At 40.7% G+C, this 288,358-nt stretch overlaps 10 protein-coding genes, 1 long non-coding RNA gene and 1 other non-coding gene across 27 annotated transcripts; 5 read left to right on the top strand and 7 right to left on the bottom strand.

Moving 5' to 3' along the window:
• The first annotated feature begins 24,013 nt into the window (after positions 1–24,013).
• Positions 24,014–65,173, top strand: LOC111841581 (uncharacterized). Of its 2 annotated transcripts, none has more exons than XR_011990509.1 (4): positions 24,014–24,150; positions 25,673–26,043; positions 64,687–64,797; positions 64,988–65,173. It is a non-coding gene; the product is annotated as an uncharacterized lncRNA (long non-coding RNA). The 2 variants fall into 2 exon arrangements; XR_011990515.1 differs by having other exon boundaries at positions 25,673–25,753.
• Positions 65,174–68,686: 3,513 nt separating this feature from the next.
• Positions 68,687–84,192, top strand: LOC111841554 (phospholipase ABHD3-like). Its single transcript, XM_023807382.2, has 9 exons — positions 68,687–68,834; positions 69,458–69,621; positions 70,094–70,276; positions 71,248–71,293; positions 74,650–74,762; positions 76,689–76,862; positions 81,383–81,431; positions 82,012–82,177; positions 83,763–84,192. Exons 1-9 carry the CDS (start codon positions 68,706–68,708, stop codon positions 83,939–83,941), a joined length of 1,203 nt encoding a protein of 400 aa, XP_023663150.2. The 5' UTR covers positions 68,687–68,705; the 3' UTR covers positions 83,942–84,192.
• trnar-ccg (transfer RNA arginine (anticodon CCG)) lies at positions 80,320–80,392 on the bottom strand. Its single transcript has one exon. It is a non-coding gene; the product is annotated as a tRNA-Arg (tRNA).
• Positions 83,676–89,896, bottom strand: LOC111841592 (jerky protein homolog). The gene is made up of 3 exons (XM_023807451.2): positions 89,780–89,896; positions 84,302–89,570; positions 83,676–83,968 (listed from the first exon to the last, which is right to left on the bottom strand). The coding sequence occupies exons 1-2, from the start codon at positions 89,834–89,836 to the stop codon at positions 87,951–87,953; spliced, it is 1,677 nt and encodes a 558-aa protein (XP_023663219.1). The 5' UTR covers positions 89,837–89,896; the 3' UTR covers positions 83,676–83,968; positions 84,302–87,950.
• Positions 89,897–89,943: 47 nt separating this feature from the next.
• esco1 (establishment of sister chromatid cohesion N-acetyltransferase 1) lies at positions 89,944–102,577 on the top strand. Of its 3 annotated transcripts, none has more exons than XM_023807450.2 (10): positions 89,944–90,036; positions 93,363–95,688; positions 95,806–95,893; positions 96,035–96,080; positions 96,184–96,301; positions 96,455–96,586; positions 97,258–97,347; positions 97,619–97,762; positions 99,856–100,040; positions 100,532–102,577. In XM_023807450.2, exons 2-10 carry the CDS (start codon positions 93,364–93,366, stop codon positions 100,698–100,700), a joined length of 3,297 nt encoding a protein of 1,098 aa, XP_023663218.2. In that variant the 5' UTR covers positions 89,944–90,036; position 93,363; the 3' UTR covers positions 100,701–102,577. The 3 variants fall into 3 exon arrangements, with proteins under 3 accessions (XP_023663218.2, XP_023663217.2, XP_072567830.1); XM_023807449.2 differs by having other exon boundaries at positions 89,945–90,036; positions 96,181–96,301; XM_072711729.1 differs by lacking the exon at positions 89,944–90,036 and adding an exon at positions 90,221–90,957 and having other exon boundaries at positions 96,181–96,301.
• A 3,261-nt stretch (positions 102,578–105,838) lies between these two features.
• LOC111841564 (GREB1-like protein) lies at positions 105,839–146,878 on the bottom strand. The gene is made up of 32 exons (XM_072711731.1): positions 146,866–146,878; positions 146,575–146,603; positions 131,969–132,128; positions 131,478–131,663; positions 130,367–130,543; positions 129,888–130,064; positions 128,793–128,903; positions 128,422–128,559; positions 126,448–126,570; positions 125,659–125,796; positions 123,492–123,668; positions 122,797–123,105; positions 122,405–122,533; positions 121,936–122,070; positions 121,120–121,317; positions 120,365–120,545; positions 119,322–119,499; positions 118,640–118,770; positions 117,779–118,118; positions 117,245–117,360; positions 116,500–116,702; positions 115,363–115,808; positions 114,301–114,403; positions 113,984–114,160; positions 113,732–113,871; positions 113,320–113,481; positions 111,642–111,846; positions 111,225–111,390; positions 109,866–110,229; positions 108,724–108,924; positions 108,174–108,312; positions 105,839–107,686 (listed from the first exon to the last, which is right to left on the bottom strand). The coding sequence occupies exons 3-32, from the start codon at positions 132,123–132,125 to the stop codon at positions 107,523–107,525; spliced, it is 5,571 nt and encodes a 1,856-aa protein (XP_072567832.1). The 5' UTR covers positions 132,126–132,128; positions 146,575–146,603; positions 146,866–146,878; the 3' UTR covers positions 105,839–107,522.
• Positions 146,879–152,141: 5,263 nt separating this feature from the next.
• Positions 152,142–155,757, bottom strand: LOC111841608 (aquaporin-1-like). The gene is made up of 4 exons (XM_023807477.2): positions 155,233–155,757; positions 154,506–154,667; positions 154,207–154,287; positions 152,142–153,634 (listed from the first exon to the last, which is right to left on the bottom strand). The coding sequence occupies exons 1-4, from the start codon at positions 155,596–155,598 to the stop codon at positions 153,455–153,457; spliced, it is 789 nt and encodes a 262-aa protein (XP_023663245.1). The 5' UTR covers positions 155,599–155,757; the 3' UTR covers positions 152,142–153,454.
• Positions 155,758–155,903: 146 nt separating this feature from the next.
• Positions 155,904–168,366, bottom strand: mindy4 (MINDY lysine 48 deubiquitinase 4). The gene is made up of 18 exons (XM_023807465.2): positions 168,135–168,366; positions 167,482–167,601; positions 167,165–167,355; positions 166,473–166,737; positions 166,055–166,383; positions 165,624–165,685; positions 165,208–165,317; positions 164,981–165,097; positions 163,197–163,285; positions 162,839–162,940; positions 162,392–162,455; positions 161,615–161,680; positions 160,344–160,411; positions 159,857–159,920; positions 158,543–158,704; positions 157,796–157,976; positions 157,090–157,168; positions 155,904–156,706 (listed from the first exon to the last, which is right to left on the bottom strand). Exons 1-18 carry the CDS (start codon positions 168,192–168,194, stop codon positions 156,658–156,660), a joined length of 2,178 nt encoding a protein of 725 aa, XP_023663233.2. The 5' UTR covers positions 168,195–168,366; the 3' UTR covers positions 155,904–156,657.
• A 116-nt stretch (positions 168,367–168,482) lies between these two features.
• Positions 168,483–209,818, top strand: LOC111841603 (ALS2 C-terminal-like protein). 3 transcript variants are annotated; one of them, XM_072711732.1, is made up of 28 exons: positions 168,483–168,695; positions 169,380–169,473; positions 188,447–188,602; positions 189,256–189,361; positions 189,529–189,721; positions 191,449–191,514; positions 191,813–191,978; positions 192,718–192,846; positions 193,034–193,159; positions 193,824–193,894; positions 194,182–194,248; positions 195,216–195,421; positions 195,917–195,982; positions 197,056–197,148; positions 197,357–197,518; positions 197,993–198,104; positions 198,375–198,452; positions 199,668–199,798; positions 200,371–200,574; positions 202,439–202,523; positions 202,715–202,872; positions 203,063–203,113; positions 203,787–203,966; positions 205,818–205,860; positions 207,052–207,113; positions 207,450–207,599; positions 207,767–207,863; positions 208,621–209,818. In XM_072711732.1, exons 3-28 carry the CDS (start codon positions 188,582–188,584, stop codon positions 208,681–208,683), a joined length of 2,886 nt encoding a protein of 961 aa, XP_072567833.1. In that variant the 5' UTR covers positions 168,483–168,695; positions 169,380–169,473; positions 188,447–188,581; the 3' UTR covers positions 208,684–209,818. The 3 variants fall into 3 exon arrangements, with proteins under 3 accessions (XP_072567833.1, XP_023663230.2, XP_023663232.2); XM_023807462.2 differs by lacking the exons at positions 168,483–168,695; positions 169,380–169,473 and adding an exon at positions 182,300–182,446; XM_023807464.2 differs by lacking the exons at positions 168,483–168,695; positions 169,380–169,473 and adding an exon at positions 182,300–182,446 and having other exon boundaries at positions 202,442–202,523.
• LOC111841609 (transmembrane inner ear expressed protein-like) lies at positions 169,022–177,903 on the bottom strand. 2 transcript variants are annotated; one of them, XM_023807478.2, is made up of 5 exons: positions 177,770–177,903; positions 173,417–173,568; positions 171,077–171,197; positions 169,794–169,943; positions 169,022–169,448 (listed from the first exon to the last, which is right to left on the bottom strand). In XM_023807478.2, the coding sequence occupies exons 2-5, from the start codon at positions 173,522–173,524 to the stop codon at positions 169,339–169,341; spliced, it is 489 nt and encodes a 162-aa protein (XP_023663246.1). In that variant the 5' UTR covers positions 173,525–173,568; positions 177,770–177,903; the 3' UTR covers positions 169,022–169,338. The 2 variants fall into 2 exon arrangements, with proteins under 2 accessions (XP_023663246.1, XP_072567835.1); XM_072711734.1 differs by lacking the exon at positions 177,770–177,903 and adding an exon at positions 176,863–176,923.
• Positions 209,819–209,886: 68 nt separating the features above from the next.
• On the bottom strand, positions 209,887–220,350 carry mutyh (mutY DNA glycosylase). Of its 7 annotated transcripts, XM_023807472.2 has the most exons (13): positions 217,238–217,345; positions 216,654–216,874; positions 216,115–216,183; positions 215,853–216,019; positions 215,345–215,541; positions 215,162–215,246; positions 214,556–214,675; positions 213,586–213,658; positions 212,929–213,058; positions 212,709–212,786; positions 211,857–211,938; positions 211,542–211,586; positions 209,887–210,590 (listed from the first exon to the last, which is right to left on the bottom strand). In XM_023807472.2, the coding sequence occupies exons 2-13, from the start codon at positions 216,839–216,841 to the stop codon at positions 210,568–210,570; spliced, it is 1,257 nt and encodes a 418-aa protein (XP_023663240.2). In that variant the 5' UTR covers positions 216,842–216,874; positions 217,238–217,345; the 3' UTR covers positions 209,887–210,567. The 7 variants fall into 7 exon arrangements, 6 of the variants coding, with proteins under 6 accessions (XP_023663240.2, XP_023663241.2, XP_023663239.2 ...); XR_002837715.2 differs by having other exon boundaries at positions 211,542–211,938; XM_023807473.2 differs by lacking the exon at positions 211,542–211,586.
• A 2,089-nt stretch (positions 220,351–222,439) lies between these two features.
• dmap1 (DNA methyltransferase 1 associated protein 1) lies at positions 222,440–237,739 on the top strand. 4 transcript variants are annotated; one of them, XM_023807467.2, is made up of 11 exons: positions 222,440–222,794; positions 223,371–223,475; positions 224,279–224,370; positions 224,491–224,686; positions 226,046–226,204; positions 228,313–228,480; positions 230,703–230,888; positions 233,119–233,190; positions 234,511–234,583; positions 235,403–235,686; positions 236,878–237,739. In XM_023807467.2, the coding sequence occupies exons 2-11, from the start codon at positions 223,377–223,379 to the stop codon at positions 236,935–236,937; spliced, it is 1,389 nt and encodes a 462-aa protein (XP_023663235.1). In that variant the 5' UTR covers positions 222,440–222,794; positions 223,371–223,376; the 3' UTR covers positions 236,938–237,739. The 4 variants fall into 4 exon arrangements, with proteins under 4 accessions (XP_023663235.1, XP_023663234.1, XP_023663237.1 ...); XM_023807466.2 differs by having other exon boundaries at positions 222,440–222,733; XM_023807469.2 differs by having other exon boundaries at positions 222,440–222,733; positions 235,403–235,659.
• Positions 237,740–288,358: the final 50,619 nt, after the last annotated feature.

Genomic DNA, 288,358 nt, shown 5'->3' on the forward strand with positions numbered 1-288,358 from the left:
GCAAATATTCTTTAAAAAAAAATATATATTTATGCAACTACTGTTTGATTAAATCCAACTGTAATTCAGAATTCATGTGAAATCCTGTAAATTGTGTGAAAGAGTGCTGCTTATCTAGTTTTCTGCATTTTTGTCCTACTAAAATAAGCAAGATCAAGACCACAGAACCTCATAGATTTCATCAATTCCTGCCCCCTTAGTAGATAGCATGACTCAGCATTACTCAGTGATTCATATCTTTTGGGGTTACTCTTTCAATTTTGGTTCTAATGAACTCTAGTCCTCAAAAGGGGAACCAAAAACTAGATCCCATAAGTCTGGATAGCCAAATGTATAAAAGTTTTACATTATTTTTCAACTAACACTACTACAAAGGGATGTGTGCAGACACACACGCACACACACACATACGCACACACACACCCTTTGTGATATTCACATCTTTAAAAAAGTCCCACTACTTCTTAAGGATTTGACATTATTCTAATCAATTTTGTATGCAGGGTAATTTTTTATTTAAAATCAGAGATTTAGAAGATATGCCTGCCAAGTTCTTCCTGAAAATGAAATATTTTTCTGTTTATTAAAAGGAAAACCTGATCAAATATTATAGTATGGAGGTGCTCTCATATTGTGATTGTTTTGCTGTCATGATTCTTATTTTCTGCGCTTAGCACTCACATCATTGTCTTAAATTGTTTTGTCAATATTGATATCAGCACTACCAATGAGGAAACAGTAACTTTCTATTTCACTATTTTTACAGTTTTTTCCAATCATTTTCACACTTGTCTCAATACCATGTCTATTTTTTCACAACACTTCATACAGTGGGCTGTACCAATACACACCTGAGCACATCACTTAACCTTTGGTGCAAAATGCACTACAACCACCAAAATGTTTCACAATTCACCCAAAAGTGACTCATGCTGCCATAACAATGACAAATGCTGTCACCCAACAACACTACTGGGGCACTCAATGTTCAATGAGCTAAAAAACACTAACAACTTTCAGCATTGCAAATTACATATACTGTATAAAGTGTGGCTGTATCCTCCAGTTTGGCACGAATTACTGTCATGTTGCATTGTAAAAATAAAATAAACAAGAACTACTTCTGCGTGTAAAAATTGTAATACCAACCAGTTCTGAAATGCTACAATATATTTCATTAGAAATCATGTAGGTGTTGCTGTTTCTTTTTTGCAGTATGTAAATATTTACAGTTTTTCTCGATTGCTTAAACACATTTCTTGAAACTATGCCTCGTATTCTCAAAACAGTAAACACAAATCCATAACGTCTCACCCAATTTCCCAAACATCGTACTGTATTTTCAGGTCAAAATGACGCTCTACACTCAAAACCATTCACTGTTGCTGAAAAACCAAACTTTGCCCACAGACATCACACACAAGGCCTCAAAAACACACACACTACAACATAGTCTTACACATTGGTGCAATCAGTGCTTGAAGTGGGCCGGAACGCAGCGGAACGCAGTTCCGGAACTTCTGTATTTTCGTCTTTTGGGTTCCGCCACTTTTTTCTGCGTTCCGGTACTTACTGAAACTGATCCGACGCAGCGACAGTGGCCCGAGAATAGACAATATCACAAGACCGATAAAAGACTACATGTTGTTTTAATGGTTTTTCAGTATTCCATTTGTGAATTAGAAAAAAGTAGCCTATGTCTATAGGTTATTGCTTGGAAGAATGATTAAATTACAGTTTTTGCCCGTTGCTTGAACACGTTTTGCAAAACTTGGCTCGTCGTGTCAAAACTCTACACACAAGCAAATAAGACACAACACTAGGAAATAAACCATTCAAATCTATGTCAAATTGAAACTCCGCCATCAAAACCTAACAATCTTTTGTCAAAATGTCACTCTAAGGACAAAATGATACCCACTTGCATCATAAGAATACACTGTCAGATCAGCAACAACACGCTAGTCTACTTTACATAAAACACTACAGGTTTTTGTTTGCACGGTTTTTATTCAGTTCTGCAGTAGGCACATTTTCACAACAACCAAAAAATGACACTCAACACCCTACATTACAGTAGTGTACTTTACTGTACAGTTAATTTAGTTAAAGCAAAAAAAAAAAAAACACTACTGGAAACAGAAAAACACAATTGTGCGTAAAGTGGGCTTTATGGATCCTGCCGTCTGTTGGGGTCTGGCCACAGGATCTCATCAACATCGCAAGCAATGTCTTCTCTCGCTAAGCATTGGGGAAAATATCCCCTTGTGTGCCGAATCCATCCATGGATTGACCTTACACCTCAATGTCTCCGCAGGCCTGTTCCATTGCCTGCAGAAGAGGCATGTGGGCATGTGGTTGGCGGTCATATACACGGCATCTCCAAGCGGAAAAACACTCTACAATAGCGTTGAGAAATGGCGAGTAAGGGGGCAAATACACAACCTCAAATTGGTCATGGTTGGTGAACCAGTTCCGGACGACAGCAGCCCGATGGAAACTAACATTGTCCCAGACAACAACAAACCTGGGCTGCTCTGGTCTGTCCTGTACAACTGCATCATGAAGTGCGTCTAGAAATGCGAGTATGTCTTGCGCATTATAGGGACCCAGTTTGGAATGATGATGCAGTAGCCCTCGAAGGCTTATGGCGGCACACAAGGTGATATTTCCCCCGCGTTGCCCCGGGACATGCACAATCGCCCTGTGGCCAATTATATTACGTCCCCGTCGTCTATTTCTGCTAAGGTTGAATCCAGCCTCGTCAATGTAAATATATTCATGAGGCTGAGCAGCTCCATCCATGTCCAAGATTCTCTGCAACAAAAAGTACATATTGTGGATGGCAGTACTCAAAACACAACTACACTACTACACATACAGAACCACTCCACCACAAAGGTACCTGTGTAGCTTTCTGAACATATCTATGTGGTACTGATCCAATGGTACATATTCAGCTGTTACTGGATTGCACCCATTCTGTATTGTACAGTAAATGTAAAGGACTGTAACTGTAGCTGGCTGATTGGTGTTCAGTTTTGTAAGTAAGTGTTGTCAGGTGTGTGCCTAAGTGTTTTCAATTACCCAATATGTTTTGTATTTTGAATAGATGTGTTTTCCCAATGGTACACTGAGATGTCAATTTTGACCGAAGTGTCTTATGTATGAAATAGTGTGTAGTGTGCAGGAGCAAGTGTGTTGCAGAAAGGAGCAAGTGTTTTGCAGAATTGCAACTAGAGTGCAAAGCAGCGCTTTTGTTTAAGGTATGGTTAGACTTTGTTTAAGGTATAGTAACAACAACTTCAAGTTATGTTACTTTGGTTTATGCATGTGTCTATAGTGTTCAAGCAATGGGTAAGAACTGTAAAATAGTTTTTGAACCAACACATCCTAAAGACTTGATTTTTTTCCCACTGCACAAATGTCAAATGTCGGAAAATTAGAGTTTCTGCACTTATTATTCCCCACTTCAAGCACTGGGTGCAATAAATTACAGTTTTTCTCGATTGCTTAAACACACTTCTTGAAACTATGCCTCGTATTCTCAAAACAGTAAACACAAATCCATAACGTCTCACCCAATTTCCCAAACATCGTATTTTCAGGTCAAAATGAAGCTCTACACTCAAAACCATTCACTGTTGCTGAAAAACCAAACTTTGCCCACAGACATCACACACAAGGCCTCAAAAACACACACACTACAACATAGTCTTACACATTGGTGCAATAAATTAAAAATAATATTGCCAAAACTGGCAAGTTATGTTGCTTGTGGTTCTTCCCCTCAAAAACCTTTTCACATGATGAACACAAAAGACGCAACCAATGTACATACAGTGGCACATTTTTATTTATGTACTATACAGTACAACACACACCAAAAACATTATTCCACCTCAGCATCCTGTCTTTGGTCTGGGTCATGCCATAAAGTCTCATCAACATCACAGGCTATATCAGCCCTAGTCAGGCAGCGGGGGAAGAAACCCCTTGCATGCCTGATCCACCCCTGGCAAGCCTCAACTGTAATGTCAGAACAGGCCTCCTCCATAGCCTGGAGGAGGTGAATACGGATGTAGGGTCTCGGTCATAGACCTTCCACCGCCATGCCGAGAAAAAGTCTTCTATGGGGTTTAGGAAGGGAGAATATGCTGGCAGAAAGATATTTCTGAATCTTGGGTTGTTCGTGAACCAGTCACGAACTACAGCAGGCCTGTGGAAACTGACATTGTCCCAAATGACACCGTAGCATGCTGTGGAAACCACTTGTCTCCCTTGCCCTTCCTCATCCTCTTCCATCTCCTCTTCTGTGTCCCCTTCCTCTACCTTCAGGTCTTTGTAGATCCATTTTTCCAATACAAGTGAACTGACACATGGCCCTTTTATCTAACAAGTGAAGGTTCTGATTGGTGTGTGAACAATTCTGATTGGCTGTGTTTCCCTCTGGATTATTGTGTGCTAACTGGGTTCAAGCTGTGCTGACTTGAGTGAACAATATTGACTGAAGTGCTTTGAAAATGAGCACATGGTTTAGGCAGTGAGAATTGAAGGGATTTGTGTGTAGAGTTTTGCTCTAACAGTTCAACGAATCGGAATCATGTGTCAAAACAGGGGAATAGTGTCAACAGTTTAGGGAAATGGGTGTGTATTTTGGTAGGTGGCATAATGGTTTTGGAAATTTAGCTCATAATCCTGGTAATAGTGTGTAAGCAATTGAGAAAAACTGTAATTCCTAGCAGAAAATGCCAATCCAAAGATGGCCCCTTTTGTACATATGGCAAATTGGCACTAACCAAACAAATTCCTAGATAGGTTCTTAGCTGAAATTTCAGACTTTCAGCTTTCCAGCTTCAACCATTGTAAAATGCTTGGGGTGATCTAGGGCAGGGGTCTCCAACTCCAGTCCTAGAGAGATGCTGTCCAATAGGTTTTCTATCCTACCTGGCTTCTGATGAGTCACACCTATACTCAAGTAAATACCAGGAGCAGGTGTGGCTCATCAGAAGCCAGGTAGGATAGAAAACCTACTGGACAGTAGCTCTCCAGGACTGGACTTGGAGATCCCTGATCTAGGGGGATGGTGGTGGTCTAGTGGTTAGGGATCTGGACTCCTATTACTGTAAGAACACCAGAAGATCCACCATTGTGCACCTGAGCAAGGCACTTGACCCCAACTTGCTCTAGGGGGACTGTCCCTGTAGTTACACTACTTCACTGTGAGTAGCTTTGGATAAAAGTGTCTGCTAAATGAATAAATGCAAATGCTTTACTGTAATATATGTGTTGCCATACCCACTGTTTTTGCACAGATTACGTTGTGTTGCCTTGCAAAAAGGAAACAGACACTCCATGCCCTCATTTGTATAACTGGTAACAAAGCAGGAAACAAAAACAAAATTACGAAATTTCTGCTAAAAGCATAATTATTTGTCTTAGTGCAAGTGCATATAGTGTCCTGTGTCTGTCAAAATGCAGCATATTTCAATTTACTATTTTCATCTGTTTAATGCTACATTTATATAAATCACTAGAACATTTATATAATTTCTAATTGGCTGTAAAAAACACAATCAAAATACCACACAAATACAGCAACTGCACCTATTTTTAAAATTGTATTCTATATATTCCCTTTCCGTACAGTTTTCCCTGCAGCATCCAGTAAGTCAGAAAGACACATATAAACAAAATTACTGGGATTAACGACAAGAAAGAGTTTTCTAAGTGTTACTGTTGAAATCATTTTATTTAGATCACAGCCCTGTCCGTATACATTAGAATATCTCCATTGTAGAAATTGTTCAGTGGGACCCTCCTATTCAGACAGCAAAAGGTGCAGGCCTTGACGGGACTGTTCAGATTATAAACCACTGGCTTTGCTTTACATTTATTTTTATTCAATAATTTAAAAGTATTTACCCATCCAGTTAACCTGACCAGCATGTGTTTTTTTTTAAAAAGAATAAACAGAAAATGTAAAATGTTAACTTGTGAAGGTGAAACTTCCCTGCCCTGGTCGCTGCTTCTGGATGCTCACACTTTAACCCCTATAAATCTTTAAACTGTGCTCGATCATCCGCCTCCAGCAAGAACATAACTGCAGAGCCCGGCGATATCTGGATGAATAAATACTAGGCGACCAGGGGGTAAGGAAAACCCATCTCGCCACGCTGGTAATGTTTTCGTCCTAATGCACAATTCCCTGTGCAAACCACTATGATCTATTACACTGTTAATACGTTTATTCAAGAAGTTGTTTCAAAAGGAAATCTGTTAATAATAACCCCAAAAAAGATCAGAGCCCACTTAAATTAGGGTTAGACTTCATTTAAAGGCTCCGTTTCCAAATAATGAAGACAAATAAAGCATACAATGGTTTCCACATTTTTAGGTCTCATTGTTTACAGATGATCCAGTTTCCCTCCTTCTTCTCCATTTGTTTCTAAGCAAAAAAAAGGCTGTATTACAGCGTAACCCACAAATGAAGCTGCAAAAGCTCACATGCATATGGCATTTCAACCCCACCACATTTCTTTCTTGTTTTCTCACTATTGAAATAGGTTTTACTGTATATCACTCTCAACAAAGACATTGCACATTGGCCATCCATCTGCCATAGCCTCCAGCAGAGGACCCTATCCCCGGAAGCGCAGGGTACAAGCTAGTCCATGATAAGGTACACATGCACACCCTCTAGCTATGGGATTTCTAAGTACATCAAACTGCATTGGACTCCAGGAGGAAACTAGAATATCCAGGGAAAATCCAAGCAAAACAGCTAGATATAGGGATGGGAGCCCAGCTGACAGCTGACCAGCCCCTTCCCCTGTCACTCAATGATTCAAAATGTTACGTTTGGCCGGATACGAGCCGGCAAACAAGGGAGCGGAGTCGTCGATGAGGACAACACGGGGTTTATTTCAGGAACAGGCAGGACAGGAGGGGAAGCACGACAACGAACAACACAACGTCAATGACCGATCTGGGCATACTGACTTAGACGCGGACTAAATACGCAAGACAGGCTGAACTGAACAAGCAACAGGTGATCACAATCAGGAATTAACACGAGGCAATGAGGGGGCGTGGCACACAGGAGGATCGTACGAGCCGGACGTGACAGAAAACATATCATTAACTAATAATAACATTGGCCTCTTTGTATGAATCATGCCCCCTCTTATGGGCCCCACCTTAAAAAGCCCTAGAATCGCCCCTAACAGGCAACATGGGGAGAACATGCACACTGCACACATAGAGAGTAGGGGTGAGAGTCAAACTGCAGTATTGAGGTGGCAGTATTTCCCATTTAGCCACCATGCCACCTTTCACAATGCAGAGTGCAGAAATAAAATGCCAAAAGAAAGAACAAATTGTATATCTATATATAAAAATAAATCCCAGTTCACCTATGCTTTAATTTATTATATATAAATTATAATACATTTATGTAATGTATTATTTGCCTCACTCGTACATTACTTTGGACAAAAGCATCGACTAAACAAATAAGTATTCAAAGTAATGTAAATGCAATTTATTTACCTTACCATAATAATATGGCTTAATAATGCACTCATTTACTACATCTCAAACAGGAAATTAAAAGGTTTCACAATTTAGCTTCATTCCCAAGGCATGACTGGAAATACCTTTTACGGTTGGAACTATGAATATGTTTTACATTTTCACAATGATCGATAATTTAGGCTTGAGAAGAATGCAAAGAAAATTAATTTAATGCGTATGCCACGCGACGGTAAGCAGTTACGGGGAAATGAATGGATGCACTCGTGCATCCTTCAAGATTTTCTGGACTGGTTGCGGACAGTAAATCGTGCTTATTTCAAGCATTTACTGCTATTGTCACACTAAAGAAAGTGCTGAACGGTAAGATTTTGATGGTAGAGGAGGGTGCAAATAAATGTGGGACTTTGGAGGTCTGGCGTGCATCCACAATCCGTCACCCCAAGGCAGACAAATTACACTTGCAGCTCTCCTGGCAAGCTGCTCTATGTCTATTAAGCAGTGAATACCTCCAATAGTCATGTTCACAAAGCAGTGAAGCACATGCCAGCTCGTGCCCTGGCAGAAGGCTGGGTGACTAGGTGCTTGCAGAGATCAGAATCATATGAACAACTTATTAGATTCAGTGCATTTCAGTGTTGATGAAATTGAGTTATTCTATCATGGGACAACTGTACCGGCCCCAATGCAGATGGTAGATGTACAGAAATGCACACTATAATTCATGCTCAAGGGCAGCCAGAAAATTAATCTCAGTCAAAAAAAATAAGTATTATTATGAGATCTCAAAGTAATGTGATTATTTAGATGTTGTGGTGAATCAACATTCAGGGCTTTATGGAGCTAACATACATTCAGCAGTCGATGTAAACTTTATTTCAGTTTTGATATTGCAGATTAGATAGATCAGTCAGACTACATCAGAGAAACAGGTAAGAACAAAATCGTTCAGATAATCTCGTAAAGTGAGGATCAGCACGAAACCCCTTGAGTATTTGTTAAAAAAAATAACAAGCACGATTTTAGCTTACGCAATTGACCCACAGTATTTAAGGCTGATTATCGTACTGACACTGAAAAAGACCATTACCGACTTTCTGAATGTGGACACATGGGCCATATTTAATATAAAGACTTGCAGTGGTTCTGAATAGATGTTAAAATGTAGCTACTAATAATTGATTGAATGGTTGTCCTTGCTTTAAAATATTGTATGCCGTTCCACATTACTACCATTATCAAGAGGAATCAACAGCACTTGGAGAAAATGCCTGTCTTTTGCAGTACACAATTGGTGTCACGCCCCGCTCCGTCCGCTCCCGATGTGTGCCACGCCCACCTCGTTACCTCGTGTGATTCCCTGATTGTTCTTACCTGTGATTCATTACCCTTAGCCTGTTTCTTGTATTTAGTCCGTGTCTAAGTCAGTGTACCCCAGATCTGTCATTGTATTGTCGTGTATTGTCCGTTTTTGGTTAATTAAACCCAGTTTACCTGAAGTCCTGGCTTGCTCTCCTGCTTCCCTGCTCGCCTCCTTCGCCAAATGTGACAATTGGCACAACATTGGCTTATGTTCAGTTAGCTTACTCTATGAATTCTATGCTGTGTGTTATAAGGTCTCCAGTCAGAATTTCTGTGACACCGTTTTGCTTTGGGATGGGCGGGAGGTGATCCTTGTGGCCTTACTCTGCACAAAAAAAATGCCAATTCTATATATACTGAGTACCAGCTCAGTCATGTTGTTGTATAAGGCATAGTCTTGCATTCCTACATCCTTGAGACAGGACTGCATTTCCTGTATGTCTGGATTTTCCAGATTTGTTAATTATTTCCCGTGTCCTGGTTCCTGTGACCTGGCTCCTCCGATTCTCCAAACCGAGTCCCCCTGCAGGTCATGTTCTGATCTGCCTGTCCCCTTGTCCTGTTGTCAGTTACCTTTTTCCTGTGGTTTCTTGTCTGTTGGACTCAGAGCAGTGAGCGACCTGGAGGTGTGGGCGTGACAGCATGTTTTGTTAGCCAGTAAAATATATATAAACAAAAAAATCAGCAGTTTTTTTCTCGTGCTCACCCATATATGCATCTCCATTGTATTGTTTATTTATATTGTCAGCGACTAAGTAGATGAGCAGCATCAAATATTTTTTACTAAATATCATTTTGACTTGTCGGAGACCACAGTTATATACATTAAATGCAGATGTAGATATATCAAGGAGTGCATTTACATGTAATATTTTGGTTGGTTCCATCTCTGATGAAAATAATGTCCCAAGGAAGGAAGTAGTTTCACATTTAAATGGAAAAAAACAGCACGACAGTTTTTTTTCCTAACTATCCATCATTGTATTATGCTTGTGGGACCATTTAACTCATTTCTCTGAGGCTTTCATCTGAAGGGTTACAATTTATACATACCCCCTAGAATTCAAAAACATGATTTTTGCATTGCTAGCATAGTACTGCACTTTTTGGGCCACACAGTTGGTTAGCCTGGACCTTTTTTTTTGGGGGGGGGGGGGGGGGGGTTCACCAATGGTGAACTCAAATGTAGGATTGGAAGAGGCAACCTTTTGCTCATATACACAACATCATAACTGAGCCACACGCAGCCATCTTAAAATGTCAAATTAAGAGGGGTTTTTTTCAAGAGTACAAATCTTACTCCACTTATGACAAGCAGTAATGTTTAACACCAGGCATTAAACTGCAGGCGGAGAATTACATTGTCTAAATAGCAGGGCATTGAGGATTTAATATGAGAACACCAGAAGTTGAAGGTGTCAAGTATGTGACAAAGCTGTATTTAAATATTTGAACATTATTGAGAAGGAATTGGCTGGTACTGACTGAATCTAACCATAAAGAATTTCAAAGACTTTATTGTTGAAATAGTGGGATTTACAGAGGTGCTCTTTCTCAAGTCTTGGGGAAATTCAGCTCTGTCTCCAGGAGTGGATCATCCTGGAATATGTCGAACTGTTTATTATTCAAAAGCCATTAATTACTTTATGTTTAAAGGCTCATGTTTATCACTGGTAACCCCAAGTTAATCACTTCCGTATCCACTGCCCATCCACTGTTTATAGCCACACGTTACATACACAATACTTTTTGCCATTGCCTAGTTCCCTTGAATACCATGGTAAATGAGGTAGTAAAGTATGTTACATCTGAGCTAATACCTTTCCATAGCTAGCTACTGGTTTGCTTTTCCTATTTGTAGGTGCAACATTGGCTATACAAAATCATGCTTGTAATCTGAGATGTATATATGGTTCCTGTCATAAATGATCTAAAACTACAGGTTATGTTAGTTCTCAAAACTTTACATAGTTGTCCGCGTAAGAAAAATGAATTTCCTGTAAAACCACAAAATTCCAGAAATCTCATTTAAATAATTCAGGAGTCTGCGTTAATGACTGAGTGTGGTCATTATACTAGAGGTTATTATACTATTAATTGGGTCCCTATACTCATTGAATGATTTGTTTTGAATGCACAATTGAAAAAACATTAGCATTTCACTAACCTATACACTCAGTGGACAGTGGAATAGTCACACCAACTTAATAATGCAAACAACCTGCTCCTGCAAACTGCACTTCATGTGACTGCATACAGCACACAGAGAGGTTCAGGAAAGGGTTACTGTTCGACTCAGCATGGCAACTTGAAAGGTGTGTGGTGACCACAAACACTGAAGCTGGTAATTAGTAAAGACTGACATTTTTGAGCAGGAAAATTCTGTGGACTCACTGGCTAGAAAAAACTCGCTGTTGTTGTTCAACAATCTATGGCTTCCAACATCATTACACCATGGAGAATCTAACTCCTCAGTATCCTGCTATCTGACAAAATCAGCTGATAAATCAGCATGTTCCTTTTTTCTACAGTATAATTTTCCACAAAATTAGTTTGACTTATTATCTTATGGATCCTATTTAAGAACAGGATATCGTCCTTTATTTAATGCACGCTCAACTGCTGAGAGATTGCCTGGAGAGAGCAGAAGCATTCAAGAATAATAAAAAAAAACTAGCTTGTCCAGTTGGGTAAGACATGTCCTATTTATTAAGATGCCTGATGTACAATGGCTGGAGTTTGTTTATGACTAGACACACTGGGCGGCTTCCTGACTGCTCTATACAGTTGCAAACCCAACCGTTTTATTGGCTACAGAAGATGCAAGGTCATCTTTTAAGCCACCACATTAGTCTAGAATCCATTAGACACCTGGCAAATAGTCAATTCTTGTAAGAGCCGAGCAGATAATGTAATTGAATCTCTATAAATTCCAGTGACACAGCCACTACACATTAATTGAATTGCGTTTTTAAATCCATTCAGAATTTTCTCATGGGCACAAGAAGAAGCATATGGCTCTTTTTTCCATTAGGACTCAATTACACAGGTTGTTTCTGCTAATGCGTGAAGATTATTTTCCCCAATTACTTCTTATATGCTACACGTGGCTCTCCGCTCTTTGGAAGCTGTGGCAGAACCAAGCCTATGAAGCATTCGTTAAACGTTTTGTCAATGAAATTTGTGCTACTGAGAATGAATGCTGCATCTGTTTCGTAAGGAAGTGCAAACTTGCTGGAACAGCGTATGGTGTAAACCACAGAAGCACAGAAATTAAAAATGCATACAGTTAATATATAATGTCCTTTTTAGGGCGTAAGAGTCATTTACAAGAGCTTATGATTTAGACATAGAATAATATGTCTGTCATTTATAAACAGAACAGTTTTAAACAAATGACACCCTCTGCACCTTGGATCTTTCTTTCCATATCACCCAAAATAAACTGCCCTCAAAACTCAGTTCACTTCTCTCTTATTGGTGAATGTAGAAAACCTCCAAGAAGGAACCAATGGTTTCATGCTTTGAAAATCACCAGAGACAGCGGGCAGAAGATGCACTGGGAGGCGAGACAAATGTTAACAGGAACAACTTGTACTATTTTGGTTTTTATAAATACACCAAGTTAACTTGGATATCATTGGACTTTTTGTAGGTAAGTAGGTAGATATATTTTATTGGTCCCCAGGGTGGAAATTGCTTTTCTGCAGCAAGTCTGAGCAAATGTATGCAGTTTAACAATGATGCAACATTCCCAAAAAAAGAACAATTTTAACTACAGTGTGATACAAATGCAATATAATATAAATACAATACAAAAGACACGCGTAGCTGAACAAATTTACTACAATAAGTAGGATCAAACAGAGACTTAGACCAGGTTGATTCGGGGTCAGTTCACCAGTGCTAGGTGTTATGGAGGTAGGTGGTTCTTGGCAGGAAGGTGCTCCTGATGCTGACTAATGGTGCCCCATGAAAATGCACGGTCAAGAGCATGAACATGGATATTTATAACAAGTTTCACCCTGATCCTTTCTTCTTCCACCACCAACACTGTGTCAACACTGTCACTGATTCAGCCATTTTGCTGAGCTTATTAAGATGAACATCACCTGAGCCCATGTCACCACAGCAAGAAAGGTGACATTAGATAGCACCGAATGATAAAACATGACTAAAGGTCTGTTCTAGACAGCACAGGACCAGAACCTCATCAGGAAATAAGGTCTGCTCTGTCCTTTATTGTTAGAGGGCGTCTGTCTTATTTGTCCAGTCCAGCTTATTGTCAAGAGACACATAGAGCCTGGCCAGCCTCAGTCTTCCTGATGTTTAGTCGCAGCTGGTTGTGACCACCCAGCGCAGCGAAGACCCTCATTAAGTTCTCAAAACCTCTTTCAGCGGCCTGTCAATGCAGCCCACGGTGGAGGAGTCAGCCAAAAACTTCTACAGATGAGAGACCTCAGATGTGGATTTGAAATCTGATGTGTTTGAGGGTGAATGGGACAGAGGAAAAGACACTTCCTTGTGGGACCCTTTTCTGTTGACAATCATCTCTGACCCACAGTTTTGTAGAAAATAGTCCAAGCTCTCATATTCATTCTCACGCTGTATGGTAAAGCAGGTTCATCAAGCAATGATATCATTTTCATGGGACTTCCATCTGACTAGCTAACGAGAAAGAGGTCCCACTGCAGAATGACAATCTATTTTTTAATATTTAATCTTTTGTAAAACCATTCTGGAAGGAGGCATAAAACAACAAGACAACCAGTCATATTAAAACACTTGAAGCCATAATAAAATCCAGTCAACTAGAAATTTGTGCTAGTAAGACTTATTTAAGCAGGTATGCATAGCTTACTAAATACAGGTATGCGTGTAATAAAATTTATTTAAGAGCTGGACCTTTGGACAATTCATCAGGCAACAGGTAAGTATATAATGATTGCCTGGAAGAAAACATAGTAATTTGAATCAACAATTAATAAGGATTTATGGCCATGAAATTTAACATAGAGCGTATAATGACAGGGGACAAGTATAAAATTCGGGGTGCAAGTGTATGGCTGTGTTTTTTGGAGAAATTCTCAATGCAGTCAGCTGAAAATGTAGAGAATCTTGGAAGGAAATTTCAATCCATTCATCCAGCATAGATATATAAATGAGACAAAGATGAAAGCTTCTTGTATCATAATCATTTATGATCATGCTCTCTGTGGAATGGATGGTGTAGTGGCTTTGAGGCTAGCAATCTTTAGCAGCCCTCAGAAAGTTGCTGGTTCAAATCCGAAGAATACCAGGAGTGATTCTATTCCATTGGGCCCTTGAGCAAGGCCCTTAACCTGCAATTGCTTTGTCCTGTGTGTGACATTAGTCTACATCCAGCCCTGCAAACAGGCCCTTGAACTTCCAGGGAAAACATGGGGGTTCATGGCCGGATTGGCGCTCCAGCTGCTAGAAAAACTTCACACCGTTCCATTCAAACTAGTGTGGTGCTGATGGGTCACCTGCTGCATGGCTGCACTCAGGTTCTCATCTCTGAGGTGGGTCATGGTGGGTGCAGCAATGCCCTACGTCAGTGTGTGCTCCTTACCCCACTCTCTGGCTTTGATAAACCTTTGGGGATTTTTGCACAGGGGTGACATGGTGGTGCAGTGGTTAGCACTGTTGCCTCACCCTTCTGGGACCTGGGTTCAAGTCTCTGCCTGGGTTACATGTGTGTGGAGTTTGCATGTTCTCCCTGTGTCGTTGTGGGGTTTCCTCTGGGTGCTCCAGTTTCCCCCCACAGTCCAAAAACATGGTGAGGCTAATTGCCCATTGGTGTGCATGTGTGATTAAACCCCATGTTCCCTGATACCCTGACATCTGCACCTTTGTCTCCATTCCATCCCTGCTCAGCACAACAATATTATTATAATTAAACATATTAATGGTTTATTATTAATATTAAAACAATGAATAAGAAATCTTTATTTTTAAATGTATTTTATTATATAATTACTGTTACTGTCTATCATTGTCTAAATGTATTTTTACTGTCTAAATATATGCATTCAGTTAGTGTAAACATGCATGGTGCTATCACAGCTAATGCGAGGCTGAGACTGAAGCGTTACCCTTTGTTTCCGCTGAGAGACGTGTGGCGTGACTCATTTACCCGCGCGTACAAATTACCTTAGGTCGGCGTTCATGGTTTGACTTCTGAGATTCAGATCGAGCTCTAGGTAATTTTTTTTCGAACTGGTTGGTTCGACTTTTTAGAAATTCAAGTTCTAATGAGTTCGAGAACTGAGGTACCACTGTATCATGAATTTTGCACCATTGTAAAGACTATGTTTTTGATTACTGAGAGCTTGTTTATGATTAGTTTTTAAATATGTCAACTACACATGTAGCTTTTAGGTTACTGATCGTGAGCAAAAATCATTCACTTTACTTGTTTACTACTTTCACAAATATGACAAATGACGAAATACAAACCAATGAATGGAATATCAAATGTTTATCAGTACTGCTTAGCAAATGTGAAAAATTGGCACTGACAATTGATATGGCTTCTGTTTAGTCTTCATAAAGAAAGGAACTTCAGTCATTAAAAAGTACTATAATCCATGAGTAGCCAATTTGCCATTTATCTTTGTCTGCATTTGATAATGACGAAACAGCTGCCCAGGTGATCAGAAATCAAGGATGGGCGGTACAAGATGCCTCAATGATAAAGCTAGATAACTTACAAACTTTAACTAGATCTGGCTAATGATACTCACTGCTTTTCCAGCTCAGAAGCACTGAAAAAATATTTGAAGACATGACATTTTATCATGCAGCAGATAGCTAGCTAGCTGTCTGTGAATGTACCAGAAATCCTATTTGCTGTTTTTTAGATGGAGCTGGTGGTGAGAAAATGACAGCACTCTGATTCTTGCTCCAGTGGTAGATGTAAAGCTGCAGGGCTATTGAGGTAAAAAAAAAAAAAAAAAACAGCGGTTCACTTAAAGGAGATGAAACTTTGCATGATATCCTGCGTTTGGTCAGGCTGGCTGTGTCGCCTGATCAGTTTAAGTTATTTATTTATTACTCTATAGTCTAACACACACAGCTACACGAATGTTAAACATAATAATATTATCATGTTATCAAACACTGGCACTGCAAATCCTGACAAATTTTGGGCATGGTAAGAATCAGAGATTTGGCTAATCCTTAGTCACTGTAACTTCAGCAACTGGTGTTTGAATTATCTGGTTAATTCATCAAATTTTTCTAGATACAAAAATGCTAATATTTATTTGGTGTGCTGATTTCTCCACTCCCAGAACTCTTTTCACACCAACAGCGCAGACATATCACAGTTCAAATTTATCCACCCACTCAGGGTCAGTGGTAACTGGTACAGCTGCTGTTTGACCTGGGTTGATTCTGTTGTGGTTCTCAAAATTTGTCTAGTGAACTTTCTTATAGCCATTCTTAAGGAACCGAAGTGGAGATGGGACAAAGATCACCTTGAGTTTGAGCTCTAACTTTGATACCCCTCTGTGTGCATGTATCCGTAATACACAGTAGCTAAATTCACGATCCTTATTGGCCCTGAGCAACAGGAGCATTGAAATGCTTAGTCACATTCTGCTTAGTCACACTCCGCCTGATAAAAGTCTCCATCCTGCGTGTCTTCACTTGCCTGCTTATCTAACTAAGTCTGTCAATTAGATGGTGAGCAGATCAAATGGAAGATGAAAGTGAACTTTCTGTGAACTTTTCTTCACCTCCATGCATGTTTATTTGCATTCTGGTCTCTCCCCATTTTCTTCTAATCTGGAACAACTAACTTACCCCACACACAGTCATATTTGGAGTAGGGGGTAATGTCTGGCCCGTATCTCCTCCAGTGTTCACTGCAGGGATACGCCATACATTATGTCTCCTGCCAGTGAAAATGACTAGGATTGGTAAATTGTCAGGCAAATGCTTGGGCATTAAAAATCTGTATTAAAAACTACTGAGCAAAATTCACAAAATCTAAACATCTTAGTAATAATCATATACAGTCCCTTAGCTTAAGCCTAAAAATGTTTGACAAGGTGACATACAGTGGTTTAAATCAGACCAACACGCCGCCAATGATTAATTACACTCTGTGCAACATTATGACATTCTGGGACACAAATGGAGCTTCAGATAATGTAGATGTGATGAGAGCCCCATGGATATTAACTGAGAAAGGTCCACTTTGAAAGGGTTCGCATACATGTGAGAGGAAGGACTTTGCGTGACCACAGCGAGGACGACAGCAAACAGCCACGTCCGTAAGTTAGGGAGCCTTCACTCCGGAACCTTCTGTAATGTGTCTCTGTGATGGAAAGTCATTAAGGTAAGACTATGAGATCAATGTTACCAGCAGTGCAGAATACGTACAAGGCCACGCGCCGGCAAAAGGGGGGCTTGCAAAAACAGCACAGCTGATACATCACAGGTCCCTCATGAATAACAACTGGGACAATTTCCAAGCGACAGCAGTTCAGTCACTGCCCAGATCAATGTTGATATTTCACTCTAGGCCTCTACGTAATTGTTTTACTATTTTCATTACCCTAACTTTTATATTACATAGGTGATATATAAGCAAAAGACAGTTGCCCCCCCCCCCCAAAAAAAAATATACCAATATTACAAAGTGTGTATATATGAGGATCGCAGTGACAGGACGCCATGCAGGTGAGACCAGACCTCTTTTTCTACATACTCTGGCTCATTCCAAAGGTTCCCTAGTTATTCCCAAGTCAGCCAGGAGACACGAGCAATATAATTCCTTCAGCAGCGTCCTGGACCTGCCTCCGCCCTGCGGGATGTGCTCAGAATAGTATCCTCGCGAGTCGAGCAGGTGGATCCTTATAAGATGCCCGAACCACCTCACCTGCCTCCTCTTGATCTGAAGGAGCAGGCTTTATTTTGAGGTCCTTCTGGATCCCCTAACTTCACACCCTGTCATGGAGAGTCAGTCGGGCAATCCTGCGGAGAAACCTCACGTTGGCCTTTTGTTCTGTTGAGCTGTCATTGCCAGCAGCTCATGGTAATAGGTGAGGGTAGGTATGTAGACTGATCGATAATGGGGTGTATACCAGGGGCGGGGCCACGGGGGCACTGACCTCAGCTGAAAGCTGATTGGTCCCTGGAGTGTCCCTTCCCCTGTTGCTCATTGATTCAAAAGACATCACTGGCTAATGATAAGGTTGGCCCCTCCCTATGAATTACTGCAAACCCTGAGCCATGTCTGATGACTTTCCTCCCACTTCACTACCACAGACCTGCTCACTGCCCACAAAACTGCAGCAGCTAAACCAATCCAGCTGTTGATCTGGATTAACTCTCACTAGGAAGGAAAGGAGCGAGTCACTCTGCTGGGGGAGGATGCCCAGGCTGCAGCTGTTTGAGGCGCCGATTCCCATCTCTGCTGCTCCACACTGGAACCGCTCACGTTCCGGCACCGGAAGTGGGGATGGCGTTTGCCAGGGATGGCCAGGTAGTCACACCACCCATGTGGCCCGGCCATTTTCAGCCTGAAATAGCTACGCGGGAGCATCTTGTGGGACCCCCACCCGCAAGGGCAGAGGTGGGGCTCAGGTGCACTGCCATTTAAGTGGGACGGACCCGCGCGGATCAGCCATATTTATAGTCTCAGATTCATGGCAAGACTCTAATCCCAGTCTCCTAACAAACCACATGCCCTCTAGGACATGTTCTAAAATTGTAATAATATGTGCAAATATTATATTATTCGCTTGCCATACAGGGGCGTATACAGGGGCAGGGTCACAGGGGCACTGGCCCCAGCTGAAAGGATTGGCCCCCTCCCCTGTCAGTCAGCAATTTGAAACATACGATTGGCTAACGATAAGGCTGGCACCGGAGTATGAATTATGGCCCCTCTTATGCCACACATTTTAAAAAAAACCTGGAATCACCATATCACAATACCCTATAAACAACCAATACAGTTTTAAAAATTAGTGCTTCAATTCACTTCTATTTTCATGTGACTGTAGGAATGATTGTAGTGGAGCTTGACTTGAAATGAAGATGCATTGAAGAACTCTGGGAAAAAGTGATAAAATGCATTATTACCAACAAACTTATAACCTCATTAGAGTGCCAATTTAAAGTAGTCTCATGGATAAATGAATGAAAAATACTAACATCAGCCATGGGTGGAGTGTCGAAATTGAAGATGTCATGAATAGAGTATAACTGTAGAGAGGAGGTAAGTTCACTCACATTCTCTGCCAGACACATTCGTCATTCCTCAGCAAAGGAGCCTTCACCTCTTCTCCTTCTTTACCTGCGTTCAGTCTTCCTGCTAAAACAGGCCGTAAATCCATGTTTATCCTCCTCTGGGATGCCAGCGATGCTCTCACACAGAACTCAGTCGTTCCAGGCTAAGCAGTGCGCAAAGAACATGACTAGTGGTAATCCACGCTAGGGCACAGAACCTCCAAGTCGGATACGTCCTTCACCACTGCCCTCGGGGTGATGCTTCATCTCCCTTTATGAATACGCTGCCCCCTCTTGCCAGAATATACATGTTACAGGCTACAAGTCAGGTTAACTCCAAATGTAAGACTTTTCACATTGTGAATGGGTAACGGATGCTACCTAAGAAAAAGGGGAGAGAGAGAAGGTATAATCCATCCATCTGAGACTCTGTCATGGATTGCAGGACACATCTGAATGGGAGGGGCAAAGGGGGGGGGGGTACAAAGTCATCTCCCTGTGTCTGAAAAGCTCAAATATAACCCTCTGCCTCTTCATTTTCTTTTCTAAATTGTTGAAGCCTGCTCACCTTACGATACACATTTTCACCTCGAGGTGCATGTTGAGATTCAGCCGATGCTGCCATTGGCCGTCTAAAAACACAGCTGATTGGTAGATTTCAAACCGCCACACGCAGTGAGTGACCAATATTGTTGGCCTCGCCTAAAAATCACAACAGTTTTTTTTTCTTTTTTTAAAAAAAAAAACACCAATATAATATGATAGTTCATTACTGCATTCTTAATGAAGTCCCCACCCCCCGCTGCCATCGTGATTCCACAGTCCATGGATTCTGTCTTATAAGAGGCGAGCAATTTTTAAAGTGGTTACATCATGTTGCTTTCAGTTATACATTCTTCAACATTTCCTAGCTGTTACCAAAAACCTACCCCTGTTCCTCCGAAGGTCATCAAAAGAAAAGAAAAAAACTCAACCCTCCTATCACACTACAATTCCCCGTCGCTAGTATCTCCACTCACAATAAACAATAAACTGAAGTTCTCAAATAAAACAAAAAATATATATGTTGTTTCTTGTTAATAGTTAATGGTACCTCTGGAAAAAAAAAAAAAATGAACAGCTGATTTCCTGCAATACAGAATTTCTGCACCATTTATACAGTTATGATCTATATGATGCATTAAGGAAAAAACTGTACTTTCTATGAAATGCAGCATTTTACAGGTTCCAACTGAAACAATAATGAAAAAATATGAGCATACTAGATCATTTAAAATTGCTATAGGTTGTGCTAAGAGAAAGCCAAGAGAATAAAGGACAGCACAAGGTATCGAATGACTCCCAGTAAAGTTTTACTCAGTAATCTTCCACATTTGGTATTTACCTTATTTACTTGCTATCTGTCATCACTTCCTTCTCCTGGGGCTGTTTCCGTAGCTGTACAAATTGGATAAGCACATCCCTTTGGGAAGATTTTCATGCTCCTAAGGCATAAAACTGCCGTTAAAGTTCGTCCAACAAACACCACCTTCCATTACTGGGATCAAAAGGCCCTCCAGCAGTCGTTCTTACCACAAATTACGTAGAAATCGATAAACTCTGCTTCCCCTCTTCAAAAACTTAAGCTAATCAATGAAAACTTTTCTGTTTATTTAACGGACATACATTTTTGAGAAGGCTGGGTCAGGCGGTCCCTGGACCAGTTGGGGGTTAAGGGTCTAGCTCAGGAGGCCAAACCTGGGGTCCAAACAGGCAACCTTCTGATCACAGGCAAAGCATCCTAATCTGCTGAGCCAATCATAATACTGTCCAATGAATTTACATGCAACACAATCATGGTACCTTAATTTGATACCTACATTTTATTAATGTCATGCGTTAAGGTTCCTCGCTGGGTACCGGTGTGGCCTCGTATCTGCAGGGCTGAGGGTTTGAATTTCCCTCTGAGCTGCATGTTTGTGTTTGTGGAGTTTGCATATTTTCCCTGTGTTCTGTGAGTTTGGTTCAGTTTGATGGACCGGCATCCCATCCAGGGTATCCCCTCGCCTTGAGGTCTATGCTGTCTGGGATAGGCTCTAGGCCCCCCATGACAGATTTCCTGGATAACTGGTTAGATGATGGATGGATGTTATGCATTTACAATGTCTGCTTTGTTCTAAATAGTTTTGGTCACTTCAGTAATATTTCATGCCTGATGTTATAGTGAAAACTAATGTGAGGCAGGCATTTCACACAGCCCATACATCAAAAAGTGGATTTTTGAAATATAATTGAATGAAATACCCTAATATGTATGGTGGCAGGGGGGGGGGGGGGAATACAACAGTTTTTCTTGGTTATATCTTAATACAAGGCATTGGTTGTCGAAGACAATGATTTACAATGCCAATCATCGCGTTATCCATAAATTTACCTATATTATTATATATTTTCAAAATATTATTAGCCTAATGAATGATTTTTGAAAAGCATTTGCATTTCCTTTGTGAGACTAAAACCTAAAAAGTTTCCACTGTGACAGTAACAATGACTGGGCGTGTTTATGACTTATCATAAACCTTGACTGCTAGCATCATTTGGCAGGACTACAGAGACACAAAGTCAGACAATAAGCCTCTTTTCTTTTGAATGAGATTTTTTACACATTTTTGCTCATTCTATTTTTACACACTTCATCTCTAACTGAACCAGACCAAGAAAAAGCAGGACATTTTGGTGGGCTTTACTCTTTACTGCGGAAATTTTAAGAGTCCATTTTGAATCCATTGGTTCCCAGGTCTCCACAGCATAAAACTCCAAAAGCCGTGAGAATAAAACACACCCCAGTGTGTATTTGAAACCAGTGAATCTCCTCCAGAAACACCGCTACACCAGGGAACACATGTTCTCACTGGAAGGAGCAAAGCTTCAATGAAACCACAGCTGGGACTATTGATTCAGAGAAAGGGAGACTAAGAGAAAAGATAGCGGGAGAGGTTCTGAGGGACAGTTCCTGGTGAGGAAAACAGCAACTTCTCCACAAATTTGACTTTGTAATCAAAAAAAAAAAAAAAAAAGATACTGCTTCACATGAACATCAATGATACCAGAAAAGAGAAGGAGAGACACCAGGATGCAAGACAAAATAGGCAAAACCCCCTGGGAAGCTCTTCTACGCTCTTAGGCCATGAATCCTGGGTCACGAAAACCTATTTGGAATATTTAAAAAATAGCTGAAGGATTGGTCGGTCTTACAAGACGGTGAATATACTTCTAAGAGGACAACAGTGGTCTTTAGAATGGAATATAAATTTCTGAAGTGGCTTATGTCAGGATGAGCTAGAAACTTGATATATTATTATTCATGGGCCGTTTCACATTTCACCAGTCAAGAAATCAGGTTACACGGTGTTCTATTGTGGTACAGGGATATTTATTGCTCAGATCCCCTACAGGTTTATGCCGGCGCTACAAGATTCTCTATTCCTTTCTCTTTTTAGTACGCAGCCTTTCTAAGTATAGTGTTAAGTGGCCATGGGATCTTCCCCGTGCACGTACAGCGTAGTCGCGCAAAAGAAGGCAAAAAGGGACAAAGAGAACGAGGAAGGGGGAGGAAAAGGAAAAAGAAATAAGTGAAAACATGAGACCACTTTATTTGGTTGGCCTATAAATAGCCTGCTGAATGGCAGCGAGGCAACCCGGGTGCATTGCAGGATGAGCAATCAATAAGCAGAAAGATGGATGGAGGCTCTCTTAACACTCTCCGAGCCCACAGACGACAGCTGAGGGGACTATTTTTTCCTATGGCTTACCGAATATGGAAAGGGAGGAGAGAGACTCTGCGAGCGACTAACGCGTGTTTCAGATGCTTAGCTGGCTATAAAGCTGGAGGGGTCTCTCTTCCCGTGCCGGGATTGCAGGTCATGTCAGCTCAGGCTCGCCGGGTCGTCCGCTCTCTCGCTCGCCGGGGCCCCGTGCGGGGAGCCCCCCCCTCCTCCGGCGGTGACCTCCCCAAACACACGAGACCCTCGTAGAGCGAAGGAGCCGCCAGAGGTATCCGTCTCCATCACGGGAATCCCACGCTGCCTCCTCCATTGCTGGCAAAGCTGCTCTCCCCGGCCGGAATGCACATCTTCCCTAAACAGAGCTTTCGCGCAAAAGCAGGTAACAGGGAGAAGAGGATGAGGTGCAACATGGATTGGGAGGAAAATCAGAAAGAATCAAATTTGATTTTGACATTTTTTTTTTTTTTTTTTTTACCTAATTGAGTAGATTTGAAACTCAGCTTTCTACACCCCACTATTCAACTGAAAATAAAACAAAAAGAAATTAAATGGGAAAAAAAATAATAAAAAAATGAAGAGAAGAAAACAAACAAACTTCTTTTTCCGTCTCTGGCTCCCCCAGCCTGCAAAAGGGTTTTGAATTAGCTGTGTGTCAGTGATCACGCAGGTCAGGGTCGTTCGTCTCCTTTAACAGGTCATCGGGTCATTTTGCTCGCAAAGTGAAAAATGCACTGCACATTTTTTTTCTTTATTATTTTTTACTGCTCGACCCTTTGCCTCTCCGTCAGTTCCAGCAGTTTGTGCGACTTTCCGTGCAGCTTCACCGACGCAGGCCGGCTGCCGGCTGCTGCATTGCCTGCATTTTTATTTTTTATTTTTTTTTCTTCCTGGAGTGCACCATTTCCCATCTCCTTTATTTCCTCTGGAACTTCCCTCCCTAAAGGTGAAGAAGCTGCAAGTCTGCATCTCCCCAGCACCTACCCCCCCCCCCACCACCCCGCACCCCCTCACTCACACACACACGCAGGCACACACACACACGCTCGCGCGAGCGGCTCCTCGCTCACCCCCGCCGTCATCTGGAGGAGAGCTGATTCAGCGAATCGAACATGCAGCACGGGCACGATGGCTGCTGCAGCTGGAACACGCTGTAGGTCACCGCTACTCCCTCTGAAGCGGCAAGGAGGAGACGAGGGGAGCCGCGCGTGGATGGTAGCGGGAACAGGTAATGCACGCTCCCCCTCAGTACGAAGGACGGGCGGCATGATCGGGTCGGTAACTGCATGCCTCGCTTGTGTGATGTAGAGTGAAACTCTCACTCCTTGCACTGCAGCATCCAATGCAAACTTAAACAGCGGAATCTTTCCGTTTTTTTTTTTTTTTTTTTTGAGTGTGTGGCGCTTCCCCCCGCGAGGACGGAAGGGGAATGGGAGCAGGTGGAAACAGGACGGGAAAGTTCCGGCGGTCCGCCGGGGATTCGCTGTGCCTCTCTCTCTCTCGCTCTCTGTCTCGCTCTCTCGTTGTCTTTCTGCTGCATAACCCTGGCTGACTGAGCATGTTGTTGCTGCAGCACTGCACGCCACACCACACTGCCTCCCCCCAGCCCCCTCCGCTACCCCCTGCCGGCACCACGGTGACGGGCCGGTTAACTTCCACACGCAGCGTGGCCAGGCTTGGACCCATTCCACGTCCTGCTGTGGTGCGATACCCAGTTTTCCGATGTGGACGCTCGCCTCGTCGTGCCTGATCTTCCTCATACCTCACGTGCGTTCAGAATGTTTGCCTGCCTGCGCCCCCCCCCCTGCCTCCCCTCCCCTCCCCTCCCCGTTGGCCGGAAGTTTCGGGGATCGACCGGACGCAGCTTCTTGAGACAGAATTTCAGTCCGGAGGTGGGTGGTGATGATGGTGATGCTTGAGATGCCAGAGATTACCAAAAAATGGAAACCGCTTTAGAAAAAAAGGGAGGGAAAACAAGAGGCAAGCTACTGACCATAGAGATCGCAAGAAGCACGATTGCAGATTGCTGGAAGCACGGGTGCTGCAATGCCGTCTCAGCGCGCTGCCGCTCCAGGTTACCGCTGTAGAGATCAGCTGCACCGTGGCTTTTTCAGTAGGAACTGCAGGAATTCTCCCCCTCACTGCTCCTTCCCCCCCCCCCCCCCACCTCCCTGCTCCCAGCGACCTATTGTATAATTCCCTCAACAGGATATCGTACTCCCAACTAAACCAAGACAGGTCCCTGTGTTTTTTCCATTTTGAAACCCTTCGTCACCATGGGCACCTCTGTAATCTCACTCTCTCACCTTTAGTGCTCATATAGTATGAGCAGATTTTATCTTATCGCTGATTTTCTGATGTTGAGTATCATGCCCACCGTTATCTTCCCACCCGGGCTGATCCAGGGCCTCTCTGGGCATCGTACTACACTAGGGTCCCAGAGTTGACTTGTTGAATGTGATGAGTGGAGCTAAATACTCATTAGACTTGTCAAATGGGCACTGATCGACCGCACCCGAAAGATGCCCGTTGGATAAGGCACGCTGCGGAGGGAAAAGGTGTAAAAAGGCTAAAAAAGCAGGAAACAATTCGGAGCTAAATTCCAGAAGTGCTGAACAAAACATTAGCCGGCGCATGTGACCCTCTGGCCTGCATGTTAGCCTAAAGCCTAAATCAGCTCACAATGGCTTCCTGTTCCACTTGGATCGCTCGCTTTTTCAAACATCAGCACCCACTGTGACACGCTGCAGGGAGGAGGCTGCAAAACCCTTGAACGGTGTGCCGAGAGACAGGCGCAGAGAGGAGGAGGAGAGAGACCGAGGAGGAAGGAGGTGAGCGCGTCCCGAGAGCGGCATACGGCCGTCTGTGTGGCACAGGCGACAGAATCAAGTTTGGAGGCAAGGGGGAACCCTAAAGTGAGAGCGAGGTCAAGGAGACAATGGCGGAAAGGGAAGAGATTTTGCCCTATTTTTACTAGCCAGTAACCTTTACTGAAGAGTACAAGGACAAGCGAATCATCCTGCTTTATATCCCAGCTTGTTCTCCTGCCCCGCACCCATTCAGTTCTCTGCTCCTTGAAGTCCGGGCCGGGATCTCCGGCAGCATCAGCGGCGGCAGCATGGTATGGACTGTGTCACGTTTAAAATATTCTAGCCGGGCTAGTTGCTTTGGTCAGGAGAGTGGCTTGGGAGCTAAAAGGCGCTGCTTTTATCGTTCGACTCGCAAAGGTGCTGTAGTATGCATCGAGCCACCTGCTTCGCTTTTAATAGTGAGAGAGAAAAGGCAGCAATGCTGGCCTTGCAGCTAACTCTGCAGCAAAGCTCCTCATTCATTTTTATCGCTCTCCTAATGCCGCTCACCGGACCACAGCAACGTGTGCGTGAGCTGTACACCTTGTCTTCCTGGAGCACATACTTCTTTATGTACCCATATGGACATATGATAGCTATGGAATGTAAAGAAGTATGTATTTCTGGTCAGGCATCAAGCATCACGAAGTAGAGGTCAGGATACCGTTGACTGATTAACACGTCGTTGTCGCTGTCATTCTGTTGACTTTCCAGTTCTGTGTGGATTGTGTGTTTTAAGAGGCCGTTTGCTCGTGGACCGGAGACGGTGTTTGAAACGGCTCGGAGTTTCTTGCGACTAATTTAACTGCGTGGTCGGTGTAGCTTAGGGCTGGATGGCATGGGGTCCCTCCGGGAGCCGTTTGGGACGGCTCAGGCTGACTGTGAAGTGTTATGGGACATGCGACAGTAAATGGGCCCACTCATATCTGGGGTGTGGAAAAAGTTTGCGAGGCCCCCAAATCCCAGCAACAACCCAGACCGTTACCGATAAGACCATGACGACACTGACAACAGTGGTGCAGTTGCAGTACTACTTTGTCAAGGCATGACTTTATCAATTACACTGGAGTACAGCTCTGGACAGGCACCATTCACCATTGATGGATTCTGCTGCATTACCGTCTACACCTGAATCCGAGCCAGCTGCAAATTAGCGGTTAATTTTGCAGAAATATAATCATGCCAAAGGTGTTTTTTGCCGATTAATGCTATAATCCTTTTCAAGGGATCAACCACTTTGAGTAAAAAACAAAGAGCCGACCCAGGAAGCCTGGGGGAGGTCTTGAGAATAGACCCAGAGGGGTGTCATTTTGACACGTAGGGCTGGATTGAATTTCTGCTTGTTGCTGAGACACGGGTTTGAGGGTGGGCATTTGCTGCTGCTATTTAAAGATCTGGCATCTCCACCGGTCTAGATCATATGGCTTGTCAGTTAAAATCCACTTCCCCTCACCCTCCCTCTCTCCCGTCCTCTGTTTCTTTCTCTCAAACCCCCCTTCCACCCCCACTCCTCCCCCGAATCCCCCCCCCCATTGTTCATATTTGCTATGCTTGCCAAATGCTTTTCTGGACTGGAAGGCGGTCAGATTAGGGCATGGAAACCTGACAATGCGGAGCTTTCTGGATGCGGCCTAGTCGTCAGCTGGCGACTTCAAAACATAAAAGACAGGCCGGTGATGAATGGACATCAGTCCCGCTCTCCTTCACCTCTCCTTTATGTCCTGCTTTCGTTCTCTCTCTTTTTCCTCCCCCGCCCTTGTTCTCAATTCCAGTCGCTTGTCTCTTCATTTTCCACCATCAGTTTACATTTTGCACAGAATGCAGCAATTAGCTTAGCGAGAACGTAAAGGCAAAATACCCCCAAAACGGACGTGGTGTGACCTTGCGGGAGGCGCCCTGCGTCCGTGTGTCACAGCCAGGGTGACGCCATGGTTTCCCAGCTCGTTATCTGATCCACTCCCACGACGGGCCCCTGGCTTTGATGATGCCGAGTGTCGTGTTGGCCTTGCTGCATTTCGCCGTCGAGCTGTGGTGTCGTCTGCCTGATATACACCAGCATATGCCGCGTTAAAAGTATTGGAAGTAAAACCTGATGAGGCTATACTCCACCCAGTCCTATGCGAGTCAAAACGTGAATGAAGCCAAAATGACCTAATAAATCAAATTCGCACATAAAATAATGATGAAAATTACAATAATTATTATTATTACTATTGATAGCACTCGTTTTTGTTGTTGTTCTTTAATTGAACTTCCACCTTGGACTATGCAAGTCAAAATGTTCTTAATATGCGAAATCAGCCCATAAAACAGTTAATAATAATAATAATAATAATAATATTGCTCATTATTCTTGCTGTTAATGAGCTTCTGTAATCATACCAATTTTACACCTATCGGTACAGCATTCTGCACCGTATTGCATTAATTGTAACACCGTAGCTCGAGTCAGCAGCATTGCAGCAACGCATGCGCTCACACCCTGCGTACAGCAGGCAATGCGCAGAAACGCTGAGACTGCTGACCGGAACGTATGAGCTGGCCGCCTCTTTGCCCACGTATCGTTTACCTCTCCGCCATACGTGCTAGCATTTCACTCCCAGGAATGCACGTCACGTTATTGCCCTGTTTACCCTGTCATTCATTTTACATGCTTTACAGAAAATGCAGTTTACGTTAAACTTACGGAAAACAAATCAGGGACTTTGTATAAAGAAAAAAAAAAACATCCAAATATCCAAATGTCATATTTTTATTTTACTTTCGTAAACGTCATTTTAGTTTTTTGGTGCTAATTAACGCCATCATGATGTGTCTTTGAATGCTGCTCACATGAATGTTCTTCCTATTTTGATCTTAGTGCCACAGCACATTTATAGAAAAGTGTTTGGGTGAATGGTAGGATGGTAATTTTATTGGGGGGGGGGGGGCACTCAGGTCTGACAGCTTTGATTCTGCTTGTCTCAGGTCGCAGGGATCCCCCGAACAAACACACGCAGGTTTCTGCCGATACAGCAGAACGGCACGGTGGCGCCGTGGCTTTTAATATGACACAGCTTTTATTAAGGGGAACCGCGAGACTATTAAGCGAAGGCTAATGGTGTGGACAGGCTGGCCGTGTAGCATAGCAGCAGCGAGACTGATGGGATAAACACCTTGGCCAGGTCACAGAGGTCACCCGCTAGCCATGGGGGGGGGGGGCGGGGGGGGGGGGTCCACACCGCTCCAAAATGTCAGCAGCCTCAGCTGTCCTGTGCAGGGTCCACTTTCTGCCGTCTCAAAACAAGATCCTGATGTGATCACATGATGCCCCCCCCCTTCCCAACGCTCATATCTTGCCCTGATATAGCCACTGCACCAAAGATGAGGACCGTCCAATCATGGGGCAGCTGTAGGTTTAGAAGTGGACCGAGTACAGATGGAGGGTAAAAATAGCTCTGGGGCTGGCGGGGGCAAGCGAGTAGGGGGGTCCGATTCTCTACTCTCATATCCCCCTTTTCGTCAGTTTGCTCCAAAAGGAATGCACCTGCTGTGCGCCCCCTCCCACGCCCCCCTAAATCCTGCCCTTCTCCATGCAGGGCGTAATACCAGCACATAATCAGAGCGCTATTAGCCGGTCACCTGTTCGGCTGCGCCTCCCAAAGTAACCAAGCTCGCACTCGTACCTAACTTAGAGCTGCTAGGGGATCTTTATTGCTTAACAGTGACACTCATACAGCAAATGTGGAGTATTTATAAAGCAGATCAGGCTCTGCAAGGCAGCCCCCACTTGAACATAGCTGTATTATTGCCGCACGTTGTCCGCTGCAGATCGCTACAGAGGGCCCCGTGATGCTGTGTTTCGTCACATTAGAATCGCAAATAAGTGGCAGGCAAGCCCTCCTCGGCCACCCTGCGTCCCGGCGACCCAGCGGAAGCAGAACCCCTATCAGACTCCATACATCACCTACTGGTAATTGCTACACGACTCCCAGACATTTGACTCCAGTGTGCACGGATGATTATTGTTATCCATTTCTACTGGAACATTTTATGTATTCTTGTGAGGGTGCTGACAAAGGAAGTGTAGAAAAAAATTGATAATGCTATGGCTACCCTTCTCACCAGGCCAGGGAGACAATGAGGGAGAGGAGACAGGTTCAGCGGGAGGCAGTCAATTGTTATTTTGCCCTTTACAGTGTGTATTATGCACGGCACATCACGTTAGAACACGCTTTTTTTGTTACGTGGAGATGAAACAACAGTCATTGCTGTCTGGGCTTCCGTCGGGTGAATATCAATGTGAGCCTTCCGAAGGCTGTCGTGTGCTCTGTGACTGACGTGATTTTTTGTCCTCACGGCACCGAGGGTGCGATTCCGATGCCGCCCAATGTTTTGCTAAAGCTGGTAAAATGGAACCAAATCACCTCTTCAATGGATTTGGTCCCCTTCAACCAGCTGTAGCTATGCATTGATGACTACAGGACCGATGGGATCAAGAACGGCAGAGCAATCGGTTTTCCCACGATGCATTGGGTGACTTGTAAATAAAATGTTGTTTTTTTTCCACTGTATCATCAGCCCAGTTGAGCTCTACCATTCTTATGTCAGTTTCTTACAGGTGACTTAAACACTGATTTGGTTATCAGGGTGGAAACCTATATATTTTGCTAAAGAGATAAGGTGTAAGCAAGAGTTTTTTTCTGATAAATAAAGAAGTAAAATTGGAACGCTTCTTGTATGTATTGCCTATATGCTGAATATCTGACATTAATAATAATAATAATAATAATAATAAAAACACAATAATAATAATAATAATACAGTAATGATTGTTTATACAGTGCTTTTCAAAACTGAAACAGGTTAACAATACTTTCGATATACATATATTATAATATTTATGTATATATATATATATATATATATATAAATATATTATATGCGGTTTTTCGTTTTGACTATTGATAAATGAAAGGCCGAATGAAAAGGCAGAATCGAAGGGCACGTATGCCCCCGCAGTCATGTGATCATGAGATGAAACCATCCATGTTAATATAAACAGGCCTGGGGCTCTTCGGCAGGGTAAACAAATGGGGGGATCTTTGAGGAAGCGCAGAGATTCACCCCCTGGGAGCTGAGCTGCTTGTCCTGACACGAGCCGCTTCTCCCGTAACCCCCCCCCCCCCCCCCCACACACACACACACACACACACACACACCCCCCACCCTTTTCAAACAATGCGAAGGGGGAGCAGATGGAAGCCAGATGTGCAAGAGTCACCCACCCCATAACTGCTGCCACCCGACAACATCCTCACGCTCGAACCAGGCTCCGAACGCCGACCTGCTGCGTACCCAAGAAAGGCTCAGTCATCCTTCTATGCGCACACGTGGGACGGCGGCATCTCCACTCAAACATTTTATTTTTACAGCAGTTGCTTTTACCTAAAAAAAAGCAGGGCGGGGGCAGTTCCTGGAACAATAAGGGTCTTGCTCACGGGGCCCAATGGTGGCAACCTTCTGATGATAGGCACCGGGTCCTAAGCCACTGAATCATGTGCTGATCCGTCGATCAGTAGCAGACAAGAACAGGCACCAGCATATATAAAAACATAAACATGCACAGGGAGGTCCTTCCAGGCACAGCAGTGAGAACATAATTGAGTGTGACTGATAGACCCTGTACCAGCTTTGGTTAGTCTTTAGAAAAATTTATTTGATTTGTCTCTCCGGTTAGTTACATGTGTTTTCCTGTCTGTGCAGTATGTTCACATAGGGCTTTAAGGAGAGGACCCGTTGATGCAGTGGCGTGTCGATATGTGTGCACGGCTACAGTTATAGTGGCCCCTCATTGGCTGGCTAGCTCTCGCAAAGGGCTCCTTGATTGGTGTTCACAACCAGAGGAACAGGAAGTGTCCTGCGGGGAGAAGTGGCTCTGTGATGTACAGACGGGAGAATTAAAAAACAAAGGGAGAGATAAGGGCTGCGTCTGCTGACAGCCAAAGCAGGGCCTACTTAAAACGCCTTTTTGGGTGACAGATGTTTAAGTGCACAGTCTATAAGGCTGTATATGGTCAAATGGAGATCCCCTGGCCTCTGGAAGGAGAGCTTGATTGCAAACACACCCCACAAGCCAAGTACATTACTTTATGAGGGGAAGTATTCTTCTCAATGGCGTATTCAGGGGTGGGGCCACAGGGGCACTGGGTCAAGCTGAAAGCTGATTGGCTCTCGAAGTGTCCCCTATCAAGTCTCTCACTGATTCAAAACACAGCTAATGACTGGCCCATTGGTATGAATCACAGCCCCTCTTATGCCCCCGACCTTAAAGAATCCTAGAATTATGCCTGGTTCCTCCCATTGCATGAGTGCTTTGCATGCCACAGTCTCATAGACTCTAGCAGCTGACCCCCGCCAACACCCCCCTCCTTAGCCAGAGCGAGAAATGTAAGTAAACAAAACTGCCCAAAATTATGACAAAAAAAGAACAGCTCAGTAAAACGCGAAAGTGACTGCTGACTTACTGCTTAAACGGACCTCCAGGCACAATCCATCTGTCCTCAACTGTCACATGCGTGCAAGTGCCCCTCTCCTGCCACACACATTCACACTGTCTACCTTTACCTAAAAAGATTCTGTCCATTTTTAAGATTGGGGGGGGGGAGGGGATGACTAATTGCCCCATGTAATTTATAGCGCACCAAAGAATTTAATCTGTTACATAAATTACAGGTAATAAATTAAAGTTTCCTCTGATCCTTGTATATGCTGAAAAGCTCACATACGCCCATCCATCTTCCAGGCGTCTATTCTGCTCCGGGTCGGGGAGTGGGATGGAGGTAGCCTGTCCCAGCTATCACAGTGGTGGAGGACGTCCCAGACAGGATGCCAGTCCATGTCAGTGCACAAGCACACAATCAAATCATATGGGTAATTTAGCGATGCAAATTAGCCTAAATATGTGTCCTTTAACAGCAGGAGATAACAATGACACTAACGTCACACTCCCAGAGCAGGAGCAATCTAGCCTTGGAGGTATAAGGCAAAGGTGCTACCCTTGGAGATACCACAACCACTGCTATATCATAAGTGTAATTTTAGGCTCATTCTACCGATGTTGCTATGCTGACGTTAACAGCCATCTTAAATAGATGCTCCCCAGGTTACGATGATACGCGTTACGATATTTCGGCTTTACGGCAGGCAAATGTTTTTCACTTTCAATATATTACACAATAAATTACATGAGATATTCAAAACTTTATTATAAAGTAGGTTTTGTGTTAATGATTTTGCCTAACTGTAGGTTAATGTATGTGTTCCAAGCATGATTAGGGTAGGCTAGGCCAGGCTGTGATGTTGGTTAGGTTAGCTGTACTACCATAAAATGCATTTTTGTCTTCTGATATTTTCGCCTTTCGATAGGTTTATCAGGACGTAACCCCATCGTAACCTGGGGAGAGGCTCTAGTTATGATCCAATTAATGGTAGCATGTTACAGGAACAGTTCTGAAATAAGCCTGGAACGTTTATGCATACATACTGTACTGTGCAAAAGTCATAGCCACCCAAAGAAAATTTTAAAGCTATTTATCCGGGTACTAAGTGTAATTTTACCAGGAAAGGGCATAACTTAAAATTTTAATATATGCTAATGGACAAGAACACAATGAAAAATAACCACGATTTCTTCTGTTCTCCAGAAAGTTACTGATATCTTGCTGGATAATTTGATGAACACCGCTTCAGTTCCCAAACTTCTCCTCAGGGGCAACCCAGCCATTTCATGCATTTGTTAAATTTCACTACCAGCTCACATAATTAATTAACCTAATTAGTTAAATAACTTGCAATATCGATTAGCCAAAAATGGTGCAGTAGTGCTCGACTTATCAAATACATGGACGTTGCAGCAAATACTGGGGTGACTTACACATAATTTTCTTTGGCAGCCTAAGACTTTTGTACAAAACTCTACATTCTTTCACACAGGATTTCTAGATAGAAGCCAGTTAAGATAAATAACACAAACAGAAAGGGAAAAATTATGTGCAACTGGACACTGTACTCCCCCCCCCCCCCCCCCCCCCGCAAAACAAAAAAAAAACTATGATGCTGTGTAAGGGTGGAACAGTTCTTAATATAAAAATTAGAACCAGGGCTGATGCTCACTCAAGGTCATAAAGTCAATTTCAGTTGGATTAAAGGCATAAAACACAGCAGACATATCACTGAGATCAGCTTCCTCGAGGGATGGATTGATGAAGGAATGCGGGGGACCTGGGCTAAACCTGTATGAACGCTGAGCACACACACAGCTGGAGACTCAAACAAACAACCATCAGCAAACATATCACTGAGATCAGCTTCCTCGGGGGATGGATTGATGAAGGAGCCCAGAGGAACGGTGCGAAACCTGTATGAGTGCTGAGCGCACACACAGCTGGGGACTCGAACAAACAACCATCAGCAGACATATCACTGAGACCAGCTTCCTCAGGGGATGGATTGATGAAGGAGCCCAGAGGAACGGTGCGAAACCTGTATGAGTGCTGAGCGCACACACAGCTGGGAACTCAAACAAACAACCATCAGCAGACATATCACTGAAATCAGCTTTCTCAGGGAATGGATTGATGAAGGAGCCCAGAGGAACTGTGTGAAAACTGCATGAGTGCTGAACACACCCACAACTTGGGACTCGAACACTCAATCATTGAGGCAAAGGGCGAAGACACCAGAGTGTCATCATGTCAGAGTCAGAAATAAGCTTCTTCTTCAGATGTGCTGTAATTTTGGTTATTTTCTGTGGTTTGTGCAGTCTTCAATTAGTCTTACATTTAAATATATCAGGAAATTTAATAAAATATAGAAAACAGGCACAAAATGTTCTGAGGATGGCAAAGCAATTCTGTGCAGTGCAGAAAATATCATTAAGACAGGAAGAACGTACAACAAGAAATATTTCGGCTGAAAGGATAGTCTGACACAGCTTTGAATCCTCTTATTCATCATAATTTTATGCCTCGTGAAATAAAAATCAAACGTTAAAAATATAATAAAATATTTTATTGCACTTCATTCAATTTTACTTATTAAATATTAATCCATTAGTATTAAAATTATAGCTTAAAAGACCTATCTAGGATTCTCATTACTGTAAATGACATATACAAGATTAAAAAACCACAAGAAAGACTGTTGAACGAAACGGCAATGAAAAGTTTATTTTGTCATAATTATGTGTTTCTATTAAATCCACTTCAATTCCATTTATTTCATATAGCTTTTCTCTCCACTGCAGCTTCGACTAATCTCAACAAATCAAAATTAAATCAAATACTGATGTATAATATTTAATATGATATATTTAATACAGCACATTCCTACAAGCAAGTACTTTTCAGTACTTTGTTTTTTTAAAGAGTACAATACTGAACAGGAAAAATACACTTAAAAATATTTTCACGAAAGGCGTTTCTACAGGGCTTGATGCAGTGGAAGATACTGGAAAATTAGGAACTGCCAGCATGAAATGTAACAGTGCACTTTAATCTGCAGGAAACAATCCATGATGAGCAACACATTTTCCATCAGGCTAAGCAGGCTCAGTGAGAAGCAGCAGTTTAGCTTGTAAACCAGGGTTGTGTTCAGGGGCGGGGCCACAGGATCATTGGCACCAGCTGAAGGCCGATTGGCTACTAAAGTGCCACCTCCCCTGTCACTCACTGAATCAAAACATATAATTGGCTAATGACACGGTTGTCCTCCCTTAAAAATGTAAATTACGACCTATCTTATGCCCCACACATTAAAAATCCTAGAGTCACCCCTGTGGCAAACCCATTTAAGAAGTATAATAGGCCGAGGATGCCCCAAGACAGGGCAAGGGCGGGTGATGAACTTATCCATTCACTCCTGCACCTTATTACAGCAACTATAAAACTGACTTCCATTTTTCCCTTCGTCCCAGAACACATACTAAACCTTGATGCCCTTTCAGATATTGCCCTTTCACCCATTTTATTTTCCTCTGTGTTTCTGCCAAGTATTTTGCTGTCATTCTTCGCCATTTTGTTAAAGTCTACTCCCCTCCTGGAGCAAAACAAATCCTCCAGGTTCAGTATCACGTGATTTTGTTCAGCACCCGACTCAGTGTGTATCAGGACACAATTTAATTTCTGAACGAATAACATCACAACTGAGGGCAGTCCTGCTGTACTAATGTCTGAAACGGTGCTTCCCTGTTGACCATTACGTTATGGTGAAATGCCCAATTTAGCCAGCGTGGAACAGATAAAGGTGCGTCTAGATGCTGGTGTGAGATATAATACCATAAACACAGATGTTTCTCAAATGGATTTCAGTAGATTCAAGATTTGCATGAATATTTGCAGTGAGCGTTTTTATTTTGTGTGCTTAAGTGGCAAGAAATATATGACAGCACCCCCCCCCCCCCAATACTGCCCTTGAAAATAATATGCAGTCGCCGCTGGTGAAAGTACGAGGAAGAGTAACAATAACCAAGAAAAACTGAAATAGAGCAATTAAGCAATAAGCCATAATGTGTTTCTACCTCAAAGCACCCTCGATGGCCTGGTGATGACCTAACCCTCAGTACATGCATGTTCCCTTATGCTCTGTGTGTTCAGAGATGTACAGTGGGTAAGCCCAATGGCAATTCCATTTTCACTTATGTGGATCAGCAGGTTAGGACACTTCTCAGGTCAGCAAATCTAGGGGTCAGCAGAAGGATTACACCATCCGGCCTCTGAGCAAGGTCTTTAACCCCCAATTGCTCCAATTCTAACCTCCCTTTGGATAAAAATGTTTGCTAAATAAATTGTTTAAAAATAAACACAAAGATCCAGGGTACACAAAGTTTGCTTAAGGAACACGATTATCCGCCTAGCTGCTGCTGACTTTTCCACATCCTTACCAGCTGTATCTGCTGTCAAGTCAGGCCCGTAATCCTGCTCCCACAGTTCTTGTTGGGACTAAGTGTTCTAACATTGAACGAGATGGGCAACAACTAACAAGCTCCCCTTCTGTGATATATGACTCTAACAAGTCATCGTATACCAAAAGCTCAAGTACACCCAAACACACACACACACACACACACAGAACCTGCCATTGCATGCTTCTGCCTTCTAAGTTCAAGTCAATATCACACAAGTTAAACACCAAGAAGTCTGTACATAGCCCTCAGGATAAGAATACTCTCTTCCTAAAAGTAGTAACAATACAGAACAGACAGGGAACATTAGCAACATACATTACCCTGAGTACCTTGTAACTTGGTTCTACATGACAGCGCCATCCTCTGGTCCCCTGAGCGATTGTTCATGTTCTCTTGAGTTACGTCTGAGCTGTTAGGACAGGGGTGGGCAATCTTATCCGCAAAGGGCCAGTGTGTATACAGGTTTTAGGGATAACCTTTAGGTCAGCTGTTAAAATCCAGAAGTAAGAACTCTTCATCCAATCAGTCTTCAAATTAGTAATCTAATTAGGGAATTGCAGTGAAGACCTGCATACACACCGGCCCTTTACGGATAAGATTGCCCACCCCTGTCTTAGGAGGTTAGGAAGCCCCTGCGTTTGTTGCCCGTGCATGAAAAAGCCTCCATTTGCTGATGTGATGTGTCCCCAGGGGTTAGGGCTTAGGTGAGCCAGTAAACCGGTGAATGCGAGCAGTTTTACGGGAGCCGCTAATGAACACTCACAGTTACATGCCAGTTACGTGGCCAAGAAGTGCCCGACTTTGGAGGATGGGGAGTATAAACTTAACACGCTGTGCTCAGTATCTGCAGTGACGGCATTACTTAAGCCTAAGCCTGAACGACACTCTGCTGCCTGAGGCTCTGCTCACTGCCGGACTCCTGCCCACCAATTTCCACACACTCCTCCTCTCTACACTGCTGTGAAGGTGTGTGTACAACCAGCACAAGGTTTTTCCATGCCCTTAATGGCCTGCGATGGCGCTGTTGTTCCTATGTCACCTTTTCCTACATTGTGTGCGGCTCTGCAGGTTGGGACTCCGTGCCCGTGATCAGAAGGTGACAATCCTATGGCCAGCAGAGTGAATTGAGTCCAGACCCTGTTGACCAATGTGGTACCCTACACAAACACCACCATCAGTGCCCTCCATGCACCCATGCCCCTCATAGGGGTGGGGACTGGCAGTGATTCTGCCCCAGAGGGGCATGGCTTTTCTAAGTTGGCACCTCCTCAGAAGTGCCAACTTTCTAAGTTGGCACCCTTGGTTGACCCTTGACCCCAACTACTGTAAGGGTGCTGGATGCTGGCTGACCCAAATTTTGCACTCTCCTGTACATATGCATGCGTGTGCCTCATGGAGAGCAAGACATGCGAAAGCTGCCCCAATTCCCACCGGGAATGAATAAAGTATCTCTCTTCTTTATTCCCTCAAAGATGAGCTTGTCTACATCGTAAAGGATCCTTTCATCCACCTCAGCTCTTTCTGACTCCTCTTTGTTGGTGTAATAAATGACAGGCCCCAGTTGTCAGTCGCTCTTCATTGTGACCCAAAACTCTGATCTCTGGAAAAGGAGGAAATCGTCTTCTGTGCCTGGCACATTAACCTGAACAATTATGAGCGCTGCTGGGGTCACTGGAACCACACAGTTAAAAAACTCATCGGGCACCATGGCTTCTGATTTAAATGATGGCTTCACAGTTTAAGAGAACGTATCTGCTGTTTCGTTATCAGCCCCAGGGACGCATTCTACAATGAAATGAAATTCACATAACAGGACAGCACACTGTGGCAGCTTCTACTTGCTATCTTTGAGGTTATGTTCAGTGGTCAGCCTGAGAGTCTTACATCTTCACTGCCCATAACCCTGTCAAATGCTCCCTCCATGTCTTGTGTTATTTTCACGCTGTCTTGCTACAAGAAGAAGAATGCGAGAAGCTTTTTCCTCCCTCAGGGCATCCATCCCCTCATCATCAAGCATCTATCTGGAGAACATATGTGTCCTTGAAGTGTAGGTAATGGAGTGTCTGCTCTGGTGAGGGCCTTCTTCACTACGCAGAAACCTCCCTCTACTTCTTCTGTCCACTTCTAACATGCCTCTTTCCAAAAACAGTCGACTCGGGGATTCTCTGCGAAGGTGTACATTTGTTATGAATGGGCCGTGCCAGTTTCTAGACCCAGAAACGACCGTATTTCATATTCTTTGGTGCTGGATCGGTTTTAATCGCTTTTCTGGGCCTCATTCAGTCCATAAAATTTAATCTCTCCTTGGGAAAACAAATATTTGTCAACTCGACTAGTGAGACTGCCTTGCTTTACCCTTCAGGACTAGGCATTGATGGAACAGGAGTTCTATGAAGAAGTCAATGATGTTGGAGCATATCAGTCATAAAACGATGAATGGATGAAGTACCCTTGAAGCTAATTATTACCACGATAAAACTATTTGGTTCCTTCAGTGTCACAAATGATGTATTCTTGTCCCTGACTTGCTGCACCACTGTGAAGGGTTAATAGGAACTGCATCCTGCCAGAGCAGGTCTAAGGTTTTTCTGGAAATTCAGGGGATCCGTAACAAGATGCGTGTGCTTGTATTGTAAAAATGCTGGTAAAAGCTGTCAATATTAAATCAAGTTGACTTATTTTCAGTGTAAAAAAAAATCTGCCTGGGGGAAAAATGCCAGGGATCTTGTGCTGGGGGCCGATGTTGTGATATGGGTGCTGTTAGCAGCACTAGCAAACTAGTGGAAATTGTGTAACAGGAAGAGTGGGAGCAGAGTCAGAGAGCAGGGGGAGGACAGTTCACTGACAATGGGAGAGGAGGGTGTCTGTAAGCAGAGCTAACGAGGCTTTGAGTGACTCAGGTTATAGGCGTTTGGCTAAACAAGCAGCGTCATTTTGGAAGATTCAACGCAGCATGGAATCTCTGGGTCCCAGGCAGGCAGGGGCTGAAGGGCCAGAATTGTGTTCGTTAGGCTAAAATCTTTTGATCATGTGGAATCTGGTGGTTAGTGGATGTCACATTTGAAAATAATAATTAGAACACTGTTGAAGTGTCTACTGTTTTGTATGTTGGGTGGTAACACTCTGAAAGTCCTTTTCCTTAATGTCACAACTTAGCAGTACTCGCTCAGTAGCCTCAAGATTGAAGAATAGCTCGGAAATACTAATGAGCCCACTTTAAATTCTGTATAGCGCAGCCAACGAAATCACAATGAATCCAAATGTATGTTCGGACAAAACGATACAAGTAGGTCAAGCTTTGTTTCAGCAACATGTGAGATAAAGCATTATTATGGTCAGGGTCATATTGCACAATGACCATACTCTTCATGAACATTTTGTGCAGAAAGAGTTGAAGCATAATGACAGTTTGACAGTTAGGGTGACCTGGCCTCACTGACATATATTGTCATGCAGGTTGACGTTCTTCAAGAACATCTTTCAACATTTTTCAATCTAAAATACAGTTAAAGTTTGCAGTTGGGTTTTGCAGTTGTTCCCTTGAACTTTTCACCTGTAATGTCATAAAATAAAATAAAAATATTGGATCTGGTACAGCTATTACTTGGTTTCACTGAAGTATCTGAGTACCACTTTGAATACTGCACACTCAGAGCTCACAACAGATGCCTGGGGCGTCGCGGGCTGAAGCCCCGAATGAATCCAGACGAGTCCTGAATGATTTCTTTAGCTCAGATCTTTTAACAGCCATGCTCTGAGTCTCAGAATGCCCTGCATCACAGCATTGCTAGTCCAGGGCCACGTTTCCCAAAACCGTAGTGGTGCCATCATCATAATGTCAGAGAGAGAGAATTTAATATGACGGTCCTTGGACAGATCAGCTAAGCTTCAGTTGGCTTATGATCCTAGTGGCGTGCTTGGTTCACACTATAGCAAATAATAAGAAATGACAAGTCGACTGCTTAGCATATGGGTATCTAGATAACAGGAAATTATAGAAAAACACTAAAACACTTTTTATTGTTAAAAATAAAAATTATCTGTTTTTATTGGCCATGAAGTCAATAGGACTTCCTTTCTCACTTTCTCTGGTGGTCTAGTGATGCATTCTATGTTTACTGTGACATGCAAATTAAAATAATATAGGTGTTCTTCAAAGTGAAAGAAATCTTCCAAGAAGCTATTTGCTTTTCCAAATAGCAGCATTAATCTCTATTGTGAATGGAGGACTGTGGTAATACACAAACTTCAATGCCAGCGTATTAACGATAACAGAAGATCATAATGGTAATTCAGCTAATTCCTTTGAGAAGGGTCATACATAAAATAACTAAGCTCATGTTCAAGCACCTTTTTAAGACATGAATCACTCATTTACCGGGCTAACAGGTTTACTGGTGTGTGATTGATTTGCCTGGCGGGCAATCATATTTATATCCAATCCATAAAGTTATGCTTCCAAACTGATTAGCAGGGAAGCTTATAGAGTTTTATATCCAAATTTTACTCTGGCACTTTTCATAGTCTAAGCAAGATTTCAGCTTAATTTGGCTGGTTAATAGACACCATATTGTACATTTTTATTGAAATCCATGGGTCTGGACATATATGGACTTGTTAGTCAGGATCCAGCAAAATGTCTGGATAAGAGCGACGTACTATGCCAGAAAAATAAGCAACCTTTCTCTTTAAAAGATCTGCCTTCCTGTAAAGCTGATTTTCTAATTTAGCATAAAGCCATGTTGAAGCACAGCAATCAGACAGTCAGTGACATAATGACATTAATCTTATCTGAACTGGGCTTGGAAGAGGCCACAGTGATAACCAATAAATCTCAGTTTTATTTTAGCTATATGTGTTCATTACTAAACTTTGTGCAATATATGTAACTATAAATCAGCAGTTACTGATTTATGTGGGTGCAACAGGTAGAGCATTAGGCCCCAGAATGCATTTGTTGGTATATAAATGACACAGAGATGCAGCAGAGCAGATTCCAGTTGTTGATGCAGGGTGTAAACTAATTTTTGCACTCCCATAGTTCTAGTTTCACTGCTTATGAGATCTATATATATATATATATATATATATAATATATATGAATATTATATATATATAATATTCATATATATATTATTATAATATTCATATATACATATTGCGCTGATTGTAAGTGGCATTATATTGTGGAAATTTAAATACTGATGCATCTTTCACTGTAATTTGTTAAATTTGCAACAAACAAGCTATGATGCTGAAGATGTTGATGATATTTTCCTATCAATTATGTGATAATCCTCCAATCCATGAGATTTTTGCACAGCACCATTAAGAACTTAGGAACTCCTGGCTCAGCTGTAAGAATGACCTGATGTGGTGACAGATGAACACAGGAGGAAATGGTGGAAGGGGCCACCCACAATGCACTGCAGGTCCGTGATGGTGTAGCATGACCTGGCAGCTGGGGGCAGAGCCCGCCACACTGCAAAAATGTGAGATGCCCCACTGTCTCTCGCACAGCCTGGCTGAATTCTCAGCTTCAGCAGGTGGTGTGTCAGAAGGGTGCAGCACCTCCAGAGGTTAATATAGCTCACCATTAAGGCACTGGAGGGCTGGAAAGCAGCCAGGTGTTCTTTCTGGTACCAAGCAAATGGCAGATAATGCTAGAGGGAGGTGATGTTCCTGTACAACCATGGAGAGCGGATAAAAGAGTGTGCCAAGTCATTCCTTTAGGGCAGGGATAGGCAACCTTATCCTCAGAAGGCCAGCACGTATGGAAGTTTTTGGGATAACCTATAAGTCAGCTGTTCAAATCCAGAAGTGAGAACTCTTCAGCCAATCAGTCCTCGAATTATTTATTTATTAGGGAGTTGCAGCAAAAACTCACACACACACAATGACCCTTTCGGGATAGGACTGCTTACCCCTGCTCTAGGCGTATACCAATCGCACAGGCACCAGAAGACTTTGGTCCTTCAGAACAGCAGACAGTATACCGAGGGCATAGGTTTGGTTTTAACACTGATAAGGGTCAAATCAGCCCTGACCCTCCCGACCCCCTAAACACACTTGGTACTTCCACAATGTTGGTAGAGACATGTCCCTACCATCCATACCCAAATCTACACCTTAGCAGTATACCACATGAAACAGGTAACCAATAGGACTGGATGGGCAGCTCTACAACAAGGTTCATGGAAAGCAGACTCAGGTGATGCACCCTGGGGAAAACCAGGAACAGGAACCAGGGCACAGGAACCAGGGCACAGGATGCAGGACACGGCAATCAGGAAATGAGGCTGTAACACAAAAAAAAAAACAAGAAAATCACAACAAACACAACACAAGATGCCAGTTGCGTGGCACACCAGTTACAGAAATCCAGCCAATCAAGACCATGAACAGAGAGACAAGACACCAGCTAAACCATGACAACTGAGGCAAGATGCAGCGGACTAGAACCACAAACTCAGAAGCATCACATCAGCACACAGAACCACAAATCTCGTGACACTGGCACCCCACTCAAAAACTGATAAATACTAGAATGGCAACATATTAAGACCAACCACAAAAAGCCAGAAACTATACTCCAAGCCGATCATTTAGCCTTATACTCGAAGAAGATGATGAGATTGATCTTCCAAGCAAGGCATACTGCCCAGTCAAAAGATTCAGAATCAACTACTTCCTGTTCAGAGGTCAAGGTCACATGGGCCTTCCTGAATCCCATGACTGAACACAGCACTGCTGTAACATCTAGGATGGACGCTGGATCTGCCTACTGTTTGACCCCCCCCCCCCCCCCCCCCCCAGTCCCACAAAGTTGAACTAATGTGTAATAGTAAGCTTACAGTTTCCTTATGCACTGGGCGACATGTCTATGGCTAATTTACCCACCCAGTGATCAAAGTGAGATATAATTAGTAAGGATGGTATAATGTGAGTAACAGGGATGATATATAAAATGTTCAACAGTGTTGTCAACATTCAGAAGTGCTCGCCTTGCAATAGTTATGCTCAACCTTGCTTGAAGTTTGACTGTAATATGCAATTACCTCTTTTTCACACCATTTGCACCCTACATAATAGCACAACCCTTAAGCCCTTGTTAATGGTAACTGAGGCATCTGAGAATACAGGGAGGGAGGCAGTGTGCTCACATGTGCTTAACCCACCACAAGGGCTGATCCTTACAAGTGTCTTGCAAAGTAGTGGCATTAGTGGCAAACCCCATAGTTATATGGTGAAGTAGTCAAGCTTGCCAAGAAAGAGTAAAGATTGGTTCGATTCAAAGGAGTGGCTCTATATTATGCATCCCCTAATATTGTGTTTGTAATGCTTTAGTCTTTGTTTCCCTTGTCCTACTGTATGTGAATGCTACCACTGTTATTCGTCGAATTGCTTAATAAACTGTGCTTCTAAAAAAGATAGGCTTCCTGATTGGCTACATGGAAAGCATGAAGGTTTAAACAGCCAATCCAGATGTAAAGAAAAGTGGGATAATGGGGAGCAAGAGAGGAGAGCAATGAAGGAAGGAGGAATAGAAGACAAAGCAATAAGCATTTGTGGAGGAATTACGTGGTAAGGTGATTGAATATAATTATTTAGATTGATTGTGTGGATTTTGGTTTTTGCACCTGGTATGTTTCCTCTGTTGTTTTGTTTCACGCTGCATCATATTTCCATTTGTGCATTTTTCCAAAGATTTGGAATGTGCTGAAATGATGTGCTGGCAGTCTTCCACATTCTGCTCCAAAATGTCTGATGCAGTTCGAGATGCATGAGATAAAATAGCAGAACTGGCAAACAAGCATATATTGTCAGTAGGCACTTGGACGACTTCCTTTCCCAGGCAAGGTGGTCAGTAGTAGTCATCTTTCTGGGAGGGAACCAAACTAGTGTCTTTCTGCTCCATTACTCCTTCAACCTGAAGCCTTGCCAAGTCATGGAACAGCCTTCCCTCAGACAGAAATAGCAACATCTTCATGAACGCCAGGAGTTCAGGCATGCATGGGCATCTCGGCAACTTCTACATATATATGCACGTTTTGAAATGAATGGCTTGAATCAGGGTTATGCAGATAAAACCATCCTTTTTCTTACAATTTCTCACAGTGCATGGGTGTTTGTCTACAGATCTTCTGTTAATGTACTACTTCCGAATTACGATGCCTACTGCATTTCACTGGTCTCCATGCCCCGACCCGCTACCATGTTTCTAAGGTTAGGATGATTCCAAGGGTCCCTGAGTGAGGGGCCCGAAGAAATTTGGACCATAATTGGATTGGTCTGGGCCCAATATGATTTGCTTCCATGCTTTCCAAAATCTCTAGCGGAGCCACCGCCTGCACTGTACTTAAACAGCTTTTTGTTGCTTTTTATATTATTTTATTCAATATTATTACATTTGTGTTGGGAGTTAATTACTTTTTTATGGACAGCAGATATTCACTTGGGGGGTCAGCAGAGTTATATCTTTTCATGTGTTGCTTGGTTTCTCTGTTGGCACAGTGTCACGGTACCAATTATAACACCGTAGTTTCACAAACCCTCTTAAAAAGATCGGCCCTCAATCATATTTTGAGATTTTTCGGCAGCAATGAAGTAGCTACTGATTTTTTTTCATGCTGTAGCTCGAATATAAATCTAATGAGACAATTTGGGCATTTTTTCTGTTATAGTCTTCACTGTTATTCACAGCATTGGGGAATATTAGATGGAACTGAATTTTCTTCTGGAATATTTTGTTATATGTCTTATCTAGCTTGGTAACAGAAATGCTTTCCCATTAGGATAATGGGCTAGTAAAAATCTAATCACACACACACACCTCACACGAGTTTGCATATATGGTACCAGACAGGAAATGCTTTTTAACTATATGCTGTATTTTCCAGCTTTTACAGAATCAGCAGCTTACTGCATCCCATTCGTATTCATGGAGATTTACGGGGTTTGCAGTCCTTGGCATTTTGCGGATTGTGAAGTCCTGGGTTTCTGCTGTTTTATGTGGTTGTTTAAATGCAGATGTCTCACTAGTCTCAGTTAGTATCTCTTCTGAGCATTGTGTTCTTTGCTTAAGAAGATTCACTTCCATTGTGCGTTTTTTTAATCAGGGAAAATTGTTTGTTCAACCAACCGTCATGGACTGCAGAACACATCTGAAGGGGGGGGGGGACGGGGGGGGGCAAAAGGCCATGAAGTCCATTTGTCTGTTTGTGTTCGAAAAACCCCAAAGAAAACACCATTCTTTCTAAATTGTGGAAGCCTGCTCATCTAACAATGCACCTTTGTCCTGGTAAAGCATGAGATTTGGCTCATACTGCTGATGATGTAACACAAAAAATAGCCTAAAAATACCACTGATTGGTAGATAACAATTCACAACACACAGTGAGTAGCCAATATTTCCATTGCCTAAAAAAATCAAAGCGTTGTTGTAAAAAAAAAAAAACCAGGGCATAATTCCGGCTTTTATCAATAAAGTTTTATGGGTTTGCATGAAATGCTCCAGGCACCCCCTCCCCCAGTTCTGCAGCAGCTCTCCATGTTGAAAATGACCTGAATGTACATCTCTGAACATTAGATGGGGATCTGACACATGGATTCACAGACATCAAGCTGGAAACACATCCATAGATACAACCTCTACAGTGAGATGTTGTATTTTGACTAGAGGATGTATATTCCGTCTCTGTAAATGGTAACAGGTAAGCACAGAGCTGGAGAATTGCTTATCTTTAAAAATTATGAGATATTCCAATCCTATGTTGCTTTTATATCATTTGTTAAAACTATTAAACGAAATAATAATTATATATAATGATATATATATAATGATATATTTTATATAATAAAATAATGTGCATTTCAAATTGTACCTTGTGCATCTGTGAAGTATCTTTCTGCATACCGGCATGCAGTCCAGTACACTTCATACTTGGTGAGGCCTTTCAATTCCACACAGTGCACTCTTCAATGTTGGGAGATATGAAACTACTGCCATAAATGAGATTATTTCCAACACATTTACCTTGTTTCTCTATAGTCTTCAGCTCCATAATTATAGATTATTTCTTCCTCAGCACAATACATCAGAAAAGCATGACTGCAGGCTCCCCTGAAGATAATTTGCTGATGACATTCATATCCCAGTCTGCACTCTAGTCTTTGATCATCATTTGCCAGTCGTCTTAATGAGTCATCCTTTGTATACCGCAATTATACATCCCTGAAGCTCACCTTGTGCATATTATCTAGTGCCCTTTTAGATCATCAGCAATATGAAAACCTAAATATCCCTGATATCAAGCTACAAAAGAGTTAATGTTATATATTGGTAAATGAACCTTGGCAAAAAAATAAAGTTCAGGCTGAAATACAATCAAAAATTTATCGGGAGAACGCCCATAAGTGGGTTAATTTTAACAGCTTGCTTGAGCCAGATTTTACTACCCCGCCGTGACGGTAATAGATGAAATGCCTCGTAGCAATAACTGATGCAGAAGGTGTATTTCCACAGAAGAAGTGACATTGGCGTAGGGTGTATGATGCTGCATTTATTACAGTGAAGGCTTTATAGCATAATGAAGCTGTATCTGTATTTCAGCATTCTGTCTGAAGTGCATTGAATGAATAAGTCATTAAAACTGCTGATCTTCATACATTAGGCTAATTACATATAGAAACAGATACAGTAAGCATGGCAAATTTCACGATTTTCTTAACAAAAACCTATCCCCGAAGGGAATGGTGTATTTAGTTCCACAATAAAAATGCATGAAAACAATTTAGCATCCTCTTTTAACATACAACACTAAGAAAAGGTTTTTGCTAATATTTGTAAAATTCTGTAGAAAACTGCAATGAAGAGTATGCAGGCTGGTTACTCTATATGTTGTGATTTATTAAATGTGTTTCATTATTATGCTGTTTGATATTTTATCCCTGCTTGTTTTGTACTAATATTTTTTATTCAAAGTACATTTAAGTTCCATCTTACTTGCCCAGGAGGACCCAAGTGACACACATATGCACTTCAAACAAATGTCTTGTTTGACTGAACAAATTTGACAATATAATAGATTTTGGTGCTAGATGCATAATTCAGTTGTTTTATAATTATTGCCACACATGAAAGATAGGATATTCATTTCTGTTGCAACCTTGCAAGCAGTCTGCAGGACATTTGTAGGTGTCAAACTTTGACAATTTAACAAAAACATGAGTCACCATGGCACCCTGACAGTCATTGTATGCTCTCCTCGTTAGTGTGTATACTGGGTTAACTGGATAGAGAGCGAAGAGAGGGAGCCTTAGACCTAGTGCTTGTGAGCGATGAGTGTGTGTATGTGCATGCATTTCAAGATACTAATTGTGTTTTTATTTATTGTTTTTCTTCTAGCTGGGTTCCTTCTCCTGTTAGTTAGTTTCATGCTTGCTCAGAGGCTTGCCTTAGTATTTAAAGAGGCATTATCCCCGTTCTAGGTTCTTGTTAACAATAAAGTCTTTTGTTTGCTAAAACCTTGCTGTCATGTTCTCCTGTTTTACCCCCAGAGGAAAACTCACACGTAACTTGTTACCAGAACCTACAGTACCAGTTCAAGATATACACAGCCATATGAAGCAGCCCAGGAAGGGGGGATGGTGTGCAGCTCTGCAGGCTAAGCCATCATGCCTATGATCAGAATGTCATTGGTTTGAGTCCCCAGTTTGGCTAAGCAATTTCACTATAGGGCTCCAGAGCAAGGGTCTTAACCCTCAGCTGCTACAGGAACTGCCTGATCCTGCTTTCTGGGAAAAAAAATGTATTACATTTTGTATAAATGCATCTGATAAATAAATATAATGAAGTGCAGCGGAATTTTCATAAACACAGTGCCCCATAGAATTAGGTTCTCATGCACCTTACTGAAAGTATACAGGGAAACTGTATATATGTACTGCAGCAGCAGATGAGCTTGAGATTGATGGACGCTCACCTTTTAATTTATTCTCGAGCTGCTCCAGTGTTGCTTTGGCTCTGTCACTGGGATTAATGTATTGTTGAAAAGTAAATTTTCTTCCACGCATCAGTTTTTTAGCAGAACTAAACATCCATCAATCTTCCATCCACTTATGCAGTACAGGACCACAGAGTGTCTGGTGTCTATCCCAGCATGCACTGGGCATGGGAACACCCTGGATGGGATGCCAGTCCATTAGCAGGCTTACCCCCTAAACACATACATGTCTAAGCGCATACTTTGGACTGCAGGTGGAAACAAGTGAACTCAGAATAAAAAAGAAGAAACACAAGAAGAACACACAGACTCCACACAGAATTTGAACCTCTAATCCAGGAGTTGTGTGGTTACAATGCTACCCACCATGCCACTGACCTAAACATGCTCTCCTAATGTATTTCTTTCTGTTGTCCTCAGTCCATGTTTCTTTATTTTCTAACAAGCTGCCTAGTCCCTGCTAATAAAAATCATCCACACAACATGACACCACTGGCAACATACTTCGGGGATGGTGTCTCAGAGATTAGCCACTTTTAATATAGGCTAGAACTGTATTTTGTCAAAAGTCTCTGTTACCTCATCTAACTACAAGTCCTGTTCCCACATGTCAACTGTGTAACTGTCAGACATGGCTCATTTTGAGTAATGACTTTTTTCTTGCCATATTTTTATACAGGCGAGTCTTACGTTGGGCAGTCGATATTATTGGCTGATGTTTGTGCCACAGTTAGCCAATGAACTCAATAGTTGTCTCAGCTACAACCAATTATCCTTCTTGCTCAGACGATGAGTTTTACATGGTGGCTCTCTGTAAGCACTCTGGATATAGTGCAGCAGTTGCCATTTCCTGATTAATGATCATAAATGCTGCTTACTGGTGTGTCCAAAGTTATTGAAACGGTTTTTGTGCCCTTTTCCTGATCTATTTCTCTCACGTTGTTCCTGTGAAGCGTCCTTTCATTGTAATTTTAACACCTTTTCTTTACAATTCAGTGCCTAATTTGTCCCTAAACAAAGCTGACTGTTTATTTAGAAAATGTCACTTCAATGTTGCACAGGTAGAGGTCAATAATAAGGCAGATTTGCAGGTAAGATATTCCCAACTGTGTAAATCTTAGAGCACAGGGGAGAAAAGTTTATTCAATTGAAATGAGACCACAATTTAATAACCCATTCAGTTTTTTACGTCTTTTGCTTTGACATTCATGGAGCATGATTTTTATATTTATGAATGCAATATGTCTACAAGAAAGTGCAATAAAATAAAACTTTAAACCAACAAAACATTAAGATCCTACTTGCTACAGTCTAAATGCTTTTGCATGACATAAGAGGTGTATACAGAGGCAGGCCACAGGGGGACCTGCCCCACCTGAAAGCTGATTGGCCCAAGCAGCGCCCCCTCTGCTGTCACTCACCTATTCAAACATATCATTGGATACTCAAAAGCTCGGCTGCTCTGTATGAATTATGGCCCTTCTTATGCCCCCTACCCCTATTCTAAAAATCTCAGAATCGCCTCTGCATGACACTGCTTAGGAAACATTACTACAAAGAGAAGAAAACCTAAGAATTACAGCATATGAGTATGGCCTTTATGGCCAGTTCTGAATGAGCAACACAGTGATTCCTCTGCCTGCTTTTTAAACAATCGCGACTACACATCTTGTGAAACATTCTCAGATGTCCTTTTCGATTTCAGCCGTGCTGCTCAGTTGGTGTGAATTTTATTTCCTTAACGTCATCAAATGCTATTTCTGTGAACCACTGAATCGTTTCCCCTACAGGAAAAAAAATACAAATATGCAAATGTAAAATACAACCATACAGACCAAGTGTCCAGAATGATGAAGTGCCTGAGCGATACCACAGAAGCTCTTAGCTGTTTTAATGTCAATCGTATACTCTTGAGCTTGGAAAATTACTATGCAAGCTAAAACTGGCAAGGGACACTGCATTTCACGTCTTCTGCTGTTTGCAAATAGCATTCAGCTCTGGGTTGTTACCACATGTGCATGTGCATGTAATCAAAAACATAGCAAAAAACTAAATTCTCCTCACACTCACAGCCATATTCAGCATTATCAGATGTTACAGTCTTACACAACCTTTTCAATGATCATACTCCAAAAGTTAATTTTTTTTTTCATGACAAATTAAGAATTGTTATACTACAGCCTACTCAACATATACATGTACAGCTTACATATATATAAATGTTAATTAATTTATTCTTTAGAGTCTTTTCACTACTGCTTGTCACTTCACTGCAAATCACACGCTACAGGTTTAATGTTTTCTCTCTGTACGTCCCTTGTTTCCCAGTCTGGAGCTAAGCAACCAGGCATTTCAATGCACATCGTATAGTATATGTGACAAAAAAGACTTTGATTGTTTGATTGAATTTTTGCCACAACCGTAATTAAAGTTCCTCACAACTGGTCACGAGAAGTTGCATAAACTCATTTGCGACTCTTTGATAGATGAATAGCTTCGCCACTTTCAAAGTGGCCTGAAATTGCTGCTAGCGAGTTTCAGAGTTGGCATTTTACTGAACCGTGCTGACAGAAAAATGGCAACGTGATGGCAAATAGCAATCAGGACAAAGTACTTATCAGGTCCACTCAATAAATGCAGGTGCAACCAACACCAATAACATTCTGACATTTCCTGCCAATAAGCTCAGCCATATATTTGTGTTATATTTTATCTCTGTTTCTTAAGGCTTTTCAGGCCCTTGAGCAGCAGAATGGGCAGTGGGCCCATTGTTAATTATATTAACATGCTGCATGCATTATCCATGGGGGACAATTTAAAATAATCTACATTTATTATTCAAAGTAATTAGCATGGTTTTTGTCCTTTGATCTTCTACAGTTGATATTTAAAGCAGAAACAGAATTTTAACAGCGACAGAATGCTCCATATCATCATAATTAATGCCAGGAAAATGATTTTTTTTTCTTTTTCTTCAACTTCAGCAATTGGAATAAAATGAATAATGAATGGTAATTTCCACTTTGTATAGAAAATACATTTTCACTGGGATTTACTCATATACATATCCTTCCAAATATAGCACAGAATTTTCCAGATAAAAGCATGCCGGAACATTTTTCTTGAATGGATTCTTGTATTCTGTCCTGTGGTATTACATATATACAATGGAACAATAGTAAAATTCATGTATTTAGATGTATTTTTCTGATGACCAGAGTTATACACTAGCAGATATTGCTGAACCATGTGTGTGTGTTTGTGTGTGTGTGCATTATGATTATGACATTGTTTTGACATTATGGGGACCATTTGTCAGGTCCCCACAAAGATCTGTGAATGCAATCAAAAAACTAAAAATTCCAATAGACTTGTATTTTGTTTAGTTACTTATGGTTAAGGTTATGGCTGGGTAGGGGTTAAGGTTGTCATGTTGTGATTAGAGTTTTCCCAATAGAAACAAATGGAGAGTCCCCACAAAGACATAATTACAAACTTGTGTGTGTGCGTGTGTGTTAGGGCGTGGGGGGGCAGACTATCTATTCTATGACATCATTTCTCCTTTAACCATTCCTGAAGCTCTGCTCCCATCAGACACTGCACCCTTGAACTGCCTCTAACATGATATGCAAGCTCCATTATTGCTTTTCTCCCCAAAGAACACACCCCCTTTTATGCATCCGAGATACAAGATAGTTATATAACAGATTTGACTGGAATTAAGCCAGTTTTGCCCATTAGCTGCCTGTACAATTTATTGTATGCCTTCCACTGCTGGAGATCAAATACCTAAAGCAATTATTTTTAAAGGACATTTATTAAAAGAAATATTTAAACTGTAAAATCTTAAATCAGCAAACAAAAAACACAAAATCACTTTTTCACTCTTATTATGATCATTAGTTGTCATAGTTGCATACTTCCAATTCATAAAAAAAGAGCTTCTTTAGCATAATTTTTGTAGACTTCCAGAACGGGATGTACTTTGAGTAATTTAAGGTCCTTTTAATTGGGTTCGTCAGAGTGCGGCATTGTACTGCCCCAGGAAATGGCTGTGTCACCTTCCACCAAACACAAAATATTGCTAAAGTATCTCATTAGAAGTGTTACTCCATGGAAACTTCAAGAAAATACTAAGCGAAGACTCAATCATTACTAATACAAGTTTAATCACAAAATGATATTGTCTTAAGAAGAAGTGGCTGAACAGACACCTGCAGACAGAAGAAATTTACTCATTATTAAGACAATGAAAGGCAAGTGAACTATAGTCATGTATTGCTATGCGTTCTTTTTGGCACAATGAAGTAGCAGTCTTAGACACTGCAGAACAGTGATATAGAAACAGAAGCAAATCCTTTGTGAAAGTTACAGTCCAATTTTAATGCAGGTAATCATTTTCCTAAAAGCGATTTACATCCTGTTTCTATAGCTCTGAAGACTACTGGAATAATTCAGAATAAGTACTTTGCTCAGGGTACTATAGCAGGTTCCTTGTAGTTAAACTGGCAACCTTCAGTAGTCCTTGAATCCAGCTTCTACGGATCCTTCGTATCCTTGATATTGAGAGAATGTGGAATTTTCCTCTGCAGTGAGTGATTTAAAACACTGGACAAATCATGCATTTTCTTTGCTAAAAGGGTTCACAAGAATGAATCTGTACTAGGTCATACAATTTCCGAGATATCATGATCATGGCGTTACAAATATGAGTGAAAAGAGGATGGTGAATAGGAAAAAGGTTCCGTTTCTGGCGTGTATTTCATTACGCTTTGTGTAGGCTGCACCGATAGACCCGGTAATTGCATCTTGTGCAATTAATGTGAGACTGTTATGATGCTTAACTGAGAACACAAATTTGCTGTGTAACAGCTATATAAATTAAGCGCGTGGAGTTACTGGCCAACTGGAGGGCAATTTCGTTGATGATGAGTCTGAATTGTAATGTAAAATCACAAAGCGGCAGCGCACTGCGAAATCAGCAGGATGCAGCGCGATGTCAGGGCGCTGAGAGCCGGGTTAAACTGGCCTGGCGCCTCTCCAAACCGATTAATAATCAGCCCCTGGCCAACAAATAGCTCAGGTAATGAATCCCAACTCACACTGCCAGCCTTGTTGGGGTTTAAATAAGGTCAAGTGTAGCGCAGCGACCCAGCCCGCACCTTACAAATAATAAAAGAGAATTTTTTTAAAGGATCGTGAATCCTTTAGCAAATGTAAATAATTCCTACGTGCTACTAAAACACAATCAATGAAAATGTAAAATGATTGTTATAAGTACGTCCGTGCCTGTCATACAAGACTAATTTTATCTCACAAAAAAATAGTTTGTGTGAAACGGACAAGCAGGAATCTTATTCTGCAGTTCGGAGAATAAAGGGTTAACGGTGCAGCGGCGTTTTATCTATTGCCTACGACAGAGAAGTAAACTATAAAAAGCACCGGCTAGGTCAACATACATCTCCAGTTTAATTAGTGGGGATAAGAATAGATTTCTCTAAATAAAGTTGCTGAACTAATGGGAAATCCCACCAAAAATAAGAAACAAACCAAAATATTATGGATTAATGATTCATTTATTTAATGGAGCATCAGAGACGCGGTTGTAGGTTCGTTGTGTTTTATTTAATTATTATTATTATTATTATTGCGGCAGCCGCAACACTGTCTGAATTATCCATAATGCCTTATGATATGCTTCAGACTGTGTTCAGGCAGCACCGGAGCACTGGCTTGTCAGGGTAATAAATGAACCGCTTCTCTCCTCAGACTGCCGTGAGTTTCTTAAGTACCACATTTGACACTACATTACAATATTCTCTTGGACAGAGCAGAAACTGTTTCTGGTCTCAGTAGACAGGTGCTTTCCTGTTTTAGACATTACCTGTCACCAGCGTGCTCGATATACTACGGCAAGAGCTACAATAAAGCAGAGGTGATGTTACCGGCCCTAACTTGCTCAGACAAACATTCACAGATGTGACGCTAATTTCTTATGGCTTCTAAGTAAATGTGAAGCATCTAAAATGACACAATATGTAAACAACAATTTCAGCATAATAACCAAAATAAGTTTAATAATAAGGAACTTAAAGCAAGCCTTTCCATGCTAATTCAGGTCAGCTGGATCTTCCTTTTCTATTCTTGATGCAACCTTAACTGGTGTGCATTACATGTATAGTTCACGTACAGTTACCAGACTTTTGTTAGTATATTAACCTGCTTTTAGATATAACAACTAGTCGGAGTAACTGCTATATATAGCAATCAACATGATAACCATTCAACCGTGTCAGATTCCCTGGATGTGCAGATCTGCTTGGACAGTAAGGGGCTGTCTGTGGTCTTAAGTCGAAAGTTAGTTGCCCGTGTCATGATTGTGAGCAAGTGTCTTAAGCTAGTTAGTTATGCATTAATGCCCAAGTTTATTTACAAATATTTCTTTCAATACTATTCAGCTACATAGATGTATTTTTCTTTCTGGCTTGTGGCCCCAAAAAATGAATATATTGCCAAAGATGACCATAATAATTATTTACATTTGCTAAAAGAACAAGGCTAAGAGTATCAACCATTGAGTGCTTCTGTCCATGCTTATATACATCGGTTATAAGATTTTGCATTATTGACTTGATCTACTGCACTACATATCATACCGTAGGGGCTTATACCCGTCATTACTCAAACATGGAGTGAGGCACATGACGTTCAGCATCAGTCAAAGAGACAACTAAAGCCTCGTCGAGTAATCCAGGTAATGGGCTTAGTTATGAGTTTGCTCAAAGTGCCCGTCTCCTCCCTGTCATGGGCCTAACAAGCCATGCCTATCACTCTCATCCTGCCTCTCATTTCTAACCCTCATGTCGAAATCACTCCCAGCTGCCTCTCGTTAGTTCCCTCATTAGACCCATATATACGTCCTTCCCTGTCCCGTTCCCCAGTCTGGTCATTGATGTCATTCCTCTTTTCAGCCCGTGTCCTTCCCCGCACTAGCCCTCCGATTTTGATCTCTCGTGATCTTCTTTATTTCCAGTCTCTGTTCTTTGAGTTCAATAAACCCCCTTTTTGTTTTGCCACAACGTCTGCCCTCGAGTCATTCGTTCCTCAAGATGTGATACAAAGAACATTTACTAAGAGCAAGCAGAGAACCTTAGTATGCAGGAAATGGCATGGAGAGCCCCAGCACAACTGCTTTCACTGAATTTGCTGAATTGTATTCACTGTGTGTGTAATTTGGACTGACAAGAGTGTAAGGTACAGGTAATTACTGATTATGAATGATGACTCACACTGCAGACTGCCAGATACTTAATTGCTGTTCTTAAATAAAATAAAAATGCTAATAGCAAGTCTTAGAGATTAACCAGGAGACTATTTAATTTCTTTCCATTTTTAGTTAAACACACAGACAGACACAATCGATCACTAACTGGGAAACTGCGAAATGATCCTGCAAATAGGTCTTTCAACATGCAAGAGAATATGACCTGTTCACCGTAGACAAAAAAATCATTTAATGACTTTGTAAACTGATATATTATCGTGTAGTTCATTGCTTCATTAAACAAGGGTGTGGCCACTTCACATATCATCAAGTGGTATACATTCCTTGAGTTTGTTTGTACAGTGGGTCCCAGGGTTGTAGTACTGTCCCTGGTTCTGTGGGTGTGTGGAGTTTGCATGCTCTCTCCTTGCTTGTGAGAGTTTTCCCAATGGGTGTCCATAGGTGAAAATCCTGGGTAGTCATTTCCAGGGATTCTTCAAGTTGCAGAAGTTCACACTGAAGGATCTATGAGAAAAGAATGGAGGAATTATATATTGGAACAAAATCCTAAGACTTAACTGTCACCTCACTGCCTGGTGACACATGTGACTTCACCCCTAACCCTCCAGGCAAAGTGCCAAAACAGTTATGAGCTGATGCTCCTGCAGATCTTCGCTCTCTGTTTGAAGGCTTCAGATTAGCAATGCAGTCAAACCTTAGCAGAGTACACTGGGCTTCATGACACGTCAGTCTGTTCAATCAGTGTTCAAAGTCTGGATTTTTCAGGAAGGTTCACAATATCAATGTACTGAAATGCAAGCTGGCTGCTACAGGCCCACCTGATTTCTTCTGGTCAGGTCAGTCAGTGGTGCCACATGATCCGTGATACCAAGCGTGAGCATGCAAAACCTGTTAAGCTCAGTACTCACCTAGCATTTTCATTGTTGAACACTTTCTGCATCCCCTAGATGGTAACTGAGATGCCAGATTTTCTATTATGCTCAGTGGCTCAATGGGGATTTACTGTTAACCCAACTATAATGGATTAATAATAACCCAACACTCTATTGGAGGACAAAGGAACCGAGGAGGACACCAGTAGGTATGTTAGAATTATCTAATTAGATTTAATGAACATAAAGTTTCATATCCTGCATCCTGTTTATCCTTCATTGGATAAGACTAAATGCTGTGTATGTCAGTTAATTGATGGTTAATGTTATTTAATGGAAGGCAAATTATTTTTCTTTGAAAAATTCTCAGTGAGTGCTGATTATGTCTATGTATGTGAAGACAGCGTGTCTATGAAGTTCCCAGTGCTACCATTCAGTAGGAGTTCAGAATCACATTCAGATAATTTAGCATTGATGCAGCAGGTAATCTCCCTCCCTCTTGGTACAATCTGCCTACGAGCCTCTGAAAGGCTGAATGCTGCCGCATGACATTGGGGAGTCACAGATAGATCTGTTGAATGAGATATAAGAGGAGAGAGCTAGTTCTTTTTACTCAGGGTATTAGGCAAGGGCCAAACCTTAACATATTGATCAGTCATGTTGAGTCTCTGCACCAGAGCCTCTGGATTATACCAGCAGCTCCCAGATGGCTCAATTCTTCCTAATACCATAATCAAATGGGGCATGGTGTGAGTCTCAGTGGGTTAGGAGACTGTGTCTGTTACTGGAAGGTCACTGGCTCAAATCCCAGGGTCAACAGAACAATATCTACACTGGGCTTTAACCTTTAACTCCTAGTTGCTCTGTCCTTCCACTCCTGCTTATGTTAAGGCTCCTCTTCAGGGCAAATTCTAGGATTTAGTTTTTTTTTAATGTGGGGCATAAAAGGGACCATGATTCATGGAGAATGGTCAACCTTATCATTAGCCAATGAAATGTTTCGATTTCGTGAGTGACAGCAGAGGGGGCACAGCCCCTGTATGTGCCCCTGCTCACGCTCATTTGGTAAGTTCCCATATATCATCTTCCTCTGTGAATATAGTGGAATCGTAACACTCATACGCTGGTCTCCCCTCAGCTCCACAGAGAGATAGGGTTTATGCACCAGGCTCTGCCCCCACTGATTCCATAGCACAAAGTGAGTTCACATTCCCTCCGAAGATATCAGATGATAGCAAACTGACAGCTCGACACAATCACATTGTACCCAAACTGTCACGGAAACTATTTCTCTGAGGAATATTATACACATAATGCTGGTCATAAATAATAACTAAATGTCAAGCCAACGTTTACATTGCATTATGTGCCACGTGGAATTATGAAGAACGTTTTGTAAGTTGGGTCTTTAGTGCTGGTGTGGGAATGAAATTGGCAACCTGTTGCCTGAATCGCAGATTCTGCTTCCCTGCTCATTTTTGGCTACGTTCTTGGCTACTTTCATTGCTACTTTAGATGCAGGAAAATCAATGATGCAGTATAATCATTAAACCACTTAGAAGCATTTGGGACTGAGGACAGCATACCTTGTCTGTACTGTCTCAATTCTTGACAAGCTGAATGTCTCATATTTTCAGTACTGCATACTTCCATACTAGTGTATTTCATCTAAGTAATCCAGCCAGATATACTACTTTACAAAGGCAAAACTCCATATGCATGTTTTATCAAAATTGAGTTATGACATTTAGGCTCTGTCTGATCTCGTGACAAAATATCTTAGTTCATAGCTATTTACAGACCTACTACACATATGGGTGGAAAGCCAAAAAACTGTGAAGCCCCGTTTCTCAGTTTCTGTGTCAGCACAGTTTTGCATTTTAGGGCATTATAGTCTTAATTCTAATATCTAAAAATAAAGATAGGTAAGAAGAAAAAAAAACTTGCTGGTCACCTCCGAGCACTTTGATGCAGCGGAAAAATACCAGAAAAAAATGAGTGTAATTATTGATTTAGGGACATGCAATTAAATTTTATTTTGATTTGCAAAATGTTTGAAAATACAGAACCAGAACCTCGCTTTCTGCTGTATGTAACATATATGCCGTTTGCTGAATCTCAATTAGCAAGCAGGTGGGCTGGGCCAGCTGTGTGGTGCTGACATCTAGTGGTTATTTACAACCAGGAATGTTCCTGAGAAGAATTGTTCCGCTATAAATATGTTAGAGACCTTCACTAATATAGAGCTGCTTTCAAATTTAAAGCTAGTGCTTACCTGTTTCTAATGTACAATATTTAAATCATTTAAGATTCAGGTTTCTAGGAGGTAAACCACACGTAGCATTCCAGCTTTACACAGAAATTTTATGATTCAAGATGATTTACTGACCATATACTGTAGTACAAGCACATCAGGATGTTCATTCAGCTCCTGCCCGTACTGACAACAACTATCAGTATAAAAAGGTTTTGGTTAGGTTCTTGCTTGCTGGAAGAAGAGATTTAGCTCTTGGTCCAATACTGCTTACACTTGAACCTACTTGACCAAGCTACATATATGCCTAATTGACTCCTTGGCAGTACCTATGTTTGTAATGTGCTATTTACCTAATTTGTACGTCGCTTTGTATAAAAACACCTGCTAAATAAAGTAAATGGAAAAATAAATAATAAATGATGTGCAACGGCGCCTTGACGACAAGTGACATTTACACATTACAGTGTTCGCATAAAAAGCAGCTATAAATAATATTGTAGTAGTTTAGCATCAGCTGCTGATGATACCAATGGCTATTTGGTACAAACTGTTCTGGGATCAGATTCAGTGAGCATTCTGATTCTCTGAAGCCTCCCACTGGGCTTCAGGGGTCGGAGCAGTTCATGGCCACGCTGTTTTGGGTCCTGTAATATACCCGAGTATTAAACTCCTCCAGTTTGGGACGTGAGTGTGGCGGCTGTGTGTTCTCTCTGGGAACTCCCCCAGGCGAGTGTCATTCAGGGGAAGTGGTTCCCCTAAATTGCTGTGTGTGAATGTTCTTTGTGAGCCCGCTGTCAGCTCCACAAAGCACTTTGCTTTACACTTGCAGTGCAGGTACTGGATCAATGTGATGTATATCGGATAAGCAGACTATGCTACTCTGTCACTCTGAACAATAAGGCCTATCCAGCTATGATTTATGTAGCTCAAAGGCCAGCCTCTCAATCGGAAGTCCAAGCATTTCTGGAAATGCTGATCAAGGCTGACTAGTTAAACTGTGTATATATATATAGCTTTTCTTAGGGAATTATCCTTGAATAAGCAAAACCGTCAGTTTTTTAGCAGTAAATTTAATTTCTACAGATTGCTTAATTTAAATCTATCCTTATTTATCCCATTTTTGTCAATGGATTATAGTTTTGGGTTTATGTTTATGTTAATCTAAGATAAGTAGTTAGAAGATGGATAGATGGATGGATGGATGGATGGATGGATGGATGGATGGATAAATAATACATAGTACTGGTAAAACTAAATTTGTAATATATAAGAAAAGAAAAAGTAACATCTTTCTGATAGTGTTTTGCATCCTGTTTCTACAGCTCCAAAGGCTACTGGAATAATTCAGAATAATTCAAGAAGGTCCCACAAACCTGCATGTTGTAATAAGATATTCTCTTCTCTGTATACCTTTAAACCTCATTCATGAAAGCTCCACAACATATTCAAAATACTTTATAAATGCACCCATCTTGTTTTCCATGTGATGAGGAAGGTAAGATTTGGGTTTGTCATCAAGTTTAATCTTTTGATAAGTCTGCGTTAAGTCTAATCTGCTACAGTGTTAGACACTGAACAGGTCTTGAATTTTTGGAACTGGACACTAATCTACCTCCAGTGACCTTCCATCCCCATAAATCCTTATGCCCCCATTTGCTTCTGCGGTGACGAGTCCCTGACTTTCACTTTCAGCTAATTGCCTCCCCTCCGCATGTAAAAACTCCGTCTCCTGAGGCATAACCCATCGCTTCCCGTCGGATGAGTCGTTGTATTTTTCCCTCAGCGGCTGTTCGGCTTTGGGAAAGCAGGTTAAATTTTGACCGGTCTCATTTTAAAAGCTGGATCCAGTTCAAACACAGGGTGCAGCAGCGTTCTCCTCTGACACTGATAAAGCGGAGCGTCCTGCTTGGTCACCTCTCCCTGGCTGGCTGCATGCCCAGCCGATGGACAGCTGCTGTGAGTAAGTTTTCAGTATCATGTTGCAGAGCTGCAGCTAGTCCGCCTGAGCATACATACAATGATTCCTCAACTGTGATTAACATGGCAGCGTGAGAGTTTATTTACATTTACCTTTAACACTGCATCATACCTCAGCACAATATAGCTTTATAATCATGCTTACACTTTTGATATAATAGTCTTTACCTACTGCTCTCTCCATTCCCTTGCAAGATACTTGTCATTGTTGTCCTGTTTCATTAATAAATAACTAGCCTCTAACTCTTAGATTGTGTACAGGCTGAAATCAGGCAATAGTGGCTGTTCCAAGGCAACCAAAAATGCAAAATATGTCTTTTTTCTGTTTGGTGCTCAGCGTTCTCCATGTCCCTGCTTTGGCTTCAATAAGAGCACAGCTTGGCACAGTTATTTGGCCGGTTGAGGCTGAGGTTACAAATAAACAACATTTATAGTTGGATTAAAATAGCAATAGGAGTGGATAAAGTAGAGTGTTGGGCAAGTGAACTGACCACTATTAACTGTGGAAGATTGATTATTCTAGAAGTACTGACTCACTAAACCACAAAAATGGCATAAAAATCAGAGAAGATAAATGGCAAAGGTGGATAGTTCAGGTCCAGAAATAATAATCCAGACCAAGACTTTCTTTCAACCAATCAGTCGAGTATTAAGAGTCACAGATACAGGGTACTCAACTGGTTTGTTGAAACAAAATCTTGGCCTGGATTTTTACTTTCTGGACCGGGACTTTCCACCTGTGATGAAAAAAATATAAAAACAAATATATGAGCAATTGCAGACAGACGGGTGTCTCAGCCAAGGTCTGCTCCTACACTGGGTCCTGTACTGCACTGGATAAGTGACTGGAAGGTGGATGGATCATCTTCCTCAGTCCCAGTACTGCCGCTCTTTAGTTGCTGCTGACCAGTTAGTTGCTGATTGAATTTGATTTCTAAATGAAGAGAATTTAACCGTAAAACCTTTCACAGTGCAAAAACAACAGATTACTTGTCATTCCAAAACACAATTCTTTTATCTCTTATACAATATAATCACCAACATTTTCTTCATCCGTCCATCCAACTTCCATGTTTGGCATTAGAGTGAATATTCTCTGGAAGGTGACAACTATCACCGCTTATTAATGAAATCAATAAAACAGCCAATTCAAGGAAAACTCTTAAAATTATATAACCTTTTATCTGTCAGAACCTACGCTGTCTTCACCTTATATTTTATCGTTCTTTGTTAAACTTCAAGCAGTGTGCCCATTGTAAATACCCTGTCTGAAGTTTCTGAGGCGTGAGGGAGATGAAGGGAAGGTGAAGGCGGCTCTACAGTCACCTGACCTTAAGCACACTGAGTTGATCTCTGATGAAATGGGTATAAAGGTAAAGGCTACACAGTGCAGATGACTTGTGGGTCTTTCTCCAGCAGTGCTGGAGTGAACAGAAAAGAAGAAAGAAAAAAAAACTTCCATTTTTAACTAATAGAACGACCAGATTTTGTTCTGCGGTAATCTCTTTAATAGGTATTTGTTTCGATGCATCTAACATTTAGTTTTTACTGCATAGCTGGTGTTAGTTATTTTAACACTAGAAAGACTGACTGGGTCAATTGACCCAAATCAAACAAAATCACTGCTATTTCTCATTGAAGTTCTTGCTACAAAAATCTGAAAAAAGTTAGCTTCAGTTAGCTTTCGTTTGACAGCTCATGCATATTTTGGCCAAGCATTTGCCGCAAACAGGATGCTTGCACGTGTCACAGGTAGTGACAGTTTTGTTGCGTTTACAAGCGACCGTGACTTGACAGCTGACTCTTCTCTCAAGTTGCCCTGTCGGTGATGGTGTTATGACTATTATGTTATTGTTATTATGACTTGGTTATCTAATTCATTTGCATGACATTACGTCAATTGACCCAGTCAGTCTTTCTAGGTATATACTGCTGTAAAATACTAATTTCACCAGCAACTTCATTTGTGTTATCATGTTCTGTTCAAGAGTGATAAAAAAATAAAAGTCAGATTTTTTCAGATTTTTGTAGCAAGAACTTCAATGAGAAATAGCAGTGATTTTGTTTGATTTGGGTCAATTGACCCAGTCAGTCTTTCTAGTGTTAAGAATATTTTTCCTCAATAAATTGCCATTCTGAGTATGGTACTGATGGTGCTTAAACTGCATCAAGAAACGTAAGAAACTTATGACTGGCTGTGTTTGACGCTAGACAAATGGGAAGGAGACTTCAATTATTTATGGTGTTCAAATAAAAAAATTCCAGTCTACAATCTATTCAATAAAAAGCCACCCATAGACCATACTTTACTTGGACAAAGCCATGCAGTGCATGTCAAGCACCATGAAGAGCTACACTCCCGCTTTCTGGGAATGTCCTGTGATGCCCCAGCTCAGGCAGGGGTTCCCGCTGCACCTCCCCCATATACAGGTGCAGTATCACATCCATCCCCCTGCCACTCTACTAGGGGCAGATCTGAAATAGCTCAGTACTCACTTGAAAATCCACCCACATTACTTTTTGCGAGAAACTCTCCTTGGAAGAAGTTGGAAAAATGAAACACAATGGTACAATTTACTAGCAGAACATATCTCACATTAAAAATTATTAGCCTGATGCCACAAGTAACTACAAAATGTAAAGATTTTTTTTTATCATAAAGAAATTCACTAAACCTCCAAATAAACTAGTTCAATACATAAAAGTACAATGGTATGCAATTTGATTTACTGAGCGTTCTCCTGGGGAGTAACATATTAAAAAGGAGCATTCTTTCCTGTCCCCTGAGTACTAGTGCCAAGTTCCCCCACCTCCCCATCCCTTCATTTTGTTGCATCTCCGCATTTGTCTCTGATACGTTTTTGTACTTTTTAATTTGGGCAAAGTAAAAAGAAAAGAAAAAAAGCAAGATCTCCCTTTTCTACCACTACCAACATTCTAGAAGATTTATTCATCTTTGCTGTAATTAACATTGGCCTGCTTTTGCCAGGGGATTGCATCAAGTACTTCGGCGGGGGGACTTAGGACGATTCCAAGGGCCCCTGAGTGACGGGGGCCCTAAAAAAATAGAAAAATAACTGGATTGGTCTGGACTGGGGGGCCCAATATGATATGCTTACATGGGGCCCAAAATCTTTAGCAACGCACAAATCTAAAATGTAAATAAAAAATATATACATATTTTTATAGTAGTATATATTATATGCCATCTAAAGTAAAGTCATTTGACTGTTTGACTTCTTTAAAAATAGTATATGCAATCATATAATTCATTTTCAATTACATAATTTAATACGATTGTCAAAAGCCGTAAGCATAATGAATACTGAGAGCTTCCTTCCATGAAAAAAATGAAATATCATAACACAATGAATGTGGTAATTTGTTACAGTATTCGTACAGGTACCTGAAATATACCTGAGGATTAGAGCAGCAGGAGCATCCATCTTGCACCGTTTATGCAGTGCGGGATCACAGTGTGCCTGGAACCAGGCCCAGGAGCTCGGGGCACACTTGGACACACTGCAGTAAACGGAAGGTACCGTTTGACCAAACGGCATGTTTCTGACTGCAGGAGGAATCCTGTGTGATGAAGGGAAAGCATGCTGTTACGGAGCACCCCAGATGTTCCCTGCCTTTGTCGCTCCCCTCGAGAAGGTTCCATTGGCAGGACATGCCTGACCGGGTAAGATCTCCATGATCTTCTGGGAGCCACGCCTCTCCCAGGTGTTCCCTATCTTCTGTGAGTTAGCTCTCGTTATCTGGATGTCTGGCTCACCAGCTTGTCGCGAGATCTTCGCGAGCGGTCTACCTGAGTTTCAGCATTCATTCCTGTGCCTGTTTCCCCGCGTGTCGACCGCTGCTCCGTTCCATAGACCCAACTGACGCCGATCGCCCGACCTGTGCCTGGATCACGGATTCCGATCGCCGCCTCTGGCCATTGCCGACCGACCCCGATCGCCAAGTATCACCTTCATCCTCATTCGAAAGCTTCGTCAACTGTCATGCCGGTTGTGGGAAGCATTTAGAAATAAAGATCACGCTTACATTACTGATCTGCACCAGCGTCTATCTTTCGTGTTTCCTCACACACACACAGTCAACACACAGAGAGCAGGAGTTAAGCCACGTCACCCAAGGCATGAGAACCACACATGCCAGGGATGTGAAGCAGCAGTGCTGCCCCCTGATGCATCCTGCCAGCCACCCCAAGGAAATGAAAACTTTAATTGTAGCTGTACAGTTCTTTGGTGGCACATTAACTGACAAGCAAGGGCTGTCCTTTCACACACACACACACACACACACACATATGTGCAGCTGAGAGCAAAGCTTGGGTTCTGAGCACAGGGTCAGCCATTTCTCCAACACTCCCCAACCATTTCGGGGGTTGAGGGTTTTGCTCAGGGGCCCAATAGACACATGTTTTGGGGGCTAAGGGTACCTCCTTCCTTTCTAATGTTGTGCACCACAATAGTACAACTAGAACTTTTTTGCTTCAGTTAAGTCCCAGTTACGGCTATTTCGGCATCTGTAGTCAAGGCACTTTTCATAACACTTCTAAATGTAGCGTGCGTGTGCATTCTGTTATATTAAGGTTGAATATTGATGCTATAAGCTTGAAGGATTGAGATGTTATGCTTTAAAATGAGTATCTGCAGCAGCTAGTCCGCTTCAGAGCGAACGGCCTTCCTGACTCTGCACTGGAGACACAAGCCAAATCCTGGATGCTTTGTCCTTCTTCGGCCACATTCTTACTTGGCAGGACAGGGCTATACCTCCAAACTATTTAAAAAATATCATTACAGCTTTGATCTGAAAGTATATCTAGTTAAGCTGGATACCAGAAAAGCCAGACTACAGCATTATGTAACTACAAACACATAATATTCACCTTAGTGTAACGTCTATAGCATCCTCCACTATTTTTGGCACCCCTCGTAAAAAATTAATAGGAAGGGTTAGAAAAAAAATCACAGCTTGCTGAAATACCTTCATCTTGAACAAAAAAAATTTGAAGCAACTTTATTCAAAGAAAAAGAAATTCCTCATCAAGAAATAAATGTTCTTAACAAAAACACATGTGCCACTTTAATTGGCACCCTTGGAAATTAATGTGAAACAATGTAACTGAAGCATGTTTCCCATTTAAATTGGACATTTTTAAGTTGATTAGAGTGTATAGGAACTTACCAGCTGAAATCAATGACTTTCTGATTAACTGGGATACAAATGTGAGGAGACACAAAACCAAATTCCCTTAGCCAACCATCCGCATGATAAAGAGAAGAGAACATTCAATCCAAATGAGGGAGAAGTGTGTTGCCCTTCATAACTCAGGGAATGCTTATAAAGAATAGCTACTCGCCTGAAAATGCCCATTTCTACAGTTAGGGCAATAATAAAAAAATGGTCATCAACTGGAACTGTGATAAACTTGCCTGGAAGAGGACTTGAATTTATTTTACCCCCACATACAGTGAGAAGAGAGGAACAAATATCTCCAAGGATCACTGCTGGGGAATTGCAAGAAAAAGTAAAATCCTGGGGTTTTCAAGTATCCAGAAGCACCATCAAACAGCATCTCCGTGCCAACAGATTATTTGGAAAATAATAAAGCCTTTTCTGTGTTAACCACAAATGTAAGCACCTGGAATTTGTTGAATGTTACTACAACTTTGACTAGAACTGTGTTCTATGGTTTGGTGAAACAAAAATTGCATTTTTTGGCAGTAAACACTCAGAGTGGGTTTGGTGTAGGATGAAGGATTACTACAATGAAAAGAACCTTATCCCAAATGTAAAATATGGTGGAGGTTCTGTGATGTTGTGGGGCTGTTCTTCCTCCAAAGGCCCTGGAAACATTGCTAGGGTACATGGCATTAAGGACTCCATGAAATACCAGGACATTTTAAATCAAAATTTGGCTGCCTCTGTCAAGAAACTCAAACTGGGTCATCATTGGATCTTCCAGCAGGACAATGATCTAAGCACATGTCCAAATCTGAATAAAAAGCTGACCACAGAATCAAGCTTCTGCCATGGCCATCTCAGTCCTCTGACCTGAACCCCACTGAAAACCTGCAGACTGAGCTGATGAGGAGAGCACACAAGAGAGGGCCTAGGACCCTGGGTGATCTGGAGAGATTCTTTACAGAGGAATGGACTCAGATGCCCTGCTCTGTATTTTCCAACCTTATAAAATGTTATAGGAGAAGATTCAATGCTGTCAACAATTATGGCATGTGTTTTCGTTAAGAATACGTATTTCTCGAGGGATTTGTTTTTCTTTGAATAAACTTGTTTCAATTTTTTTTCATTCACCTTCAGTGCAAGATGAACGTACTTCAGTAAACAGTGATTTTTTTTTCTAACCCTTCTTAGAACTTTTTACAACGGGTGCCAATAATAGTGGAGGGCACTATATGTGTGTGCATATATATATATATATATATATATATATATACACACACACAGTGGTACCTCAGTTCTCGAACTCATTAGAACTCGAATTTCTTAAAAGTCGAACCAACCAGTTCGAAAAAAAATTACCTAGAGCTCGATCTGAATCTCAGAATTCAAACTGTGAACTTGTACGCGCGGGGAAATGAGTCACGGGGCACGTCTCTCAGCGGAAACAAAGGGTAAGGCTTCAGTCTCAGCCTCGCATTAGCTGTGACAGCACCGTGCATTTTTACACTAGCTGAATACATATAATTAAACAGTAAAAATACATTTAGACAATGATAGACAGTAACAGTAATTATTATTATATAATAGAATGCATTAAAAAAATAAAGATTTCTTATTAATTATTTTAATATTAATAATAAACCATTAATACGTTTAATTATAATAATATTGTGCCAAGCAGGGCGGAATGGAGACAAAGGCGCAGAAGTCAAGGTATTGGGGAACACTGAATTTAATTACAGGTAAGGCAAGCAAAATGCAGAAGGACAATACAATGCCCGGACTGGGGAAACAAACTGAAACGCGGACGAAATACAGATGGCTAATAGCACACGGAAGGAGTGGACGATCGGGGCAGGACACATTGTTTGGATACATTTATTTTCTTACTTCATAAATTTCTCTTTTGATAAATGTGCTTAGATGTGTTTAGTACAGTATATGCTCTTGTTTTATCAGTTCATTTTGTGTTTAAATGCTAAAAAACATATTTAGGTGTATTTTTTGGGGGCCGGGAACCAATTAATTGGTTTTCCATTATTTCTTATGGGGAAAATTCGATCACAACTCGAACTTTTTAGGGTTCGATCCGGAGTTCTGAATGGATTAAATTCGAGTTCTGAGGTACCACTGTGTGTCTGTGTGTGATATATAGGCTATACACACACACACACACATATATGAGTCACCGTAAGAGAACGTGCAGCGCCTTGGGGCGCCACCAGCAGGCAGTTCCGCCTTTAATCAGGGACGATCTGAACCCTGGACACGCACATGGCCAACGTCCATTCATCACTTTGCCATTCATCTTCCCCCAGCAACGCCACTTGTGTAACACGCCACTTTTGGCTCTGTCTTCATTGGCATTTACTTATGGGTAGTTCAGGGCCAGATCTGGAAATGACATTTGTGCCCAGAGATGCACCTTCTAATGCGGGGGACGCCTTCTGGAGCTCCGGAGTTGAGCTCTCTCTTATCTTCGGCTTCGGTGCTGCCTACGCCTGTTACTACTTGGGCTTCATAGCGAAGGTATGAGACACCTGATTCCGTCTTATGATTCGTGTATAACGATTTAACTCTGAATACGTCTATAAATAAAAACTTTTAAAAAAGTTATTTTTAGACTTGCTGGCATTTTTACTACGGAAGATGACGGTGTCACTAGTGAAGTTATCGCAATAATCGGTCAAACACAACTGCTTGCTAAGTGCTTACTAGTTTGTTTACAGATAAATGAATGAAAAAAATCATGCGTTTTAAAAGTAGATCCCGTTTCATGTTTCAAAACCAGTATAGCGGTAAATATGGAGCTAAAGAAAGTGCAATAACATGGAAGGAAAACTCAAAATATACATTAAATCGTATATAATCTGTTGAAAGTTAATTCATTTTCTCACCGTTGTAATGAATGATGTCATTGCGGTTATTATTACAATCTATTATGCTTATCTTTTGTTACCTCTGCCCTGTGCACCGTGCTTCCTGTGGCGTTTACGACCAAAAATGATCTAGCAAAATGCCGCTATAATTTTCTTGATGAATCAGATGATATGTTGGCGATGATGGATTTTAAAAACTTCATTTACCATCAAGTCGGGGCACCTACAAAATTGTCACCTTTTACCTAGTGTGGTCTCCTGTCTTTCTTGCAGAAACCTCAACTGATTACTGGAGGAAGTAAGTTCTGTCAGTTCTTGAGAGAGCGATGTCCTGTGGTGTCAGAAACCTACTTCCCCACATTCTGGTGCTGGGAGAGCCGAATGCAGACGCTCATCAGACCTTTAATTGCAGCCATACCAAAGATCCACTATAGAAAGTATGAATTATCTGCTGTGCAAATTAAGCCACCGAATCTTTATCATCATAGACTTCTCTTATAATCTCTCTGGTTTGTAATTCCAAATCGAAAACCCCACTCTGGACGCCCCCACTGCTCTTTCACGGTTTTGTTTTGTTTTTTGCAAGCGCAGTTTAAATTTTGACTGGCAAGAATTTCACTGCACATTGAACTGAGTATGTGACACATAACACTTCCATTTGATGTTTACTAAGTTTTAGTTTCACTTTTCCCTCTGTGCTGTGCAGATTTACCCAGTTCAAAGACATGCAGTTGTGTTTGCATGTGCCCTGCTACAGACTGGCATCCCGGGTGTAGTCCTGCTTTGTGCCAGGTGCTGCCTGGGATATCCTACACAGCCCTGACTTGCATAAGCACTGGTTTAATGGATGGTTGGGCTTATTTATAATTCACAGCATTAACATATACATGGAACTCTGTGTACTTGCAGTGAACTCATTAAGGCCGCCGATGGAGGCCAGATTTCCTTGGACTGGTGTGACAGTGAAGGGAGCCCCAGTTATGCAGATGCTTCCAGAAGGCCAACTGTCCTACTGCTGCCCGGCTTAACAGGATCAAGCCAAGAATCCTACGTCCTGCGAATGGTTTACATTTGCCGAGAACTGGGTTACAGGTTGGCATTGCTATCACTCATGGAAAATGTGCTAATACTCTACCGTCCTTCAGTGTCCCTTTTCATCGAAAGGTTTACTATATATGGAACGATATCCATCCATTTGCACATATGCTTACCTTTAACTGGAGGCCCGTTAATCTGAAATCATTTTGGATGGGAAATTTAAAACCTTAAAGTAGCTGAATGTATCTCTCTGTGCTGCTGATGAGACAAATCAACTATTTAATTCTCATGAAGGGTTAAGTTCTAGTTTGAGCCAGTTGTGGGTAGGTGCACTTTGTTTGGACCCAATGACCCGATGATTACGTAGCCGGAACAAACAAGGCAGCTCCAAAGGATAAGCCTTTATTGCTTGTTTTTGTTGGCCACACTCTGTCCCCTGCCTCTCATACACGTGTGTGAAGGAACGGAGAGTAGACATTGTGGTGTCCTGGTCAGTACACAGAGGCTGCCCTCTGCCTGTGTACCTCATTTGGCCGAGTTTTATGTCAGGCACTTCCAAACTGAAAACGTATACTAAATTCTAGCCAAAGAAACGTAAAGAAAAATGTACAAAAACAAGTAAATTGAAGTAAAACTTATTAACTCCTACACACTACAAACAGCTCATCGCTCATATTTTCTTGTGTGCTACTTAAGTTACAAATTAATTTGTATATACATATACAAATTTAATTCCTCTAATAAACAAACACAAGTATATATATCACCAAACCATATATTCATAGACACCTTTGTTTTAATATATACATTTCAACATATACCAATATAAATACTTCAGAAAGGCAGGAGAACCAAGCCTTCTTTTGCGTTTCAATGTCCAGACTGCAAAAGCACCGATTCCCCCGCCCCATATTCCCGTGTTTCATAAGAACAAAGCAGTTAGCTGGCAAGAGGAACCGAGAGACATTTTTGTGGTACCTGTTTGAGTGTGGGAATACTCTTTGAAAGGAGCCTATTTTTTTTAGGTCTGTAGTCTTCAACAACCGGGGGGTTTCTGGCGAAAAGCTTTTGGTAAGGATTTTAAAACATTCATCTGAATCAGTCAAGATATCTAACATATACGGTAATGGAAGTTTCAATATCAGTCCTGAAGTGTCACAAAATTTTCTGGTTTCGAAATACCTCGTAATTACTGATTTCTGACATAATTCCTTTAGTTACTAACGACTGACAGCTAATGGTTGCTGCCTTATGATCCACGTAGTCGTGGCTTTCCTGTGGGAAAAATGCCTTTTGAAGTTAAAAAAGTAATTATTACTAAAGAATCCAATATGATGATTACTATGTGCTTTAATGATTTTTAAATGTTTTTAATGTAATACTAAGACAGTAACATAATTCCTAAATGGGATCAGTTCTTTTACAATTAAAATGATTTTTTTTTTTTTTACATACTGATTAATATAATGTTAAATTAATCAAAGTGAATGAACGGAATTAAGGTTAGTTGTGGTCTCTGGGGTCTGTTTTACTAATCAGAAATGCACTGTAAGTAATATTTAATTCAATCAATTTATTTTTATGTAGCACCCATTAATCCCATTCCTCCAGGGGTGTTATCCAATGCCATTCTCTGATCGACACATTGTGCGTCACTTTGGACAAAAGTATCTGCTAAATTAATGTAATGTAATGGAAGAAGACACGCCTACAACATAGATCAGACAGCCATAAGTCAGACGTCTCTGAGCTACAAGAAAATCAAGCATTTCATACCTCTGTATCTCCAAGTAAGATGTTTCACAATTCATTCCAAAACATGGATGAGTTTTGAAAATGTAGAAATACTTTTCTCCGAAGTATACAGACTTACTGCAGTCATCCTGGAAAGAATAGAAAATGCTGGTACTATAGAAGTGGCTATTGTAAATAGTTAGATAGATGAAAGTTTTAGAATTGAAATATGTATTTTGAATAGATGTGACAGTGTTAACACAGTAAATCAGCTTTTTTCTTTGATGACTGCTATGTTCTACCTGCTTAAATATAATTACCATATACTGTATATAATATGGGACTCAGTGGGTCACAGTGTTGCCTCACATCATCATGCTTGGGGGGCTTCAATCACACCCCTGCTCTGTAAGCATAGAGTTTGCATGTGTTCTCCATGTCACGTGGGCTTCCTTTGGGAATTCCCGTTTCCTCCTGCAGTTTGAAAGCTGGTGTGTTAACCCAGAGATGGACCAGCATCTGGTTCCCCTGCCTTTTGTTCAGTCCTCAGTGCTTATTGGATAGCCTGCTGGATAGCATGACCATGGCCGTCACCTCTTAAAATCACGCGATAAGGGATGGGTGTGTAAGTGTGTGTATATACACCTGTTTAATAGTGTTTATTAATGCAAACAAGCCTGCACCTACAAACAGCAAATCATGTGGCTGAATCCACATGGCACACAAACAGGGTCCAGAGGCTTAGTTACTGTTTGGATAAGCATCAGAACAGATAAGACGCCTCATCTAAGTGATTTTGAATGCGATGTGATTGTTGGTGCCAGGTGTGGTGGTTTCAGCATCTGAGAAAGAGTCTTCTTTATGGGATTTTCATACACTACAGTGTCTAGAGGTTACAGAGAATGGTGTAATGAAAAAAAAACCAGTCAGGGGCATTTTTGTGGCTGAAACACCTTTTAATGAAAGTGGCCAGATTCATTTAAGCTAACAGGATGCCCACACATGCAAGAATAACAGCTCAGTGCAACAGTGGTGTACAGAAAGGCTTCTCTGAATTCACAACTCGTCAACCCTTGAAGAGGTTCGGAAGGCAAAAGAGGGACTGACCCGGTACTTATAAGGTGTACATAATAAAGCGTACTGAGCTAAGAAGTAACTCAATACAATTACAATACAGAAGTAGAAAGTACACAAGAATTGTAAATGAAAATAGAGTGGTGAAGGAGGAAAGTAACAGTAAGTTATCAAAGGAAAATAGCTATCGTTTGTATCGTTTAGTAAAATACAGTCTAGGTCCATTGAAACAGCCATTTATGAAAGGAATGTTGTCTACTGAAAGGGGTGACATGGTGGTGCAGTGGTTAGCACTATTGCCTCACACCACTGGGACCTGGGTTTAAGTCTCCACCTGGGTTACATGTGTGTGGAGTTTGCATGTTCTCCCCATGTCTTCGTGGGGTTTCCTCCAGGTACTCCAGTTTCCCCCTACAGTCCAAAGACATGCTGAGGCTAATTGGAATTACTCAATTGCCCATAGGTGTGCTTGTGTGAGTGGATGGTGTGTGAGTGTGCCCTGCGATGGGCTGGCCCCCTGTCCAGGGTTGTTCCCTGACTCATGCCCATTGCTTCCAGGATAGGCTCCAGACCCCCCGCGACCCAGTAGGATAAGCGGGTTGGATAATGGATGGATGTTGTTTACTGTTTTTGTATTTTTGTTTCATTTTATAAAATGTGGTACAAGCAAGAAGAGTAATAGGAGAAAAAAACCTAGGAGGTCCAAGGTTAGCTGGTTGTCCACCTCCGCTGGGCATGCTAACATTTTACAGGTTAGAACACAGGCTGTACGTGTTTGTTTTCAGTACTGGCTTTTGTCACTTTGAGTCGGCTCACTGCTCAGCCCTCTGTTGACCAGCAGCCCTGTCATGGTAAGAAGTTCACGTCTGCTCCAAATACAGGACATTCAGTTGTGTGCTAGAAGAAGATTGACAAAGTGAGTCAAAACAGGTGCTGATATGTGGTTGGCCAAAGCAAAGAGAAAAACAAGATGCCAGCCATTCACTATGTTTACATGCACAGCTAAGTCAAGCTATGGTTATAGCTTGACTACGCCATTTAATTTGACTAGTTTTTATGGCACTGGAATACCAACGCCTTGAAGTGCCGTACTTTTGGTCCCTTGGAAAAGCACCCTTTAGTTGAGCGGTGAATTGGACAGCTTTACAGCGCTGTACATTTCGTGTGTGCTGTACATTCTCTAGTATGCTGCACACTTGAAGTACTGGCTTCGTCTGTTACCTCTGGGTCAAAGCCCAAGGGGCAACCATGGAGCATGTGCAAGTGCGCCTGGGCCAGTTTGAGTCTGATTGAACGTATACACGCAGGAAATCGACTCCCAATCACATTACTGTATGTGCGTGTCTTAGTCCGACTTTGAGAAATTTGATTTAGTGCCACTTCAGTCAAACATACATGTTTACATGTAATTGAAAGTCCGGATTTAGTCGGACTAACAAACTAACTTGAATTTTCTTAGTGTGCATGTAAACGTACCGAGTGACTCGACACCCTGGAAACACCTTTACTGTGTCATGTACAAACAATGACCCTGCAACACAGAATATAATCTGCTAATCTGCTAACTAATGCTCTGTGCTGTTTCAGAGCTCATCACGAGATCCCACTGTCTTTTCCAGACCCCAAGAACATACTGTGCTGCTAACACTGAAGACCTTCAGGATGCGATTGCACACATCAAGAGCATCTACCCGTCTGCCCCTCTGATTGCAGCTGGAGTTTCAATGGGAGGGTGAGAATCCAATGGTCTCCTAGATTTTATCAGTTCTCATTCATAATAAGACTATAGTTTTATAGTGATTAAGCCACAATTAAGGAGAATGACAAGGAATCTGAGAGTGGCATACAACATTAATATTATTACACATTATTAGGGTAAGACTCAGTAAGTAAGACTGTGTGGCTCAGCAGGTTAGGATGCTGTGCCTGTGATCAGATGGCTGTCGGTTTAAATCCCAGGGTCAGCAGAGTGATGTCACCATTGGGCCCGTGGGCAGGACCCTTATCCCTCAGTTAATCCATGGACTCTTACTATGCTTTCACTTATATGTCACTTTGGATGAAGGCATGTGCTAAACAGATGAATTATAATTTATCTGTACTGATTCGGTCCACACTGTAGTAGCCTGGTATAGACTAATATTGTCTTAATTTAGCTTAAAATATCAAGAAGATCCTACTATTTTTATTGGATATAAAAGAACAATGCTTGAGTGCTTTATATTTTCATTAAAATACCACATAGGATTATAGATGGTAAAGGGAATCTAACGATGACCGTTGACAAACACCAGTCCTGCTTATGTTGTCAACCTTTAAAAATATGTGTGCATAGCTTCCATGATAATGAAGGACTTCGACATCTTCTTTATCCATACCAAAGTCACACGAGTAATAGTAATAGAAAACACAACAGCCCATGTGAGTGAAAAACAAGGTCAAGTGTTTCTCTCTTGGGTTACTTCACTTATATATCCAGATAGGTGACTGTAACGTCTAGGAATTTATGATGTATTTTATTACTGTATGATAGGCAAACATTGTGATCATATCAACTTATCACAGAAACAGGGCGTTGTCAAGTGGCCTGTATCCAGCAGCATTCAAAGTACTTCCAGAAGGATCTAATCATATCAGTAGATGTGTTGGTTTCTATTGTAAAAAACACCGACTTAAGTGTTAAATGTAATTGGTCATAAAGTATATATGCAGCTTTAAATTAAAGTGGTCCCCAAGTGTTTATAGAACGGGGAAGTTGTAGTAAAAAGAAGATCAACTATTTGTAATAATGAGTAGAGTTTCCAGGCATGAGTTTGCAACTCAGGGCTTTAGAACGCTGTTACCGGGAGGTCAATGGTTCAAATCCTATATCAGCATAGTGATTTCACCATTAGGCTGTTGAACAAGGCCCTTAACCTCTAATGCTCTGTTTCTGCTTGCTATGGACTCTCTCAGGCCCAATTCTGCTTTTGACAGATTTGTACATCTGGTCAGGATACATTTTATATCCATGGTCTGTTGGTTTTATTTTGTAATTACTAAGTGCCTCCTTTGTGTATCACCTAATACTTCCTCTGAAAAATATCGTATACAGTGCTCCCTTTATCACTGCATATTTGACACTGAATGTGGTATTCATACAACATTCATTTTGGTATTCATACAAATATATCATTAGATAAAAGGAACCTGAGCTAACGAATGACACATTTATTACTTATTTCATTTAATGACAAACACAGCTGACCAACACAAATTTCAGATTGTGTGGAAAAGTAATTGCCTCCTAGTTTAACCAAACCAATTAAATGGATAATTAGAGTCAGATAACTGGTGATCCCCAACGTGTTAAATATTGTGTTTTTATGGAAGTGATGTAAAATTGAGAGAGCAGGTTCAGCCAGTTCCTGGAGCAATAAGCATTAAAAGCCTTGCTCAAGGACCCAATGGTGACATCACTCTACTTACAAAAAGATCTGAACAAATGACCTTACAATTATGGGCACAGAGGTCTAACCCACTGAGCCGCACACTGCCCCCTATCAGTGCTGGGAATCTTCATTACCTTATATATGGGATAGTAATAGCCTTCACTGAGCAGTACCCAGAGGCTCAGTGTAATGACTTTTAAGGACGAGCAGAGTCATTTCTTTCTTAGGATGCTCCTGGCAACCTACCTGGGACGTGTGGGGAAGGACACCTGCCTGCAGGGGGCAGCAGTCTTCTCGGCTGGCTGGGACGTATTCGAAAGCACTGCCTCGCTGGAGAGACCTCTCAACCACCTGCTCTTCAACTGGTACCTGGTCAGCTGCCTGAAGGCTTCTCTTTATAGGTCAGTGAGGGAGGGACCTTAAGGGTCGTGCTGAGTGATGAGTGAAACTCTGCCGCTGATTGCTCTAAAGTGAATCGTGATGTCTCCTGTCCCAGAATTTGTCAAAAGGCAACACAAATTCACAAACAAACAAATACCACCCCTCTAAGCTAAAAAAAATGTGCATGCGTAAAATGTGTGTTCTATCAAGAACTAATTACAAAACAAGAGCATGTAGGAAAAAAAAATTAAATTGGCTTCCCTTATACGACCTCATCTATACATCATCTATCCACACAACCTGTCAGGGGTGTATACAGGGGCAGAACCACAGGAACACTGGCCCCAGCTGAAAGCTGATTGGCCCCCAGTGTGCCCCTCCCTGATTCCAAACATATCATTGGCTAATGAAAAGGTTTGTCCCTCTCTATGAGTTATGCTCCCTTCCATGCCCCCACCCATAAAAAAAATCTTAGAATTGCCATTGTAACATGTTATCTAGTACAGCATTATGATGAACTTTTAGCCTATCCCAGGAAGTCCATTGTCTGAGGTGGAACAAGCCTTAGGTGACTCACCAGTGTCTGAGGTGGAGCACACCATAGGCGTCTCACCGGTGTCTGAGGAGGGACACACCATAGGCGTCTCACCGGTGTATGAGGAGGGACACACCATAGGCGTCTCACCGGTGTCTGAGGAGGGACACACCATAGCCGTCTCACCGGTGTCTGAGGAGGGACACACCATAGGCGTCTCACCAATGTCTGAAGCAGGGCATGCCCTATGCGGCTCACCAGTGTCTGAGGAGGGACACACCATAGGCGTCTCACCAATGTCTGAAGCAGGGCATGCCCTATGCGTCTCACCAGTGTCTGAGGAGGGACACACCATAGGCAGCTCACCAGTGTCTGAGGAGGGACACACCATAGGCGTCTCACCAGTGTATGAGGAGGGACACACCATAGACAGCTCACCAGTGTCTGAGGAGGGACACACCATAGGCGTCTCACCAATGTATGAGGAGGGACACACCATAGGCGTCTCACCGGTGTCTGAGGAGGGACACACCATAGCCGTCTCACCGGTGTCTGAGGAGGGACACACCATAGGCGTCTCACCAATGTCTGAAGCAGGGCATGCCCTATGCGGCTCACCAGTGTTTGAGGAGGGACACACCATAGGCAGCTCACCAGTGTCTGAGGAGGGACACACCATAGGCGTCTCACCAGTGTTTGAGGAGGGACACACCATAGGCGTCTCACCGGTGTCCGAGGAGGGACACACCATAGCCGTCTCACCGGTGTCCGAGGAGGGACACACCATAGCCGTCTCACCGGTGTCCGAGGAGGGACACACCATAGGCGTCTCACCGGTGTCTGAGGAGGGACACACCATAGGCAGCTCACTGGTGTCAGAGGCAGGGCATGCAATAGGGCAGTGTTTTTCAACCTTGGGGTCGCGACCCCATGCGTGGTCGCCTGGAATTCAAATGCAAAAAGTATTTTTTCAACTAATTATTATTCTTTTAAAAATGATGATTAAAACACCACATACAATTAGAGGTGGGCGAAACATCGATTTTATCAATTAGTTCGAATTTACAGTTCAGGACGATGTGTTTTTATGAAAATCGATTTTATTACTTATTTTACACGTGAGCGCCAAAAGCGGAACTAATGCGACGCACCGTTCTTCACGGGTAAATTAGCGCATCGCACCCAAACACTGTAGTAGATTCACAAACAATATGGCAACGACAGAGGGAAAGCTGGAGCTTGTGCCCAAGAAAGGTGTTGCTACATCTGTAATATGGAATTGGTTCGGTTTTGCGCCGTCGGACACAGACCAAACAAGTCCTCGTTGCAAAGTCTGTTTAAAAACTGTTGCAACCAAAAGAAGCTGCAAGACAAATTTATTCCAGCATCTAAACCAGAGGCACGCAGCGGAGTGGGAGAAGTGCAGCTCCCAGCGAAATGAAAATACCCGCAGCACCAGCACAACATCCCAAGTTAAGCAAGCAACCGTCCCTGACACGTTTTCGAGCTGTGTGCCATATGATAAGAATGGGGCACGGTGGAAGGCGATAACAAACGCTGTCGTGATGTATATTGCAAAAGACATGGTGCCCATACATACTCATGATACTGTGGAAAAGCCGGGATTCATTAACATGCTAAAAGTTTTTACAAGTTTCTAAAAGTGTTTACAATGGCGTGGTCTGCCATCTCACTTACAAGCATCTTTTTTGGCTTATCAGATGCACTTTAACCCTAAAGTAAAAAAAAAAACAAAATAAAGTTAAAACTTGTTTTGAACCATTTGTCATCTGTAGTTTGATTTTGAGTAGGGGAGGGGAAAATCGATTAAAATCTAAAATCGGATTCATTTTGAAAAAATCTGAGATTTTATTTTTTGGCCATTTCGCCCAGCTCTACATACAATCTTAAACAACTGTATTCTTTCACGCTCATAAATATTAATAAACATAAATGAGTTAAAATAAAATGATCACGATCACCTTCAGCCTTGTAAAGACATGCTCACCCATACTGTAAATGTGATCAGGGAAAATAAAATGTGACTTTGTGCACTAATCTAGCTACTCTGTACTTGCAACAAGGCCTAACAAACATGATCAAAAACTAATTCTAGAAATCTGTGATGTCAAAATGGGGTCACAGGCCAAAAAAGGTTGGGAACCACTGTGCTAAACTAACATATGTATCTGCAATATGTCTAATACATTAGCAGTATTTTGTTAATCTGTGTGAGGAAATTCGGTAGCTTTCACATATACTGTATAAGTAGTTTTATTTTTACCACTTCTTCCCGCTACTCTATTTGTTTCACTTGCTTACCTTCTGAGTATATATAAAAAAGAAACGGAAAATAAACAAATATGTTTCGATTTATTTGAGTTTAATTAAATGGAATGATGAACATGGACACGAACGTGGAGCTTTTCAGAACATGCCATCCCGTCCAAGCACCCGGCTGATTCCTTCTTGGGGTGTCCGGTTACGTCCCCCGGCACTCAGAGCGCGGCAATTGTAGTTTCTGTAGACGATTCGCCTGTATATTATTATTATAATTATTATTTTAATTTAGTCGTTCTTGTTGATTTTGTGCAGTAGATAAATAATAGAGTATTTGTTTTGATTAAATTAATTTTAAGATAATTCCATTTTGCGGGAGTCCCGCGATTAATTCTTTTCTCCCACAACCCGCACATACATGAGGACCTTACCGCCCGCACCCGCATTCACCCATCAAATCTTGTCCCGCGGGAATGCAGGTCTCTAGTGTGTGGTTATGGCAGGTGCACGAGGTTGGATTAGGGGCCCAATATTAGAGAGACACACAAATGGAAATGAGTTTTGAGGCCAGGGCATATGATTAGCTAGTGTCCAGTACTCCTGGGGTTAAGTGCTCAATGGAACTATATAAATATACAGCACATCCACCCTCAATCCCCAGTCAACCCAGATGGGACTCGAACCCACAATCTCCAGCTCCGGAGGCTGGTGCCTTATCCATTAGGCCACTGGGTCACATTGAAGGTTTTAATTTAAGCAATATTTGTCAGTGTTTTACTGTAGTGCAGCGATTCAGCACTTTAAAGGTCTTATTCTACGCCTTTATTTTGATTTTCACGAATCTTTGAGCAAAATGTAATTCCACTGATATCAGAAAAAGAAGTCAGCAAGAAAATAAGAAGCAGCTTTTCAGTACAGATGAAGAATGTTTGTGTCAGAGTTCTGTATTATCAACCAGAAACGGATGATTTTTGCACTCTGTTTAAGGAGAGAACCATGTACACTTACACAGAAGAGTTTGGGCCAACACTGTTGTAACATCCTATAATCCTTTCAATGGATTAGTAATAAAATGAATAGTCGACACTGAGTGGTGCTGAAGGAGTGATAATATGGCTGAATGGGCAGCCTCACGCTAGCAGGGCTGGGGACTCTAGTTCTTCCTCTGTGCATGTGTACAATTTGCATTCTCTACCTGTATCATGTGGGTTACCTTCAGTTCAAAGCAATGTAGTTAGGCTGTCTAGCATTTCCATATTACTGTGTGTGTGTGCTCTGTGATAGACTGGCATCCTCTCAAGGCTGAAACCCAGCCTTATTGAAATTGGACTACAACCACACAGGGAAAATATGCAAACTCTACACACAGGGAGCCATGGCTGAGCCCTTATCACAGAAGTGTGAGGAAACCACTGCGCCACTATACCACTCCTGCCCAACACTATAATGTGACAATGAATTAGCATCCTTTCCAGAATTTCCCTTGTGCTTCCCAGGATAGGTTCCAGTTTCATTGTGATTCTGGAAAAGCAGATATGGAGGATGATCTGGAAGCTTAATGGCTTTAACTTTCATTTATTTTTAGTCTCCATTCAATTGTATATTTTATCTTGAAAATGGAATTTCTTATTCAAAATAAATATGTATGTATTATTGTACATGTATCATCCATTTTGGAGTTTTATAATTGTGGCAGGTCGTATTCTCTTTTGCTGTTTCTTACAGACAGAAGAGTGTTTTTGAGAATGTTATTGACATCAACCATGTAATGAAGGTGAGTGTTTGTCTGCTTTGTCCTTCAGTGTCTGCCTGTAGAATAACTATAATTTTATTTGGTATTGCATAACCTAAGACAGGCATGGAGATTACTGCTCCACCAAGTGTTCAAATCCAGCATCGGAAATCATCTTATAGAAATTGCTGAGCATAAAAGTGATTAATGCAAAAACATCCTTCTTAAACTTGGTTTTGAGACCGAAGCATATGCTAAACAGTTTAAATTCCCTCTGGTGTTAACTATTCTGTTGAAAAAAAAAATCCCTTCCTCATATATATATATATATATATATGTTAACGATACGATGTTGGGGAAGTGATTTATCCACCAATAAAAAATAATATTGCTGTTTGTTTCTTCTTGGTTTGTTCCTTAATCTAAAAAAAAAGAAAATTATTTACATTGATTGAAGGTGAAAAGGAATTAAAAAAAAGTTGATCTCTTTTTAGAATTCCCTACAGACAAAGAGTTATTGGGTATTGAAAAATGCTACGTTAAAATGGTAATGACACACTCCAAATAAAGAGTATAATCATTCTGCAGTGTCAGGGTGCTTAATGTTTATGCATATTTGTAGGCAAGAACCATCCGAGAGTTTGACGAGAGGTTCACGTCCGTCATCTTCGACTATGCGACCAATAATGACTATTACCGAGAGGCCAGCCCTGTTCATCGCCTAAAATCAGTACAGATCCCCATGCTATGCTTGAATGCAGCTGACGACATTTTCTCCCCTGGTTACGGTAAGCTCACGACGGGTGAAACTCCTCAGCTAAATTCAGAGACCTCCATGTGGCCTGTGGATGAGAACCATGACACTGATGCAGCCAGCTGGGGGAGGTCATTCAGGGAGGTGTAGGAGATGATGACCGATGAATTACAAACCTCAGTATCCCAATTATTTATGGCCAGTGATACGGGGACTTAAAAAAGATCAAAACAATTACATCTGAAATTATAACATCTATTACACCGATGTATCTACTTAGTAAGTAAAGTGTAATGCAAGCTAATAGTTGCTAAATCAAATTTAGCTTTAATGTAATTCCCTGGTCCAGGTTTAATTATATGGTATAAAGCAAAATTGAAACACAGGCATGAAATACCTGTAAGCATCTAGCTGTAATGTTGGAGGATTCATGTAGGCGGTATAAGTTTTCTTTTTTATTCAGAGAGTAAATACAAAATTTCCTGTCATTCATTACAATAAAAGCAATGTTGAATTCTCCCCAAACGAGCTCGATGTGCTGAATGGCCTCCTCTTGTTCATAAATTTCTTATGTTTTTATGTAATATTAGTGATTGGCCTTAGTTTAACATGATTTGTTGCCCAAATCCTGACTAATTATCCACAAGTTAGACTCCTCAAAGTGCCTAGAAAATCACATCCCACACATGGTAAGAGTTTTCTGAGCCTTTAAAATCACACAGCTGAATACAAATGTGTCAGGGGCAGCATGGTGGCTCGCTGGGGGGTGCTGCTGCCTTAAACCTCCGGCACTGGAGCTTTGAATATCGCCTCTGCTGGGGGGGTGTGTGGTCTCCTAGTGTTATGTGGGTTTCCTGCTGCATTTGGGCTAATTGGTGTCTCTAAATTGCCCGCAGTGTATGAATGTGTATGTGCCCTGTAATGAATTAACATCCCATCCAGGATGTAGCCCATGTGCCCTGTGCTGCCTGGAATAGGCACCAGGACTCTCGGGAAATCTGTCCAGGATTAGCGGTGATAAGACAGGTGGATAAATGTTCAAAGAATTATACTATAGACTGTCATATATATTCGAGCTGGATACCACTGTACTCACTGCCTGCAGAGAAACAGTTCATCTTCTGAAAAGGTATAAATCCTAGAAATTATCATCCTTTTCTGAGTGCCCTTATTTCATATGAAGGATGTGGTTTTAGTAAATCGCCTTCAAGCAAACTGATACATTACAAATGCTCTCAGTAATACACATTTGATTGAAGGCCAAATCAAGAAACATAATAATAAACATCCTAAAAGCATACAGGAAATTGCTTAGTAAAGTTTTTTAGGTGAATAAATTATATAAGCTGAAATATTAATTACCCAAAACATAGATATGCAAAATATCAATGAATCAGCAGACAATTAAAGTGGTATTTTATAAATGTGAAGTACAATTGTCCGATGCCCATTTTTAGAGTACCATTCCCTGTTTAACATTGGGTAAAATTTGTAACTGGATTCTGAAACATCTTGTAAAAAAGAATATTGGCTCACTAATAAATCCTTTTATTGATGCTGTACAGTTACATGTCATGTTCCTGCCCCCACGTGACCATTCATTTCCTTCTCGTCCTCAGCCATTCCTGTGGAGAGAGTGAAGCAAAACCCAAATCTAGCCCTCCTGGTCACCTCTCACGGGGGCCACATCGGCTTCCTTGAAGGACTGTGGCCCCGTCATAGCACCTACATGGACCGTGTGTTCAGGCAGTTTACAAAGGCCCTTATTGAGCAAGGGAGCGGCCTCCAAGACCTCTGAAGCAAGCTTCCCCGTGGCTGTCATCCTCTGTAATAGCGGCACAATGTCCAGGGTAAACGTGACTATGTACAATCAAAGTTTACCCACACAGCATTTATAACAATGCTTTACAAAACATACAGTTTCCTGAAGCCAATTCCAGCTGGTACACAAATTACAGTGAGAGCAGAGGGAGTAGGTCCTATTTGCATTCATTATAATAAGTTTCTGTGCTATTTATTCTATTATTAAACCTTCTTGTGAAACAGTAATGCCTGGTTTATGTATGTCTTATGTTAAATGCTGTTTAAGTGACTGCTGTATATATACACATACACACATATTAGCACAAAAAGTAAGGAAATTTGTGTTTGGTCTTACCGTTGTAAATCCTGTTTATTTCCTTTTTTAAATTATGCCACATTTGTAAAGAAAATGCATTTGTGGGCTAAGCAGCATAGTTGAGTATGTGGGTTGCGCCCATGAAAAACTTTCCATCTATGCCAATGCCAAACAGCTGATTCTGTGACTCTTGTTTTGAGCTTCTGGTAGTCCAGGTGCTGACAGTCAGCTGCCTGATTGGTGCCTGATTAGCAGCACCTGTGACCATGGACCCTGCTACAGTGGTCAGTTGGAGTCTGCTCCCAGCATGCCATGTTTGACTGCTCTGGATGGGGCCAGTGTCATAGGGCAACTTCAAGCTGGTGTTCCACAAAACCAGGTTGCTGCATTATTTGGAGTGAACCCTAGTACCATCTCCAAATTGAAGGCCAAGTTCCATATAATGGGGATGTCAGAGACAGAAAGCGAAGTGGGCGTCCCAAGAAGACACCACCACAAGAAGACTCACCCTGTCAGCCCACAAATGCATTTTCCTTACAAATGCGGCACCAGTTTAAAGGGAAAAGAACAGGCTTTCCAATGGTATAAGATTTATTGCCAAGCACACAGCAAAGAAATAATCAACCAAACACAAATATCCTTACTTTTTGCGCTAAGTTTATATGTGTTTGTGTTCATATTATTAAGTTATATGTATCGATTTTCTTTAGATGCAGCTTGATGTTGGATCAGTTTCAGCAGCCATTTAATTTCTTCCCTAAACACTTTTAAACACTCTTTAAAATAAAGTGTTTCCCCTACCATTATATTATGGGGGCGGCGCCCCCCCTTGAAGGTCAAGTTAATTTTATTTAATTTTATTTTCTATATAGCGCCAGAACACAACAGAAGTCATTTAAGGTTATCTTTCCTATAGAATAAGTCTATACATTGTCCTTTTATTAAACAAACTAAATAGCCTTATGTTATTTATCTTATTTACACAACAGCCTGTCATTTTTGTCTCTACACAGTCGCGCGTTTACAATTCTCCTCTGCTCTCTGTATCGCCCCGATGTGCGTGCACAGACACGTGCGCGCACACACAGGTGAGCACACTCCCACCAGCGGACAGAGAGCGCGTCGGAAAATATGTCGCGTCAAGCACCTGAAAAGCAGGCAAAAATATCTGTGTTTTTTGACAAGTGTCATTAAAAGGAACACCATGAATCCTGTCGGTGTCCGTCTGCCCCCCCCCCAAAAAAAGCTGTAAAACTAGGGCTGAACGATTTATCGATTTCAAATCGAAATCGCGATTTGAAACAACGCCATTAGCAAATCGCAAAGGCTGCGATTTAGGACATTATACAGCACATCGGACCCAGGGTTTAAAACTGTTGTAAGAATAGTTTTCCAATCTCATACCGTGCTCCCTATGTGACAGTCATTCTTACCAATCACAAGCGCCGTGCTCCTTATGTGACAGTCATGCTCACCAATCAGAAGTGGCCCGAGGCGACTGAATACACGACCACAAACAACAAACACGTGAAACCCGAAGAAAATGTTGCATTCGCGTTGTGGAAAAAATACTGATTCCGCTACTGAGCTGTAAGTGAATTGCCTTCCTATTTCATGGTCCGAGATTGTTTCAGAAAGGTCAATAGAACCGGCGACCTCCTTTTAAACACCAGCTACGATATACTTCAGCGTATCACACCTTTTGTTTTTGTTAATGGGAAATCACATTAGCATATAACCCATCAAAACAACAATGAGACGGTCGGTAATCCTCACAGCAGCAGAGTCTGTGACCCCTAGAAATGCCGTAAAATCCATAATACAGTCGTGTTTATGTCATATGTTTTTGTGCTCATTGATTTAAGTATTGATTTCCATAGATTAATCTTGTGAAATTAATCTTAATACCACAACAGTAATAAAATTAAAGCCTCTCTAACACAAATACTAAAAGAACAGATCTCTTTAATCGTTATTACAGTTGGGTATGGGCATGGTCTTATTATTTTAAAAAGATATAAAAAAGTGACGCATATAATGTTTTCTCCTTCGTTTTATATTTGTCAGAACAACAGGACTATGGAGTTAATTTTGTGCCAAAAGTATTAATCAAAATTTTGAAAACCGCAAGCAAATCATTAAGTATCAGAATGAAAATATGTTTTCCAAATATCAAAAATAAATATTTTTCCCTTCTTCTCTAATTTGTTTTGCTTCTGGAATGTTTTTCTTTGCTTTTGGATTTTTTTTTTTGCTCTTGGAATGCTTTTTTGCTTCTGACTTTTGGCAAACAAAAATATTCCCTCATTTAAAATGCATACAAAAATGCATTTATTGTATAAAATTTGCCAAACTTTAAATTTATACATAGTTATAAAATCAAATTACAAATATAGCAGCATCAATTTCATCCAAAAATATCATACAAAATACAGTGGTCCTACCTCAGAACTCAAATTTAATCTGTTCAGAATTCTGGATCGAATCCTAAAAAGTTCGAGTTTTAATTTTCCCCATAAGAAATAATGAAAAACCAATTAATTGGGTCCCGGCAGCAAAAAATTACACCTATATGTTTTTTTTTTTTTTTGCATTTAAACACAAAATGAACCGAATAAAACAAGAAGAGCATATACTGTACTAAACACATCTAAGCACATTTATCAAAACAGTAAAGCAAGAAAATAAATTTATCCAAACAATGTGTAAAGTTAAAAAAATGTGTCCTGCCCCGATCGTCCACTGCTTCCGTGTGCCACGCCCCCTCGTTAACCCCATGTGATCAGCTGTTTCTGGTTGTTGTCTTTAGTCCTCTGTATTTAGTCCGTGTTTCAGTTTGTTTTCCCAGTCCGGTAATTGTATTGTCCGTCTGCATTTTGCCCGCCTTACCTGTAATTAAACCCCGTATTCCCCGATACCCTGACGTCTGTGCCTTTGTCTCCGTTCCATCCCCACTGGGCAGGACAATATGATAATTAAATGTATTAATGGTTTATTATTAATATTAAAATAAGAAATCTTTATTTTTAAATGTATTTTATTATGTAATAATAATTACTGTTACTGTCTATCATTGTCTAAATGTATTTTTACTGTCAAATATATGTATTCAGCTAGTGTAAATGTGCACGATGCTATCACAGCAAATGCGAGGCTGAGACTGAAGCTGAGAGACATGCCGCGTGACTCATTTCCCCGCGCGTACAAGTTATCTTAGGTCAGTGTTCACGGTTTGACTTCTGAGGTTCAGATCGAGTTCTAGGTAATTTTTTTTTCCCCCTGGTTGGTTCGTCTATTAAGAAATTTGAGTTCTAATGAGTTCGAGAACTGAGGTACCACTGTACTGATGTCCCACTGAGCTAAGAATTTTAGTACAGCATTGTCCTTTTCAGAACTTGGTAAAGTACTATTCAATGTCTCAATCTGTAAAGGCATTGAAAGACCAAACGGTGTAGGAGATGATGACCAATGAATTACAAATTAACCAAAACAAACTTGGTCAAAAGCACATTTGGTCACATCTCTGGGGTTTCAAGTATATTATTACAGCTAATTTATGAACATAGTCCACCATTTTAAAAACAAGACAAGCAATGTTTCTCTGCAGGATAACCAGCTTGAAAACAAATACATAATGCCTGGCCCAAACCCCTTTCAGGATTGGCATCTCATATATAACTCACCTAATTTAGAATAAGTGAGATTTTGAATGATCAGGAGGCGAACTGGCCGTCACACATTTCCGTGCTTTGCATCTTTGATTCAGGAACTCATTTGCGATTATGTGAAGGCTCATAACTTGATCAGCAGTCATACAGGTTGACTGCTCTGCAAAGGAAATGAATGTGCTCAAGCCTTTAGCTGCTTCTGACCAGGAAATCTTACGTTTTGGTTCTTCCTCCCCATCACTCTCCAAATCCTCCTTGACGTCTTGATTTTGTAACACAAATTCAATAATATCTTCATCATTAATTGTCAGTGTAACAGGAACATCTTTGTCGACTTGTAGCCATTCATCAATTACTTTCTTCCTCACTTTAATTTCTTTCCCTGATCCAACAACCAGGTCAATTATTTCTTTGGAGAGTGAGCATCCATTAAGTGTCTCAATGCCATCAAACTTATTCTCTTCCATTTTAGGGAGAAACACAGCTACACGATATAGGTTATGCCAACATCGCTGTAGTGTCTCTTGCTGAACATCATCCCATGCCAGAGATGCCATGAATGCTGCATCCTTCACATTAAAGTTCTCCTGAAAGTCTGCAATTGAGCCCTCATACACCAAGAGTTTGCGCATTAAGTTACGACGATAATGCATTTTGAAATTCTGAATAAAACCTTCACCCATTGGTTGGATAAGACCCGTCACATTACGGGGTACAAACAGCACATATACATTATCCACAACAAGTTCTTGTGCGGGAGGGTTAGATTTGTAATTATCCAACAGAAGGACAACTTTACTATGTTCAGGCAGGCCCTTAATGAGTAAATTTTCTTTAACAGCAGGCACAAATGCATGCCGGAACCAATCCAAAAAGATTTCACTGCTCAGCAAGGCATTTGACTGTGCACGATAGTCAACAGGTATAAATGAAAGGTTCTTGAAACAAGGTGGAGTCTGATTTTTTCCTATAACACATAACTTAAGCTTATGCGTACCAGCCATATTTGCACACATTAAAACAGTAAGGCGATCCTTATTCAGCTTTGCCACTTTGCCTTTACATGCTAAGGTACTTGCAGGTAAACATCGATACAGCAGCCCAGTTTCACTGGCATTGTAAATCTGCTCTGGGGTTAACACCAGTTCATCAACAAGCTCAGCGAATTTCTCTTTAAACTCTTCAGCTGACGGTCGATTGGCAGATTTTTGATGATCTGACAAATCGAACCGTCGTATGCCGTGACGAATTTTGAATCGCGCCAGCCAGCCATCAGAAAACTTGCAGTCGCTTTTTAAATTCATCTTCTCAGTGAACTCTTTGGCTTTCTCCTGCAGCAGAGGCCCAGTGATGCGGGCGCCCTCCAAACGCTGTTTGCAAAACCACTCATACAGGACTTTATCTAAATGTTTTAGGCGAGCCTGTTGAAGTGTATGTCGTGACTCTATAGCAAGAGTACTTTCAGACTTTTTCATAAAATCTCTCAGCTTCTGGGCCTTACTCTTGATATCATAGATAGTAGAAGATCCAATATTATATTCCTTCATAATAGTGGTGCGGCTGTCCCCCTTCTCCAGACGATCACATATTTCTATCTTCTCCTTGATACTCAGTACTACCCTCTTTCTTTTGTTTGACGTCTCCATGTTGAGAGAACAATGAAGTTATGTCAGATAAAGACGGATATTCGATGCAACAGAAGAGATCGCGACGTAAACAATAGCGGGACAAGCGGGAGGCACGCGCAGGAACCGATATATGTATTGCGGAATTCTTCGTTGTTTCTTATTAATTAGCTAGTTTGCTGTGAATTTCAGAATTGTGCTAGTTACTTGAGTGTGCCGGTTACCTGAACACCGGATAGGAGAGCTTTTTCTATAATTCGCCCTGTCACTTTCGTGTGCATTTCAAGCAGCAGAACTATCTGCTGAGTCCAAACGGAAGGGTAGCTGTTAATCAAAATGGTCGCCCAATAGGAGTTGTGTCGTACCGGATGTCCCTCCCACAGACATCCGCTCGCTGGCACCGGAAGTAATGCCGAACTTTGAGTTCGCTGGGAAAAAAGAAACAGCTGTTATTTAGGATTGCACTCTGTAGGCCGACCAGGTAAGTTACTGCCATTTCTTCGCCCTATATGAGTTTCTCACTAACCATAATTCGCAGTGCCCCCTATTATTTCTGATCCGAACCGGTTAATCTTGCGTTTTAGACGGGTTTTCACTTATCTCTGGATTAAATCCTGCGTTCATCTCTCGTGCTGCCCGATCTCCGGGATAACTAGTTTAACTCCACCGCTGTTTATTTTTCCTAAATAACGTTTATTTCAGTTTGACGCGGATTTAATTTTTATTTATTCTGTTTTATTCCCCCCCCCCCAAAAACCAAGTTCAGTCCAGGTTTATGTGGTTTAAGGGTTGGCTTAGTATTAGCTAGTGTACCAGGTGCGGGAATGTGAGCGCTTTGGCAGGAAAATCACTTTACGTACGGTCTTTCTGGACGATGAGGCCGGTGAACGATGTCTCCACACACGGGACATTTAAACTTTATATTACACTGAAGCCGCTTGACGGTCCCGGGGTCAGCTGTGGATAACAGTGACCAGGGCAGCCCTCCTCCCGCTGGTGTTTAATATTTCGGTACATTTTGTACTTAATGTGTATCCCAGTGCCGGCCGGCTGGCCGGAGGGGAGTGGGCGCCGTCGGGGCTGGCACCGGGGGCAGGGCGTCCTTTTCTAGCAGCAGCACCCGGGCCTAGCTGTGGTGGCTCAGCACTCGCCGCCGGGATCGGAGGAAGGAAATAGGGTACCGACCTGAAGAAAAGATCCGATCGCGACTGAAGAGATTTTAGGGCGACGTGGTTAAAATAGATCGGGGTTGTCAGTCGGGCAGAGCACCTGCCTGATGCTGCGAGGTGGAGACCAAAGCCGCCGAGAGCCGGAGATACGGTTAGATTTAGATCATCCGCCGGGTGTACGCTGGTCTCCGAAGGCTGAAATTAACGGTCCTGCCTGTTTAGCTTTTCAAAAGGTTCGTTTTACTCACTTTTGCTATTCCGTTATGTTGGATAAGACGTGGGGTGTACTATTTTTTATATTTTGTGTTGCCTTTGTCTCCGCCGTTGTTTAATTTATTAATTAAATATGTATATATGCGTTTTATTTATTCGAGTTGCTTTATCCAGAGCAGCGTATATATAGCATATCTCTGAGCCTAGACGGGTACGCATTTTCCGTTCAGGTTAAATATATAGCTGCAACAGCACAGTCGATATTCTCACTTGCATGACAGTTTATTTACGTTGCTCGCTGTCTGTCAGACCATATGTTACGTGTTTTATTACCCGATTTTTCTCTAGTTTAACGGTGTAGTGGGTACAATTTGTTCCCGCATGTAATCTAGGCTTTAAAAGGCTTCACCCTCTATACTTTACCACCCAAAGTGTATTAAGTGTTACCGTACTAGGTTTTTGCCTGTAATGTGAATATTAAACTGAATATACAGTCTTATGTAAAAGTTTGGGCACCCCTCGATTAATAACATATTTTGGTCATTTTTTAATGGAAAAGATGTAAACACAGTCTCTGTAGGAAATGGAAAATATGCACAATATTTTCACCAAACATTGATGCATAGTTACTTTTTATGTCATAAATTGAACAAAGATCAAAGATAAAAACATTATTGTGGCATTCTGCAAAAGTTTGGGCACCCTACATAATCAGTACTTAGTAACACCTCTTCTGGCAGATATCACAGCTTGCAAATGCTTTTTATAGCCAGCTAAAAGTCTTTCAATTCTTGTACTTGGGTTTTTCTCCCATTCTTCCTTGCAAAAGGTTTCTAGTTCCGTAATATTCTTTGGTCGTCTTGCATGCACAGCTCTTTAAAGATCTACCCACAAATTTTCAATGATGTTTAAATCAGCTCGCATCTCTTGAGGTAATCCATGGTGGATATCGAGGTATGTTTAGGGTCATTGCCCTGTTGTTTCATTTTCAGAATCTTACACAGCTACTTGGAAGAACCCATGGTTGTTGAGTGTCCACAAGTGTGTGCACAAGGTTTGAAGAGTCAGAGTATTTGTAAAGCTTTGAAATTGGCACCAGCTGATATTTACTAATGACAGCTGTCACCATGCATCAGATCTAACGAGCTGATTAAGGTCTGAAACCTTGTAAAAAGAATCTCAGACTTTGGAACTCTTAGGGTGCCCAGACTTTTGCAGAGTGCCACAATAATGTTTTTATTTTTTATCTTTGTTCAATTTATGACATAAAAAGTAACTATGCATCAATATTTGGTGAAAATATTGTGCATTTTTTTCCATTTCCTACAGAGACTGTGTTTACATCTTTTCAATTAAAAAATGACCAAAATATGTTATTTATTGAGGGGTGCCAAAACTTTTGCATAAGACTGTATAATGTTAATATGGAACGGAATGTGTTATATGTTCTGTATTGAGAGACGTGCATGTTAATAAATTAAAGACAATGGAACGAAGTTAAAGTGCATTCTGAACAACAGCAAGTCATGCATCTGTTACATAAAGAGCAGTTTTCCTGCAGTACAACACTTTTAACGACATGTTGGTGAGGTTTGACCCCACAGTAATTTTATGTGGGCGTAGCAAACCCATTAAGCACTACTGGTAACATTCTCACTTGATTTGTTACCTAGCTGTGGAGAGTTGGAACCCAGTTCTCATTTATTGGATGTTATGCAGATGGAATTGAATGTTCCGGCACATCTTTGGACCGTGTAGAGACCCCACTGTACAGTCAGCTAATAAATCATAGATGCAAGGATGGTATTTCAGCTCCGATACATTTTAAATTTTGATTTTGTGTACTACAGTCTCATAAAAATGGGCAAAAGAATCATTTTCTTAAACATAATGGCTAAACTTCAAGCGATATAATTTATTCGTTCCTGTATAAGGCTTCTTGTCGAATACTGCTGGTGATATTCTGATTTAATATGGTAAAAATGCTTTCAGATTATCTTCTGGGGCATATTAGCCACTGTCAGAATTGAAATCAGATAGTGTGACTATACAGCACAGACATGTAGCCTGGAGTATGGATCATAATCATGAAGAGGTGCTCTTTTGTTAAGCAAACCACCTAACCTGAATTTTACCAGTAAAAATGCTCTATGAATGGCTAACACAAAATATTCCTTCACTTATGCTACTGCAGAATGTCAGTTGATCTACATAGTAAAGTTAGATATTTTAAAGAGATCATAATGCATTTGAGGTACCACTGTTGAATTGGAACAAGCAAAAAAACATGAGTGAAACAGAGGCTTCTGAAGTCTGTTTTTCAAGTAATTTTAAATATTTTAAATGTTTTATTTTTATATGTTTGGTATAAAAACTTTGTTCTTCTGAATTAAGTTAATGTTTAATGTGATCTACCGTTTGATAGGATGCCAGCTAAAAGAAGATCCGTGTCACTTGAATCTCAAAGTAGAAGGAGAATGGTGGAACCGAGGGCTGCGTCGTTACCGCTGAAGAAGAACCCTTTAGCTGCTGTGAAATCAGACAAGCTTCAGAAAGGGGCTGCTGCTCAAAAAAGAGTCCTGGTTGCTCCTAGAGTGAAAAAAAAGCCTCCAGTGCCGCAGAGAGACACAAAGAAGCCTTCAAAAGCTGTCCGTCACTCAGCTAGAGTGAAAATGGTCCAGAAGGAGACGTCCCAGAAGAAGTCGAATACCGGAGTCCAAAAAGCAAAGAGGCAGAAGGCTGCTAATTCTACCAAGGCCCGTCAGAGCAATGTGCAGAAACAAAAACAGACTGGGCAATCAAAGTCAACTCAACAGGTGACTGCCTTGGGTCGGCTGGCACAGAATTCAAACACCAAGTTAAGGAGGGCACGAGGTACTTTGCTGAAGAAGTCCAATATCAAGAACCCTCCTTCAACGAAGAACTCAAGAGTAAGAACCTCCACGATGGAGCAAAGCAGCAGAAGAATATCCCCCAAATCTGACAACACTTCTGTAAATCTCCGGAAAAGAGAACTTTCTTCCAGCAGGGCCAAAGGTCCGAAAAGAGCTAGGTTAGACCCTGACAGTTCATTTGATTCACTGAATGCCCAGGACAGCCTCACAAATTCTGAAAAGCCCTTAAGTTTTGATTCAATTCAAACAGAGCACAATTACGGTAGGTCAAGGACTGAAAGCCCAAGTGCGGAAATTAAGAATATTGCACTCTTAAAGAGTCATTGTGCTGTGAAGATGAAAACCCAAAATGCCTTGAAAAAAACATGCATTTCCCCTGTGGACCACCAAGAAACTCCTGTGATTGCTCCTGGGAAAAATGTCCTAGTTGCCTCGGAAGGAGAAGAATTTTTTTCTGATTCCAATGATGAATTAAATGTGAGCCATGAAGCTAGACATTGTGTGAAATCAAACTCACCCCCGCCCCCAACATTTGAAGCACTTTTCAAAGTTATCAAGGAGTCTAATCTTTGCAAAACTCCTTTTCCTGAAAAAGTGAGTTCTTGTGTAGCGGAATTAGAGGAAGTTAATATGCGTTGCTCTACTGCCATTTTGGAGGACTTAAAAAAGAGTAACTGTGATGTGGTTGTCAGTTGTCAGAGTGCAATAGGCTCAAAGACCAATCAGATGGAAGAAGAAGAATGCAATCCTGCAGATGTAGGAAATGGAAAAGGTGATGTTGCCGATCCAATGGCTCAGGATTTTTGCCCTCAGTATTCAGATATCATTGGCCTTAAAACTGAAGTTTTGCTGGAGGATTTCATAGCTGATGATTCCATTGAACTGGGCATGGTGGAGAATGTGGTGGAAATTTCCTCAATGCCTCAGGAAGTAACAGATGTCTTTATTAAGCCTGACATATGTAATGCTGTTAAGATGGACACCAAGAAGAAAGCTGAGACAAGCAAAATTCCTGCCAAGAAGCAGGAGATGAACCCCCAAGCCAGGACAAAAGCTCGTCTTGCTGCACTAGCTGAGCAGAAAGCAGCTGCTGCCAGGAAGGCAGCTGCGAAACAGCTGAATCTTCTAGCCCTCTGTGAAGAAATTGCAGATGATATCGCTTCAGACACAACAGAGGTGAAAAGAGAGGAAGAACAAAGCGGTCCAACCTTGGAAGAGATAGACGGACATGAAAAACCACCCAGTCCTGTGAAGGAGCTTAGCGGCATCCTGACTTCCGTTGTTTCTGAGGAGACGGGTTCTCCGGTCGCTGTTGCCGATACTCCAGGGGAGTCCACACATTCTGAGAAGCCAAAGAGACGCTTCTTCCTCAGCCAAATTACCGTGCCTTTAAAAGTAAATGAAAAGAAGAAACTGTCTCGCTTCCAGAAGCTACGGCAGACAGAGCTGCAGCGAGAGAAGTTGTCGTGGACCAGAATGAAACAGCTTAAAACAGAAGAGGCCATTAAAAAGCTCTCGTCGGACACACGGGAGGTAGATAAAGTTTGCCCTGCACTTAACAGCGTGTGTCCAGCTTCTCCATCAACAACCGCCACCGTTAAGGAAGCTACTCCCAAGCTCTCAGGAATTGAGAACAAGAGTCTGCTGCCTGCTGTAGCACCCCCCATGCCTAATGGTGTTAGTGTTCAAAAATCCAAACCCACGGCAGAATATAAACCCTACACACCACGGCCCAAGTACTCACCCGATGACTTTGAACTGGATGGCATGGATGATGAACCAGAACAACTTCCTGGGAAAGTCTGTACTCACAAGACAGTTCCAGAGCCTGCCCCCAAAAGCGACTCGAGAAATGTGGTAAGAGCTGACCAGCAGCCTGCGAATTCTCCCAGATAGCAGGAATAACTTGTCTGTGCTATGTTCTGGCTCGACGATAACACATCATGTTTTTTTATTTATTTATTTACTTTATAGGCAAGCAAAGGAGTCGTTTCTGCACTACCAGCCAGAGGGCCGCCGTTAACTGCACCGGATAAGCAAAACTATAACCAGATGACTGTCGGTATGTTTGGCTTTTAATTTTCCATTTCAATGTGTAACCTTAACCTTACTGAATTTCTTCTCCAAGATAGAGCAGATTTGTGTGCTCTCTCATCATGGTGTACACATGATGTCTACATGGTTTTTTCCTCCTCCTTTTTAGTCTCAGCTACAGGAGACCCCGGTATCAAGGCACTGCAAAGGAATGAGTAAGTATTAATGCAGCTTCGTGTTTAAACCTAAAAATGTGCAAAGTGATGTTCATATCATTGAGGGCCACTTTAACAGGGTGCGTGTGTCACATTGCAGCAGTGCATCATCTCCAGGTTCACCACTGTCTAGTGTCAGTACCCGTGCGGCAGAATCCCTTCTGCACAAAGACATCAAACGTCTGAAGGAGGCAGATAAAAGTGGAAAGCAGGCTATCATAGTGAGTTCACCGTTTGGTTGCGCTTTATAATGTTCCTGGGGGGAAAAAATTGGAAGGCAATGGAGCTGTTATCAGTCCTGTTTTTCTGTCTGATTAGTGGTCATGTCATGTGACGTGTCCAATGGTTTGAGTTCAATCTTTGTTTTCCACCAGGATGCGGGACAGAAGCACTTTGGCGCAGTGACATGCAGTGTGTGCGGCATGCTGTACTCTGCGTCCAACCCTGAAGACGAGTCCCAGCACCTTCTCTTCCACAACCAGTTCATCAGCGCTGTCCGATACGTGGTGAGCATCACGAGGGCTCGTGTCTGGCACGTGCATCATACTCTGCCGTCCGGTCCACAGATCAGCCTGCGATAGCTTGCGCTCAAAGATCTTTCTCTCACCCTAGTTTCCTGCGTGGTTTAGGGTATAACATTTGTTAGCTTACAGATTAATCCTGCAGCCTTCCAGTCTCACTTGTACCTAAATAAAACTGACTATTCTAAAGTAGGCCTCTATGTACATTATTTTTTATTTAGCTGGTGCTTTTTCCAAAGCAACATATTTCTTTTTTAAGGAAGCTGGCGCAGACAGTCCCTGGAGATATTGGGGGTTAAGAGCCTTGCTAAAGGGCCCAATGGTGAAATCTCTCAGGCAGGATTTGAACCAGCAACCATTCAGTTGCAGGCATAGCATTCGAACCAATTAGACCCATGTTTTTAAGGTCTACATAATATCTATGTAACTATATGCATAAGTGGTATATGTTCTATTTCAAATGACAGTTTTCTATTTTGTGAAATTGTGCAGTAATTGAAGCGGTTGACCCAGTTTTTATTTTTGGCCAAATATGGAAAGCCTGTGAGTTATGTGGTGTAATGGTCTTATGTGGTCTTGGATTCCTAGAGGTTCCCCTAGATACAGAATTTTATATTCTAAAATTAATTTTTAACCCCCTTTCATGTTTCATCTAGGGATGGAAGAAAGAGAGGATTCTGGGAGAATATCCAGATGGCAAGATCATCCTGGTTCTTCCGGATGATCCTAAATATGCCTTGAGAAAGGTATATTCAGTGCACGCAAACACACAGTCTTCTCTTTTAGTCTTCTATTGAACTTTCTACTGAATTAACTTAGCCTACATTGATGGAGATGCACCTCCATCTATCCATCCATTTTCCATACCCATTTGTCTAATGCAGGGTCAGGGGGTTCTGGGCATGTCCTGGGGTCTGTGGCCGTAAGGCAGGGAATATCCCAGGAGTGGGCAGCAACCATCGCTGGGAGATGTAGCTTTGTTATTGAAAGATTTTTCTCCCTCTTGCTTTCCCTCAGGTGGAGGAGATTCGTGAGATGGTGGACAATGACTTGGGCTTCCAACAGGTGGAAACCAAGAGTCCATCTCAAACCAAGACCTTCCTTTTTATTTCCAATGACAAGAAGGTGGTTGGGTGCCTCATTGCGGAACACATCCAGGAGGTAATGGCCATGCTGAAACCTGGGGCCTTATGGGTAATCGTGCATAATCAGCAGTAAATGTACTGTATTACCATGCAGTTCCTGGTTGTAGCCTGAAAGCTTCGAATGATTGTGATGCTTGGCATCATGTATAAGAAATTGTTTTCTAGATGAATTATGAGTCACACTTGTGTTTATACTTCTTACCAACAGAATCATCTTCGCTGATAAATGTGTTGATTAGTACTACACAACATTTTGAACACCAGTGGCCTGTACTACGAAGCGTGGTTACTGGCTTTTCGGGGTAACTTGTCGAATTTAAGGTAGTCTGGACAAAATGTAAGTGAACGAATATGAAGTCCATTTAAATTGTGGTACCTTAAATCCGACAAGTTACCCCGATAAGCCAGTTAGCCCGCATCGCAGTACAGGCCTTCTTAACATACTATAGCCTGTTTTTAATCGCAGCTGTATAGGCAGGTGCATTATGATTTGCTGCTTGCTTTTTCTGTAGTGTGCCCTCAAAATGACATCTAATTTCCTCCAACTTTTATTTAATGCACTTTTCCCTGGTCTCCTTGGACTGTGCTGTTAGTTGCAGTGCATTTCCATTAACTTTGTATCTAAATACAGTGGGGTGCTTTGAGTAGACAGTGCTAGGCTTCAACAGTGGACCTTCAAGTGGACAGCGTATCAAGGGCCTGAAATCCAGTATTCAAAACAAGCTGTGATGGTCGTTGGAGTTGAATGATCCATTGGACAGTAGATCTGTCAGTCATTTCCAGTTCTTATGACTACTTGTGACTCTATTGGCTGCTCTACTAAAATTCAGGGTCACATGATCAATTTGAAGCAGCTTTATTCAGTATATTTTGTCGGAACATATCCATACAGAAGCTATGCAGGAAGATCCATGCAGATTTATTTCTGTCTGGCAGGCAGGAACATAAGGGGGCTGTAGTAGCTTGTTTATGTCCTGACAGCAGGAAGTCACACACCCACAAGATTAGTTTACTGGCTGCTGTTAGATTATATGGAATTTTTACTGTTCATTTTCAGTTCGTTGCAAATTATTAATGATTTCTCATTTTGGTAAATTTAGTGTGCTCATTTTTATATGTTTTGGAAAGACTTGCCAAGATCTGAAAAATACAATATATGAGACAACAGTTTATATGTATCTTTATGGGGGGGGGGGGGGCTAGCAACATATTTGACTGTAGTCCTTTCTTATTGCAGATATTATCTGTGTTAAGGCCCCAGAGTGGGTGAAATTGACTAGGAAAGGCCATTGTTAACTGTTCTGTATTCTTTTTTTTTTTGACAGATTTGGTAGGGTTTTCCCTTTAACTTGCTTAGTTCTTAAAATACAAAATAACTGACACGCACTACAGCTCCCCCAATTCCTAACATGCACAGATCATCACAACCTCCTGGTATGTTTACATCAAGTGTTTCTCAGCCCGGTCTTTGGGGACCCAGACAGTTCGTGTTTTTGCTCCATCCCAAAATGTGCAAAAATGTGCACTGTCTGCCTGGGAAGTTGGCAGAAACGTGGACCGTCTGGGGCCTCCAAGGACCGAGTTGAGAAACAGTGGTTTACGATACTGTGTGAGTGGCCTTTTTTGTTAATACCACTGGGAAATTTCACCATCAACAGTATGCTTACTACATGTATGGCATTGTTTAAAAAACTGTCCAGCTTTAAGATAAAATTAGAGCTGCTGTCCAGTAGGAATTCTCCTTACCTAAACTCTAATTGGACAGTTATGATTTCTGGCTTAAGTTAAGCCAGTTAACTGAGAAATCCTGCTTTGTGGAACACCCCTCTGGTGATACTGTGTAGTGTTGTTGTGCAGTGAGAGATTGTATGTAATCCTTCATCTGACAACCTGTTTTTGGGCTTGTCACAAGCAGATTTGATGTTCCGGATCATTCTTTAATTCATTAGCAGTCAGTTTAGTCCCCTGAGTTTTGCAGTGTAGAAGCTGGATATCCATGTTCCCCTGGGACTGCTCATTTTTCCCTGTTTGTGATTCTGTATCTATATCCGGGTTCTATTTGTAGGCTTAGATGAACGTGTTTTATTCTGTTGTCTTCTCTCTGCACAGGGCTTCAGGGTGATTGAAGAGGCGACGCCGGAGTGCTCCGAAGGTGAGAAGGTGATGTTCGAGCGTCAGAGGGCCTGGTGCTGCTCCACGACCCCTGAGCCCGCTCTCTGCGGCATCAGCCGCATCTGGGTCTTCAGCATGATGAGGAGGAAGGGCATCGCCTCGCGCATGATCGAGTGTCTCAGGTGAGCCTCACTACTGCTTTGCAGAAGGCGACTGGAGGGCTTGTCACCTCGTATATGCAGGTGAAAGCTGATTGGCCCCTGGAGTTCCCCCTCCCCTTGTAATTTACCAATTTAAATCAAATCATTGGATAATGGCAAGACTGGCCCCTCAGTATGGATTCTGGTCCTTCTTAAGCTCCCCATCTTCAGAAAAATCCTAGAACTGCCTCTGCCTCCTTGTCAGATGTTATAACAAACCTGAAATGACTAAATTTGATGAAATTGAGAGGCAGTGGGGGTTTGATTACACTGCAAAATGTTTGATTCTGCCACAGTTCTAGACCTCCCTTAGAGAAAACTGAACAGCCCCAATTATAATGGTAGAATGTCAGTTATATGCAATTATGTCATGGCTGAATTTGCTATTAAAGATATTGCTTGTTGTTTTAAGGTTTCTGCCTGTGAGAGTACAATTCAGCATAACACCTGCACTGTCTGCCACCTCTTCACAGGAACAACTTCATCTATGGTTCGCACCTGAGTAAAGAAGAGATCGCCTTTTCAGATCCCACTCCGGATGGGAAGCTCTTTGCTACGCACTACTGCGGGACCTCACAGTTCCTCGTCTATAACTTTGTGAGCGGCACGCGGTCAAGCTGCCAGACTCCAGATGTGTTGTGATTGGGAGAAAGACAGGACTCGCATGGTTCATGGGCACAGAGCACAGCAGCACCCGGGTCGGCCATATTACTGAACTCCTTCCTGTAATCCAGCAGCGTCGAGCTTGGCTGAAAAGCTCCGCTAAGCTACCGCTAGAAAACTCCTCCCTTCAGCCGGGGAAATAAGCATTTCTACTGGTTTTTAAAACTCAGGTGGTTAAATGGCAAGTCGTTGTTTTTAAAGATGTTTTATTTTCCCTTTAACCCCATAGCTCTAAGTATTTTGAGACAAAGCATATTTTGTTAAAGCATTTTTAAACAGAGAAAATACTTTTAAAATATTTTATTGGATGTATTTAAAAGTTTACATGCATGATCCTTTTTAACGGCAGAAGAAGAAAAAAACAACAGTAAATTCACTTTAAAATCCCAAAAAAGCTTTAATACGTTTGTTTACTTGTTGGCACAATTTCCCCCTGTTTTAGGTCCTTACCCATAGTCATTCTATGCACTTCTGGCCAACTACTTTAGCCATGTGTAAGGATTCTGCAGCGGTACACCAGTTTCCCTTCCTGAAAGAAAATGCTGCTTGAGCCGCGGAGTTCTTTTGAACTTCAGTAGGTGGAGATTTTTTTTAAACTGCTCTCAGAAACATTTCCCGGACTTCACTTCTTTCCTATGGAGCAGCTCATCAGAATGTTCACTCTTCTGCGAAGGAGATTTTCTCCATAAATATGGATCCATGCATAAAGTGCGGTTTTCATTTAGTTTGCACGGACAGACTTTACTTAGTTGCTAGAATTGGAGTTGTGGACTATAGATTGCAATAGCTTAACCAAGAATATGTGACTCGTCATTCCTAACTCGGAGGTACCAGAGTCCGAGTTTCACTTCCATTCCTGAATTTATGTTTCTGATCAACATGCAGATCATTTTACGTTTTATCGCTATCTCTGTGTGCAGTGTATTGAGTATGTTATAACTGCCATCTACAAGTTATCAGTTTGAATGCCTTTATATGGAATAGGAGCCCCCTCCCCCCCCGAATAGGGGGTAATTCGCCCATGTATGTATAAAACTAATGGGAAATAGGTTTCACGTCACAGTAAGTTCAGGTTCCGTAATGATCTCGACTCATCTAAGTTGCTTCAGAACCCCCTGCTCCAGCTTCTGACTAATGCGTGTAGCCTGACGTAAAGTGGAGGGTGTAACTTGGACTCTATGCAGATAACTTTAACTCACAGTGTGAATTAACGCGGCAGGGAGAATGTAATTACACCTGTACCATGGTATACTGAGCAATATTTCAACTCCTGAAAGCCAGACTGCATTACAGTTTTTCTGATCTGCGTGTAGATGAATAAACCCACTGAGAACTCTTGGATCATTTGGTACTAGTGTTTGTCCTTCCCTAGTGTTTCACGTAAAGGATTAAGTTAATCCTAATCTAAAGTCTGACTTGGACCTGTCTGAAAACATCACTTTTATACCAGTATTTTCAATCCCAGCATAACTGAAATGGGCTGCTTAGTGATCTCGCTTGTGAATGCTACACACCGCATTCATGTTATTGCTAAAGTTGGCTGCCAAGAGTTTACAAAATCACATAGATTCACATTGACCTAACATGGCATGGACTGCACTAAGAGTCTGAATTTGTCCAGCTGGATTTGAGGGGTTTGTTTGTGACCCGGCCCACATTGGAAGTTATTTTCACTGTCACCACTAGTTTGAACCTGTCAGTTGACCAACCTCATGTATTGTCAGTTTGTATACACCTGAAAGGGTTTTGGGGGGAAGATTGTTAGATGTCTAATTTTATAGTTTTTTGTTTGGATATATGTTTTAATTAGCAACGATAATGTCAGAAGTATAATTAAACAAGTTCTGGTAATTCAACATTTTGGAAACCCTCTGGATTTTGTGAACGGAAGACAGTAATTTGCAGACCGAAAGGTAAAACCATGGTGTAGACATCCTCAAGAGACTGTCAAAGTACTTTGTCATTCATTGGTATTTTCAGATGTCATGTATATGATGTTTTAAAAATAAATATAAAATCCTTTGTTAATCGATTAGAGCTACACAAATGTTTCAAAAGTATTTTGTAAACAGTGCATATATACATACATGCATATATAAGCTTTAATGTATAAGTGAGGGGTGTTCTACATACCATCAACACCCTCCGTTTGCACTCATCAGCATTTTTAAGATAGGAAAGAACATTATGAAAGTGTAATAAGGATTCTAAGGTAGCATGTTGAACTTTACGACTTAATAGTGAAACTACTCTTGGATGCACTAGTTATAGTTATATGCAAGAAAAGACTATACGTTTGTTTAATATACAAAGTGCCATGGAGATCAGAGCAGAGGTCTGGGAACTGAAGTGGTATTCATCTAGCCATCCAACAGTTCAGTCTATTTTTATATGGCACCTTTCACAACAGTGCTGCCCCAAGTTGCTTTACATGGCTGTGCTGTGATACATTACAGCATCATTAAGATGGAATAATACAAAAACAGGGAAAAGGGAAGACAGAGAAATGAAAGAAGGATAACTGGATGACAATGGAGGAGAGGAACCAAAAACTTCCAAGTAGGGAGAAAAAAAACCTCTAGGGGTCTAGGTCAACAAAAAAACTACTGGAGAACAGAAGAAATGTTTGTTACTTTTATAATGTGTTACTAATAATTTACATATATTCTTCTTTGTTTGTTTTTTCCCCCTGAGCAGATACACACTTACTACCCAGATAAATAGCCTTTTACACAGTACTGTATGCCAGGCTACCCAACTCTGCTCCTGGAAACCTACCACCTCACAGAGCTTAGGTACAGCCCTAATTTAACACACCTTAGCGTCAACGTAGCTGGCTCTTATACTGAGATGCTACTGCAGGGCCGGATTGTCTGTATCAGGTGTGTTCAGTTAGGGCTTCACCTCAGCTCTGCGGGGAGGTAGATCTCCAGGAGCCGGGAAGGGCTGCACTGATACGGCACATTGTCACGCTCACCACACACTGAAACACCTTGGGATCCCGCTGGTGTATATGTATGTGTGTATTTCTGTATGTGTTTAAAAGTGATAAAAAATAACATGTTGTTTATGGATTTACATGAGAATGACGATGTGATCCTTTTTAAATAATCCTTTTGTTTTATGGATTTTGGAGATTCTAGTAGGTTGGTAAGTAATTATAGTAGCTTAGTCATCAAAACCACGTGATGTCTCCATTTCCTGTTCATATTTTCTTGTGCCAAAATCTGATATATCCAAATGTATACAGTATATTCAGATTGCACAGAAGGATAATGTAATCTTAGATAGGAAATCTAATTTGTCTCATGCTGAAAACTGATACTTGATGCATGTATGTATTACTCTTCTGCTTTCCCCACTGGGCTGCTAGGATCAGTCATCAGTTGAATGCCTTTGTGGTTCTGGGCAGAGAGCGATCAGTCAGCTTTAGCATGTCGGCTAACCTCAGTGTTATGGGCTGCCCCTTGAGCTTTAATGGCAAAGATGTTTTTCTCCATGATGTCTTCCTCACTTCTTGGCCCAAGCGTCACATCCCATTATTTGCTCTAGCTTCATCATTGTCACTGAACCTTAGATAACTTAAGACTTAGATTAAACTAATGACTCTCCTAAGACACCATTTCAGTGTTTCTATATTGGGCAGAGTGGTGGCTCTGAGGCTATGGATCTGTTGCTGTTGCTGGTTCAAATCCTGTGAATGTCTGGCGTGATTCTACTCTGTTGCGCCCTTGAGTAAAGCCCTTAACTAGTAAATGCTTCATCCTGGGAATGATGTTAATCTACATCCAGCCCTATAAGGAGGTCCTCCAACTTACAGGGAACAACTTGGGCATTGGTGGCAGGATTGATACTCCAGCCACTGGGAAAAAACTCACACTGGTCCATTCGGATTACTGTGGTGCTGAAGTATCACATGCTGTGTGGCTGCCCTCAGGTTCTCATCCTTGAAGTGGTTTGTCGTGTGATGGAAACACACTGTAATGCTCCTTACCTCTCACTCTATATTGGTTATCACCAATAACCAACTGGTTTATCACCAATTTGAAGCACATTTATATACACAGATACAAAAATGCATCAAGACAATAATTCAGGGATCTAATAATTGTATTAATGTTATAGGCAAGTTACAGCAGAAAACTGCAGGGGGGAGGGGGGTGTTTAAATGTTTATCATAGATAGATGGATTAAAAGATTGTATACTGCAAACATTCCTGTTAACTCCATCTACTACAGTCTAGAAGAATCCCTACACCAGGCTTTATGATGGGCAGAACTAACGCAGGAATATCCTACTTAATACAGTCAGAGCAAAATTAATATTAATTACAAAATTTAATACAATAAATAACACTTCCTCTTTAAGTATTTTCATACTAACTTTAAATATGCCTTTACTTTGAGAAAAGGGACAGAAAAATACATTAATGGTGAAATGTTAGGTAGATTTTACAGTACTGAGCAAAAGTCTTGGGCTATTAAAGAAAATTGTTTACATTTATTTCATGTTGTTGTAAAACTATAATAATATGTCTGTCTAAGTGTGTCAGCACAGCCAGTCAAAACCTCTCCTAACATCATCCCAGTATTTGCAATAACCGTCCACCACACCCATGTAGTTTTTTAATTAAGCTACTAGCACACCTTGTCCGGCTAATCAATAACTTATTGAGGTCGTTAACTAAGTTGATTAAATGAGCTGGTGGAGAGTTTTAATAGATTTATGAAGTGAGTGAAGTTCCCTTGAGTAGAGCTTTGGGAACCAAAGTGATGTTTTACTCCCCATACAACAGGATATCAGTGACTTTTCGGAGAAGAGAAAAAACCCTTTACTTTTTTCCATTTATTATTCTAATTTTGAATAATGTTTTTTCTTTTTTTTTAGTGCAAGCATGCACATACTGCCCAGATAAATAGCTTTAAATGTCATTTTCATCAGCGGCCTATGACTTTTACACAATACTCGTATGTTGGAAGTAGCATAATGCCTTAAAGCGCAGAAATAATCGCCAAAAAAAGCTTTATATAAAGCCTATAAATGGTAACATTTCTTTAATATATTACATATTTTTGTCTTTGACTCAAGTTTAAACTACCACAAAAATGGCACACTCTTTGGTACTTATTTAATAACATTCATGGAAAGATTGTGCAATGAACATTCCCTCTAGGGAACCATAAAATAGTTTATACTAATTTACCATCATTTTTGTCAATTTTACACAAGTAATGCATTTCTATGAGAGCCTTATACTAATCCATATCAAATTTACTCAGGACAGTAACAAGCTTAGGTTAGTTTCTGAAACTGACTCAGTCTACGGGATACTTAGACGGGATAAGTTCAAAAGAATCATTTCAATTAGTTTTGAAAATTTAACAAAAGTTCTTAGATTAGATTACATGAGGACTGAGTGAGTTTTGGTTCCCTGTACCTTAACATACGATGAGGAAGCCTGACTTCAGGTCATCGGCGGCCTCATCTCAAAAACAACAACAAACGGACTGAGTGAGTTTTGAAAATTTTCTCTCCAATTATTCCACACCGTCTGACTCTTAGGCAAAGGCACACTGCCCCAAAAATGCACATTGTTCCACAAAGCTATTACCCAGAATTAAATAAAACACAGGCTTCAGTGACAGCTTTGTTCAATATCAATAAAGTTCAAAGTAATGTATAGTAATATTGCATTTAAAAAGTACTCAGGCGATGCTTTGAGTCCATATTTAAAGAAGCACCTTGACTTCCACTAGTACAGAAGCATAAAGCTGTATTGGGAAGAGGCTCTGAGTGACGGAATCACTGCAGCCAGCTGGTGCTGAATGGGCAAAAGTATAACAGCCACGTGTGTTGCCATACCTGGTTTGTTACTTATACTTCCAGTTCCTGTCAATCCATCCATCCATCCATCCATTTTATTGTACCTGCTTGTCCTATTCAGGGTTTTTTTTTTTTTGGGGGGGGGGGGGTCCAGCGCAAGGCAGGGAACAACCCAGGATGGGGTGCCCCCACCCATCACTGGCTACATTCCTTTTAATCAGTCTTACACTAGTAACCAAAACTGTGTCTACTTCCAGTTTTTAGAGATTGTAGAACTTTATTCAACTCTTGTTCCAGTTACTTCTTTAATTGTCCGAAGTATAATATTTGTAAAATCATACATTGGACAATTACATAAGTAACGATTTTAGTGTATTGCATTCCTGAGACTAGGTGAATATTGAGACAAGCAGATCAGTGGTTATCTCCTGCAGATTTAAATCAATATAGCATTGTCAAACCATTATGAATAATTAAAAGAAATAGTGATAAAATATTATTCAATCCAGCCCCACTCCAGTGGTTCCGGTCATTCAAACTTGCTGGGTCCATTCTGCACTTTCATCAGGCTGGAGCATAAAATAACTTATGGGGTACATGAGGGTGGGTAACAGGTGGTGGGAGGTTTAAATCCCTCATGGAACAGTACTGCTATGGTCCTGAGCGCGGTATGGGCCCTTGGTTCTTTAGTAAATATCTAGCTGTATGAATATTTTATATATTAAAAAATGATTAATCAAGAATAAAAAATATATTTTTTGATCACACACACACATTCCTAGGGGTTTGGGCTATTTGTGGGACGTGGCCGTTGTGCTAAGACATGGGTCAGTGGGCTCATTGGGCCGCAAAGGCTGGAACTGTTCTGCCTCTTTGGTGATACTTTGGAAGAAGATTGTTCAGCTATCTTCTGTCTCAGCATGTAACTATGATTTGCAGTTGGGGAGTGTAAATGGGCCCTCAAACTGTTCCCTGTGTCAGATGTGGTGACCCGTCAAGAAGTAGAGAGGTTGGTCTTCATTGGCGTTGGCTGTCTGGAATTCATCTCTCAGACGAAACTGCCATTCATCCTCTAGGTCCAGCCTCACGATGGTCTGCCGTAAGGAGCTGCGGTCCCGGCAGATCACACATAGAGTAGCACCTGACCATAGACAAACAGAGAAGGATGTTTGTGTCATGTGACCACTCACATGTAAACAACAATCATATGACTTGCTAAAAGTGCTTCAAACTAACCTCAGCAGGCTGAACTGAAGCTCAAATTTCTTTGGAGCCTAAGGCTGAATAAGGGCACTTTCAGATTGCAGGAACTTTTTTCAGGAGCCGGAACTTTATTGTACAACCAGGAACTTTTGTTGTGTTCACTCTGTCTCCCATGCTTATTAAGTGTTATGGTCCCAGTTCCTGTTGTGCAGTGTGAAACCGACACAGGAAAGTGGCCAAGAGCAACAGAAGTCCCCAGTCCAGACAGGTACCAGGTTCCAGAACCTCTGTGTGAAGGCGCCTCAAGTGAAGCAAATGTCTGTTCATATTTGAACACTGTTCACTACCTGGACTGTTAACATATGAGCAGGTCGTGGTTTATACTGATATGATAGATCAACAACTAATTTGGGAAAATTTGTTACCTTTGAGGAATTTGAACTTCTTGAGAAAACTGGGCACCACAAACGAGTCACAGAGGTACAGGAGGAGCCCACTGAACACAACGGCCTTGTGGTCCAGATTGACTGAGTGCGGCCTGGAGCTGAGGTAGCATACTGCAATCTGAGGAATAATGAACAAACAAGTAAGAAGATAAGACACTCTTTGACACTCTTTGACACTGATGAACATCCCATTTGGAAAAGTGGCAACACCCAAGCGAGTGATACTGAAAAACATGACACTTATTAGGATTTCCAAATGTAATTCAGTTAAATACACAAATGAAAATAGAAATTTAGCAGAGATTTTAACCCAAAATGACGTACTATTGAAAAACCACGGTCTGCCAGTGCCTAGAGCAATTGGGGTTAAGGGCCCAACAGTGAAATCAATCTGCCGATCCTGGGATGTGAACCTGTGACATTCTGATCACAAACACAGTGTCCTAAACCACACACCCCCCTCATTAAAGGTAACAGAATACTCTAGAAGGAGGACATTTCTCATCTTCTGGGATGCTAAGCACATTACCTCTGGGCCAATGTTAAGGTAGCTGTCGACAGACAGCAGAGGGTTGGTGCCATTGCTCACGGCTTTGGGGAACAGTTTGCTGCCGTTGTGCTGCAAGAAGGTCTCCAGTAGGACCTGGGCTGGAGCGGCCAGCAGCATGTGCTCGCTGTCTGGGGCACACACATACTGCGAGGGGCTGATGGGATTGGGGCCTTCTGGTACCTGTCAGGGAACACAAGCTACTGGTGACACACGCTGGAGCATGTGGGAGATTCCAGTACTAGTCTATATACACATAAAATACACACAGCAGCAGGATCACTGGACAACATGTTACATAAACACGGTCCTTATTTAGCAGATAATAAAACAGCATGTTTTGCTAACTAGATAGCTAGCTATGATCTTCTGACTCTACTCGCTAGCTATTTATTAAGTTTTTGAAACATCTGAGGTGGGACAGGAGCCCCAGAGTGACGTTCTGAGTGGGGCCAGGAAACAACAAACCCAGCCCTGTATGTACATAACAAGAACAAGAAGTATTACTAAGCCTACAATGGTATATACAGTATTACAATGCTATATACAGTAATAGAATGGTATATACAGTACTGTGCGGAAGTCTTAGGCAGCCAAAGAAAATGATGTTTAAATGATCTTTATGTTGGTGTAAAACTATGCTATTATTACTGTCAAAGTGTGTCAGCTTAGCCATTTGAAAACCTCTGCTAGAATCACCCCATGATTTCCAGCAACCATACAATACACCTATGGATTTTTTGACTCGACCAGTAGCAGAGCTAATCAATATCTCACTGACTCTTTTTTAACTACTTAAATAAATCAATTAAGCAAGCTGGTGGTGAAATTTAACAAATACATGGAATGGCTGGGGTGCCCATGAGGAGAGGTTTGGGAACTGAAGCGATGTTCATCTCGCCATCCAACTGGATAACAGAAGAAATTTGTACTATTTTTTATTGTGTTGCTCTAAATTTGCATATGTTCTATTGTTAATTTGTGTGTTTTCTGAGCAAATGTGCACTTACTACCCAGATAAACAGCTTTAAACATTTCTTTTGACTGTCTAAGACTTTTGCACAGTATTGTACTTCTGATGCGTATCACTATGATGCATGTTGACTGATTCTGTGGCTGTTTACCAGTAGCTTAGGTTTGATAACAACGTCCTTGCGCCCCCCGGTGGTCATGTGTTTCTTCATGAAGCTGAAGTGGTTGAAACGGCAGATAAGCAGCCCGCTGCCGTTGGCGCGCAGGTTAAAGTCCACTTCCTCGTGGCTGTAGCGGTTCAGGTCATATTGGACGTTCTGGGTCAGGTCCACGTTAAGCATGACGAAGTCGTGGACGTGGCAGCGAGAGAAGGGCGCGGCGGGGGGGGGCATGCCACTACTCCACTTGCGAATGCCACACAGGGCATACAGGCCTATGTTGGGCGTGGCCTCCACGTGCTGTAGAACGGTTTTCAGTGAGACGTTCTCGAAGCTATGGGGCACGTCTGTCGTATTACTGTGAAGAGTGAAAAGGATTAGAATATGACTCTTACGGACTTCGTCCCCCAACGGCAATCAGCACAAAATTAAGTTTGAATACAAGCTATCAATTGTGGAAGAGAAAAAGTAAAACTGATGACCTGGAGTTATGCATCAAAAAATCAAGGAACACATTCAATTATACACATTTTGAGGTCAAATCTATCTAATTTAATAATAGTCAACAAAATTCTTTTGTCTAATGTTATGGATTTCTGAAACAATTACAATTATTTTACAGGAACCTGCGATTAAATTAGATTTAATTATTACTGATTCTTCTCTGAAGACACAGGGCCTTGTTTTTTAAAGTGGAATGAAATGGGGTTCGAGAATGATGTATTTTATTTTATTTCCAGATAACCAGCTGGTTAACACCCATCCTACTGGATCAGGTCTGGGCTGTTATTCACCAAGTCAGCAGAGGCCATTCTTAAATAACTATTTTCACGTCCTATGAAAAGTGCCAAAGGAGACTTGTTCTTATTTGTAGAAGCTCATTTTTGTGTGCCACTATGGAAATAGCAGTTGTATTTGTGATTTTTTTATACCACAACGTACCATAACATAAAGGCTTACCATATTTTTTCTTCCATTTTAATGATCTCACAGGTCAATAAAAATAGCCCTGTCTACACTAGGTGATGGAGTAATTCATTTAAGTCAGCTTTCATTCACGGCTTGCACCATCTTTTAGTACAATGTGGCTGTTGTACGTGTGTTGTGGTAGCGCCCTCTGGGGGCAGATTAATGCATGGGATATTCTTGGCTACAGCTTAGGGTGCTGGCAAAATCAGGGCCCTCAGACGGCGAAACAAGGGCCCTGTCCTGTCTTGTGAAAAATGGAATGGTTAAATGTAATAAATCTAGCCGATCAATCCCCCCCCCCCCCCCCCCCCACCTCCTGACCGGCAACCTGCCCCCGGCTACCCCCAATCTGCACTCCTCAGTATAGCAGGCAAACTGCAGTACCCGTTAAGATCCTGTGGGGGGTGGGAGTTCCACAGCACGCAGGAATCATCCATCATGACTATGAAGGGCCAGATGTCCTGCCTGTTTACTCCTTGCTCCTCCATCCGATTGCGCTCCAGCTCAAGGTTATGGTACGACAGCTCTTTGATCATAAAACGGGCCGCCCCTGTGACAGGAGGAACACAAACCCATTTTACGGTAGAGTTAGGAGCATCCTTCCGGAACTTATCTCTCCTTTATCTCTCCCTCTGAGGAAATGTCACCATTTAGCACGTCATTATTATGCTCTGACAGAGACAATTCAGTTCGATTATTCACAGGAGCTCTACCGACAATATGAACCTAAATGCCTCGATGATGCTATTTTTTCGCCATCAGTTAAAGAAAAGATGAAGTTTGTTTTCTCTTTGCACTGACCCACTCCAGCGCTGTTGAACATAGCAGGCAACACCAGCAGAATATGGTTGGGCCAGTACTTCCTGTAGACAGACATCTCACAATCCTTTACCACCAGGATGTGTAGGTGGGCTGCGCCTTCCATGGCGTGGTAGATGTTGAGTAGGCCGTGCTCATGACGCCCAGTGGTGGGGGTGAAGATCGGGCTCTTTACCATGTTGGGGTCCTGGTTCAAACAAAGGCATCAGTCTCTCTGTGAGATGACTTTGCATAAGGCAGTAATAACTCAAATAAATCATGCTTAAAAGCTCACTATAAAACGTAATGGAAATAAATCATGTGGAAAAAGGAACAACAACTATCTTACCTAAATTAATTCCAAGAAAGAAAAGCCGTGGTAACAAATTAACTTTTAAATTCACATCATACAAATGACGAAATCAGAACAGCATTCATATTCCAAATACTTATCCTGATCACTGTTGCATAAAAAGCAGTATTCTTCTTTTCTTTATTGGTACAATGGGTATGTTTCCTAGTCCATTCAAAGTCTTCAGCATCCTTATGGGCATGAACGTGAACCCTTCCACGTATTTTCTGGATCCTCTAACCAAGAAACATCAGTGCATGCATCTGATATCTAATATATCAGCAATGGAGGTCGTTCTCCTCTATTCTCTGTTCACAGTATCATGTGGAGTGGATTGAGCCATCACCTGGTGTATTAGTAATAACCTCATACTCAACATGGCCTTTCTAAAAGATCATTGTTGATTTGAAGATTACACTGAACTTCAAAGATCCCATTAACACAAAACGCATATGTAGGAAAGGACAAGGAGACCACATTTAAGGAGGATCAGAGACCAAAAACATCTCTAATGAGGATCCATATATATCCATGATCAAAAGCATCTTAAGCTCCTCTTTTATAGTCTAATATAGAGGCAAGTACAACAAGAATAGCTTGAGACTTGAGTGCATTATTTCCAGTTCCTCTAAGATTACAGGCGCTGAGCTCTGCTCCCTCAACTCCAGCTACATCCAAAAAACCAAACAGGTCAACAAGAATGTCTCAGATTCCTCACAACCTTCTGCAGCTGCTTCCAGGCAGCAGATGGCTGTTATCAGGACACTGAACAGCCAAGGTGTTGCTGAAACTCAGGTCCTGTCTTTGGACAATGTAGCCTCACTGCAGCTCAAACGGGTCTTTTGTTACACGCAGTAGTACACACTCCTGCACTATAATCCCTGCTCATTCATATTTCTGTCCACTCCACACTCTCACATATTTATCTGCTTATTCATTTCTTTGCAAATGCCAACATGTATATTCATATTTATGTATATATGCATTCCTGTCTCTTTACACCTAAATATTCAGATCCCTCCCAGAATTGTAACAATTTTAGCATAATTGCAGAATTGCAATAAAATTTACAGCAAGCTGGTTGTATGGTAATAGTTTCTATTCTATTCTATTCTGTTTTGTTCTATTCTTACATTGCCTGTGATAGCCTGTGAAGCTGTACTAGATAAGTATTAGTAGTATTATTCCATAATAATAGTAGTTTTATTGTTGTTGTTACTACCACTACACTGCGATTCTCAGTATCTCTGGATACAAAGAACACAGTGAAGCTGTCTCCAGCCACCGACTGTGCAGGCTCCCCGCCCCAGTACTAGAAGCAGAACTCACCTTGTCTGACATAAGAGGCAGCCTCATGCTTTGCAGGTGTTTGCCCTGCTGGCTGAAGAAGAAGTACTTTTCCTTTGCCTTGGGGATGATGAAGTGCAGCTGGACCTCCTCACCCAGCATGGAGCAGCAGAATGTGAAGGTGTGCAGGGTATCATCTGGGTACTAATTCACACAGAAACACATACAATGTCCCAGTCACACCGTGAGTGATATTTAAGGCAAAAGGGTGCTGATCGTGCCGCTAGATTTCTTATAATGAGTGTCAGTTCATTTGTTCTGCCTCGTTAAACCGTCCTCAATTTTTAAAATGTTATCTGTTGTTTTTATGCATTCTGCCTGAAGGACATGACAGGCATTTAAATTCATTACACTGTATTCAAGTAACTATGAACATTTATACAGGGAAACTCACCGGAACAATGGCTCCACGCTCACTGTACTGGTGACACTGTTCACAGTGGTGAAAGGCATTCTGGGATGCAAAACTGGTCAGCATGACTGATATAGTCTCACGCCTCACAGATGCTTCTGGGCTGATAGCGAATTTCTGTCCTGTACAGAGACACATGCATATATAAATAAATGCATTTTCTATCATGTACGCTTTCAAATACTGTGGAATCATTTACTTATGTCTGGTTACAGAAGGCCATCTCTGACTTACGTTTCTGTGTACCGTCATGGTTTCCTGGTTGAGAGCCCTTGGACACTTTTCCATACAGAGGACTGGCCATACGGAACATGGGATCTCGTGGAGATAAGTCAAATGGTAGACTCTGGATAACATTTACATCTGGCCACTTCTCATAGATGTTCTGTGCAACTTCCGAGTCTTGAAGTTCTATAAGACAATTACACGTGGTTATCAGACAACCTTCTGGTTATCAGAGTGTCATTAGAGAAGCTTAATTTCATCTGGCCATACAGCCATTGTTATGATGGGTGAGTTGGTACGCATGTATGAGGGTTGCTTTCACAAACCTGACTCTAGCTCTGGCTCATCATAGACATCCACCTCCAGCAGACGAATCAGCATGTGGGACAGAATGCGGAGGAACTGCAGGTAGGCACCTGTTTTCCCCACCTGGAACATCACCATTACATCACTGCATGCAGCTGTTAAGCTAATCTATCATTAGAACCAGCCTGACACGTCACACTGCCCCCTTATGGAAGGAGGCTGTAATGAGACACCCTTGTGATGTAATGAGACACCGTCTATATGAGTACTTTCACATTTAAAGTACGGCATTTACAAATAATGCTGTTTTTGTTTCACAACTCTTATATTGCCAGAAATACAGAAATTGCCCTAACTGCTTCATGTTGGTGCACAAGATTCCACTAAACTATAAGAAATTAATTTGTTCTACTATCTCTAAGTAAAATATTAAAAAGTATTTGGACACTTTAAGCCGTATAGCAACACAGATTAAAACACGTACACAGAGAATAAAGCATATACATAACAAGAAAGAAACACACATTCTGTGACTTAAATCCCCCTAAAAATATCCAAGGGTCATGACATGAGCCCTAATAATAACATCACTTTAATGAAAAAAACGTTTAAGCAGGGATTGATATACCTGGTACGCAAATTTGCATTCACCTTTAAAAACGATACATGCAGCAATCGATTGTTGTAACAGCGTAAATGCATATCTACTGTATTTAATGTGCATCTGAGCCGATATCACAAGAAATTATCTAGCAATTTAACCTTTATACCGCAAATCAAGTACGAATTAGTATATTCACATAAAATAGATATGCATTCACGCTGTCGATTGCGGCACGTATCGCTTTTAAAGGTGAATGTGTACTTGCGTTCCAGGTATGTCAATCCCTGCATAAAACGCAGAAATGGCATATAACACAGGACATAAGTTCATGTCCATTCATTATTGTACATAATGTATGAATAATTGTAATGTTTTAAAATTCTTAAATTCTGCTCTGAAAAAAATGGTCACATAAAAAATAGGCAAAGCAATAAAGCATGTGCTGCATGTTTTACACAGTAGGGGGAGCCCTTCATACCTGTGGGGGCCCGGTTAGCAGCAGGCTCCGGGGGTGGCGATGTTCCTGAGCCTTCTGGCCCGATTGGCTGCTGTAATCGCTAAGGTTCTGAGGGGGACTAGCACGCAACCGGAAGCTTACGGACCGCTCGGTCCCCTGGAGGTTCTGGCGGAAGGGAAGATGGGTGGGACTGTTCCAGGTCCCGTCAGCAGGGGGCAGGAGCCCCGATGTCCCGGCGAGGAGGTTGTAGGCAGCACAGGGCAGGATGAGAGTGCAGGGAACTGGACCCAGTGAGGCGAGGGAGGTGCGGCTCGGCTGGGACCACTGGGAGCAGGAGGACTGGGGGGCAAGGGCGTGCCCAGCCAAGCGGGAATCGCACTCATGCTTATCCCTCTGGGCTGAGCCCCCTCCCATGACAATGGAGTCAGGGAGCCCAGAGGAGCTCACTCCATTGTCCGTGGTGGAGCCTATGAAAAGGACGGGATGAAAAATTATTCCTGGGGCCACCATGTGACTCAGTGAGTTAGGACGCTGTGCCAGTGATCAGATCAAGTCATAGGGTAGGCAGAGTGATTTCACCTCCAGCCCCCATTGTTTCCAGAGACTGGCTTTGAGCATGTAAACGGTATTCACTTGGTTTACTGTGAAACAGTGTGGTGCTGATTGTGTCTAAATGAAATATCTTGTGAAACAGAGTACCAGTGAGTCAGAGGAAATATACAAAGACTCTGCAGAAGAATAACGGCTGGTATGTGGCTCAGCAGCTTGAGGTGCAGTACCAGTGATTGGAACATCACTGGTTCCGATCCTGGTGTTAGCTGGCTGATTTCACAGTTGGGCCCTCAAGTGCTGCCCTTAACTCCAGTTGCTCTAGGAACTGTCTGACCCCAGTCTCTAAATTGTATGCCGCTTTGGGAAAAAATGTCTAACAAATATGTAAGTGTAATAACGGCTCTGCAGCCATCCAGAGCCTCACAGCGAGTCGGCCATAGAGTGACTGATGTATGTGTGATGTTTGGGTGCATCTGGGAGCTCAGCAAGCGCTCTGCCCATGAACTTTATTCAGGCTCCATGACTCATTAGCTGATTCAGTGGTTCAGCTGTACAAGGTCCAGGTTTCTGACACAGTGGGTGTTTGGTGCCAGATTCTGCACTCACTGGAGTTTCTTGTCACAGAGCTGCTGTTACTTGGTGGCCTCTCTAGCTCCATCTGTAGGTCATTGTCCAGCATGACCTCCCTGAGTGGCCCCACTGTGACTCCTGGGGACACGTAGGAGCAGGCAAGGCCCACCTCCCGCTCTAACGCCGAGTGAGTCAGGCAGCTTGAGTCGATTAGCCGCAGGTCGCAGTACTTTAGAGAGCTGCAAAAACACAAATGCACATGTATTGTTACTTAACTTTCTAAGGCGGGGGGAATTCTAGGATTTTTTTTAAGATGTGGGGTATGGGAGGGGTAAATCCTATCATTTGCCAATGGTATATTTTGAATTGGTGAGTGACAGAGAAGGGGGCCAATCAGCTTTCAGCTGGGGTCAGTGCTCCGGTGGCATCATATGATTATCTTGCATACGTTATTACTACAATGCCCTGGATTTATACAACACTTTGGATAATCATCCTCTTGCTTATTTGTTTCAGTGTTTATGCTATTCATTCACTATTAGATCAAGCCTGATTAATTAAGAAACTGGTTAGATTAACAATGAGGATACCCAATCTTTCAAAGGCACTTAAATGAGAGTTTTTTTTCTGTGCGTTTCTGCTGTGTGTTGGAAAATCACCAAACAGGCTAAGAGGCATCAGTCCTGTTAACATTTCACTTATCACTGAATGTAACCTTGGTGCTCTGCAGCACCCCCGAAGTGGCGATATCAGCACCTAGATCATAGAAGCTCCATGTTACCTTGGGAATGTCTCTCCCAGGGGGTCTTTCCCGGCGTGGATGAGGATGCAGGGTAGCCCTTGCAGGTCCTCGTATGTGTGCGGGACCCAGTCCTCATTCTCACAGCCCCGCCAAGCCTGGGTCACAGCACGACAAATCCCCGTCAGCACTACCACACCACCCATAAACCCCGTTCTTACCCATCCCGAGTTACCTGTCATTTGTGCAACTTAATAAGGGAAATACGTACTTGGACTTCAATGACTGTGAATTTTTCAACATTATTGCTACTACCAACTCATGTAAGAGGACACTGAGGTCAAGTCTTCAGCATTTTTCAGCAACTCTAATAACCATGATCCATTACAGGGCACACCTAGGAAAGGCTAACACTTCTGACCTCTGAATTAAAAAAATCCTGGCTACGACCCTGCATCAGCTCCTCCAGTTGCTCCAGGAACTGGCTGATCTGGTTCTCTGGTTCGCTTTGGACTAAAAAGTCTGCTGCACAAACGTTAATATGCACTGGGGGTGCAGATTCTCTCTAAAACTCACTTTCAGACGGGACAGGAAATGAGGCGCGACACAAAGCTCAGCGTCAGGGCTTCCCAGCAACACCTCGAAGCGAAGCTGCAGGCCCAGCTTGTCTCGCGCCTCCTCCAGCCGCTCGCGCGCTCGCACGGCCAGCTGCGGGGAGGGCACGCGGATCAGCACCATGTGCCCGTGCCCACCCTCACTGCGGCCCGGGGTGTCGATGAGGTCATCCATGATGCCCAGCGTCTCCGGGGTCACGCGGTCCCGCAGAGAGCTGACAGCCACCAGCGACACCATGGCGTCGACGTACTGCTGGATCAGCAGGTAGCTGCGGACGACCATGCTGTGCAGACGCGGGTGACTGGGAGAGAGCATGGTCGGTGTTAAGAGGCTTTCTTATAATTCAGTTCAAATAAATTGGGAGAGATCCATGATATGATGATATCCATTCTAAGATATCCATAATATAATGATACCCTGTAACAATGTATTTTGTAATAACTTGACAGAATGTGGCAAACTGAATGATGATAATGATAATGATGATGATGATTATGATGATAATAATAGGGTAATTTTGCAATATAAAATTATAATGTAGTCAACAGATTTCTAACATTTTATAGGAGTTATTACATAATGCAGTGTTATTACATAATGTGTTGTTACACGGGGTGTGACAATGCATTGCGTAATAACATTGCATTATGTGATGAAAATTTGTTACATTTTATCAAGTTACATAATATGGCGTTATAACATAATGCGCTGAAACATACCCATTTTAAGATATCCATGATATAATTACACCCAGACTATTTTATCTTATCAACTCTGAATTACTGGACAACGAGGCATATTACTACAAGAAAGACCACACACTTCTCCAGAAGGGTGCTAGCCATCTTCTCAAAGGCCTCGTCACAGCGGAGGATGGGACAGGCCACGCCCCATCCCAAAGAGCACCTGTAGCTGTTCAGACCAAAGTAGACTTGGTCTTCTTGAGGAGACCCCTAGTGGAACAACATAGTTAGTTGTCTATTCATTCATCCATTCTTTATACCCTCTTGTCCATTACAGTGTCATAGGGGTCTGGGGCCTATCCAGGAAGCTATGGGCACAAGGCGGGGGGGTAACCCAGGATGAGGTGCCAACCCATCGCAGCACCAAACTTGGTTGTGCTTTTTTAATTGACAAACTTAAGAGAATCAATAACAAATATAAAGAAATGAAGAGCATCAATGTACTAAGGAGCAATAAGGAATGAAGAGTATCAATGTAATAACAAACACAAAGGATTGAAGCAGTATCACTGCAATAAGTGACTAACATAACTGGTAAAGAGTACCAATGCCAAGCCGCTAAGCTGGCTTTCACCTACATAACTGCCTGTGTATGTCGTGGACAGCAATTTGGTGTAAGCAAAAAAATAATTTCCCCACAGGGATAAATAAAAGTGCCATTATTATTATTATTATTATTATTATTATTATTATTATTATTATTAAACATAAGAAAATGAAGATTGTCAATGCAATACGATAAGAGAGAATGGACAACTCACTATGTCTACAGAGGACCAGGAGACCTCATTGTCCAGAATGACATGGGGCTGCAGTGCATCAGGGAAACAGCTGACCTGCAGCACTAGCAGATTGACTGAACTCAGAACCTCTGAACAGTTGATGATTTGATCAGCTAGGCCCTGCAGTTCACCTTGGCATCCCGACCCTGTATGGACACTGAAAGGAGGTGGAAAAACAGGACACAAGCTTCAATCTATGATACAAAGTGATTGATGAAGACTGTAGGGAAGTAGGGAAGGACTCCGTACTCAAAATCACGACGATAGTACACAACAATTACAAGAAGAAGAGCATTTGTTAGATTTTTGTTCTCTTAAACTCCCAACCAATCAAGAACACCAAACATCTGGTACAGGTGTCCTGGGAACTGGGAGGAAGCAAAACTATGGACAGTCTGGGTCTCCCTGAGGACTGTGTTGTGGAGCACTTTGTTAGATCACATTTTTCCCTGCTTTGCTGAGAGCATTCTTGTTATTCTGCTGTTATTTCAGGAAGAATAAATACATGCACTGAAAGACTGAAGCCTGCTGAACTGCAAAGGACCCAAACCCTTAATCACTATGAATCTAGTAACATATAATGGATGCACTTCCTTAGAAATGTCCTTTTTTGATCTTTACTGGCTTTGCACCCCTCCAGTGCGTCAGACGAGCCATTTTAGACTGCTTGTCATTATTCTTCTACTGATATAATAGCAAATGCACAAGATCACAGATAACTAAGCAACGTCCGTCCATCCATCCATCCATGCATCCATCCATCCATCCATTTTCTATAACCACTTGTCCTATTCAGAGTCATGGGGAGCCTGAACACTATCCCAGAGGCTACAGGCACAAGACAGGAAACAACACAGGGCATTGAGCCAACCCTTTGTAGTACTAAGCAATGTTTCACATCAATCTCTGCAACTCCTAGTGTCCTTTTATGTCACCGACCATTTCACAGTGGATTTTTAAGTAGCTTGGATAATGACAGTACGTGATTGTTAATGAGATATCTGGTGAAAGTGAATACTTACTTAGTCAAGTCCACATCTGCATCGTCATGGATGAGAACAAAAAGTATGTTGGGATTTTCTTTCACCTTCCTCATGAAGGACTCAATCTTTTCATGTGCATCATTATCCAAACGGACAATGTACTTATCCAGTATCTGATGGTCAGAAAAGGATTCCTCTATGCCAAGATCAAGCAGGACACCTAAAAAATAACAAGTTATATTAATCATGGTCATGAAACCTTTTTCATTTACTGATTTGGAGATGTCCATCTGGTCATTTTCCAGCCGCTTTTCCTGAACAGAGTCATACGGGGGAGACATACAGCTTATTTTTATTAACATAAAACATAAGTGGAGGGTGGCTGAGTGTGCAGCACTGCTGATTCACACATCCTGGGTTGGGGGTTTAAAGCTCTTCCCTGCTCTGTGTCTGCTGAGCATGTTCTGCCTCTATTGTGCCACTTTTCTGCAGGTACTCTTCTACAGTCCCAAGGTGTTCATTTAGCAAATGCTTCTATCCACAGCCACATGTAAGGGTCTGTCGTTCCCTGGAGCAATTGAGGTTAAGGGCCCAACAATAAAATCACTCTGCTGATGCTGGGACTTTCCGATCATAAGCCCAGAGCTCTAACTCAGCCAGCTACACGTTGGCTTCTAGGCTAACTGCCGTCACCTATTGCATGTGTGCCCTGTGATAGACTAGCATGGTTTCTGTGATAGCTTCCAGGCCTCATCTGCAACACTCTTCTCACTCTCGAGTGAAGACCGTCCCACCTGATCGTCTGATTCGGCGTGCAGTTTGGTGCGCCAGCACTTTGGATGGAGGGAGCAGAACGAGGAAGTCCACCTGAGAGAAGCGGCCCAGGTCCAGACTCTGGCTTCCGGAATCAGCGATGGAGCAGACCAGCGAGAGCAGGCGACGGGCAACATCCAGTTGGACCGGGTACATCCGGAATGCCTTACTTTCCAGGCCTGGCAATGCATCATGGGAAATACACCAACATGTAGCTTTATTAGTCCTCAAAATAAATACATAAAATATAAATCCATCCACCCTCTGCAACCAATTTCAGGGTCACAGGGGGTTCAGGGCCTATGGGCGCAGAGCAGGGAAACCCATCGTAGAGCACACCCACACCAACACACAATCTGGCAACCCCAATTACCCTCAGCATCTTTTTGGTCTATGAGGGGGGGGGAACCAGAGTATCCAGAGGAAATTTCATAACGACACAGGGAGATCATGCAAACGCCACACACAGAACGCTGCTGGAGACTCAAACCCAGCCCCAGCAGTGTGAGGCAACAGTGCTAACCAAGGCACCCCCCCCCCCTAAAACATAAATCATATTTCAGAAATTGTACAAATAGCTGAGGTTTTACTTCATTTAAAAATTGCTATAGCTTGCTCAATATTTAAATTTTACATATACTGCAGTTTGACACTAATCTTACATTTTTATATTGCTTAATTTCTTGCCAAATGCATTACAGTAGGTATAATAAATTATGAAATTAAGCCGCGGACCTCACACGTAGAAAACATGGCAGATAAGAACAGAAATAACCCTGAGGAAGCATGGCTCTCACCTGGATGGGGGGCGGGCATCACTGTGGCCGCCTGATGGGAATGAACTCCATCCTGAATGTCCCCTTGGAATGGCTGGGTCACCTGGTCCCCCCATCTACTCTGAAATGTTGCAAGCTGCCTGTCCAGCTGGCCTTCTGCAATGAAAGCATACACTAGCCAATGCCACTCACATCTAGGTTGTATCTAGATACACTGTCAATTACCATACCTAGCTTTCCTCCTAGAATATTTTTATGTTTTTATTCAAGGTTTTTTTTTTTTGTCAAACAATCCCCTCAGCACTTGGAGCTTAAGGACCCCATAGTAATGTAACTCTGTCTGTCCCAGGATTCAAACCAACCACCTTCAGATCACAGGGATGGCATCCTAACTCGAGCCATACACCCCCCTTTACATCGTAGATCACTCTGATGCACATTTGACTATGTAAGAAAAGATCATGGTAAAGTAATGTATATTCTGCTTTACCTAAAGAGGTTGTTTGGAAATGTGAGGCCAGAATACCGATCCTTCCCGTGATGAGCTCGTAACTGATCTGTTTCAGAAACTCATTTGCAGACAACATGCCCTCTGCCAGGGCTCTGGATTGGTGTTTACCTGAAAAGAACACGTCCTTATAATCAACAATTATTTATGTATCTCTTCTACACATACATTATTACTCTAAAATTTATATTATGATACATTAAATTAATGATTTGGACTTGGTTTCCCAAACCAGCATAAAAAAAGGTAGAAAAGAATGTTAAGGTTTTACTTGTTAGCAAAATACGGTGGACAGCTATAAAATGTGTGTGTTTCTTTTTTAAAATGCTTCAACTGCTTAAAGCCATGACATGCTGTAGAGAGGCATAACTGACCCAGGACCAAGACACAGAATTCATTTCCACGGATTCTGGAGGAACAGATGATCATCACGTAGTCAGGAAGTCGCTGGTGACGTGAGCCCTGACACGCGGAGTGCAGGAATTCGGATATGCCTTCCCCAAGAGAATTGTGGGTGACCAGGATCTGAACGGAGTCTCGAGAGACGCTGGCGGCCAGGCAGGCCAGCCACGAGAGCTGGGTGGACGTAATAACATCTGGGCCATTGTCCCCAGAGAGTCTGTTAAGCATGGCCTTCAGAGTAATCTGCTCAAATTCCTCACGTAGAGGGATTTGGTCAGGACCTACAAAGAAGAAACCAAAGATGAGAACATGTATTGTGAACCTACTGTTGACAGTCCATTTTACTTGGCCAGTGTTATTAAATTATCTAAATACATGATGTCACATGAAGGACAATTGAAAGTGAAATACATGCATTGCCATATACTGTATGAGATACATTCCATAATTTCCCCATGCATTAAAAAGACAATTAGATTAAAAGTACTGCTGTAAACATACTTGACTGCAGTGTTCCCATATCATTTATCAAATTTCCATAAGTGGTGTTGACTGACGACAAAAACAGGCTCTACCTGTTTCCCTGCTGCAAGATTTATATTTACATGGAAACCAAATCACACAGAGAAGATGCCACTCCAGCTGAGGAGGATTTCCGGAGTCTTACTTAGCCGTACGAGGTACTGCAGTGTCAACAAGATCATGGCTTCCACGCTGAGCGATGGTCTGCTTGGGGTGCCCAGTATCTCCCTGCCCAGTCGGCTGCCCTTACAGATGCTAAGCAGCAGGGGGCTCACCACGATGTCCTCTACATTGCCGCAGAAGTAAGGTAAAGTGCCATGTCCTGAAACCAGAGGTCTGTATGTCATTGCAGTGATATAGCCGGGTGTGGGGCACATTCCCTTTGCACAGACCTTGATTCCTGACACAGTCGCATTGCTTCTATTACCCAATAAAGTCATTCTATTCTTGTTTTTATCCCCATAGTGCAAGGGCTGTTTTTTGTTTGTTTTGTTTTGTTTCACTGATCTCGACATATTTTGTTAAACCCATATTAGAGAGCAATTATTTGTAGTGTAGGCGGAGCTTAGCGGCTGGTGATGTCATAAGGGGCAGGGGTTATATGGAATTCCTTCGTGAGCTAGTTCACCAACCCTCCCTTCATCCCTAACACCCCCTTATCGCGAACGTTAGGTGCAAATTGTTTTAATAGTTTTAAGGTGGGTCACGCTTCGCCCTTCATCGTGAAGGAACACCATATAAGCCCTGCCCCCTTTTGACATCACCACCACTAAGCTCCGCCTATACTACCAATAATTACTCTCTCATATCCATTCAAATCCCCCAACAAATTGTTTCCTCACTATCAGGAGCAAGTATGACAGGAGAATTTAATTATAAAAAATGTATCCCCTGGGATGAATAAAGTATCTAATTTTATCTCATCATATATTTATCTTCAAGTAATTACTACACAAACCACATAAATGTAATAACCCATACCAAATAATGCTTCTGAATTATGGGGCGCCAAGTGTCAAGCGCTCATTTTCGTGTACAAAATACATTGTGCCACAAAAAGCATTATTTAAAGACGAAATCAAATAATGCCTTGCTCCTTTCTGTCAACAAAAGCAAAATTACTTCACTTTTTTGTGTGCACAGAAATCAAAAGGAATGTTGCAATTTGTGCACAGAATTGATATCAGCACTTTGCATTTCATGGACAGAAGAAAGTAATTTTGTGGTTGGAATGTATTTCGTGAATGAAAGAAAGTAATTTTGTGCACATTTTGTGAATGCCTTTGGTCTTTGGCTGAGTCAGGAGAGGTATGCAGAGTGTGTGCGCCCGTGGGGGGAGGGGCTAGAACCTTTCAATCACCAGAAGGTGGGGCACCAGCTTTGATTTTACAGACACATGTAATTACGTTAAACTTGCATTTAAATGTAATAAAAATACAAATAATTCCTGGGCCCATAGTTCTACTTTAGTATGCACCCATTAGTGTCACTATTTTTCCATTACATTTTTTATATTTTTAGCTAAGCCAATTAAAGCTCTCACAGCTGATTCTCTCCAATGGTCGTCTATGTTACCATGCCGTTTTCCCCTGAATAACACTGTCCGCGATAGTTCAGATCTGACACACTGGGTAGCCTACTTGTAATATGCAACAATAAAATGATGAATATGAATGGATTAACATAATGAGTCACAGACTGTCTGCAGATCCTCATAGAATCGCTGGTGTTGCGAACTGTTGATGGAGGTACAGTTACTGGACCCGGTCCGCAGTTTTCAGGGGAACAGCCAGGACAGGACAGTCACCAGTCAGCTGCCTTGTTATTGCTCTTGTTATGGTTCTAATTAGTTAGTCGAGTAACTGTAGCTGCATCAGTAGTTCATGACACCAGTGATTCTACGAGGAAGAAAGTGAAGTCTTTTTGATTTTCGTGGAAGGCAGCAAGGCATTACTTGATTTCATCATTAAATAATGCTTTTTGTGGCACAGAATGTATTTTGTACATGAAAATGAGCATTTGACACTTGGCACCTCATACTGAATATGCTATGGCCTTTATCATTTGATAATCATGTGAGTATTAGATGTTCTACATTATAAAATCCCTCATATTTCTGACAATAAAACTGTTCAATAAGACTCTAAAATCGTTCAGTGATCAAGTAACATCATAGCATTGTGATGAGTATTTTTTAGATATAGGTAAGTGTATATCAGCGAGTTTTAACCATAAGCAAGTAGTTAATCATGATAGGATTATGATTTTTTAGGCCCTGAATTCAGAGTGTAAAGTGTCGTTTCAGGTTATACCTGTAAGTATAACAGGTCGGACTCCCATGTTGTTCAGCAAGTTGTCAGGGACAATAACCGTCTCCTCCAAGGGAACGGGCTGGGGCTTCAGGACCCGTGGAAAGTGGCTCCGCAGTGTGAGGCTTGCAGATGAAGCAACTTTGGAGCCACAAACAGAAAATACATCTGAGTTAGGCATGCTCCAATGTGATGGCTTCATGTGTTAACTCACTGATGTCTCGATAGCCCAATGACGTCTTCATTTGATAACCCAATGACATCTTTATGTGATAATCCAATGATGACTTCATGTTATAACCCAATGATTTTTTCTGTGATACCCCAATGACATCTTCATGTGTTCATGATGCTAAATGCTCAATTGTCTTCTTTCCATTTCCCCCTGTATCATGGAACCATTTGGTTTTTAAGTAGTAATATTGCATTGGCACACATGCTTGCCAAGTGCCTTGGGGCAACTGTGTTGTGAAAGGTGCCTTATAAAAATAAATGAATTGAATATGCAACAATAACTGGTATACCCCAACAAGAGCTCAAATGATTACATTACCAAAGAGTGCAAACAGTTTGTTACAATAGAAACATATGAACCATAAAGTGGAACTCTAAAAGTTTTACTTTTTCTATACACCAATAGCAGCTTCATAAACTAAATGTTGTATTAAGCACAAAATATTACTTTGTGTACTGAAAGCATCACTCTATATATATATAAACATTACTAATAGCCAGTTATTATAGGTGCCATTATGGGACAGGTAAGGAGGCCCTCTTCAGGCCGTCTCTGACCTGAGGCCTGGCTTGCTGGCTGAATGGCGGGAGCAGGGGCAGCAGTGGGGTGACCAGGGGGGGAGTCAGAGCACCAGCTGCGGTGGCGTTTCTTGGGGGGGGCAGAGGTAATGGGTGAAGGAGCTGAAGTGAACGACAAACAAAATGAGCATGGGGAGTTTAATAAACACCACTGATTAGTGAAGCACACCGCCAGCCCCGGTGGTCAAAAAAATATTTACAGAGCAGGAGAAACTGTGCAGCACCATCACTATATACAACGCCCTCCACAATTATTGGCACCCCTTGTGAATATTTGTAAAAAGGGTTAGAAAAAATCCACCTTTTGGTGAAGTAGCTTCATCTCACACTGAAAAAAACTTTAATTTAAATAAATGTATTCAAAAATGTATTCAAAGAAAAACAAATCCTTCATCAAGAAATGCTTATTTTCAACAAAAACACATGTGGCACAATTATTGGCACCCGAGCGTTTAATGCTAAGTACAGCCCCCTTTGCCAGTATAGTGGTTTTGGAGAAGTAGTAACCCCAAGATTGGGGTTTTTTTTTCTCTCAGGATCCTCCTCACTGTACGTGGGGGCAAAATAAACTTGGGTCCTCTTCCAGGCAGGTTTGTCACAGTTCCAGTTGTTGTCCACTTTTTTATTATTGCCCAAACAATAGAAATGGGCATTTTAAGGCGAGTAGCTATTTTTTAATACTCATTCCCTGATTTATGAAGGTCAACACACTTCTCCGTCATTGGTTTGTATGTTCTCTTATCTTTCCCATGTTGATGGATGACTAAGGTAATTTGGCCTCTGTGTCACCTCATTTTGTCCCCCAGTTAATAATGAAGTCATGGATTTCAGCTTGAAGGTTCCAATTCACTCCAATCAACTCAAAGATGTACAATTTACATGCTTCAGTTACATTGTGTTCCCAGGGATGCCAATAAATTAACTGATGCACATGCATTGATAATGACTTTTCAGAACATTGCCTTTGCAGAGTACTAAAGTGGGTTAAACATTTACCTGAGCCACACTCCCACTGGTCTGAGTTGCGGTACATTACTAACCAGTAACTAAGTGTTAGTTATGTACTGATCCCATCTTCGGTCATCATTAATCACTTATGGCGGTTCATGTATTTCAGAGAGGAAATACATTAGATCATGATTTGTTCTTGAGTAGTAACTGAGTAAATAAGTTATTTGTAATGCAAATATTCTGTTAAGCATTTTTTTACATTGTAGAGTTTACACTGATACTGATTATATGTACAATAATATAGTCAGATTTACACTAGTGTCCATCATTTTATATGCTTACCCTTTGGTTCCTCCATTGTTACCATATATACAGATACATATACAGTACAGTGCTCAGCTTCATTTTAAGAGACGAAGCAATGCTGCTGTACCTTATAGTGGCTATGCTGGTTAGGTTAGATATGTTTTTTTTTTTAGTAAATGCCTACAGTCTACAATGAGTCTATGATGTTATCCCATAACATACATCAAAAGTCCATATCAGTGTCCGAATGCTTTGACTAACCATTCCCTCCCTGTACAACTTCAATAAAAAACCGAAATGGATACACTACTGTCACAAGCACAGTTGCCTAGCAACAACACACACCATGTAGCCAGAATATTATCTATCCATCTTATAACCGCTTATCCTAGTCAAGGTTACAGGGTGTCCTGGAGCCTGTCCCAGGCAGCACAGGGCAGCAACAGCATTTATCTAACAGCATGGCTTTGCACTGCGTAAGGGCTGCAATCCCCAGAAGAACGTGCAAACTTCACACACACAGAGTCGAGGTGGGACTCCAACCCATATCCCCGGGGCTGCATGCCAGAAATGTTATCCATAGAGTGACCATGATCAAACAAATAAATAACCATGCTGAATAAATTTATGAAGGAAATGTGTTATACACGTATAATAGAATATTTAAATGTGTATGTTGGTGGGTGGAAAGGTTACTTGAATCTGTTGGTGAGGTCTTCACCCCCTGGGGGGAGGTCAGTGTCTGGGCTTTGGTCTTCCTGCTCCCTCTGGCTGGTTCCTGACACCCCAACATGCTGGCAGAGATGCTGGAAGAGGAGCGGCTTGCAGGGGAATCTGTGTGTGGGGGAGGGGGGTGTTACTAGGAATGACTCACCTGCCTTCCGTGTGACAGCTATACAGAAGTACATCAGCGTCTGATCTTTAAAATGTGATTCAATATAAGGGAGTTCAACCTTTGAATATGTTTTTTTTTCCCTTTCATTATGGAAAGTCCTTCAAAGCAGATTAAAACTGATCTTCCACAGTTTCTGAGTGACTTTAATTAAGAATGGCTTTTTGTAGACCACCTGACTGAGAAAACAGTGAAAATCCATGAGTGTTGCTGGTTCCCATCTCCTTCTTGGTCAGGGATGCACACAAGCTGGGCTTCGATGATGGAGACTGCCTCATTTTACAATCTGGAATAAAAAGCACAGGCAATACAGTCTTTATTATATATACAATCACAACCATGGGGCAGCATTTTCAGATGCTGTTAAATGTTGCATGTACGGTTATGCAATTAAGAGCTCTAATGTGTTTCGAAATGCAGACCTGAGGGATGACGGACTTAATACCATCCGTCCATTTTCTCAAGCTGCTTGTCCTATTGAGGGTCACGAAGGGTCCAGAGCCTATCACAGAGGCTATGGGTGCAAGGCAGGGAACAACCTAGGATGGGGCGCCAACCCATCACAGGGCTCACTGACGCACCATTCACTCACACATGAACACCTACGGGCAATTCAGCTCAGGATGTTTTTGGACTGTGGGGGGAGACAGGAGTTCCCGAAGGAAGCCCCCTGATGATACGGGGAGAAAATGCAAACTCCACAAGGCAGAGACTTGAATATGGCTCAATAATAATACTGTAAGATAGTGTGTCCCAATTCACTCCCCAAAGATCCCCAGACAATTCACATTTTTATTCTCTCCCAGCTCACAAAACACATCTGAACCAGGTATTCAGCCAATTCTTGATTGGCTGGGAGCTGGGAGGGAGCAAAAGTGTGGAGTTGTGGGGGGGGGGGGAGCTGGGTTGGGAAACACTGCCATAAACAGATTAGCGCATTGGCACAAACTGAAAACCAATCAGATACTAGGTTTCACAGTGTGACGGCGTGATTAATGCTGCGTGGTCCATGCTAAGATGAATGATGGATGGCAGCCTGTACTGGTTTTTATTGCTCATAAACCAGGGGGCTACAGTATATCAAAAAGTTGGGTTTCTTGCTTAGCTGGATAACTTGTTGGATTTAAAGTAGTCTGGGCTAAATGTAATAGAATGAAGATAAAGCCCATTTAATTAGGGTACCTTAAATCCGGCAAGTTATCTAGTTATCTTACAAATTTCGCTTCCCGATACAGGCCCAAGCCTCAGAATAAACAGGCTCCTGTTTCACCTTTCCAGCAGATGGGGGGACCCTTACAGAGCCCCCCCTGGGAATTCTTCACCAGGTAGTACTTCAAGTGCTTCTGCTTTTTGGGCTGGGTGACCAGCTTCAGGTTGATGTGGTTCGAAAACTCGGTGAAATACCGGAAACCCTTTTCTCCACAACCGACACAGTGCCCGGAAAATCCTGCGGGGAAAAAATAAAATTTGCCTGTAGAAATACATATTCTTATTTTTAGGAGGCACCTGGTGTGATATGAGGAATAATTGATCAAAATTATATATAATTTGTAATATCCTAAAAAATGGGTCAAAGACAAAAACTCTGAAAGATTATTCAACAAACCTAATTTAAGCTTGAAACATTAACTGAAAATATGAGCAGAAGAGGGGATGTGTTCCAGTTACTGCTATGAAAGAACACAGTGTACAAAATCACGGATTCAATGAGCGTACAAACTAAGGGGAACTACATGGCCACACACTGACCTAAAAGTGCATTTTTTCCGTTGTCGTCCGGCAGGAAGCGCTTGTCGACTGCACAGACTAGCAGGTGCTCGGGAAAGCCGGGTGTCTTTGCACCAACCAGCTCGAACCCAGGAGGAACCTCAATGTGCTCTGTCTCCATGGAGACCAGCCTCAAGTCTTTTCCAGCTTGACAAAACCCTGAAGATATAGGTGCAATTGCAAAAAATGTTTATGTTTATGACTTATGGAACATATCTGTCCCATTGATGATGTACTTTATTTGATTTAACTTTTGTGTATATATACTTTTGCATCATTAACTCATTGGCATTTAGACATGCTTTTCCTGAAATGTAGGTGCCCAGCAAGATTTTCCTAAAATGAAAAAAATGGTCATATTTGCTATTTCAGGACATTATGTTTGATAGATTGCAATTTAAATTCATTTGCATATTGGCTGAGAGTGAGTTACAATGGTATTAGCATATATACACTCAGAGGCCTACAAGGCTACATAGTATCACTGAGTAGTCTCCCAAACCACTTTAAATGTAGCTGGGTCATGTATTCAGTACCTTCCTGCTCACCACTGTTGAACTGAGCTGTAATTCTTGCACTTGTGGGCTTCCTGCTAGCATTAAAGAGTCTGGCCACTCTCCTGTGACCTCAATAGCAAGGTGTTTTCAACCACAGAACTGCTGATGACTGGATGATTTTGTTTTTCTTTTTTCTGCTTATCACACTATTCCCTGTAACACCCTGGTGTGTGAAAATCCCAGGAGGGCGACTGTTTCTGAGATGCTGGAACCACCAAAAATCACATCACATTCAAAATCGCTTAGATCAAGGACCATAGCCGTTCTGATGCTTACCCAAACAGTAACTAATCCTCTTGGCCCTGTCGGTGTGCCATTTGTGTTCAGTTCACTGTTCACTAGTGTGGGCTGTTTGTTTTAACAAGAAGATATTTAGAGTAGATATAGTGGTACTGAGTGTATAAAATTAGCACAAAACTCTTCCTCCTCTGTCACGGCATTAGTGGTTAATTCTAGATCTGTAAACATATGTACAGCCAGCTTAGGAAAGTCACATGATGGCGTGGATCCAGCGAACCACAGGACGTGCGACGTACCATCGGCAAGGCAGGTGCCACTCGGTACAGGCCTCTGGTGATGAGCTGCTGGGGGGCTGCTGGTGCCAGACGCCCCCTCCTCCTCCTCCTCCTCCAGGTCCTCCTCACTTTCTGTGCTGTTGGTGGCCTGGCTGTTAGCCAGTCGCCGGCCCGTCCTCTCGGCATACAGGAAGTGGACCTCCCTGTCTATGGCAATCAACATAGGCTTTACGATCTTACAGTCTCAGGCATTAACCAGAGAATCTTCCTTTACCTAGTACATTTACATTTTATTTATTTATCCAAAGTGTGTTACAATTGAGAAGTCAGGGTCAGCCAGTCGCTGGAGTAATCGGAGGTTAAGAGCCTGACTCAGGGGCACAACTGCGACATCAGTCAGCCCAACTGAACCAGCAAGCTTCCGAATACAGGGACAACATCCTGACCTGCAGAGCCACACCCTGAATGTTGTTGTTACAGGGTTAATAAAAATGCTCAGTATAGCGGCCTACCTTGCAGATGTCCGGGGTAGGCCTCATGGTGCAGGTAGAGCTGTGAGAAGACAGACTGAGGGGCGACGCTGCTGGAGCGCAGGGAGGCCTTGATGGAGCTGTGCAGAGCCTCTTCAAAGCGCATGGACTTCAGCTGCCCTGCGTACGAATTCCCCATTATCTGTAAAGAAAACCAGAAAGTTACTAAAAGAGGAACAGCACTACAAGCAATACAGCAATCAGCTCTTCACTGTGCTGTGTTTATGCTAAGGAAAAGGCTGCTTTAAGAGCAGACCACAAGAAACTCAAATACACATACTCTAATACACAATATACTACTGCTACTGTGTTACATACCTAGACTCCTAGAGTACTGTGCATATAGTACCAGCCATTTCAAAACCTCTGTTGAAGTCACCCTAGTGTTTGCAGTAACCATAAAACATACCCATATATTTGTTAACTCAACCATTAGCATACCATGTTTGACTGATCAATCAACTCATCAAGTTATTTAACTAATTAAGTGAATTAATTAAGTGAGCTGGTTATGAATTATAATTAACAGACAAATGGCTGAGGTGCTTCTGAGTAGAGGTTTGGGAACTGAAGTGAAGTTCAACAAGATATCAGTAACTTTTTGGAGAACAGAAGAAATTCTTATTTGTGATATAAAAATATAGTATATATATTTAAAATTACTAACTGTGAGTTTCTCAGGCACATTAGTTCCATACCTTGTAAACCAAATCACTTTTTGCCCAGCACCAAATGTAGGCTGCATTTAGTCTGGTCAGATAATTTCCTTCATTTGCTAAATATATTACCTACATCTTTTCTAAGCATAAATCTCATTAACAGAATTAGCTACTAGGGGACTTAAAAACCTGATATCTGTACATGGAACTTTCTGTGAGATCCAAGTAGCACATTAAGTCGACCACATTGAAAATACCCTTTATTATTTCAGATGTAATGTACTTATAAACATGTTTATGGATACCAGTAGTTAAATATGGCTATTTTACAATATTATCGTATACATTTCTACCCTCCCAGAATTTGGTCTTCTGCCGTTCCATCATAAAGCTGTTTTCCGAAGACCTGGTACCTGAGTTAGAACAGAAGGCCCAGTATATCTCATTCACAGTGCCTGGGTTTGAAAGACAAAGGGCTCACTAAGTAAATGACCAAGACCCTAGGTGGCATCAACTGATAGCTAGGCAAACCCTGGCCTGGGTGTCACAACCCAATAGCTACAGTATAAACTACAATCATACACAATGTATAAAAGCATGGTGAAAAAAAAACATCTCAATCACAACCCAGCTTTCCCAGCAAAGACCTACTGAGAGTGGCAATAATCTTGCTAAGAATTCAACATCATAAAATATTAACATAAAAACACAAAATGCACAGTAATCAATGGAACTCTTTAAAACAATGTAAAATGTGACTGGACGTCATTTCTTCATTGGATTAGGGAACTGATTCATTTTGCCTTTTAAGCTGAAGCCAAAAGAATAAATGAGGTATCTTTTTTTGCATCCTTGCTTTTTACCTTGAATGTTTATTTCAGGATTGGCACATGGTCAGTTCTGCTCCATGCTGTTGGTGTTTAAAGTTGGATGGCAGACAGACCCTGTGATTCCTACAAAGAGGTTTAATAGGCGTAAGCAGCTTGCTGCTTTTGCTTAGCAGTCCTTTTGGGCTGTGTGTATGGACACGTCCTAAAAATATGCAACTGTAAACACAAATGCTTACATCATAGTGCCATATGCATGCATATCACTAATTTGTAAGAATATCCAGTTCCTATTTTTGACTTGCGTCATTGAAATGAATAATTATGGATTGTTACGTTGTAACAATCCGTAATACCAAAAAATATATACTATTAAAATATATATATAAAGTATGTTCAGTCCCTGGAGTGTCCTTTGTAGAATAGCACTTCCCCTTGCAACAAAACTAATTTAATTTCTCTTCAGAATAAACTTCCCAGTAAAGTTAATCTCAAAGACTATCAGAAATTTGCATCTTTTAATTATCCCAAAGGCACATACTACACTCCATGCTGTTTTGTGATTTCATTAAATTTAAATAGGATGACTAGTGTGACATTCAAAAATATATTTGCAAATGATTGCTGGTGCTATCAAGAGCAGACTGGCCACATTAGTAAAAAAGAAATTAAAAAAAGTTTAAATGAGTATGATATTACATAAAATATCATTAGAAAATATCAATGAAATTTCATGCAGTGCAGCCTCTTTTTAAAAAACTTTCAGTAATACTTTCCATGAATACCATGTCTATGAAAGTCTATGACAACATTCATATTATATTCTACTGCATTTATAAAGTATTATAAATATGGATATCAATATTTATAAAAAGGCACAACACAATATAGCCATGTTTTTTTGCATTATGAATGTTTTATGAAGCTGTCATCTACAATGCACTATAGATACCTTCATAATGCAATTCAAAGTGTATACCGACCATTATAATCCATTATGAAGGGATTTAACTAGTGTTACCAAAATCTCACTGCACACACTTAGTAATAATGTTTCAGAGGGAATCAAAATGTAGAAAAATGACCCTTTCACAGCACTCCTGAGTAGTATATCTGAAGAACAGTATAAATACTGCTATTGATATTACCAAATTAGGACTTATTCATGCATATCATTTTTTTAATCCTGATACATTTTTACATCTTAATATTAGTGTAATGGGCAGTAAATCTTTCTTCTCTTGATCTTACCACATGTCATTATGGATTTTAAAGAGTATCCCTTGCCAAACTAGCCAAATCATAGACAAGCATGAAAATATGATGAAACAAAGCAAAATTAAATTATACTATTTATAATCCTGGGGGTCTTGGGTATTTTTTTCATTGGCTTATGTCCAGATGGCCAAAGGACCTGTGACCCAGCATAAATGGCCAGCTAGCCATGTCCTCCCATGCTTTTGATGCCTGTGTCCTGCACACTGACTTGGTAATCATGACATTTCGGTTGACTTTTTGCCCAATTGCTCTTCTGGCAAAATTCATACTCTTGGGCCATGGAGGGGGGGGGGGGATCTCAAAGTTCCTTCCCATCTGACATGACAAGCTGCCTTTCTCCATTAAAATCCTCCCTTTGTTTCCTTACCTAATCTGCATAAATACATTAAACACAAAAGACTGACGACGGCACACTTAAATGATTTCCAAATTGTAATACCCCGCCACTATTACAAGCCTTTAAGTGATGCTAAAATTAAGTGTTGACCCGCCAAGTGTTACGACCACGTCTAGGGTTCGGTCTGGACATAACACCAAGTTAGTATCGTCAAATAATATCGCAGGACTGAATAATGTGCAAAAATGTTGTGCTTACTCCAATAGCATCATACTGACACTTCCACCAAACTACCACAATAACACAGCCTTTAGGTGTATTCACTGTATTCTAAAGTGTTAAGAGTAAGCTAAGTTCTGCCTACAGCTAGTTCATTTTCTACGAGTCAAAACAGAGAGACTGCAGAGAAAAGTGGAACAAGCGTATGATTCCCTGACCATTTCTTGAAGTCCATCTTAGTAACACCACATATAGGAAAGAGAAAGCCTCGAGACAAACTGCAAGACTGCATACCTTCCCGCCAATCTCTTCAAAATCCACAGTCCTCTTATCCACAATGGTTACTCAACTCCTTAAAAAAAACAATGAAGTAGTAATATAATTTCCAAAGGGAAAAAAATCCATCTAAGCAAACAGTGAATTTTTGTTCATGAGCTTTACTTCTGCAGCAGCTGCCTGGTCATTATAGTCCTTCGTTCTGACAGTGAATTCCAGTTCTCCTCTTCCATCCAGGAGGAATCCCCCCACCCACTGCTTCTGCACCCTCCTCCTCTCCTTCTTCCCCTCTTCGCATAACATAGAAACCCTCCCCCATGTCCCACCTCATCTCTGCCATTTGCTCCTGAAGGGAAGTGACCTCAGGATCCATTCATCTCGCCCCAGTGAACCACACCATTGACAGATGTTTGTGAGACTGTACTGCTTTAATGAAGAAGAAAGGACCTCTTCTCTTGTAACTCCGACTGCTTGTTCCTATTCCTACGGAGATGTTCTCCTCCAACCCTACAGGCCAATGGAAGCTAAAGCTATCATGAAAAAATAACACAAACCTCCTACTTGTTTTACTCCCCAAAGTCCACCCTCACTTTCTCTTTTTATTGGGGGACAATAAAAAGTAGAGACAATTCATAGCAATATCATGATACTTTCAGAAGAATGCGGAGTCAAAATTCGCACCTCATCTGTTGGCATGACTGAGACCCTCACTCTTGGAAACTCCTCACATTTGAGAATCTTCATGGATTCTAATTCAGCAATAAACGTCAGGAGCTCAACTCTGTTATCTGGCTAAAATGTCTAATCTTGCTTGTATAAGAGATCCCCTCTTGGATCTCTTGAAACAGAGGGTTCATATTAGAATATAACTATGGCATATTTTCATAGGATATGATTACAGATCTTATCTCCCACATTTGATTAGAACATAGTGTAATTCCCTCAACTGAAACTGAAATATAGAGGTTTTTTTTGGGGGGTGGGGGGGGTGGAGCATTTTGTTCTGATTTTCTCATATTGAACATTTTCACACTAAATCTTTTCAAATCTTCTGACAAATCTAACATCAAATGGGACAGATCACACTTAAAAAAAAAACAAAAAAACGTATTTATATAATTCACCAAATTATCCAGCACAATTGCTGCTGTGTGAAAAAGTATTTGATACCTACTTAAATCGACCCAATAATAGGGACAATTAAAAGCAACTGATTGAACACAACCAGATGTCACTACAGACAGTCCAGTTCAATAAAAATCTTACTTAGTTTAACAATTGCTGTTAGAGTGAAGTTGCTAGTACAAAGTTTCAACAAGGTCATATAAGTCTGGAAAGGGTCACAAAGGATTTTTAATCCTCAGGGGCCTCAAAACCAGAATAAGTGCAAATTTGAAATAGAAGTGAGTCCTTTGTCTCTTAACTCAGCTATAGCAAGTCTTCATAACTCCAATATCTTATAATATCTTCATAACTCCAATATCTCCAATAGACTTGAACAGATTGAACAAAAACAGGATTCGCATCAGCAGCATATAAATTGCTGCTCAATAAGAAGATGAATGCTAGTCTTATTTTTGGCAAAAAATACATTGATGATCCCTAATACATTTGGGGGGATGTTCTTTGATTACATGAGTCTGGAATACAGGTTTTTGTATGACACTGGTCCCACCACCTGTGGTGAAAAGCAAAGAGGGTATTGCACATGGCGATGGTCTGGGAATGCTGGTCTGGGAATGCTGGTCTGGGGATACTGGTCTGGGGATGCTGGTCTGGGGATGCTGGTCTGGGGATGCTGGTCTGGGGATGCTGGTCTGGGGATACTGGTCTGGGGATGCTGGTCTGGGGATGCTGGTCTGGGGATACTGGTCTGGGGATGCTGGTCTGGGAATGCTGGTCTGGGAATGCTGGTCTGGGGATGCTTTGCTGCCTCAGACCTGGACAACCATGCATCACTGACCAGTTCTGTGGGAGAGTGTTAAAGGAGAATTCCAGGATGTTCATGAGCTACACCTGATGCACAGTGTCTCATGGCATATGTGCAACACTGTGCTAAAGTCTTAGGCAGTCAAAGCAAATTTATGTGAGTCATAATCTATTTATGCGGGTGATAAGGGTGTATTTGATTCAGAAAAAAATACACAATTTAACATATGCAAGTTTTGTGTAAGACAATGAAAACTAACAAGGATTTCTTTTGTTGTCCATAAAGTTACTGATATCTTGCTAGATGGCTGGATGAACACTGTTTCAGTTCCAAAACCTCTCCTCAGGGGAATCTCTGCCATTGCATACTTGTTAAATTTCACCACCAGCTTGATTAATTAATTAACTTTTTTTTAAAAAAGTCACTATATGGTATTGATTAGCCGAACAAGGTGTGCTAGTGGTCACATAAAAACATACATAGGTGTGTTGGACGGTTGCTGCAAAGTCTGGGATGACTTTAGGACTTTAGGAGAGGTTCTGAAACTTTGACAGACATATTATCATAGTTTTACATCAACATGAAGATCATTTACACATCATTTTCTTTAACTAACACTTTTGCATGGTACGGGAAACATTACATGAATGTAAAAGCCACACACAGATATCCGGCTGCAGTCAAAGCCAAAGTAATTTTATGCACTAAAAACAAGCAAAGCATCACCTGGAACAGAGAAGGAGTGCCATCTCTGCTCCTCTGCTATAGTAATGCCTCTGTGAATTTGTCAGGCAAACAATGCAAGGCCAGAGTCAACAGAGAGAAAGTCACTAGGCCAAGGAGTGCCTCCTATTTAAAAGCCTCCGTTTATTACAGCCAATCCTGAAAGAAGCACTAACAAAGTCACATGGGAAGCCTTCACAGCTGCAAGCTACAGACAGTTTAGAGCATTGAATTTCCCTTTATCAACAAAAGGTGCCAATCTGCACAATAGAGGGGCTTTGAGACATTACATATACATTAAAATTATAAATTAATTACAAAAGAGAGTTACTGGCCCCCAGACACTGAAAGGTATGACCACTTTATTCCACTTATGACCTCATCAATAAAGTCAAGAAGTTTATTGTTATAAAAAATGTAAACATTAGAACCATGTAATGAAATTCTTACTTTGCTTGCTTCACCCTTCGAAAAAGATATAAAATAGAATACATTTTAAAAATCATACAATTATAAGAATCACTCGATAAAGTGAGGAGCTAATGACATACAGTAAGAGTTGGATATGAATATGGGGTCAGATTAACTTGAGCTGTTAGCATTGTTCAAGAGTCTGATTGCCTGAGGGAAAAAGCTTTTTGTCAGTGGGTTAATGGGTAATCTCCACAAGATACTGACAAGGACCAAGACCAGGAACTAACAGCAACAAAACAACCTCATCTTTGAACTGTTTGACCGATAAAAACATACCACCACAGAATTATTACATTACTGTTTTAACCTGCTTCTGTAAAGATTAAAATCCCCTGATTTTAAGGTCCTGCTTAGAAATAAAATGCACAAAAGAAACAGGCAGCTTGACTGCTGCTCTACCTCCTTGCCACCCACCAACACAGCACTCAGCCAGGGTGTTAGCAAACAAAGGGGAGCATGTGTCTCCTGCCTCCTGCTGACAGGTGAGGCCTAAAGCCTTGGAATGTGGCTGTTTGAAAAGCAGTCTGCCTGACTCAATGCTACGCAGCACATCCCAGGAGGAGACCAGGCCATTTCACCCACAGCACAAGTTACTTCTACAAAAACCTCACGGCTCACTTTTTTTTCCCCAGAAAAGCTTTTTTTTTCTAAAATACCATGGCTCTTTTTCCACAGAAGTAATGAAATCAAATATTACACTTTTACTCATTAATACTTAGAAAATGACGCATTTGACTGAAACACACAAAGGTGAAGAGTGCAGGTTTTTGTTTGCTTGTTGTTATTTTACCCGCAAAGGGTCCTGGTGTAATTTAGCTCGCAGTGCATTTCACAGTAAATGCATTAGTCACTCTCTGTTTTTAGGTCACTGATCGAAGAGATCACATCACTATAAGGCTAGACACCAGAGAAATGCTTTTCACTACCGGTGTTCTGACGAGTTGAGCTGCTTTGTCGAGTTAGGCTACCATAGCTAGCGCTAATCGATAGCCGAGTCTGTCGATTGGAGGTATAACTGTCATTGAATTAAGACATCATTATTTATGCGTTTTAATTACTAATATATTACTGACATTTGAAAAATGTTAACATATAAAACTGTACTTATTAATATAGGGTAGCCAGTATGCTTCCAGTATAAAATGACATAAGGGGAACCTGTTTTTATACTTTGTTTTAACAGACACTTAATAATATAGGGTAGCCTACCTAGATGGGCGTGGTTATGAATCCCAAGACGGTGGAATTGCACATGCGCAGAAAGGCTCGGTAGCACAACTCGATAGGTAGCATGGGTCGATAGAACACTCCCCCCCCACCCGGCTGTCAAAGTGAACTCATCCTCTACTACAGAGACTCCCTCAGAAAAAAGTACCTCTTTCACAGTAGAGAAAACTCAATATTTCTAACAAACAATAACAAAGCTATCAACACAATGAAATCTTTTGTCTTAGGTTCTCGAGATTAGCCCATAGCTAAAGGTGGTGTGTTCTCATCTTTCACTGAGTTTAGCATGAGAAGCATAAATAATGTGTTTAATATTTCCCCCAAATTAGTCCTCAGTATCTATATCAGAGATAAATTAGATTCTTTATGTGTATTATAAAATTCAACACAAATCACTATACTCTATATATGCATTTGTGGAAAGTGGTATAAAGCATTTTTATTTTAAGAATTCTGATGTTATTTAATGTAAATTATCCATGTTTCACACAATTACCACCCACACAAAACAGATATAGTATGGTTCTGTTGATTTAATATTAACTCGTCTGCATTTGAAATGAAATGCTAAAGAGGGGTATATGAAGGTAAAGTACACAAATTAGATATAATTACAAGTAGTGCCTTGCTGTTAAATATTTAGAAATATGCAATATAGCAGTTGCTACTTTTGTTTGTTTGTATGTTTGCTTGTTTGTTCATTTGTTTGTTTGTTTTGACAAAGGCACCACTTTTCCCTGTTATAAGGGAAAGCAGAAACCACATTCTTATTTTATTATACATGGGCTGCCCCCCACAACCTCAGGTCCTGAAGTGCAAATCATAGCTGGTGAACAGAGCACGTTGGGGGTGGGGTGGGGTGGGGGGTTTGGGGGGGGTGGGGTCTGTGGCTTGGCCAGCCCACACAAACAAAAGGCCGCATTCCAGCTGAATGCCATTGCTAAAGCCAGCAAATGAGATCCTCGGTGACTGAAAAGAGGATGGGGGTGGAAAGGTGGCACAGGAACACACAAAAGGGACATTCAAGCAGATGAAGAAGCCATCATCATTAAACCGCGGGAGGTTTACTGTCCAGTTATAAAACTTATTTTTGTTTGAGACAGTGGGAAGATTTAAATGGGCTATTTGTCCTAATAGTGGCCAATGTGTCACTGTAGGATTACAGTGTCAATCCATTAGGAGGCAAACCTTTGTGTTTTCATAGAGCTGACCAGGGCACTGACCTCATCGCACAACCTCCTGAGTGGATGGGTTTAGAGGAAAGGCCATTTAACCTTAGTTACCTTACACTAAAGCCTAGCAGCAAATAAAGGTGGGAATTATCTCCTAACAAAAGCACCCACAACCCCGGGCCTGTGTCTTCTATGGAGATTAAAAACTGTATATGTTCTCCCCTTGGGATAATGCAACCTATGAACAGTATTCATTACTGAGATGTTTGCAAGTTCCTACTTTAAGAGCTTAATATTTAAAAAGCACCATCGATAACCAATGGTTCTGAGCAGTGAGAGAAGGCAGCACTATTCTTCTAGGAACCCTGAGGAGCTGATGGTGCTGCAAGTGGTCTTGACAAGACGAAAAGTAATTTACAGGGTTTTATCTGCCTAATGGCTTTTACAAATACTTTGGGGTGGGCTGAGTGCACCCTGATGTGCAATATGGGCTGTTTTCTGGAATTTACTTACTGCGGTGGATGACTTAAGGTTCAAAAAGTTCAATCAATTCAAGCAGAACATTCAAGACTTACCTTCAGTGTAGCCTGCTGGTATTTACTTGTAATGATTGAATTTTCTCCATGTACATTATCTGCACTAGGCACATAACTTTATTAATGTAGTAATTTTATTATATTCATTGTCTTGATTGTCCTTGATCGTTTTGCATGACACCCCAAAGTAAATTCCATTTATTACAAACATGTTTGAGACTGGATTGCTATAAGGTATTGGGGTCAGAGGTACATTTCAGAGGGTTTATCAGGATTCACCAGCAACTACCTAAGGCATTTACTGTACTATACCTATTTTCACTGTACTATAATAAAGGATTTTTCTGATCTTTTTTTTTTTGTTTAATGCTCAGCATTAATGAACAAATTATACTGTACAATGCTAATTTGTCCATATCGCATGGAATATGCACATACAGTTTACATAATGTTACATTAACCGTCAAAGTCAAGAAGATTTTGCAAATAAACTTTATATTAACGCCTGAACGACATAAAAATTGTAAAATATTGACAATCTGTGGCGCAAGTAGCAATTTCTACATTTGTAATACGTTTTTCTACAAAATATATTTAAAGTACATGAAATACAATATAACCGATTTGTCAGTAAAAGCTTTGTTAACGAGAAAATTAACATTGCACAAATAATGCTTCTTTAAGTTTGCAGTTGTACCAGTTTAACTCTTCTATACTCCATCAGCACCTTAGTGTGAAACCGTATCAGCTCCTTTACCTCAAACAAAGTCTGAGGTAACGACTGACAGCAAAGGAAGTTGCTGCATTCAAAATATTGTAGGTCCAAGGAGTAAGCAAACCATCTTTATATTTAATGTGTAATTTAAATTACTGAAGATGTGAAACGATATAACAATTAATAATTAGCTTTTACAGTACTTCTTGTTTGTTTTGTGTACCTTAATATTTATTTTAAAATTAAGCAAATGAACAGTCAGTTTTTGAGGTTGATGTGTTGGAAGCTGGAATAATGGCCAAGCGTAAGGACTCTGAGAAGGGCCAGATTGTGATGACTAGACAGCTGGTTCAGGGCATCTCCAAAACGGCAGGTCTTATGGGGTGTTCCCAGCATTCAGTGGTCAGTTCCTACCAAAAGTGGTCCAAGGAAGGCCAACCAGTTAACCAGAGACAGGGTCATGGGTGCCCAAAGCTCACTAATGCACGTGTAGAGTGAAAGCTATCCTGACCGGTCTGATCCCACAGGAGAGATACTGTTGTAAATTGCTGAAAAAGTTAATGCTGGTTATGATAGAAAGGTGTCAGAACACACAGTGCATCACAGCTTTCTGCTAATTGGGCTGTATAGCCACAGACCGGTGAGAGAGCCCAGGCTGACCCCTGACCACTACAAAAATCACCTACAATGGGCATGTGAGCATAAGAACTGGACCATGTAGCAATGGAAGAAGGTTGCCTGGTCTGAGGAGTCACGTTATCTGTTACATCATGTGGACGGTCAGGTGTTTTGTGCATCATTTACCTGGAGAAGAGATGGTGCCAGGATGCGCTATGGAATGAAGACAAGCTGACGGAGGCCAGCATCCATGTGGATGTTACTCTGACAGGTGCCACCTACCTAAACATTGCCGCAAACCAAGTACATCCCTTGATGGCAATAGTATTCCACAATGGCAGTGGCCTCACTGAGCAGGATAGGATGCCCAGTCACACAGCAAAAATCATTTAGTAATGGTTTGGAGAACATGATTGACAATTCAAGGTGTTGACTTGACCTCCAAATTCCCCAGATCTCAGTCCAATCGAGCATTTGAGGGGCGTGCTGGACAAACAAGTCTAGTCCAGTCCTTTTATATTGCAGTTGAAATTGCAGTGTTATTTGACGGATTTAGTAATCTTGAAACAATACAGTTTTCCCACAGTTTGGTATGTTTCATGGTCCCACAGTAATGGTATGGTTTAGGTATCTTTATATTTAAGAAGAAAATAAAAACACATCACCCTGTAATATAATAATGAACTCTTTATTTTTCCATATAACAACACTCCATTCAGAAAAATGCCAGCATGACTAATGAGGCCTAGTTTATGTGTCTGCTTTATGAAATCAAGGACAGAGAAACATTTAAATTAAAAGTCCTTCTTTGATAACCTGTAGTTGTTTTGTCTATTCTATTTTAAATGAACAGTGTACCTAGTATGTACAGTACCTCTACAGGCAATATTGTATTAATTTTTGGAAGAAAACTTTTGGAATACCAAATACTTTATCTTCATAAAGAAAAATAATTTTATTTGATGAGAACATATACAAAGTTAAGCATATCACTATTAAAAAGCAAACACAGGAAATCGCATCACGGTAAGCGTAGATAGATAATCAATATTACAAACTCCACGACCCAAGAGAGTTCAGAATGACGCACATAAAGGGGCCAAAAAACTGCATTGTGGTCATTGGTTGAGTAGTTTTAATAAAGCAGATGGCAATTCTTTAAAAATGAAATACACTCCTTATAGACAGCAACTATCAGTTTAATGCTAGCAGTGGCACAGACAAGGACACCAACAGTTTACATGACACTCACAGTTACACGCAAATGAAACGCACTCATTCCACAGCAAACATTACACAGTTATGACATTTACGATGAACATAAATACACTGATATTAATACACAGATACACTGATATTATGCAGTACAAAGCAGGTGTCCTGCTGACCAGCCCCACGGCACCACACTATGTCAGCCAATTGTCCACAGCGGGTGGGATCAGCGCACATACAACCTCGTATTGCTGAAACGACGTCGATTACATTTGAAGTACGCGGCTGCCTATAGCCAGCGGGCAGATCATTGCTGTTGTATAATGACATTTAAATTGTAGCCCTCAAAAATAAGACAACCCCAGTTTTTTTTGGGGGGGGGGGGGGGGGGACATGACACTGTCTCATGTTTGCACCAGTTCATATAGGAAAATGACAGGCATATCGTAATACCGCAGTTCACATGTGTGTATTGCCCCGTTGGGCGTGTACCAAAAGCTTCGATAATACACCGTGTACCGTTACACCCCTGGAATTTAGTGTAATTCCACATCTAAATGCCATGACGTCTGATACATTGTTAAATGTTACTACATCCACCTTCCATAACTACTTATACAGTGCAGGTCCTCATGACAGCCTGGATGGGCAGAGACTCACACACTGTGAGCATTTTAATAGTATCAGTGCACCTAAGTAACTTTTTCAGACATTGGGGAAACTCATGTAAACAGGGAGGCTGGGACTCAAACCCATGGACTCTGGTGTGAGGCCACAGTTACCCACCCACTAAGCCTCCAGGATAGGACAATGTTTCACCTCTATCCCTGTGGGTTTCCACAAATGGCCCAAAAATATGCAGTTAGTCGAACTGGCACCCATAAGTTGCCCATTCTGTGTGTGAGAATGTGCCGTGCGATGGACTGGCATCCCATCCTGGGTGCAGACTCACTCTGATGCTGTATTGGATAGAGGTTATGGAGCCTGTGGGGGTGAATCACTCCGTGGAGGATGCATCAACCTGTTCCTTCACAACTTTCTCCAACAGTTCCCTTGACTCCCTCAACACATATGTCAGGATCCTATTTGTGGACATCAGCTCAGCCTTCTATAATATTGCTCCATCGCTTTTCCGCTGCAAGCTGGTCCCCCCAGCATCTGTCTGTTCTTTCGACACCAACTCAAGAAGCTCAACATCCTGCAATGCATCCTACTGAACTTCTACTTTGCCTTCACTGAGAGTGCTGTGATGTCCTCCATCCAGGGGCGCCGCTAAGGGGGGGAAAGTTGGGACAATTCTAAGGGCCCACGCCCTTTAGGGCCCCCCAGAGATCTGCTTTATTAATAATAAGTTACCGTAGGGGGGCCCAACCTCATATTTTGTCATAGGGCCCAAAATTGCTAGCGGCGCCCCTGCCTCCATCACTAGCCGCTTGCCTGCTGTCTCCACTCTCTCCAAGACCAGGTTACAACAAGTGGTCCGCTCAGCTGAGAAAATCTCAGGCATCACGATCTGGACCTCGCAAACATCTCCAAAACTTCTCTCCTGCAGTCATGCTGCTCCTAAATAATCTCACCTAGTACCTCAGAAATCCCGCCGCCCAGGCAACATTCACTCAACCAGGGACCATTTGCTTTTTCCTTTGATGGACTTTTTAACCCCCATGTTCAAACACCTCTATTGGCTTAATTTGTACTTCAACATTGACCAACTGTGTTTTTTTTCTTCTGATGTTATTATCTGAAGATGTCTTGCAGAGTGTGCTCCATTAATGTTGTGTGCTCTGTTAATCTTGTTGTTTTCTGTTAATCTGTAATATCTATTGTATTTAATTTTTCACATACTGGTTATGTCTTGTGAAATGTTTCTCCGGAAGTGTTGTAATTTTTGCCCTGTACTTCATGTTTGGCACCAGACTATAAACAATTCTGCTTTGTCCTTATACACTGCTAATAAAGTGAGTTCTGAGTTCTGAATGAATGATTGAATAAATACTCGCCTTTGGAAAATGCAGTGGCATTTTAAAAATGAATTTGCCTTACATTCCCTCATTACCCCTCTTTCATTTACGGTCCATTCGGTTCATTAATCCATCATTTACTATTCCAGTAGGACCCACTGGAAGAGGGACTGTCTGTGTTCCCCATCCAAGCAACACAGCAGACCTCTCCATATGAGTCTCAGTCTATCCATACAACCAAATAATAAAGAACATAATTGTATATTAACATGGGAATCAAACTGCAAGTGTCTTCATTTTGCGTCATTGATCATTATTAATACTAAACAGACAATCTACATGTTAAGGCAACACAAATGCTCTTTTCTCAGTTTTATAAAACAAAATGCATGGTTACAAATTAGAGACATTTTCATGCTCTTACCTGAAGAATGAGAACCCTGTAAAAATTATCTTCAGAGAAAAGGAGAATCACTCAGTGATTATTCCATTGCTAACACTGATTCCAGTAAAACATGTGATTGACTCATTTATACTGATATGTATTTTGCCAAACAGGTAATGCCATTTAAATACTTTGGAAGAGCTGAATCATTACAAAACATAATTAAATGTGATGACTGTTATTAGTGTGTCTATTCAGTGCTGTGTCACAAGAAGCTTTTCTTTGACATCCAAACAACTGAAGAAGTGTTTAGTGCCCCTGAGCAAAGACCTTGAGGCTTGCAGTCCTGCACGTCCCAAGTAAATATTTAGTCTCCTTATCAAAAGCTTCTGCAAAGTTTCCTCTGTGGCCAAGAGGACACAGACTAAACAGAGAGCATAAATCATTTATAAAGAGTCTCTGTGTGAATCAGATGACAGTGCCGGAACTGAGAAAGAAGGAGAGTTGTCCGTGACCTTCCAGACAGGTGACAGAGAGCTCCTCAGCCCACTCACAGACCTCAAAGCCATCTCATTCGCTTCCAGATGAAACTCTATGGATCTTCTTCTGTGTCTGTAAGATGGGAACCCACACTGGTGTTTTGTGATTGAAGGCTCAGGTTTTGTGGGTGTAATAATCTGTGAGAAACTAATATACTGTGGGAGGTCAAATGACAGTCAGAGGCTGCCCAGTCAAGCTGACCTCACACGGTACGATCTGTGACTCCCTGTGGCAGATCACACTTACAAAATCAACCTTCTAGAGCTTTCACGCCTCTTCTCACTATTCTAGTCTGTTGTGGCAGAGTAATGAGTGGATCACTTGTTTAACTGTTTAACCCATATCGTGTTGAATGCATAGGTTTCATCGCCGAATAGAAATGCAGGCATACAACTAGCTATGAAGAGTTATATCTAATTTTTACACTTGACTGTGCTACTCAAGTACGTTCGTCATTAGAAATGCAGGTCTCTAAATAAGAGCATAAGGTACATCACTTTCCAACATGCTTTTAGCTCTTTGATGAGTATAGTCCTGTGACTTTATATCAAAACTCCCAGAATTCCTCTTGAGGATGGGATGGTCAGTCATAGAATAGCTAGTGTCGCCTTGCTTTTGATATGGAAATTGTGGGGCAAATTAATGCTTTTTTTTTAGCAGTAAATAAGTGTGTTGTTTTGATGGGAAACACTAATGCTTAAGGTATATTGCAGCCCATTTCATGCAGAAAAAAGAAAGCACTTAAATCCTGTGAATATGGTAAGTGTATTTAAAGGGATCAGTACATAGAAATGACTAAATAATTACATCATAAATAATCACAGAGCACAAGCTGCGCATTATTAATGCTTTTATTTTTCTGGGGGATTTTGAAAAGGGTAAGTACATAACTGGAAACCAGTGTGAGAATAAGACTGAAACTAAATGAGAAGTCTAATTCTTATTTATTACGTGGAATACATAAATACTCTTGTAAGATTTCTTAAGGTGGGGGGCATAAGAGGGGTCATATGTAATCCACATGTGCCAACCTTATCATTAGCCAATAATATGTTTTGAACCAGTGACAGGGAGGGGGCACTCTGGGGGCCAATCACCACCTATGGCCTGGTCCTGTGCATACCTTGGCTAATACTTCAGATTCATTGGTTTCACACAGCCACTCATCCAGGGGTGGATTCATGCATAGGCTGTTCTAGGCTTTACCCTAGGGCAAACATCACCCCCCCCCCCCCCCAGGGGAAATGGGATGGTTAGTTAAATCCACAACGCCTGAATGTCCACGCTGATGCCAGACTAGGCCCTCTGTTAAGTTAATTTATGTCTACACTCATCCACTTTAGCGTCACAGTGATCATTTAACTACCTTGCATGGATTGGGCATGGAGAGTTTGTACCAGACAGAATGCCATTCGAGACACACTTTAGGGACTGCATTTCGCTGTAGCAGTGCACTTCAGATTGTGAACGCTGGAGGAACACACAAAAACAGCAGTGGAAATGAACCCACAACCTAAAGGTGCAAGGCTACACCAATGCTGAGCCACAACACAGTCCGTCAGCTAAAAATTACTATTTTTAAAGCACTGGCAATTTATACCATCAGTATACTGTATATCTACCTCAATCCAATCATCTACAGATATCCAGTCAATGTATATTACAGAAATAGTGCTTCTGTTACATTTTAGGAAGATATTAAATCAAAAGTGACACATTTCATAATGTTTTAGCGACACCTATATGCAAAAAACGCATATTTATCTAATTTCCAAAATTTCCTCCCCCCCCCCCAGTTCAGGTTTGCCCTTTGTTATATTACTTACTTATTTACTTACAGATTCATGTCTGCTTGACAGGGGGCTCCTGACAGGCCCACAAAGGCTCATTAGCTGCTGACAGCTATCTGGATAACTAGCATAGCAGTGCCCTGCAGACACACAGCACATAATAGAGGAACGCGAGCCTGCTGTACGCAATTCTGCATAAAGGATGGGGAGACAGATAGGAAAATATATTCTGATTTGTACTTTGGTGTTCCAACAGATAAAACAGGCACAGCACAAGATATTATTGATCCCAGTATTTATATCTACACGGAAGATCAACAATTTTACTCTATTTTAGCTAGATTTAAATTACACTGCTGTCAGTGTCAGTCGTGTCAGACTATACTTCCTCTCTCTCGCCTTTGACAGGATGCCATCTGCATCCAGGGAGAACATCTACAGAGCATGAATTACACTGCCATACCTGTAAATGTCTTAATATTTATACATTTAAGGAAATGGGAAGAGGTGGATGTTTTGAGTAAGGTGTGAGGATAGGAGGTGAATGTAATACACTGGAGGAAAAATCAGTTTGTTGTAAATGAGATAGGGAGCAATGGAATTGCTTAAGTTTAATGAACCATGTGTATTGTCCGTTAGATAAACTGGCCGGCTGTAAGGTCGATCATTATTTATCTACTGAGCTGTCGCACATACGGCACACAAATCATATGTCCTCTGAAGTCCACTGTTTCTGCTATTCTTATTATTGCTTCACAGTGTCGTATAGACTTGAAAATACTGAAAATAAAATCATTTTAAAGGAACTTTATCACTGATGCTACATTATTAACAGCATCGGTAACATATCACTGTAATATACCGCATGCATTTATTGCATTATTATTTTGTAATGTATACAGGTGCATGTTTCCTTATCAATTACGCACTTCACTACTTTGCAACATATATGTTCAATTTTAAAAGAAATACAGCACGTATATGTGAACTGTTGACAGTTTCCTGCCGCTGTTACAAACATAATATCTCCTTTTTATAACTGGGGACATTAACACGATATGTAGAACAGGAAGCTTTAGCGAATATCAGAAATGAAGTAAACGTGTTTTCCTGATAGACTAGGGTTAAATAACCCAGGGTGATATTAAATGGAAGTGTAATTTCTCACCAAGTTAGAGTAAATTACATTTAAAGATTTTGAGTTAATTATTAAGGAGAATTTTACCTTCAGTGATTTACCTTCAGTCTACATATAACAGCAATATAAGAGTGATGGAATGTCCTCTGCTAGTTACTAATAAATGAGCATGAATGGAGAGCCTCGTTAACCATTCTCGTTTACTATCCCACTAAATAGTATTCGCTAACTTGGTAAACTTTTATTCCACCAAATACAGTTTTTTAAAATATATTTTAATATGTGAATAGGTTTTGTGTTCTAAACCTCACATTACTTGTTTATTATAGTATTTTACAATCAAACATTAAGTTAAGATTAATAACTTCCTGTAAAATGCTAAAATGTGCAGTTACTCATTCAAACGCGACATTAAAGCTTTTCTTTTCGACAACGCTCGTTTGTGCAAATACAGTCGCCTCCAGTCACAAGAAGCGATTCATTTACTTGAATAATATTTTTGACACTTTGTTGAAGTCATTCTGCTTCAATATTTTTCCTATTTTATATTCTTTTCAGACCTATAATGCGGCAATTAGCTTCATACTCGGCACTGTAACACATGTAAATGAGGACACCAGGACATCGAACCAAACAACAAAAGTAATCAGAAGTCAGCTAATTTTCACTATTCATTGTAGCGATTACGTCAGGGAAGGCGATCCGCGGCAGGGGTGCAGTTTCGAGCACAACACCCATAGTTAGATAACAAGGCGATCAGTTGCAGTTTGACTTAAGACCGACAGATGGCACTAAAGACGAATAAAATCGAAGGATTGCGTCTTTTTTATTGGACAATGCATGTTGTTCTTACCTAATTAGAAACATCTTGCTTTATACTGAAAAATGGACGGTAATCATACCCTTGGTGTTTTCATCGGGAAAGCTGATTTTAAGAATTATTTATTGAGATGTTCTATATGTATTTTTGCACATATGTATATTTTTATTTATATGTATTTCTAATACGTATACAGTATTTAGATCACAACATTTTTAGGTTCTTTTGAGATTGTTGATGATTTATGGGGTGAATATTGTCTAAATGCATACAAATATTAGAATTTAAATGTATTTTTCTGAAATTGGTTTTGATTTTTGTATACAGTAGCTTAGACTACAGTAATGCTCTGTTATCTGACAGCACAAACCGCACATTAAACACCTTACAGCGCATTCAAAATGCAGCAGCCGAGGCAGGAAGTTCGAACACATAACCCCTGTTCGTAGTTCCCTGCACTGGCTTCCTGTTAGGTTCAGGACTGACTTCATAGTTCTCCTACTTACATATAAGGCACTTAAAGGTCTAACACCTGCCTACCTGACAGAAGTAGTTCTAGTTTACAAGCTGCATTGTCCACTCAGATCATAGAATGCAGGTTTCCTTGTCATTCCACATATAAAGTGACAATTGGCAGTAAAGCATTCTGCTACAGGCCCCTATATTGTGGAATGGTTTACCAGCCTATCTTCGGGATGCCGATTCGGTCTCAGTCTTTAAATCTTGACTGAAGACCTATTACTTCAGTTTACCTGCAACCTAAAACACCATAATTATGACTGCTGGTGCTGCTGTACATGTCATTTTTATCTACTATGGTCATCCATTAATGTGTCAGTGCATGTTCTGACCATCCATACTCTCTGCCTTCCCACATGTCCGGATGGTGCCCGGGGTGGGACCTGCTTCATAGACCTGCTTCAGTCCCATGGATGGGTGACATTGTGGATGTGACTTACGAAGTGTTACATTGTGGGTGCAGACTTCAATTAGCACCCTGCACAAGCCGGCATAGAGAATCGAGCCATTGATGGACATTGGCTTGACTTAATGACAGTCTACACCTTTGTTTTTCCTATAATGTTAGAATGTTTGGGGCGGGGCGGGGCGGGGGGGTTGGGTAGCCAGTTGACCTTGGACCCCCAGGGGTTTTTGGTTCCGCTCCTCCGTTGTCATCTGGCTTTCTTTCTTTCATTTTATTTTCTTTCTATTCCCAGTTTTTGTTTAACTCTCTCTCTATAATGTTGTAATGTATCACCACAAACCCCTGTAGAGAGCTTATATATATATATGTTATATACACAACTATAACTCAATATGGTTCAAACAAGGTTTATAACATTCTTTGTCAACAGCTACAAAACAAAACTAGAAAACACACTGGTAGTCCTGTTAAAATGCTCAGCATTTTTAGAGAAAAACAACAGAAAAGTAACTCCTTTATAGACACAGTTCATGTGCACTAAACCCTATAAGTGTGCTATATTTCCAGTGGAAATGAACCAGAGTAAGAGCTGTGACAATGCTGTTAGCATGTGGCTATCATAAAGCCCCAGAGCCTGGAGTATATCTGCACATTAGCAAAAAGTAATTTGTTTCAAGCTGGAACCTCACAATTGTCTTTGTAGTAGTATAGTGGAGTGAAATGCTTTTGCAAGCCGGAAGGTCATTTTGCTAATCAAACTTCCACAAGCAGCCCAGAGAAACATGGCTTCTTAAGGGAAATCAGTCTAAGTTGCTGTAATGTGTGTTTCATGAACATTAGCATTAAGTGTTAAGCGTTAAACCAGATTCTTTGCTGGTTTGAGTAATCCAAGCTACTCATTTACTGAGTGCACCTGTGATGCATGAATACATCTATGTAATACATCTATGTAATAAGTTTTGGACGGAGAAGGATTTGGTGGGCCCTACTGTCTCCAGATTATAACCTTGATGAGGAACAATGTCTGTTTGCATGTACCTTATGTTTTTCCTTATTATATTTGAAACTGATTAAGGGTGTTTGATTGCATTTGATTGCATTTCAAATCAGTTATTCAAGTGGCACACTTTCATCATTTCATCATACACAATATACACTTCATATGTCCGCTCCATAACACAAGCGGTGAATTATAAACTGGAACAGATCACAGAGATCTTCATTTCTTTTCAAGTCAAATGTGCCATAATGCAAGAATGTTGTGTTCCAAAGTATAATACATAATGCGTACTGACAGAAACCAACAAGAAATTTGCAGGTAACAAACAAATTTACTGCACAAGTAACATAGAAACCAAATTATTACTTATTTTTTGCAACCTAAGTAAATACACAAATGGAGTAATCCCTGTATTTTCAATAACAAATTATCCACTGAGGGTTGCGCATATATATAACATACTGCAAAATCATTTACTTGTTTTAAACCAGTTCAACCTGTCGTACTGTTGTGTGTGATTATGTGATTAGGTTTCTGTGCCCCTGATTGGAAGGTTGCTGGTTTGAATCCCGTCCTCAGCTGAATAGACACTTTTCCATTGGGCCCTTGAGCAAGGCTCTTAACCCCCGAATTCCAAAGTACATAATAAAGCATGACTATCACATGATGCTAATACATAGATTATAATACGGCACTTTAAGATATTTCAGACCTTGGATGGCACTTCAATTTCAGCCATTTCTTCTGGCTTGGTGATGCTGCACTCCCCACCTCGACCACTGAGCAGAACCGTCACACGGTCAGACAAATGAAGTTTGGGGCATAGGACAAGGTCGTAAACGAGGGCAGCCATGACACCTCCACACAGAGGCCCCACCCAGTACACCTGAGACCAGAACAGCACGGCTGGGTATTAACAGGCCGCAACGAATAGCTAGCACACATTTACAATTAATTACATAATGCAGGACAACTGGTGCACTGAAGGTCAAAGTGACTGCAAATAAGCAGGAACTGATGATAGCTACTCACTGTTAGATTATGACTTTTGAGAGACTCCGTACATTGTCAAGGATATGTAACTTGATACATAATGCCAGTAGTTTCAATTATTTTTGGTACCCAAAGAGTGGAACCATACATAACGGAACTGGTACTTGCAAAGGGGTCGTATCCTTCCTGGATATACTCTTTGTATTTTTAACCAAAATGGCCATTGTACCATAAACGAGAGTGGAAATGTATCACTGCCCAATTCCTACTCATGTTGAGTTTATAAGTCTTGTAAAACCCAACATCAAACATCAGTAAGCTCTAATGTGACATTCACGGAAATGTAAAATACTGCATGTTGTGTTATACATATGTGCCTGTTTGTTAACAGTCCTTTATTGAAGGGAGAAAGTGACCAATAAATTTCTTTTTATTTTTTCTTTATTTATGGAAAATATCACCTACCCAGTGGTTTTCAAAGTTGCCCGTAACAACAGCTGGACCAAAGGAACGGGCAGGATTTATACCACAACCTGTGTAGCTGACCTGGGGAAGGAGCGAAACAGGAAGGTCACAACCTCAGCTACCTGCCTGAAATAAGGTCACTGTGTAGAAGTGTACTTGCGTTATGCTATGAACTACAGTGGATTGATTTTGCATTGTACTGATTGTTGGAAAATTAGACTGATGATGTAAGCCTGGTGTAATATTTGGCCAATATCAACAAGCTAATATTACTCTCTGCGGGTCTCTAACACACGTACTGCAGCCAGGTGTCCGAGGCATACTGAAAGGCCGACCGCCAGCGGGACCACGATCCCCGCGCCAAGCTGCCTCTTATCGGTAGATGCTATGACACACAGGACCAGCTGGAAGGTGGCCAGTAGCTCAATGCCAATGCCTTGGGTTGGGGTGATTCTGTTTAGCTGCAAAAAAGGAAACAGTAAATTATTTACTAGGCCAGAACATAATGGGTTTCTGATACTTCTCCTTGGTTTTCAGAGTACAGTGGTTATCACATTAGCTGAGAGGAAACACGATTCCATTTGGGGCAGTGGCCGGCTATGTGGTTTAGGCCTGTTTCATGGCCAGCAGTGATCCAATCACATTGGGGCCCTTGGGCGAGGCACTTAACCCCAAATCTGCTCCAGGGGTGCTGTTTAAATGGCCTGTGCGCTAACCACAAACCTTGCTCTCACCTGTATATGTGTCTCACTAGAAAGCAAGATGATAAGCGAAAACTTATTTCATTTTAATCTGATGCAGATACGTACTTTGAAGATTAATATTCCCCAGCATAGTGCCAACAACATGAAATGTCCTTTATGAGAGTCATTCAGTTTATAATGCATAAGAAATGTAGAATTTAAGGTTCTAATTTGACACCTGTCTAAAAACAAACCACCGTAAGTCAGAAACTGATTCATTTGTTTCTTCTTCTAGCCAATAAAAATCTGCCATTTGAATAAAGTGGAAAGCTGCCATACTCACGGTGTTGACGGCCAGTCCGCTGACGTTGCTGGGTCTAACTCCGTAAACAACGCCACTGGCCACGGTCGCCCCCAGCATCTGTGCCAGGATGTACATCACGGCCCTCAGGATGCTTATCTGGCAGCTCGTTAGCAGCCCCAAGGTGACAGCCGGATTCAGGTGGGCGCCGCTCACATGGCCCAGGCTCTGGTTTAAGGTTGCTATAGCCAGGCCGAAAGAGAGGGCCACCTTGACCTCCTGGTCAGGACCATCTTTGTTTTGGTTTCCTATGGCAGCAGCAATGCTGAGGAATATGAACAGGGTCATACCCAGCAGCTCGGCAAAGACAGCCCTCCAGAACGTCTTACTCCGCAGCTCTTTACTCATGACTGTGTCCTTGGGAGTTCCCTCCACTGTCTCTAGTGAGTAATCCTCTCGAGGAGAATTTATATACCGGAGGGTGCAATAGGGGGGGGGGAGTGTCTTAAAAAAGGAAAGAAGTAAAAACACAGGGTATCATACTGTACTCATAAGTCACTGGGCAGAACAACTTATATGGTAACTAATAATACTTAGGGCAGCCACTGACCTCTGCATATGATGGGGTTTAAAGAAAACTTAAATCATATGAGTTGGGAGAGCGAGCGAAAGGGTGGGTGGGTAGGTAGGTTGGTTTACACAGCACAAACACATTTACACATTATAGGCAGTTTTTTTGAAAGATTTTCACAGGGCAACAGCACATAGAATGGAGATTTTCCATTCAAAGTCAATTAAAACGAAAAACTTTAGAACTTCTGTTCATGGCAGGATTTGAGGTGAAATAAGATTTGACTGGCCTGCAGAAATGACATTTATAATATACAGGTAGCCAAGACCAGGAACAAAGTCAACGAGATGCAGAAATTAGGACGAATAGCTCTGGTGAATAAAGGTACTGACAGAAGGTTTGTAAAAACCACAGAACAATTTTCATCAAAATTCATTGTTTTTTTTTTTTGCTAAGGCAAACAATGAAGGAAACATTTTACATTTATGAAATTAAAAAACCAACACATTGCATTGTAGTTATGCATAAAAGAATATGGAAATTCCAAAATTTCAATGGTTATATTGTATAGCTGTTCAGTTGAAATTTAATCCAAACATAATAAATTTTATCAAATGGCACAGGAGTAATTTGTCCATGGAGCACAAGAGCAGCACTTGGGACATCCCAAACGTAACAACCATACTTAGAGATGCCAGTGGTCCTTAACAGCTTAGCTGCTATCTTGAAAACAAACCATTTGGAAAATGGGACACAACGGGGTTGCATGGTAGTAGGTTTCAGATGATGAGATTAAGGCAATGCCACTGGAAAAATGGCAAAGCATAAACATAATTTAAGTCTTTAAAATTTTCCAATTACACCGGTGGCAGCTTGGAGTTTAATTCAGCAGAAAATTATAGTATAGGTTCTGTCTCATTCCAGTCGACAACGGCATCCTTCCATCTAAGGGCAGAAATAGCTTCTGGTTAAAATTCACCTTGCTCATCTTTTGGCAAAAAACAATCTCTTAGTCATATAAGTCTTAAAAAAAACAACTGTGAGTATATACAAAAATAAAGTGAGTATATAAAAAAAACAGTCAATTATCTTCAATCAACTGTGCTTGACCATTTTTTAAGTGATATCAGATTTTCTTGATTTATTGAGATCTTTAATGATCAACAAAGATATTTAGACTTTACTAACACAATAACATATGCAAAGTCTTAAAGTCATGAAATGATAAAGTGTGAAAATGCCTGCGCTGTGGGTTGGGTTAGTAAGGAGCGTTAAAAAGGGTTAGGGATAGGGTTAGGGTTAGGTTTAGCAGGAGTGGCTTTACTCACTTCGTCCTAATGCAGTGTTCCAGTGGCGGCATTAGATCCACGTCAGCATCTTCAGAGCCACTCCTGGGTGACCCTGTGACTGAAATTTACAGTCCTGTTAATGTCACACGCTTCAGAAGGAATAAGCTATTTATTTAAAAAAAAAGATGACAATTAAGTACAGGATGCTAACTCTAGCTAAAGTGATGAATTGAATGTAGACCTTATCTGTTGCCATGGCTGGATCATAACACACACATTTGGGTAAAAGCAGACCATCAAAAATATATTTTGAGAAGGAAATTTAAGAAAAATCCTCGAACAATGGTAATCTAAAAGCATTATCTCCCACAGTTCCATGGCAGTTGCGAGTTTCATGGTAGTGACATGCTTGTCTTCACTCTTGCAAACTTATTATTTTGTTAAATGCAAGACAAAAGAAACCTGCATCTCTATTCATGCAAGTAGCTACCAATTATGGCAATTATTATCAGACTGTCTTGTCCCTTAATTTATTTATTCAATTTCATAGAGACCACTTGCTTTGACTGGATTATCTTCTTATTCACGAAAACCATTCCTTTGTGGCCTTGTGATCTGCCTATCTTTTATTTTATTGCCCCATATCTTGTTCCAACATTCTCGTTCCAGTTAAGGATAAGCCCAAAATGACTATAAATCAAGGTATAATGCAGTTATTCAGAATAAAAACATGATTCATCCTTACAGATGGTAAGCCGGATTTCTTCCTGCTGATTGGCTAGGCCATCATAGTAGTACAGATCAAACTTCCTCTCCATGGTCGAGTCAGTTATCAGTTCCTTCCGTGTACAGAAAAGCACGCTGAAGTGGCTTTCACTACATACCACCCAGATGGGGAATCTGGGAGTCTTCAGGTAAGTCCCAACCTGGAGGAATGGTTAATCTGGTGGTAAAGTCTGCAAGGAGGGCATTCCATTGTAAAGTGGCCAATTGCTATTTTACTGGCTTGCATTTACAAAGATGTGGAGCGTCAATCTTTACAAGGCTACATAACATAAGTGCATTCAACCAGCAGAAGACACTGCCTTTTAATTATATATTTTGAAAATATATAACTGTTATATGAAAGTAGATTCTGGGTGATTCAACAGGACATTCATTAACAACTAGATTTCATCTCAGGATGTTAGTGAGAATTGATTTTTGCATTTAATAGGTCACCACACTTTATACAATAGAAATCGATTATATAACCTAAAACTCTCACTTAGTGTCACCTGCACATATCTGATGCCACATTCAGTGCATCATGGGACCTAAACCAAGACGACAGCCATCCTATAGACTGTGTGGTATCGTGATATGCATGTGGGTTTTCCTTGATATATAATATCCATAAGAATGGCCTGCTAAACAGAAATGCAATTGCACATGTCTATTGTACCACTGCTGCAAACCCTGTTCTGGCATTTGCACTCGGTGCACTGCTTACCTTGCAGATGTTGTAATGCTCGAACAAAGACAGAAACCCAATGTCACAAGGTTCTTTAATTCCCTTCAGAATGGTCGTGTTTCCATTACCGGAGTCAAGTTCGAAATTATCATCAAATACGTTAGAAACAGCTTCTCCGCAAAGCAGGAGATTGACGAGCTCCTGTGAGAACAAACAATGCAGAAAACATCGTTCTGTGTCCTTCATGCCAAAACAGAAATCAATAATGCATTGTGCAGCTGCTTATAATCATTAAAAAGAGAAGAGTTACAAAACAAATATCAAATAATCAATGTACTGATATTTTTAAAAATGGCAAATTCCACAGGCCACAGGTATCCTTCTGATAAGACATAGAGAGAGCAGCAGTTATGGTGGTTTAGCACAGCTTCCTCATACCTCCAGAGTTGGGGGTTCAAATCCCACTTAAGCTTTGAATGTGTGCACTGATGCCCTTCTGTGTGTGTTTCTCCTTAGTAAGGCAGCTTCCTCCCACAGCCCAATGACATGCAGTTATGCTAAATAGCAACTCTAACTTGTGTGTGTCTGCATGTGACCAGCAATGGACTGGCAGCCTGTCCAGAGTATACCTCACACTCAAACAATCTGAGACTCTAGCTAAGGTTGATCTCAACATGGAGAAATATCACAGTAGTAATGACAGGACAGGTGTATCAATTTGATGCTTTACGAGTTTTTAGTCCATTTCCTTCTAAATTCTAACCTTCAACTGGGGGTTTTGAATTGATGGCCTTACCAGATTTTCAAGCTGACATAACCATGTTTTGGACTACGGGAAGGAAAGCTGAGTACTGGGAGATAAACCCAGGCAGATTCATGATTGTGAAAATGCAGCTCTGGGCCGAAATCCAATCCACCACTGTGTAGTAACAGTCCTAATCACTAAGCCACCATACTGTCCTAAATAAAACAATGACTTATAAATCTGAAATGAAATTGTAATTTGAAATCTCACAGTTATCTTTACAAAAGTACCCAATGTACTGACATGCAGGCACGTAGCCACATAGTATAATTACAGGTGTGAACCCCTCCCAACCAGACATGTGGCTAGGTAGAAAAATAGAGATCCCCTCTTGAAATTTCCCTCCCACCTCCAAATTCATTTCATTCTACAGGCATGTGTGCAGTATGTGTGACAGCTGTGCAGTCAGAATATTTCCTGTGATAGGTTTTTCAAAATTTCAGACTATCACAATCATTAGATAGTAGATTGTAAGAAAGAGATCTTGACTTCTGTAAGTACTACTCCTGTTGACCGTTAATGCTACAAGTGTTTACATCAAAACAAACCTGTGTACAGTAGCCATGAGCTCCGATGAGGGTGTTGGTGAGCATGTCAAAATCCGCTCTGACGCTAAAAACAAAACGTGACACTCAAAATCCAGGCCAGGTAAGCATTTGCTCAGCAAAGGTTAAACAAACAAGCACTGATGGTCTCCTGGCCAGCTCTGTATCTAAATATATCACATATACTATTTAAAAGGCATGGATGTGGGATCATTCTATAATACAGAATATCAAGGAAAGCTACTTTATAGCCTAGCAGAAAAGCTGTAGGATTGGAAACCATTATGTTTGCACACATTAAGACAAAATTCTTTCGACTGTTTCTATTTATAGGTGCTTACAATATATAACAGGATGCAAACCCCCGACCATGGGGAGTGTGAGGCAACAGCCCCACCCACTGAGCCGCTGTGCTGCCCCCAACATTTATCCTAAAAGGTGGGATTTTGGCAATTCTCAGGTCTCTTAAAATATAAAACATTCTACTTACATTTCAACAGATCTGGAAAGAATGGCTGATACAGTAAGCAAAACGCATCCATAGGGGCCAGACTCAAACTGAAAGAAAATCATTTTGCATTATTTAGTCATATAGCTATTTACAAATGCAGATAATAGTATTAGCACTAAACAACAGCCACAAAGATTCAGACTTACAGTAACAACTAGAGAGAGAGAAAGGCTTTTCTAGATTATCATTCAATTCAGTTCCATAAAAATATTAAAATTACAGTGGTACCTCAGAACTCGAACTTAATCCGTTCAGAACTCCGGATCGAATCCTAAAAAGTTTGAGTTCTGATCGAATTTTCCCCATAAGAAATAATGGAAGACCAATTAATTGGTTCCCGGCCCCAAACAATTACACCTAAATATGTTTTGTTTTTTCATTTAAATACAAAATGAACTGGATAAAACAAGAAGGGCATATACGGTACTAAACACATCTAAGCACATTTAACAAAACAGTAATTTGTAAAGTAAGAAAATAAATGCATACAAACAATGTGTAAAGTAAAAAAAAAACAATGTTCGATCGTCCGCTCCTTCCGTGTGCCAGGCCCCCTAGTTAACCTCATGTGGAATCCCCGTGTGATCAGCTGTTTCTGGTTGTTGTCATTAGTCCTCTTTACTTAGTCCGCGTTTCAGTTTGTTTCCCCAGTCCGGTTATTGTATTGTCCGTCTGCGTTTTGCCTGCCTTACCTGTAATTAAACCCCGTATTCCCCGATACCCTGACGTCTGCGCCTTTGTCTCCGTTCCGTCCCCGCTCGACAAAACATTATTATTTTAATTAAATGTATTAATGGTTTATTATTAATATTAAAATAATTAATAAGAAATCTTTATTTTTAAATGTATTTTATTATATAATAATCAGTACTGTTACTGTCTATCATTGTCTAAATGTATTTTTATTGTCTAAATATATGTATTCAGCTAGTGTAAACATGCACGATGCTATCACAGCGAATGCGAGGCTGAGACTGAAGCGTTACCCTTTGTTTCTTCTGAGAGATGTGCCACGTGACTCATTTCAACGCGTACAAGTTATCTTAGGTCGGCGTTCACGGTTTGACTTCTGAGATTCTGATCGAGTTCTAGGTCATTTTGTTCCCGAACTGGTTGGTTCGACTTTTAAGAAATTCGAGTTCTAATGAGTTCAAGAACTAAGGTACCACTGTATTATAAAAAAATAGATACAGAATTTAAAAGATGAATATTTGTAAAAAGATAATAAATGTTTTCCTTTTCTACTTCACCTGTTGTATGTGCTGATCCAGGAATAATTTTAAGTCCTCAAAACTGTTTACATTAATAAATGTTATCTAAAGGAAAATAAGAGACAAGCTATTGAGAATCATCAGCATACAGTACAGTACAAAGTCCCACTTAGTTTTTTTTCCCAATTTATCCTAAAACTGTTTGTTTTGCCCGCAGATCGGAGCTCATTTATGACAAATAGTTAGTGACACTCTAAAAAAAGTCTAAAACCCAGAGGAGTTACAGCAGAAAACATTAGAGAAACATATCTCTTGATAACTGATAGAAAATTACAAGGGTCCAGTACAGAGAGCCACACTGTTTGCTGGAATTAATTAGCATTGTTTAGGTAAATAATTATGGGTGTAAAATAAAATAAGGTATTGGTTTCATTAATGCTTTTTAGTGCAAAAGTATTCCCCACAAACCGGTCTCGACCATCAATACAGATAGCTGCATATCTCTATGTGATCTGAACTTTTTACACCAATCAATGCAATGAAATTCGAAGGGCATTAAGATTAGATCTTGCTTTATCTTAGTCCATGTTAAAGGCAACCTTTTAGTTAATAGACTGACACTGACTGATATGCACAAAAATATATAGCATACACTTAAGCTGGGTAACTAGCCAAGCAGGGTTACTTTAATCCACGCTGCATAGAAGTCAAACAAACAGATTCAATGGGCATGAATGAATTTGAGTAAGGTGTTCCTTAGTTAACTGACTGGAGGAAACTATGAAAACATGAACAGGAAAGGTTAAGTTACGCTACCATTTCCAAAACGCCCTCAGATTTATACTTTCCTGTGGGAATGAACTGGTTTCTTCCTGAAGATCTGTAATGGAGACAAGCACACATTAATCATTTTAATAAGGCTAATATGATATTCGATTTACATTTTTGTAGCACTAGTTAAGACGAACTGACTTTAAATAGTGAATATTTTTTCTTTTCGAAAACATACTTGTACTTACCAAAACTCACCCCATACTAACGGGAATAAGAGTCACTTCATGAAATAAAACTATACTAAAATCTATATATCGCTTTTGTGTATTATATCATCTTAAATTATTGGTAATTTTCTGTACAAAAAGTATGAATTCCATTTAATTATAGCTCCCGCATAGTTCAGTAGTAGCATACACTGCCTGACATTGGATTTATTACTTTTTTGACAGAGAATGTAATGGCAAAGTGCACATGCATGACACATACACTGCGACAGTCGCTCGTCTCCCCTTCCCTGCTCTCCACAGGATGTCAGCTATAGCCAGAAGAAGATTCCTGCTACGGGTCGCATTGGAAGGATGCAGCCTCCTGTTGAAGGAAAATTCGTATTTTTAGATATTCCAGCTCCACTTCACCTTTGTCTTCTTAACACATGACTGTTCAAATATGGATCTCGGCTTTAAGTAACAGGACACCTATTTTCTTTTTGCTAATGGACCGAAACACCACAACTGTTTATATGATGCTAAGGTTTCTAAGCTTGGATTGGGGTACATGCTCATTGAAACGCAACAAACTGAGGAAAAGCACAGGAGACTGCCGTCTGGGAAAATCACACACTTACTGATAGCCTAAGTCATCTTTCGTGTCCTCAAACAAAAGCTTCTGCAGAACACAGGCCTGAACGGAAGCCAGCACGCCACAAGGACCGCCCTGGAAAAGAGAGACACGTATCACAAGCGTTCCTTCACAGAACTGCAAGACTTCCAGCAATTTGCAGACCTGCTGAATTACTAACGTGTTTAAATGAAGTAGAAAAGACAAGAATTCCCCTCTACATTATAATGGTGGCTTTTTTTAACAAAATTCAAGATAGCTAGTGTAGGAAGTCCTGAGATACATGAGTGCACTTAGTTTTCCTCACCACTTGCATTAAAACAGAGGGAGACTGTGGCTACTTTGCATATCTTAATATATTTGGCAGCTCATCATTTGAATGCTTGTGCGCAGTGATTAATCGCGGCTACGTACATAGCACTCCAGTGTAAATACTGTGTGTCACTAGGTATGGTAAAGCCTTTCAAAAGGTCAGCTCCTCTACACCCATGCATAAAGGTTGGTGAAGTTGAATCCTAAAATTATAAATTAAATAACTGTGAATTCTATGCACCAGTGTACAACTGTTGTACATCACTAATCATATATAATAGCAATACACTGTACTATGCTACAGCGCATCAAATTTGTCGTACTTAATATTGGCTGGAATATTTCAACTAACAGTAACAGAATATCCTCAGCTGCCAAGGCTTCTGCTATAGGCTGCATAAGAGTTGCAGTGTGACCTACTACAGATGAGTGTGTTAGAAAAAAAGAGGGTGTACTGCCTAAGCACAATAAATGATTAGAAATAAATAATACATTTCGTTTGACCATGTTAGCTGAAACATTAGGGGGCGCACTGCATCCACGTTTGCTCTCAGAACACCATTAGTGCATCAGGGCCTGAGCTCAATGGTCCACACCATTTCCAATGCCATCTGAGGATTTGCTGAGCTGGCTGGTATTGGATTCCTACACCCAAGTATCAGCCATTATCGTGGTGAAATAATCCAGATGGGTGCACAACTAGCATAAAGAGAAGCGAATGATGTTCATATATCCTGCAACATTTAAGTGCCACTCCGCTTTCATCAACAACTCGGGTGTGTGCCATGAAAACACACCACACTACCTGCCACCAGCCTGCAATGCTGACCAATGTTTCATATGGTTCTCCCCATACCCCATTCCTCCCATGAGCTGGCAACAACAGAACAGGCTTCATCACTAAAGGCAATGTTTCTTCCATACCTTCACTGGTCAAAATTTACATTCTTCAACTCATTGTAACTGTAGTTTCCTGTTTTTCCTGCTTGATATATGGTATATCTCAGACCTTAAAAATCATTCTTTAATCTGTCTCCTCCCCCTTCATCTACAGTGACTGAAGTGCATTTAAGAGACTAAATCAATCAGGAATCAGAGCCTTCACCTGGACTCATCTGGTAACTGTTTCAAGGAAAGGGCAGGCTTTTCTAAAAGTTGTGTTACGCTCAATGTATTCTAAAAACACTAAATTTGAAACGCATCCTATCATATAGTTATTTACTTTTTTATTTTAGAATTAGGCACTATGCACTAATATATCATTCAGACAGAAATGTAGTTGTAGGAAAAAGAATTAACTAATAAAAATAATTTCCAACAAGACAAGACATAGTTTAACTGTATTTTGAGAGAATGAACAGAAATATTAAAAATTAAAATGGATGACTTCGTCCATTAACTTGAGCTCAGGGATAGAGCTGAAATAATAATGAAAAGTGAATATTAAAAAGACATAACATTCTGAAATGAATGACTTACTTTTTTCTGTACAATCCCATATCTAAGATCAGGTAGATCTGAAAATATGAAACTCTGAGCTTTCCATTCTTCATTGAAACAGCTCATCTTGGAACCAAAAAGAAGCTCCTTTAAGGCCTATAGTGGATCAATAGACAAATGCACCATTATTTATAAATATATGCGTACTCTATAGATGAAAGTCCGTTAAACTTTATCCATTGATAATGTATAGCCTCTACACTTACGATAGCCATTTTCTGATCTATGGGATGCAAGTCAGCCTTTGTGCAAAGACCAGAAGAAGCGACAGGGCCAGTAGACAGATTATGAAGGTCATCTTCATAATTAAAATCATCTGCAAAAGCACAGGACATCTAATCAAATCATGTGACAGTAACATGACATAATATTTTAGTATTTAAGATAAAACATCTTTTACAAAAATTGCAAGCAACAAACAATTTACTTTCTATAAAGGTGGCAGCTGAAGGATTCATTTTATTGTTAACTGGCATTAATAGGTAATTGACAATACATAAAATATTACTACTGAATGTTTGACTAGTGGTGGAATACAAGAACTATCCTAAAATTGTACAGCAATTCCCAAGGAAAATGGAAAACTCCAAAACTGAAGAGAGAAAAAAAAATCATTGAATACCCAGTGTCATATCAGCTTGGAGATGAAGACTGGGTCCTTTGGAATTGGTGGCTGATTTTTTTCTTAAAAGAAAGGACAAAAGATTTAATTGCAGAATGCCACATTCCTAATTTAATCTATCTTGTAATGATAAAACACTGGTTTTTCACTATTTTGCCACAAGTAATTCTCTTGAATCTCCTCTTTTGTTTTAATATCCATACTGAATATAACATAAGATAAACAATAATGAATTCAAATTTTGTTCATCCATGTAATGAAAAAAATTGAATAACCATATCATTCAGATAGCAGAAACGTTCATTTGTAAGTTATGTTGATTTTCCCACAAAAAAGAAACCATATAAGGAATTTAGTTCAAATTAAATTTCAAAGCAATATTATAGGAAAAAAATAGCAAACTGCTATCAAGGCAACATAAAAAGACTTACTTTTTATCCTGGCGTCTGTTCACTTCCGGTCTGTCACTTCTGTCCCCGTTCTTGTCATCCATCTTTAATCTTTCAGAACTGTCTAATCTTTCAAAACTGCCTCTGATGTCCATGTGGTCGCCCAGCAGAATGGAAGGTTTTACATTTTCTTGAACGCATTCTTGTTTTTGACATTCTGCTCCCAAAGCAAGCTGGCCTGGACTTTCCCTCCTTTCTGTACGGTTTGACTGAGCACTTAATGTCATTATATCAAATCTGCTGCCTTCATCTTTTGCCCCAGGAACACTGGAACCACAGAACTTGCGAGTCTCTCTTTTTTTGTGACATTCCTATTGGGGGGGGGGGGGGTTACTTACACATAAGTTTAAAAAACATGGACAACCAGCGTTTCATACTTTACGGTTTTCAGGTTGCTTACCTGTGCGTAGCTGGCAGTTGGGCCTGACATCATCCCACGCATAATGCGACTGGTTCTCCCTTTCCGTACGTCAGTGATGTCATTCTTTGAGGGTGCAGTCTTACAGCTAACATTGCAGTTTTCTTGACTAAATGGCACTGGGTGGCATATTTGGTCACTTTCTGACATGAAACTGGAGTCCAGGGAAGGATTCTGTTGCTTTGTGTGGTAAGTCTCCGATGTTTGACTTAAAAGGCCTTTATGCTGTGGGAAATTAAGATTATCCCTAAACAATCCAAAAAAGAAGAAAGAAAAATCAATACCAATTCAAATAACATGGCTTTTCTATCAGGGAAAATAACTGATGAAAATATCTCTATAAATTCATACAACACTACATTATTAACATAATTAGAATGTTTAAACTATATATCGGGGGTCTCCAACCCCAGCCCTGCACATTTTTGGGTGTCTCCTCATTTAACACACCTGATTGTACTTCTCTGCTAAATAGCCCCCATTTCTTCAGTTGAATCAGATGTGGTGGAACATGGAGAGAACTAAGCTGAGCAGGACTGGAGCTGGACACCCCTGCTATATACCACAATGTACAAAATAACTGAAATAACTATTGTAATTGTTGGTATCATATCACATGAGCAGTGTCCTTCCACCAGAGCTATGATACTGTGTTATCTTTATGTTTATCTTACCCTGTTCTCTGTTTGTTTTGTTCATTGTCAGAAGCATCTTTCACTTTGCTGTGTAACATTAGAGTAGGGTTTGACTTTTTCAAAAAAATCTGTTCATCACTGCAGCAATTCACTGCAGAATTATCTCCACTATTCCTGATGCATTCTTTCACAATAATCTCCAACATTGATTTTAGGGGAAATTCCTGCAACTGAAACATTAAAAAAAACAATAAGCTTGAAACATACAGTACATCCACATAACAATATAATGGCAAGATGACCAGAATGTGCTCACAGATCAATGTGCTTTATCATTATTCAATTTTTGTTACTACCTTATTCTTCTTATAAAGGGCTTCAAGGTGCAGAGTATGACGAAGATCTGCCCTGTTATTTATGCTTGAATCAGTCCGGGGAAATTCTTCATCCATGCAGGTTAGAGTCCTTTTAAGACCCTTCAAAAGCATCATGTATTCAAATCAACCTTTACCCTTGAACCTGACTCCATTTTGTAAATTTCCTCTTTTATGTCAACCACGTAAAATAGTAGTAGTGGTAGTAGAAATAATAATAATAATAATAATAATAATAATAATAATTCTTATTGATATTCTTAATCATTAATCACTTATTGTAAGCAAGAGATCAGTGAAAATATCTCTTACATGTAAAGTGATTCAGACAGTAACTGCATAAACAGTTAAAATTTTTACAAGAAACACTACATCTCTGCATGCTTGTCGAAATCCATACAAGATAAATACATATTAGTGAGAAATCTGCCTTTTTTTTTTTCAATTATATGCTTGATGATAAGCTGACCAACATCATTTCCATCATGCTGCCACCCGAAGTTAGCATGACCAGCATATAGCCCAAACACTAAAACAAGACTTTTTTTCGTATTACCAAGAGCTAAGTATTCCCCGTTAAGAGAGCAGTTAGTTAGCATTTACTTCCCACACCGTAGTTAAAAGCCTGTCGTTACCTTCCGGCTGAGATACTCTCTTACTAAGGATGCTGCCACCTCCTCCACGACTTTGGTCATTTTAAAAGTTAATTAAAAAACTGAAGTGCAGAATAAATAGCCAGCCGAGATATAGACATAACTCAAAGTCCCCCTCCGTCACTGGCCGGCAGAAAACGTAGGATGTCCCGCCTTTCCTCGGTAAAACGCTTCCCAGGTCTTGGGGTGTCCGATGGCAGCCGTCGCCGTTTCTATGGAAACACGACACCGTGTTTCATTGGTCCACATTACTGCCCGAACAGAAATGAAGGCTGTGATTGGATTGTTTTTCCAATAGCGTAAGTCTGACGTCAATAAATATGTGTTTATGTGTCGTAGTATTGGGGAGAGGGGAAAAAAAAGCATTGGGGGGATAAAAAGAAAGAATGAAAAATAGCTTTGGGGAGAATGAGACTGCCCGCATCCCATTGGGTGACACCAGTACGGGCTGTGACTGACAGCACGTGATTATACCGTCTTCCGCGGGTTGTAAGGCGTCATTTATCCGCTCACTGCATGTGACAGCATCCTGAAATATCCAAGGCAAGCATCTTTGACAACATTCATAAAAAATTAAAGCTATGGGCTCTTTATTATTTTCAAACCCTTCGGTATTCCTGACTGGCGCTGTTGTCATTTGTCCTGACAGCTGCTTTGCTAAAATCAGTGGATGATCGTTATATTCGAATGTCTGCAGCTCAATGCGTGTAACAGCCTCTGTATTGTATAAGCCTTTGTTACATAAAAAAGCAAGAATGCATTAAATTAATGTAGCTAATTTTAAATTTGCTTATTCTTTCGTTTTCTGTGCATTTAAACGGACAGCTGGGCAAAGGCGGGAGTCAGTCAAAAGTCAGTAAAATAAAAAATACTGGGAGAACAAACAGTTTTATTTAAAAAATAAAACGAAGAAAATACAAGCCGTACAAGCAAATACATAGAGTACAATGTATCACAATTTAACACTTTAATCTAAATTCGGTAGTATAATCCCCATTTTTCTCCCCATTTTTTGTGCACCTATTTTATTCACAGATGTAAAATATAAGATACTGCTTTATATAAATAGTAGTTTGTCAGCATATTATCATGACTATTTATGCTTATGTGTAAAGACAGCCCTTCTTAAAAGACTCCATGAGGGTTACTACAGAGGGCAGCAGAGGACAGGGCTTTGTGCTTCTACTTAGCTGGTGGGAATGCCTTCTTCTTCCTCCCTAACCACAGGGAGCTGGTTGCTGCTGCGGGCCTGCACATCTCCAGAGACTGTCTGCAGTGGGATACTGTCCACTGTACCTTGGACGAGCAGGTGAAAGCGAGGGTCAGTATCAGGGGAAGAGGAAAGTATACTGGAGTTTCTTTTCTATTGCTTAAGTACTGTAACATTTAAAAACACACTGCAACTAATATTATAATTTGAATGAAAAACAAAGACAATATTCATTGCATGTTTAATTGCACAATTACATTATAACCAGGTTTGTACATTTAATTCGATGTAATAAGAATATATCATGACATAGTGACATGCTATTTCAGTTTATTAGGAATACAAAATGACAATCACAATAAATCCATTGTTCAAGTAAAATATAGAAATAGGGTTTTTAGTAGAGATAGATTATAAAGCACATTATTTACCCCCTGGAGTCTCAGTGACTTCGCTGAGAGGTGGCACGGATTCTAGAGTGTTGGCATACTTTTTTGCTGCCTGTCGCTTGGCCTGCCGGGCCTCAATCTCCTTTTTGGTCCTCGGTATTCGACACTTGAAGATGCAGCACAGTGTTATTACTTAGTGAAGAAAAACAGAAACATACGGAAGCTTAAGCAGTGACAAAGACTTAGCTAGACCAAGTTTAAAAATTACGTGCGTTTTCAAAATTAGTCTGTGGGCTTAATGAGATGCAAATATGTTTGTGGTTTGTCCCATTTTAAGCTGGCAAGATTGAGTCCTATTTGAAAAAGTATGAAAAAATCAAATACTTTTTTCAATTAGAAGAGTGTTTTTAACGTTTTAAGCATTCGTACTGATATACTATTCATTTGTCTGTGTCATTCAGAAGAAGATAACCATTTCTGCTGGTCTGTCAGAGCTTGTTTTGGTGTCAATATTGCACCACAATTTTGTGGCGGAATAAATCATTATTTTAGTATTAAAAATTTACATAAAGTCAGTAAGGATATTCTGTTTATTGGCAAAACAGTCAGCAGTTGGCTCAATAACAGTTTCACAAACACAAGGCATTCGGTTAACATGTTTCAGCAGAAAATCCCCCATGTCTTCTTGGCTCTTCTGCAGAGATGGGGGTCACTTATGTGTTGCCTTGCTTTGGTTCTTCTGGCCTATTTAAGTTCTGTGGGGTTGATGTCTGGAGACTGGAAGGCCAAACCACTAGTTTGATTTTTTGCCTTCACCAGATAATTCTTGCACTATTTTGAGGTGTGTTTGGGTCAGTATCTTAATGAGTAATGGAGGACTGCGCAATCAGCCGTAATCCTGGTGGAATCATGCTATCATAGACATGCTATCATGGGGCTGTGGAGACCATGCTGTCTACGGGGCCACTGATGACCTTCTTATAATAAGATTGCATGCCTTGCTAATGAAAATGCTTACAAGCTTTTAAAAAAGTAAAATAATTGTGTATTTATGTTTAAATTGTTTAATCTAATGAAAATAAGACAACCTCCCTGAACATCTACAGTACCTCAACTGCTTATCCACTAGAGGGCAGAAAAATTTAGAAATGCCAGATAACCAAACTGCACGTCTGGACTGAAGTATCTGGATGAAACCCACACAAGACAGGGAGAATATGCCCAGTGAGGAACTTTCCAACCCGGAAGTGTGTGGTAACAGTACTACCCACGGCTTCACTCTGCTATTGAATATAACTGGTAATTGTTTGTTAAAATGGACTTACTGATTGAAAGTACGAATATTGAAAAGACACCAATGACTTGCCACAAACGCAGACCCCAAAACACAACAGTTTCTGATGTAACAGGCTCTGTCTTCTTCTTTGTTGGCCGTGTTGTAAAAAACTAGAAGAAAAAGATATTCTATTAGAAAAAGTAGCTGCAGGAAAAAGAAGATTTATTTAAAATAATATTTAGGACAATCTATTGATTTTTTTCCCCATGACCCTCTTTAAGATAAGTGGTTGGAAGATGAATGGATATATGAATAATTAATTATTTTTCATAAATATTAAGGAAAATTCAAGATTGATTTTAGGTTTCAAGGTTCAAGGTTACTTTATTGTCATCAGCAGCTTCATACATGTATAACGAGTGATGAAACAACGTTTGTCCATGGCCCCAGTGTAACATATAGTGACATATAGTATACTTAACATCACAGTAACAGGGCATGCAAACAGGCAGTAAATAAAAAGTGCAGAGATTTTACAGTTTTTAGCAGAGCTATGCAGTGTAAGTGGTTATGTATTATTTTCTGTCAGATTACTGTTTAATTCAGGGTTAGTTCAGGATACCAGCCCATTCCATGCCACCAACACACACTGTCTTTGGACAGCGGGAGGAAACTCAGGTACCCAGAGGCCCCTCTGTGACTCAGAGAGACTGTGTGAGCACACAGTTGGATGTGAACTTAAGAAGCAGTAGTGCTACCTAATGAGCTGACAAGTCTATTCAAAGGCTGAAATTACCTGTAAATACTAACATTCATAGTGCAGCAATGTTTTGTATCTGTTTTCATTATTATAGATGATGGGCTGGCTAACCCTAACCTACAGTATTTTATTGTATTGTACAAGTGTAAACACAGTGTCAGAATCAGTCTGGGTTGCATGCCAGAGAAATGGCTATGAATGGTATCCTAGGTGCAGATAACAATGGAATAAAAGAAAAACCCTCATATCCAGTGACTTCTGGCCCACAATATTCAATTGCTTCATAAATTGTGGTCCAAGAATAATTCAATTAGAGTAGCTAGATCTGTTCCACTAAGCAGAAAATGTATATCCACAGTAGAATAATCAATTGTCCTGCATTACAGTAGCATTATTTGATTGTATATTGTAGGAGAATGACATTAAACCTGAGTAGTCGTGTGTTATAGGGAGATTGAAGAGGGTACAATGCCAATGTTGTCCAGCTATGTAATTTAATTTGTCCTAAAAAGCTGTGGGAAAACAGGTCAATATGTACTGGAAACCTGAATTCTTCCAGGCATGCTGGATTCTGTCAACATCCCGAGAATTCAACACCAAAGTAATTGTACCCTTCGACTGTAAAGCTTGTTTTCAGCACCCCTGCTTACTGAAACATCAAATGATGCTACACATTTGTTTGTGTTGAATGATGTGATGAACAAACAGCATCCGATGGCATTTTTGTGGCTAAACATACCCTTTTAAGGAGAGAGGTCCAAGGAGAATGGCCAGATAGGAAAGCCACAAGTGAGACAATAACAGTTCGGTATGACAGTGGTGTGCCCAAAGGCTTCTCTGAATGCACAATTTGTCAAGCCTTGAAACAGTTCAGGAGGCAAAAGTGGGTCCGACCCGGTTCTAGCTAGATGTACCCAATAAGATGCTGTATTGCAATTTCTCAGATATTACAGGCTTTGCTGTCTTGGTTTATAGTTGGTTTTGTTACTGTTTTTATATCTGCATATTTAGTGTATATAACTATTATTGTTAATTACAAAAAAAAAACCCTCCTGCTTATGTTAACGTTAGTGCTGTTTCTTACGATACGATTACGGATGGAGCAGTATATGCCTTTAAGACTTGAATGGTGGTTTAATGTCCAGTTCGCCGCATCTTTATCATTGCTGAATCTCATTTGAGCACCCAAATGGCTTTGTAACTAACAGACCTGCTTATTCACAAGCAAAGACAAAGAGAATTCCCAATATTTCATAAAAATATTATCTCATATTATGTGGGTATTATCCATAATTGCACAATATGAATTATTTTCTATATTATTTAGTATTTACAAATATTATTTTAAACCAATAGGCGTTGATTCCTTAACGTGTTAACTAAATGCATAAAAATTGACGGTAAAGACGAATAAATATGTAAAACAAATCACTTGTCAAACAGTGTTATGAAAAAAAATACACGAGGAAGGAGGAAAATGTTTTAAAAGGTGGTCTTCAGCGAGACATTGGAAAAGGTAGCTAATAATGCATTAAAACGCTGAATAAAGGACGGCACCATCGCAGTTCACCATCTGTTACATCTCGATGGTGTCTTAGATCTTTATGAGCAGTTAGTCTGTTCTCTTACCTCCGGATCCAGAACTTGAGCGGCCACAGTAGACGTGTAGAGTGATAGCAGCATTGCCATTGAATGTAGGAACGTAGGAGGTGAAGAAGGGAGTTGGTGCCTCACCATGTTCTCTTGTCTCAGCGCTCTCTATAGCCTCCTCACTCGGTCTGCTGAGAGATGCACCCACAATGAACCAGAAGATTTATTATCCGAGGCCGAGCAGTAACCTTGCATCTGTCGCAATCCTCTCCCCTTTCTTCTTCCATGGGGGACAGAAGCATTGCTTGGATCCACTCCCCCCAGCTCAGTGCCTGCCCTTACGTCGAGAGCCTATTAATTAACCAATTCAGTGGCCATTACTGGCCGTCTCTTCTAGAACGATTGGAAGGTTTGCTGCATTGAATAGCAGTAAAAACAATGAATAGTTGAGGGTAGAATTGCCTCAGGAGGAAAAAAAAAATCAGATCTGCTTTTTTCCTTTTGTCATCCTTTCACGCATCATGTTTAAATGTTGGAGTGCAGTTGCAGTGTTTTTCTATACCAAAACATCATTCGTATATTATTTTTAATAATGCAGCATTTGTGGGATATGTGTCAGTCATATTAGCCAATGTATGATCGTGTTAGTAGAATGTGACGGTGTGGTTGAAAATCGCTTTGGTTTCTATCCCACTTCACAGAGTTCAGTTCAGATGCACGCAGGCAGATACCAGGCCTGTAGAAAGGACAATTTGTTAATTAGCTGCCAGAATACGTAATCATCACTATGATTATAGAAAGCAGAACTTGTGACTGGGGAAGGTTCTGTTGCCAAAGGCGAATTATTCAGAGGTCAGGACCAGTAAGTAGCAACACCAAGTAATGCTGAGAGCCCTGGAAGTAGAGAAATACCGTGTCAATAGAACACTTGTAGTATTTCTTGTGTAGGTACTAATAAATAATTGGTAACGCTTTACATTAACTGCACCTTCATGATGCCTTTATAATGCATTCATAGAACATTCAGTGCCCCTACATAATGCAATAGAACATTCATAAGAAGCATGTAAGTATGCCTTAATATCCTAACATTATAATCATTTAATCTGATAATGTTTGTTATTAATGTATATTAAAGCTGTTAAGTTATTTTAGGATGTTAAGGTATAGAAAAATGCTGACTTTGAGTGTTCTATAAATGCATTATGAATGTATTATGACGGTGCACTGAATATTCTATTAATGCGTAATGAATGCTTTATGAAGGTGCAGTTAATGTAAAGTGTGACCAAATAATTATTAAATAATTGTATAATTGTGGTAGTTATATGGCTTAACTAGGCATCAAGAGACCAGTGGGTTTGTGATGAAATCCCTGATGTCAGTAAAACTGTACAGATTGTGATCGTACTAATGTGACTGTGTGCCTATAAGTAATCTTATTGTACTGGCTGTATTTTGGTACAAGGCCTGTCTGCTAATTTTATCAGTGTTTTGTTAGCAAGGTTACTTTTCCTCTCCCATCCACCTCTTCATCAACAATGAGGCCCTGGCCTGCAATTGGCTGGATGTGTTGGGGGTGGACTGTTCCGGATACATATGGAGCGCTTGAGCTTGAAAAATCCAGCAGCATCTCTGTTTTGTTTAACAGTATCTCAGTCCCTTTTTGCCTTTTCTCCCTTATTGCTCTCAAGCCTTGTATGTCCTTCTTTCACCTGTCTTGTTCATCTACATTAGTTAAAGTGGATTTAACATTTGAAATCTATTTGGAACCAAAATTTTCACCTAGATTCATGTGGTTTCAAGGAAACAGCAGCATAATATTGAATGGTGCTTTTGCTGTTAGCTTTCGGCTGCGTATGTTTAAATACCAAGAGCTATGTAGCACACATGATACAGATACAGAAGCTGTACTCTATAAACTGATCACTGCGGTCTTAGCAACAAGAATTGCAAAAACATACTGATGCAAAAAAGGTTTCGCCACTGTTGTACCACTGCATGTGAAGAAACATGTGTGGCACATACACTCACCTAAAGGATTATTAGGAACACCATACTAATACAGTGTTTGACCCCCTTTCGCCTTCAGAACTGCCTTAATTCTACGTGGCATTGATTCAACAAGGTGCTGAAAGCATTCTTTAGAAATGTTGGCCCATATTGATAGGATAGCATCTTGCAGTTGATGGAGATTTGTGGGATGCACATCCATGGCACGAAGCTCCCGTTCCACCACATCCCAAAGATGCTCTATTGAGTTGAGATCTGGTGACTGTGGGGGCCATTGTAGTACAGTGAACTCATTGTCATGTTCAAGAAACCAATTTGAAATGATTCGAGCTTTGTGACATGGTGCATTATCCTGCTGGAAGTAGCCATCAGAGGATGGGTACATGGTGGTCATAAAGGGATGGACATGGTCAGAAACAATGCTCAGGTAGGCCGTGGCATTTAAACGATGCCCAGTTGGCACTAAGGGGCCTAAAGTGTGCCAAGAAAACATCCCCCACACCATTACACCACCACCACCAGCCTGCACAGTGGTAACAAGGCATGATGGATCCATGTTCTCATTCTGTTTACGCCAAATTCTGACTCTACCTTTTGAATGTCTCAACAGAAATCGAGACTCATCAGACCAGGCAACATTTTTCCAGTCTTCAATTGTCCAATTTTGGTGAGCTTGTGCAAATTGTAGCCTCTTTTTCCTATTTGTAGTGGAGATGAGTGGTACCCGGTGGGGTCTTCTGCTGTTGTAGCCCATCCGCCTCAAGGTTGTGCGTGTTGTGGCTTCACAAATGCTTTGCTGCATACCTCGGTTGTAACGAGTGGTTATTTCAGTCAAAGTTGCTCTTCTATCAGCTTGAATCAGTCTGCCCATTCTCCTCTGACCTCTAGCATCAACAAGGCATTTTCGCCCACAGGACTGCCGCATACTGGATGTTTTTCCCTTTGCACACCATTCGTTGTAAACCCTAGAAATGGTTGTGCGTGAAAATCCCAGTAACTGAGCAGATTGTGAAATACTCAGACCGGCCCGTCTGGCACCAACAACCATGCCACGCTCAAAATTGCTTAAATCACCTTTCTTTCCCATTCTGACATTCACTTTGGAGTTCAGGAGATTGTCTTGACCAGGACCACACCCCTAAATGCATTGAAGCAACTGCCATGTGATTGGTTGATTAGATAATTGCATTAATGAGAAATTGAACAAGTGTTCCTAATAATTCTTTAGGTGAGTGTATAATGCTCCAACTCATAAATGCATGCATGTACATGTCAGTTATAGGAGTAGGGCTGTCTATCCACTCTCTGCCTGAGCTCATTTATTGGTAGCTGAAGCAGAACCAGATACTGATGTGTTTCACATGAATCTGAAGCCTGGCCAACTTCAGGTGGAGATGAAGCAGTGATTGGCCAGGGATGGTATGTGAAATGCATCTTCAGATGAGGTGTGCTGCTTGAAAAGGGTAACAGACCTGCTTGTGGAGCCCTTGACAAGGGTAGTGAGATTCAACCCTCAAGACACAAAGGATCTATCACTAGTTCTTCAGCAAGGTGGAAAGGGCATGATTGAGGAGTCTCAAAAGGGAAAAGGACTGATATCTGATGAGAAGAAATTGCTGTTAGCCAATTTAATTGAGTGTTTGCTGAACATTGCTAAGTTTCAGGAGGTGTTAGCTATAAATAAACTCTACATAACAAAAGTATACAGCCAGTTACAGTGTCGGTGTTGGTATTTTATCATGTAGTTTGAATTGTTTTCAAAAACCTCATTGTCAAGGACTAGAGCACATAAAATTTATATTTTGCCTTAAGGTAATTAAAACGTAATAAATCTGATTTTTACAGTTTTCATTTTCCAGTGTTTGTATAGTTCTTGGAAAACACCCTGGATTGTACCATGAGGTGACAATACTGAATAAGTCTGTTGCTTACCTGCAAACTATTTAAAAACTGAGGAAAGTATGTATGGTATAGGAATAAATAATCTGTAAGACTTCCTTAGCTGTCTTAACGGTCTGTATAGGAAGAGCATTTCTACCATGAATCATAAACACAGCTGAAGAGCCAAATCAGAACTGTTATGTTATTTGAGTATTCCCTTCAGTATTACTACATTATTTCCTACACTTCTCTTGCCATACTGTTGAATGACAGTGTAAAATGACAGTAGATGTGACTAACATTTAATTTAATACAGTACTAGTCAAACGTTTCGACATGTCTACTGTAAATCATGTATTTCTCTTTTTTTATAACATTTTCACCTGGTTATGGATTTTTTTTTTTTACAAAAACATAGTCAAGTTCAAGTCAAGTTTTATGCTTAATGTCACAAAGCTTATTGCAAACCTGCAAAGAGAAATTTCAGTTAATAATTACCTTCAGAAATGATGGCCAATCAATCAAAAAAATACCAAAAACTCCACTATTTGCAGCCATGTTTGGTTCCCACTATGCAGCATGGAGAAGGCTGTGGAGTATTCTACTCATGACGTTATTGAAAAAAGCTGTGGGGTATTCTACTCGTGACGTTATTGTAGAAGGCACACTGAACTAGCATGGCAACCACAGTATTTAGCGATGACACACCCTCCCGTCTGGTAATCGCATAGTTGGACTGTCATTCGTTTTTCAATAAGACAATGCCCCTAAGCACACCTTGAGGTTATGCAAGAATTGTCTTGTAAACAAGGAAGGAGATGGAGTGCTGTGAAAGATGACCTGCCCCCCCCCCAATCCCCTGACGTAAACCCTATAGAGCTGGCTTGGGATGAGTTGCATTGAAGAGTAAGAGCAAGGTTGCCAACTTGTCCCCAGAACCTGTGGAAACTCCTTCAGGCCTGTTGGAGAAGCATTCCAGGTGGCTACATCTGGAAGTTGGTTGACAGAATGCCAAGAGTCTGCAATGCTGTCATAAAAGTCAAAGTGGGCTATTTTGAAGAGTTTAAAATCTAAGAAATGTTTGAGTTACTTAAACTCCTCCAGAGTTAGTGGATCGGTGCGGCGTCAGCAGTGATGTGGGCACTGCATCGGTCTGTCGTGGTAAAGAAGGAGCTGAGCCAAAAGGCGAAGCTCTCGATTTACCAGTCGATCAACGTTCCTACCCTCACCTATGGTCACGAGCTGTGGGTAGTGACCGAAAGAACGAGATTGTGAGTACAAGCGGCCGAAATGAGTTTTCTCCGCAGGGTGGCTGAGCTCTCCCTTAGAGATAGGGTGAGGAGCTCGGTCATTCGGGAGAGACTCAGAGTAGAGCCGCTGCTCCTCCGCATTGAGAGGAGCCAGATGAGGTGGCTCGGGCATCTGCTTAGGATGCCTCCTGGACGCCTCCCTGGTGAGGTGTCCCGGGCATGTCCCACTGGGAGGAGGCCCCGGGGAAGTCCCAGGACACGCTGGAGGGACTATGTCTCTCGGCTGGCCTGGGAACGCCTCGAGGTTCCCCCAGAGGAGCTGGATGAAGTGGCCGGGGAGAGGGAAGTCTGGGTTTCCCTGCTGAGACAGCTGCCCCCACGACCCGACCTCGGATCCAGCGGAAGATAATGGATGGATGGATGGATGGATGGATGGAAATGTTTGAGTTGTGGAACACTTTCTTTGGTTGCTACAATGTTTGATTTGTATTATTTCATTCCCTTCAGGCCTGTTCTGCAACTATACAGTGAATAACATACAGTAGCTAACATAGAGAGAAATGCATTAAAATCAGGCGTGTCCAAGCTTCTTATTGGCTCTGTATGATGTAAAATCCGCCTGTGCTGTTTTATGCCAGTCACAGCTTAGGAGCCCCACCCAGGGCTGTAGCCTTTCTTACTCCTGCACTTTCTTTTAAACTGTCAACATAATAAACTGTCTAACTGATTAGTCACATAATGTAGGTGGTGCAGCTTAAGCTGGCTCTATGACAATAAAAATAATTATGAAATACCTCAACTAAATAATCAAAGTGTAGCTCTTACTAAGTAGCTATTCTTACATACAGTAATGGTGCCCCTAAAATGTAATATTGATTTATTACTGAAAAAGTCTTGGAATGACCCATTCCATTTCATCTTTGTTGTTTACCTAGAGGCTGGGCCAACCCAACCCTTTTCTAGGTCCTAAGAAAACTTTGATTAACATAGTAGCTATTTGTTATCTTCCTTCCCCTTGGGTGGGGGGTAGTAGCTGCTGGGCCATAAGCAGCCACTGATTTCGCTCATGCCTTGGGCTGACGCTGACTAGAGGAATACAGGAACACATCACTAAACTGCTAGTTTTACTGGAGAATGCATACAAAACGATGTCAGCTGAAGGTCAGTCTTATTAGTATATCGTCGCTGTTCAATGAAAGCCACATGTCACCAAAAGTTCATTATTTCAGTAGCACGAAAAAAGCATATTTCTCAGAATCTACTCCACACAATTAACCTAGAAAAATTTTATGAGACACCCTTGACACCACAAATAGAAACCTTTCTTTAAACAGCTGTCAGTGAACCGTTTAATGTTTTAAATGGACTTACTGTATGTGGGTTGTTTTCAACAAGAGAAATATATCCAAACAAGATTCATATTAATCTCACTTTGTATTCACAATTAACAATGATGTTAATTTGCCAGCTATATAGCTATCAATGTTGAGTTGTATATATATATATATATATATATATATGTGTGTGTGTGCATGTGTGTGTGTGTGTGTGTGTGTGTGTGTGTGTGTGTGTGTGTGTGTGTGTGTGTAAGAGTCCATCATGAATATAATCCAACATGTTAACTAGTACAAATATGAATACTAGTGAAACAGATGATTTCATAAAATGTCTTTTTATTAGTGAATTAGATGTCAAATACTATCAGTAGACAGAGGAGAATGATCGTATTGCACTGTGTTCATATATTTATTGTCATAAATGTACTCACATTTATTGTCTTATTGACTCACCTTAATTTGCATTTGTGTTTAATTTGAGTTAGTGGTGGCCAGAAGGATATGCAAAGTAAGATTTTCATCGTGTAGTGTAACTGGCTGTTTACCGTGCAGGCTACAATAAGCTTGTGAATCTTGAAGTCTGTCAGAAACATCATCAAACAATAATAACAAGAGGAAGTGTAAGTGGAGGATTGCTCAGTTGGTGGCGCTGTTGCCACACAAGTTAAGGGTTGGGGAGGGGTTTAGATTCCACCTGCTTTGTGTATGTGGTGTCCACATGTTCTATTTGTGTCTCATGGGTTGCCTTCCATATTCCAAAGACATACAGTTAAGGTAATTTGTGTCTCTCGACTGCCTTGGCTGCTGTCTGCCTGGAATAGGCTCCAGGACCCCCTGCAACCCCGACCAGGACAAATGGCAGAAAGATGGATGGAGCAGCAAATAACACAGAAAATAAATAACACGCAAATGCATTGCTAATGAGCAGTTATGATGAATACGGCTTGGAAGTGACCAGCAGTTTGATCTACAGCTCTGATATCTCTTTGCCAACAGGAAGTAGGGAGAAAAGGGAATATACAGCTAATGCTGAATGAAGTAGAGATCATGCTGTATAATGCCTGGGAATGTCTTCCAAGATAATTTCAGTCAGATTTAACTTGCAAGCTATTTTGGGAAGCACATGGCATAAGGCTGGGTACACCCTTGATTGGATGCCAGTCTGTGGAATAGCACTAATGAGCGCACACACACACACACACACACACACACCTTATTCATACTGTATGTAACTAAACAAAATACAATACTTTGATTGCATTCACAGATTTTTATAAAATTGAGTTTCCCTTTATGGGGAGCAAAAAAATGTAACCATAAGATCAGAATAACTGTTTTTTTTTTCCCCCAATTTCCCCATAATGTAATATATACATGACCACACAGACAGACAGAGAGAGGCACACGCCTGTTCTGATAAGGAGCCACGATCTGAGGTCAGCCATATGCCTTATGAGGAAGGAAACCGGAGCCCAAGCTATTCTGTTGGCCCACATGATAAGCAGATACTGCAAGGATGTTTACAGTTGGGCTGAACCATGCTACAGTGCCATGCTACACTGGCTACAGGTTATTTACATTTAAAACTAAGAGAAGAATTAGAAACTGGCATTGGGGAAATTACACTGCACTGACTCTCTAATTCTTTATGATGGGGGAGAGCATATGAGGGGCCATAATTTATACGGGGGGGGGGGGGGGGGGGGGAACCTTATCATTAGACAATGATATGTTTTGAATTTATGATTGACAGGGGAGGAGGACTCCGGGGGCCAATCAGCTTTCAGTTGCAGCCAGTGCCCCCGCACTTTCTGACATTCTAAGTCATTGCCCATGTCTTCAAAAAAAAAAAAGCTTCCACAGACCTTCAGAGGAGTCAGCACTGCAAAAGGCCCCAGGGGAAGCCCATGCAAGCACTGCACATAGCTTGGGTTCGAACCATGACACGCTCATGTTGTAGGTGGTATGAAATCCTTCTGTTAGACCACTGTAGTGAATGCTGAGTGGTTAGTCCTCAAGAAAAATAGGAGTTCCAGAACTGGAACACCATGGACGGAAAAAGAACTGGAATAAGTGAGATATTTAATCTTCAAAGCAATAATATATCCAGTACTCGGAATTATCAAATCAATATTTTCACTTCAGTGCTCTATGAGTGGTCAGGAAGCCACACAATTCTTGCTCTCTTGTGTTTCTTACTTTTTTATTGTCATTTACGGTCTGACCAGGCACGAAGTGAAAAGGGGAATTGAGTCTGCATGCGGGGAGCTATACGTTGTTTTTACATGCTCTGTCAGGCAAGAATGTTCATTTAGAAAGCATTAACAACGTTCCGGAAATGGGAGTAACCTTCCAACGAGAGGGAAGACTCGGGCAAATAGCAGCAGCAGCTGAGAATGTTTAGCCCGTTGTTGCCATGCCAACAAAGAATGCGTGCAAAGCACCTTGGGATACGCTGTCAGCCGGGCACCTGACTTCCTCGACTCAGCTGGGCAGCAGGCCATTTAGTTCGGCTAGATGGGGGACAAGTAAACACCTCACACGGACAGGATGGAGTGCAGACAAAATTTGACCGCCGAAATATTCAGGTAAAGTAGAGGAGCAGGGAAACGTGTTGTTTGTGACGAGTTGGATAGAAGCAGTTTCATTTTAGCTTAACGTTCAGTGCTCACTGTTCATATAAGCATTGAATGAGCAGAAAGGATTTTGAAGTGTAATACTTACAAATCACTGGTAAAATTTTGCTGTCTTTTAAAAAAGAAATTTGTTTATTAATTTTAAGTGATCAAAGAAATGAGGTTTGAGGTATAATACAGTGATTGTAACACTATGTAAAGTAATGCTTCACCTCCTCTCTGTCAGCGGTGCCTTTCTGACTGCTTGTCTGGAGCGGTGATGCCCTGCTGCTACCACGCTGACTTTAGGAAGCTGTCACGTCAGGAGCTTCACAGGAAGTGTTACTTAGTGCTGACAGGGATTTTTCAGTTCTGTCTTTTTTTCTCATGAAGGTGTTAGGTCCTAGAAAGAACCTTTCTTAAACATAAGATGTGTAAATATCAGAGGATAATCTCTGAAAGAATCTAAATCGTTTATTATGCTGCCTTACTCTGCTCTTTTACCATCTGTGGTAATAGCACGGTATTATCAATGGGACAGTAAGAGTACTCTTTCCTTCATACTGTATTTGTGGTGTACAGTACTCCTACAGGGCTTTCGAGTTTCTCACTATGTGTACTAAGCTTCTTGGAACAGACTCAAGTTTCAATATGACCCTATGATTAGATTGGCGGTTATAATAAATATGGGATAACATATTTCCAGCATTATGAACAGTTTATGAAGACAGATTTTCTTGCAATTTAATTGAAATTTAAAGTAAAGCTACTCCAGTCAGTGGATTGGTCTTTGGCTTAATGGCTCAGATATTTTTCCTCCTGGGTTAGGGTGTCAGATAATTTGATTGCATGTCCTCCTTGTGTCTCATGTGTTTCCTCTGGATACTCCGGCTTTTATTTTTTTTTTATGTTAAAATACTCATTTGTTTATTATGATTCGTTGGTAATAACAACAACAAACGTCAGAAGTACAAGATGTGATGTAGTATTAGTTGTTAGAGTATGGGATGTGTGACTGAACAGTATAAAACAGAACTATGAAGTCCGGGCAAGACAGAGGCAGTAAGACAAGACAGGACATGGTTAGACAGCGTAGGACAAGGCAGGGCACCGCAGAACAGAGTGTAATAACGAACAGCACAGCGTCATACACCGGCTGCCTACTCTCACTTTCCTTTTCGTCTTGTGCGTACTGTATATGGCGTGAAGGTTGTCTTCAGCGATATCAGCTCTTACAAATTGTAAGAAAAAAGTGGGAATTGAACAGCATCTGTAAGTTATCCATAGTGTGAGAGGTCTTGTGATGGACTGGTTTCTGGATCAGAGTATCTCCTGCACTGGACTCTATTGAACCTGCTTAGGTTTCAGGCTCTCCTGTACTGGATAAGTGATTGGAAGATATATTAACCATTTGAGAAATAGAAAGTAAACTAAAGAAACATGGTTTAGTATACTGGGCAGTGTGTGGCTCTGTCAGCTAAGGCTCTGTGTCTGTGATCAGAAGGTTGTTGGTTCAAACCCAGCCTTGGTATGTACATATATGTATATAAAATACTGTTGAACCTGTATTTGTAAGATGTGGACGCTGGTATTAATTAGATGAAGTGCCTAATTACACCACACCTGTTGCTGACACAGGTACATAATTATGCACCAGTCACACAATCTCCTGCAACAAATATTAGCAGCAGAATGGGTGGTTATACAGAAGAGGTTAGCGACTTTACATTTTACACAATCTTTTCAGCAGGTCAGTTTGCCACATTTCTGTCCTGCTAGAGCAGTCTGGGTCAATCATAAGTGAAGTGACTGTGAAGGTCAAAATGCACGGGAACAAGTTCAGTTACAAAGTGTTTGGTCACATAAGCTCACAGAAAGGGACCTGATACTCAATACCCTGCAAGGCCCACCAGAAAAACATCTAATGGAAAACCTTCCAAAAATAGCAAAGGCTATTATGGAAACAATGGGCCAACAAACTTCATATTAATTCCCTTGTTTGGACAAGCTAGTTCACACACTTTTGGCCATATCGTGTATTTCTGGGGATCCTGCTGCAAAAGACAGATGCTTCCTCTATGATTTTTCATCCACCGTGTTATGGGATGTCAGTGTTATGCTGACAAGCAATATAAATTAGTTCAAGAAAGACATACGCGATATAAACTGGGCGGTTTGCAGATTCACTTGTTAGGAAGTCAGTAGCAACCGTCTGTGTAAAGTATGCCAGACATGCTGCGACAAAATGTGTGCTGTACATGAGTTTAAAAGGAAAAAAGATAAAAGATCTCATTTTACTGGCTTTTTCCATGGTTCCCGAGGCCACACATTCCGTGCATTACGGCAGTCCACAGTCGGAATCATTTTTCACTCGTAAGAGGGGCCTTATAATAGATGATTGGTTGCCAAGCTTTAAAGTGCTAATAAAACATTTATTTTCCCTGCAACACTGTTTTCTTCACACCAGATTTTTTTTTGCTTTTAGCGAGTGCATAATTCCTGGCTTTGCAATGCAGATTTCGCACGTCAGACAGCACTAGATGTATAAAAGCTCTGACGATCTTGGTGATATGACATAGTAATATGAAAGATGCATGTAAACTACAGCACCGTATCTAAAGTGATTGCATTAGCAATTTCTCAGCCCCAATTGGATTATCCATAGTTTATTATTAAATATTTGAATATTTAAACAAATAAAAACAATTACGCGTACTTTTTACAAGTAATTGAATTAGTTATCTATATTCATGAATGGTTTAAGTATCTGGTAATTTCAGGAAGGATATTTGTTTGTATCCTGGAATAAACCTTTGGGACACTGTAGAACACCGTTTCTGCTGAGACTGGCGGGCGTGTGACCCAGTGCCCGTGTCAGGACGCGATGCCTGCGAGTGGTCGCTGGTTTGAATCCCTGGGTCGGCAGAGTGATTTCAGTGTTAGGCCACTGAGCAAGGCCCTTACCCCCCAATCGCTCAAGGAATTCGTTGACTACTTTCTCAAAAAAAAAAAAAAAACTTTTTTTCCTGACACCAAACGTCTGTTATTTGATGCCACAGCAAGTCACTCCGGAGCAGAACTACATCCCACGCTTGGCCTTGGTATTATCTGTTTGTAGCCAATAATGAACATTTTGAATATACACCATGCAGTATAAAACTGAGCATCTGCCACCTGGTGCTGCAGTAACCTGCTGGAGAGCGTGGCTACATCACACGCGTCATTTGCGTTTCCTTTCCTTACAATAGACTATGGATAGGAGACAATGCTGAAACAGCCATGAAAACAGGTGCCCCACCCCTTTCCTTGCTTTGATATGTGGGCTTGTGTCCAGCTGCAGCTGTGTATCTGAATGCAGGGTTTTCACGCTCTCGCTTGCGTCTGGCTTTCCTTCCTCGGTGAAATTCATTACCCTTCCCTGCTATTAGCGTGGGTCAGTATGAGTACAGCTTGCCCTGTCCTGTGTCTGATGACTTACGCAGGCTTTTCCTTCTGGAATGGGCAACAAATCAATGATCCTAAGTGTTTAATTTAAATGGATGGAAGGCCGTATACAATAGGCAAGCATGGCAGGACATGTGTGCATTGCATGTCCACAATGGGAAGGTCAGCCAGCTGTTAAACGAGTTCATCCATTGTGTTTCCCATTCACAGGCATGAAGAAAAACATACATTAATACCTCTAAAACTTTAGTCATTGTTTATCAAATATAGGAATGTTTTGTGATCCAGTGTATCACCTGTCCTGGAGTGTGTGTGTGGGGGGGGGGGGCAGGGATGCTCCTCAATTGTCTGTTGCCCAGTGCAACAATGCATGGGTGGCTATTGTTTTCAAAACACCCTTATTGGAGATTAGACAGTTTCTAACTTCCTTCAGATGAAACAGAAGTCTTTCATTTTCGAGAAAGCAATCAGACATAGGCAGATAAGGCAATACTAGCACTGGACAGCAAAAGTCAACATTACAAATAGACATTAGCATTTACGTTACCTTATCTTTAATCGTAAGCTGGGAAAGCTGATTTTTTTTTTTTTGGCAACTTAATATCACCACAAAGACTCAAAATATAAGAATGTAAGGCATTTATTGTGATGTTTCTCTTAGGTAACTGGATTTTTATTGGAAAAACATGCAGTATTACCAGAGGTGGATATTTCAGGTCCAGAGAGGAAAAATCCATACCAGGATTTTGTTTCAACCAACAAGCTGAGTACTCTGTGACTGTGACATTTTATGTTCAACAGGTTGGTTGAAACAAAATCCTGGTCTGGATTCTTACTTTCTGGAGCTAAATTGTCCGCCTCTGAGCATTACTTTGTTTTTATGACAGTGTAAAGTTTTTGCTAATTGTTATTTTCTTTACACCTGCTTAGATTTAACCCTTTAAAGTCCGAATGTGTTCCTCAATTGAACAGTGGGCAAAGTGACTTTGGATACAGTGAAAGGAACACTTCAATTAAGATACAAACATCTTGTAATAACATCAGACTTTAATCAGAAAAGCATTTACAAATGCTTGAGTTGTGATTTCTTTTTCATTATGGTACAAAAAACAGATTTCTTTGTCAGTCAAACAACACGCTCAATTATATAAATTATATTATATAAAAAATAAACTCTTGGTTTCTGATATTCCTGGTCCAAAGTGAAATTTGAAGAGTTGGTTTTTCAGGCTGTGCTGTTTTGAGTTAAGCAATGAATCATACATTTAGGAGTTTAAGGCCAGGAAAGGTGCAGTGTTGATATTTATGATGTTCACAGGAACATTTTGACTTGACCTTCATCTTGATGGAGTGTAGGACTTCATGTTCAGAGACAGAGATAGTGCTGTTCACTAACTGCACCTTTATGCCTTTGCACCAAGCTTGAATTTGAGGGGAAAAAATCACAATTACAGGTCAATTTACAATTATGGAAAATGAATGAATGAAATGAAATGTTTTGATTTAGAATATGCTTTTATGGCCTCATTAAATCAATAGTGTATTAATTTAAAATAGTTTATTAAATTAAATTAATAAATTCCAAGTAAGCTTCAGGAAAATTGAGAATATTATGAGGAAAAAAGAACCATTGTTGGTTGGAATTTTGGAATAGTTATATCTTATTGCCAGAGCTATAATCGAATTTGAAAAGTGAGCCATTAACATGGAAGATCGTACCAGAAGGCTCACTTGCTATCATTTTACTGAGCTACTGAAAATTCTTCCAAGGGGCTGACATCCGATAATATTGGGTTTTTTTTTTAAGTAGATTAGCCAATAATATGCATGCATTTTAATAGCAAATAAAAAAAGACAATGCAGGCATTGTTTAGTTGTCTGTTATAGAGGGGAGTGGTTATGCAATGAGATGTGCTTTTCTTTTACCACTGGAAACTGATTGTGAAATGGAAGGGCTTAGAGAATGCAGGCGACAAGCCCCATACACACCTGTCATTACTTAAGGATTTATTTTAAGCAAGGTTACTCTGCATGCATTAGGTGTGAGTATATGTATGCACCTGTGGGTTTTTGCCTGGTCCACCTACCTGTTCCCCATAAGGAAAAGCCCGCTTCTTTTTTTTAAACACAGACTTCAATAATTATTTCAAAACAGGAACAAAAGTAGAAAATGTGGTTGTGCTTTGCTCAATTTCAGAATGCTTTTGGTTTGATGGGGAGGGGGGTGACGCAGTGGTGCTCTGCATAACACTGTTGCCTCACACCTCTGGGCACTGGGAATCAGGAATCCTCCCAGCTCCGTGCAGGTTATGGTATTCAAGTCTGGTATGCAAGATTATGCAGATAGATTAGTAGGCATAATTATGTTGACAGACTAGCATGCAAGGCTATGCAGGTAGACTAGTAGGCATTCAGAGATTCTCTTGTTGTTGGATTTAGTGGAATATTAATCAAATTCTGATAAAATCCTTCAGTATTGAGAAGATGAGAGAATATTGATTGTGAGAATTATGTTCCTTGTGTTCCTAGGCACAGACACTACTGACATATGAAGACTGTTGAGGTTCCTGCTCTGATCGCTGGCCCTCGTGCCTCAGCCACCTCATCTCTGCAAATCTCTCCAATGAAATCTCTTTCCCGTCAACACTCACACCTGGGATAAACATGTCACTTGTGCAAATGAAGGTAAATGTCACTAAAAATTGTATGCAATATCGTAATCCAAGCTATATGCCGTAGAAAATTTTCATGGGGAGCAAGGGCTATACCAAAATAATAGGAACACCACATTAACATTTAAATAAGTAAATCACATGTGTGTGTGTGTGTGTGAGTGTGAGAGAGAGAGAGAGATAGAGAGAGAGATTCTTATATTTAAATCAATAGTGCATCCGATAATTAATATAATCAATAGTGGCACTATTCCAAGATGACAAGGCACCCATATGCATTGCTAAACAAATTCCAGAGTGACTTGATCAAAACCAGAATAAAATCAAATACACCTCCAGCCCCGAAACATCATTGAATCTTTGTAGGACTTTCTGGAACTGTCCGTCGACCAACATCAGCTCATTCACCAAAGAATATAGTAACTGTTGTCCAGCGTGGCATTGGCAATACTGTGCGGTTATTACAAGTATGAAGCAAACAACTGCCAAGGTGTTACAGAGAAGAACCTGCTTCTTTCTGCTTAAATGATGCATTGTCATTTTACTATTCAACGTTTAGCTTTGGTGTGATTTCAGTATGTGTACTACTATATAGCATTTTCTGACTATATTTTCTGTTAATAATAAAACTTATGGATACAATATGACTGTTTTCTGTTATGGAAGGACAAGTGGATCAAAGTAGGCCAGGATCTAGTAAAGACTGACAAAGCTTTTCTGGAGTACCTCAGTGACGTGAACGTCACTGTTCTACAACACCTACTCAACCACAGTAAGTGGTGAACACAAAACCAATGATTAATTTAGAAGCCCCTGTGTACATTAAAATGACTGTATAACATTAGTGTCTGTTGTGCGTGAATCAGTTTAGCTTAGCATTTTTGAGATGTGTACTATAGTCCCAGGTGTGTTAACGTAACCCATCATGTTGCCTTCTAGATGCAGTGGAAGGTAAAAGGCAGATGCAGATGACTCAGTTACTGCAGCTGAGTGAGAAGTTTCAAGCTCTCTGGGATTATACAGAAGTGAAGTGCAAGCAGCTCCAGACACTCACAGGCCAGGGCAACGTTCAGAGCAGCAGGGACGTGTACATCATCGAGCAGATGGAGAGCATCCAGCAGCTCTATACAGAGTAACTACCACTGCTGTTGCACTCGTTATTATGTAATATCTATACAAGTAATGTCTTTATTAGGAGAGATAAGTTAATATAATTTTACAGAGCCTGGAAGACTATTGTGAATTAAAATAACTTAATGGAGAGGGATTACTAAAATGGATGAAGTGAAAAACAAGATGTAATGAGTTATCCATCCAACTTCCATGCTGCTTATCAAGCAAAGGCATGTAGTGTAGTCAGTTATAAAAAAACGCAACTGCGCTCCTCAATTTGGCTACTTCTAAATGTCTTTTCTGCCAAACCTATAGTTTTAAATCATTATACTGCAATAATCAGGGCCAGATGTAGGGGACTGGCTCAGCGCTTCAGTGCTGTTGGGTTTTTGATTTCCACCCCTGCTCTGTTGCCGTAGTTTGCATTCTCTGTGTGATTGCCCCCCCAACAATCAATGATCCTCTGCGGTGTTCCCCTGCCCTATGTCAGTGTTTCTAAACTGGTATAACCTCAGGACCCACATTATTCCTTAGTCATTAAGTCTTTTGTCTTCCATCCATCCATCCATTTCTTTATGTATGTGTTTGTTTGTTTGTTTCACAAAAGAAATAAATAATAAAGATTTTCCAGGACAACATTGAGCTTCATATGTAAGCACAAAAGTTCAGCATAACTAAAAATTTTCAAAGTATTTTTTTAACCCAATATCGTTCAGCCCCCACCACCCTGTACAGGACAAGCTGTAGGAAATTAGATGGACGGCAACAAGACTGGGGTTCCGAGGCATTTGTCCGCCCAGGGGCCACTGTAACCTCTCACTTGAAGAAAAACGTGATCCATAAAATGACAATAAAGTGCGAAAACTGTCAAACCAGAAAAGGAAATCTGTAGAAAGTCAGTCCCAGCAAATTAACAGCAACCAATACGCATATTTTATTGCCTTTTTATTATTATTTCAAAATCTAAACACCTGCTTTGATTTTGACAGGTGAATTGAGAAAAATTAAAGACTAAATAAGGAAGAGTGTTTATTTTATGTTGTATCTGAGAAATGCTGCTTGGTCTGTAGCTGTACAGTATATAAACAGCACGGTTAGAGGAAGAGGACGTAAGATTAACCTCGACCGTAATTAAATAAAAGTAACTCAGTATGTAAGGAGTCTTTTGGAGCACTTCACATTATTTACAGCTTAATGTCACCAACTTTACGGGATAGCAAGTATCTGTTTTACACGAGGTGTTTTATTACTGTCAGATTAAGGATTTTAAGAATTTCAGATCAGTCCTTAAAATTTGCACATTTAAGTTGCTGGCTATTAAATACTTTTTATTTCAGATATTTTAAGGCTGACACCCTTCCTTATGCTGTGCATTTGTGTTACATAATTCTCTTCTCTTATTACTCCTAGAAGAAAGCATTTATTGCAGATAGGAATCATGAAATTATTCTGTATTAAAAGATGAATTGTATAATACACGATAGCTTACTGTACAATAACAGCAGTGTGATCATTTGCCACATTGGAGACAATGAAAAAAGTTTCAGTTTGTAAATTTAAATGAAAAGTCTGTCAGAAACAGTCCTGAGGCATAAATAAATTCTGCCTCAGTAGTGTACATGGCTGAATAGCAGGCTTGAAATGTAGACCTTGGTCCCTCCTTGTCCAATATATGAAGGTGTTTTATTAATGGTGGGAATTGTTCAGAAATATGCAGAAATATTAATGGAATTCTCTTTTTTTCAGATACTTCTCATCCTTCACAAATTTTGTGGTAGTTGGAGGCTTTGACTATATTGGCAAAAAGACAAGGTAAAATTATTTTAGAATTAGTTCCCATCTATAAGTGAAAAAGGTTAAGTGACACATATACATACATACATACATACATACACACACACACTGTATGCTTTTGCATGTCATGCATACTACGTACATAAACAGCTTTAGGAAAATACTACATAACATACATATACATGCCTTGGTTGTGTTACTGGTCTACAAGAAGGATTAAGCTTAACGGCACCAGGAACGGCTGGAACTGGAGTTATTTAGGCACTGGTGTCTGATCTCCTTTTTTCCTCTTTGCATACATGTTGCTCTGATGCAGTACATATTGGAAAGAGAACAAGGTGAACCTCTGGAGATTCATCAATGCACAGAAATGCGAGAGCTCGGTGTCACTGAACCTCTACAGGATTCTGCATGAACGTCTGCGGGAGCAGATCAGCCATTACACTCGCATACTCACTCTTCTCACTGAGGATGACCGACAGGTGCCAGAGGATCTGCTTGCAGGATGCATACACGTGCTTTCCTGAATGCTTACATAATAATGTGGTGTGGACCTGGATCATATCCCAGGTGGCACAGAGTATGCAACACTTTGTCTAGTGTCTGTAAATTGCTCATAGTGTGTGTGTGCCCTGGGGTGGATGACCCTGTTGTCCAGGGTGGAACCAAGCCTTGTGCTTTATGCTGCCTGGGATCAGAGGTGGAAAGAACAGGTCCAGAAAGTACAAATCCTGACCAAGGTTTTGTTTCAACCAACTAGCTAAGTATAAAGAGTCACAGTCACAGATTTACACTGTATACTTGTTGGTTGAAACAAAACCTTGGTCTGGATTTGTACTTTCTGGACCTGAACTTTCCACCTCTGCCTGGGATAGTCTGCAGGCCTCATCGCCTGACTAGCATAAGCTGTTGAAAGATGGGTGGGTATATTTCTATAATACTTAGACCAATGTGGAGAGATTGAGTGGCCAACAGGATTTTCTCAATATTTATGGTGATATCAGGTTAAGTGTTCATTGAAAATAGAAGTTAATTAGTACAAACATCTGATTGTGGTGATACAGAAATGAATCCAACCTGGAATCGGAATCAGAATCGAAAGAGTTTTTTTTCTCTCGACGAGCTTTAAGTGAGATATGTTTGAGCTTTACATGTTTACAGAAATGTAGACTTCTCTGTTGAGGTTCCATTAACAATAATTTTTTTTTATGTTTATGGTAGATTGTGGGTGATGAAGGACTGGATGGGTCTCTAAGGGGATTTATGGACCTCAAAAGCTACATCAGTCAAGTTCTTGATGAAGCTACTCTCACCAAAGACCTGTGGAAATCCCTGGGCCAGAAACTGACGGTACTTCGCTTTTGATTCTTACCACAAAATAAATCAACAATCAACAAGTTTTTGTTTTTTTGTCAAAGGCACCAGGAAAAAACAGTTTTTTGATCAACAAGCTCAGATTAATAATGTTCGCTTTGATCAACTCTTCATCTGCCATATCTGTATTTTAATTTTTATTTCATGTTTATTTTTTTACCAGGATATTTTATGTACCCCGGAACGTCGTTTACAGGAGGACAGTAAAAATGCTCCCATCTCCTTATCAGCAGGACGGTTCGGTCACGATCGTATTCTTCTTTGCAATGATGCTCTGATCCACCTACAGGTCAGACTTCTTCCTCACAAGGCTGCACATCGATGCAATGCTTTTCCAGCATTATATCATTAACACTATGATCTTTATTCACGTTTACAAAATACACATCTTGCGACGATATTCAGCATTACTGCTTTAGGTACAAACTTGCAATGCTATATTGGCAATACTGCAAAGTTTAAGTACAGGTAGCCTTAACGTCACTTTCAGGTAGCTGGGATTCAAAGAAATGCACTAGGTAGGTTCCTACAGCTTTATCAGGAGTGTCTGTTACTCTGATTTTTTCTACAAATCGCTATTAGTCTGATACCCACGCATTTCTCATAATAGTTAATCTGCTCCAGTTTGTCAAACATGATGACATCAGGATATGTCATAGGGCTGCGTAGCAGACAATCCTGTCTTCCTGTTGATACCTGTCTGATCCTGCTCCCTTCTTCAGTATGACGCTTAAAGAAAAATGAAAATGAAAAATGCGAAAGAGAAACTGCAAAAAGAATGTCTTTACTGACAGGAAGAATAAAATATTGTAACTTTATCACATCTTTTTTGAGTAGCTGTTAAACCCAAAAAGACACAAAGATCTTCTCTGTGACACTAACACTAATAACTTGCTCTCAGAGGCACAGGTGCATTTGTTAACCTCTCATCTCTCTCTTTTAATGCATTTTAGGGATCTGATGTTCGCTACTACGATCTGTCTACACTGTGGATTGAACCAATAGATATGGATATTTCAGAAAGGTGGGTGAGACACACAGTAGGCAAGTTATTTTCCATTTTTACTGTGTATAGCTGAGACTTTAACCGACTGCACTTCCCTGATTAACAATTACAGATAATATGAAGGAATTCCAGTCTGTTATGGCAATGTGTGTTTTTTTTTAACCATATAGACTTATAGATGTCCATTGTCTCTAGTTATTGAAATTAAAATTTGTTAAAATACCATTTGTTTTAAGTAATAATTGGTGACAATATAATGATTTCATTTATGCTCTGAGTTTTTTATTGTTTATTGTATTTTGTAGCAAGTCTTTGAAGGTCATCACTCCTGAGGACCAGCTGATCTTCCACACCCTGGAACCGCATAATCGGGTAATATGATCTCATTGAAAAGTAGTTTCTCATAAGTAAACAGCCTTCAGTTTGACTATTCTGTCATACATTGTAGAGAATACCTTTTGGATTAATGGTCATGGGTCAGAGGTCATGAATGATATCAAAGGTAATTCTGATTACTTTGATCATTCGACTATTCCACCATGACTTGCAAAGTCATCCATCAGTTACACATTCTCAGTGTAAGAGTTATAAAATTAACATAACTATTAACCTATATAATTATTATAAAAACATTTCAAATGGATTGGCACGAGGATAATACAAAATCTGTCAGATCCTTGGCTTTTTGTTGTGCTTTAGTCATTGGGTGGCAAGATAGGAACAGTGGTGGTGTTTACTGTCACTTACGCTGCATGTTTCTTTGTTAGCCGCAAACAGTCACTACACTAAATATGAAATAAACATGCTCCTTGTTTAGGAGATACCAAAGCAGCATGTTCTGCTAACCAGCAAAAATCTTCTGACTCTAGCTTCAACAGAAACACGCAGCTGGAAAACCAAGGATGCTCAAATTAAAATGCATGATAAAATATGTAATCCAGGACTATGGACCCCTTGAATACTGTTTCTTGGCGGGGATTAATAATTTTCACATTGCAATAAGCAGTAAACTTTGTGCTTTCTCCAGATGTTACAAAATTAATACTTAATTAGGAAATACGGCATGTACTTGTGCTGCTTATGAACTGACTGCTCAGCTTAGCGACCTTGAGGACCACCTCAAGTAAAGCTGCTAATGTGCTGTCAGAGGTAGCCCATGAGGTGGGGGGGCGGAGGCAGGGGGGGGGGGGGCGGCTTTGATTTGGAATTGATCAAGACAGAGTGAGAGTAAGTCAAGGTGGCACAAGTAAATATACCGCAATGATCATCTTAGCTGGATGTTTGAATGTACTGTAGGATAGGCTTATTCATGATTTCTGCCTGGTGGTATTGATTCAAGGTGATGTGGTACTGGAAGCTCAATCAGGCTGTCCGCCAGTGTTTGGCCAAGAAGCGAGACTTTCCCCTGTGGGGAAAAGGGAACAAGGGACAACGGCCAGCTAACCCACCCAATTGCCGATTTACTACTTACACGTTTAAAAACGAGGGAAGACTGAAAAACGCCATCTATGAAGGTGACTGGAAACAAGGGAAACCACACGGCAAGTGAGTTTTGGCAGATTCTTAACATGACCCTCCCGACAAAACACTCTATGGGCTCATATCTGCATGCTACAGAAGCTACAGAAAAGCTATCTCCACATATAATATCTTACATTTTAGTATAGATCAAAATACGGACTGCTTAATTAATTTTTTATACCATGGAAGTTTCAGCAGCAGAAAGTATCAGACGGCTCGGTCCAAGATTTTCTCAGGGGGGCATGAGGGTAGATCAGGGGCAGGAGGGGGGGGGTTGGCAGTGATAAAAGTTGTCCAGCAGAGGCTTGTACTTGAGCTATGATAAGTTAATATGTGAAAGCGGGGAATGGCCAAGCATGTTTAAACCAACAGGAATTCTGCAACTGCAAAAATGTGGTTGAATCCTTGCCTCATAGAATTCTGGCTGTTCTGTAGACAAATGGGGGGCAGTTGTACCTCATAAGGTAGCCGTCGAGTGTATAATCACTTATAACATTGTCAATGTCTGTTTCATTATAGAGGGACACTAAAATGGGAAGATGAACGCAATTATACTGGAGATTTCATAAATGGCCTTGAACACGGGTAAGAACCATACACTCATACACTGCAATCTGAGCACAGTATATGTCTATCTGGATATATTTCTAATGCGCTTAAAGTTAATTGGTTAGCTTTTACTATGCAATAACGTTATAGATGATTCTATATGGGTTAGGCTATTTATAGGTTATGTTTACTATTCTATAATGTTAATTTGGATTTTATTTGTATAAATAATCATCTGCTTTCTCTGGACAAGTGTATGTTGTTTCAATTTCAGTTTCAATTAAAATGTTTAAATTTGCATCCAAAAAAGAAAACCAGATGTCCAGAATGCTCTCTGTTTAATGTTTAATTTTCTTATGATGCCATCTTGGTGTCTCAGATCTTTACCAGATCCATAACCAGCACTCTGTAGTTGATTGAGTTAGACTTTTTAATATCCTCTGTATTTTACCATTGTGACCACACCTCTCGGGTTATGGCATAGATTCCAGCTGAACGTGTGTAGAGTTTGGATGATCAGTCATGTTTGCACTGGTTTGCTTCAGTATCGTCCAGTAACTTTCCTACTATAGCCTAAGAACAAGCAGTTTTTGCCCATTGAGGCCATTTTATGCCCTCCAGTACACCGACATCCAGGGGATTCCCTCTGTTGTTTTACATTTACTTATTCAGAAGATTTTTTTATTGATAAAGTATGGTAATCCAGTTCCTAGAACAATTAATGTTAAGGGCCTTACTCTGAGGCCCAATACTGATACCACACTGCCTCCAACAGGATTTAAACCAGTTACCCTGTAGGCTATAAGCTATAACCTAATATATTCAGGACAAGGCAAGTAACAAAATAAAGCCTGTAGAGTATTTAGGCATTAGGGTAAAGGACCTTCCTCAGAGGCCCAATAATGAAATCATTCCGTCAGCCATGGGATTTGAACCAGTGACCTTCTAATCGCAAGTGCTGAGGCTTAACCCACAGAGCCACACACCCCCCGCTGACTCTGTGGTTCCTGAGACTCTAGGCTCATCACAGCACTTTACTGGATTAGCAGCTATGAGTGATGGATGGCAGAGCTCTCCAAAGTTGAGGATCTCCTTCTGTACCCTTACAGGTTTGGAGTATATTTAGTTTCCCAGGCTGAAGGATACAACTGTTACAAATGCCACTGGATCGAGGGGAAAAAGCAGAGATACGGAATGTGTGAGTAAGTGACTCCATGCAGTAAAGAGACTCATCATCGTCAATGTCCCCCAGTGAGGAATGTGTGCATAGTGCAGCCTTTCATTAATACCATCTCATCGTGGTTTATGTACAAGATAGCACATCAATCTAGTATTTAAGAAGCAGAAGGTCTGCTCTCCATCTTTGCTTAATGTCTTCTCTGTTTAGCTTAATCTCATGATCTTTTGAAGGTACAGCACCAACACCATATACAGGGGCTACTTCAAGGGGGACCTTCGGCATGGATTTGGAATTTTGGAAAGCAACCGGGGGGAGAGCAGCTTGATCCGATATGTGGGGCACTGGGAGAATGACAGGAAACATGGCTATGGCATCATGGAGACTGCAGACAGGTAACCAAGTTTGCATCTTCATTTTGTAATAGCAAGACATTTGCTTTTATATTTCACATTCACGGTAAAATATACAGAAAGTGATATTGTGTGAGGACTAAATGGCTGTTATTGTAATTTTAGATAAAAGATAAGGTAGGATAATACTTTGTTGATTTTTTTTACATACAGCAAGATGTATGCACATGAAGTGCTCAGATGCGAAAATATAGTGCAAAACAATGAAAACGTGAAAAGACAGTACATGTAGTGCAACAGTACACTGTACACAAAGAGAATATTGTGCAAAAGTAAACATAAATTAACAGGTGGAGTATGCATAAATGTTGGATGGACGGACGGATGGACGGGCGGACGGACGGGCGGATAGATAGATAGATAGATAGATAGATAGATAGATAGATAGATAATGTTAAATAGCTATCAGTACATTTCCTTTATTTGTTTATTGATTTGTTTTATTCCTCCTGCTAGCGGCGACCGCTACATCGGCATGTGGAAGGATGACCAAAGGGAAGGCAGAGGTATCATGGTGACGCAGTCAGGACTCTGCTATGAAGGCAACTTCCAGGGGGGCAAGCTAATAGTGAGCATGTGCCTTACGTGGGATTCACTTCAAAATGTCAACACTTTGTTTTATATTTACACGATACATTAATAATGGCCTGGAGTAAAAATGAAATTTGCCTAAAGTTAATGTCTGGATAAAGCGAAATGTTGTTGTTACATTATTATGAAGTTTAAATGCTATGAACCTAAAACACACACTTTTTAATAACTAATAAGGAAAAGCTGTGCATTATTCCTGTGCTCTTTTTGTACATTTTTCAATATTATTTTTGTATATTTTTGCAAGGGTAAAGGTGTCTTGCTGTCTGAGGATAACTCACTTTATGAAGGAGAGTTTACTGAGGACTTACAGCTACGAGGAAAGGTGAGACTCTTTATCCATATCCATCTCTCTCTAAGCTGTCAAGTAAATTACACAGTATTCTTATGTATTATTCATTGAAACTGAAGTGTAGTGTGATGCAGGTAGGTTCTGATCCTCCGAGGGACAGAGGCTCACGTGGATTTTCAAATTTAATCATATTTATTTTTTCTTATTTATTTATCAGGACAGGAAGAATCAGACAATGAATCAGACTTTTAAAAGTTTTATTAATAAATTGAGAGCCCAATGTTAATTGTAGAAGCAGTTTAGCTAAAGGTCGTTTGGGGATTTGTGGAAGGTGAGTAAGTAGTTGAAATACAATTACTGTAAATCACTTTAGACAAAAGCTTCTGCTAAATAAAATAAATGTAACTGTTAAAAATAATGTTCTGTTGTGATGTTGCACAGCTAATCTAAGGTTAGAAAATGCTTAAAAAATGTTTTTGGTCATAGTAATTAAGCTACATGTAATTTGTCACGGATTCCTGCAAGTGACAGAGAAAACAGGAGGAAGAACATTAAAAATGATATTTTATAGGATGGCGTATTTATCAGGATACAGCATCTGGATTGCCAGCTGTAACACAGCTGTGAAGATCCTTTGATATAGGATACCAGCACACAAGCTCGTAGATGCCATAGGGAGTGCACCTCTAGCTGGTGAATGACTGTTATGCTCAAGTTGAGCCATCTCTTTGTGACTTAAACTCCAGTCAAATTTGTTCCAACAACTGCCTCCCTTCCAGCGTCAGTGCAATTTCTTCTGACTGGTATAGTAGCCAAAATAATGAGAACCTGAACTCAGAATGTCTATGCAGAGGAATGCTAAGAATGTTTAACTCAGGACAAAGTTCCTTTCCTATTATTTAAAAATAACCTTTAATGGAACAAGCTTCAGCAACTCAATTTTCACTCTTCTATGACACTGTCATCTGTCTATGATTCTATATTTGACAGGAAGTATTCTGTCTTTCGGCACTATTTATTACTCTAAATTAGTTTTTCCCAATCCGATCCTCGGGGAGCCACAGCCGGTCCATCTTTTTGCTCCCCCTGAGCATCCTTCCAGACAGTCTACATTTTTTCTCCCAGCTGGGAGCGAGCAAAACACGTGGACTGTCTGTGGGCTTCCAAGGATCGGATAGGCAAACGCTGTTTTAAATGGTGAAGTGAAGCCCAAATAGTTAATAATGCTCTGCGTGTCCTTGTCCTTAGGGAAAGATGACTTTTCCAGATGGCATTACAATTGAAGGGACTTTCAGCAGCACGTTTGGGAACGGACTGCAAGCAAATGGCGTTATGAACACATCTAACAATACTGAGATGTCCTATGCAGCCACTCATCTGTAAGTTGTGTAATCTGTATTCTTAATTAATGCATCACCTCTCCAGTGGGAACCTATCAGAATGGTAAATCAGACATATATACAGGCAAATGCTGAATGTATATTTTTTATACCATCTATCCAATATCCATACTGATTATCCAGTACGGGGTAAGCCTAGAAACTCTCCCAGCAAGCGCGGGCACATCTTGGATGAAATTCAGCACAGGACACACACTGATATGCACTGACACCCTATGGGCGATTTCAAGACATGTCTGTGGACTGTGGAAGGATACTGGAGCACCTGCCCAGGATAAATGTACTCAGAATTCCCAAATAGCCTTCATATTCAGGATTCGGGATTCAAGAATTTACTGTCATATGCACAGTAACAGTCAGTTACTCTATGCAATCCTTGCAGCCACCGGTAAACACAAATGAAACAAATTAATTAATTCAAAATTCAAATTGATGTTATTTTAGTAGCTGCTGGATCCCTGTTGTTTCTTAAAATGTTTCCCTCGGCTGTTAACCCATCTCCTCTTGATCATGGCGAGAAACAAAGGGCCCTTTTGGATATTTTCTCCCAGACAGCTAGGACAAGATTTCCTTGTTCTGGGGCAATGGCCAGGTGTCTTTACCCCCTTCATAGAGTATCTGCGCTCCGATTGCACTGAGAAAATGGAGGAGGCTTTCCTGGGATTCCACACGGAGAGCAGCAGGTCCCTGCGAAAGGTGGGCTCTGAGGGACTGGGGGGGGACTCTCAGAGCGATGAGCACCATTCCTGTAGTCGGTAAGTGCCTCTCTCCTGTACACGGTATCAATTAGGGGTGTAACAATACATCGATTTGTATCGATATATCGATTCAAAGGCAAACGATAAGATGAATAGAAAGATCATCTTAATAAATAGAAATAGAAAGGTGAAGGAACTAAAATCCCAGTTCAATTCAAAAATACTTTATTTATCCCAAAGGGAAATTAATAATAACAATAATAGTAATAATAATAAATTATATTAAATAATACTCAATATTTGTATATATAAATATATGTTTTGCATTTTTATAGTAGGTAGATCATTTTGACTTGGTCAATTATAAGTAGCTGACAAGCTAGTGTACTTTCAGAGCGTGTGTTTAGTACGGCAGTTGACATAGGACGCTACGCTCAGAGCACACAATCTCCTGAACACGTTGACCATTTAATTTGACTTTTTTAAAAAACCTCTCAAAGAAGAATACTGACATACTTGTTTCACTGCAGAAGTCAGTCATGTTGATCTTCCTCATTCTACATGTCTGTCAATGCAATGTTTTTTATTTGTCTTTATTGCACTCTATTTTGCTTGTTATTGTTGTTCAGGCCATTGGCACGGGTGTTGGGGGTTATTGCAAGCACAGCACTCAATACGGGGAAAACTTCAGTGACAGACCTGGGTGACAGACTCTGACGTGGACTTAAATACACAGGACTATACGAAACAATAAGAAACAGCTGGGAACAATCGGGATTGCACACGAAGTTAATGAGGGGCGTAGCACACGAGAGGGTCATAGGAGCAGGTCATGACGGTTATGGACATACTTTTATACTTTTTGTTACATTCTTGTATTAATCTGGAGAAGACTTGATTCAAAATAAAAATTAGTCACCATGTTAATCTACATCCATCCAAAGTTTTTATTTTTACCTTATTGCACTTTATTTTGCTTGATTTAAGGGACATACTTGACTACACTAGATTTTGTTTACAGTTCCCAATAAAATATGATAAAATGCTAATTATATTTGCCTTTTTAAATCCATTGAAATTGTCACACCCGGCTCCGTCCAACCCTCATGTATGCCACGCCCCCCTCGTTAACCCGTGTTCTTCCCTGACGGATCTCACCTGTTGCTCGTTTTCCTCAGCTTGTTTAGTGTATTTAGTCCTTGTCATAGTGAGTGATCCCTAGGTTAGTCATTGTATTGTTACGTGTCGTCCCTTCCTGTCTGCCCTGGTCGTCATTAAAGTCCCGTTTCCCCGAACCTCCGACTCTGTGATCCTCTTTACCCGCCCACTCACCGGCGTAGCGTGACAGAAATGTAAAGGATTGTGTAAAATTTCATCATTTCAACTACTGTCCCCAGTATCGAACTGAATCGAATCGAATCGTATCATATCGTATCGTGGGAATTTCTGAGGTATCGAAAAAAATCGAACTGTTGGTTTAAGGAATCGATATTGTATCGTATCGCGAGGGAAGCTGTGATTTACACCCCTAGTATCAATGTAGGATTTTTTTAAGGGAGGGGGCATAGGAGGACCCATAAGTGAAAAATTGTCATTGGTGACACACCACAATGAAATACGTCCATAAGTGACATAGCAGTGGGCAGCTATTATTTAGAGTCCAGGGAGCAGTACCTTGCTTAGGGAACCTCAGTGCTACCTTCCTGGTTGGGGATTTGAACCAGCAACCTTTTGATCACAAGCACATTTTCCTGACCATTTGGCCATCACTGCCTATACAGAGGGGGGCCACCTTTATCATTAGCCAATGATATGTTTTGAATTGGTGAGCAACTGGGAGAGGGCAATCCAGGACAGGATGTTGGCTAAATACTGGCAGTACGTCGGTTTCACTGAGGCGTTAATCTCATGTCACTTTAAGCAGGGAAGCTGTGACAAACGCTGAATTCTTAAAGGAACTGAGACTACAGCAGAGTAAAGATCAACTTCAGCAGTATTTGGAAAAGGTAACAATTTACATGCGTACATCTATCGACATCAACACATTACTGTTCAAAAGTTTGCATATGATTTAATTTTTAAAATAAAATATTATTACATTTCAGATATTGCTACACAATCTTCTAAATCATTCTAACGGCTGACTTGAAAGCAAATCATTGATTCATTTTTATGAAAGTTTCTTTTTTCTTCCCAGTCCCTACAATCTCTCAGACACCCGTTGGGGAAACTGCTTCAAACACAAACCCTGGTCTTCCGGGCAGCCTACTCTGGCCCTGGGGCCAACAAGCATTTGCTGGAGATGGCCCAGAAGGAGGTCAAATACCACGCGGAGAAGATCCAGGAGATCATTATGTGAGTCTTATACTCCTAATTCTAGTATGATACATATCCACACAAGGGACCATATTTATCTGTTAAATATTCTGCAATGTGCTTAAAGGGTTAATGCCATTTTAAAATAAAAATATATTATTTGAAATGAAATAATAACAATGAAAATGTTTATAATATTTCTCTTTTAATTTCCTCTTTTGTGTTTTAGGGATTATGTTCCTCAGCTTTTTAACAAAAGCTCTGAACCTGTAGAATCAAGGTAAATTGAAAATCTGTTTATTTCTTTTTTAAATCTTACTCAAATGTTTACATAAAAGGCAAAATTATTAGTAACAGGCCAAAAATACGACAAAAGTATACAGCATATTAAAACGTCTATAATGGTGTGTTATACACAAAAAAGAGGCTCATCTTTTCTGAAATACTTTATGTAATATGTAATCCAGACACATACCCCTGGCACACTGCTTCTGGTCTGATTGTATGGTGTATTTGAAAATAACTTAATTTGCTACAGCAGTGTACAGCCCTAAACGGGTATTAATTTACATACCAGTGCATGCCTTGAAAACTGATATGGCTTGGTAATTGAGTTTGAGCAAGCCTTTGTACAGGGCCGGCCCAAGGCATGAGTGAACTGAGTGGCTGCTAAGGGCCCAGCAGCCTGCGGGGCCCATATCTGATCAGCTTGTCAGAATGGGAAGGAAAATGACAAATGACAACTAGGTCAATCAAATTATGCTTAGGGCCCTGAAAAGGGCTGGGCTACCTCTGCCTTTTTATGATTTTATTAAATCTTATTAAAGCCGTATTAACTCTGAGATACAGGCCAGTTTCTCTTTAGCTAAATATTAGGTCAGGTCAAGAATTTAATGAAATGCGCTAGTTGTGCTCTGTAGACTAATGATGAAATGACATGCCATTGTTTATAGCGAGACTGAGATGGACTTCTGCTCTCTGGTGCTGCCCGTCATCTTGCCAGAGTTCTACCCTGACCTGTCCATGCTGTACATGTTGTATCATGCAGAGGACAATGCGTGCTACAGGCAGGGCATCCTGCACCTGAACTTGCTGTCCGATACGAAGCTCATGGAGTTTCTTGATGTCCAACGGTCAGTATTGCTATCCTTACATGAGATCTAGCAGTCAGAACAGGACAGATCTAAGAGGACAGAACAGGTAGTAATACACTGAAATATGTAACCCATTCCACAAACCTTTATTTAAATCAAATTTTACATAAGTCAGTTACCTTCCCATACTATTCTACTGTAGATGTCTTACAGCAAAAAAAAATGCATAAGCCAAAAATGTCCTGGTCATATGTACTAAAGAACTTATTAAATAAAACACAAAGTGTAAAATTTACATACAGGCATTTTGTGTTAGTGCTTCTGTAAACTCTATGTATCTTGGATTTTTTTGCCTAATCTGGAATTACGTAGGTCAGTTTTACGTATTGACAGCTACCTGTTCATATTTTCAGGAGCTTAGCTAAGGAAGGGGGAACCAGGCCATCCTCATTTCCTCTGAGACACTCTAGCATCTGCTGTACGTTGTTTCTTGTAGAGTCGTAGTTAGAGTGGAACACTCAGACCTTGTTCTCCTTTAGCTCATCAGACTGGAAAACTGCATGACAGCTTGTGGCGCTCTGGGATCGGTGTTCTATTTCCAGTTAGATGGTACCGTGAGACTGTGCTGACCAATGAGATTAGTGTCAGCTGTGACACTGCTCTTGTCTGCTTGTTCATCTCAATGTCAGTGTCACGGGGGGGGGGGGGTCTAGCACCCCTCAAATGACTGCTTGCCCCCCCCCCCCAAAAAAAAAGACTCTAAAAATAATGATTAATATATCACAGATGAAATCACAGATGTCGTGTCTTTTGTTTTCTGTGGTGTGCTGCTGCTCGACAACTTTTACTGTCGCCACCCCATACCCGTCGGCAATTTGTACCGTCGTCAATGACAACCTTGACAACCTTTACCATCATCCGGACACCATCCGTGTAAATCTTGGCCATCAGAGTTCTTCTGGCGCCAGCACTGGTCTGGCGCCAGTCTCCAGACTGATGGAATCCAAAACATGTAGTAAAGTTAGTTTACGGATCATATGAGCGCAGGCGGGCTGTACGGGTATCTTGCTGTTACTTGTCGATGTTGGAATCTGGAGATGAACTCTGGAACCTCAATTTTCTGGATCCTTGGTTCCTTAAAATATAGCTGTGATTTCATCCTCTGCCCTCAGCCATTCTACTACACCATAATGCACAGAGAAATTGATGTCTTTATTCTGGAGGGCACTTGAAGCAAGGTCAGTTTTACAAAACATGGGTATTGTTCCCAATATCTTTGTAAGAGGATGAAGGTCCCAGTCTTTGTAGTCCTGGTTCTCCCTGTCTTGCTATATGGCTGTGAGACATGGATGTTATCCTATGACCTGAGAGGAAAACTGGACACCATTGGTACTGTGTCTCCTCGGAGAATCCTTGGGTGCCGCTGGCTTGACTTTGTGTTGAACGAGCAGTTGCTCAGGGAGTCCCGAATGAGGCACATTACCTGCTTTGTGAGGGAGCATCAGTTACAGCACTACGGCCAAGTCACTGGACCAGAACAAGGGGACGCCCACCTAACACCTGGCTATGGCAGATAGACGGCCATTTCCATGGAGGGATGTGAGGCTTGCATGCAGCTGCTTGGCCATGGAAGCCCATCCCATGAAGCTCCCAGCGCACAGTTTTTGTGCTGGGGTTAATGCCAGAGGAAGTTCTTCAGCTCTTCAGAACAATCCATTCTTTCACAAATGTTTGTAAACCTGACTGCAAGTCTAGATGCTTGATTTTATACACCCGTGCCAATGATTCAATTGAATTCAATGATTAAGAGGTGCATCCCAATAGTCCATATAGTGTGCTATAAAGCTAAATTATTGTACTCACCCATATTCACAAACCTCTTTTCTATAGACACTTATGGCCACTGAAGGATCTACATCTGACTTCAAATCAGGTAAATAAACTGAGCTCCCCACAGTCATCGCCGGCCCCAGTGCATTTGCAACCTAAAATGTGGCCAAAGAACTGTACAGTTTATACATTAAGGTATAGGTATATGGCTCCATGTGTGTGGAGTTTGCATGTTCTCCCTGTGTTGTTGTGCGGTTTCCTCCGGGAACTTCCCCTCACAGTCCAAAATCATGCTAAGGTGAACTACAATTGCCAAATTGCCGCTAGGTGTGCATGTCTGTGTGTGAATTGAGTGTGTGTGCCCTGTGAACGCTTGGTGCCCCATTTCGGGTTATTCCCTGCCCTGTGAAGGCTTGGTGCCCCATTTCGGGTTATTCCCTGCCCTGTGAAGGCTTGGCGCCCCATCTCGGGTTATTCCCTGCACTGTGAAGGCTTGGTGCCCCATCCTGGGTTATTCCCTGCCCTGTGAAGGCTTGGCGCCCCCTCCCAGGTTATTCCCTGCCCTGTGAAGGCTTGGCGCCCCATCTCGAGTTATTCCCTGCACTGTAAAGGCTTGGTGCCCCATCCTGGGTTATTCCCTGCCCTGTGAAGGCTTGGCGCCCCCTCCCAGGTTATTCCCTGCCCTGTGAAGGCTTGGCGCCCCCCCCCCCAGGTTATTCCCTGCCCTGTGAAGGCTTGGCACCCCATCTCGGGTTATTCCCTGCACTGTGAAGGCTTGGCGCCCCATCCCGGGTTATTCCCTGCCCTGTGAAGGCTTGGTGCCCCATCTCGGGTTATTCCCTGCACTGTGCCCATAGGCTTTAGGATAGGCTCCAGATTCCCTGCGACCCTGAGTAGCACAAGAGGTTATAGAAAATGAATGGATGGATGTTATAGGCATATAAAGCCAGGGATTGATGTAATTGGTAGACAACATAAAATAATTACACATTTGCACTATTAGGACAAGAAATTGCCATGTTCCTGTATATAGGTATTTATACCTATAGATACACCAAAATATATTGTGCTCTCTTCTTTTTAATTTTTTTTATTGAGTTTTATAATGTGTTACATGTCTTTATCTTAAATTCTACAAGTGTTTAAGAAAAATTGTTTTACTGTTTTCTCTTTATGCATAAATTCATATATGTACATATGTAATTACATTCGTAATCATATGTAATTACTGTACATTCATAATCAGTCTGAACTCCTGACACTGAGCAGGATCTTTCTTTTGCTGTCCTTTTAGAGGTATTCACTTGTCCACGATCAGTGCTTCCTCTCTGCTATTGAATGCGTCCAGAAGATCAGGTAAATTGGATTGCTACGGTTGCATAGTCTGGAGATGTTCTGCAGTTTTGCAACATGCTTTTTTTGAAGTAGTGATGGAAAAACCTGCTTTCAAGCCCATGGTGATGGGTCTGTCATATTTCTGCTTAAACCCACATTCCTGTCGGTTACTTTATTTGTTGACTTAATTAATGATGATGTTTGATGAACAAATGATGTTTTACTTCCACCCTATACGGGAATAGAGTTATCATTTTCGGTGTCAATACTTTTGAACATAACTTTGTCTTCAATGTACACTATATATACTGTACATCTTGTAATGCATTTTTCAATGTCTTTTGATTCCTGTTAAAGTACAACAGCAGACCCTCAAGAGAAACTAGACAACCTTTTTCACACTGTGGATGAAATTGAGAGAACAGTGAACCGGATACTATGCAGGGAATACAAACTGCCCTTGGATGACCTCCTACCTCTGCTGATCTATGTTATTTCTAGAGCAAGGTAACAATTAACAGACAAATTCCTATTCCTGAGCGAAAACATATCTAATCAATGTGTTACTGCTAATGTAGATGAACCTTATATAGACCTATAATGTATGGGTTTTGTCAGATTTTCTTTGTGATTTTACAAAAATCTCAGATAGTTTAAACTCGCACCTGTTACAGGATTCAGCACCTGGGGTCAGAGCTGCATTTCATTCGTGATATGATGACCCCACAAATGCAGGGAGGAATGGTTGACTTCCTGTTGACGGCTTTTGAGGTATAGCTAAGTGGTTGCATCTTTAACACATCAAAGGATTAGCTACCAGCTATTAGTGCATGTACAATGGAGACAAAGTAGACACCAAGTCAGCTCTATTCTTTATTTCATATACTTCTTCTACATTGAATACACTGAAGCACATGGTTAATTCAGTTATGGTTCATTTAAAAATTTTGATTTTCAATGTCCTTAGTACCATTTCATCGATGTTACGCAGCTTGGCTTATTGTTAATGAATGCCAAGCTGTTTAAATTAATTGTGTTAATAGACAATAAAGTTAATGCATAGTCCTAATTCTGTCATATTCTAGTTTATAAGTGGAAATCAATGGTCAGAACATAAACACTGAAATACAGCTTTAGTTCATTTTGGGCCTTTCCCTTATCCAATGGACACTTGCATTTAATATTTTTTTAATTGAATGTGTATGCACTCACTGGTAACTGAGCCTGTATAATAATGCCTTAGCCTGATTTATTAGAATTAACATTTTTAACAGGTATAACTTTTTTAAGTGGCAGCACTTTTGAATTTTAGATGAAATGCAAAAGCTTCCATACACAAATGACAGTATTAATTCGCATTCCTTAAGATAAATTAATTTACTGACGGCATCAATCAAACTCCACAGTTATAACCATTGATGTAATCATGATAATATATTTCTTTGATGGCACACAATGTAAACTGTAAGCAATGCAGAGTAAGATACACAGAGACATAATGCAAATATGACTTTGTTCTTTTTTGCAGTCATGTTACGAGCATATGCAGAAGGAGGAGATACGACAGGGACGATTTACAAACTTCACCTGAGGATATCCGTCCAGCACATTTGCTTTATACACCTCACATAACATCACTCTAAAAAGCACTTTAGAAACTGAATAACATCGATCCTGACATGTTTGAACTTTTTAACACCTAAAATAATCTAAAAGCCATGTTTAGTGAATTGTGCAGGACGTAAGTCATGAACTTTAAAGGAAGATGCACACTGCTTTACAAGGATGTTACTGGTCAAATTGCATGGATTTCTAAGACCTGAAACTTCATTCTTTTTTTTTTTTGCAGAATTACAGCTATACACATAAGTGGTCATGGTTATAAGTATAGGGTCAAAGGTCAAAACTGCATCATGTGAGATGAGTGCTTCCAAAAATTACTGTTTACTTTTTTGTTCAGAAGTCTTTCTGTTACCTCAAGATTATACAGTATATGCATGCATACAGTTGTATACAGGGCAAGTAATGATTTTTGAGACCCCACCCGATTACACCAACATCTGGTCATACGTAAGGGAAGAGGTTGTTTTTTCCAGTGATGTGCATGTATTTATGTCAATGTCTTAAGAAGACATTCGATACAAATATGTGAACAAGAATTGTTCACAGTTGTTCATTTCCATACCATTGTAGTATATTGATATTTTTCATACCATTAGAGTAAGTTATTTAAATAAGTTATCAGACTCATGGAGTTTAATATTAAAGTATTTGTGGGGGGAAAGCAGATAATAAATTTCAGTAGCTGACTGAATGTCACAAACACAAAGTTTTGTGATTCTTTTGTAAGTAATTTGACTTCATTTTCAAAGTTAATAATGGAGCTAAAACACATCAGCTTCATTGTGTGAAAGGGTATCATACTTTAATACCAGTTGATATTTTTAAAAACCAGTTTTCTAAACTGATTTTAGTCTGCTCTTTAGATAACATACTACAATTGTAACGTTGGATTGCCTGATGAATAGAGTGGAAAGTGACTGTCAAAATCCCAGGCTTGTCAGCTTTTAATGTACAATTCAGATGTACCTATTCTGGACATTTAAGCACCCTTGTTTTAATTGTCTGAATATTTAATCCAAAGGAACAAATGAAAACTTGTAAAATGGTGTTAATTTAATATGCCAGACAATGTTTTGACTGTAAATAAATTGCTAATATTTTAATAGTGTGTGGGTATGCTTTATTTTCTGATTTAATGTTGTCCTCACATGAATGTTTAATGAACATGATATTATGTTATGGAGAATAATTGCATTTTCCCCAGTGCCTGGACATCTTTTATACTTTAGGTCACTATAAGCGCAGCAGGATTGTTGTTATTTGAATAATATCAGTAGTTAAATTACTTATTTCTGGGGTCCAAATAAAATGTTTTATAAAAGTCAGATGATAAACTATAACCAGTATTAGATTCTAATTAAAAAGAAAGGCAGGGAAATGCATTGCATTTGTAATCCTTCAATTGAGTTTCACCAGGGAGAATGTGAAGTTTCCTCTGGTAGGAATGATGCCCAGAACCATAGGCATGGATGAAGAAAGACTGATTGTATTTGGGCCTGGTCATAAAGATCCAAGAGGAGTTTTCAAATTCAAGATGTCTGTAAATCACCTTACAATACCTACGAACAGCATCCTTCTGAGAGATACAGTGGCTTAATGCGTAACAGTGTTGCCTCATGTCTCCTGGGGGGGGGGGGGGGGGTGTCTTAACCACTTCTGCACTCTCTGTGTGTTTGTGTCTTTTGTTTGTGTTGGGTGGGCTGGAATAAGCAGTTAGCGATGCGGATTGAGTGACACATCTCCTTTATACTTTATATAAGTAATGCCAGGATTAGAAAGACAGACCTTCAAAGTGTCAGTTGTGTATTTACTGACAAGTACTTCAATGCATGCAACACATAAGGGAGTTCTGTCAGCATGCACACTCTTCAAGAACTGAAAGGAACAACAAACAGAATTAGTAATCACTTCCAACAATTTATACAATTTTCAAACATTGATGAAAATATGGAAACAATTACTCAACTCTTTACCTCAACACATGACAATTAGCTAAACAATTTTTGACAGAAATCCAAGCCTGCTCTGATTATTCCGCCCCCCTGGAATTTTTGTTTCCATTTATGTTATTTAGCAAATGCTTTTATCGAGAATGAGGCATTTTATTTGTTTGTTTATTTTTTAGAAGGCAGGGTCAGAAAATCCCTGGAACAATTGGGGATTCAGGGCCTTGTTCAAGGGCCCAACAGTGAAATCACCCAGCTGACTCCAGGATTTGAACCACTGACCTTCCAATCACAGGCACAGCATTGTAACTCACCGAGCCATACACCAACCCTTTGTTTGCTTAGAATATAGCAATAATTTTATGCCCCACCCCAAGAAGCATACCAGCACACAGCCTCTCTTACATAGGTTATGTTACAAGAATAATTACACAAAATTAAAAACAAAAAACAAACATACTGTACAGACACTCCTTTACTTATGAAGATGAGATACATTCCGAAAAGCCATTCACAACTTGAAATGTTCGTAAGTCGTTATTCAACATCATTTTAAGGGTATACGCAAGTACTAGGAACTAGGATGCTGGGAGTCCGCACGCTACACTGCTGCATGGCGGGAGTAGCGGCCAGAAGTCATACTAGGCAGAATTGGCGTGCAAGAAAAAAAAAATGATGTTGCGGACAGGAAACGGGAGCCCAATGAACACAATTTGGACTTAAAGTCCTCTTTGTTCGTATGTCTGAAAGTTTGTAAGTTGAAAGTTCGTAAGTAGAGGAGCGTTTGTATGCATCAAATTCAAATGTTTACGTGCACACAAATATATGGCCAATTCTAGCTATAGGGAGAATTCACATTCGCCTTGGGTCCCCATGTTACCTGTGTTGCTAGGGGGGACTCCCAGCAAAAGCTTGCCTAGGACCCCTGAAAAGGTAGGTCCAGTCATGAGTCCACAGGCTCCACAGGCCTACATCCACATATCCGCCATGTATATGCTGTATATCTCAGCCCTACGATCCCTACTGCTGGGTACACCTTGCTTTGACAGGTATACCATCTCGGAGGTTAATTTCTATTTTTTTAAAGAATTGAAATTAAATTGCAGGATTTACTTACTACAGATGCAGCAAACTAAACTAATGATATTAAGGAATGTCACCACAAGGTTAAGTGTGGAACCCACAACCTTCTTACCTTCAGAAATGTTTGTTTTGTTTGACACCAATATATCTGCTTGAATGTCATTCATCTTCATGTACAAAGCCTCAGGATTATTCTAAAACAGATTTAATTGTTTAAACAATGCACATTTACAAAATTGTGTATAAATGCAAAATCAATGCTTAAAAAACATTATATATACACATCAATTTTACATTTTCAGGTTTTTCAATAGCATGTCCGTCCATCCATGATCAACTGAGGTACAAATATAAGGTGACACAGAGCCCAAATTCCCCTAGTCATCCATAAACATGGGAAAGATAAGAGAACACACAAACCAAATGAGGGAGAAGTGTGCTGACCTTAGTAATTCAGGGAATGGGTATTGAAAAAAATAGCTACAATTTATACTGTTAGGGCAATAATAAAGAAGTGGACAACAACTGGAACTGTGACAAACCTGCCCAAGGACCCAAGTTTATTTTACCCCACAATCAGTGAGGAGGATCGTAAGAGAAGCAAAAAATCCCCAAGGATCAGTGTTGGTGAATTACTCAGATGCCCTGCTTTGTATTCTCCAACCTTATAACATGTTATAGGAGAAGATTCAATGCTGTGATACTGGCAAAGGGAGGCTGTACAAAGCAAATGCTGGGGTGCCAATATTTGTGGCACATGTTTTTGTTGAAAATAATTATTTCTTGATGAAGGATTTGGTTTTCTTTGAATAAATTTATTTGAAAAGGTTGGATTTTTCCCATTTTTTTTTACAAATCTTTACAAGGGGTGCCAATAATTGCGGAAGGCACTATACATACAATGCAACTTGTCATTCTACTTTCGTATAGATCTAATCAATCTTAACTTACAGAATACACTCACCATGAACAAGTCAAACAACGTGACCCCCATTGCTGCTTGTACATGCCCCTCCAGGACTGGGTGAGTGTGGACAAATTGCTACAGTTAAAAATGAAAAAGAAAACATATTTTATATAGCACTTCAACAGCACAGAGCAAAGAATTACTACAAAATTATGCCGCAGACACAGACAATCCAATCCAGTTAGCTTTAAGGATGCAGATGGTAAGAAGGTGATACCTTCAGAGCCAGGCAGGCCTGCTTCTGGGAATCAGCATGCTCCCTGTTACCCATGGCATACAGCAGATGATGCATTACATCATGGTGAAGCAGATCATGTGACAGCTGACTGCTGCCCTGCGACAGCATCCTGCGCAGTGATATTTAAACAGTCAATTTATTACTTACCTTTCATTAACTGGGTAATTTCTTAATCATCACAATTTCTAATTCAATCAGGCTCCTGTTCTGCAAAGAGTGACTAAAGCAGCAATGGTTGGTAGTACTTTATATTAAGTGCACTTTCACAATGCATTTATAATGCACTCATAGAAGTTTGAATGCAGCTTCATAATGTATTCATGAACATCAATAAGAAGCATGTAAATATACCTTAACCTGTCATACAACATGATCAAGGCAATACAGTTTTAATATACATTAATAACAAACATTCCTAACAATTTACATTAAGTGTACTTTCATAATACATTTATAATGCATTCACAAAACATTAATTGCATCTTCATAATAAGGTTTACTTACATTCTGTTTATTACTGGTCTATGAGTGCATTATAAATGCATTATAAAGGTGCACTTAATGTGAAGTGTTACTGAATGGTTTTATGCAAACTAGCACATAAGAAACAAAGTAAGAGTGCTGTATGTGATTTACCTTATAGCTTTTGCTGCAGCTGCTTGTTGAATAAAAACAGGCAACGATGCCGTCATGTTGATTCTTTCAGGATCTAAAAAAAAAATCATCCCAATAAAACACAAGTATAATTGCTAAAATCACTGTATTGCATAGGAGAAAATAAAAACATCAATTTATATAATTTTGTGCCAAGTTTTCAGAGATGGTTGCATCTAAGAAAGCTCCTCATGCTTCGTACCATGCTGGAGACCCCTGAGGGACCTTGCAACATGCATGACACATGGCAGTACACAAATAAAGATAATAAGGCTTTCATGTCAAAGCAAAAAGACTGCAGCAAACATAGTGATTTTGCAATAGGAAGAAGGCTTGCTGTTTGCACAGAAGTGACAGGTGACTGCAGAATGGTGAAGGGAGAGACATACAACAGCGGTAAAGAAAACAGATTTTACAGTCAATGGCGTAGGAGAGAGTTTGATATTGGGAGAGAGGGCATAACTTAATTTAAATGTAAATATATATCTTTTGAGGGGGGGGCATAAACTCAACTTAAATATCGGTTGGGGGAGGGGGTACACGTACCCCCCACCCCCCTGGTTTCTACACCCCTATTTTAAAGTGCTCATACATTTATCAGTACATATAACCAAGTGGTGCAACAGACCTCATTACTATAGCAAAACTGATAACCTTATATTTAACAAAAAATTATATATAACAACAATAAATAAATATTTGAAATGATTTAATATCAGCCAGTAAAGCTCAACTATTGTATATATTTTAACGAATCGTATAAAAAAATATTTTCAGGCTAATTAATAGGTATAAAATCAGGGTTCAATATTAAGTAATATGGTAAATTGTACATACTGGTCAACACTTACTGTAGTTAAACACCAAAAACTGCATAATCTATTTACATGAATTATGTGTATCCATTTTCTATAAGTACAGTTGTATGAAGAAAATAGGCAAAAATAAAGACCTTTAAGGATTTGATATTGCTGTGGTTCTTTTTTCACTGGTTTCAACAAAGCGACCAGACCCTTCAGAAGAGCTGGTTTAACTTCATCATATGCCATTAAATCTCTGATTAATTCTATAGCTGAAAGAATCAAAGACATACAAAGGTGAAAACACAATAATTATCTAACTAGCTACTCACAGGCAGAATTTAGTTATATGCATAACGTATCTGCTATGGGTTTAGTTACATCAAAGATAACAAAACATAAATCAACAGATACTACTAGAAACACTGCTCATTCTTCAACAATAAGTCAATCAATTACAATGATATATGACAGCAATAGAGATATACTGTTGAAACTATAAATGATCAGTAAAAAAAACACATTATTAAATGTCTATACACTTTCTAAGCTAAATTGGACTGAAGTAAAATAAAATCGAAGGATGGTAAGAATTTAAACATAACAGTACAATTCTATGTGACTTGCTATTGTACAGTTATCTGTACAGCAGTGTGACATCACTTTATACTATAATTTCCTGTCATGTCCGATAAAACTTATGCGCTGATACATTTAATTTTTCATAAAATTCCCTATAATTATTTTAGTTAACTTACCTTCATATTGGACTTCAAGGTTTAATGACTTCAGCATATTCAACAAAGGCTCTATAATTTTAGGATGAGCAGAATTCACAATTTTCTGTGAAAAATGACCAGGGAAAAAAAGAATAATCAGATACAGACATTCAGCAAAAATGGAAAAGTTGGATCTTCAGACTCAATCAACAGTGAGCCTACATGTGCAGTGCGGAGGTTCTGCAGAGCAAGTTGCTGAGCCGTAGGGGAAGTGCACTGCAGCAAGGCCACTAGCCCTTTGTAGACCTGCTTCTGGTATTTATAGTTGCCATGAGCCAGGGACTCCAGCAGGACACTGGCTGTCTCCTTGGTGTCCACAGATGTGGACTTGGCCAGACATTCCACGATGGCTCGGACTCCTGCAAATCACATGGAACTTGGGGAGTGAGGGCTGGGGCGAACAAAGGTGTGTAACCCCCCCCCCCCCCCCCCCCCTCCACTCCAGTTTAATTTGGATTAAACAACCCCACCACTTTTGTATCTAAATTATTAACATGTGTCCCCACCCCTAATAACAAAGTACAGTACACAGTTGAGTGAAGAAATATCACTACATAATAGAAATGCTGTCTGTTGGGATTCGGGTAAGAAAAATACTATATGGAAGTGATTCGTGACACCTTTTAGCGGTTTTTGAAAGACTTTCGAAAAAATGATCATGGGTTAGTACCGAAGTTTTCACAAATGAACTCTTTGTACTTCCGACCCGCGTTGGAAATGATCTGCAATAGACGGAGGGCTTCTGTCTTATCCTCATCTTTTATCTGTTTCTGATTTAAGATTTCCAACAGAGTAAGAACCCCTCCCACTTCAAGAAACTCAGTGAGGTAACGGTGACTGTTGGGGGGGAAAAAGAATAAAGATTAAAGCAACATTAAAATGATTTCAGCTTTGAAAAGAAGCATTTTTACAAACGTTACGATTTTAATCACCTGTTCGAAGCTGAAAGAAACACAGACACAGCTCTAAGCTGCAGCCCCAAGTATGTCCCAAACATATAGCTGAGAAATTCCTGTAAAGGGATGTAATTTACAGCATTTTATGCCAGTTATTATGGTCTTGAAACAGAAGTTTCAATCTTAATATCTGGGCGGCCATATTCATAGAAATATTCCGTCTTTTTGCGTGTTCAGTTTTACGTTCTATTAAATTTTATCTGGCATTCTTTTAGTGACGCTGGCTTTCATTATCTGTTTTCTGTCTTCATGACCATGATCTTTTGCAAAACGTATATAAAACTGCGAATAATAAAAAATAACAAAAAGACGTAAATTACAGTTTACAGAAAATAGTTATTGTCGTCGTTTCTTTATGTCTTTCATGGTTATTTACACACCTGTAAGATAATAGTGCGTTACACAAAATGCATGTGTAGAAACTGAGTAGTTAACTTTAAGGTCCAGATCGTAATAGCGGCGATTTTCCCCGCAGACGTAGACGGTGTCAGCAACCCGCCGCCGTTAAAGGATACTGCAGCCTAACCCACGCCGTGAGTCTGGCCAGAAACAGACTGGCCGCTTGGGCGAAGCGCAGCTCCAGCTCCGGGCCGGTCTCCCCCAGACTGCGGCCCACGAACACCTCTAGCATGTGGCTCCGCGCCGCCGCGCCGCCGCGGTCCCATTCGCGCAGAAACTCCACCAGCTGTTTTCTGCTGGACATCACGTACCTTTACTAAATACAGTAGTGACACTTCTACAAAGAAAAAAATAAACGGATCAAGTTAGGCTAATCATTATAGTTGCTAAATACTTCATTTTATCAGTATTGTTAATTGCGTACTCATCGGTTGAAAGGACTAAACATTTTCTGCTAACATCAAATTAATTCTGGAAGGGTGAACCGGTGTGCATTACTAATCAGTGGATACATGTATATGTATTGGATAAGTAGTACTACTATTTCCACTCACATCACCACTTTCCAAAGTACAATTGCAGAAATACTGCTGAAAAATCCTACAATAGCCAGTGGAGTGTTCACAGAACACGCCTGTTGCTGAAAAATTAGGCTAAAAAACACCAAGACGGAGGTAACCGTTAATGTTATATAAATTACCTGCGGGTTATGTTTAGAAAGATTGTTCTGGTCCAGCAGTGAAGGAAAATGTGCAAACCCAGCAACAGGATTATTCACCGTTGCTACAGACGCTCTTGTGTTGCTGTGACGCGGGAATGTACGTTGGCTTCGTTCCTTTCTGGTTTCGTTATTTATGGGAGACAGATGCCGCGCTGTTAGCTGTGTAAATCATTTTATCATAGTGGAAAAAAACTTTAGTATCATATGCCTGGTTAAATACATTTTACACGCATTTCTGAATCGAACTAAATCAAGGTTCCACTGAGCCAGGTAACTGCATGGATTTACCCACAATTTACAAACAACAGCCTACTCCTACTTTTTTTACTTAGTTTTTTTCAGTTGCTTTGGGACATTTCTCAAATTACAATTACAACTAACATTTGCAAAACGTCCATGTCATTTGTGCAGAGCATAATATAATTTCTCATTGCTTTGCAGAAAGTGCAAATGATTTATGCAAATTACCTTGTACAACTGTCAGCATTTGGCATAATTTTTAGTTGCTTTAGTCTTGTTGGTCAAAAAGGATTATATAGTTTCCCAATGTAATAATTTTACACCCAAAACTACATGTAGATGATCATCATGTCAGCCAGCACATCCAGAACAGTTAATAAAGCCATCGAAGGGGGTGGTGTGGGGGTTAGCACTGCTGTCTTACACCTCAGGGAGCAGTGCTCAAGTCACTGCCATGGCTCCATGGGTGTGGAGTTTGCAAGTTCTCCCCATTGTTGTGGTGTTTCCTCCGGGTGCTCAGGTGAATTGCCATTTTACTGTTTTTGTGTTATACAGTGCTGTGTGACTTTTTGACTCACATGGTTAAAAAGATGCAGATTGAACTTTTCATTTTAGTGCCACTGACTAATTCATTGGTGTAATTATTTGCTTTTGAGATATGAGTTAATTATTTTGGGTGAGTTTTGGGTTTTTGCAGCTAAACCATCATGTTGTGCTATGTGCATGAATTGTTTTGAGAAATGTTGTTATAGTTTCAAGTTTCAAATCTTTATTGTCACATCATGTTACTGGTACAGTACATATGAGTGAAATTCTTGTGTGCTAGCTTCACAAGCAATAGTGGTGTGCAAAATCTATATATATATATATAAAAAGAAAGATAAAAAAAAAGATAAGTACAAGATATACATATATAATATAATATTAGACGCATGAATGTTGTGCAAAGAGCAGTTATGTGCAATATGAAGTGCATAATTGACATGGAGTCGATAAAGTGGCAGTGGGGTTTTTTTTTTTTTCCTTTCCTTCTTTCTTCCCTTCCTTTCCTTCCCTTTCCTTTCCTTTCCTCTCTTTTCCTTTCTCCTCCCTTTTTCTCTTCCATTCCTTCTGCGAAGTGTCAGTGGTTAGTGTTCATCATTCTGATTGCCTGATGAAAAAAGCTGTCCCTTAGCCTGCTGGTACGGGACCGAATACTGCGATACCTCCTGCCTGACGGAAGCAGGGTAAACAGATAATGACCAGGGTGACTGGAGTCTTTAATGATCCTCCTCGCTTTCCTCAGACACCGCTTCTTGTAGATGTCCTGGAGGGAGGGGAGCAAACCTCCAGTTATCTTTTCCGAACACCGCACTACTCTCTGCAGAGCTAGGCGGTTGTAGGTGGTGCTGTTGCCGTACCAGGTGGTGATGCATCCTGTGAGGATGCTCTCAATGGCGCAGTGGTAGAAGGTCCTGAGGATGCGGGGGCTCATGCCGAATCTCTTCAGTCTCCTGAGAAAGAAGAGGCGCTGCTGCGCCTTCTTCACTGCTTTGTCAATGTGAACTGACCATGTGAGATCCTCCGCTAAATGTACACCCAGGAAACGGAAACTACTCACTCTCTCCACAGCAGCGCCGTTAATGGTGATGGGGGTATGTGCTTCTCCACATCTCCGGAAGTCCACTATCATCTCTTTGGTCTTAGCCACATTTAGGGTGAGATGGTTCTCCTGGCACCAATGTGTCAGGGCGCTGACCTCCTCCCTGTATGCCGTCTCATCCCCATTGGTGATGAGACCCACCACTGTTGTGTCGTCTGCATATTTCACGATGATGTTGGAGCTGTTAGTGGCCGTGCAGTCGTAGGTGTAGAGTGAGTACAGGAGAGGGCTCAGTACACACCCCTGTGGAGCACCAATGTTCATTGTGACGGTGGATGACGTGATGTTTCCCAATCTAACCATCTGGCGTCTGTTGGACAGGAAATCGAGGATCCAGCTGCAAAGAGAGCTGCTCAATCCTAGATCTAGCAGTTTCCTGTCCAGCCTTGAGGGAACGATGGTATTGAATGCTGAGCTGTAATCTACGAACAGCATTCTCACATACGTATCTCTCTTCTCCAGGTGGGAGAGGGCGGTATGTAGTGTCAGGGCAATGGCGTCATCAGTGGACCTGTTGTGACGGTATGCGAATTGTAGAGGGTCCAGTGAGTCCGGTAGCGCAGAGCAGATGAAATTCCTGACCAGCCTCTCAAAGCATTTGCTCACGATGGGGGTCAGGGCTACTGGTCGCCAGTCGTTCAGGGATGTGATGGTGGAGGATTTTGGTACAGGGACGATGGTGGCCGTTTTGAAGCAGGCCGGGACTCCAGAAGTGGAGAGGGAGAGGTTGTAGATGCTCGTGAACACTCCAGCCAGCTGAGCCGCGCATGATTTGAGGACACGACCGGGGATTCCGTCAGGACCAGTAGCTTTGCGTGCGTTCACCTTTCTGAAACACTTCCGTACATCCTCTTCAGACACGGTGTGCACACTGACGTCACCCGCGATGCGTGCGCTGTCCTGTCTCGTGGTGTTTACTGTTGACATGAAATATGCCAATGCATGAGAAAAACTGCATTCAAGAAAAACTGGTATAAAAAAATTGATCATCCATCCATCTTCTGCATTTTATCCAGAACCAGGGCACAGGGGCAACAGTCTAAACAGGGATACCTGCCCCCTCCCTCTCATCAGCCACTTCTTCCAGCTTCTCCAGGGGAATACCAAGGCATTCTCAGGCCGGCTGAGAGATATAATCAATCCAGGGTTTCCTGGGTCTCTTCCAGGTTCTCCTTCCAGTTGGATGTAGATGTGTGCAGGAGGCATCCTAGATAGATTCCCGCACAACCTCAACTGGCTCCATTCAATGTGGAGGAGCAGCAGCTCCACTTTTAGCCTCTCTGGAATGTCTGAGCTTTTAATCCCATCTCTAAAGCTGAGCCTGGACTCTCAGCGAAGGAAACTCAAATTCATCCCCAACCTGGATGGGGCAATCCACCATTTTCCAGATGAGAATCATGACCTCAGACTTAGAAGTGTTAATCCTCATCAGCGCCACTTCACACTCAGCTACAAACCGCCCCAGTGCATGCTGCAGGTTACAGCCCAATGAAGCCAATAGGACCACATCATCTGTGAAAAGCAAAGACATGATCCTAAGGTCACCGAAAATTTTGTCCATAAAGGTTATTAACAGAACTGGTAACAAAGGGCAGCCCTGGTGGAGTCAAACACCCACTGCCTTTCAGCTATCCAAAAGGGTTTCAAGAAACTGCACTGTGTTTTGTCTGCAAGCTTGCAGTACACCCACGTTGAAGTCTTACTACATTCCCTTGGGATTCTACCAAACTACACATATTAATCTAATGCAGTATTTGGCATGCTATTATACTGAATCGATTACAAGATGTGTTACTGAAGGAAACAAAACAAATATTGTTAAATTCTACACCACTACAAATTTAATTTGCTATATCTAATGGTGGTAAGAATTTAACCTAAACATAAATTCATCAATTCATCTTCCAGACATCTGCCCCAGGTAGCAGAGGGCACAAGGTTGGGATACCAGTTAACCGATAGAAAGGGGGGCAGTAATTAATTGGGCAATTTAGAGATGCGTGATAGCCTAACTTCATGTCTAGGGACCACAGGAGCAAGGAGAAATCTAGTACCCAGAGAAAACCCACCAGACACGGAGGGAACATATAAACTAAACTCACATACAGAGCAGATGAGGGATTTGAACCCACATTCCAGATGATCAAGTTACCCAGTCCAGAACATGAAAATAAATATGAATTTCTGTACAAGCACAAATACTTTCTAAAACTGCATATTATTCGATACTATTAAAACATCTATAATATTCATTTTTTCAGGTTGCCAGTATTACTACCTATTGTGTTGTCTAATAACACACTCCATGTCAAAAGAGGGCGCGTTTATTATTTCTGTTTCGAAATATTTCCCAGAAGTCAGTACTCTTAGCAGCCAAGACATCCGGTTTCCCCTTTCCGGTTACCGCTTCCGGGATTTTTCTACCATAATAAAAGTCAACCGGTAATGGGATAACCCTTTGGAGGGTCTTAACGAAAAAGATTAAATCTAATCAAAGGACCCTAAAATTGGTGAAATATGATTACCAGACTCTACTCGCACCCCATGCTTCTTAAAATAGGATCCATACTATTAAGTTCCTGATGATGTCAATTTTTGCATCTGTACGTTTTAAAATCAGAATGACATCTTCAATTTATACAAAAAATATTTTCTAGTTCACGTGTTACTTAATCCTTTCCTTTGTATTGTAGAGTACGATATTGTAAAAAAAAAAAAAAAGGTAATGCAATATCTAAAAGGTAAAGTGTTCCGTTTTGCCTGATAGTAAGCTTTACTTGACGGGGCACAAATACTTATAATTCAGTTACTACTTAAGTACAAAGCATAATTAAATCATGGACAAATATAGTAGCTTCTTCACTAGTTCCATTACTAGTTCACAGAATTTACAGAACTAACAAATATAGTAACAAATTTAGATAAAACATTCATCACTATTCATTAATGATGATCGAATTTACATGAGATCAATATGTAACTAAGACTTAGTTTGTGAGTAATTAATACATAACATATTACTATAGTATATTATTTGTGCCCTGCCAAGTAAAGTGTTACCTATAGTAAGTTTTATTGCAGCGATTTCTGTGTTTACTAGTTAAAGCAGGCATACTTGTAGTCCCAAGGTTAATGTTTTAACATAGAACTTAATCAGTGTGGCCCCTTAAAATCCAAGTCATTAAAAGTTTTTAGAGATTTTACAACGGAGTTTATATACTACTGCACTTACAAACGTAAGCGTAGATAATATTACAACATTTATTTTGAAATGTTAAAACCGGAAGCTATGGGCTCTGGCATAATGTCTGTAGACAAACCAACGCTCCGCTACAGTAGCATTTTAGCTGCCGGCACTAGAAATTGCCTTATGAAAGCGGAAGATCACTAGCTAACGTTATATCTCAGACTTTTACATCCATAGCCATTGTGTTTTTGAAAGCGAGAGTTCTCCGGAATCAATTCTCAGAGGAACATAAATACGGATCGAAAGCTACTTTATACCGAGTGGCTCCTGTTCAAGCGAATGTAGCAAAGGCTGAACGCTTCGCTCATTCATTTGTGGGACGGGACGGCGGGCGGCCCGTAAACATGTAAATATATAAACACATACTGTATATAAACACACATTGGTTTCCCTGGCAAGTACCTTAAGTACGTAAACTAGTGCAGTTATCTTCTTTATAAGTTAACACACCGTTTTGGCTCGCGCGTGTTAGCATCTTAGCTTCTGTGACTCGTCTAGCTGTTTAGTTACAAACAAATGTGTACACGGTCATTCAGAATAATTTCAGGAAGGCGTCACATGTATAATCAAAATTTGTATAAATAATTTTAGATTAAGGCTTTTTTTGTTAGAGCGAAAGACGTGTCATGAAGGTTGTTTATCAAAGGCTGTCGCGGCTGCTGACCGTCATCCTAACCGCCCGCCTGGAGCAGCGCGGCTATGGTGGCTTACCCTTCAGATAATCTGGTTTATTCGCTGTTACACTTAGCTGAAGTAAAAATGTAACAGTCACTTCAAAATCTATCAAACGAGTAAAGGTTAGGACTTGATTAATTGGCAATAATTAGTAGTTCGTGGGAGGTTGGGGCGTTTTCTGTGGTAGCAAAGCTGTCAGGTGACTCGAAATCTGTGATGAGAGCCTTTGATGACACCGTTTGGCCTGGATTTTGGGTTTTGTGTCAGTATTTATTTCTGCTTGTACTTTAATTAACGTTCTCTTTCAGTACACGATGGCAACTGGTGCAGATGTACGAGATATACTGGAACTGGGAGGCGGTGACAATGACTCGGGACCCATCAGTAAGAAGGACATCATTAACTCTGATAAAGTAAGATTTCCGCCTGCATCTTATTGCATATGGTGCTGATTTAACTTTTAAGTTATTTTTTTAAACTTAAATATCTTGATGTGTTGTAAATACTTATTCTGTTTACATTTGTTTCATGTCTTATATACATACGGGGGTTGTTTGGTGTTAAATTATACTGAATAATTAAAGGAATCATTTGGAAAATATGATGTCCACTCATCTCACATTCTGTGAGCTATTAATATATCTACCATTATATTGGTTAGCTTCATGTCACACCAGCCAGTGCAGGTCATAAGGATGCCTTTCCTATAGTGATCACGTAATGTTCAGTTTGGGACACTCTGGAATTTTAAAACTGTATCCCCCCCATAACTGCTATTAAAAGTACTCCCGTAAATGTACACTTCAGTGGAGAAGCAATAAAATAGTATAGCAGGGTAAATGCTGTATTCCCATTTTATTAAAGCTGTGTACGTTTGGACTTTTGTACCGTACATCCCTGCATTAATCAGTGCCGTTATACAGTTGCTAGGGGAAAACACATGGCAACTTATTCAGTCAGTCTTGTCATTATAGTGAAACCATATTTTCAGGTATGTGCATGGTGTTTGTGTAGCTTTGGACATTTTGGATTAAGATAAGGATTATGCGCCCATCCACCAAATAGATTTTGAAACCTTGACTGAAATATCTCACAATACCAAGATAAGAGGTTGGAGAACGGTCATACAACTATTTGCACTGTTTGTATGTTTAGCTATTAAACATTATGTGTTCTAACTTTGCTTTGAGTACAATGTATATTTTAATTTTTCTAGAAAAAGTCAAAGAAGTCAACAGAGACACTGACATTCAAACGGCCCGAGGGGATGCACAGAGAGGTTTATGCTCTCCTCTATTCGGATAAAAAGTGAGTGCACTTTGTTTTTGCATTGAATTACGTCCCCGGTCATTTTCATAATTCTGCATTATTTATACATTTCCCCCCCTAAAAAGTAATATATATATCTAAATATTTTGTACCCCACAGAGATGCTCCTCCACTGTTGCCTAGCGACACCACGCAGGGCTATCGGACAGTCAAGGCCAAGCTGGGCTGTAAGAGAGTACGTCCCTGGAAGTGGATGCCTTTCACTAACCCCGCCAGGAGAGATGGCGCCATATTTCACCACTGGAGACGCCTGACGGAGGAGGGCAAAGACTACCCATTCGCCCGCTTTAATAAGGTCACATTCTCAGTTCCCTTTTTGTTTGTTTGGAGTTGGAGTGCACAGTAACAGTTTAATCACTGCTGCATGTCAGAGTGAAAGGGCTTACACACCACTTGTGAGTTAGAATCATTCATTAATGCCTGGATCTTAAGGTTTAAAAACTTGTTTAAATATCAGGAGAAAGTCACAGCATGCTCTGATTTTTTCCCCATTGTATTTGTTGTATCCTTGCTGTATGTATGCATTGTTTCGTGGGAATGAACTTCCAGCCAGTGTTGATAGTGTAGTGTGAAATGTGATTTATTTTTTGTTGTTAGCATTGCCACAAAAAATACAATATTATGGAAGAATATTAGCTAACACTTTGCTTGAGGGGCCACAAGTAATGTATTAGTTCTCTCTTACTAAATGTATTAATTGACCAGAAACTAAGTGTTAGTTACTTACTGATCCCGTGTTCATTCATCATTAATCAGTCATGTATTTCATGCAGTTACTATGTTTGTTCATAATTTTGTACTAGAGTAGTAACTGAGCTACTAAGTTACTTGTGCCCCTCAAGTAAAAGTACGACCGAATATTATAGTTCACACTAGTACAAATGCAAATAGCATGATGGTCCACCCTCTTTCATTTCCATGGTTTTATATATCAGAGGATATACAAAAAAATGTGGTCCTCACTAGGTCCTAAAATTGTAAATCTAACCACGGATGAAAAACAACACGTTTTAATAAAAGTATGCGAAATTGCAGAAGCCATGTGTGGAAAAAGTAAGCGTGCCTTTTGTTTCAGTAGCTGGTACAACCACCTTTAGCAGAATTAAGTGTAACTGATATCTGTATGAACTCATCTGTCTATCACATTGCAGGGGTTTTGACCCACCTTTACAATATTATTTCAGGTCGTCGATGTTTGACGGCATCTGTCTATGTGCGGCCCTCTTAGGGCCCCTCTTACAGTGTCTCATGGGGGTTATGGACTGCACTTTGACTTGGTCAGGCTAAATTTATCTAATTTTGGAAGGACCAGGTGATTGTTATTTATGCCCAGGTATATGAAACCATATAGCAGGGTTCCCCAATTCCTGTCCTGGGGGGCCAGTTTGCAACACTATTTGCAGATTTTTCTGCTCACACACACCTACTAAACATAGTAATTAGCTGACTAACGTGGTTGAACAGGGAAATCTGCAAACTGTGTTGGATTATGGCCCTCCAAGACCAGAATTGGGGAACCCTGCTATAGAAGTGTACATTATTTTTCACATCACTTTCTGAAACATGAATTCACAGACAGAGTTGCTTGTTGTTTTGTATTTGTTTACCTGGATAAATTGAGACTCATTCTGTCTTTGTCTCCCTCTGCTTCCAGACCGTTCAGGTGCCTGTGTACTCAGAGCAGGAGTATCTCATGTACCTTCACGATGACGGATGGACCAAAGCAGAGACAGATCACCTGTTCGACCTCTGCAAGAGCTTCGATCTGCGTTTTATCGTAATCCATGACCGCTATGACCACCAGCAGTTCAGGGTTAGTGTGGCCTTCACGGGTGTTAGTGTACTGGGAGCTGCAGTTCAGCACTTACACTGTAGGGGTCAGAGGTGAGCCACTGTTGTGCTTGTCTCTGGGCATGTGAAGACATAAAGCAAAGATGGCAGCAGCAGAGATATCACTACAACTGGCACTTTTGCGTGAGTCACTAGAGATACCAAGCTTATGTGGCGCTTCATGGCGATACTATAACCAAACTGTACTTCTGCTGTGGAGCTCTCTGTCAATCTGCATGTTGCTTAGTTGTCACACCTACAGGTGGAACTCGAAAAATTGGAATATCGTGCAAAAGTTCATTTATTTCAGAAATTCAACTTAAAAGGTGAAACTAATACATGATATAGACTCATTACATGCAAAGTGAGATATTTATCAGATATTTATTTGTTATAATTTTGATGATTATGGCTTACAGATTATGAAAACCCCAAATCCAAAAGCTCAGAAAATTAGAATATTGTGAAAAGGTTCAATATTGTAGGCTCAAAGTGTCACACTCTAATCAGCTAATTATTCCAAAACACCTGCAAAGGGTTCTTGAGCCTTTAAATGGTCTCTCAGTCTGGTTCAGTAGAATTCACAATCATGGGGAAGACTGCTGACTTGACAGATGTCCAGAAGACAGTCATTGACACCCTCCACAAGGAGGGTAAGCCACAAAAGGTCACTGCCAAAGAAGCTGGTTGTTCACAGAGTGCTGTATCCAAGCATATTCATAGAAAGTTTAGTGGAAGGAAAAAGTGTGGTAGGAAGAGGTGCCCCAGCAACAGGGACAACCGCAGCCTTGAGAAGGATTGTCAAGCAAAATCCATTCAAGAATTTGGGGGAACTTCACAAGGAGTGGACTGAGGGCTACAAATGTCGCATTCCTCGTGTCAAGCCACTCCTGAACCAGAGACAACGTCAGAAGCGTCTTACCTGGGCTAAGGAGAAAAAGTGCTGGACTGTTGCTCAGTGGTCCAAAGTCCTCTTTTCAGATGAAAGTAAAATTTGCCTATCATTTGGAAATCAAGGTCCCAGAGTCTGGAGGAAGAGTGGAGAGACACAGAATCCACGCTGCTTGAAGTCCAGTGTGAAGTTTGTGATTTGGGGTGCCATGTCATCTGCTGGTGTTGGTCCACTGTGCTTTCTGAAGTCCACAGTCAACGCAGCCATCTATCAGGAAATCTTAGAGCACTTCATGCTTCCTTCTGCTGACAAGCTTTATGGAGATGCAGATCTCATTTTTCAACAGGACTTGACACCTGCCCACACTGCCAAAGGTACCAAAGCTGGTTCAACGACCATGGTGTTACTGTGCTTGATTGGCCAGCAAACTCACCTGACCTGAACCCTATAGAGAATCTATGGGGTACTGTCAAGAGGAAGATGAGAGACACCAGATCCAACAATGCAGATGACCTGAATGGCCGCATTGATGCTGTAATTCATGCAAAAGGAGGCCCAACCAAGTATTGAGTGCATAGGAATGAACATACTTTTCGGAAGCCTGTCATTTCTATTTAAAATATCCGTTTTTTTTATTGATCTTATGTGATATTCTAATTTTCTGAGACACTGAATTTTGGGTTTTATTATCTGTAAGCCATAATCATCGAAATTCCAAGAAATAAAGGCTTGACATATTTCACTCTGTGTAATGAATCTATAATATATGAATAATATGAATTCAAAGGAATGTCAAGAAGTATTGAACTTTTGCATGATATTCTAATTTTTCAAGTTTCACCTGTATAATGTTTAGGATGAGCCTTAATGGAGTAATGATATTTTATTCATGCTTATGGGAAACCTGTAATTTTCACACATCCCATCTTGCTCTGCATGTGACCCAAGATCAAATTTTGGCATTACAGCCTAATGCCCCTAGAGTGAAGGGCCCAGTGGTGAAGTCATGGGATTTGAACCAGCGACCTTCTGGTTACTGGCTCAGAGTCCTATTCTGCAGACTCACACCACTGCCCAGTTGTTCTCATCATATGCACATTTTTCTAGCTTATGTTTGGGTTTTCACACTACCTCCCAATGTGGGTACTGTGGGTTGTCTGTGAATGTGCGACTGATCCTGACTGTATTTACTCGTACAGAAGCGGTCAGTTGAAGACCTGAAAGAGCGCTACTACAACATCTGTGCCAAACTCTCAAAGATCCGCGCTGGCACTGGGTGCGAACCCAAAATCTACGTGTTTGACGCAGGACACGAGAGGCGTAGAAAGGAGCAGCTGGAAAGATTGTTCAACCGCACCCCAGAACAGGTGAGCTCCTGCCATTTCATGCTCTTAGGCTTATCTCAAGGGCCGTCACAACTGATGTTGTTTGCCTGTCTGTGGTCCAGCCATTTTTTAATGGTGTAAAAAAAATGTTGTAAGATTCAGAAGTTGCAGTAATATCAGCCACACATAGACAGGTGCCCTCGAACATCAACAAACTGAAATAAGGGTGGATCAGAATCTCTGCAAGAGATCTTACAGAAATCAATTACTTGTGCTAAAGGTGATTCTACCCGCCAGTAACAAAATGTAGCCTGCAGTTTTTGCTGGTTTATGCAGCTCTGTATAATGAGCAGCAGTATGCTTTCTTCTGGTCCTCTGAACAATATGGAAATAAAAATATTATGGCAGTCTAAGTAATGATTTTCCAAAATCTGTCTTCGAGCATGGCATGGTGGTGCAGTGGTTAGCACTGTTGCCTCACACCTCTGGGACCTGGGTTCGAGTCTCCGCTTGGGTCACATGTGTGTGGATTTTGCATGTTCTCCCCGTGTCGTCGTGGGGTTTCCTCCGGGTACTCCGGTTTCCCCCCACTGTTGCTAAATTGCCCTTAGGTGTGCATGTGTGAGTGAATGGTGTGTGTGAGTGTGCCTTGTGATGGGCTGGCTCCCCATCCAGGGTTGTTGCCTGCCTCGTGCCCGTTGCTTCCGGGATAGGCTCCGGACCCCCCGCGACCCAGTACGATAAGCAGGTTGGACGATGGATGGATGGATGGATGTCTTCGAGCACTATGAATTGATATTTAAGTCTATAACATTTCAAAAAACATTAGTTTGTGGGTAATTACTTTGTCTATTTTACCACTAGATGGCAGTATTTCTGCATAATTCATTTAGTCCTTGCAAAATCCTTGCTAGAAATGAGACCAGTTTATATTGCATAAATTTAGATCATCATGAATATGTGCTCATCCAGTTAATATTTGAACCTTAATAATTAATTGTTTTATTTAAAGTATTTTTATCCACTTTAAAGAGATCAAATTCAAATGACACGTAAAAAATGCATGGGATCTTTAAATGAATCAATTCAGTAATTGAAATGTTATCAAAAGCTTTTTAAAAGCTACTGTGTTAGCTGTACTCTATATTTTGAAGTCTTAACCTGCTGTGTAGCTACGCTTTATTTTCGAATGATTAATCATCTTTCATGTCATTCATGTGCCTCGGAGAGCATCTCTTTCCCAAGAAAGACAGTAACCACTTAACTCAGACGTCTGGCAAGTGAGCCGGCAGCTTAGCGTCGTGATTCACCGGCGCACAGCCTGTCAGTCGCCTTATCTCTGCCCTCCCACGGTATTTCAGCAGCGTCTGTCAGCCGTCATTAACCGTTTTGGTAGATCCACCCACAATTCAGACTGACATAAGAAGGTCATGGCAGATACATATCATTGTTATTTATGTATAGCAGTTTTTCCCCTTATATAAAATAGTTTAAAGCAGTTACACTGTCAAATAGTTGCCAGTTTATTCAGAGCAGTTTTTTTCTGTTGATTTTTTCTAGCCCTTATATTCTGTATCTGTCTTGCTGATCCTCCGCAATCTCCGCCTTCCAGTAACCTGTAGAATGAACTGATATTTACTCCAATCATATAACACAGTGGATTTCCCTCCAGATCCAAGCTTTCCATTTACATGCTAGACAGTCTTTTATTAGGTCTTCATTAGCTGCAGTTAAACAATTAATTGACTGGTTCTGGAACAAATCTAGAAATAAAAATGCTGTCGCAGGGTTTTCTGTGGGTGTTCCACAGTCCAAAAATGTGAATTAAAGTTTCCAGATTGCCCATAGGTGTGAATGTGTGTATGAACAGTGTGGTTGATGTGCAATGGATTGGTGCCCCATCCTGGGTTATTCCCTGCCTTGCGTCTGTTGTTTCTGGGATTGGTTCTGGGCCCCTTTCACCCTGTATAGGACAAGCGGTATAAGCGGTATTCATAGAAGATGAATGAATGAATTGATTATAGGTTGTTTCAGGAGAAAATTCTCCAGTGTAAAAAATTAAATTGATGTTTACTCATATTTTGTTATGCCCTTAGTGTTTTTGTGCAGACATTGTTTTTAGTGTAATTAATAAAGCACAAAATGACATAATTTCTTCAGTGATGCAAATGGCATTTTATGTTCTACTGTATAATTAAGAAAGAAATATGACTGGCCCTCATAGTCGAGTCCCGCCCGGACGTGAACCTCTGCTTGATTCGCAGGTGGCAGAAGAGGAGTACTTGATCCAGGAGCTTCGTAAGATCGAGACACGGAAGAAGGAGAGAGAGAAGAAAGCCCAGGACCTGCAGAAGCTCATCACGGCCGCAGACACCACCACGGAGATGCGGCGGGCAGACCGGAAGGCCACGAAGAAGAAGCTTCCCCAGAAGAGGGAGACTGAGAAACCGGTGAGCTGCTGTCTCCTTTCCCTCTACTGCCCATGTAGGTGATGCAACATGCAGCTCACCTGGGGAAACGACACGGGCCGCCCCCGTCATACTGGGGTACTGCAGCCCCCACAGGCACCATTATTGTGATCCCCACTCCGTGCATCGCCGGTGACTCCTGACACCCAGATTTGTGCTAATGTTTTTAAGGGAAAATGGATTTAAATAGTATATTTTTGTTCTCAGGACTTTAGCATAGGTTTTTACATTTTTATTTTTGTATTTACATTGAATGAATACCCATTGTGTTTTAATATTGGACAAAAACCTAAATCTGAAATCTAATGTTGTATAAATTTGAGAACTTCTCCTTAAGCCAAATGTAAGTTCACCTCGAAAGCCTGTATGCCTCTGTGCAGCAGTTGGTCAGCAGTAGCTTAATTGCCGCAAATTGAGTGAGTTCAGTGTTGTTAACCGACAGTATAAAGTAATGTAATATTTCCAGGTTAAATATATTGATTTAACTTTTTGGTGGTAATTTTGCTAACATAACCCATTATGGATGAGTGACACCAGTTTAGCGTAGCTAGTTCAGTGTGCTTGCAATCAATCAAGTTAAAGAGCTGTGTAAAGAGCTCTGACCACTACAGATGGCATATACACCTGAATGCTCTGTTACTCTTGGGCATCTCTGAATAATTTGGGCAACCTGTTTTCTTGAATGGCCAACGTTTTCCAATAAGTATTCAACACAATGCTTTAATTATTATTATTATTATTGTTATATTGTAATTATACTTCTTTATAATGGAACTGGTTAAAAATGTCGTGTCTACGACATTCTAACTGCACAGTGCATAGCGTATTTACAAGGAAAGTCCGTTTTCATTATTTCCGGCACAAGAGACAAGCTGTCATGAAATAGCATAGCCAGACCTGCTACTGGGGACAGAAATGTTTAACAAGGGGCAGGTCAAAAACATAGCAATTGGAAAAATCTCATCTCCCACTCATGCAACACAATTTACATACGACGTCTAATTTGATTAGAGAAGCCTGGATTTATGAAACTCTATCTACTAATTAAACGGCCCGGTTGGTGCTCAGACTGGATACACGTTCCCATAAACCACAAGGGAAAGCAAAAATAATAATGTACATATTTTGTAAGAGTGTGGAGTTTTCCCGATGTGTGGTTCTCCTAACTCGCCTCAAAGCAGTCCTCTCCTCCAGCTGATCTGGGTTTCTCCTGAGCACCTGTCAGGCTGGCTCGTTTGTACAAGGAGAAGGTGTTTGTTTACCAGCCATGCACACCTTTAGATGTTGTTTTCCTGTACTCCATGTGGGTGTGATGTTTCATGTGCCAGGGAAATAGGAGATGGTGTGAGGTGTAAAGATAGAGGAGGCAGGTTTGATCTAATGAGCTGGAGCAGAAGTCCAGCCAGCAGTAACTCTGGCAGTGTTAATTTGGTCATTTATAATTGGTCAGAGGTCAGCGTCACGTTGCTAGAATGAGAAGTATCTTAAAAAGGTCCATTATCCAAAAGTCAATTAAATAGTGGTCTGCTTCCATCTGTTATGAATATTTCACTTGATATGGTGGATTTAGTTAAAATAGTAGGTTGGGTGTTGTATGGATATAATGGCTAAATTCATTGTTGGGAAATTAGTTTGTTTTTGACATAAATGGACAAGTTATTAACCCTCCTCCCAATTAATTTATTTTATGAAGGGAAGATACTTATTTCTATCTGACCATCTGAAAGCATTAGAAGATTGTTGACATATTTTTATTTGAGCATAATTTTCTGTTTTATAGGAAACTAGATGATCCAGAACACGAGTAACTCTTGACTCTTCCATTCTAAAATGATTCCTAATTTTTTTACTGTATGGGATCTCATAAATCTGGCCTACCTCAATAAAAAAACAGACATAAACAGTTTAGGAGTTAAGTCAGTGCCACTCTATTCACTGTTTGCTGTAAGCTTATTGTATCTTTAAATTTGCACAATTAGCCAGTCAAATGGTTGAAAATGATGGCTGTTAGAATTTGAGAAGTTAGTTTGGATGTGACTTGCTTGCATTTCTTTTATTGATTTACCAGAGTGTTGTGGACCAAAGCTTGGTACAGATACATGGGGATATGCACAGGTCTTGTGGTAGCTGTACTGTGTTACGAAAGTGTAGGCAGTTTGTGTGGGTTTGCCAGTCTAACCCCCTGGTCTTGTTCCCGTGGTTCCTGTGGTAGGCTCTACCAGAGACAGCAGGCATCAAGTTCCCTGACTTCAAATCCGCTGGTGTCACGCTTCGTAGCCAAAGAGTAAGTAAAGCTCCTCCTCAAGAAAAATATTCCTCAAGTACTGTAAAGGTCATTTTTGCTTTTCAGTGAAATATTTTTATTTTTAATGTCAAGTATATTAATGTTGAAAAAATCCTGTCATTTATCATACACAAGTGTAATTGTCTTGTAGTTTTACAATCTTTTGTCTTTAATAGCCAAATAATTCTTATCTAATCATATTTTACGGTCCATTTTTTAAATGGTCATAATTAATTGGTTATTCCTGAAATATGGTTAGCTTAGCACTTAATGAAAATTCAGATAAGCATCCATTCATCTATCTTCTAGCTGCTTATCATGCTCTGGGTCTGGAGCCAAACACTGAGCCACTATGCCACCATAAAACATCCCTATAGTGCAGAATTAGAATAGTTGTATTCAAAAGATTTGTTACTTTGCTCTCATTAACAGAATGTTTTGAGTTATTTGTATGGTGTCAGGCTAATCTTTACAATATAACTCAAAGCAAATAGCTCAGAGTGAGTGACAGGGGCAGATTACTCTCAGTGCGAAACGAAAATGCATTACGGCTAAATGAGGAGCCTTGCTCAAATCTCTCTGATAATCTGTTAGACTCAACTTAACAAACAGGCTGCTGACATCAGCCTTAAATGTAGGACTCATTTTCCTTCCACTAATTTTAAGATTCAATGAATAAACCTTGTTTTTTTTTGATTGCTGATTTCCCCTGCTTATGTTGATGGATTAAGCGCTCAGTGAGTTATGCATGGCTTTGTGCATGTTCAGTCTATTATGTAGTTTGTTCCAACAATTATTATCTTCTGAGTGTTAGTTTTTTAAACTATATTTGTACATATATGTTTTTAAACTATTTTCATAAAACTGACCTCGGTAATTAAAATCAGTTAAGATGCATTATAATTTTTCTTGAACAATTCATAACATTGTATATTGCATCTGTCCATGAAATGCTGACGGAAGATAACAGGTTTTTCATGGTCTTAAGTTTTAAAAATGCTTTGGCACCGGAAAATCTTTTTCAGACCATTTGTGGAAACACTCTATTATTAGTACTTGGATGAGTATTTCTATTGATGATTGGCTGTAATTATCATGGCAGTATTTCTTATCATTGCTGCATAACTCTTGAGTGAAAACACAAACGACTTTATTAGGCACATAAATTTAACCTTCAATGTCTTTCTTGTTCGTATTTGAAAAGTAGCATTATAAAATGAGTTTGTGCAGTGTATAGAACTCAGTTGCTAACAACCTGACCCCATTTTTCATGTGCATGGGTATTTCAGCTTTGTGGCATTTTTTTTCTCTCCATTTCAGATGAAGCTCCCAAGCTCAGTGGGACAGAAGAAGATTAAAGCCATCGAGCAGATCTTAACGGAGCAGGGAGTCGGTGAGTGCAGAAGAACAAAGTCCGCCTCAGATTTCACAGCTGCCAGACTCCTCCTGGTAATGGTGTAGGGAAAAGTCAGAACTGTCACCTGTTAACTCGCGTCTGCTTCAGTTTTACTCGTATACAGCTAAAGCGCATACTCTGTGCTCGACCCTGTTGTTAGTTTTCATTGTTAGTATTAGTATTCCAGTGGTTGTCAGTACATTTTCAGAAAAAGCCTCACAACTCCCTGAACAATTATCCCCATTTATTTTGAAAATGGTACCATCAGCGGGTTGGGATAGGCACTGGTTCCTGAAGGCACTAGACAGGGGTGGATGATACTGAAGCATTCTGTAATCTGAAAGGCAAAGAAATTTTATGGATGGTAGCCACAAGCCAACAGAGCTTGAAAATGTCCAATATGGTAGATTGTTTTTGTTGGGTTAAGTGAGGAACAAATTATGAAATTCATTAATTAACATTACAGTTTTTCTTAAACTTACTTGGAATGTGTTACTTTGAAGGCCAAGGACGTTTAGACTGAAAAGGTTCTCAGCTTATATTTTGAGGCATACAGAGAATATATATCAAACTTTTTTTAGTGGAGAATATACAATATTATTTCTCTGCTTGCTTGTTGCATCCTTTGGTAGGTCTTGCTGATAAGTTGTTTGTAAGGACCAAGTTAATTAGAGGGTCAGTTTCATGTTATTTCCAGCATTTAGTAACTGTGTCTGCATCACCCCATCATGACTAGCTGGCCTAGTGTTCTAATCGAGCCGCTGAGTTCGAGATCGTCCTTCCCCAGCCAACAGCTATCGTTCCCCCACCATGCAGATCTGAACCCCATGCCCACTGAGGAGATTGTGCAGATGTTCAACGAGCTGCGCAGCGACCTGGTGCTGGTCTACGAGCTGAAGCAGGCGCACGCCAACTGCGAATACGAGCAGCAGATGCTGCGGCATCGCTACGAGGCCCTGCTCAAGGCCGGTGGTGAGGCCACCCACCTTGGTGAGGGGCCTGGGGCAGAGGGCTCTGCCGGCCCCGGGTGTGAGGACCTGAAGGCAGAGGCCAAGGAGCAGGTCATCGACGTGGTAGGAGCGCCGCTCACGCCCAACTCTGTGAGTACAGAGCATGCTGTCCCTTCCGGGCCTGTTTCCTGTCAGTTACCCTGCTCATATACCGCGTGGAAGCCGTGGGAAATGCCTGGATAATTAGGCCTCCCTGTCCTTATTATTGCCCAAAGTAGCATTTATATAAGTTAAATGTGGTGCAGGAATATAATCTTTGTACAGAAGAGAACAATATGGGTAAGTTTAGGAAATCAGCAAGAGTTTAAGCGAGTCACACAGGATAGCTGGAGTGCAGCTTTGCTGTGCAGTGAGCTTTGTCCCTCACTATGTGGGAACAGCCTGGCTATGGGCAGCGTTTACTGCTTTGCCCAGAAGGTCCTGTCACAGCCACATATTAGTTGAAAAGCACAAACTGTCCCCCTATGGGGATGAAAGCTGTCATTTTTCCTGCATCTTACTACAGTGCTGTGTTCATACCGCGTAGAGCATGGACAGTGCAGCCCAGTGCAGTCCTGAATGCTGATCCTATCTGACTGCTGATCCTATGCATTATGCAAGTGAATCGCAGGATGGCAAATCCATTACTGATGGTTTCCTGATGGTAAACTCATGGTATTTGAATGCTGCATTTTGAGCTTTTCAACTATTGCTGCTAAATATTTTCTATTCATCTTATCCTCTACTATATCACACTGCTATTAGAGTCTGATATGCAAATAATAACAATAATAATAATAATAATGGTGAGGATAATCATGGTTATTATTAATAATTATAATTATACTATAATTATAGTTGATGTGGGAAGTACTGTACATTATGACAGCACGACCATCCCAGTCTCACACGCATCTCCCAGTCTCATTCTCACGTATGATCAGTGCGATTATCCTATCCCAACATACGACGTACGGCCTCCATCCGTACAGAACCCAGTTGTAAGTTGGGGACTGTCTGTATTCATTCCTTTTGATCTGTCTTTATTTTTACAGGGATATTTCTTTGCTAGCCACACCATTCCCTCTTGTACCTGTTTTCATTCTCCGTGTCGCTCTGCATGTTTCATGTCCTCTCTCTGTGCAGTGTTACTGTGTTCCCTCTTTGTATACAACACCAGAAAAACCAGAAGAAATCTCTTGCGCATGCATAGTTCAGGCTGAATAAAGAAGGTTATTATGTTCTCCTGTTTTAACCTGTTAAATTGTCACTCACTGTCTTTATTTCTGTTCTTCTCCACAGAGAAAACGAAGAGAGTCCGTCTCCAGTTCATCTTCTCTGAAGAAAGCCAAGAAACTTTGATCTGGATAAAGAATCATTGCTTGGGTCAGGGGTGAATACATGGAAAGAACATCGACTAGCTAAATATAGGAAACGCTGTTTATCATGCTGTGCAGGAACTCTTACTTATCTACAGGCAAACCACAATCTCACGGCGGTCCCTGAAATTCTACCCTTTATTTGCTGGCAAATCCAGGTTCCTCGGTTCCTGTCTGAAGCTCCCTTTGCTTAAAGCCACGACCACCACAATACAGAACTGACTGACATTCCATTCAATTATCCCTTCCTCGTCGTCGCGGTACCTGAAATGAAGTTGGATGATCTGTAAATTGCCACGCGGGACTAATCGGGACACAGGAGAACAGCTGTCCCCGTTTAATTGAAATGCGGGCAGACGGCCTAAGTGGCTCTCCGAGGCGAATCAGCCTTGACGACGGCGTCTCCGTCTTTACACTCTGCGGCCACCCCATGAGCGCCTTGTTTATTTTAGCTCCGTGACATTAAACCAGCGATGCTTTACTTTAGGACATGACAGTTCCTCGTGGAGGTGGAGGCTGGTGTGGTTTGCAATTTACTCTGCCCAGTCAAGACTTACAGCTCCATTTTCTACTGCAGACTAGTTTGTTGACACTTGTTGGCAGTTCAGCATATCAGCTGTCTTTGAATCCCTGTAAAGGTCACGTTCCCCTGAGCCAGGTTGTCCTGGCCCACCCCTTCTCTCCCCCCCCCCCCCATCCCAGTTACATTTTCTGTACCGTTTATGGATTCTGACATCTTGTCAAATTTACGCTATGATTTAATAAAAAATCGTTTCTGCTTTTTAGTCTGTGAGCTGCACTGCTGCCTGTGTTGCTGCTGGAAAGCTCTGTATTACACGCTTTATTACAAGGATTCTTGTGTGTGAGGAGACTCTCCAGCACTTCAGCTTCACAAAACTGCCAGAGGTCATAACAGCCCAATTCTCCTGAGGCATTGGCCACGGCTCTGCTTCCTTCTCTCTGTCTATCGCCTGTCACTCCTTGGGTGCCTAATTTATATTTTCAATTAGGTATAAACCCAACAGCTATGCAGATTAGCAGTTTTACTTAATGCACTTCCATCATTTTGCAACCACTCCTCGTTTAGCCACTCCCTCAGTTAGGGACCGTTCGCAAATTTGAAAGTAATAATTTTCTGACCAATGTACAGATTTATGACCTGACAACAATGCATGCCAGAATGACGGACATCTTTGAAGTGTAATGTACAAAATGTTAAGAATGTCCACTTCATGAAGGTTAAAAGAAACCTAGTATGGTAAGCTGAAGTGAAGTCGTAAACAAAATTGAGGTCACACCTAGGCTATCGTGATTTTCACTTTAGCAAACGACCTGGTTGTTGGAACGGAACTCAATCACTAAACAAGCAGTAGTACTATTGGGATCTCACATCACATTTAAATGCAACCTTTTTTCTAATTAGTTAATAAAAAATCTATAATAAGATTTTTTAAATGCTCACTTGCTCTCCTTGACTTGGCTACTGCAAAAAGACCGGTTTAGATAATATCCCTACTGACAAGTCAGTCACACCATTTGTCCTAATTAGGAATCTATTTGCATGCAAATTGTATTTGTTGAATGACTAGAAATGCAATATTTATATACTTTAATACTGAAAGTCTCCAATAAGCAGCAAAGGACTATATTCCTAATTCAAATGGACCAAAACAGATACAGTACAAAGTACGAAATTGGTTCCCTAAATGACCTGTTTGCAATCTTAAAAAAAAATCAGAACTTATTCCATACTTACTGTACTTTATTTTGTCTTGCTGTGCCAAGATAAAAATAGAGAGTTTCGTTAGGCTGTGTTCAGTAGGGCGTGCTCAGGCTGGCTTTGGGCCTCGTGCCGGTGCGCTTGGTGCTCAGCGGTGTGTTGATGGAGTGGCGCGATGTATGTACCTCCTGCTTTACATGGGGATTGGATGAGGGCCACTGACATCTACTCTGACATATATTGAGATGAATGTTCCTCTCTGCTGAACTGGGCTTAAAGCAGAGGATTATAAAGACACAAGAGGATGGCTGAAAGAATAATAGAAAGTTTGAACATGGAAGTCAGTGATTGGTCTGGATGGAGTTTGCAAGTCCCTCTCTCTATGAAGGCTGCTTCTCATGCAGCGAGCTTTGTGAGGATATTTTGAGGCGGTCCAGCCCAGACAGGCCATGGAGGGTGAGGCTCCATGCACATAGGTTGCAGGCTTTTCTCATCAAAAATACCTAATTTTCCTTCAAATGACATTGTATTAACATTTTAAATCTTTTAGCATGGTTGCCTCGCACCTCTGAGACCAGGGCTTGGTATGGCTCCATGTGCGTGGAGTTTGCATGTTCTCCACATGTCGTTGTGGGGTTTACTCTGGGTTCTTCAGTTCACAGTCCAAAAACATGCTGAGGTGAACTGGAGTTACCAACTTGTCCATAGGTCTATGTGAGCTGTGATGGGTTGGCACCCCATTCCATGCCTTGTGACTCTTCTTTCCAGGATAGGTTCGAGACCCATGTGACCCTGCATAGGACAAGCAAGTGTGGAAAATTAACGAATTATTACAGATTTTTTTTCTTGTACTTTTTGTTATTTTGATTAAAAGGATCAAAGATCTCCAAAAAAAAAAGTTCCTGATTGGATTACTTTAAATCTTCAGAAAGCCTATTTTTCTGGCCAATATTTCACCAAGACATTTTATGAGCAGATAAATAGTTTTTCCATGTTCTCGTTTAAAGTAAATTTTCATTTTTCTTCGTCTCAGGCACAGTCTTTTTTTGGCTTCAGCCAGAGCTGTCTCCACAGTGCCAGCTGTGCCCCCCAGCCCCCCGGCACCTTTATCCTTACGCCTCCGTCTGCATCTCAAGATACCGCAGTTTATTCCGCTGCCCTTAAACGTCAAAGTGCAATGAGAACCCAAAGCTTGTCTGAGGGCTTTATGCCACTAAATGACAGAAACATCCTAGACCATTGGAGCAAAACCGTTTCTTTAAACCACATTTCTGTTGTCAGGGTCTAATAACTAGACTTAACTTTTTTCCCTTCTAGGAGTAAGCTTGTTTTAGACACAACCGAAGATTTTCAAGTAAGCGAAGCAGAACTGTGAAGATGTACAAGAATGTACTTACAGGGACTTGAGGAGAACGGGGCTGTCTTGTCTCGAGTGATAGATGGTGTTTTCTGGAGGGTGGTCATCTCGCTCTCTAAACTGAGGTCACCCAAAATTGCATTCACACAACACTGTGTTTGCGCTGCAATGTTTCAAGCAACGTAAAATGAATAATGAAGCGTTCTCAGAACTGTGTGCTAACGAAACATGCTAGTCATGAGTATGATCCAGGATTGTTTTATTGGTACAATTATCAAGAGAGACAGAAAGGAAAACTTAATACTTAAAATAATGTAGGCAGCCTGCTTAATGAGCAGTACGGTGGCTTCACAGCAACATCATCCTGGGGCTGCATTATTGGCAGCATTATTGAACCTCCTTCTAAAGGGAATTATGTACGTCATGTTTGGCTGTGAACTCCAGACCAAGATAAGCAGTTAGAAGATGGATGGATGCATGTTTGTCTGTTCTGGAAATGATGGCTAAATATTGTTTGTTTTACTGCTTCCCATAAGCATTTCTTAAAGGTTTAAAATTTGTTTGTGTTAAACAATAATCCGTGCCAGTTTCTTCATAAACAAGTCATCGCATTATTTTATTTTACTATGTAATTACTATGTATGTATGTACAAAACAGCAGTTTTAAATAAGGAACACAATTTAGTCTTCCCTTTTAAAGAATGGCTGTGAAAAGAATATTAAAACTGACAGAAGACAGAATTATATTAAGATTTATCATCTATTTAAAAATCTGACAAATTTTTCACATCTGAATGTGCTACAATGAATAATTAAAAATATGTAAAATCAATGAAGTGTTTATGGGTCGATAAATCAAAATCAGTAGTTATATCGTCCTTTAGACTGTGAGAGGAAATAAGTATTAGAGTTGTAGTCTTCTAGCTACAAAGCATTGATGGCAGCTGAAAACAGGTCAAATTGATTCGCGTTGTCAATATTTCATTGTTGGGAACTGGCTCGTAAATCCAGCAGCTTGATCTATGAGGTATGTCGTTTGCAGAAAAAACCCCAATAAATGTATAATTTCTCCCTTGACAGAACACAGGTAAGAGCCAATCTTTCAAATTCCCCTCCTTTTTTACTCTTTGCCCCGATTTCACACGGTCTTTGTGGACAGTCCTGTTCTTCTTAGATTATTGTCCTCCCATCTGACTCACCCAACCATCCCTCCTATCTTTATTTTCACAAAGTACCAACCCCCAGCGTTTTTTTCCCTACTTTTATACCTGCACATCTTTTTATCCACCTTGTGTGAGCTCACCTATTTGAGGAGGTGTATTGGTATAGCATTCATCCTATCAGTGATTTGCTTTTCTGGTCTTTAGCTAACAAAAATGCAAAATACTGAACAATTAACAAATTTAAAAATATATAACGTCAGAGGAGTGATGTATTCTTACTGATGTACAAATAACGATATCTATCAGGGGATAAATGGAGAGGAGTAATGGGGGAAAGGATGCAATCAGGAGGCACAGAAGATAATGTAGACACACTTCTTTGACCTTTCAGTCATGGGGAAAGGGCCACAGGGGCAGTGGCCCTAGCTGAATGTTGATTGGACATCTGAGTGCCCCCCTTCACTCACTTATTCAAAACACACTATTAGTTAATGAAAAGGTTGGTTCCTCTTATGCCCCCATCCACCTTAAAAGAATCCTAGATTTGCCCCTTGGAACGGATGAAAAATTGTGAACACCAAATAAGGGAATTTTTAAAGAAATTTCTTTGTGAATACATTCTTGTAATTGTAATAGCTTTATTGTCGTTGCACAATGTACAACGAAATTTGCAGTGCATTGTGAATAATAAATATTTAATTCTTAAATTAAAAATGAATACCTAAAAAAAATACCTAAAAATACTCTCACTTCCACACATGCACCCACTCACTCACACACATAACCTTAAAGTTGAATGTCACCTTTCGAAGTTGAACTAATTCTAATTACAGTAAAAGTTATCGTGATCAACAATGTCAGGACTGAGGCACAGTGTGGGATAGTCCTATTTTCCAGATATTTGAATGTTACTTTTGAAAAACACTGAATTGTAACTCATTTCTTACACTTATTTTAATAATTTTATACACACATACAGAGACACACTAATAATCATTGTAGTGTTATTTTAACATGCTACAATGTTACTGCTGGATGAAGTCAGATATTCAATACAACACAAGAGAATGCGAGGTAATGGACAGCGGAACAACCAGGAAGATACTAAAGTGTGCCGCTCCACAGGCATGCAGACACTACATTTGTATTGCGTAATGATTTACTTTACTATTTTTAGTTTAGTGTATTTTTTTTTTAATATAGTAGTGTTATTTCTTATTATATATTTTTTGTGCTGGTTACTTGGATGATGGGTATCAGAACTTTTACTGTACATATAGTACTACTACTACTATTAAATAATAATAATAATAATAAACGGCATGCACATCACAAGGCAGAGTGACTTCAGAGCATCGGTGGAGAAATTACAATGAGTGTAAAACAAACTTCTGTTTCGTCTCAAGGCTGCTGTGTACCCAGACCTGCTTCCCCATCTGTAGACCTTCTGCACGCTTCCCTTCACTGCAGCCAAAACAGCCGTCGTCTATGTTCGTTCTACTATTCCAGTTTGCTAAACCCAAAAATCCAAATCAAGTCCCCATACTGTCCAACTTGTCACAACCAAGCAATAAAGATAAATGGACTGTTGATATTTCCCAAGAGCCCAGTGACAAACAGCCACTTTGCAATTATTAATAACGAAGGAAATAACTTAGATTACTGGTGCCAAGGAGCTGCTGGATAATGTTATTCCTGGCAGTGCATCACAGCCCAGTGGCGAGATTCTGACGGCAGAGGTTAACTACCTCCTCTACGGGCAGATATAGGCATGCAAAGGACTGCCAGTTAGTGGATTCTGTTGCCAAAGCACCTTGGCAGACCCTACTATAGATGGAAGTCCCATTTAAATGAATAAGGATGGATCCAATCTGGCTTTGAGATTGCAGTTTAGTCCACTACAGTGCTTCTTGAAAGTTTGTGAATCTCTTGAGTAATTGAGAATTGTTAGATTGTTTTACCATGATTTACTTATTTAATCAGCACCAGTCTTTTTTGATAAAAGAACAAGTTTATGTTTATCAATTTCATATACTTGCTTAGATGGTTTAGTGAGAATTGCTAAAAAAAAATCTAAATGAAAGAGGAATTACTGTAGGTACAAAAGAGAACCTTGTACCGCATTATTAGGTATTGGAATCATAATTCAGTGCTTAATTAACTCATCAAACAGACCAATCAAATGAGAGATATTTAAGAAAGAGTTAGAGCCACAGTGATTAAAACGGGGATAAAACAGAGATTAAACCAGGTAAACCATACCGTGAGGAAAAGAGATCTCAGAGGACATCAGGAAGAGGGTAGTGTATCCACAGCCACCTTGTGGTCTTCTCTGCGGCTTCGCATACGGATCGGATGGCCCTCTTGTTAGGCCCAGTTGGTTGAGGACTTTGCAGAGTGAATGTCCTGCAAAACCTCTACAGCCCACCTCTATTGGCTCGTAGTGAGTCTTCCAGCCCTCTTCCCGGAACTTCTCCACCGGCTCCTGGTACTTAACGCGTTTTCTTTTATTTGCCTCTTCCATCCGCTCTTCCCAGGGCACTGTGAGTTCGAGCACAATCAGCTGTTTTGTTGCCTCGGAGATGATTATATCTGGCCGGAGTATGTCGTAGCAATATGCTGAGGGAACTTCAGCTACTTCCCCAGGTCGGCTTGCAGCTGCCAGTCAGAGGCTGTGTGTAGGAGACCTGACCTTGTCCTTCGCTGTTCACAGGGTTCCTCTCCAGCTTTAACAAAGGCAGTTCTTGTCTTCGGGGCAAGATGGTGTTTGCCAGGGATGATACATAGTCACTAAAATATCCCCAAGAGACATACTAAAGGTAAAAAGATAACAGGTAAAAGTTAACCCAAAAATGACATCTAGAGATTTGCAGACATATCTTTCTGCATCTGGGGTGCATGTGCATGCTTCAACAATTAGAAGACAATTGAATAGACATGGCATTTACGGACGGGTTGCTAGGAAGAAGCCTCTGCTCTAAAAAACAGAATAAAGCTGCCTGTCTCAACTTTGCGAGATAGTACCTAGATGAACTGGAAGCTTTCTGGAAGTCCATTTTAAGGACAGATGAGTCACATATTGAGCTGTTTGGTCACAATCAAAATAACCCTGTTTGGTGAAAAGCTAACACTGCATTCCACAAAAAGAACATCCTCCACAGGGTGAAGCACGGTGGTGCGACTGTGAAGATCTGGGGCTGCTTTTCTTTCTCTGGACCTGGACGGCTCCACATAATCAAGGGAACAATGAATTTGGAGGCCTATCAAGAAATTCTTGAACAGAACCTCATGCCATCAATCAACATTGGGTAAGTCAGAGTCCGGACCCGAATCCAATCGAAATGCTGTGACTGCACCTGAAGCGGACAGTTCAGATGTCCCTCCAACCCTACTCAACTGGCTGAGTTCTGCCAGGAGGTGTGGCCAAGATTCCCCCAAAGCTGATGCGACAGATTGATTAGCGGCCACAGAAGACGTTTGATTGATGTAATTGCTGCTAAAGGAGGTGCCACAAGCTATTGACCTCAGCAGTTCTCATATTTTTGACATGTGAAATCAGAGATTTTGCTAAATCAATGACTTTTGTTAAATAAATTGTGAAAATATGTCGTGATTTTTTATTTGTGTCGATTATTTGGGATCTATATATTACAAATTGTGGCTTAGATGTACACTGGCTAAGATTATATTGATATTTTTTTAAAACTTAGAATGATATATTTCAGGGTTCACAAACGTTCAAGCAGTACTGTACATTGTGCTAGTGATAATGCACTATGAGATACAACACCAGAGAGCAGTGCCACCATTCTAGTTTTTCTGATAAATCAAGGTATGCTTTTTGTCACAAACACCAGAAGAATTCTATATATTGTTGGACGTGTTAGTGATTTAATCTGCAAACCCACAAACGGACCTTAAAATTTGTGACATACATGATTCTGAAACTGAGTTGCTCTGGTTGATCCTTTGCTATTTGCTGTTTGTTTGTTCCCCAAGCCTGTGTCTCTTTTGCCTTGTTTCACCTTCACAGGGCATTGTGGACCTCATTAAATAACATGGGATGTGGGTCCAAGTCTTTGTAGAGCAGTGTTTCCATACCCAGTCCTCAGGGAGCCCATATTTTGTTCACTCCCAGCTCCTAACACACCTGAACCAAACAACGAAGAACAAATGAAACAATCAAGAACATTCGGTTGGGAGCTGGGAGAGACCAAAAACATTGACTGTCTGGGGGTCCATAAGAACTGGGTTGAGAAACACTGGGTTAGAGTAATATTCCATTCACCAGGGGGTGCTGCTGAAGCAGCATTTCCTCTAGGCCCAGAAGCATCAACAAACACATCAGAATGAAGTATCCAAAAGATCCTTCACACCGGAGGAAAAGCTGCTCATACTATTGACATAAATCTGCATCATCATTCACGATAACATGGCAGGTGGGGGATATACACTCCGAGTTAAATGCAATTTGAGTGAAGGAACGTGTTTCATGGTTGTCACATTAGCATCCAAAAAGCCTGGACAGAGCTGGAAACTGCTGTTAGATGTGTCTGAAGTCTTAAGTGAAAACCTCCAAAAATGACAGCCCCAATTCCTGGTGGAGCCAAGCTAAGTATGCTAATGGCTAGTGCAGGGCATGGCCACCCAGAGTAGGCATTTTCATGTATGTTTTCTCTCATACGTAGTCACACCAATCTCATACAACACTTGGGGGCCAGATGCAACAACTGCAGCCCATCTGTAACCCAACCAATTGCTACTGTTGTTTCTGGAGTTCATTAATTGCTACATATATTAGCCTTAGCCACTTATGGATTTAGGGTCTCGTAAACCCGGTCCAGGGTTCATCTAGCTTTCTTGGTTATTAAGTCCGTGCTCTGTAATGACCCCCTGTTGATGTCCCTTGCCTTTTCTGGTCTCTTTATTCCTGAGAAATACATCAGATCGGGGTTTGTGGCAAGCTGTACGAGATGGAACCGGAAAAGGACATGGTGCTGTACATTAGCTACAGGCGGTCTGCCAGGGAGACAAGGTAGGGCACCATTAAGAAAGAGAGTTTGGCTTTCAAGTGGACAGCCCTCCCCTTCCGGTATTATCTCCTGTGGCGGTACTTCACCTCCCCCCCCCCCCCCCCGCACTGACCTTGCCCCCTGTCAGTGCTTCCACCATCGGGGTGTTATTTGTCTTTGCTGCCCTTTAGCTTCTAGGTGGCCCACCAGCTTTGGCAGGACCTATGTCAAATTACCACAGATATAAAATAACCTTTCCTGTGATAGCCTGGCATCCCACCCAGGGTGTCCCCAACCACAGTGCCCTGTGCTGCCTGGGACAGACTCCATGTGACCCTGACCAGGATAAGCGATTAGAAGATGGATGGATGGATAAAATAACCTTCTGTTTTGTCCTGATGCTCAGGAACGTGCTCAGACCTATTTGCCCCATTTGTATAATCTGAGCCTATCATCAAACTACCATCTAAGAGAATATGGATTTCTGCTATATAAAACACAAACCTCGATTTTAAACAACATAACAAAATGGTTGAATGTAACCATCTATTCTAATATTATTAACAGCATTGTAAATATCTGTTGCTATTATTCTCGGCGATTAGTTTTGAGGTTATTCGGAGGATACAGGCAAATCACCTGCCAGCGCTATTCCTGTTAAGTAAAACCTATTGGAACATAAAATGTGACTGCAGTCACATTGCTGGATATTAGCAACGGCTAATAGCTTTCACTGCTGGAAAATGGATATGGCATTGTATTAACTTTATTTATCTATTCTCTTATACAATCACATGCTAAGCTGGTCTAGAACAACCACTTCATCATTTTAGGTGAGAAATGCTTTATCTTATCCATTAATAGTCAGTGCAGATGAGATGACCGTTCAATTACCTTACGAAGAGTTTAAGAGCCGTTCTTCCAATAGCAGTGCAGATTTTTCATTAGACTTGAAATAAATACTTTTGTTGTTATTTTAATTGAGGGTTAATTATTTGTGATGTTAAAAATTTAAATTATTTAAATTGCTTAATTTTACAGTTTTTGAAATTTACAACATGCCTCCGAATTATTTTTAAGACTGTAATATGATGACGGTTTCAGTATATCTATCCTCCGTGGACGTGCCTGACAGGTGTGAGAGGGAAAGACTCGCGGAGGTCAGTCTGGAGCTCTGACACAGCTCCCCAGCTCGCCGACTGAGACTAATGGGAGCAGTCAGAGACTGGAAAGCCAGTCACAGCTGGCCATGCCTCCAGTGGAAATTGATTACACATATTATACCCCTCGACATTGTTTCCAACATGGTTTATACTCCATTTACATACTTGTACTTCCATTTTCAATCATCCCCACTTCTGTTTAAAACTCAGGGCTGAGATTTAAGCAAGTTACGCTCGAAGAAAACCAGACAGCAGAAATTGAGGTTGTTTTTTTTTAAAGGATTCAAACGCTTTATTATTATTTGTACAAGTACAAGTACAATGAAATACTTGGCTGCATTCCTCCCTACAGACTTAAACAAAATATAACGACGGACAATAAATAACAAGAACAGTATAGTTAATAACAGAAATATAATACACGAATATAACTGAAACATATTTAACATTATCAGTGTGACAGACTTTATAATATGTTTTCTTAGTTTCTTTAATGCTCCGCTTGTATCGTTTAAATCCCATGTGCATAAAGAAGTGGTCATCATACCTGTATTACCACGCGTATCTATGCATTACGGCTACGCGCAAGTGCACCCGAATCCTCTGCACGGCTGCCGACGGTTCATTATCCCCGAGTCCGTAAAACCCGCCCCGAGGAGGGATGACAGCCTAAGAAGCGACTCCATGGCCAAGAACCACCCACTATCGACCCGACGCGAATCATAGAGCCATCGGAGAGCGGGCTGTAGCTGTAAATGTGTTCATTTGCAGAGGGAGGTGTACACCACCTGTGCTTTCGGGGGAGAGAGGTCCAGGGAGAAAGACAGATTACCGGTGAGCCGCAGACCAGCAGGTCCATATTTAAGCTGTCCTTGTGTTTTATAGCGTGAGATATGAACCAGCGGCTCTTCGCCCAGGGGCTATACATCAGTGTTAAAATGGCAGATTATTGTTAATGAATAATATTTGTGTTCAGCACGTGCTGCAATGGACAGGTGGAATCACTACATCCCCAATGCATTCACACAATGTGTCTTTCAGTCACCAGTTACATTTACATGTTATCATTCATTTGTTTCCCCTCTGCGGATTTTCATATTTTGAAAAATTAATTTGGTATCTCTTGCATAGCTGTGCTTAAGGCCTTACTGACTGACTTACGATCGCCAACCTCAGGTTCAGAGATTCAAGTTGTATTTCTCTCATGCACAATCATACGTGGTACATGTGTGTAGTGAAACGCTTTTCCGTATGCATCCAGGATCGTGCTGAAGGAAGTATACAATAGAGAAGAATATAAAACAGCATAAAAGATAAGAATAAAATCATAACATAAAATGTAAAATAAATAACATACAGGAACTAACAAGATGAAATCACTTGCAAAATTGACAATGAAAATATAAGTGTTCGATATTAGTAAAATGACGTGCAATTACAGTACGGAATGATAAAGTGCATGAAGTGACATAATAAAAATAATAATAATGACACTTTATTGATCTCCGTGGGGAAATTCTCTTATCGCCTATCCTATCCCAGCTTGCTCTCCATGGCACAAATGTAGGTGAGAGCGAGCCTGGCAGGGAAGGGCAGCCGTCTGCAGTGGCACCCATGGGGCTGGGGGGGTTTAAGGGCCTCATTGAAGGACCCACAGGTATGCGACTATTCTGCCGAAGCGGAGCTCAAAGCGACGACATTCCGATCACAGGCACAGAGGATTGCAGCAATTATGAAACACTTTGCTGTTTAAATATTCTGTCTGATCTGTCTTATAGTCTATAAAATGTTTCTTGTGTAAATTTATTTGGACCTTATCGGCATTCGGAACATATGAAACAATACAAAATCACTTTGCCTTGGTTGCATGTACAAATACTTTTGCCACGGATTATATATCGGCACAGTTTGATTTGACACATAACATTCCATAGGAGTATAACAAGGATAAGTCACCTTAAATAAGTTTGAGACATTGCCTCTCACCGTGTACCAAAGTGGTTGTAAAATGGATGAGATGCAAGCCAGTGCTGTAAGGTACCAGACTTTTGTTTTAAAAATCAGAGATGTGCCAAAGAAAAACATCCTTCCTAATCTATGACGGAACAGAAACAGGTTCACGAAAAAAATACCTGTGATCTCCCCCATATAATTTCTTGGTATGAATCTGGAGTCTCACAGCTGCGTGCTTCCTCTTCTCTTCTCAGAGTGTTCAGTACAATTAGCCAGTGATGCTTATTAAGCGAAGAACAATATGCAGTAATAATTAATATCCATCCGTACTACTTCCAAACACTTATCCTGGATAGGGTCACAGGGGCCTAGAGCCTGTGCCAAAAAACAAAGGGCAGAAGCCGGGGGACCCCCTGTGTGAGACCCCCTGTGTGAGACGCCCTGTGTGCGACACCCTGGGTGAGACCCCCTGTGTGAGACCCCCTGGCTGAGACCCCCTGTGTGAGACGCCCTGTGTGCGACACCCTGGGTGAGACCCCCTGTGTGCGACACCCTGTGTGCGACACCCTGTGTGCGACACCCTGGGTGAGACCCCCTGTGTGCGACACCCTGGGTGAGACCCCCTGGGTGAGACCCCCTGTGTGCGACACCCTGTGTGAGACGCCCTGTGTGCAACACCCTGGGTGAGACGCCCTGTGTGCGACACCCTGGGTGAGACACCCTGGGTGAGACCCCCTGTGTGTGACACCCTGGGTGAGACCCCCTGTGTGAGACGCCAGTCCATCATTGGACACATACATGTACATGTACAATAACCAGATACCAGTCAAAGGTAACACTTTATTTGAAGGGGCACAAATAATGTAGTGCACTATTTATATTTTATTAATTAACCAGAAAGAAGCACTGGTTAAGTACTGATCCCATGTTCACTCATCATTAATCAATCATTGTATTTCAAGCGATTACTATATATGTTCATGATTTGTACTTAAGTAGTAACTGAGTTACTAAGTTACTTATACCCTCTCAAGTAAAGTATCACCAACTTTTTAATGCATTTTTCCTGTATTTTAGCTATGTTACTCACCTTATAGTAAAAGAATTTGAGGCATTGAAGTAATTCATATAAAATATTGCAACGACCAAGAGTGTTCAACATCTCAAAATTTTCTAAATTTCAGACTCTTCAACATAGCCTCCTTTTGCTGCAGTGACAGCTTTGCAGACTCTTGCCATTCTTTCAGCCAGCTTCCAGATGTAGCCACCTGGAATGCTTCTCCAACAGGCCTAAAGGAGTTTCCATGAGTTCTGGGTGCAAGTTGCCTACCTTGCACTTACTCTTCGATCCAGCTCAACCCAAACCATAAGGATTGTAGGGGACTGGTTATCTCTTTCCTTGTGTGCAAGATAATTCTTACTGCATAATTCTGAGCTGTGTTTAGCGTCATTATCTTGTTGAAAAACTAATGATTTTCAGGAGGTGTGTCCAGACTTTTTGTACACAATCATACAGTATAGGAAGTTTACAGACACCAGTTAGCCTAACTGCGTGCCTTTAGAATGCAGGAGGAAATCGGAATACCTGGAGGAACCCTGAAGTACATAAGGAAAACCTTCAAACAGGCATCAGGTCCCCTTTGAGTCACTGAATTACCCAACAAGGTGCACCAGTATGGACCTACATGGAAGCATGACCTGACAGTTTTTATTAAAGGACCATATCACTGCGGATCAGTCAGCTTGTGAGCTCAGGGCTTTCACTGCACACTGGATGAGCCTCAGAACAGCTGCTCACGAATACTTACAGAAACTGTTAAAATGCAAATGAAGTCAGAGCCTTTATGCAAGGAAAAGAAATTTGGACATGAATGATAATTTTAATACCACAAAAAATATAATCTGGAGCTTTCATTGTGTCTTTAGGAGCGCTATATTCTTAATTTTCTTGGCCACAAAAACTGTCAAATAAAGATGGATGGACTTGGTTTCATTTAACGGGACAGGATCAATTTTTTTTTTTTTTTGCTAAAGAAATATGTTTTAAGCTTGTACTATCTAAATGTAGTAGCTATTGGACTTCACAGCTGCATGTATTTTGCTTTATGGATGATACTAAAGGCAGTCTTCAAAAAAGAGACTTTTATTCTCTTTAGTTAACTTGGCCGAAATAAGGAGAAGAGAGAAAGAGCAGAAAATGTAAAATGATATGTTTGAGCTGGTCCAGGCCTGCCTTATATAAATGAGATTAAATTAGGCCTGTGCCATCAGCACAAAGGCCATAGAGGCACATCCTGTGTCACGCAGGGACGACGCACGGAGCGTAGACAAGGCGCAGGACGCAAAACGTCGGGGCGAATACGGGGTTTATTGGAAGCAGCAACGAAGACACGGAATGACATTACAATGACCGGACAGGGGAAACAAACGGAAACGCGGACTAAATACAAAGGACTAATTGACAACGATCGGGAACAGCTGGTAAACACGGGGAATCCACATGGGGTTAATGAGGGGGCGTGGCACACGAGAGGAGCGGACGATCGGGGCATGACATCATGCTGCCATCACCAACAGTGTGGAAAAGCAGAAATCACTGCTCACTAACAAAGAATGTGACTTCATCTGGGTCGTGCCAGAGATCACCAGTATGATTCTCAAGTCATGAAATCATCTACTTACATGATAAAATGAAATAATGTAGAATTAATCGAAATAAACTGTACACATTTGTACATACACACACAAAGACTTTATTAAGTATACCTGTTCAGCTGCTCATTGCAGCAAAAATCTAGCAGATGCATCAAATACCAGAATGGGGAAGAAAGGTGATTCAAGTGAATTTGAACACAGCTTGGCTGTTGGTTCCAGCTGGGCTGGAATAAGTATTCCAGAAATTGTTGATCTAGTAGGATTTTCACACAGAAAAACCATCTCTTGGGTTTACAGAGAATAGCCCAGAAAAGGGAAAAAAACATCTATTGAACAGCAGTTCTCTGCGCAAAAATGATTTGTTGATGGCAGGAGTCAAAGAAAAATGGACTGGTTGAAGCTGATAGAAAGGCGACAGTAACTCAAATAACCACTCGTGACAAATGAAATATACAGAAGAGTATCTCCGAATGCACAACACGTCAACCCTTGAAGCAGGTGGGCTACAGCAGCAAAAGACCACACTGGGCGCCGCTCCTGTCAGCAAAGGGCTGGAAACTGAGGCTACAGTGGACAGGGCAATGCACCAAAATTGGACAATGGAAGATTGGAAAAAGGTTGCCTGGTCAGAGGAGTGCCCATTTTTGCTGACACATTCAGATGGTTTGGTCAGAATTTGGTACAAATAACATGAAAGCATGGATCCATCCTGCCTTGTATCAACAATTCAGGATGATGGTGGTGATGTAATGGTGTGGGGGATGTTTTCTTGGCACACTTTTGGCCCCTTAGTACCAAATGAGCATCGTTTAAATTCCACAGCCTACCTGAGTGTTGGTGCTGACCATGTCCATCCCTGTATGACCACAGCCTACCCGAGTGTTGCTGCTGACCATGTCCATCCCTGTATGACCACAGTGTACCTGAGTGTTGCTGCTGACCATGTCCATCCCTGTATGACCACAGTGTACCTGAGTGTTGCTGCTGACCATCTCCATCCCTGTATGACCACAGTGTACCCAGCTTCTTATGGCTACTTCCAGCACACACCATGTCACAAAACTCATTTAATCTCAGACTGGTTTCTTGAACATGACAATGAGTTCACTGTATTCAAATGGCCCCCACAGTCACCAGGTCTCAATCTAATAGAGCACCTATGGGATGAGGTGGAACGGGAAATTCAAACATGAAGGTGCAGCCAACAAATATGCAGCAACTACATGATGCTGGACCAACGTCTATGCGGAATGTTCTAAGCACCTTGTTGAATCTATGCCACAAAGAATTTTGGCAGTTCTAAAAGCAAAATGGGATCCAACCCCGTACTAGCAAGGTAACTATCTAATGAGTGGCCAGTGAGTATGTGCATACACATATCCATCCACCCATTTTCCACACTACTTACTCCGACATGCATTTTTCAAAATGAAGAAATGTACAATTATAAAAATCATGTTATAAAGTGTAGAGAACTTGGGAAATATGTACATTTAAATATACAGCACATTTGCTAATTTAAGGACATCTAAATGTTTGTCTTACTATTTGAATATTGTAGTTATAACAATTTGATGCACATGAAGCAAATATTCAGAAAAGATTAATGGTAGTTTAGAGGTAATTGTTTTCTGATCCAATACAAGTCAAGAAAGCACTACATGGAAAAAATGAATTAATAATTCACTCTAAATATGTATGTCTTATGGTAGATAAATAAAACAAAATAATATAATAATGACATAGGGAAAGCATTAGAGAGGGCTACAAATTTCAGACGCCTAATGCAAATACTTTAAATAAACGGTGTTCTTGCCAGTAAATAATCTAATTTATAACACAAAATTCATTTACGGCGCATTATGCAGTCTAAGTCCCATGCAAGGCCTTTCAGGCTCAGCGCAGTCCTGTACTGGATAAATGGGTATGGAAAATGGTTGGATTATTTAGGGAATGAACATTAAACATTAAATGGGAAAAGCTACAATAGTTGTAAAAAAAAACAAACTACCGGTGTGACAAAAAAGTCTAGCTGTCTTTTAATTGTTTTTCTCTTTTCCTGTCGTTTTCATCAGCTGAAGGGGACCTACCTCTAAGAGCAGTGACCCTTCAAACAAGTGCCACTTCATCCGAAGCAGGGGAGTCGGCAAAGAACCGGGGCATTATCCAAATTAGCGAAGCGGCTCGAAATTACCCATCAGTGTGCTTAAAACAAACCATTTTCTAAAGCAGTAAAATCATGAAATTTTACTCGATTTAAGTGAGATTTTGCCTTTCTGTACTGTATTTTCTGTTAAACTGCGTACATTTTTCAGGGATGTAGGTATAAAATAACTTGGGCCTGTGAGTGTGTGCATGGTCGAAGTCCCCAGCTAGTTAGCCTGGGCGCAGGTGCGTTGTGCAGTAGTGCACAATCTAATTGAGTGGGATCCCTGCAAAAATTAAACGACCTTTGCCCACATCCTCTAAATGACTCAGCTCGTTATAATTCCAATGGAGCTGCCCCCTTTCCCAGTGCCGTGCGGCCCTTGCATATACAAATATGAGGCTCTGACCCTTGAGAGGCACCATGGGATTATTACATGCCTGCCGTCTCCCAAATGGTTATTAAGTGGCTGTTGGGGATGGACGCAGCGGCTAGCGCGTGCTGTCTGCTAGCGTGACAGCTGCGTCGACATGGCTGCTGTACGCTAACCGCTTCCCCACATAGCTCTTCATCAGTAGCGTACAGCCCTGTGATTGCAATCAGATGTGGAGGGGGGGCGGTTTTTATGAATATGGGAATAAATAGATCTTTCCACATGCTGTATTTCAAGGGCAGGGGAACGTTAATGAAAAACTATACATCACAATCAGTTAGACAATCCTATTCATAGGGTAATGCATTATAGTCACTATTAATAATACTGGTGAAATTACAGTGAAACACTATTGTTCAGGCTTAGAATAGGGGGATTAAGGATGTTTCCGGTGCTTCTTTCCGTTTCTGAGATGGCTTTCCAGCTGTTTTCCACAGGGCGTGTTTTTATTACTGTTTCGTGTTGTCGCCTCAGGTTTCAGATAAACATCCATTTCATTTAGATTACATTGAGCTGCAGGATTAAAGGCTACCTTTGGCTCCCATTGCATTTCTCCCAGCCTCACCTCGGCTCTGTAAAGAATGCGCTTATAGTCGCTGGATGGGTGTTTTGTTTTGTTTTTTATTAAGTAACTGCATTTTTAGATAGCATCATTTTTACCGAGGCAGGGGGCAGTTTCTTCATGGAAATAAGACAACATTAAACAGAGTAGAAAAAATGGGGTTTTTCCATATAATTGTGAAGCGTGGCAATTTTGGAGTGCGGCTAAGGTCAAAGGTCATGCCTTCTTCCACCAGTATTATGAAAAGGCAGTTTGTCAAAATAGATTAATGTTGTCCACTGTATTTTGTCCACTTAATTATTCAACAAAGCATTTTTAATAGTGAATAATTTTTTTAAATAATCTTCATATATATATATATATATATATATATATATATATATATATATATGTATATTACAAGTGAAAGCAATACTTGAGAAAGACATTTAAGACCTTTATGTCCCCAGCTGAACAAAACAGTGATCGAAATCTTTACACAGGTAAACTTACCATCTGTCAGATAGCAGTCATTTATATTACACAACAAAAACCTAAAACAATTTGGCTGTCATTCTTGCGGCAGAATCATATTAGCATTACCAACATATTTGCGACTTCTTGATAAAAATGTCAGTAACAGATGAAGTCACCTATATAACTGCTCCTCTGTGTCTTTTTTTAGCTTTGTATTCTGCTTTTTCCTGTTTTCCATTCAGCCTGCCTGCCACCGAAGGGATCAGTCACCGCGTATCAAATCTGCAGAACATGGCGGACGTACGTACACACCAAGGTGACAAGCAGATGCGATCAATGGAAGGCAAAGGGATTACTAATGGTGATAAAACACTGAAGCGCCTATCAGATCGGAAATGACTTTCCAGCGTCTCTTTTGTGCGTTCGCTACAATAGATCATCGGAAGATTCCAATGTCACAATGAAAAACAGGAGAAAACGACTAGTACTACATTCTGTAGCACTTTTTAAGTCTTTGACAGCGAAGGGATTTTGTGAAATCCATTATCTTGTACTTTCTGTCTGTGATAAGACCTTCCCCTTAATCTGCCTTAATTGATATATCAGTAAAACTAGATATTTAGGGAGTTAGGGGAAGTGATTTAAATCTGATGTTGAAAACTTATAAAACTTATAATGAAAGAGATGATGTAAACATATTGCCGACCATAGATCTGAGACCTATTTGTTTGTCAGCTGATTTTAATTCACAAACATTCCCCAGGTCTTACAGGTAAAATGTAATCATATGTAGTATATATCAATATTTGCTTCTTCAAAATAGTTCTTTCCTGAAATAAAATGCACATGTGAAGTGAAGGTTCGAAAGAAGAGTACATCCGGGTTTCGCCACCTGGAAAAAAAATACACGACATTCATTTCATGAACTGTGGAGCGGCAATTCTGGAGCATGATTAGGAATGCATGTGATGAACAGTCACAGAAAAATGACCTACATATACCGATAACATTTTATTAATAAAAGCCCAAAAAATAAACATTTTTCAAGAGCAAACAAAGTGAGTGGACATGACTTTATATCCCCAGATGTGTTCTGTGATCCTTGATTCATTCCTTAACAAAAGTAGCAGATCAAAGGAAAATGTACACATCCCTTCTCGGCCTATGTCTGAGGCCCCTACCCAACTCAGTAAAGGAAATACTCTGAGATATCTGAGGCCGCTACCCAACTCAATAAAGGAAATACTCTGAGATATCTGAGGCCCCTACCCAACTCAATAAAGGAAATACTCTGAGACATCTGAGGCCGCTACCCAACTCAATAAAGAAAATACTCTGAGACGTCTGAGGCCCCTACCCAACTCAATAAAGGAAATACTCTGAGACGTCTGAGGCCCCAACCAACTCAATAAAGGAAATACTCTGAGACGTCTGAGGCCCCAACCAACTCAATAAAGGAAATACTCTGAGACGTCTGAGGCCCCTACCCAACTCAGTTAAATAAATACTCTGAGACGTCTGAGGCCCCTACCCAACTCAATAAAGGAAATACTCTGAGATATCTGAGGCCACTACCCAACTCAGTAAAGGAAATACTCTGAGACGTCTGAGGCCCCTACCCAACTCAATAAAGGAAATACTCTGAGACATCTGAGGCCGCTACCCAACTCAATAAAGAAAATACTCTGAGACGTCTGAGGCCCCTACCCAACTCAATAAAGGAAATACTCTGAGATGTCTTGCTTTGACGTATTTTCAGGGTGCCTTTTGCTATGACTAAAGTTAACTTTACTTGGTGGCCCGAGAGCTCCACCAAATAAATCCGCTGTCCTAATATATAGACCGCAAAGTATTACTTGTGAAATCTCTTCGGACTCAGACTAACCCCAGGTAAGTGATTAACCCAGTTCTCCCAGACCATTTAGGAACGTAAACGCAGAATTATTATAGCCAATGGCTAGCTGTTAACCCACATGCTGACTTTCAGTAAAATGAAATGCGGTAGTGGAACCTTAAAGAAGGGTTATACGCTGTGCAAAGTGCTAGGCAGAGGAAGATATTCACCATTTCTCAGTATCTATCCTAAACTCATCCTTTCAGGAGATGCCCAAAGGTACCAACTCTCCTATAATCTACAAGCCTTTATACTTATATTCATTTTCTGTTCCAGGGACTTTTTCCATCAAATTAATACACCACTGATGAGGTGAACATGAGGGTGTCCTGCTAACCAGGCCTATTTAGTCTCTTAAAATAACTGGATTGCCCTTCTCATATCTTCCCTTGAATACATGCGAATATGGACAATCATTCTCAGCTCACTCTATACCCTGGCAGTCCTGGTAGTTTTAGTTAAATGTCAAAGGTGCTGAAATGACGGCCTAGGGCTAGAGGTGCACAGTGTTAGTGAAGAAGAGGTTCCAAGCAATGTTGGGAGTTTTATTCAGCGGATGGGAGTTAATTTGGGAGAGGAACATTCCAGATTCCAAATAGGACCTTCCAGGAACTGACCAATATAACGGTGCCAAACAAGACCTTGAAAGACCATGTCAATTCAACCCCTGATATCTATTTATAAACAAAAAAGGCAGAATAATGAATTGAGTTGATGCCCACATGCTGCTTAAATTAACAGGGATTAAGGAGGATTTTAGCATATGTCAAAGCCTACCCTGATATGTTTACCAGGTAGTCATGATAAAGATTTTCTGGAACGCAGGATTAGTGGACATAGAAGTTTCCTGTGTGGAATCATTAATTATGGAAAAGTTTCACAAGTCGTTCTTCATCTGACAGCTACTTAATTTATTAAAGCATTTTAAAAGTATGCTGGCTTATTTGGTTTAAGGTTTAATTTCACCTAATTCACTTCACCTAATTGAAGCTGCATTTCCTGCTTTAAGGTCTACCAGAAGCATTGCATTATTTTGAATATGTGAGAAATTGATTTAAACCCTTAATAACATACATCAATGACAATGTATATATCCACGTTTCACTTGTATGGAAATGCATTGCAAAATGTCCTTACAGTGTAATGGTTCCTGTAGTGTGAAATATTCTGAATTTGCACTTGCTAATAATGAAGAAGCAAATATCCAAAACTAGTGAACAGAGAATAACCATTTTTCAGTGAAATGTTCTTCACAATCATTTACGTTATTTACAGATTGTGTAAAACAAGTGCATGGTATTTTAATGCTTGCTAATAATTAAGATTAGATCATACCCAATGAGTGCAAAGCATTAAATAGTCCTCAGAGTACAATTTAGGCGATAGAGATTGAATCCCCATCCTTTCTCCTCACCTGCTTACTAGTGCCGGTTAAACAAGCAGAGCAAAGTGCATGAATAAATATGTGCTGTAATTGATGGGGGTGGGGAGGATACGAGGTGATTGGTGTAACGTGGGGGTGAGATGCGGTGAAACGGGATGGGGCCATTTGACCCCCTTTGCCGGTCCTTTCTGGGCATGATGTTCATCTTGGTGTCTGGTTGGTAAATGGATCCATCCATCAAGGCCACTCAGTTGGCAGATCACCGGGGGCCAGTGACGAACAATGGGGATTGCTCACTGGAGCACTGGCACATACACAGCATGGCTGACAGGACAGCCTTATAGAGTGAGGCTTGGCACTCTGGACCCTTCACTTCCTGAGGGTTTATGGCTGAGGTGAAGGAAGATGAATCATCTGAGACGTTCACCAGTGGGTCACTGAGGGTCATCCTACTGTCTAGAGCTCTTGTGGTTCATTTTAGCATCTCGGAGGACATGATTATGATTTTGAAAATTTTATAACATGCATTAGATCAATAAATCTGTCAGTTCCGAGTTTAAGAATTGGATTTAATGAGATATATAAATGTTATATATAATTTATAGAGAGAATACAAAAACAACCATGTTAGGATATTGTTGTAACTACATGGGGGTTTTTATCCACATGCAGATGGAATTTTGAACCCAACAGTTCAGTATGAAGGTAATTTGCTAATGTTCACTGGTTCTTTTAGGAATAAGATGTGGTGCCCGGGCGTGTGACCGCTGAGGTTCGATGCACCATTACACCCTGCTTTAGAGCCACCACTGAAGCTGATTGACTATTGATCCACAGACACCATGTAATCTTGCTGCAGCTTTAGAGAAACAAAGTACCCTTTACGGTCCGGTTGATCCAGTAGCCAGGGCTGCCACGCAGCGCAGAACATTTCTGTGAGTCCGGCGAGAAACCCAATAACCAACTGAACGTAAAACATCTTCTATTTCTTCTCTCACTTGTTCCAGAAAAAAAAATACTGTCCATAAGTCTTAGGCAGTCAAAGAAAATGATGTTTAAATGATCTTCATGTTGGTGTAAAACTATGATTTTATGTCTTTTTCAAAGTGTGTCTTCTTAGCCATATATATAGTATATTTCAGTTGTTGGAATAATTGTTCTAAATCATTGTAATCACAGTATCATTTATGATTCCATTTCTGTGCATCAAGCAGCCTGGGATAGTTTCCAGGATGCCCACAGCCTCATAGGGGGAGCTGGATGGATGGATGGATGGATTGATGGATCTTTTATTGGGCCATATATTTTTCTGGGGCAATTTAGACTCATGGGAACCAGGGAGAAAAGGTTCAGCTACCTGCTCTCTACAGGGCATCTGGCTGGTTTCAACACAATTAACAAAATCGAAGTAGCTATATCATAAAAATAAAAATGTAATTCAGGCTCATTTTTAATATTTCAAGCCTATTTCCTTAACATGTATATAAATCAGTTTGCCAGAATACAAATTTCAGTATTTACATGCGATGGACTTATAATAAAGGATACATACTTGATTTGCAACATAATCTTTCAAGCATCCATCCATCCATCCATTTATTGTCCATGTATCCTGTACTAGGTCATGGTGAATCTGGAGGCTAGATGTGAGGAAACTCCGGGCATGAGGCAGTGGCCACATGACATGGCGTGCCAGCATATCGCAATTCACATGCAGTCAAACACTATGGACATCACCCTGTTTTTGCTCCTCCCGGGAGCTGGGAGGGAATGAAAATGTGGACTGGCTGTGGGTCCCCTGGGACCGGATTGGGAAACACTGATTCAGAGAATTCAGTACACTTAACTGCACACATTAGGACTGTGGGAGGGAGCTGGAGTGCCCAGAGGAAATCTGAAGGAACACAGAGAAAAAATGAAGACTTCATCCTCAGAGTCAGGGGTAAGGTATCCAACCTCACAATACTGGAGATGTGTGAACATCGTGATATCCAGTGTACCTCCATTACAGAAGTTCATTTAATGACCTTAAAACCAGATACCTTCTATGTTGTAGTGTAGGCCAGAAAAACTACGATAATACACACAAAAAAATCCATAATCAGTACTTTGTTTCACACAAGTCATGGTGGCCTCTCCAGATTGGTTTTATGACCTCTGTTATGGATTGATCCACCTAGGTAATATCATGAAAATAGTCCGCGAGAAAAATAACCATGAAACAGATTATATAAAAGCTTACTATGCTACTTAGACTTTGATAGCTCTTTTCGCTGCTGCTACCTTTGATCTGAAACGGCAATTGCTCAAAACACTACATGTTTGAGCATCTGGCACACTTCCCATGGCCGACTCTTGGTTTGTGTTACTCGGTTGAACCTATAATTTTGCACCTCTTTGCTTCTGTTTGTATACTTAATGTAAACCAACATAAACCACTAAACATGCTACATACACATTTTTCAAATTCCTTCATAATCATGCTGCGGATAATAGGTTCATTTTATGAACAGACATTTGTTTAGATGATGCAGAGAAAAGTCATCATTAAAACAAAACACTTCTGCTACATTTTTTACTGCTCTGGTGTGTGAAGATCATGTTGCTATTGATGGCACTTTGTTTGCTTTCTAATGCAATCTGAAAAATTAATTTCGGGTTGTCTGTGAAATGTATAACAATGAGTGGTTCTGAATCATTCGATCTTATCTTCTGTGCAAGCTCCTGGTTCATCGCTGCACTGTAAATGAGAATGCCGGGGGAATGCCAGTGCTAGAGGTGACGATTACAATCCCAATACCTGTTCATCCACTGTAGAGACGCATAATCTGTGTCAAGGGTGAATCACTGTCCCTGGGGGCAGTAGTGCAGGGATGTAAGCATCCATTTTGCCACAGGGCTGTACCTCTTATTTGATTTGGTGCTTGGGGATAGGCCGAAGCCCTGAGCACTTGGGACACCTCCTGGGGCTCTCTGGAATCTATAATTGTTTAGATGATACATCATAGGGCATAACAAACACTGTCACAATTTAGATATGCATTTATAGCACAGACTGAATTTCTTAGGCTGTTTCTTATTAGAAATGACGGTCAAAACAAGTCTTGGGAAACCTCGGAGAATGGGATTATCATGTGCGAGTGGCAGAACTACTTTGATTGGCTAAGGACTATGAGATTATCATGTGCGAGTGGCAGGACCACTTTGATTGGCTAAGCACTATCTCCATTGGCTTCCATTGGGTCAATCCAGACAGTGACTTGTTGGCTAAACAAAGATATCTGTTTATGTATGAAAAAATAAAATTTATCATGGTTTTAGACATGATATAAAGGGTAATATTCTCAGGATTTCTTCATTTTGTAATGGGTTCTGTTGTAAGAGGGTTTAACTAGCTTTTGCTTTCAAATAATTTAAAGAAACATTTTACTTAGCGTCAAGAATGTGCTATTTAACTAGTAGTGATAATGTATTTTCATATACTTTTAAAATAATTTATTTAATCTAAAACTGTGACATTATTTTTAGTGTGATTGCCAGTATCTAACATCACCATTGCACCACAAGCTGGCATCGTACACAGGATATACTCTGAAATTGTATGCACTCCACAGCTACCCACTCGCAACACCACAATCGGATGTTAAGGTATTCTTATATGCTGCATATGAATGTTCTATGAATACATTATGAAGGTGCATTGAATGTTCTATGAATACATTATAAAGGCATTATGAAGGTGTAGTTAATGCAAAGTCTTGCGGATAGAAATTAATATTGGCCTTCAGAGAGAAGTTTCAGACTTCAGCAGAACAATGCAAGGGAGATTTGGAGCTACATGGAGACCACCATCATCTATCTGCTAACCTGGAGGTGCAGGGAAGCTTGGAGAGGGCTAATGAGCTGAATCTGTTCTTCAGCATTGACTCTCAGTCATCAGTACAACCCTCCCCATCAGGGTGCTGCCAGGGTGGGGTTCTGTTCAAGCAACCCCCCCCCACCCCGTCTATATCTTCACGTCTCTGTGATCCTTCCCCCTCTGAGGACACCACCCATGAGGCATCCAACCAAACTCCTCCCCCGAGGGTCAGACTCTGCTGAAACGGGCATGTTTACCAAAACCTCCCGTTAGCTATTTACATGGTACTGTTCAGTTGCAGCTATGTAAGTTGCTAACATAGTTAGCAGCTATGCTTTTGGGAAACATATCTCAGGTAAGGAGAGAGCTGAGGAGACTCTGTGGGGGCTGATGGTTTCAGCTCCAGAGTTCTCAAGACATCTGTCAGCCAGCTAAGACACATTCTCCAGCACATGTTCTCCCTCTCCATGAGCCTGAAGAAGATACTCCAAATATGGATGACTCCCTGCATAGTCCCGGTGTCAAAGAGGGGGCGGCCCTTCAGCCTCAAGGATTTCACCTCACACATCAGAGGTTGGTCCTAAAACTGCTCCATCTCTTGGTCACAGGCCATATGGACCAGCTGTAGTTTACCTACTAGGTAAAAATTGAGTCGCATGCTTTACCGAGCCTCTTCCCACTAAGAAAGGCCGGCACTATAGAAAGGATTATATTCTTTGACTTTTCTAGTGCCTTCAACATCATTCTGCTTTTCCTGGCCTGACAGCAAGCTTGGGATGATGCAGGTGAATGCCCCCACAGTGTCTCAGATCATGGATTACATTACTGGCAGATGGAAGTTCATGAGGCTACAGATCTGTATATTGGAGTCAGTGGTGAGCGACACTCAGGCACCCCAGGGAACTATCCTCTCTCCCTTCCTATTCACCCTGCACACCATGGACTTCAAGTGCAGCACCAGCGCATGCCTCTTGCAGGAGTTACTCTGACGACTCCTCGAGTGTGGGCTGCATCGACAATGGAGATGAGTCAGAGCACAGGAAGCTGCTGGAGGACTTTGTCTTGTGGTGTGGGGAGAACCACCTGCAGCTGGACATCAGCAAGACAAAGGAGCTGGTGGGTGGTTTCCGGCTTTCCAGGGAACCTCCATCCAGAGAGAGAACGTGGTGTCATGCAAGCAGACTGCATGGACAACACAGCTCCACTGTAGAGGAAAGGCTACAGCCGGCTTTATCGATATACATATCTACACATCTACATTATATATGCTCAGAAATATTATGGTGATATTTTTCCATTTTCTGTGCTGTCAGTTATCTCAGAAAAATTCAAAGGTTTATTTCATCAAGGGAGCATCCCAAGTGTCTGGTGTTTTGGAAAAATTTTACTTAAAGTAGTGAGACTCAAGGTTATATGTATTTTTAACATTATTTACAATTTATATACAATTTCTAAAAAACACCAGCATAAAATGTCCTTGACACACAAGGATTTGCTGGAAATTGTGATAGCACATTTTACAAAATATATACAAAGATATATACAAAAATGGACAAGGATCCTACTGATTGGTTGCTTCTGCTAGTTTTTCTTTCTATCTGTCTGTCTGTCTTTGTCTATCTATCTATCCAGTAGATAAGTAGATAGATAAACTGGAAAATGTTCCTGTTTCAGATTGATTGACTTGAAACGCATGTTGAGAATTATTCATCATGGAGCAGGCATGTGGAACCCCTCGGAGAAACAGCAGAACAATCCTTCACTGTAGGCGGACTGGTGTTGTAATAACCCTCTGTTACAGGGAGAGGCAGATTGGCTGTGACACTGACAGCTTCATCCTGCCCTCGAGGTTGTCTCTCTGCTCATTTAGTAGAAACCTGCCCATCCAATAAACATTTCAAAATCACAGAAAAAAAAGTAACAAAAATGGGATTGCGTGGACATTACTAAATGATAAAGGCTTATATTTTATTATGGCCTTTCTCCAGTTAAGACATTCTCCTGTCTACTTACAGTAAAACCTCAAAATATATGAATAGAAAAACACTCTTGCTGTCTTAATTAGGCAGTTTTTTCACCTCCAATCAGCTCAGATCTCGTTACGTGGCTCCACACACACTTACTATCCTGACTAGATCCTATTTTAGTTGTCATGTTATGGCAGGAAAGTGGCTCCAGGGGCATGCAACACGTTTTCGTTGATTAAGACATACCTAAAGGATAAAGGATAAATCAGGAAACGTATTAATCAAACCTGTCTGAACCAAAATGTGAAGAAGCACTATAACATGTTTGTTAGATGGCAGGCTCTTTTAATTTGCCAATGTTAACAAAATGGAAACTAAGAGGCAGGGAAAAAGATTAAACATATTATGAAAGGATGCCCCTTGAGTTTGAAGGAGAGGCGCCTAAATTACCTACATATTTTACCTATGTAGCATCCACCCACCAATCCATCCGTCTACCCATCCATCCATCCTCATTATCCTCATTATCCTCATAAGGGCTGTGAGGTTGTCAAACCTGTATAGCAGCATACAAGTGAGGCACATTACAGATGCATGGCTGCCACGGAGTAGACTAGGCGTAAAAGCAGCTAGGCTGAGCTTCCGATAAATGCCCAGTAACAAATGTACGTAGTGCAGAAGCATGAGCTACTCAACATCATCCAAACAAAGCAAAGAGTCTAATAAGACTATTTAATCAGTAGACACAGTGCAACATTAAGAGCATTCAGGGAACATGGAGGGTGGAGGCTAGTACAGCTGGTCCTGAAAAAGATCTTCAGGTATTTTCTTTAAAGTTCTTACTTACTCTTATTGTCTTAAATCAAGAAAAATATGAGAATTTTTAAGAATTTAAAAAATTCTTAACAAAAATGGCCTGCTGTGGTAACACAATAAACCTTGATAAATAAATAAAAAACTGTGCACCCGAACAGTTCAAGTATAAAGATCTAGTCCAACCATACAACAGAGAATAATTATATTAGTAGTTATGGTAACATTCTACTTGAGGGGACACTAATCTTAGTAGTACACGCTTACTTAATGCATTAATTAACCAGGTACTACGTGTTTCTTACGTACTGATCCCATGCTCATTCATCATTAATAAATCATGACTTAATGTATTTCATGGGGAAACCAATATTAGTTCATGATTTGTTCTTGAATAGTAAATGAGTGAAATCAAGTGAAATATTACTATTATTAACTAATTAGTTAAGTGTTAACAGTGCCTGAATGGAATACATGAACTGTCATGATTGATTAATGATGAATAAGCATGGAATCAGTATGCATCTATTACTTAGTTACTGGTTAATTAATGCAAGTAGTAAGCATGTACTACTATATGATGTCCCCTCAAGTAAAGTGTAATTGTATACAGTGCATTCAGAAAATATTCAGACCCATTTTGTTTTTATTACATTGTCACCTTATGCATGCAAATTCATATTTCCCTAATCAATCTACATTCAATACCACATAATGACAAGTAATAACAGACAATGAAAGTAATAACAGTTGTATTTTTTTTTTTGCAAATTTATTAAAAATAAGAAACTGAAATGAATATTGAATATTGACATTCAGACCCTTTGCTGTCACACTTGATTTTTAGCTCAGCTGCAAATTTCTATTGATCATCTTTGAAATGCTTCTACACCTTGTTTGGAGTTCACCTATGGTTAATTACATTTATTGAAAATGGTTTATAAAGGCACACAACTGCCTATATAAGGCCACACAGCTAACAATGTATTTCAGAGGCAGAAACCAAGCCATGAGGGCAATGAAACTACCTGCAGAGCTCAGAGGCAGGTTTGCGTTGAACCAAAATTCTGGGAAAGGCTACAAAAGGAATTTGCAGCATTGATGATTCCCTGGAACACAGTGGCTTCCATAACTCTTGAAAGGAAGAAGTCTGGAACAACCATGACCCTTCCTAGAGCTAGCCACTCAGCCAAACTGAAGAGCCTTGGTATGAGATACGATCAAGAATCCGATGGTCACTCTGGCTGAACTGAACATTATGTGCCACAGCTACAGCCTGCACTTGAACCTAAATTGAACACCTCTGGAGAGACCTGAAAATAACTGTCCACTAATAGTCCCCTCCCAGTCTGACAGAGCTTGATAGGGTCTGCAGAGAAGAATGGCTGGACATCCCCAAATCCCAGTGTACAAAGCTCATTGCATCATATTCAAAAAGACTCTTCAAAAAGAAGATGTTTCAAAGTACTGGGAAAGGGGTTGATTACTTATGTCGATGTGTATTAGTTTTTTATTTTTAATAAATTTCGTCATGGTATTGAGTGTACGTTGTTGAGGAAAAAAAAAGATTTTAAACGGTTACAGCATATGGCTGCAACATCACATAATGTGAATCAAGAGACGGCATCTGAATACTTTCTGAAAGAACTGTATGTATAACATAACCATATCTATGCAGATGACAAGGACACACTATAGAAAAACTGTTAGGAACGTCACAAGTTTTTCACTGCAAAGAAAGAACTGAGCTGAAATGAAGAAAAAATGTATTGAAAGTTATCAAAAGCACAAGTGTTGATTGAATGAGTGCCTCTTTAACACAAGAACCACTTTAAAGGAGACGATTGCTTTACTGGACACATCTATCCAAAGTAACTCTCTCAAACACCACTAACTTTAAAGCATTTTTGAAAATTGCTCTAAAGAGGTTCATCCACTTTGTTCAGATAGAGAACTAGCTGTAACCTCCAAGTGGCTACAATTCAAGGATCACTTTTTAGTCCCACTTGAGATGTAGGGTTATTAGTGTAAGGACTGGGAACCACAACACAGGGGCAGAGTGTGGTTTCACTGCATTGCTTTATACATCCAGAAGTACAAAATGCTCAAACTCCGACTTGTATTATTGATGGTCTGAAGTTCTGATACTTTGCAGTGTACAAATGCTTCATTTTGTTGTTGCTTTTTAATGGGTTAATGGCTTGTTTATTTAAAGGCTACCAGGCATGTTCTCTGCCCCACATTCTTGGAGTAATATGATTCAACTGTGTGGTGGGATTGGAGCATCGCTCGTCTTTGGAAGGTCTGACGGCGCGGTGAGGTGACTGCACAGGTTCCTGTCAGCTTCCTCTCACTCGATCCTTGTTCTCACTGGTTATTTATAAGGGAACATGTTTCTTTTTCTGACCTAGTAAGCTTGGACACAAGCAGCTTTTTGACAGTCCCAATTGCCTGTGGTGAGACTTGTTTTTTTTTTTTTTTGTTTCTTCAATCCTTGCCAAAACAACATCTCCTCGTTTCTCTTAGATGTTTTCTTTTCCTCCTTTACATTATGTGGTGAAACTTCCACCCGTCTTTGCCTTGAAAGGCAACAGGTTTCAACAAATAATTTCAAGTTCACTCTTGACTGGAGAACAGAATTCTGGAAGTAATTAAATGATTTATTTTCATTTTATTTTATAATTGTTAATTTTTCCCCTATATTTTCAAACTTTCACCTTTTCACCCATCTTATTAAGAATCTCCAGAAATCCTTCCATGTTCATACTTCCTCCTAAAACAACATTACTATGTATTTGAGCAGCTGCTACCCCTCAGTTCATCTTGTACTAGATGAAGATGAGGATGGATGGATGGATGGATGTTCATTGTTAAGTTGACTAAGGTCAATACACATTCTTGACTATTAGAATATTTAAATAAGCATACAAAGGACGAATTTAGAAGAAACAAAAAAGGTTCGCTTATCTATCCTCTTTTGCCATCCTCTTAATCCTCCTGCAAAGTCACAAATAAATCCCAGTATATCTCCTTATCACCTTGTCTGTCACACCCCCACCAAAGGCCATTATCCCAGCCAGTCACATTATTAACATAATGTGGTTCCTACACTCTTCATGGGGTCAAAGCTGTTCATCACATTCCTGATTGTTCATTTAGTCTGTGTTACTGCTTCCGACGTCCTCCTCACTGACTTACCTTCATTTACCTTATTTTCTGTAAATCCAACTTTAAGTTTCAGCTATGGTTTAACTCACAGAAATGCCACTGAAGACAACAACTCAATATTCAGTTAAATGAATACCAACTGAGAAGCAAATTTCCAAAAGTCACCTGTACCTCATTTCCACCAACATAGAAACGGTGCTGATGCTGGGCTGGTTCTCGTTTGGTACCTTTTCAGAGTTCCCACTCAACCTGGAAAACCTGGAAAATAGTCAACCAATTTTACAGTCATGGAAAACACATGGAAATTGAGAGAAAATGTAAAATGTCCAGGAAAATCGTTTACTGTCCTTGTACTGCGTAGCTTTTTCCTCTTTGCGGTGGAAATGCGTGGCACTAGTTCTTGATTGGGAAAAAATCCGGTTTGGCAGAAAGGAAGCATCAGTCCAAGGGATATGTTTCTAAGAAAATTCTACGGACTTTGTTTTGGAAATGTAATAAAAGTTCTTTGTTGGATTACATGAGGACTGAATGAATTTAGGTCCTCAATACTGTATCATATGATGAGGTAACTGCTGGTCTCATCTCAAAAAGAACAACAAATGGACTGAGTTTTGGAAATTTGGTCTTTAATTGTGATGAACATGCAGCCATGCTAGTTACATGCTAATATCCACCATGTTTCCTGCATTAAATTCAGTTACTAAATCTCTGTGGCTAAGTGGGTTGTGTCTCATTCCCTCACACCTTCAGGCTTGGTGTTTGAATTCCATCCCGACTCTATGAGTACATAGCTTGCATATTGTCCCCACACAGTGTGGCTTTCCGCTGGGTTCTCTGGTTTGCCTTTGTAGTCTAAAGACATGTGACCGGGTTAAACAGTGCATTGTCTGTATAAGTAAGTGTCCTGTGATGGACAACCATCCTGTCGAGAGTGAACTTTTGGTCCCTATTAAGATGATCAGTGAGAGGTACGCAGATTTAATATTGGCTAAGTCACAGAATTGTGATGGTGGTGAATACAGGTTCATTTACAAAGTAAAAGCACTGAGCCATTAACAGAAGTGTTAACTTGCCCCTGACACTTTGGGTGCACAACCTGGTACTCCAGATAGGGATCATTAGGGGACTTATTGGGGAACAACTCCTGGAGGTTTCAGTAGGTGGTGAAATAGAGATATTTCCATGGAAGAAAATGAGTTTCTGAAGGAAATTTTACAGCTAGGACCTGTAAACCACAATCATTGTCACCAAGTTTGAATGACAGTCCTGAGATCATTACTGACTATTAAAACCCATCCACATAAGATTTTATACTGACAGAAAGAAGGCAAATCAAATAAATAATTCTTATCATACATTACTAAATTGCACATATACTGTATATGTTATTCAATAACTTAAGAGCTTGGTTTGTGAATGTCAGTCTTGTTTTTAATGTTCTTTGGAAAAGGTTACAGCTGATAGTTTCGATGAATTATCAAACTCTTGAAACTATTGGTAATTCGTTGAAACTGTCTTCTTTTAATTCAAATATATCAATTCCAATATAATTGAAAGTCCCTGCACTGTATATTAATAAATATATTTGTGCCTCATTTGATATAAAGTATTAATTGGCCTATGATTATATTTACAGACAGAAGGGCAAGTATTTATTTGACCTTTATTGTCCGATCACCAGTAATTAGAATGGTGTGAGTAATAATGGTTTGTGACCAGTTGGTCCCATGTGCTGCCTGCCATGTGTCCCAATGAGACGATAAACATCACACGGGGCTTAGAGCCTGAGTAAGCAGCCGTTAAATGGCTGCAGGACTGATCTGTGTTGACCTGGAACTCGTTTAATTGCACTGAACAGAAGAGACAAGGTTCTGCAGCAGAGTAATGCAGTAACTGATTGACTCCCTCCCTGGTGCCTCACTGCAACTCTTCTTTTTCAATCACCCATCCATCCATCTTCCAACCACTTATCCAGTATTCGGTTATTTGGAGGGGGGCACCTTGAATGGGATGCCACACCATAACAGGGTACATTCACACATATCCACACCCTCATGCACTATGGGCAATTAGCCTAACTGGATGTGTTTGGCTTCCAGGACACCAGAGTGGGTCTGATTCTCCCAATTTTCAATATAACGTGGTTCTGTCCTAAATGCTTTAAACGTGTTTGTGCCAAATGCAAGAACTTCAAATTCATAAATGAAAACATTTACAAAAAACGGCATGAATATAGAACATGCATGTGGTGGGTGTGGATGGCAGTGAAAGGCTCATCAGCTGCAACCTGCACATGGGGAAGGGATTCAAACCAGCAGCTCTCAAGTTGTGGTACAACGGTGTCACTCAGTTAAATAAGTTTTAAATTCATATATAAAATCTGCTTGCAGGTGGTGCTTCTTGCGATTGGGATGGCAGACAAAATGTCACAAAGGGAAGTATGGAATGGGGTTTGTGGGATTAATAACCAGGGGCAGCCGGGTTGCCTTTGTCACAGGAGGGGGCAGCAGGCTGTGGAAGGTACACAAGCGCAAGGTAGAAAAGTACAGAAAGAGCAGCCAAACAGCTGCAGCTGAATGAAGGGCGCATCTGCTGGCTTCATCCTGCCTGGGTCTGCATACCTCCCCCATCTTACGCTCTCATTACAGATCACCCATTTCAGCAGGTGGTCCAAAGCAGTCATATAGCAAGCAAGAACAGTAACAGTCATAGTAAGGGGTAAAAATACAGTACAGCTAATAAATACAACACGGGACAGTACTGACTGATACATGTTAATAAATATTCATTTGAAATGGTTATAGTTTAAAAGTTAATTGATTGAATGATTTTGAATGGATTAGAAGGATCAGTCCTAAACATCTCAATTCCTTTGCTCGTAGACAGTATAAGTAGTAACAGTAAAACCATAACAACACAGTTCAGCTTTTAGCAAAACATCAAATGAGACAATACTGACCTATACATGTCCATAAATATTCAAATGCTTCTAGTTTAAATATGAATTAATCAAATGATTTTGAATGGATTATAAGGATCATCTTAATCATCACAGTCACTTTGCTTGTAGATGGTATAATAGTAAAGTAATAATAGTAGTAAATTGTAAAAACCATCCAGCTATTGCTATAATCAAACAATCAAAATGTATTTATAGAGTATAATGTTGAAATAACATTAAATGATGGGACGGTAATGTCTGATACATGTCCGTAAACATGAATTAGAAATGTTTATTGTTTAAAAATGAATTTATTGAATGATTCTGAAAGGATCAATTATAAACATCTCAGTTCCTTTACTCATAGCCGAGATGAACACAAAGTAACCCAAGAATAACGGGAGCAAACAGACTTCTATGGAGTTTCAGCCTGCCAGGTTAGGAGGTAGTGAGCCAGTTACTAGTAGATGTGGCTGGAGCTCTGAGACGGCAGGGGGTCTCTCTACTCTACTCCCCGATGGCCAGTAAACAGGCTAAAGGTGGGTAACACGGGGGAAAAGCATGAAGGAAGGGAAAGCGGTTACATCGAGCTTTAAAGAGTGCCAGCATCTGCTGTTACATGGGGGACCGAGAGCCCTGACGGAAACCGGGTACTATTCTGGTTCTGAAAAGGTAGCATGTTCACACTGAAAAACTGTCAGGATGTGGCTCGCTCAGTGCACTCGCATGTCAGAGCGGATTAGCCGGCGATGGATACTATTGCACCAAGCTTGTTGCAATGTGCACCGCTGATGTGGGGGGATGTGAGGAGAGTTTGATGATAAACTTTAAGATGGCGACAGTTTGGAGCAACTGCAGTTAATTAGGCAACAGCTTATAAATGTGGTTAAAACACAGGCGATTCCCTGTTATTTGTGCATTTCATTTCAAGTACTATTGCACTTTTTAGTATAAAATTCTGATAGTTGTGTATATGGTGCAATATTGCGTAGATATTAATGTATTTCGGCTGGAATAAGCCAGGAAAGAAACCAGCTACAGGCTTTTTGTAACTTTGTAAAACTGCAAAATTATAGAGTGTTAAATATTACTTGACTTATTGCTATATTTATATATTCCTCTAAGTGCAAACAATTTTGTTTAGAAGCTGAAAAAATATACTAGGCTTAAAGAAATTGATTTAGATTGATTTGAAAGTTTTTTCCTTTTTCTTTAATTGGTGTTTGTCTATAATCACAGTCCATGCAAGCAGACAAAGGCATGCGTGAGTTCCATACACAGTGAGGTACTTGAACATTAACATTAACTTGAACAATAACAGTTAAACTGAATAAAATGCAGTTGAAACAATAGAATTATACTAGACTCATTAAACTAAACTAATTATTTACTCTCAGTGGCCACTTTACTAGGGACACCTACAGTAGCTGGCTTCTGGTAGGACCCATTTTGCCTCCAGAATTACATTAGGGGTAACAGGGAAGCCTTTCTGCATGCCACTGTTGTACGGTTATTGTTATGGACCCTGTTATTTTTGCACTTGTGGCCTCCCTATTAGCCTTAACAAGTCTGGCCGTTCTCCTCTGAACTCTCTCATTAACAAGGTGTTTTCGGCCAAAGAAATACAACAGATTGGATATTTTTTGATCATCTTTCTGTAAACTCGAGACACTGCCATGCATGAAAATCCCAGAAGGAAAGCTATTGTCAAGATGCTGAAATCACGTACGGCACCAACAGTCACACCCTGTTCGATATCGCGGTAGATCATTTGTTTTAGCCATTTTAACACATAGCCAAACTGTGTGCCCCTGTCTGTGTGCCCCTGTCTGTGTGCTATATGTATTTAGTTGCACCCACAGACCTGGCTATTTAGCGGGGCAGACTATTTTTGTTAACAAGCAGATGTTCCTAACAAACTGGCCACTAACGTATATATTAAAATATTGATTTTATCAATCCATCCACCTATCCATCGATCTTTCATATCCATCCCTCCGATACAGAATCAGTCTGGACCCCCTCTCCATTCCAGATGGCACTGGGCATACATAGAGGACCCCTTGGAGAGGGTGCCAGTTCTTCGCATGGCTCAAACATACAGTTACACGTTATGAGCAATTTAGAAGGTATAATAACACAAGTCATATTTATGCATCATGTAAGGTCTCACTGCAGTCAAAAAGAAAAATATTTCAGAATATTTTACCTTATTATCTGATAAGTACGTCAGGGCTTCTCAAGCCTGCTCCTGGAGATCTACCACCCCGCAGAGCTTAGGTACAGCCCCAATTTAACACACCTTAGCTTCAACATAGCCGGCTCTAATAGTGAGATGGTACTGAAGGCTCTGATTTTCTGTATCAGGTGTGTTAAATTAGGGCTTCACCTAAGCTCTGTGGGGAGGTAGATCATCAAGAGCAGGTTTGGGCAGCCCTGAAGTAGGCAAATGCTGTTTTCCTTAATTGATTCCACCCATATCCTGAATTTGTGGACAAGACTTTATGAGTTTCTGATGGGCACTTTTCTTATAATGTAATGCCTTCCTGATTATCTGTGGTATTTTTCCTTGTTGTAAAGAACAATAAGGGCAATGATGGAAAGGCAACATACTTCTGCAAAAATGGACACATTGATCACGTTTTTCATTGTGATGGAATCGATCAAGGCAAACTAATCAGAAAAAACTCTTAGTCAGAATCTGCACCTTTTTAATTGATTCTTGTGCTCTTTTCCACCTACTCCAGTACATAGACTATGAAAAGGATAATCAGAGTGTACTCAAGAGAGAAAAACAAAATTAAACTGAATGGAACGGAAAATGATTGCAGAAGCTGCTGAAAATTATCACAGGTTTGCTTTCAAATTGCAGCAAATTCAAGCCAATTCATTCTACTGATATTTCATTCACTTCCACCTTTATCAAATATTTAGGCGCGTGTTTTAGAGGTACTGTCACCTTAACCAGGAGCTTATGGCATTAATCTATTCAAAGCATTTTTCTTTGGAAATTCTCACCCTCACTCCTAATATAACATCCATAATGTTATCTCCCTGAAGCACCTCTACCCTGCTTCTAATTTTATTTCCAGTGCTTAAATTGCTGTTCCTTTTCTGATGCTGCTTTCTTTCCAGTCGGTTTTTGTAACTTGCTGGACTTAGAGATTAGGGCTGAGGGATTCTGAGCGAGGAAAATGGAACATTTTGGAGGGAGAGGAAGAGAATGGGACCAAAAGAAGAGAGAAAAGGGAGGGAGAGAAAAGCCATAGTGACAGCAGATTGTGTGACTGATGCCCTTCAACAGGGGCAGTCTAGCTTGTCAAATCGTCTGCTGCAAAATCAATTGGCATATCCATTCAACATGCTGCGAGATGTCATGCAACACAGTTTTATATTCCCAGATATAGCAATTGGTACAATGGCACTGTAGACTGTAGTTTTCACTGGTCACAATCAGTCCTTCTGCCAAGACACGAGGACCAGCCAAGATCTCGGGGATGAAGGGCTTTAGCCCTGTGGCTGAGGAACGGGGGAAAGGGGGCAGTGGAACGAATTTCTGTTTGGGTTAAGGGGTGTTGGGAGACAGAGTTAAAGCCAAATGTGTTCCATTTAAATGGCCAAACTCAACTTTCAGTAAAGTTTTAAGTAAGTAGGCACAATTCCGCATATTTTATATTCAAAACCAAAATTTGCAAATTGAAAAGCATAGGCTCGGGTAAGTGAGGATTATAATCATTTCATCTGACTTTCAGTAATATTTTAGTGGTATGTTAAGTTAACTTGAAGTTAAGTACAAAATAATAATAATAATAATAATAATAATAATAAATCCATACCCTCATTTCACTATGGATTGCTTATAGGTGTTTGTGAGGGCTGACTCACTCTGAGGACGGAACCATACTATACTGAAAATTAGGAGAAGCAGACCAACTCTTTATGAAGAACTTTGTTATGTGAAGATGGGGCTGAACTACACAACATGATAGAGGAATGAACAAATGATCAAAATAAACCAATATGATTCTGTGAGAATAGCACAAAACAAGCACTTAGCTCCTTGTGCTAATTACCATGCAGCTCTTGAGCTGAATCATTTGTGGTGGAACAGGGAAAGAACTAAGCTACACAGGGCTCCGGCCTCCCAGGACTGCAGTTTGACACACCTGCTTTAGGTAGATCATTCCATACTCAATAGCTATTTTAAAGAAGCTACTTAATCAAGGCAGTTTCAGGGTGATACTGTATGATAATAAAACTTAATAGGAAAATGAACACAGAAAAGACAAAAAAAAAAAATCTTAATTTACATGTACAACTTTATTTACAGCTATGTTTGCCAATTATTTGTGTTGTCTTATCTTGCAGTCTTTTTGTATTATTTATTTAAAAATTGTTATTTTATACTTATTAATTCTAATCATTTTATATTATGGTGTTTCTCCATATATTACGCCTGGAAATGTGTTTGTGGCAAATGTGAGAAAGAAAATGCGAAACTTGAAAAAAGACACAATGTGTATCTGAATAGGTTTTCCTGTAAGACATTATATGTTTAAGTATGTTTGATGAGTAAAAGATTAGCTGCAAAGATCTTTCACAATTTTTTCCTGCCAGGAAATCTTACTTAGGTTGTAAGTATATGCTGTAAAGAGGTAAGCAGTTATCACCCTGGATTTGAGGCTACGTTGTGTCAATGATAATACTAGACAGTACAAGAAGCTGCGTATTCATATTTAAGTACCATGTCTTAAAGTTATCGAATCACAGCTGACAGTGAATACTCTCCCAGTCAAATTGTATCTGCGGCACAATAGCCTGTGATAGCTCTTTTTATCGTCGACAAGAGAGCTGCACAGACCCTGTCAGGCGACTCGTTGTAATTGGTAAATCTTACTAAAAATACTCTAATAAATCAGTGTGTGTGTGTTTTGTTCTTGAAGTTCCAATGCTCTAGTGAAGAGAATAATGCTTAAACTTGGAAAAATAGTATTTATTTAGATGGCTATTTAAGTAAATTGATGTATTTGTTGGTGAACAAATAATTAGATTAGTCACATAATTAGTGTCTTTTTTGCGGTAACTATTCATAAATTACAACAGCAGACGGTGGTAGAGTTTGTGTATCACTGTATGCATGCTATTTGATTTGATAGCAGGACTCGGTGTCGCCACAGCGGGCAAGAGTAAACGCTGTCAGCTGATCCCGGCGCTGGAGCTCATGCATTTCTGCACGACAAGCAAACAGAACACAGGGACATGTCAGATTTCATCGAGCCGCACCAACAACATGCGCAGAAACACAGGCCTGACATCTGGGGAACTGTTTTTTCATGTCCGGCATTATTCCACATTTCGGATGTCTGACCGTGCATCTCAAGGTCCTTGACTGTTGTGGCGACATCGTTTGTAGTCGCTCTTCTTCCTTCGGAAGGCCGTGCTCTTTTCTTGAGTGTCTTGTCTTCTTTCTTTCTGGCTTCTTTCACCATGCTGGCCATTTTTCTTGTAGTAGTAGCTGACTTTTACGCTGAGAAAGTTAATGTCTGCGACTTGTTCCTTAGTGTCATTTTGATAATTTCTGTGATATACAGACTTTAAATATGTCTCTAGCTTTGCTTTTATGTCACTGCCTCCTTCCGCTCTCAAATTCAGCCTCTGCTTTCTGTCTTTGCAGATAGCATCCCAGCTTCTCTGTTGGTGTGGATTTATTTCGGAGATCCATTTTACCCGCATGAGAATCTGGGGTGGGCAGGAATTTTAGCAGTAAACTTGAGTAATATTTCTCCTCTCTCTTTACTCTGCTTCCTTTCCTTTAATCCCTCTCTGTCTTTATTTGCTTTCTATCTCCATCCCTTTGGGGTGTCCTGAGCACTAGCATGATTAAGGGAAGATCCCTTTGGCCAAAGTTTGATCACGTCCTGGTAGGGACTAGGCTGTTGGGCATCCAACCAGTCCTAATTAGTTAAAGTGCTTGCAGTAAAATGACAGGTTAATCATTGTTATTTTGTTACTTATTTTCTCTGTCTCCTCAATGATTTCTTCTCTCCTGTTCTTAAGACGCTGTATAATATAATGTAAATCTCCCTTCTCCTCTTCAGACCTCTGCCACTCTCTCTGTCCTTTTCCATTCTCTTCCGAAGCTCTTTCTCCTGGCTCACTCACTTCCTCCCGTCAGCAGTGCTCAGACTTTGGCCCATTAGCTTAGTAACCAGTGGGCTGTGACAGTCCCAGTAATGGAGCTGCCATCTGAATGGAAGCAGCTTTTCCATTAATGTCTGTAATATTCTGACACCTAACACTGTCTGCTATTACATTTTATTACACTGGTCACCAGCTGGAAATTATTCAGCGGGGGGAGAGGCAGTGCTGTGACATAATTAGAGCGTCCCATGAGCTCTCGTACGACTCAAGGACCTCAATGTGTGTGCATGTATGATTGGCCAATGTGGCATTATGGGATACAGATAGAGGCCCAAGGGTGATAGCCAGTTGGTTGAGAGAAATATAATCAAGTCTAAGACTCAATAAAAATGATAAATCTGTTTTAACGGTTATTTTGAGTGTTTGATTATTGCATATACATATAGTAAAATGCTTTGCTGCTTAATCGTCTTACTTCTGTATGTTTGACAATTTTATTTGTAATATTGCAAATACCTTTGCAGCCTGAAGGGGTAATGTGTGTGTGTGTGTGTGTGTGTGGGGGGGGGGCATGTTTATATTACAAAAAACTAAAAATACCAAAAAGACTTTTGTATTTTGCTTGGTTACTTAGGGTTAAGGTTAGGGCTGGGTAGGGGTTAAAGTCATCATGTTGTGATTAGAGTTTTCCCAATAGAAATGAATGGAGAGATCCCACAAAGATATAATTACAAACCAGTGTGTGTGTGTGTGTGTGTGTGTGTGTGGTAAGGGTGCCTCGGTGGGGCCGTTTGCTTTCATTCTGAAGCAGTATAAGATGTCAGGTATTGGAGAATGATATAGGAATCACATTTTTATTATTATCTCTGGAATAGGTGGGAGGATAGGTGACGAGTGTTGTATTGATTCAGTCCACTTGTTTCTGTTTCATTAATATTAAAAATCTATGTGTGTGAAATAGAAATTGTTTTTTTTTTTCCTTTAAATTCCATAGATTTGGTTGATGTAATTACAATTCTAATTCTATTAATAAATGTCTACTATGTTAGATGAATGAGGATGTCATGAGTAGTTGTGTGAAAATTGCACCAATGAGGACAAAACTGGGCGTATTTCTAGGTTCCTTGGCTACTTAAGTAGAACCGGGACGTGCACCAAAAAAAAGACACACCAGAGATCATTTAATCTGAAAGCTTCTATCCTGCACAGAATGGATGGACTCTTTGTAAATATTTTATTAGTGTCAAGCAGCCCTGTCACAGGCCGAGGCAACACAACGTTCTGCTATAAAACAGAGAAGTCCTTGAATTTTGGAAATTAATAGAGGTTAGTATGCTACAGGGGTGGCACGCTGGCCTCACATCTCTGAAGTTCACTTGGATCTGGAGATCTCTTGGATGTTCTCTTTTGTAATAAGAACTATCTGAACTCATTCTTGTTTGATGCTTTCTGCATTAGATTGAGTTGGAACCTCAGTAATCCGACCACCCCTGTCATTGATTTGTCAGTTGGTTTACTTGTCCAGCCTCCTACAGTAAGTTTAGGGTCTCATAAATTCAGTCTGCCTGAGTTTTTTGTCATCTAATTCCTAGTCTGTTGGAGTTCCACTCCAAGTTAGCCAGATTCCTGTCACCTACTGGTTCTTGTTTCCTGTTTCATTTCCTCATTCCCGTTTATTGGCCAATAATGTGTTTGTTTCCATCGTTGCCGTTCACCGATCACCTGGGCTTGGATTCTCAGTGCCACATATTCCTCCAGAGACATTGACCTGTCAGCAACCCTGTGTCACATCAGTTTCCTGTTTCCAATTGTGTTTCCACGCAGTTCTGCACCATCGCATGAACGCATTGACAGTAGGGTGAGATGGCTGGGTTTGAGGTGCAACTCATTTTGCCTGTGGCTAGTGGCAGATACTTGAGCTAATAAAATGAGTTGCATTGTTTACAACAAAAAAGACTTAACCATGTTGGTAAACTGGGTAAACTTTTAATGACCAGTCTGGTGTAAGTTAAAAAACACTGAAAAATACCCATTTTCCCACACTTTTGTTAAGACAGAATGACTGGTCAAGTATGCAAAGGCTATAGGGGCAGTAACTCACCAACAAATTTATTTCAAGTGCAGGAAAAAATGGAAAGGCAGCCAAGGTCAAATCTGAGAATGTTTACAGTGGATAATGCCATGACGATCACACAGAAACTGGCAAATGGTGAAAATAAACCAACAACAAACATGAAAAAAAAACATTTATATAGCCAAGAGCCAAAGTTAGGCAGCTCTCAGATTAGATCTTGTTGTAAAACCCACCAGCCAACAAATGCATCATAGAGAGAAATTCTTTTAAATTATGTGGGGGGATTCAAAATATACATCCAATGAAATCCACTCTTTAAACTAATACTTTCTCCCATTTTCTTTTACCTGTGGATATCAGTAATAGATCTTGTCAATATTTTCATCACTTATTAAATTCTTATTAAATAACTTGCATAAAAATTTGAGATATTTCACATTAGATGTTTTCAAATCATGAGTGACATATGTACAATATTATGCTGTTATTTGAGAGTTACTCTGACAACAGTGACATAATTGAAATGACATGTTCATTTTTGACCATTGGCTGATATGTAGTGACAGGTGACATCACATTGATCAGGACATCGCAATAACATGAATTCTTATTTGAAAATTGTCATAGTTTTCTTATGTCTATTTAATAAAGTGTTTGTTCTGTGCTATGGCAGTGTTTTGCTAAAATGTTAGATATTACTAAAGAAATAATTTATGTAGCGCTGCTTTAGGTATTGACATAGGTATTGACATGTACAATAATACTAATGTTTGCAGTACTTGTATATAAAAATAAAATATTAAATCAAGTTTTTCAGCAATCTTGAAATTTATTTAGATCTCTGGCCCAACCTTGAATCAGTATAATATATCTCATTCATTTCAGTTCTTTATTATTTTCATTGTACACGTCAGCACAATGGGATTGAGTTAACAGCCCCCTTGAGTTGTGCAAACAAAAACACAACACAAGACATGTAATGATTCCTTTTATATTGTAATTTCAGATGGTCAAAATGAAGGCTATTCTAAACAATTTTTGAAAATTAAGTGGAAGGACGGAGTGTGATAGATGAGGAGGAAATTAAGTCGATGCTGAGATGAGGAGGAGCACACCCCCCCCTCGTGCTTCCCGAGTGCCGGATAGGTGCGCTGCAGAGGGGTGTGTGCGGCCCCCCAGCCTGTCATTCCTTGCACCGGTCTTGGGGCCCCCATTTATCAACATGGCACAGGCCACTGGCCAAGCGCGGCTTTCCATCATTACACCTCTCACTGCGTGATCCATACCACTTACTCCACCTTCATTCAGCAGGATTAATAACATCTCTTTCAACCTTCACATCGTGATAAATAGACACGATGAGAACAAAGGAAGGGAGGAATGAAAAAACACCACAAGTAGCAGTTCCAGTGAACTTCGTGAGACAGGCTGGAGCACAGCAGCAATGCATGGACCCAGTTGTATAATGCATATATTACTTATTCATTTGCAAAGCAATATGCAAAGTTTAATTGCGTAAACCAAATACTGGAGGTGGACAAAGATCCATAAAGAAAGTTACTCTGACTAGCTAGCCTTCAATTCCAGTTCGTCCACTGTTTTCTGATTTGTCAGCATCTTTTATTTAGTTTTGAAGATGTTTTGAGCTTTAAGCCTTTTTTATGTTGATAGTTGAACTTTCTTTCCTATTTTAGTTTTTAGGGCCTCTTTCTTCAAAAATCGTTGGCGTCAGTCTGCACTTTGGAATACTTTTTTTGAATGGTTGAGCATTCTCTTCTTGACACACTCAGAGCTGAGTTTATGATTCAGTTGCACTGTTGACCATTCCGTGAAAAAAAAAGCCATTGCATTTCTGGAAAGTCTCCCCTTGATTCATTCATAACGGTTGATGAGATGTTCTAACCCATGCCTGGTCTCAGTGGAGTCTTCCACTTCTTACAACTGAAACCTCTGAAATTCCAAAGGCCTTTTTAAAATTCCTTTTACCATCTGAAAGGGAATTGGTCAAAAGCAATCATTTAAAAAATGTGGTAAAACACAACTAATTTTAATCTTATTTTGAGTAAACATTTATAGGATGTCAAAATAGATGTTTATTACTAACTATATTATAATATGCATATTAGCTTTTATTAGACAGTCATGTTATTTTTCTAGTAATGTATAAAAATGCCATTATGAATATGGCAATATGGTAAAACACAGTATAAAACCCCTGCTTAACTAGAGCAGATTTTACAGCACTTTAGTAGGCATACATCTGCATCTGAGCTAATTTGACAAAACAACACTTAAAGATCCTAAATTGTTTGCCTGTAAGTACAGTACATAAGGGACACTTATTACATGTATTCATTATTTCTGATAAATTTTCCCAAAATTAAAATGTCATAACAGAATATTTCATTAGTTTAACCTGCTTCTGACATTTATGGAACAATGAATTTAACTCATCTTTTACACTCAATAGACACCCTGGTAGCCTCGATTTGTAATCTTTATCTGCTGTCATCTGACATAATATAATATTACTTCAGTAATATGACACTGTTGGAAGAAAAAGAGTTTGATTGCACACTGGTAACTAAGAAATATTTCCTATTGCTGTTTCCTATATACTGAAGATATACAGTTTTAAAAGTAATCAGTGACTGTCATGTTAGTTTCTGGCACAAATTATTCTTAATTAGTTCTATTGGTGTGTGACATAAGACTGATCATTGCAATCATTATTTCTATCATTTTAATATACCTTAACTTCCATTAACCCTAATTAAAATTGAAATGTCATAGCAGAATAATTCATTAGTTTAACCTGCCTCTGACATTTATCGAATAAGGAATCAAAGTCATCATATATATATATATATATATATATATATATATATATACACACACACAATTATGTATATATATATAAATATCATATATATATTATATTTCATTTTTTCTTTTAATTTGTTTTTCCCTAAAATTGTACACGAGACATTTTTTGCAAAGTAAATTTCTGAATATTTCTGAAACATATTTCCAGTTGCAAGGTCAAACATGCTCTTGTATGCAAATTGGAACAGAGCCATTGAGAGGCCAATATTCAGTTCAAGAAGAAAGTATATCTGATGCCCTCTTATCCACCCATCAAAGCACTTATGCTGGCCAGAGAGGCCCAGTGCTTGCGAGAGGTCGCAAAGGCCACGAGGGTAAGATACGCTCTGGATGGGATGCCAGTGCATTACAGGGCAGACGCAGTCACGCTCCACAGGCGGCTTAGAGAGGCTGATTAGCCAAACCGCAGGAGCAGGAGGAACCCAACATAACGCAGGGAAAACATGCAAACTGCTCACACACACAGCAGAGGCAGGATTTTAACCGCCAACCCTGGAGGACTAAGGTGACAGCGCTGCCCACAGAGCCTCCCCGTCTCACAGCCATACAGCCGGCAGTTTTTAAGCTCACTGCTCAGCATACTGTTCTAAACGTGTCGTGGAATGTGAAAATCACACATTCCAACCCTTGTTTTGCTCAAAATTGTATATCCAAATGTGGAGAATATACACATTTGACTGCGACCCTTTTATCATATACAAAAATATATAAATGGTTGCAAATTTCATTTTCATAATTTCTCCTTTTTAACAGTTAAGCCATTTATTCACTGCAAGGCGGGGAAATAATCAAAACGCGTGTTGAAGCCGAGGTGGCGATAGAAGCGGAAAATGGGTAATTTGTTTGAATCCCAGGGTATGCGTAAGTTTACAGTGAAGAGTAACAGCACGTGTTAGATGTTAATATGTGCTTCTTCTGTACTTGTTTTCTTATGGTTTTAGGAGAAGCCTGCTAGCAACAGGAAGCGACGGAACACACATGTCACTTTCCGTGTTCGTTCCCCTGTACCCAGAGGGGCTTTCTATCCATTCCCCCTGCTCCCTCCTCTCTGTCTCATCACTGGAGATAGCGGGACCTCTGCTAATGATCGGTGACACATCACCGAGGGCAGCCGGCTGTTTGCAGTCAGCTGTGCGTGTTGTTAATGATTATTTTAGAAGTGTCACGCTGGTGTCAGGCTCTTGAGTAAGAAAGAGCCGGGCGGCGGGAAGGGGGAAGGCGGGCAGGAGGCGTAGGCAGGCGCCTGGGCTGTTACTTCACGGTTAGCCTCTCTGGAGATGAGCACTTCAGCATGAGTGGGTCCTGGGGGGGGGGGGGTTATACGTATAAAGTGCAGAATGATTTGTCCCCTTCTCAAAATACAAGCAACTTTTCATATAACTTTACACTGTTCCTCCTTTATGGTAATATATAACAAATTTTAAATAAAAATCTGAAGAGGATATATGGTGAGTTAGGCATGAAAAGTGCTGCTGTTCATAAGGAAAGGGCTCTAAATTCCAATAAATATCCATCCATTCAGCTTCCAAAGAAATATGCAGTACTAGGTCATGGGGGGCAAGCTTATCCCGGACAACATTTGTCACAAGGTAACAAACAGGACAGGATTCCAGTCCACCTCACACATATAAAAACCATCTAGTAAAGCCTGTCTTTGGACTGTGGGAGGAAGCTAGGATACACACAATGTGCCTTGTGATGTACAGCCATCCTAAACAGGCTCAATCCCTGCCTTGTGCCCAATCCTGGCTCAAGAAAAACAATGAAGAGGGTAAGCTGGTGGAAGATGGATGGATGTTATCTGTGTATTTACATGCTGAGCCACTAGTAGCTCTCTGTTTTTCTTAAGACCCTGCAATTAAATTCCATGTCTACAATGACAGCTTGGTATAGGCCTGTTTGAAGGTGTGTAACTAACAAGAGCTAATAGCAATGTTCTTGAATAAAAAGAGGCATCACTGGTTGAAGTAACTTCATGGATATTGACAGCTGTCTATATATAGAGATAGGTGTCATCCTTCTGTTCTATCCAGTTCTATTTGGTTCTATCTACTGCAGGCTGTTTTAGAATAACTATAAGAATAATTTACGTGAAGCTTTGGACATTACATTGAATCTGCCGGCAGAAAGGTTGTAGATGAACCGCATGTCATAATTAAAAGACATTTGTGAAAGGTTCCCTGAAAAAAATAATTTGTCCCAATAAATCTGGAAAGGGTTTCTCTGGAAGAGCTTCAGTGTTATACCAAATCACAGGTAAAATCAGTATTCACGACTACACTATCAGAAAGACAGGCTAAATAGGATATGTGGCATAACGGAAAGACAGAAACCATTTCTCGCTAAAAAGACAATCATTTCTCATCTCAGGTTTCCGAAAATGATCCTCAGGAGTTCTGCTCATTGTACACGAAACAATTCAGTAACTTACCTTTTGAAAATGTGCATGCTGTCTAAATACATTATGATGACACCTGACCTTGAAATTGTGTCATGCTTTTCAGTAGGAATCAAGTCTTCAAAGACTGGTGCCTATGAAAATCACATACAGCAGGTAACTCACGTTGTAAAGGAATTGCACCTATGGCACCTGTCATGTCTAGGCACAAATTTCTCTTGAAAACAAAATCCCCCCTCCCCCAAAATATATATATATATATATATATATATATATATATATGATTTTTTTAATGCCCCCTGTCCCACCAAAAAAGTACCTCTCCTTTTGAACCATCATTCTAATTAACAGGTGTACCTCTTCAAAAGCTAATTTGTGGTATGTCTTCCCTCATTAATGCTTTTGAGTCAATCCGTGACAAGACAGGCAAGGTATACATAGCCCAGTTTGGAAGAAGGTCCTTTTCCCTTGTTTTAGTAGTTAATAATATTGAAAGAACAGCTCATCTTAGCAAGGTGAAAAGACAGTCTGTCCTTAAAGTCAGTCAGTCTGGAAACTTTCAAAGACTTTGAAAGTTTTTTCAAGCGCCGTCGTAAAAACGATCAAATGATATGACGAGAACAGCAAAAGGAAAGGCAAAGCAAGAGGTACCCGTAGTGAAAAGAGTGGGGGTACCAGCCTCAGTAATTGCCAATGAACTAATTACTCCTCAGATTATAGTACTAGTGCTTCACAAAAGACAGAAACATCTCAGCAACAATCAGACCGCCATGATGGAATTTCTGTTACTGAGAAACTGCTACTGAAGTAAACAAGATAAATGTTATCAGGGACAGTGGACATCAGACCAGTTTAAATCTGTCCTTCGGCCTGATGAGTCCAAATTTGAGAACTGTGGTTTTAGCCATTGTGTTTGAGAGATGTAGAAGTGAATGGATGATGTCTGCATATATAGTGCCCACTATGATGCATTTGGGAGGAGAGGTGATGTGTGGGGTGCTTAGCTTGTAACAGTGAAGGCACAGTTATTTGGAAGTGAAGGCACACTTAACCAGTATGGTCACCATAGCATTCTGCAAGGACACACCATCTCATCTGGTTTGTACTTAGTTGGGAAATCATGTGTTTTTTAGCAGGATGATGACCCAAAAAAAACACCCCAAACTAAAAGCTACCATGCAAAGGAAGAGAGTGAAGGAGTACTGCAGTAGATGACCTACCCTCCATAGTCACCTGGCCTAAACCCAAAAGTGATGGTTTTGGGTGAGCTGGACCAGAGATGAAGGAGAAATAGCCAGGGTGAGCTCAGCCTACCTGGGAACTCCTTGAAGACAGTTGGAAAAACATCCTATAGGTAGCTACTTTTGATTGGTCTGTGTAAATCCATATATAATATTGAATATTTTTCAAATTTTTCTGTAAGTAGGTGTGTCAAAACCTTTGATTGTTACTGTTTTAAAATCTTAAGAACAAACTCATTATCCATGTCGTACGTGTCGACATGCCTGGGTTACTTTATGAAAACAGTATTGATGCCATCATTTGCTGCAATTGCAAAATGTAAAAAGAGTACTTAATTCCTTGGTGTAGAAATGAAGATTTAATAAAGCTTTAATCAATTTAATAAATTAGACTAACAGTGAAAGGTTAATCAAAAACACTTCCCAGTGAATCATTTTTATTGCTCTTTTTGAAGCATGGCTTAAAGTTATGAAGTTACTTCGAACCCAATGAAATAACCTTTGTATAATGTTTATCCTTTCTATTTACATAAAAGTCAAATAAAATTTTCACATGTCAGTAAGAAGGATAATATCTGGTAGCAGATGCAACTTAGTAACAGATCGACTACTAGGTTCTCATCATTATTTCTGTAATGTTGCATTTTTAGGAGTGGCGTGGTGGTTAGTTCCTCTGCCTCACACCGGTGGGACTGCGGTTCAGGACTCCACCCTTGCTCAGTGTGGGTGGAGTTTGCATGTTCTCTCTTTGTTGCTGAAGGTTTCCTCTCCAGTCTCCACATCACTGTCCTGGAAGGAGAAACTCGCTAAGGTGAAATGGAGTTACCAAAATGTGAGGAATGTGTGGGTGTGCCCTGAAATGGGTTGGTGCCCCATCCTGGGTTATTCTCTGCATTGCACCCATAGCTTCTGGGAAATGTTCCAGACTATGGACAAGCAGGTACAGAAGATATTTGGATGTACTTTCTTGACCCAAATGTATTAACTACTTGGTGCATTTTTAAAAAAATCCTTCTTAATTATCCATCCATTTTGAATGACTACAGAGTCAGACAGAGCGTATGTTGATTATTCTTATGCTGGTTATCCCCCACCAGCTCAACCATTGGCACTTGAATGCACGTCCTGCATGCCGTATTCCAGAACGTTCCATTGAATAAGCATCCCCAGTCCTGGCAGTTACCTGCTTCCTGCAGTATTTTGTCCTAAGGACGCAGGGATCATCGGGGAGAAAACCTGGCAGTATGAGTGGGACGGTTTGGTTCTATTTGATTGCATCTGTACCCGGTCGGATATTATGATAATGAAACCTGTTTTATTGGAACCCTTCAGCTTCATTGAGACACTTGCCTTCGAACAAACTACAAGTCAAGCACAATTTTACAGACAGAAAAATGAGTCACCGAATAGGTGAATTAAATCTATTATTTCATTTACACTCCAAAGACACCGCTGTCTTTACAACTGCCAGATAATATGACTGATGAGGCTAACGTGCCAAATTATATAGCAGTTTGGAACAATGCCTGCTTTTATGACTCTACTTTACTGCCCACTAACACGTGGGTATGGAACTTTTCCCATCATATTACCCCTTCCATAACCTCATTAAGATGCTTTTTTCCTGCACAGAGGTTGAAGGTTTATTGCCACTATCCTAAGGTTCTGATGTTTGTGCTCGATCCATTCACTATTATGATTACAGGGGATGGATACGGTGTATTTTTCCCCTAATGCTTTGCACGGGGCATTAGATGTAATGAGGATGAAAATCTGTGGCCATACTTGGAGGAAAGCCTGGATGATCACTGGGATATTACATTAGATTTGCGAAGTCGTGTTTCTGAACCACTTGGCTTTGCTGATTAAATTGGTAAATTATTATATGTTGTAACCACAAAGAGTATACTGTAATGTCACATGGAGGTTGGTTTTTGAAATCTGTTTATTATTTTGTGCAGAAATTTTATTAGAGCAATTACACATTTATCTGCAAAATCAATTATGCCCATAGCTGA

This window comes from Paramormyrops kingsleyae, chromosome 1 (assembly GCF_048594095.1).
Source record: "Paramormyrops kingsleyae isolate MSU_618 chromosome 1, PKINGS_0.4, whole genome shotgun sequence".
NCBI lineage: Eukaryota > Metazoa > Chordata > Actinopteri > Osteoglossiformes > Mormyridae > Paramormyrops > Paramormyrops kingsleyae.

What these genes read in the sequence shown, in the direction of transcription:
- LOC111841554 (XM_023807382.2), top strand. Translation starts at nt 68,706, where the DNA reads ATGACATTTGTGCCCAGAGATGCACCTTCTAATGCGGGGGACGCCTTC. An exon ending in ACATCAACCATGTAATGAAG is followed by an intron (nt 81,432 to 82,011) that starts GTGAGTGTTTGT and finishes GCATATTTGTAG; the next exon opens with GCAAGAACCATCCGAGAGTT. An exon ending in CATTTTCTCCCCTGGTTACG is followed by an intron (nt 82,178 to 83,762) that starts GTAAGCTCACGA and finishes TCTCGTCCTCAG; the next exon opens with CCATTCCTGTGGAGAGAGTG.
- LOC111841592 (XM_023807451.2), bottom strand. Translation starts at nt 89,836, where the DNA reads ATGCACACGAAAGTGACAGGGCGAATTATAGAAAAAGCTCTCCTATCC. An exon ending in CTCTCCTATCCGGTGTTCAG is followed by an intron (nt 89,571 to 89,779) that starts GTAACCGGCACA and finishes CTCAACATGGAG; the next exon opens with ACGTCAAACAAAAGAAAGAG.
- esco1 (XM_023807449.2), top strand. Translation starts at nt 93,364, where the DNA reads ATGCCAGCTAAAAGAAGATCCGTGTCACTTGAATCTCAAAGTAGAAGG. An exon ending in AAGGCACTGCAAAGGAATGA is followed by an intron (nt 96,081 to 96,180) that starts GTAAGTATTAAT and finishes GTCACATTGCAG; the next exon opens with CAGTGCATCATCTCCAGGTT. An exon ending in GTGGAAAGCAGGCTATCATA is followed by an intron (nt 96,302 to 96,454) that starts GTGAGTTCACCG and finishes GTTTTCCACCAG; the next exon opens with GATGCGGGACAGAAGCACTT.
- LOC111841564 (XM_072711731.1), bottom strand. Translation starts at nt 132,125, where the DNA reads ATGGGGAATTCGTACGCAGGGCAGCTGAAGTCCATGCGCTTTGAAGAG. An exon ending in GCCAGCAAGCCAGGCCTCAG is followed by an intron (nt 125,797 to 126,447) that starts GTCAGAGACGGC and finishes GTGGCTCCAAAG; the next exon opens with TTGCTTCATCTGCAAGCCTC. An exon ending in CCGACCTGTTATACTTACAG is followed by an intron (nt 123,669 to 125,658) that starts GTATAACCTGAA and finishes CTCTGGTTTCAG; the next exon opens with GACATGGCACTTTACCTTAC.
- LOC111841608 (XM_023807477.2), bottom strand. Translation starts at nt 155,598, where the DNA reads ATGAGTAAAGAGCTGCGGAGTAAGACGTTCTGGAGGGCTGTCTTTGCC. An exon ending in GCCTCGGACACCTGGCTGCA is followed by an intron (nt 154,288 to 154,505) that starts GTACGTGTGTTA and finishes CTCCTTCCCCAG; the next exon opens with GTCAGCTACACAGGTTGTGG. An exon ending in GCAACTTTGAAAACCACTGG is followed by an intron (nt 153,635 to 154,206) that starts GTAGGTGATATT and finishes TTCTGGTCTCAG; the next exon opens with GTGTACTGGGTGGGGCCTCT.
- mindy4 (XM_023807465.2), bottom strand. Translation starts at nt 168,194, where the DNA reads ATGACCAAAGTCGTGGAGGAGGTGGCAGCATCCTTAGTAAGAGAGTAT. An exon ending in ATGGGATTGTACAGAAAAAA is followed by an intron (nt 163,286 to 164,980) that starts GTAAGTCATTCA and finishes TCTCTTTTCCAG; the next exon opens with GGCGGTCCTTGTGGCGTGCT. An exon ending in CTCATGGCTACTGTACACAG is followed by an intron (nt 158,705 to 159,856) that starts GTTTGTTTTGAT and finishes TTGTTCTCACAG; the next exon opens with GAGCTCGTCAATCTCCTGCT.
- LOC111841609 (XM_023807478.2), bottom strand. Translation starts at nt 173,524, where the DNA reads ATGGTGAGGCACCAACTCCCTTCTTCACCTCCTACGTTCCTACATTCA. An exon ending in CTCAAGTTCTGGATCCGGAG is followed by an intron (nt 171,198 to 173,416) that starts GTAAGAGAACAG and finishes TTTTTCTTCTAG; the next exon opens with TTTTTTACAACACGGCCAAC. An exon ending in AGTCACTGAGACTCCAGGGG is followed by an intron (nt 169,449 to 169,793) that starts GTAAATAATGTG and finishes TGCTCGTCCAAG; the next exon opens with GTACAGTGGACAGTATCCCA.
- LOC111841603 (XM_072711732.1), top strand. Translation starts at nt 188,582, where the DNA reads ATGTCACTTGTGCAAATGAAG. An exon ending in CCCTGGAACCGCATAATCGG is followed by an intron (nt 194,249 to 195,215) that starts GTAATATGATCT and finishes TATTGATTCAAG; the next exon opens with GTGATGTGGTACTGGAAGCT. An exon ending in TCCTGTTGACGGCTTTTGAG is followed by an intron (nt 207,864 to 208,620) that starts GTATAGCTAAGT and finishes TCTTTTTTGCAG; the next exon opens with TCATGTTACGAGCATATGCA.
- mutyh (XM_072711733.1), bottom strand. Translation starts at nt 216,841, where the DNA reads ATGTCCAGCAGAAAACAGCTGGTGGAGTTTCTGCGCGAATGGGACCGC. An exon ending in ACGGCGTGGGTTAGGCTGCA is followed by an intron (nt 216,184 to 216,653) that starts GTATCCTTTAAC and finishes GGAATTTCTCAG; the next exon opens with CTATATGTTTGGGACATACT. An exon ending in GTTCATTTGTGAAAACTTCG is followed by an intron (nt 215,542 to 215,852) that starts GTACTAACCCAT and finishes TGTGATTTGCAG; the next exon opens with GAGTCCGAGCCATCGTGGAA.
- dmap1 (XM_023807467.2), top strand. Translation starts at nt 223,377, where the DNA reads ATGGCAACTGGTGCAGATGTACGAGATATACTGGAACTGGGAGGCGGT. An exon ending in ACATCATTAACTCTGATAAA is followed by an intron (nt 223,476 to 224,278) that starts GTAAGATTTCCG and finishes TAATTTTTCTAG; the next exon opens with AAAAAGTCAAAGAAGTCAAC. An exon ending in CTCCTCTATTCGGATAAAAA is followed by an intron (nt 224,371 to 224,490) that starts GTGAGTGCACTT and finishes TGTACCCCACAG; the next exon opens with AGATGCTCCTCCACTGTTGC.